Below are 277,217 nucleotides of genomic sequence, written 5' to 3'. Positions count from 1 at the left end.
CCGTCCTACCAACTCCCCACATTTCCCCTTCAAACCCCAACAGCTGGACCCCGCCGGGAACGCACCTCCCCACACTCACCCCTGCGCTCTAGTCACATCATCACCTGCACCTGCCAGAATGTTCCAGGCTCCCTGGTGCTTGTGAGCAGCTGGAGGTCCAGCCCCATCAGAAACGCACCCCACTCCAGCCCTCCTCCCTTCCCAGGCAGACCTAGTTGGACCCCTTCTTGGTGCTGGAAGCCCCTTACATGTGGGCCTCTAGTTTAACAGTGATTAGGATGGGTCTGCCTCCCCTGTAGCCCGGGGGCTCCCGGAAGGACAGCACTTTGGTTCTTGGCTTCTCTTTGTGTCCTCAGAATCTGGCACAGAGTGAGGGCTGAGAAAATGTGGAGGCCTGAAGAAAAAAAGAAACTATACTATACAGTATGGGTATGGGTTGAACTGTGTCCGTCCCCAACTCTTGAAGATATGCTGAAGTCTGTGATGAGCTGATTGTGCCCCAAAATGTACATGCTGAAGCCCTAATCCCCAGTACCTAGTACCTCCAGTGACTGTATTTGGAGAGGGGACCTTTGAAGAGGTGATTAGGTTAAAATGAAGCCTTGAGGGTGGGCCCTACTCCAATCTGACTGGTATCCTTATAAGAAGAGATTAGGACACACAGAATGTCACACCGGAGTAGACAAGCCACCTGGAAGCTCGGGAGAGAGGCCTCCAGAGAAACCAAACCTGGCAACACCTTGATCTGGGATTGCCAGTCCCCTGAACGATGAGAGGAGAAATGTGGTTTTGGCGCCTCCCAGCCTGTGGTATTTGGTTCTGAGCCCAGACAAACTGATACAAAGTCCTAACCCTCAGCACCTCACAGTGTGGCCTTATTTGGACCTAGGGTCCTGACAGATGTAATTCGTTAAAATGAGGTCATCAGGCTGGGCCCTCTTCCAGTCTGACTGGTGTCCTTAGAAGAACGGGGAATTTGGACAGAGAGGGGCGCCACAGGGAGAACATTTCGGGAAGGTGATGAGGGCTTGGACTTCCCCCCTCCAGAATTGTGAGACAATGCACTTCTGTCGTGTTAGGCCCCCCAGTCTGTGGTACTCTGGGAGTACTGATACAGGATGGGTGATAAAAAAGGATTACTCTGTGACAAGTTCATGGGAGCAAAGGGATTTCTGCCGACGGCAGCACAAAGCTCTGGTGTCCGCACCAAATTTTTGGAGTTGAGCTCCCGGGGCCCTCCTCTGTAGTATCACTGCTTGTCCTTATCAACTCCTGCCTCCTCTCAGACACACAACTAGGTGCTACATTCCTCAGCGCTGCCCTGAGCTGGCCTGCCCCGAGAACCACGCTCTGCCAGTTAGATGCGCTCAGGAAATCTTGTTGTTCGGTGAGCTGGCTGCCCAGGATTGTGCTGGCTCCCGGAAATTCCATCTCCAGGAAACCTCGACCCAGGCCCACCCAGCCCTCAGAGGGTCCCTCAAAGCCCCCAGTGCCAAATTTTTGAAGCTTCCTGGTAGTTCTCAACGTGGCCATCCACAACTGGCTTCCGTTCCTTACCTTCGCCGTTACCTGTCCAACGACACACCTGTCCACACCCAGCTCCCAGTAAAGGAGAGAAGGCGGAGGAGAGGACAGAGCCCAGGCCTCAGGGAAGCTGTGGGAGAAGAGCTGGGGCGGGGGCGGAGGGTGGTGAGTCTTGCTGCTCTGCACACCGGTGGTTGGGAAGCGCCATTCTCTGCTAGGCCTGCCCCCTGTACGCGGGGCCAGGAGCAGAAGCAGGCCCTGGTGGAAGGCAGGCTCCTCAGAGGTATCTGAGCCAAGGCTCCTTGACCTTCAGTGAGCAGCCAGATCCCCTGGGGCCTTGCTGATGTGCAGACTGGAATGCAGGAGGCCTGCGTGGGGCCCGGACACCGCAGGGCTACCAAGCCATGTCGACGCTACGCTGCGGGCCCGGGGACCCCACTCGGAGTCCTTTGGTCCCCACCCAGCGCTGGAGCTGCTCTGCCTCCCTGTCCGGTGGGCACCCAGGTGTGTGTTTGAGCGCCTTGGCTGGTGGGGAGCCAGGACCGGCAGGGCAGTCCGCTCTGCCCGCCCTTCCCCCCTGCGCCAGAGAAGGCCTCCCTACGGCTCTGTGGGCTGCCCTCAATGTCCCTTTAGGGCCACAGCAGTATGTGGGCGCTTCCCACACCAGCCCTTCTCGCCCCAGCCTCCCCGCACCCCCCCCAGGTTATCTGGATGTGGGGCTTGTCAGCGTGGGGCTCAGGCAGTCTCCACACTTTGAACCCTGTCTGCCCTTTCCCGGTGGTGCTCACAGCCATGACCCCATTGTCCCCCAGGCTCCCCCAAAGTGTGGGCCCCTCCAGGAATCCCTGTGCCGTGGGGGGCCCAGTCTGTATTCAGCTCTGTGGTTCCTCCACACTAGTGCCTGCCTGCTGGTCCTCCCTGACCCCTTGGTCACGGTCAAGGTCAAGCCCACCCTACCCGCCCCCCCTACCCCCGGCCTGGGCCACCCTCCCTAACGGCAGCAGGCTTCATAGGCCAAACAGCCAATGCTCCATCTGCATCATCCACCCTGTACTCACAGATGTCCTTGCTGTGGGGGGACATTTCAGCTGAGGAGACCCCAGCTCAAGGGGGTGATGTTGCTGCCCCCGCAGGGTCCCAGGAACCTCTGAGATGCCACAGGGGCTGTGACCCGTGAAAGGGCTTCTGCGGGAGCACAGACAAGGAGGAAGGAGGGAAGGAAAAGAAAGGAAGGGAGCAAGAGGGGCTGGGAGAAGATCAGAAAAAGAGGGGCCCCTGGAGGGATTCATGAATTCATTCCTTCAAGGGTGCCAGGGCCTCCTATGGGTGGGGCACAGCTGCAGGCAGAGGTCACAGCCCTCCCCGAGCCCATGTGCAGTAGGTACTGACCTCCTCCCTGAGGGTTCCCGTGGCAATGGGGACCCCAGCTTCTGCTCAGAGGCCCTGAACTCAGCCGGCCCGGCCCGAAAGTTCTGAGGAACCAGTCCTTGTCTCGGGCTCCGCTCTGGCTCCGTTGGCGAGTCTGGGCCCAGAAGGTTTCCCAGGGCAGGGACAGTGCGGGGGCGGGCGGGGGCTGTCGTGGGCATGAGCACAACCCTCTGTAAGGAAATTCGGGAGCTGCCACTGTTCCTAGACACAAAAAATCTCAGGCAGGAGTGGAAGCCAACGCTCTGTGTCTCGCCAGCCCTCCACAGGCTCACCCACCCCCTTCCCCGCCTGGTTCCCACTGTCCTCATGTCATTCCTGTAATGTGCCTCCTCCTCTATGTGCCTTTCTCAGCTACACACATTTGTCCAATCCTCCTCGTAACCTCACATATCTCTAGGTGCTGAAATCCTACACAGCCTTCAAGGACCATCCCACATGCCTCTTTCTCCAGGAAGCTCTCCTTGATAACCTCACCCAGAAGCATGTTTCACTCCTGTCTTTGCTACATGTGGCATCTGTACATGGTGTGTCAGGAGACATGTTTCGGTTCAGGCTCTGGGGGAAAATGTGGATTAAGGGTGTAAGTCTCGGGACGCCTGGGTGGCCCGGTGGGTTAAGCATCTGCCTTCGGCTCAGGTCATGATCCCAGGATCCTGGGATCGAGTCCCACATCGGGCTCCCTGCTCAGCAGAGAGCCTGCTTCTCCCTCTCCCTCTGCTTCTCCCCCTGCTTGTTCTCTCTCTCTCTCTGTCAAATAAATAAAATCTTTAAAAAAAAAAAAAAAGGGTGTAAGTCTCAGGTCAGGCTGACGGGAACAAATCCCAGCTCTGCTCTGCACTAGTTAGGTGACCTTGAGCAAGTTTCTTCTCTGTCTGGGCTTCAGTTTTCCCATCTGTGAAACAGATTTTAGTAAGGTCTCAGGTTTCATGAGATAACACATGTCAAGCAGCCAGGAAGCAGGGAAGAAAGGCAGCCCTTCCACAGGGCCATCCTGGGGACCGGCCATGGTCCTCTTCCCACTTTCCTCAGGCCATCACTCAGCCACCACGGCCTGCCCCCGCCACCCACATTTCCCAACCGACCTGTCCTATTTACACCCTCATCACTTCCCTCCCTCCAATGTCCCGTCTGGGGTCTATCGCTAATTTAGCGTGGCATGTCTCCTTGGAGTGGCCAGTCTGAGAGCCGGGGGTCCCGTCTGATGTTGGCACAATGGCATTAAGTGGGACGTGGTGCTGACGGAATGAGAAGGGAGATGGGGGACCCATGAGAGGCGTTCACAGAGGGGAGCTACCCTGGGCTGCTGGGGCGGCTGGGCCGGGCAGGGCGGTGGGTTCCCAGAGTTCTTCCTGTGAGCTTCTCCTGTTCCAAACGCCGCCTCTGCCTCATTCTCTCTCCTCCCCTGGGACATAATGAAAAGAACCATTCCTAAACCCAGTTCATTCGTTCTCTGTCAAGAGAAAATTAAGAAACCATAGCGACCAATTCTCAGCATCTCCTGAATCAGTCAGATGAGACTTGGATTAGGGGCAGCCACCCGGGAGGGCAGCTAAATCTCCAAGAATGTGATAATCATGAATCTTGTGCCGTGGGAGGAAGCGGTGTGATTAAACCGCCCACCTCAGCCTCAGGCTGCCTTCCGGTACCCCCGCCCCGCTCTCTCTGGGACAGAAAGATGGGGTGGTGTGCATGCTGCCACACCCATTCCTTCATTTCACTGGGAAGTGGCCCCAGGAAGCAGGCAATGTTATTTCTCTCCATATCACAGATGAAGAAACTGAGGCCCAGCCGTTTGCCCACAGCCAAGGAGCAGGTCCTTGCGGAGGGATGGAGCCAGGACTCACGCTCACATTGCCTGCTCCCCCCAACTATGCCTTTTCCACTGTGACCCCATTTAACGTTCTGCAGCCAGACACAGGCCAAGGCCTAATGCCCTTCACTCCATGGCTCTGTTTGGAAATCCTGTGTCCTTCCAACAGCCTCTGTGACCTCAGGTGGGCCATTTGGCTCATACCCCTTTTGACCTGTAGATGCTCCTTTGGTTAAATAATCTTCCATTTACCACCTATGAACTTTGTGTCCTTAGGACCCCCTCAGAATTCTTTGAGGTCAGGGATGGTGTGAGGCCCACTGGATTGCAGAGAAAGGGGCTATGGGGGCGGGGAGGGCAGGATTTATACAGGGGCCCGGACTGGTATAGGAGGGGCAGGGACTCGAAGCCAGGCCCACGCCTTCTGGCTGGCTTTCTCCTCACTGCTCCCGGCAGGCTAAAGCAGGGTGAGCGCCAGAAGCGCACTCACACCTACAGGCAACATAGGAAGGAACAGCCTATATTTGGGGCACCTGGGTGGCTCCATCGGTTAAGCATCTGACTCTTGATTTCAGCTCAGGTCACGATCGCAGGGTCCTCAGATCGAGCCCTGCAGCGGGCTCCATACTCAGTGGTGAGTCTGCTTGATTCTCTCTCTCCCTCTCCCTTTGCCCCTCCCCACTGTGCGCTCTCTCTAAAATAAATTTTAAAAAATTAAAAAAAAAGAAAACAGCCTAGGTTTAAAGTACCACAGGTTATCCATTGTCTCGTCAATGTGCAGAAACTGTACTCTGATCCTTGGTCCCCATCGAAGGTGGAGCTGCCTGATGCAGAAGGTCCGCGGTCCCCGGTAGGTCTGGGATTCAGGTGGGACCCGAGGGGTGAGCTGGCTGCTGATTCTCTGGTCAGTGTCGTCTCCTCCCTTCACCCTGTCTGGTCACTGAGATAGAGTGTCCACTGTTGAGCCCCCAGCTGCCTTTAGCTCCTTGCAAGACAGACCTCCCCCACCGTTCTTAGGAAAGACTCATTTTGCTGCCCGCATCTCAGACGTGGCCGTGAGCCGCGAAACCAGGGATGGGATGACTTACCCACCAGCTGTTTAAGGCACCTGGTGTTGCCGGTTGTAAGCAACTCCTCTGGTTAAACATGGGTATTTTGCAAAAGAAGTGTGCTCACTTCTTTGCTGTAGGACAGAATTCCATGAATGACATTAAGCATTTGTTTAGCACCCATGGTTTATAAAGTGCTTCTACACAGACAATCGTGACCTCCGTGTTAGGGCTGGGAGTCTCCATGTTAGGGCTGGGAGTCTAGAAGGATGGCCCAACTCTTGTTCTAGGGCTTTCTTTACATCAATAAGTCTCTGAAACCAGGGAGCAAGACTTCTAACATATTTGGCTTGGATGTGATTTTTAATAACCCTATTTATTTTTCATAAATACAACTTGTAGGCATATGAGACCGGTCACAAATATTAGATTATAAATCTTACCCCCTTCTGCGGTGTTAACGCCTCATATCCTGATGAAGAGCTTGTCAGGGTTCAACTCTATGTAGCATTCCTATTACAGGCAGGAGGCAGGAGGCTCATTCTCTCAGTCTCTAGAACTTTAGTAAAGTCTCAAAGATAAATAAGTTTTTTCCTTTTCCTAGAATTTACTCAGTGTTCCCGCTAACCAGAATCTGTTAGCTTGATTTTGCATTCATTCATTTACAGTTAAAAGACTTTGTCCTGTTCTGGGGCGCTCCTGGTCAGGGGCCAGGGCAAAGCAGACATCTACACTGTGACTGACAATGGAAGGCAGAAGGACATCTGGGAACACAGAATAGAGACACCTAATCCAGGCTGGGCCTATCAGGGAAGGCTTCCTGGAAGGGGTGACATCTGAGAGAGGTAGGTGAAGGAACGGAAAGAAGTCTAGGAAGCAGAGTGAGGCTGGAGACAGGACAGCACTGTGTACCCGAGGGACCTGTTTGGTGAGATGGCCCTTAAGGAGCACAGTGACAGTGGGGACATTCGAACTTTAACCCTGAGCCTGGAGTCCTGGGACTCCAGGAACCCCGGGACATTTTCAGCAGGAGAAACATTCTCATACTACCTTTTACTTCCTCCAGGTACGAGTCACAGCTGTTATTAAACAATTACTGGCATAGTTTGATAGTTAATATTTCCCTTGAGCAAATACGAATATAATCTCCACAAGAGCAGAGGCTAATTCTCTAGACCTACAATCCTCCAGACCTAGAACAGTGCCGGGTCATAGCAGATGCTTAGGAAATAGGGAGAGGAAGGGAGGGAGGGAAGGGAAGGCAGTGACGAGATCTGCGCGCGAGCCATTCGAGAAAAATTGTCCTGACCGCAAATGGAGGAAAGCCAGCAGAGGGTCTGTCTGGGGGGCCCAGTGAGAGTGGGGTGTCATCATCTAGGTGACAGGTGCCGTGGTCTGAAGGTAGTGGCAGGGGTGGGGAGGAGGGGACGGAGAGCTGAGAAAAGCCGAGCAGGTGAGATCTGCCTGACCTGGCTTCTGCGTGGGCGAGTGAGGAGAAGTAGACAATCCCTCTAAGGGGACCCGAGGCCCAGACCTGACTCTCGGTCCTACTGAGTAGGTCTGGGGTCGTGCAGGAGGCAGGGGTAATTCTCACAAGGCTCTGGGGGACCCTCAGGTGCAGCCAGGAAGAAGAACCACTGGAGAGGAGCGAGGAGTTCCTGACTCCAAGGCTTTGGGAGAGACAACACAGGAGGGAGAGAACTTTCCGAAGAGGCAGCACAGATAAGGAGGTCATAAGATAATATGGATCTCATCTGAAGCATGCTAATTAAGAAAGAACGATGTTGGGGCGCCTGGGTGGCTCAGTCGTTAAGCGTCCGCCTTCGGCTCGGGTCATGATCCCAGGGTCCTGGGATCGAGCCCCACATCAGGCTCCCTGCTCAGCGGGAAGTCTGCTTCTCCCTCTCCCACTCCCCCTGCTTGTGTTCCCTCTCTCTGTCAAATGAATAAATAAAATCTTAAAAAAAAAAAAAAAAAAAAAAAAACGAACGAACGATGTCAGCTGGTTCTTATTTGTTGTTTAAGGAGTCAAGGTGGGGAAAACAGAAACCACCCGGACGTTTATTTTGATCAGGAGTCAGAGAAAAGGCACCAAATCTCTTGCTTCTCAATGGGAATGATTCTGCGCCATGGGGGTCCGAGGGGGCCCTTTGGAAATTCTGTCTGCGAGGTTTCGTTTTCAGGCTGAGCACCAGGTGATGAGAAAAGGCGAGTGTGGGCTTGCAGGAAATCGCAGAGCAAGCCACTGAACAGGTGCCGGGGACCGAAAGGCGGCCTTCCCCGTGCGGCTCGGCTTGCAGCTTCTTCCCTGCACCACAGAACGACGCACCGACTGTTTCATAATACGGTTCTCAATGGGCCATGGCAGCACCGATGCAGCCTTCGGATTCCATTTGTTCCGTGGGTAATGAGCTGAGCCTCAGAGCCACCGGAGAAAGACCCAGTGCTTATTCTGTAGACCGCCGTGGGCTGTCTGCTCCCCCAAACCGCCAGTCAGATGCTGCGCTAAAATCGTCCGGCTCAGTAAGGCCATTTGCATCCAGGCAAGTGGCCCTTGGTGACTAAGAGAAATCCAACTTTATCTTGGCCACAAAGATCTTTGGTAAGCTGCGTTAATTTTGTTTGCACAGCGGAATGGAGCACATCTTTAGTTCCTTTTGGGGAGACTGGCCTGTGCTACCCCCGAGAGTGCTTCCCAGGGGCTCCCAGCCATTGCACTCGCCAGCTATGATTCAGCTCGGCGGCTCCCAGGTCCCGCGCCCGCATACGAGGCACAATCTGCCTATTGTTTCCCGGCTCGGAGGCTGTGGTGATAACAGGGCACCCCGAATTCTAATAAAGCTTCAAGTAGTCATTTGGGCTTGATGCATCTGGTCTGGCAGAGACAGAACCCCCCCAAGCTGGGACGATTCTGTCTGGCGTCCCCCACCCCAGTGGTCTGGAAATTAAAGCTGTTATTTTCCATCTGGAGTCCTGGGAATTGGGTTATTATGGCCAAAGACAGAAGAATGGGTTTCTACAATTATCAGTCAGGAGAACAAGGCACCAGAGAGAAACCCTAGATGTTTCCAGAAAGGTAGGCAGTGGGTATCTCGGCAGCGTGTAATCCGAACATGAAACATCTCTGCCAACTCCTTAGGAACATCTTGGGGTGGGTGGAGCACCCCTGGATGCATCTCTACCAGACATTCAGTGGATCTGGGAGGGCAGGAAGGACCACTTCCTTTAGGATTTTACTGCACCCTTTGGGGAAAAAAGCTCATAGCCGTCAGGGGTCTCCATGACACAGAATCAGTGAGGATGTCTGGTCACAAACTTCCAGAATAAATTCAGTCCAATTCCAAGAAAAGTGTTGAAGACCTACTGGTGCCAGGTGGAGTGAGGGTGGGGGTGGGGACAGGGAAAGAACACACTTGGTCATGCCGTCCCTGACTCCAGCAGTCCTAGACTGAGCACTGGCCATGTCCCACCTAATGCACAGGTACAAAGATGGGTGATGATGTGGCTCCTGCTCGCCAGGTGCTCTTATTCAGGCAGATAGACAGGGCGACCAGATGGAGCCACAGAGGGAGGGACACTGTCCCAGGAGTTGTGAGAGACACCAGAAAAAAAATTTAAAGAAACCCCAAAGACACAGGAATTGCTTTTGAGCATAGAAACCAGGGAAGGCTGAAGAGAGGAGAGAATCTGGATTCAAACAAGGCATTTGACCAAGTTTCTCTTCATAGTCTGGTCAACAGTAGCAAGAGCTAATGGGTCCATAGCATTTGCTGTGTTCTGGGAGCTATTTCAAGAGCTTTACACATATTAATTTGTTTAGTCCTTACAAGAACTCTTTGAAGTAGTTACTATTATTATCCAGATGAGGGATCGGAGGCACCAAGAGGTTGAATAACTTCCCTGCAAGATTACTGCTAATAAGTGAGAGAACTAGGATTTGGTCCTAGGTAGTCTGGCTCCACACAACATCAGTATAGGGTTAGGTAGGTTTCTTTCTGGTTGAACAACCCTACCCAAAAGAGGTGTTTCTTTATTCCTTTGTTTGATCTAGTCAATTCTAATTCACGTTATAAAAGCAGTACAGCATTATAGAAAGTGTGGAGAAAAGAGTAAAGTGTCCCCCACGGTCCCAGCTCCCCACAGTGGCTGGCACGATGTTGCCAAGGGAGGGCTAGAATCCAGCCTGCCTCCTGCTCACCGCACCATGCGCCGTGGGGCTGTCCAGAGGGGCGTCCTTCCCTAATTCACACAAAAGGATCCTATGGGCTCTCCGGGGCCATGACATACGGAAAATGAAACCCACGGAAAGGATCAGCAAAATGTGGGAGATAAGAAAAGGCTGCGGATAGAACAGAAGTTATCTGCTTCACCTCACTGGCCATGGTTGTCTTTAATTGTCTCACGGGGAAAAGCAGGAATTAATAACAAAATTAGCTATATTATATACTCTTGGTGTGTTGTATATATTCATGGCCAAGTTAGCTGGTGCGTAAACTCTACCTACATCTTCTCCTGGAGTTTGCATTCAGTCATTCCCTATGAATCCCCTGCAAGGGGTTGTTACAGAAAGATCTCTTCATGGGCTGGTTCTTCCTGATAGCTAGAGTCAAGGTCACGGTGAGCAGACCAGCTGAAAGCAATAGGCAGCCCTCTTCCAGAATCCTGCCTGCTGTGCCGCCCAAATAGAGGCAGTGCTACCCTTTTAACTCTCTCCTCTTCTTTTCTCCATATGCATAAACACAATGATTTCATTTGTATATCGCTTTTCTTGCTTGACGTATGCTAAGCATTTTCCATAATGCCACATAATTTCCACACCTGTCATTTACAAAGCATAACTGTATAATATCCCACTGAGCAGTGCTCTGTCGTATGATTAATAATTATCAAATAATTTACTTAGCAGAGAAATGCCAGCGATGAGGGCCATGTTGAGTGGGGGCGTACTGAACAGAGGTCACTGGACGTGTCCTTCTAGCCCCATGATTCTGCGGTTGGTGAGAGAGTGGGGATCTTCCCCACATTCTCTAGACCCAGAAGTGACCTGCTAACAGATGGTTAACAAATCCCTGGGGGGCACCTGGGGAGCTCAGTCGGTTAACCGACTGACTCTTGATTTCAGCTCAGGTCTTGATCTTGGGGTCGTGAGTTCAAGCCCCGCCTTGGGCTCCACGCTGGACATGGAGACTAAGAAAGAAAGAGGGAAAAAAAAAAAAAGAAATCGCTGGAATAAAATGTTTGTCTCGGGCTCTTCCTTTGCACACCATCCCTCATTTAGAAAGTCATTAGGGGAGGTCATTAGGGGGTGGAGGCGCTCACCCCAGCTGAAGCAGCAAAGGAGGCATTTTCTGAAGTGAGGGACTGTTCCCACTTGCACAGTGGCTTTCCTTTCCAACAGGTGGGAGCAGAGTGCACAGGCCTTTGTGACTGTCCCCACCTTGGTGGGGACCTGAGGGAGGCAGACATATGTCTACCAGGTCCTCTCAGGGTGGGTAAGTACCCCCCTCCATTTTCCATATAATGGGCTTGCTTCGTGAACTGGGTTCCCTTGGCTCAAAGTCCACACAGGCAGAGGCGGATAGAATTTTCTAGAAATGAAGTCTCCCCTGAACCCTCAAGAGCAGGGGCATCTTCCAGGAGCCTATTAGAAATGCAGACTCTCAGGCCCTGCCCAGACCTGCTGAACCAGAATCTGCATTTTCAGGATCCCAGGGGATCCGTAGGTACAGGGAGGTCTGAGGATCCATGTTCTGTGGCACTTTGTTACGTGTGTGTGTGTGTGTGTGTGTGTGTATACTCTCCTGCTCATCCTACTGTGGGATCTGGGAGGGCAGGGTCAAAGCTTTGTTTGCCTGTGAATGAAGCACACAGTCGTCACTTGGGAAATTTTTCAAGAATAAGCTCATTCATGAAATCCCCTTACGGACAGAATTGATGTTCCTAATTCTTGCCTTCCATTCTTCACCTGAGCAATGCAACGGCCTTTTCTCCTCTCCCAAACCACGGCACACAGGCGGGCACACTCACGCAGGCACCACCCCCGTGGGTTCCACGCACACACTCGCGGGCGCACAAGCCCTGTCCGGACGCCCCCCAGAGCGGGCAGAGCTGGAGCCCTCGCAGCTGAGCTGAGTGGGGGCCTGGGAACCTGAGGGCAGGTGAGGCCGAGGAGGGCAAGTGGTGGGCTGGGGGCACATCAGGACCGTCAAGCAGCAGCCCAGCAGGGTGGGAGCCCCCGGCCCGGTCCAGAAGCTTCCTCGCCTGGCCTGGCATACAGCCGCAAGGGCAGCCTCTGGCTGACTCCGGGCCTTCAGGGCCAAATCTAGTTAGATTGACTCAGAAATGGCCTTCCTGCCCCTCTCTCCTTCCATCCTGCGGCTGTTCCAGGCTCGCTCACCGCTTCCTCGCTCCCCCCCCCCCCCCCCCCCCCGTAACCGGCCTGACTCAGCTCCATCCTGGGCTTGCCCTCCACCTCCCACTCATTTCCCAACACTACCCAGAGAAAGTCTTTTAAACAAGACTTCGGTCAGGTCACTCCCCGCTTAAAACTCAATAGCAACCCATTATCCTCAGCAAAAAGCCCATGTTCAGCCCAGCATTTTAGAATAACCCACTCACCAAGCACCATCTACGTGCTTTCACATAAGCTGACATAGTTTCACTTTTTAACCCCCACAACCACCTCCTCTAAGTAGCTACTAGTATTATCCCCATTTTATAGGTAAGGAAACTAAGGCACAGTGGGTTGGGACTCACTTGCCCACTCTCAGCTGATTAGGGGCAGATCTAAGTTCAAACCCAGCCAGTGGGACGTCTCAGCCCTCACTCATGGAATTCAAAGCGCAGTCCCTGACTAGCAGCATCATGACCTGGGTGCTTGCTAGAAATGCAGAAGCTCGGGCCCCACCCCAGACCTGCCGGACCAGGACATGCATTCACACAGGAGTCCCAGGGACCAGTGTGTGCTGGGAAGTCTGAGCAGCGCCGCTCTACCACCCTGCTCAGAGCCCAGGCGCCTCATTCCCCTGCCCTGAGCAGCACCTGTCAGCCCCAGGCCCGCCCTCCCAACCCCTTCCCACCTCCTGATCCAGCCCTGAGGCATCTGCTTCCTGCACTGCCATGTCTGAGCCTTGCCTGTCCCCCCCCACCCCACCCCCCTGAAGTCCTTGATCTCGCAACTCCCTGCGTTGTTACTCACCAACCTGGGGGAGAGCAGGACTGCTCTGCCTTTTTTCTTTTCCTTCTGACATTTCCCTCTTTGATTTATGGCCCTGTCAGCGGCAGGGGTGAGCAGGGGCCTCCCAGCACAGCTGGCTGGTGCCCTTTGTCCCTCCCGCCTGAGCATCTTCGGAGGGGGAGGCTGGTCTGGGCCTGGAACCTGTGGGCAGAGCGCTGCAGGGAGCAGGTGGGAGAAAGAAGCCAAGGCTCCGGGTCAGGCTGACGGGGCTGACCCTGCCTCCGAGGCCTCCCAGGTGACTTCACTCCTTTGTGCTCCCATTTCCTCCTTATCAGCTCGAGAGAACAGATAAGCCAGAGGGCTGTCATGAAGAGGAGAGGAACTACTCTGTGTCAAGAGAACAGAGTATTTAGACAATTGTCATTTGATGGAATTCTGGGTAGTCAGGACTAGAAAGTCCATAAGAAATCATTAACAGGGGCACCTGGGTGGCTCAGTTGGTTAAGCGACTGCCTTCGGCTCAGGTCATGATCCTGGAGTCCCGGGATCGAGTCCCGCATCGGGCTCCCTGCTCGGCAGGGGGTCTGCTTCTCCCTCTGCCCTCTTCCCTCTCGTGCTCTCTCTCATTCTCTCTTTCTCAAATAAATAAATAAAATCTTTAAAAAATAAAAATAAAAAAATAAAAAGAAATCATTAACGGAAACTGAGGCGCAGAGACACTGTGTCCAGTGCAAGGTCCCACAGCCAGTTGTGAACAGAACCGAGGTTGCATGCTCCTTCTCTCCTGACCTGCACGACCGTGGCCCTTTCCATGGCTTCTATTCGTGGCCCAGGAGAATGGAATCGGGTGGTGGCTCAGGAGAAAATGATGTGGATCCTAAGGGCCAAAGACCAGCATCTTGTGTCTGCGGATTAACTCTCGGCCCTGGGGGAGGGCACAGCGAAGAGTGCCCGTGGGCGCCCCGGCCCTGGGCTTCCTAGAGAATGGGCCGGAGCCGGGCCCTTCTCCTGCCGGTGGAGAAGCGCAGGGAGAGGGGCTGTGGTCCCTGAGCCTCTGGCACAGACAGGCGAACGGACCGGCCCCTCCCCAGGCTCTGCCAGAGACGCAGACCCGCAGACGACACCCAGTCCCGGAGAGGTGCGGGCGCGCTGTCAGCTACAGAACCGCAGAGGACACACACGACACACGGCGAGGAACTGCCGGCGGCCCTGGGCTCCACAGCCCGGAGGTGGAGGCGGTGTGGGTGCTTTCAGCACCTGCCTACGGTGCACACACGCACACTCGTGCACAGCCCCCCACACACACACACACTAGCACTCTGGCCTGTGGCGGGGGGAGTAGGTGCACAAGTGAGCACTGAGTCTGGGCCCCAGCAGGTGTGTGGGTGTCCGCTCGACCCAAACGGGCAGCCAGAGGGGAGGGCACAGGCCTCAGGTTAGCTGAGCACAGTGGTCCTGCGCGGGGGTGGTGAGTGTTGCCATGGAGATGAGATGCAGCATTGGGAGGCAGGCTCTGCGCGGGGGCAGAACACCACAGATCCGCAGAATGTGGGGAGCGCGGGTGAGCATCGGAAGGGCTGGGTGGGGAGGTGGGTTCCTGGGGTCGGGTTGGGGGGGATCGAGGTGCTCCAGGGTGGCAGGACCAGCTGCCTGAGTTGCAGGCTGGGCAGAGCTTGTTAGCTGGTCTCTGGCTGGCCACGCAAAGCCAGACTAGGGGGCATCTGTCTGCCCATCACTGCCACGCCACCGCTGGCCCTATTCCCTCACGGCCGTTGTGCCGGGTCCAGTGCCAAGGCCAAGCCCACAGCGAGGGCAGAGCAGGGGCTTGGAAGGGCAAGGTAGTAACTGGCTTTGGGGAAACAGCAATGCCGTGAGGGTCTGGCTGGCTCCCCGGCCTCTCGGTCACCTTCCCTCCTGCAGGCCAGTGGAATGGAAATCACACAGGATCAGGAGTCAGATAATAAATCAGGAGACGGTTGCTGCCCACCAACTCTGAGAGTAAGCAACCTGCCCAACATTGCTGAACCTTAGTCTTCACAGCTGTGAGATGGGATGGAGAACATTGATCTCCCTAACTCCAGAGTTGCAGGGCCCATCAAGGGCTCTGAGCAGAGCCTGTGGTTGGTCCTCAATAAATTCAGCTTGACAGACATTGAGTACCTACTATGTGCCGGGACGGCATGGAGCTCCAGGGAGTCAGCAGAGAAGAGTGGGCTAGTGTTCTGCTCTCGTCAGGCTCACCAGGGATCAGGTGAGAGAACAGCTCGTAAGTAACAGAATACGAGACGGCTTAAATGGACTCTGATCTCAGCCTATTTAAGCAGCTCCCACAAGCACCTACTAAGTGCCACATGCAAGGGATACAAACAGGCAAGCGCAGCCACAGAGGCTCGGGTGCTCCGTGGGCTGCAAAACAGAGAAAAACACTGATAGTCTGCTGAGTGTCCGTCGAATGCATCCTGACCAGTTATAACAAGCCAGCAGTTTGTTAGTCCGCATTATCCCCGTTGTACAGGTGAGAAAAACTGGGGTTCAGGGAGAACCAGTAAATGACAATCCCAAACTCAAACCCACCCCTGGTGAGGGTGCAGCTGGGATTCAACTCCCTTCTGGCACGGCCCGGCAGTCCCTGCTCATCAGCTTCTCCTGTCCTCACCGTCCCAATGCCCCCCTTGCCTCCAGGAAGGAGCCTGCCTAGCCATCCGGGCCCTCTCCTGGCTGCTTGTCCCTGGCCTGGCCTGGGCTGGACCCTTGCCTCAACCACCCGCCACCTCCACCTGCCCCATTCCCTCCTCCTGGACCGCCTCCACCAAGGCAGGGAGCGCCTGGAGTCCAGGGATGCGGACAGATGGCGAGTGTTCAGAGTCTGACAGATCTGCTACCTATTTCCTGGGCCACCACTGGTGAGCTTGCGCGAAGTCACTTCACCTCTTTTTTTTTTTAAAGATTTTATTTATTTATTTGACAGAGAGAGACACAGCGAGAGCAGGAACACAAGCAGGGGGAGTGGGAGAGGGAGAAGCAGGCCTCCCGCAGAGCAGGGAGCCCGATGCGGGGCTCGATCCCAGGACCCTGGGATCATGACCTGAGCCAAAGGCAGACGCCTAATGACTGAGCCACCCAGGCGCCCCGTCACTTCACCTCTTTACAGGTCTGAGAGTCAAGAGCGTTGACAAGCTCTTCAGTCCACATATGCGGTGTGCAGGGCACCATGGGCTGTACCCTTCCCGATCAGCGCCCCACGTGCACAGCCAGGAGCTCTGTCTGTGCTTCCTGACAGGGCCATCTGTCCTCCTTTCTGTGCAGGGGAAGGTGGAGTCCAGCCTGGCAGGACAGTGGGTAGAGGCTGGGCCTCGTCCCCACAGAGATCAGGGTTCAGATCCTGTCTCTGCCCCTCCTTCGCTGTGTGTCCTTGGGAAAGCCACCAGACCTCTCTGAGCTTCTACCAGCAGATGCCTTTTCTCCCCCCTGTTCCTCCCTGGCCTGAGACCTTGCACTTCTGTCACGTGAGGCCTGTGGGTCCCGGGGGATGAGGGCAAAGGGCGTGAAAGCATGGGCACCTGGGCCTGGCAGCAGGTGGAGTGAAACCAGCCTGGGCTGGGGGTGGGAGCCCTGCCGCTTCCCCTTTCTGGGCCAGCATTTCCTGTCTGAGGATGGCGGGGCTTGACTCTGCAGTGCTGAGAGCCTGGGGCTGGGGTGCCCCTTGCTTAAGGAGGGCGGGGTGAGGTGAAGCAGGCTGGATGCAGCTTTGAATAGGGTGGCTTTGAGGAACCCAGCAAAAGGCCACAGAGGGAGCAGGGCTGGCTCTGGGCTCAGAGGCACTGGGGAAGGCGGGCGTGCAGTGGGAGGAGGGGGCATGGCGCTGGCGGACATCTGCTGGGGTTTCTGTGGAAGTCTTTGCTCTAGCAGAAAAAGATTCTGTTGCCATGACAACCCAATGTCTTCTTTACCAAGCTAAGTCCCTTGGAGGGAGAATAATCTCAGGGATGCCAGGAACGGGTAAATATAGGGGGATTCCTGACACAGGCCCTGGAGCAACCAATAACCCCCTCGCCCGCATCCTTCAAACACTCACTCACTTACTCATTCACTCAACAACCACTTATTGGCCTATACCAGGCACTGTGCTAGGTCCCGGGGATGAGGAAATTCATCAAGAAGATCACAGTCTGCTGAAAAGACAGGTGTGTAAATGATGAGGATTTGGAGAGTAAAGACTTTCACAGGGAAGCGGGAGAATGCTGACGGAAAGTAGGAAGGCTTCCTGGAGGAGGTGACCTTTTTGCTGGTCTGGGCCAGGGAGAGCACTCCAGGCAGAGGGAACAGCAAGTGTGCAGGCAGAGAGGAGGAGGGGCGCGACAGCTCCAGGAAGTCACATCAGGGGGCAGATGGGTCTGAGGCCCCTGTGGTGCAGAGGTCAGCTTGGGAGCCCGGCTGCCTGCATTTGAACTCCAGCTGTGTCACTCCCAACCTGGGTGACCTGGGGCAAGGCGCCTGGCTACTTGGCGCCCAATTTCCTCATCTATGAAATGGAAATCATAACATTGTCCACCATTCGAGATTGTCGGAGGAGAAGTTGGACTGCGCAGGGCCTGGCACATCGTGATATTATCATCAATAATCACTTGCCTCCTTCCTGCCCCTGGAGCTGCTCAGAGAAGGTGTGAGCAGGAAGGAGAGTCTGATCCTGCAAAGCATGCAGGATGAAGAGAGAGGGCGGAGAGAACAGAGACTGAGGGGCCCCAGGGGGTTCCTCCAGCGCCTGGAAGCTGTGGAGACCATCCAGCCCAGGCCCCTGCCTGGCCCCCACCCACTCTACAGACGGGAACACTGAGGCCTAGACTTCCCCGGGCGCACAGCAAATTAGTGGCAATGTGCTGGTGGGGTTGATGTTCAGGAAATAAAAGGAGGCTTTATATCTGACCCAAATAAATAATTTATTTCTGGATTTTAATAATTTAAAAGCCTCCCTGTCATTGGTGCTTCACCAAAAATAGAAACTTTCTTCTTTTTTGATTCCAGTTTTCTTTTTAAAGTAGCATGTGGGAGTGGGGACTGAGGCCAGGGCCTCTGGAAGGCTTTCTGGCAGCAGCACGTCCAGACAGTCCCTGAGCCCCAAGCCTCTGGCTGGAGATGTGGTCAGCGGCCCTCCCCTCGAGCATCCTCCCTCCTTGGCTTTGGTCAGGCCCACAGTCCCCACCTGTCCCAGGAATGGCTGTGTGAGAGGACCTAAGCCCCAGGAGAGCTGGGCAAGAGGCCGGGGGCCCTGGCGCAGTGGAGAGAGGTGATGGTCAGGCCCGCTGTCCCCCCACATTCCCCGGCCTCCCTTTCCCCCTGGGCCCAAGGGGGTCACAACACCGCCCTCTCAGAATTACCGGGAGAGTTCCTTGGGTTCCTGCCCGCAGTGGTCCTGTCTCTGCCCAGACCTGATGCATGGTATGCCCACAGCCAACAGGAATGTTTGTCCCTCAGGGACAGGCCTCCGAGAAAAGGCAGGGAAGCAAATGGCCCAGAGGCACAGGAGGGAAAGAACACTGCTTGAGGGAAAGCCTGCCATCCTCCGCTGGGGCCATCCTGGGGCTTCCGATCTGGATCACTCCCTAAAACTCCACCAGCCAGGGGCTCTCCCCCCACCACAGCCCCTACCCATTCCTTTGCCATCTTACAAAGCCACAGATTGGAAAGGACCAGGGTCTTTTCCAGGGGAAGCCAGCCAAGGAGAGGTCTCAGAACACAGCCCTGGGAGCAACCAGACAGACAACCTCTCCGAGGGGCTCAGCAACCGCCACGTGCACTTTCCTCTAGTACTCAATGGACCTTTCCTGTCCTGGTCTCCTCCCTGGAGCTTACCCAGAGGGTACTCACAGCTCAAGGTGTGGCTCCTGAGCCAGATCACATCCACACGCACCCCGCCCACTTCTCTCACCTTCCACCCCAGACTCTGTCTTGAGCACCTGCATCTCCCTCGAAGAAGGTCGTCAGGCCCTAAGCCTTTGGCCCTGAACCCGTCAGGCTGTTCAGGGCATTCATTCCTTTACTTGTTCCCACTGCTAGGGTCTGTTGGTAACAATAACCCCTAACACAGCACCCCCCGGGCCCCCAAGAGCTCTGCAGTCTTAAAGTGCTTTCTATCAAATTAACCCCCTACCTCCACTAATCCTGGGAGGTAAATAGTATTATTAAGTAACTTGTATGAGGACACCGAGCTGGTAAGTGGCAGAACCAGGGCAGAAATCAAGATCTGCGTCCCCACCTGAACTCCACACCCTTCCCGCTCTCTCCTGACCTCCTTTAACCAGCTGGATGTGGACAGCCCTGGGGAGAGGTTGTTACCCCACGTTACAGATAAAGAACCCCAGCAAAGTCGAGTATGTGCCCAAGGTTCTGAAGCAAACTAGGGATCATTAGCTGGGGGCAAGTTGTGCTCACCCCTATCTCCACCTGGAAAAGCCACTGTTGAGGCCGTCAGTCTGGCCCCAAGAACTTGCTTCCCCAACTAAGAATGCCTCCATGCTATGTTTAGCTTCTCTGGATTAAAAAAAAAAAAAAAAATCTCCCCTGAAAATGAGGTCAGGTTGTAAGTTAGCCTGAGTTTTCATCCCTGGGATAGATGGCAGTGTGGGAACCCACGGCTGGTCCCAATAACAGGGCAGTTCCATATAGAGACATTGTGTGTTGGCCCCAACGTAAACGTGGGGTTTAGAGAAGAGGAAGAGGGAAGTATTTTCCAATGTATTTAGGGGGTGCCCCTTTGCCTTTTCCCTGGGGGGCAGGGTGGCATGACAGGAGAGGTCAGAGATGGACACCCCGGCCAGCGACCCGAGCGAATTCAGTCACCATTCTGCCTGCAGTCCAAGCCCTCAGGCGTGCAGAGGAGAAACTCGGATTTAAAACTTAGTGACTTCGGGCAACGACGTTCTCTCTCCAACCTTGGTTCCCTCATCTGGGAAAGTGGAGGTAACTAATCCTGCCCAGCCTCTTCCCTGGGGTGACTGGGGAAATCAAAGGTGTCTGATATGAAAAGATGCCTCGATCCCAGGGCAATGCACACAAGTGTCAGCTCTGGGTGAGGCCACTGGCGTAGCAGGAGGACAAAGGGCTGCAGAAACCCTTTTGATTAGAAATGGGGACTCTGAGGTCCAGAGAGGGGAAGGTGTTCAGCCAGCAGATAGGGGCAGCACCAGCAGGGGCTCCCAGACCAGCCATCTGCCCAGGCCTGGCTAAGTGACCCTTCCTCCAGACTGGGGGGCAGCCTGCTTTGGGCCACAGAGATGCCCTTGATCTCACAACCTGGGAGAAAGGCACTCTCAGCATGTTTGGAGACTTCTCTTGCTGACAGTTGCTTTGACAAGGACAGGCCGGATGCAGCACCAAGTTCCTAATGAAACACACCAGCGGGGATTGAGGATGGCTTCTATCTCCCCAAGAAGTCAAGCAGCGTTTTGGGTGGATCTTGCAGGAGTCCTGCCTCCTTACCCCAGAGGACAGCCACACCATCTCCCCCAGGGCTTTGCCAAAGACATCTTCTCAGCTGGTTTTCCTTACCTACTCCCCTGCCTGGGGAAGTCCTATCCACCTTCTAGCCTGCCCACGGCCCCCTCCTCCAGGAAGCCTGCCTTGACTGCCCCGGTGGAAGTAGGTGTGCCTTCCTCTCCCTGCCATGAATCATGGAGCTGTGGGAAGAGTGGGACCCAGCTGTGGAAACCTGGCTTCACCTCTCATGTCACTTATTAACAGTGAAACTGTGGGCAAGTCACTTGGTCTCCCTGGGCCTGTTTTCTTATCTATAAATTAAGGATAATGATACTTATTCTTGTGGTTGCTGGGGGAAGAGGATTAAATTCATATGCTGAAATGCTTTTGAGCACCTATTAAGTGCCAGGCTCGATTTTAGACATTTAGGATGCAGTGGTGAATAAGACAAAGTCTTCATGGAATTAACATTCTAGTGGGGGGAAAAGTGAACAAATGGACAAAGGCATGAATAATAACAGAACAAGGTAGGAGCATAGAAAGTTGCTCATGGGGGTAGTGTGCACTCTTTTAGACATAGTGGGGACTTAATAAATGCTGACTGGATGGATGATAGATGGATGGATGGATGGATGGATGGAAGTATGAATAGATAAAAGGATGGATAGAAGCAAGGATGGATAGAAGGAAGGATGAATGGATAGATGAATGGATGATGGATGGATGGATGGATGGATGATGGTAGATGGATAAATGGATGGGTGAAAGGATGGAAGTATGGATGAATGGATGAAAGATGGATGGATGGATGAATGGATGATGGGTGGATGGATAAAGGGATGGATGGATAGATAAATGGATGGATGGAAGAATGGATGAATGGATGGATAGAAGATAGATGGATGGATGATGGGTGGATGGATAAATGGATGGATGGATGGATGGAAGTATGAATAGATGGACGCATGGATGGTTGGAAGGAAGGATGAATGGATAGATGAAGGATGATGGATGGATGGAAGTATGAGTAGATGGAAGAACGGAAGTATGAATAGATGGAAGAATGGATGGAAGCATGGATGGATGGAAGGAAGGATGAATGGATAGATGAATAGATGATGGATGGAAGTATGCATAGATGGAAGAATGGTTGGAAGCATGGATGGATGGAAGGAAGGATGAATGGATAGATGAATAGATGATGGATGGAAGTATGCATAGATGGAAGAATGGTTGGAAGCATGGATGGATGGAAGGAAGGATGGAAGGAAGGATGAATGGATAGAAGAATGGATGAAAGATGGGTGGAAAAATGGATGGATGCAAGGACGGAAGGATGAATGAATGGATGGAAGATGGATGGATGAATGAATGGATGATGGATGGATGATGAATGAATGGATGATGGGCAGATGGATGGGTAAATGAATGGATGGATAAATGGATGGCTGGAAGGATGGATGGATGGAAGATGGATGGCTGAATGGATGATGAATGGGTGGATGGTGAATGGATGGTTGATGGGTGGGTGGATAAATGGATGGATGGATAATGGATGGAAGGATGATGGGTAGATGGATAAATGGATGAATGGATGGATAAATGGATGCTAGATCATGTTTCCCCCACCTTTCATAACCAGTGGTGCCCACAGTTGGATCCCATTTCATTTCCTTCTCAGAGGTACTCTTGAACCCCTGAGACTGGCTCATGGGAGGTCAGGAGGGACCTCTGGAGTAGAGGTGGGCCTAGCTGTCCTTGCACACTGACTCCTTGTCTCATTACCATCTCAGAGCAGCCCCACTTGCACGGAGACTCTTGTACCCATGGAGAGCCAGGGCGGCTCGGCGGGGCAGAGAGGGCCACACCCAGCCCTGGAAAGAGCCCCTAGCAGCAGATAGCAAGAGTGCCAGGCACTGTGCCAAGGGCTTTTCCTGCTTCCCTGACTGGCCCTCACAACAACCTGTCAAGGGGGCCTCATCCCCAGAATGGGATGCTGAGAAGTGAGCTGAGGGGAGAGGAACAAAGACCAACTCATGGGGTTCTGGACCATTAGAGTCCTCAGGGCCTTTAAAATCCTCTGATCCAGGCTTCTTGTTCCTACACGGAGAAATGGAGGCTTAGCGAGGGAGAGGACTGGCCTAATGTGGCACCGGGAGTCAGGGATGGCCATGGGGTCACGGTGGGCAAGGCATCTTTTCATATCAGACACTGTTGATCACCACCTGTGTTCCAGCCTAGTTTACCAGTGGGAGACCCAGCTCTGTCCAACATTTCTTTAGCTGTACCCGGCCCTTGGCCCTGTCCCCTGGCATCCCCCCTCACCCATCTCCCTATGTCCCCTCTTACCTAAATCACAGGTCACCCTGCTCATGTCTTATGTCCTAAGGCCCTACTATCAACCATGGTGATCACGGCTTCAATGGGTGACACCTGCTTGCGACCTAAGATCAGCCCATGACCCCACCCACCCCAAGTGCTGTTCTTTAGAGGACTCCAATCGGGAACCCCAGTCCCAGGAGTACAGCGGTGGGCGTGGATGGAGTGGATCATGTGCCTAGGGTCAGGCAGCACTTCTCAGCGCCCCCTGAAGATGGGGCTCTGCTCTTGCCTCAGCTCGCGGGCACAGGCTCCGCAGTCTTCCATCCTGCTCCTGGACCTTCCCAACATGTGCTCTCCCCCTCTCTGCCACCTTGCAGGGAGGTGACACCTGTCTGACTGAATAGAAAATCCATAAACCAAGCCTTCCCTCTGTTCCTGGGAGGAGTCACAAGCCAGGAATTGGCAGGAAGCCAATGGCTGATTGAGCACAGATGAATCAGAGAATGCTGGACTCACTGACTGGGAGGTGGTCCAGATCCCAGAGCTCTAGAGACATGGGCATTTCACATCATAGGATCCCAGAATCGCGAATCCCTATAAGTGCTGAATCAGAGATTTCAGGGATCCCTTGGACAAAGAAGCTTGGGGGTAAGAGAATGTCAAGCACGTCACAGCTCAGCGAAGAGGTGCATCTGTCCCTGCCTCCTCCCCACAGATGTCTCCCCAGCCAGTGTTCTGATGCCTGGAAGTCAGCCTCACACACCTTCTGGTCCATTGCTGCCTGCCATCCTGTGACCCTCCCACTCACAGCCACAGGGACTGCCCCTCCTGCTCAGAAACTTTGACAAGCTCATTCTTGTCGAGAGGATAAGTCCACAGGCCTGAGCTTGGCTGCCGAGGCCCTCCTGACATCCAGCTCGCCCTGTCCTGTGGCCTCCCTACTTCCCCAGACACACTTTGCGGATCATAAACAGAAACTGAGCACACAGCCTGATGCATACTTATTGTTTGCTGTAGATTACATCTATGGCAGCCCCAGGATGGGTGGTCTTCTCAGGGGGTGGCTCAGGGCTCCCAGATAGAGTGACCAGGAGGGAGGAAATGGAAGCTGCTGGCCTCTCCAGGCCTGGCCAGACCCCAGACCAGCTTTCCTTCTGCTGTGTTCCATGGGCAAAGCAGTCCTGGAGCATGCCCAGGCTCCACGGAAGGAGACACAGACCTCACTCCTCAATGGAAAGAATGTCAAAGAATGTGTGGCCATCACTAATGCACCCCAGATGTGGGCTGCCCCAGGAGCGGGACTTGACCTCCCGGCAGCTGGGGCCGGAGTATGTCTGTGCTGGGAGGCAGGGCTGGAGGGTCTGGGCAGGTAGGCTATTGTGTTGAAGAGTCCTCCGGGGATTCCGGCGTGTTTCCACTTGCTCCTTCCGACCCGTGGACTTCACTCTAGATCTTAGACCCCGGAGGGTGGATGTAAGAACATCTGTCAAGTTCCCGGTTCTCAGCTCGAGGAGTCACGGCCATTGTTTCTGCTAGAAGCATCACAGCGCCTGGACCACATCAGAGAAGGCCTGAGCACAGACTCTCCAGAGCTCAGGAAGGATTCTCCATCCTTCAGGGCTCTTGGCTGCAAAACCAGAAACCAATTCCGGCTGTCTGCAGCCAACGGGGTGGGTGGGGGGAGGTTTTTTGGTTTTTGCTTTTGTTGTTGTTGCTACTGCCATTTAGGACCGTAGAGGGCTCACAGAAGAGACAGAAAGCTCACAGACAGAGGCAGAAATGGAGGGAGCCCCAGGGAGATCAGCCAGGGGCAGCCGCAGCCTGGCCAGGCCCTGCTGCCGTCGCATCCTGGTCTCCTCTCCTGGGTCCCCGCATGGTTACGGCCACCACAGATGGCAGTGTCATGGCCTGGGCCACACCGCGGGTCCCCCAGCAGCCAGAGGCAGGAGACGGGGACTTCTGCCTTCCTGAGCCCACAGTGGGAGGCAGGCAGGTGCTGGGGACTGCCACTGTGCACGGGGAGGGGTGACGGAAAGCCCAGAGAAGACATCTGTCCAGTGTTGGACCCTGACTCAATTTGGTAGAACATTTTGGAGAAATGGCTCCTCAGCAACCAGTTCTGGGAGAATGAATAGAATTTTTCCAGGAAAAGGAGGGGGAAAGGTGCTTGGATGGTCCTTGTAGAGTGGTAGGAGTGAGCCCCGCTGGGTGGCCCAAAGGAGGGGGCTGGATGGGATCTGAGATGTGGCTCTGGATGCCAACCCCTGCCTCTAGAAGCTCCTCTCCTCACTCAGAGCAAGGCACCCGCAGGGGACACCATGTCTCAGCTGCACGAGAGTCACCCAGCTGGTCACCGCAGGTTGGGAGTGGGGGTGGGAGGTGGGGAAGGCAGTGTTGTGTGAAAACAGGGGCCATGTTGGCAGATGGGGTGACCAGAGCAGCTCCCACCCCTGGCCCACAGCGGGGGCCCCAGCTCCCCTCTGGAGAGGACAGTTGGGAGATCTACTTCACCGCTGATTTCAACATGTCCCCCAGGAGTGGTACCCTCTGTGGCCTGCCCCCAAGCCACAGAGGTGTCCTTGCTGCTTGAAGATCAGAATGGGTTGGTGCGCAGGGGGCCCAGCACAGCTCTCTGTTCTAGGAGTACGAGACGGGGAGTCGAGGCCGAGAGAACCCTGTGCAGCAGACCCCGGGAGGACGGCTGCCTGCCTTTAGTGTCCTCATATACCTTCGCTCCTTTTCCATACTTGCCTCACTTTACTCAACAGGTAAGTACTTTTTTTGCCTCCTCTTTGGGCCTTCATTTTCCTATGGGGTTCCCATGTACCTACAAAGATCTGTATGCTTTTCTTCCATTAATCCTTCTAGGTGAATTTAATTTTCAGGCCCCGCTGAAGACCTAAGAGGGGAGAGGTAAAATCTTGCCCCCCCCAACAAGGGCACAGCCCAACCACAGGGGCTGCATGGGGCCCCTGCAGAAGTCCAGGCCCCTCAGGACCAGGACAGACCTCAGGCCCTGGCTGAGCTGGGAGAGAGCCAGGCTCTGACCTCATTCAGGCTGAGCAGGGATGGGCAGGGGTGGCGCTAGAGGACAGAGAAGCCTGCCAGCCAGCCCCACGCAGCCCAGTGCACTCAGTTCCGTCCTCTGACCGAACTCTGTGGACTCCAGGTTGCCGGCAGCTGGTGGATGGTTGTCAGACAAGGGAAGGAGAGGTTGGGAGCCAGGAGAATGGGGAGGATGTCTCAGGCAGCCCCAGACTGATCTCCACGGCTAATAAAGTCCACAAACAAGCCTGTGCCCATCCATCAGGAGGATGGTTCCCACGAAGCGCCGTCAGCAAGCCAGATCTGCAGTAATGCCAACCCCATAAAAGGCAGCCAGTTCAAGTCCTACACTGCCAATAAATGATGTGGACTTCAGGCACATCAGCTCTCCCGTGGGGCTTTAATTTCCTCCTCTGTGCAATGAGGGGAAGCAGGTTTTCCTCCAGATCTGTGAACATCCCATTTTTAGGCTCTCGGTCTCATACTGCTGTTAAAAATAAGCCATTTCCTCAAATGGCGAAATTCTCTCCATTAAGTCCTTACAGAATATAAAAAGAAAATTAGTCAACAAGCACGGAAATCCTGTTTCTCGGGCATATTTCCTTTGGGTTATAATAAGCAGACCTCAGCGAAAGGGAGCCTGCACGCTGGGGCTGGGAGGCCCACACCGCTTTGCCCCATACATGGGTGCAACCCTTCTGGTGGGAAGGACCCCAGGGCCCAGGGGAGACAATGTTTCTGTTGCCCAGCTGTCGCCAAGGTAACATCAGGCCAGGCTGCAAACAGGTAGAAAAAGCCGGCTCTTCTTACTCACCTTGGAAATCACCCAGAAGCTGATTAAATTTTCTTAGCATCACAGCTGGGAGCCGAGAAGCCCAGAAACTGTCTCCTCCTCAGGCAGCTCGCAGCTGGCTGGAAGCGAGCACGCCTGGTTTCTCATCTCTGTGCTGCCACGGACGTGGCTCAGTCTCCCCACCTGCAGCACAAGGGGTCAGATGCATCTGTGGAAAAGTCCTCAGGCTTTCGGGATGCCCCTCAAAAGGCACTGAAGTCATGAAGCTGACTTGCATCCATTTTCCCCCCAAGGGCGGGGGGAAAACCTTTTATTTTGACTGCATACAATGTAGAAGCCCTTAAGCAGCAAAGAAAACCTTAAATAGAATAAGGAAGGCTGAAAGAAAGTCAAACCCAAGAACCCGATGATGGTAAAATGTTAACTCCCCTCAGTCAGTCTGTGAATTTACAGCGAAACCGTTAAAATGATTGACAGGTTTAGCTGGGGGTGTCATTGTTTGGGGTTTGGGGGGAGTCCCATTGCTTTTAAAGCTCATCAGAATCTACTGAGGTGCCTACATACTTCTTCTAACAGCTCATAGTGAATCGAAACAGTGTTTATTGTTTTATGCGTCTCCATCTGGGCATGTCCAAGTTCCATTATGGTTTAAGTAATAGTGGATCTTTTGTTTCTTTGTTTCTTTCTTTTTTTTCTTTAAAGGAGACAGAAGTTATTGAGTACACGGCAAGGGGGCAGTGGGCAGAACAGCAAAGGGGAGGCTGTCTGCTGGACCTTTGGTTTTAATCAAAATATAATCCTTATCCCATCTAATTGCAGAGGGTCCAATGAAGTAGAAATAACACATTCATAATAATTATATTAGAATCATCTATATTTGAAGAACGCTATCTTAGGAAATATAATTCTATCGGCCTTCATAAGAGCAAGTGTGGCATCAGTTAAATCGCAGCAATTAAACTAAAAATACTGATCAAGATTACTTTTTCTAAAGATTCATTTACTTATTTTAGAGAGAGAAAGAGAGAGTGTGTCGGGGGGGGGAACCGGGGGGGAGGGACAAGGAGATTCTGGGCTGAGCATGGAGCCCGAATCACATCTTGATCATGACCTGAGCTGAAATCAGGAGTCAGATGCTCAACCGACTGAGCCACCCAGGTGCCCCAATCAAAATTGCTTTTAAGAGAGAACCGGGTCGGGGCGCCTGGGTGGCTCAGTTGGTTAAGCAACTGCCTTCGGCTCAGGTCATGATCCTGGAGTCCCGGGATCGAGTCCCGCATCGGGCTCCCTGCTCGGCAGGGAGTCTGCTTCTCCCTCTAACCCTCCTCCCTCTCATGCTGTCTCTCATTCTCTCTCGCAAATAAATAAAATCTTTAAAAAAAAAAAAAGAACCAGGTCAAACATTCTGCTGTGTGGATGTGCAGTGCCTGCTGCTGTGAATTGCACCCACACATGGCCTGGGACCCTGAGGAGCCCCCGGAACCTTTGGTCCCCCAGCCTCTGTCCTGGGCTGAGTGGGGGCGAGAGACCACAAGGGAAAAGCTGGACCTTAAATCTGCCTTTGCCAACTTGTATCTGTATGACCAGCTCCATTTCTTACCCGTTGAGCTGCGCAGGGCTGCTCACCACCTTTCTGGAGCTTTCTTCTCCTTTGTGAGAACAACGGGCTGTAATAGAAGGAGGTGGTTCTTTCCAGGTCTCCCTCAAGGTCTTCGGCCGTCTTCCCGTGGGAATCCCCCTTCTGAGTGGTGCTGACGTTGCCACGCAGGGTGGGAAGTATCTTCTCCCTTGCTGAGCAGTTAATTCCCTCCTCAATTGCGGTTCTGCTGAGTTCCCTGATGCGTTCTTGGTGAAGTTCAGGCAGGATTTGAAATTTTGGCTGTTTGAAATGCTCACTCGGTTTGGAGACTCTGCGGAGCTGTAAGCACTTTGTTCAGAGAACTTCCCCCACATTCGTCTTCCCAAGCCTTTGGGAGGAAGCTGTCAAGCTGACAGCATCCATGAGTTTCTGCAAACCGACTTCTGACGGAGAGTCTGGTCTCCTTTTCCCAATTCACTCTTTCTGTCTGGTTCCAGGTTAGCAGCATTGGTGTGACGTTCTCTAAAGTGAGCGGGAAAGCATGTCCTCAGCCTGCGTCCCCTCAGAGACCCTGTCTCCCTGCATGCCTTCTCTTCTAGAACCTTCTCCTGCCATCCCATGGCTTTCCCGAAGATGAGTGTTTTCATCCAAACCTCCAATATTTGTCTCTGAAGTTGTTCTACATTCTGAGAGGCTTTCAGGATGCTTTTGGCATCAGGCACTTGGGATGGGAGGGATTTCAACGCATCGTCTGTGTGTGAAGGCAGCAAGCATCAGTCCCTGGAACAAAGGCTCAGGGGCTCACTTTTCTGCTCTTTTTCCAGAAGGTTGACTGTCAGGTGAAGACATGGGTCTGTTAGCATCTTTGCGAAGTGCTCCCCGGCACAATGTATGTGGCTTCCGGGGCCCCCTTGACTCACCACAGCTTTCAACTCAGGCAGAAAGCCTCTTGGCTGGCTGTTTTCCCTCCTTAAAGTATGTTGGCTCTTTTACTATAAAATCAATCATAGCGCTGCATACCAGAAGCTCCCAGGGAAACCCAGAGTCTTGGGCCCTGTCTCAAGTTTTTGAACAAAACCAGCAGAGCACGGCACAGTGTCTCCAGGACCAGTGGGAAGGGGCTTTGGGGGCTGTCCTCAGGCCCCCCCTCGGCTCCAAAGGGCCCCACAACTCTGCCTGCGTTTGCTGTGTCCCTCTCTGCCACAACTGACCACAAGGAACCCTGAGGAATGTTCCAGAACTCTGACCCAGACAGGCACCCCCAACCAGGACAGATCCCTGGTGGGCTAGGGGAGGGGAGGCCAGGTTCTACAAGAGAGGGCCCTCTGCCTTTGCCCTGGCCACGGCCCAAACAGGCCAGCACTGTGTCCAGTGTGTGAGGGCAGTGGATGGGGATGCTGCAGCTCGGCCACCTCCAGCCCCACTGGCCCTCCAGGGAACCTAGGGACCAAAGCAGGGCTGCTGGAGAGCACGTCGGGGTGTGTGGTGTGTGCGCCGCAGAGAGGACAAATGTACCACATCCCCTCCTGAGGCTCCTTCTCCCGACCTAGAGCTTCCTTTGGCAGCTGGAAGCCCGACCTGCCTACCGAGGTGACGGGCCTCCTTCTCCTTCCCTGCAGGCCCTTCCCTTGTTCATGTCTGCCACCTGCTCTGGGCAGAGGACTAAAGGACCTGACCCATGGATTCACTCTCGACCTGCTTCCCACTCAGAGGAAGTCAGGAGAGATTCATCCAAATGGGCAAAGTCTTAACATTTCACGAATGTTCAATGGAGCCCGTTTGCCCTGTTTGGGCCAAACATTCCTGGATGGGGCTCCCAGGTGGGAGGGGGGTGACCCGTGGCCAGGTTCCTTCCCTCACTGGCCTGCATCTTGAGCTCACCGCCCAGCCCCCATGAGGCCCAGTTGTCACAGAGGCGCACCTCTGTGGGGCCCTGCCAGGCAGCAATCCTTCTCACTGAATGGGCTGCCCCTCGATGCTTCAGAAGCATCTCACGGTCTGGTTTCCTCTCTGGTAAGCTCAAGCCTAGTCCCTTCTTGTCCATCACCCAAATCCGCCATAAGTCACTATCCAAAGTGCATTTACCTGTGGCTGGAGATCCCCAAGTGGATACAGGGTTCGAGGGTGGGACCAGGCCTGGAGGGCAGGGGATGAGGGGGTCAAATGTCTGATGGGGGGCAGCCTTCACCCTCCTTTCCCTGCTCTTCTCCCTGTCCCTCCCTGCCCGAGGAGGGGCTGCTGGTCCTTGCAGCCTGGCTCTGGCACTCAGCCCTCCACTGGGCAGCCTTCTGCTTATGATTTCATTTGCATAAATGTTACCTTAGCTATAGAAACCAATCACCACTGAACAGTACACTTAAACATGGTTAAAAGGGTAAATCCCATTTATATTTTACCATAATAAAAGGTCTCATCAATTGCCGGTCCGATCATCTCTAAGGCCCCTCCTGGCACCAGGTTCTACACCCTGTCTGCTCTGCTCTGCTCCTTCTCCCGTCCTCCCAGAGGCCCCCCGCTTCTGCTGAGCACTTTGGAGCAATGTGGGTATTCTGTGGTTAGACAGGGGAGGAGGGCCTGCCAAAGTCCTGGGTACCTGGTAAGCATCGCAGCCTGAGTGGAAAATTGGTGGGGAGAGAGGGGAAGGGGGACGTGTTTGCTAAAAACTAGAGAGCAGCCCTTCCCCTAGGTTTTGTTGTCTCCAAACGTAGTCTCCCAAATAGGATAGAAGGCAAAGGAGTAAATACATACAAATTAAATTCAATTATTACATAACAAGGCAAAAAGGATTTTTTAACATCATTTTAGCAACTGGTATCATAATGCCTCTTGGTGGAGGGGGAAGGACTGTCTTTGTTGAGTGGGGGGAATACCTCAAGTGACCCCTAGGCCCCAGGGCGTCCAGGAGGGTGGAAGCTGTTGTGAGTAGGACAAAGGGGAGATTTGAGATTTTAGTTCCAAAAGGGGAGAAGGGAGTCCAGTGAGGTAGAGGAGAGGAGAGAGGGCAGCCCCCTGAGGTGGGGAAGGGGTGAACAGAGGAGACACAGAAGCCGGAAAGGTGGAAGGGGCCAGGTGGTGAGAGGAAGGGCTCTAGGCAGAAGCTGTCTGAGCTGCTCAGGAAGCCTTCTCACCAGGCAGAAGCACAGAGAAGGGCCGAGACTCACTTGGAGGGTCAGGAGCCCCAAGGCTCTTGGGAATCAGTCAGATGGGCAGCACCATGAGCTGGGAGAACCCAGAGGATGTGCCCCAGGCTTCTAGGGACTGGGAGGCCCAACTGGCATCTGAATCACACCTCAACAAAAGGTGGTGTCCCAGTGCCCTTGGCTTGGCAAGGCGAATGGACCCTCCGCTGCTTCATGGGCCCCGCTGGACACTTTAACATGATTTCAGATGTAAAAGCTCGGGGGGGCGGGGTGGAAGTGAGGGCCCTCCCCAAGAGGGGAAATCCTGCCCCACCCTGACACCCCCTGGATGGCTCTGTTGTTTCCAGAGAGGAAAAGAGGGGACCAGTGGGAAATAGGGGGTTTTCCCAGGCCCTTCCAGGCTTCCTCCTCAAAAACAAGCCAACAGACCTGCACAGCTGTGGCTGGACCCCAAATAACGTCACCACAAGGGCTGGCAGAGCCTCCCAGTTAAAAATAACCTGCAGCCACCGCATCAGGACAGAGCCAAGGTGTCCCCACCCAGAGAAGTCCTCCCAGCCCCCCGGTGCCTGTAGGAGCCTTTGGAAGTCAGTGAGCCTAACAGCTGATGCATATTGGGCTTACAGGGCTAGGAGCCACTCCCAGTTAAACCCTACAACAGCCCATTATTATCATCCCTTAACAAAAGAGGAGGCATCTGCACAGAGAGGTTGATGAAGCAGCCCAAGGTTACACAGCTGGGGAGTGGCAGAACCAGGACTCAGACATGGAAAGCCTGGCCAGATGTTGCCTTTTCCTCCTTCAGAGCCAGGAAAGCAGCGAGGTGTTGAACATTGTTCCCCCTTCTACTTGGGCAAGTTACCTCTCAATCTTATTCTCCTTACCAGAAAAGTCAGGTAAGAGGCTGAGGAGATGGAAGCCTAGGCCCAGAGCGGGCACAGCGTCCCTTCTCCTGTACCCTCCTGGTCAAAGCAGTCACAGGCCAATCCAAACTCAAGGAGAGGAGAGAGATCACACCTCTCAAGGTTGGTGTACTTGCCTCCATCGTACAGATTAGTAGATCAAGGCTCAGAGCGGTGAAGTGTCCAGGGTTATAGAACTTGTGAAACAGAACCAAGGTTCACACCCAGGATGGCAGCCTGGTCTGTGTGGGTCTAAAGTCTGGACTCCTCTGCCCGGCCACCTGCCTGTCTCACTGGGCATGCGCCTTAACAGAGCAATGGGTCAGGACTGACAGCTGACTTCAACATCTAACCCAGTGGTTCCCAGCCCGGGCTGCAGCCTTGCCTGTGCACTTAAAAATCACAGATACCGGGCCCCGCTTCCTGGAGTTCGGCTTGAAATGGTCTGACATTGGACATTGGGAATTTTCAAATCACTCAAGTGATTTTCATTGCAGCCAAGGGCGGAGGACACTTTAAACCAAAGAGGTTCCCTCCCTGCCTGTGGCCTGCATGGAGAACTATCCCCTGGATAATCCTTCCCTGACCCTGAGCATCTGGCTCCAGCCCTGTCCCTGTTCCTCCGTCCAGGTCAGTGGGGAAGAGGAGACTGTCACCTGGCCAGTCAGCTTCCCCCACAGAGGGACGCAGGAGAGATGTCCTGTCCCCGAGCAGGAAGGGGCTGGAACAAGCGGCCACCACCAGAGCAAGTCCAGGCCCAGCTCTGCTGGGGGACTGGGGGACGCAGGTTCAAATCTCAGATCTGCCACTGACTAGTCAAGGCTTCTTTCATCTACAAAATGGAGTTAATAATGACCACCAAGCCTACCTCACAGAGGTTGTTCAAGGCTCCAAAGAGGAAATGAATATGAAAACACTTTGTAAAGAAGAGCAAGGCTTTTACTTGGAAAACTACAAAACATCTTTTAATGAAATTAAAGACCTAAATAAATGAAAAGACAGCCCATGTTCATGGATTGGAAGACTTAATATTGTTAAGATTTAAAATTGTCATTATTGTTAATGCTATGCAATTGACCTACAGGTTCAATGCAACGTTCGGTTTAAACAAATTCTCATGGGCAGAGAATCGGAAGACAGCTGGGTGTTGAATAGAAGATGCGTGTTTTTTCCCACTTTAACATCCCTGAAATCAGTCTATCTGATAAGTGAGGGTGTGTCACAGCCTAATTGTCACAGGGCCTCTCCAGCTGGGGCCCTCCTCAGGGGGTTATGATGAGTCTTCCCAGACCACCCCCCATTTCCAGGGACTCCGTGGGCTCCCCACCCCACCCCACGGGTCTGTCATCCTGGGGCCTGCCCATCCTTTTGCATATACCAAGGGGAGCTGTGGGGGGGGGGGGAGGTGTGTGTAATGGGCAGGCTGGGCCTACCACGTGTGTGCCTGTCTGCACGTGTCCTCCAGGTGAGATGCAGTGGGGGTGGGGGCAGGAAGAGGGCGGGCAGGGGCTGGCTCACCCCATACCATCGTGTTTTGGCACATAACTCCAAGGAGGCCAAAAATTCTGAACGTGAACCTGGACTTCTAGGTCCCCGTGAAGCTTATTTGTCAAGGTAAGAGGCTGGAACATAGTCTAATAGTTTGTGAGCTTGATTTATAACTTTTGAATGTGTAGACATTGAGTACGTGGACCTCCAATGGCCCTGGGCCCTGTGCCCTGTCCTCTGAAAACACCAGCTCGGGAATTGGTACAGGCTAGAGAACTCTCCCCCATGGGTCTGCCTGGCCAATTCCAATTTTCCCCTCAAGAGTCAGCTCAGATTCCTGACTCCCCAGGGCAGATTGAGGCTCATAGGGAATCAGGGCCTTCTTCCATCTCAGCACTCACTCGCCAATGCTGTGGGAACTGTGGGGAGGCCCCAACCTTGGCCAACACCCCTAGAATTTCCAGATCCTGGCACAGTTGCTGCCCAGGGAAGGCACATGCATCATCACCCTGCAGGTCGTCGCCCACCTTAGTCCAGGTGCTCAAGACACTCCCACTCCTCCATCTGTAATGTGCACACCGATCAGCCAGACTCTCGGTCAAGTGCAGATTCTGACTCTGGGGGTCTGCTCTCGGGCTCCGGGGTGGGCACGCCATGGCTCGCACGGTGTCCTCAGGTGAGACTCCTCCTCCTCCCGGGCCTCTGCCCTCGTGGGTACCATCTGCTGTGACAATGACAGAGCAAACACTCACAAAAGAAAGAAGGGCCGCTGTAAACGGCACTCACCACGTGCCAAACACAGTTCCACACACCTCTCTTATGCCAGTGCCTTTAACCCTTATGGCAACCCTCAGAGTGGGCACGAGTCTTCTTAGCATCTTACTGATGGGGACAATGAAGTCCCAAGAGAACGGCTCGAGGTCACAGGACACTAAAAGGCCCCAAGCAGCCTGGCTCCAAAGCCCAAGCAAGCACTTAACCAACTTGTCTTGGCCTCTCCAGCGTGGGCCTGGGTTAAGACAGTGGGAAGGGGCGGGACCCAGCCCACTTACCCCGCGGCCCCTGAGGCTCCTTTGCAGACACAGCTGAAAACCTCTCTCAGATGTCCCCTCTGACTCTGCGGCTCTGGAACCCACTCCTGGGCCCTTCCCACCCATGATGGCAGCCTAGGGCCTCCAGAGTGGGGGCTGGCAAAACGCTCCTGGATCTGGTGGGGCCTTCTGCTGGGGAAAGGCTCCTACTCATAGATCTGGGGCTACGTTGTTTAAAAACGGTCCTATTACGGCTCCCCCCAGCCGAGTCCCTTCTTCGTTGTATTGTCAGGGTCTGTTTCTCCTCTAAATCATGTGCTCTCACACACAAGGCCACATTCCTCTTTCTCTGATCTCCAGCTCAGTGCTGGCACAAGGAAGGTGCTAAACTGACCTGCATCCAGTTTCCATCAGACACACAGGCCACTGTGCAGTGGTGACAGTTCCAGATCCTGCCACCAGAGGGCAGGGGCACACAACAGCTGGAGCGCGGTAGAGCCACGGGGACTAGGTGGGGCGAGATGGGTGCCTCAGACCCCAGGGTCCAGGCCTCAGGCCTCCAGAGGGAGGAGGGCCAGGTGGAGCCAGTCTGGGGCGGGGAGCATCTCTGCACTTCCCGTGCTGATTCCAGCCTGAGCTCCAGAGGCCTCCCCTTCCCTTCCTCCCCTCCTCACTCCCCTCCTTCCCTCCTCTCTTGCATCTCTGCCCTCCAGGTTCCTGGCTCAATCTTGACCTTGTGGGACTTTGGGCCAGACACCTTTCTCTCTTAGTTTTCTCATCTCTAGAATGGGAAAATAATGTGCATTTCTCCCCCTGGGGATCTGGGACCCTCAGCCCGGGCCTCCCACTCCACCCCTGGTGGATGATGTCTCAAGCCTGGCTGAACTGGGGGCTGCATCAGCCACTCAAGGGCATCAGCTGGGTCTGCTCTGTTCACGGACAGTTGAGCAAGAGGAATAAATGGATGGATAAAGGTATAAATGAGAGAAAAATTCATGAAATGTCCAGAGCATTGGTAGCAAAGGGATTTTCATACCCACTGCCTGCAGAACCCTGAAGGCTTCTTAAACTTCTCGGAGCTTGGCTTCAGTAGGAGTCAACTGAGGGCCTGTCCCCCTTTTGAAGCTCCTTGTCTCTTTGGGATTCTCCACGGGCAGGGGCCCTAGGGGACCTTTGGCCTTGGTCTAGACTGTCCCAGGGAGGCTGGGGATAAGGATTTTGAGACCCATGAGAGTTTACTTGTTCTGCTGTAGGATGAGCTGGCCAGATTCAGAGGAAGTCACTGGCCAAAGGGCCAGCCAGAGAGGACCCTAAGATGTTCCGATCCAAGCCCCAGGGGATGGAGGACTATGTGACAAAGTCAGACCTCCAAGCCGGGTCCGGAATCTGGGTGATTCCTAAACTCCTGTCCTCTCCTCGTGCTGCCTCCACAGAAAGAGTTTCTGGGCGGGCACGGAAATGAGATGTGTCATACCAGTGGGTCTGGGTCCCCAGCTGAGCTCACAGCTTTCCTAGAGCCAGGCCTCTCTCTCCTGGCACCGGGGGCCCACCTGTAGGGACTTGCCCGTTGCTGACCCAGATTTCCAGGCCACTCTGTCAACACCTCTGGGGCAGGGCAAAGCCTGGCTTCTCAGAGGCCCAGACAGAACCCATGACCAACATCACAGAGAACCAACCCGCCATGGGAGCACATCCACCTGTCCCGGAGGAGTCCAGCTTCACACGGGGCACAGAGGGCTGCCGTGGGCTTCCTGGTATCTGCCTGGCTCAGCCTCTCGCCCCAGAGCTGTCCTCGGGTCAGCGAATGAAGAACTCTGTGTTAGGTGCTTCTCAGTGAGTAGGGAGTGGGCAGCACCCAACAGAGACATTGGGGGGCATGGAAAATGTCAGAACCTGGGACGGAGGGTGTGAAGTTTGTGTCTGGGGCCAGTTCTTCTTTGTGACTCTTCCAGTCCCAGCACCACCCCCCAGCTCTCTTGCTGCCCTGGGATGACTCAGAGCCTTCCCACTTCTGTTGCACCCCCACCCCCAACTTTGGCATAGCCAGTTCTCTCAGGATGGCTGATCTTGTTGCCACACAGCTTAGAAAATTCTGCCTCTGGCTTGGGGCTCCTGTAGCTGAGCCAGGATGAGACGTGACTCATAGGGTTGTGTCAGAGAAGCCACATGCTCAGGAGCTGCCAGAGGCTGTTGGGAACCCACAGGCCTCGGAGCCCGCAGAGCCCCAGCGCCTGCCCCCCTCCGTCAGGGCTGTGCCCCGCCCTTGCCCTCCCTGCTGGCCTCCCTCGGGCCATGACATCATCCGGCTTCTCTCAGTTCTTGTCAGCCTGCAGCAGGTCCAACAGCCTCAAAGCAAGGTGGGGGCCCTGACAGGCCATGGCAGTCACCCCCCAAGCCCCCCATTATAAGAGCTTTGTCAGGATGGTCCAGAACATGCAAATGATATTCTTTTTAGATTTTTCTCGGATTACAAGTGCCTAATTAAAATTCTTTGTAAAGAGTTCCTCAACTCCTGGGGCACCTGGGTGGCTCAGTCGTTAAGTGTCTGCCTTCGGCTCAGGTCATGATCCCAGGGTCCTGGGATCGAGCCCCGCGTCGGGCTCCCTGCTCGGCAGGAAACCTGCTTCTCCCTCTCCCATCCCCCCCTGCTTGTGTTCCTGCTCTCGCTGTGTCTCTCTCGGTCAAATAAATAAATAAAATCTTAAAAAAAAAAAAAAAAAAAGAATTCCTGGACTCCTAAATGGACTCAGGAGGATCGCATTTGAAAAACATTCAGAGAGCAGAAGTCGGTGACTAGGGACAAGCCTAGCTTCTGCTTTGCTGCCCGTTGTCCAAGTGCCTACCCTTCTCTGAGCCTCGAAGTCTCCTCCAACTCAGACATCTTTGCCTCTGTGATTCCTCTGATGTGTCCCAAGCCCTGCGGCCCATCAGACACTGAGCTTCAGGCTTGTGGCTGTGCCCGGAGGGGCTGCATGGCGGGCTGGTCACAGGTAGAGTCCTCTTTGAGCAAAAGCTGGGCTGTGGGGGTGGGGGTGGGGACATGGTCGTGCCTGGGGTGGGGGGGCTCTGCCTTACCTCTCTGCTGTGAAGTCAGGGCAGCACAGAGTGCTGGCCTCCGCTGGAGGCCTGGCCTGGGCCAGCAGGTGGAGAGTCTGTGCACCCAGGAGGGATGCCCACTGGGTCCTCCTGAGTCCTGGCAGAGAAGTCCTGACAGCCTGCTGCATTTATGGTGCCAGACCACCCTGAAATATGGCCTCAGCTTCCTCCCTGACACCAGAATGGGTGTGCATTTGTTTTTTAGGAGATTAGAAAAGGGGGGCTCATCAGCTAGAGCAACGGCCCAGGAGGCCCAGCCCAGAGGTTTCTCCACACACCCTGCAAGTATCAATACTCAGACCAGAAGGTGTTGAGAGCTCACCTGGCCCAAATGTTCCCTGTAAGAGAGGCCTGGCCCCAGCCCAGGGCTTGACCCAAGGCCGTCCGGTCCACCTGGGCCTGCTGGCTCCCAGCCAGGCCTCTGGCTGCTCAAACCTCTGAGCCTCAGAGTCCACATCTGTGAAACCTCTCTGAGAACCAGGCTATGAAGTCAACACACACGGACCTCGGTGGAGGGGTGACAGCCTCTTGAGGGAGACAGGGCTGGATGTAGTTGCTATCTGCCTCCATTCCCTCTTCCTCACAGCTCCCAGTGTACAAAGACGGGAATGGCCTCTCCCCCACGGGACACATGCTGGTGGCCCCACCACCGAGACGGCCACTCCTCACCTCCCCACTGCCTCCTGCCTGGCTAAGGGACAGGCTCATGCCTCAAGCAGGCCAGCCACCTGTTCCCTCCTAGAATGTGAATTTTGAAAGAGGAACAGAACTGCTGGACACAGTGGGCCAGCCCTCCCAGGAAGCTAAGAGGCAGCTGCTGGCCCAGTCAGAGGGGAGGCCCGCTCCAAAGCCTCTAGAACCACCGTGGCTATCAGCTGTGCCCAAGCCTGGTCCTCTACTCTCCTCTGAATTTATCTCTGTGATGGGTTGAATTGTGTTCCCCCAAATTCATATACTGAAGTCCTAACCCCCAGGACATCAGAATGTGAGCTTATTTGGAAATGGGATAATGGCAGATAGAATAAGTTAAGATGAGGTCCTGCAGGCGGGTGGGACCCTCATCCAGTATGACTGGTATCTCTGCAAAAGGGGAAATGTGGACCCAGGCACACGTATCGGGAGAAGACCCTGAGAAAACATGAAGACAGTTTTCTCTATGAGCCAAGGAGAGACACCTGGGGCACACCCTCCCTCACAGCCCTCTGAAGAAACTAACCCTGCTGACACCTTCACCTTGGACTTCTGGCCTCCAGAACTTAAAATGTGAGAACGAGACAGACTGAAGGAGTTCTCCTCAACTGTCACTGAGAGGGGTGCCTGGGTGGCTCAGTCATTAAGCAGCTGCCTTTGGCTCAGGTCATGATCCGAGGTCCTGGGATCAAACCCCACATCAGGCTCCCTGCTCCCCGGGGAGTCTGCTTCTCCTTCTCCCTCTGTCCCTCCCCCTGTTCTCTATCTCAAATAAATAAATAAAATCTTAAAAAAAAAAAAAGAAAAAGACTGCCACAGAGAAATCCTGCCTGAGTTTCCAGGCTGCCAGCCTGCTGCAAAATCTGAACTTGCTAACCCCCACAACCTTGTGAGACAATTGCTTAAAATAAATCTCTCTCTCTCTCTCAGCCTCAGTCTGTTTCTCTGGAGAACCCAAATACAGTCTCTCACATATCCTTCCAATAAATTAACTTTTGCTTACATTAACCAAAGTTTCACCTCTTGCCATCAAAAAACCCTGATAGGACAGAATGAAAGACTTTTTCTCTTTTGATTGAATTTTTAAAAAATGCTATTTCTTAAAAAGTGTTCATTGGTAGGGCTAAGAGCTTGTTCAAGCATGGAAATAGGAAAAAGAGAAACAACAGGGGCCAAAGCTGGCCACACCCCTCAAACACCATCCAAGGAGCTTAGTTAAGCCAACTCGAGACTATCTGGCTGACCGGCTGGCAAAGTCAACCCCGTCAAGGAACTGACTCCATAGGCTGGAACAGTCTGATGCCATTAAATATCCAAGTGGTCCAACTCCCACATTCTGATTCCATTTTCATCAAGTGAACTTCTGCTTCCTAGAAATAAAAATGCACTAATCACGCCTAGGCAAAAAAGTTGGTCTTTAGGACATTCATTTCTCATTAGAAAAGGATGTGTTGACATTTTATACATCAGTCATGTGAACTGGGTCAGTATGACTCTCTGAGAGAAGGATCCGTCTTGGCAAGTTGACAAATCTGGTTCTGAGCCTGCAAGACTGGCATCCAGAGGCTCTGGTGGGTAAGTCCTTCAAGGTTGAGAGGGCCAGGCCCTGCAGCAGCCTTTCTAGGAGGGAGCATGCCTGTCTGTTCCGGCGGCGCACTGCCCCTCCCTGACCTGCCCGCATTGGCTGTTCACTCAATGTTCCTTCACACCAGAGGATGAGTTTAAGGATGGGCTTTGTAGAGGGTCCCGGCGTGGGCTCTGTGGCTACACCCACAGGCTGCCTCTCCCCACCGTGGTGGTCAAAGATGAATCTTAATGGAACTCTGAATAAATGGGCTCTCCTCTGAGAGTCTCCCACAAGGGGCAGAGCCCTCTGGTCTCTAGGCTTCCCCAAGGAAAGTCTGCCATGCTTTTTTACCCCCCTGCCACTGGGTGGCTTCCTCCACAGGGACACTCCCTTGAGCCCTTGGACGATCGGTCTCATTTTCTTCCTGTTATGTGACCTGTGCTCACTGGTCTCTTCTCCCCAACCCACGGCCTTTGCTTAGCCTCCCCTTGGGCTGCAGTGCCGACGGCCCACCTTGACCAGGAGCCATCATGGAGGGCTGTGGACCAACAGCTTCTGCTCCAAAGCAGAGCTCACCCTCAGTCCCGACCACAGGAGGTACTGCTTCTGCTGCCTCAGCTCCAGGACACCGCCTGCCATGCCTACCAAGCCCCTCACACACCCCCATCTCTCCTGAGGTGCTTGGAGCTCCACGGCTGACCCCCTCCCTCCAGCTTCCTCAGGCCTGCTCATCTAGGGTGTGTCCTGACCCTACAGCCTGAGGCCTGGCCTCCGAGGGCAGCCCTGCCCCACCACCCTGCCCCATCTTCTGTGTGCTCTGTGCTGGCCAGGCTGGCCTGCCCACTTCTCAGGCCGGCCTGGCAGTCACGTGGAGCCTCGGCCCTCCACCCTGACTTCTCACTCAAGCCCTGTCTCTGCTTGACTCAGAACCTTGGCTCCAAACCCCAACTCCGCTTCTGCCTCTGACCCTGGGATGGCATCGGTCCCAGGCGGGCTGATGGGAGAAGAGTTAGGGCACTGGCTCCCCGCGCGGCAGTGGATTGGGCCACGTGTGTATCACCCACGGTTCCCCCAGCCCCTGGAGGATGGCGGAGACACAAAGACAAAGAGACAACAGTGAGTGAGCGTTCACAGACTGTTTGGAAGCAAATGAAGGCAAAGGGACCGACGTGAAACCAAAGTTTGGCATAAGGGCCCGCAGAGCAGGACGGCAGCCCGGACAGAGACTATCCCCTCCCTTCCACGGGAGTCCACGGTAAGAGTCCCTGGAGAAAACAGCGCAAGAGGCCCAGGCTTGGAGATGGGCTGGCAGGGCATGGAAATAAAGTCAGAGTGGGCGCACACTGAGGTCCGAGGATCAACCTGGCCGGCCCTTGGCCCCTTCCTCAGCTTGCTCCCTGTAATAGACACCGTCCGGGTTCCACCCAGATGCCCCTGGGCCCCCTGGACTCCTCCTGGGTACCCTTCCTTGGCACCTGCTGCTTGTGCTTCTCCTGGCTTGCCCCTGCAGCTCAGCTGGGGGCACTGGCCTTGGGCTCCAGAAGCCACTTGGTGGGCACTCACTCGGTCCCCAGGGTGGCCGCTGGCTAGTGGTTGTGCTCTCCCAGGGCAGGACCAAGGAGCTGAAATCGCCAAGAGGCCACAGGGTGTAGCAGGCAGCCCTGCTCCGCCACTCCCTGGCTGGGGGACCCGGAGCAAGTTACCCAACCTCTCTGCAAAACCAAACAGCTAATTCCTGCCTTGCGCTTCCTGTTGAGTGGATTAGCAACAGTGTCCGTCGTGGGCGCTCCCGTGCCTCACACAGATACTCAGAAATAGTAGTAGATGTTACCTCACCCAGTGAGATAGTGTAACTGAGAAACAAAAGCCTCCCACACAGGCCAGATTCACCCTGATCCACCCAGAATGGGCGCCGCCTTAACCATCTCCTTCCTCTAGCAAATCCCGCCTAGGGACCCCTTGGGATCTGTGGGTGAAAACCAGGGGCTCACACAACCCCCAGACAAAGTCGCTGGCTTCGGGGAGCAAAAAGGGACACAGGCTGCTTGGGCCCAGCCTGGCAACGCGGAGGAAGGTGGGACTAGGCTGCGCACACCCCCAGGGCGGGGACAGGGTGTCCAGGTGTCCCAGCCCGGATTCCCCTGGGGGCTGGCTTGGGAAAGGCGCAGGGCAACCCGGCAGGTGCTCGCGTCGGCAGCAGGTGCCCTGGCGTCACCCTCCCTACGGAGGCAGATTATGGGCGGGGCCTGGCATGACGGGCAATTACGGGGCTGATGGGCGGGGGGAGGGGCACGCCCACTCAGATGCGCATGCGCACACCCGCACACTCGCACACTCAGCCGCGCCCACACGCTGACAGCGCGGGTTACCCTGCGCCTCCCCCCACCACGTGCTTGAGGGTTTGCTCCTCTTTAGGGTACGAGGACACTTGCTTCTCCGTGTGTGACTTCCTACCCGGCCAGGGGTGTATGTCATTCAGTGGCAAATCTCCTGGTGCAGCCAGGTGTCCAGGGGAGGCTTGCTGCTTGGATGGGGGGGCGGGGGGTTAAGGTAGTGGTGACGCCGCTCTAACAAGGAGCTTCACTTAGAGACGCCCTTGTAGTGACCGGAAACCACTCTAAAGAGAGCCCGCTTCATGATCTTTTAAGCAACCTCCAAATAACAAGCAGAACTAGTAACAGTGCTCCCCCTCCTTCTCACACAGACACTCTGAAGGGCGTTTCTAACCTGAATATTTGGGAATATAATATTTGAAAGTGGTGTGAGTGGGTTTTCTTTTCTATCTTAATGAAAATGCTATGGGTTTTGCCATGCAGAAAACTGTTCATGTTTCGGAGTTCATGGAATTGATTTTCTCCACAAGTATTAAAATCCCTCTCCTCAATGTGGGAATGTTGGGAGGGCACACATGCTCTGTCTCCTCTCATCTCCCCTTGGTCGGATGTGTATAGTAGAAAAGCTGATCGGGCAGCCAGAGAATTGAGTTCTGATCCTGGCCCCTGATCAGTTAGGATGTGACTTCAGCAGCTCATTAACCGCTATGAACCAGTTTCCTCTTCAGTTAAATATACCGACCTCGCTGGGTTCTTAGGGGAACTAAGTGAATTTATGTTGGCTTATACTTTTCCAATTGGGCTATAAATTCACTTGAAAAAGTTCGGAAATGCACTGAAGGCTCATGAAGCCATAGGATAAACATCTCCCTTCACCAAAGTGTCAAAGATCTGAAGAGATATTATTTCATACTAAAACAAACATGAACTTACAATAGAGAATGGTGTTAAAAATATAGGAATGTTTAAGATTAAAAACTGAGACTTCAAAGAAACATCAAATCTGGAACTCACAGCTCCGTCCTCTGTGCCTGATCTCCCCACAGCTTAGTTTCTTCCCTATTATGGGTCGGACTGTGCCCCTCGCTCCCGAAAGATATGTTCTTCTCCTGTGAATGTGACTTTATTTGGAATAGGGTCTTTGCAGATGTAGTCCAAGTTAAGATAAGGCCGTGAAAGTGGGCCCTTAATCTAGTGTGACTGGTGTCCTTATAAGAGGAAATGCCGTATGAGACAGAGACACACAGGGAGAGTGGTGGCAGAGACCGGAGTGAAAGCAGGAGGCCACGGAGGGCCAAGGATTGAGAACCAGAAGCTGGCTAGAGGCGAGGACGGATTCTGCTCAGAGTCTCAGAGGAAGCATGGCGGGCCGACACCTTGATTTTGGTCTTTCAGCCTCCAGGACATCGAGGGAATACATTTCTGTTGCTTTAAGCGTCCTGGTCTGTGGAACTTTATTACAGCAGCCCCAAGAAACTAACATACCCCTGACTTCAAAAAGGGTGGGCAGCCCTGAGCTTGGCCAGAGGGAGCAGGCAGACCTATTACCAAACCAGGCATCTGTTCCCATCGGCTGTGTGACCTTGGGCAAGTCACTTCACCACTCTGAGCTCAGTTTCGGTCTCATTTGTGTCTGGCCCTGGGGGGACGAGCACCTCTTTGCTTGGATCCTGTGGTGCAGTGCTCTGGTCTCGTGGTTGGCGTCTCAACTCTCAGGTTCTCCTGGGAGAAACTTCGGGAGTGCCGGCCACCCCACTTCTCTCACCGACCATCTCTTAGGAGACTTGTGGGCAAACTTCTCATCCATTATATGCTGGTCTCCCAGCTCCTGTGTCAGGACTTGCCTCTGACCTGAGATAGGTGCCAGGCCCTGTGGAAGATAATCTTGTACTTGTCACTGACCACCTCCCAGGCTGGGGGTAGGTGTGGGGGCTACAAGTGGGCCGCAACACAGCACAGCACAACCCAGGTGTGTGTATGATGAGAGCACCCAGGGGTCCTGGCAGGGACTGCGCTCCTGGAGATGTACGGCTGCCATTCAAGTTCATGATGTTAACAGCTGTCATTTTTAGCACCTATTAGGTGCCAAGAGTTTACATCCATGTCTCCAATTCTTAGGGAACCTCCAGGGCATAAGTAATTATCTTCTTTTAAAGATGGAAACCTGGGGCACCTGGGTGGCTTAGTCATTAAGCGTCTGCCTTCGGCTCAAGTCATGATCCCAGGGTCCTGGGATCGAGCCCCACATCGGGCTCCCTGCTCGGCGGGAAGCCTGCTTCTCCCTCTCCCGCTCCCCCTGCTTGTGTTCCCTCTCTCGCTGTGTCTCTCTCTGTCAAATAAATAAATAAAATCTTTAAAAAAAAAATAAAGATGGAAACCTGAGGCCCCAAGAGATGGCAGAGCTGATCACCCCAGGCCTCCCTGCCTCCCAAGCTCACCCTCATCTCCCACCCCACACTGCACTCCCACCCACATTGCACCCTACTTGGTGGCCTCAGAGTTGGTGCAACCCTGGGGTGGGGGGAGGAGGAGGAGGAGGAGAGGCATCATGACCTGTAGGACAAGGACCAACAAACGAGATCTTCCCCTTCCAAGGGCTAAAACCTTCTTTCCCTGGAAGGAGGCCCTGTGCACCCCCAGTGGCCTCTCCTGGCAGGGGTGGGGTGTCAGGACAGGCGGGCTGGCAGAACGGGTCCTCCCAGCCCCCAAGCTTTAGGATCCGCGGATTGGTGAGTCAAGGGTCTGCATTTGGTGCAATGATGGCGAGCGGCCACGAGATGGCACCCTCATCCCTCCGCCAGGGCCAACTGAGCCCACCTGCATTCTGCGAGGAGCCTGGGGGCTGGGTCCCAGGCTGAGACTGCAGGGGCATCCTGGAGCCTTTCAGAATGCTGGGGCTCAGCGAGCCCGGTGATGGGGAAAGGGTCCTCAAAGCCAAGGAAGCCCTGTGAGAACCTGGGGGTCAGAAAGTGTGTCTTGCAGACCGTTCCCAGCCCTGATGGGCCTGAGCCCGGATTTGTGAGAAAGGTCTTAGTTTAAAATCACAGTACCCCAGTCATCGTGATACCGTGTCCTTGTCATTTCACGCGCCTTGATGTTGTTCAGAGAATATTTCTAGGTCTGTAGGCAAAACGGGGGGGCGGGGGGGGACAAGATCCTCGAGAGACAGGCCTTAAAAGCCAGGGTATGGAGTTTGTTCAAGAAGACCCGGGGAGCCTCGGAAAGGCTACATGTGAAGGAATGATGGGAACAAAAGGCAGGCGACTAGGGAAGAAGCTGTGTCCTGAACTGGGGCACTGGACGAGGAAGGGGGGCAGAGAGGAAGTCAGCAGAGATTGTACCCATCACCCCCTTTCCCAAAGCCCTTTGGTCCCCTCCTCTGAAACTGCTGCCCCATGTCTTCACTAGCTCCACATCCTTCTCTGGGTGGCCACACAAGGACACATCCTCCCCATCAGTGCCCCGATCATTGCCTCTCCAGCCCTGAGCCCAGGTTCAGTCTTCCCATCCAAGTGTGTCCTCTGTACATCCCATTCCTTCAAATCTCTGCTAAGAGCGAGCCGACGAGCCCTCCCGTCAGTCTGTGCCACTGTGTTAACAGGCTATGCGCGCATACAGCACGATCTGGTGATGGTGGCCATTTTAACAGGAACCTCCCTCATGCAGTGTCCTAGTCCAAAGCTGTGACCCATAGTGAAATCTCAGAAAGAATCGCAGGCCCATATTTGGGGATGACCAACTGCGGAAGATAGAAGCCTTCTGAAGGGCCTCAAATCCTATCAGAGAAATAGGTCCCTGGAATAACCAGTAAAAACAGCTTCCTTTGACCCCAGGACTCTTCTCTGCTTCCCAAGGCCATCTCCTGCTTAATGCACAGGGACAGCATGTTGACCAGCTGGCCCCGTGTTAGCATTCAGGTCTGCCCTGCCCCAGATCCCTGTCCTGAAACTGGAAGGTGGTTACACTTTGAACCCAGAGCGAGGGACCATTTTGTGGCTCAGTGTGATGAAGTCACTTACTCAAGTTTCTGTGATAAATCTTCATCACGGCCAGCTCAGAATTGTGTCTCTGTAGCTCTAAGACTGATGATATTTGCCTCCTACAAAGGCAAATATAAATAGGATGAAGTCTTGTTGTTCATTATTTGCCATAATAGTTTCAGACAGAGGAGCATATTAACTCAGGCCAGAATTATTGGCATTTGACAAAATCTAGTGAAGCCAGTGTTATGTTTGCAAAGGATTTAACCAGGATGCTCTTAATGCTTAGCCAGCTAACACTTGAAATATAACCCAGATGAAGTCTTAAAAACCGATAAATCCAACTACATAAATGTTAAAAAAGAAAGAAAAGAAACTTTTACGTGGCAAGTATAAGGAAAGTCAAAATGACACACCAGGAGAAAGTATAATATATATCAAAGATAAAAGACTAATATGGTTAATATTTAAAGAATTCTTTAAAATTTGAAAGAGGAGCACCTGGGTGAGTCAGTTGGTTAAGCATCTGACTCTTGATCTCAGCTCAGGCCTTGATCTTATGGTTGTGAGTTCAAGCTCCACATTGGGCTCCACACCCAGCATGGAGTCTACTTAAAAAAAAAAAAAAAGTTTAAAATTTGAAAGAAAGACCAAAATTCCAATAGCAAACAGGGCAAAAAAAAAAAAAAAGAATGAACATATAATTCACAAAAAAATGAAATAAAATGGCCCTTGAAACGTATGAAAAAATGTTCAACTTTACTCATCATGAAAGAAATACAAATTGTAACTACGCTAAAATGGCATCTTTACCCATCAGATTGGCAAAATTCAAAAGCTTGACAATGCACCGTATTGGAGAGGACGTGGAGAAGTTGGAATTCTCATACATTGTTGGTGGAAATCAAAATGGTAAAGACTTCTGGGGATAATTTGACAATATCGAACAAAATTAGATATATATTTAACCCTTGCCCTAGCAATCCCATTTTTAGGGATTTATCCTGAAGATATGTTTCCAACAACATGAAAATACATATGCACATGGTTATTCATTGCAACATTATATGTAGCAGCAAATTCTTGGAAACTGCCTCAATGCCCATAATCTGAGACAGAATGAATTAAATGTGGTACATCCACAAAATGAAGTACTAGGCAGCTGTAAAAAAAAAAAAAAAATGAGAAAGAGCTCTAAAAACCATCATGGAATGATTTCCAAAATCTATTAAGTAGAAAAAAATAAAATGCATATGCGATATGCTATCTTTTGTGTAAGAAAGAGAAATAAGAAGATATCCATATAAATCTGCTTATTTTTGCCAAAAAGAAACAGAGGAAGGGTAAACTAGAAACTAAATAAAACAAATAACCTAATGGGGTGGGTCAAAATGTTTTCATTGTGGGAGAAGAGAGATAGAAGTAAGGAATGGAGAAAGGCCAGTGGATTGTTTCCCAGGTGGCCAGAATGAAGTACCACAGAGTGGTGGTTAAACAACAGGCATCTACTGTCTCACGGTTCTGGAGGCTGGAAGTCCAAGATCAAGGTTGGGTTGGTTCCTTCCAGGGCTGAGAGAGGGAATCTCTTCTGGCCTCTAGCCCAGCTTCTGGTGATTTGCTGGTCATCGTGGCATATCCTGCTTGTAGAAGCATTTCCCTCATTTCTGCCTTCATCCTCACAGGGTTTTCTCTTCTGGGTCTGTGTCTAAATTTCCTCTTTTTATAAGGATGCCAACCATATTGGACTGGAGTCCACCCTAACGACTTCATATGAACTTGATCATCTGCAAAGACCCTCTTCTGAAATCATGTCACATTCACTACTGGGGGATTAGGACCTCAACATCTTTTGGGGGGAAATAGTTAAAGCCATAATGGTAATGAAAAACCTTGTGATGTTGGATTGGGAGGAGAGGTATCGTAATGAACTCATGCTTTAAAAAAAAAAAAAAAATCAATTTCCAAGCTCAGCCTCTAAGTCTCCTCAGCAGTGGCAAGCACAACAACATCCAGATCTTGGTTCCTAAGTACCATTCTCCATTAAAAGGGACAAGGATTTCTTAGAGAAATAAATGATTTCAGGGCTGAGAAAAGAAAAGTACAAGATGAGACCAGACTTTTTGCTACACCTGAGAGTAGAGGAAGTGATATATAAATGGTGGGGGCATGTCAACAGCATGGTCCGCTTAGAGAGGATGATCCTGGCCAAAGCTGGGACAATCTGATCATCCAGAAGGATGACAGCAACGGGTGATAACACATGGAATCAACAAGAATGCACGAGTCCATGCTGATCCTAAAAATGAAACAAACATACAAGTAAGTTGGGGGAGACGGGAAAGCTTTTCTTTATAGCAGAAAGACAACAAATGTAGAAAGATGAGAGCTTGAAAAACAGTTCACAACCATCATCAAACAACGGATTCAAACAAGAATTCTGAAACCATTGAGTGAATGTTGGGTAACCAGATTTTTAGTCTCAAAGTATCTCCCCAGAGACTACTTAGTAATTATAAATAGAAAAAGGGGGTCTTGGCTGGCTCAGCCAGTTAAGTGTCTGACTCTCGATTTCCATTCCGGTGGTGATCTCAGGGTTGTGGGATCGAGCCCCACCTCAGGCTCCACGCTCAGTGTGGAGTCTGCTTCTCCCTCTCCCTCTCCTCCTCCCCCTGCTTGTGCTCTCTCTCTCTCTCAAATAAATAAATAAATAAGAGAAACAACCGATATCTTTGCCATGGAGAAATCTAGAGGGCACCACCTTTGCCAAGTGCTCAAAGTAAACATGAACGTAACAGTCTGACGTCACATGCCTCCTAGGTGTAATGCGTGGAGAAGAACAGGAGGTCAGTCAGGTAGCATTCCTGCCAAAATAACGCAATCTGAATCAAATCATGAGGAAATAATCCAACAAATGCAAATTGAGAGACGCTCTCAAAATAACAGGTTTGTATTCTTCAAATACGTCGGTGTCATGAAACACAAAGAAAGGCTGAGAAAATTCTCCAGATTAAAGAATGAGATATTTTTTACAGACGCTTATAAATTTACCCTAAAATTTACATAGAGGTATAAAAGATCCTTGATTAGGTAAATCAACTTTTTTTTTTTTAAGATTTTTATTTATTTATTTGACAGAGAGAGCTAGAGAGCACAAGCAGGGGGAGAGGCAGAGGCAGAGGGAGAAGCAGGCTCCCCACTGAGCAGGGAGCCCGATGTGGGACTCAATCCCAGGACCCTGGGATCATGACCTGAGCAGAAGGCAGACCTTAACAGACTAAGCCACCCAGGCACCCCGTAAGTCAATTTACAAAACCGAAAGGAAAGAAGATTGACTTTAAGATTGACCTAAATTAAGACAGACTACAAAGCCATTTTAATAAAAATAGCACTAAAACAGATAGACCAAGGCAAAAGAATGGAGCACTCAGACCCATTAATATTTGGCAACCTAGTACAAGAATTTGGCATCACTATCAATAGGGAAGAGATTATATATGTAAATATGTATTTAGGTAAATGGTATTGGGAAAACTGGTTCCTTATAGAAAAACCAAACAAACAAACTTGTTCCTTACCTAACACCATATAATCTATTCCAAAGATACACTGGCACTTTACAAGAAAGAAACCTGAAAGGCAAGCAAGCATACTGTGTTAAATTCATCAGTAATCAGAGAAAAGTAAACAAGAAAAACAAAATTTTGGTTTCCCACACCAAAGGGCCAAATAAACCAGGCGCTGGGGAGGGGCAGGAAGTGGGTAAAGGCTCCTTATGCTGTGTGGTCAGAGTGTGAATTTTGTGCAGCCATCCTCTGGAGTGATCTGGAAAATTTTTTAAAAAGATTTTATTTATTTATTTATTTATTTATTTATTTATTTATTTATTTATTTATTTATTTGAGGGAGAGAGAGCAAACACGAACAGCAGGGGGCAGGAGCAGAGGGAGAGGGAGACGCAGACTCCCCGCTGAGCAGAGAGCCGATAGGGGACTCGATCCCAGGACCCTGAGATCATGACCTGAGCCGAAGGCAGACGCTAAGCCTCCCAAGTGCCCCTCACCTGGAAACTTTTAATCGAATCGCTTAACCTAATTCTAAATGAGGTTAATCCAGTATACGACCCAGCGATTCCACCTCTCCACTTTTGGACAAGGATGTTCTTTGCGGCCTTGTCTGTGGTCCCGTCCTCAGGGAAGGTTGTGACTGATTCCAGGTCTAGGTAGGTCAGATCAGATTCACAAGCAATCGAAGACATCAGTCAGGTTAAAGGACAACACCCAACCTGAAGAAACCCCTACAGGCCAAAGATAAGACAATTTGCACATTAATAAGGTTGATCACTGCAACCGATGAAAACAATCAAATGTATTTATATTCATGAATTTATAATCATACCAAAAGAACAAACAAGCAAAAACAGTACTGATTACCCCTTAGACAATACTAGGAAACCGCTTCATTATTTTGAAAATGGATAAATAAGGGTAAAGAATTAAGTATTTTTCCTGCTTTCCTGATATGAATTGTACCTGAGTTAAACCAAACAGGTAATGAAAAAATGTTTCTCTTTATTTACATATTCCAACTAATAAACAAACAAGGAATGATAGAAATTAAAATATCACTGTTATGGCTTGAATTTTGCTCCCCCCCACCCCCAAATTCACATACTGGAGCCCTAGCCCTCAGTGTGGAGGTAGGGCCTTTATGGAGGTGATTAGGGTTAGATGAAGGCCTTAAGGTGAGGCTCTAATCTAATAGGACTAGTGTCCTTATAAGGAGAGGAAGAGACACCAGAGATCTCTTTTATCATGCTCACAGAGGGAAGGCCTCATGAGGATACCACAAGCAGGGGGAGTGGGAGAGGGAGAAGCAGGCTTCCCGCGGAGCAGGGAGCCCGATGCGGGGCTCGATCCCAGGACCCTGGGATCATGACCTGAGCCGAAGGCAGACGCTTAACGACTGAGCCACCCAGGCGCCCCAAGAGTCTGTTTCTTGATTTATCTCTCTCTCTTTTTCCCCTTTGCTCATTTGTTTTGTTTCTTAAATCCCACATGAGTAAAATCATATGGTATTTGTCTTCCGCTGACTGACTTATTTCACCTAGCATTCTACCCTCTAGATCCAACCTAAATGAAGCTCCAGAAGGGTTTTTTAAAGACCGATGATGACTGTCTACCACGGACCGAGGAGTGGATCAACATCATCCTCTGCACCTGAAGTCCAAGGAAAGAGAAAAGATGGGAGATGGAAAAGCCTGAGGATGCACAGAAATTCCTGTGGCCCCACCGCTCAGGAAAAAGCATTGTTGACACTTTGGTGTTTCCTTCTAGTGTTTTCTCTACACTTACAGAAATTGACCCTTTCCTTTTCACTCATTCCCAGACTTCAGAGATACATAGAAATTCCTTCAAATTCTGGATTACCCATTTTATTAATGGTGTTATTTGGGGCAAGATGCTTCCTCTTGTCCAGTGTTAGATTTCTCATTCTGAAAAATAGGAACGATCATAACCAGCCTCTTAAGATTGCATGATGATGAAGTAAAATGATCGCTGTGAAAAGCATCGGACATCACTGGGAACCCAGCAGGGACTCGGTAATTCCAGCTGCTTTTCTTCCTAGAGGTTCACTGGGGTAGCTCCACCAGGTACTTGGCACAGAGTCGTGCAGACAGAGGCTGATGATCAGTATTTGTCAAACTGAAGGGAACTGAGTTGTGACAGAGCCAGACCTCACATTTGGTTTTTCATCTCCAAGCATCTCCCTTTTCTGCCAGGATGTAGATACAAAAAAAAAAGGGGGGGATGGCATGCACTCTGCATTTTTTCCTGTGTTCCATTCTCCGGGTTCTATGTGCAGGGAAAAGGAGCTCATTTATTGGGCCCCCCAATTCTCATGGCGGTGGTAAGACACCCCAAAAATGTTTTTGTTTTTGTTTTTGTTTTGTCATCTGCAGTGTTTTCCAGGGAAGAGTTCAAAGATGTGGAAATCGACAGAAATGCTGTGAGAAATCTTGAAAAAGGCTTCCTGGCTGCAAGGAATATGCAGGTTCACTCTTGAGGACGCAAAGGCTCCCAGAGGTGTCCTGTCAGAGTCTCTGTTTCACATGAGCTCTCCTGGAAGTCACCACACGTTGGTAACGTGTCGTTTTCCTGACACACTATGGGGTGGCCGGGGTTAGAGCTGGGGACAGGCGCCCAAACAGTCATGACCCCAGCGTGGCTGGCTGTGGGGCTCCCAGGCCTCTGCATCAAAGCTGTGCTCACCAAGGGGCCAACGGGTCCTGTGAATGTTTTCAGTTCGTGTTTTGCCTTTGTTGTTAGGAGAAGTTGTAGGCTCTGTTGGCATTTGTGAATCGCAGACTTTTTAGAAATTTCTAGAACATGGGCCTTGTGGGTCTCAAGGGCCTGCTTGACATCTGGCTATGAGGTGACGGCACTAGGTCACATAGGCAGGACCCCCACAGCAGGGTACAGGTTAGAGCACCAGAAAGCTGAGGCGGGGGTCAAGGATTCTTTCCTTCCCTCCCAGAAATATCAGAATGGGCCATGAAAGGAGTTCATGGGCATCTATTTCTTCAGTCCTATTTACTTTTATTTTATTATTATTATTTTTTAGTCCTGTTTACTTTTTTTTTTAAGATTTTATTCATTTATTTGAGAGAGAGACAGCACGAGAGAGCACAAGCTGGGTGAGGGGCAGAGGGAGAAGCAGACTCCCCTATGAGCAGGGAACCCGACACGGGGCTCAATCCCAGGACCTGGAGATCACGACCTGAGCTGAAGACAGACGCTTCACCGACTGAGCCCCCGGGGGGTGCCCCTGGAGTCTCTTCTTGTCTCTGTTGAGCAGGTCTTCCTTCTTTGGTGTGTCTGCTCTGCTTGGTTCTCATCATCATGGTGCTCATGGTTGCTTCTACCTGTAATAGAGCCATGACAGCCAATGTTTGTAAATCATTCCAGAGCTTAGAGAGCTTTGGTCCCGGACAGGTGGCTTGGTCTTTCTTAATCTGGAAAGAATCTTTGCTGAGGGCTGTAGTTGGATCTCAAGGAAAGAGGAGTGCTGACTCGCGCACAGCTGTGTCCACAGACACTCACGGAGGACCAGCTAGGACCAGGCTCTGCCTGATGCGGAGGGGGACAGAGTCCAGTGGGAATTCCTGCTTCCTTAGAGCAACCCCAGCTGACCCAAATAACAAGCTCTAGTTCCAGTGCTAACTAGTTGTTACTAACTAGCATGTGCCCTTGGCAAGCCGCATCCCCTCTTGGGGCTTCAGGAACCCTCCGAGGAGCGAGAAGCTGGACTGGACAACACAGGTGGCTCCCCTCCGTCTCTCCCAAAGTCCATCCAGTTAATAAAGGCCATGGCCGGGCCAGCCTGGAGGCTGGCTCTATTCTAGGTCATCTCTTTTCAAGAAGTAGACAAGGAATAGACTTTGCCCAGGGCTGCAGAGTGTCTTCAGGGTAAGTGTTGCTCTAGTCTTGTTTCGGATTTTTAATAAACACTGAAGAGCAACCCTCCCCCCACCCCGGGGGCTGTGCCGGAGCCCGTTGATTGCTAACCCAGTGCTTGCTTGCTTATTAAGGCCACAAGTGCTGGGAACAGCAAAGGAAAATGAAATCTCGATAAAAATCATGGGCTCTCTGGAGCACAGACCTTTATCAAATCCTACTCTACTGGTAACATCTCAGGACACAGAGAGGCTTTTGCTCTATTTTTGGAACTGCAGGGAGATTTAAATCAATGGCCATTTGTTGAGTGTCACCTGTGGCAGATAGTTTGGGGTGACTGAGCCTCAGCCTCGTATGGGAATCAGACGTGGCCTACACTTGAATAGCACTTTCCAGTTTACAGAGCATATTCACAGGGTCTCAGTTAATCCTTACTACAACACTGGGAGGAGCTAGAAACTCAGAGAGGTGAGGTGATTTCAGTAAGGAGAGGCCAGTGTTAAACAGGAGGGCCTCTGCCTCTAGATTCAGGGTGTTTTGGACTGTATCATGCGACATTGATACAATTAGATTGTTTGGGGACACAGCCTGGAGAGTTCAAAAATGTATTCTTATTGTTCTTTATGAAAGGTTCTTGGAGGTGTTAACCTTTGATATAGGTCTTAAGATGAGTATGATTTTTTTTTCCTTTTTTACTATTTGGATAGGTCATCATAGATTTGGAAAGCGTAGTAAAATGCAAGAACCAAACTAACAAACAAAACAAAAGACTTATAATCCCAATACACAGGTGTTGCCACTATACATGATGTACATTGTTCCTTCCAGTTTTTTCTTTGCATTTTTTTCTTTAGTTGAAATCACACTCTTTTTTCTTTTTTTTTTTAAGATTTTATTTATTTATTTGACAAAGAGAGACACAGCGAGAGAGGGACAACAAGCAGGGGGAGTGGGAGAGGGAGAAGCAGGCTTCCAGCTGAGCAGCAAGCCCGATGTGGGGCTCGATCCCAGGACCCTGGGATCATGACCTGAGCCGAAGGCAGACGCTTAACGACTGAGCCACCTGGGCACCCCTGAAATCACACTCTTGACATAGTTTTAAACTGTTTTTCTCTTTACCTTACATTTTATCACATATAGTTTGAATGGGTTGAACTCCAGTAGGAAGTGATGGTGTGTGATTAGGGAATGCTGTGCTAAGAACTAAGCTGGAGAAAAGGTGTGGGGACAGGGAAAGGCAAGGCATATTCAGGAAACGGTGAGTAATTCTTTGAGGGGACAGGGAAAGGCAAGGCATATTCAGGAAACGGTGAGTAATTCTTTGAGGCTAACCTTGTGGGTCAGTGAGGAATTGCATCGTAGCAGGGAGTCTGGAAAGATTCAGTGTCAGATGGTGGAGAGACTTGAATGGCCCCTCAAGGAATTTGTATTCTCATTAAAGAACACTACACTATACATTGTACACATTTAGAAACATACAAACAAGAGCGTTTAGAAATAATTCACAATCTGCACAAATAGAATTGCTATTAATGTTTGATACATGTAAAAACTTCCAATGTCTTTCTGTACACAATTATCTTCTTTTTTCCCCAAAGACACAACACACTGATTCTTTTCTAATCTGATTATAATTCCACAGATGTCTTTCTTGGTCATTAAAAATTCTGTTGCAATAATGGTTTTTAAACATTTGATGCACTGGGAACTCTGTGTTTAAACAAAATCCTACCAGGAACCACAAAAGCCAAAAAGGATAAAAATAAGGCTACTGTGATCAGAGCATGAGTGAAGGTCCTGATGCCTGCTTGACCCTGGAAGACACCCTGACCCCATTCTGAAAACCACTGTTCCATCACATCATTTTTATGGCTGCATGGTAAGAATATAGCACCATCTAGTTAATCAGTCAGGTTGGTTGTTTCCAATTTTCTGCTTTGTAAATTGATACTACATTCTTTGAGCACATCCCGTAATTATTTCCCAATGAAGGTTTTTGAACATGGGCATGACATAATCAGAGCTATTAGTGTGAATGCCAAATACAGTAAAATCTGACTTAACTGGAATTCAGCTAACCACAATCCTTAACTAGCCAATTTTCTTTTACTCAACTTTGGGAAACAGAGGAAACTCCCTCTCTTCCTCCCTTCCTCTTTTTCTCTCTCTCAAACACACACACACACACACACACACACACAGAGGGAAAGAGAGAAAGAAAATTATGAAATAGGGATAAATTTAACAAATCTGTAAATGTACTCTGAAAACTATAAAACATTACTGAGAGAAATTAAAGATAAGTATAAATGGTGACATATACCATATTCATGGACTGGAAGATTCAATATTGTTAAAATACCAATTCTTACCTCCTTCCTCCCCCAAATGCCAGTTCTCCTACAAACTCATCTATAGATTAAACACGATGACATTCAAAATTTAGCAGGGTTATTTTAAAATTCAGTAAGCAGAATTTAAAATGTATGTGGAAATCCAAAATAATACTGAAGAAGAGCAGAGTTAGAGGACGTACACTATCTAGTTTCCAGATCTACTATAAAGCTAAGAGTAATCAAGATAGTATGGTACTGAACTAAAGGTGACATATAATATAGACCAATGGAATAGACTAGAAAGTCCAGAAAGAGACCCCCACAAAAATATGGTCAATTGATTTTCTAGCAAGATGCCAAGACAGTTAAATGGGGAAAGGATGATCTTTTCAATAAAAGGTGCTGGAATAATTGGTTGGTTACATGCACAAAAATGAACTAAAACTATAAAACTTATTTAAAAAAAAACAGCAGAGAATATTTTCTTTTTATATTGTAGCAATTAAAATTTTTTTTATTAACATATAATGTATTATTTGTTTCAGGGGTACAGTTCTGTGATTCGTCAGTCTTACACAATTCACAGCACTCACCATAGTACTTACCCTCCCCAATGTCCATCACCCAGCCACCCCATCCCTCCCACCGCCCTCCACTCCAGCAACCCTCAGTTTGTTTCATGAGATTAAGAGTCTCTTCTGGTTTGTCTCCCTCTCTGGTTTCATCTTGTTTCATTTTTCTCTCCCTTCCCCTATGATCCTCTGTCTTGTTTCTCCAATTCCTCATATCGGTGAGATCATATGATGCTTGTCTTTCTCTGATTGACTTATTTCGCTTAGCATAATACCCTCTAGTTCCATCCACATCATTGCAAATGGCAAGATTTCATTTTTTGATGGCTGCATAATATTCCAGTGTGTGTGTGTGTGTGTGTGTGTGTGTGTATCACATCTTCTTTATCCATTCATCTGTTGATGGACATCTAGGCTCTTTCCATAGTTTGGCTATTGTGGACATAAACAGCAGAAAGTCTTAATGACCTTGAATTAGGCAAAAAATTTTTAAGTAGGACACATAAAAAAATCAATACTTTGGACCATCAAAATAAAAAATATGTGTTGTGTTTTTTTTTTTTAAATATGTGTTTTTTGAAAGCACAATTAGGAAAATGAAAAAGCAAGCCACAGACTGGAAGACTATGTTAGCAAAACATACATAAAATAAAGGATTTGTTTTCACAAGGTATAAAGAACTCTCACAACTCAATAACAAGAGTTATTGAGTTAAAATTAGGCAAAAGATTTGAGTAGACATTTTATTTTAAAAATATAGATGCCAAATAAGCACATGAAAAGATGTTCAACATCATTAGTCATTAGGGAAGTGTAAATTTAAACCAAAAGGAGATACTACTACATACCCATTGAAGTAGATAAAGCTTAAAAGATTGATAATGCCAAGGTTTGGCTACAATGTGAAACAACAGTTTACATTTACTTACCAAGTTAAACATTCACTTACCATATGACTTAGAAATTCTACTCTCGGGTATTTTTCAAGTGAAATGAAAACATTATGTCCACACAAAGATTTATACATGAAGACTCATAACAGCTTTGTTTGGAGTAGCCCCAAACTGGAAGCAATCCAAAAGTCCATCAGTTGATAAGTAGATAAAGAAAAATCTATATCTTAATGTAATACTGCTTAGCAATTAATAGGTATGAACTACTCATACATACACCCAATACGATGGATGAATCACAAAAGCATTACTAAGTGAAAAAAGCCAGATGCAAAATGAATACACAGTATGTGTTTTTTTAAAGATTTTATTTATTTATTTGAGAGAGAGAGTGAGCGATTGGGGGTGGAGGAGAAGAGGGAGAGGGACAAGCAGACTCTGCACTAAGCACAGGGCTTAGTGATGCAGGGCTAATGCAGGGCTCAGTCCCACGACCCTGAGATCATGACCTGAGCCGAAACCAAGAGTCAGATGCTTAACCAACTGAGCCACCCAGGCGCCCCTACACACTGTATGTATTTATATGAAGTTCTAGAAAAGTTCTAGAAAAGGCAAGTCTAGAGGTGCTGGGTGGCTGAGTTGGTTAAGTGCCTTCAGCTCAGGTCATGATCCCAGGGGTCCTGGGATTGAACCCTGCATCCTCAGGCTCCTCCTCAGTGGGGAGTCTGCTTCTCCCTCTCCTTCTGCCTCCTCCTGCCCCCTGCTCATGCTCTCGCTCACTCTCTTTGTCTCTCTCTCAAATAAATAAATAAAATCTTAAAAAAATAAAAGAAAAGGCAAGTCTATGGTGATGATAGCAGATCAGTGTTTGCTAGGGGTTTGGGGCTTAGAGATAGGAACTGACTGCAATGTTCTAAATCATTTTTTGGTAGTGGATATATACATATATATGCCAAAACTCATCATGTACACTTAAAATTGTGAATTTTATTGTAAATAAATTATACTTCTACTGGCATTTGGGTTCATCTTTGTTCACTTTTTTTTTGTCATTTGTCATTCTTCTAGCCACTTAGCTTCACATGTAATGGTTCAGAATTGCAGTGTCTTCTAATGTCAAGGATAGAGTTTGTGTTTCTGTTTGTTATTTTCTTCGTTGTTTTGAGGTAATTTTTGAGAGAAAAAGAAGTAGGAATGTCTTCTCACCTTCTTAAACTTGGAAGTCTTATAGATGATATTTAAAACCATGGGACTGGAGCTATCCATATTTAATGCATTATTTTACATTTTGAGATACTATACTGAGTTTCTACAATGATAAATAAGGACTGAGTCTCCTATACCTCCCTATTTCCCATTCCCTACCCCCCGACATAGTTATAAAACAATTTTAGTTATATCAATAATCAGTATATATACTTGCTCATGACTGCACGAATGGCATTTACTGGAGAACCACATTAACACTATGTTCATACCAAATTTCTTATTCAGTCTTTCACTTTTACTGGAGTCACTCATTTCCTCCTTTTCTTCCCATGTGCCTGATTTTCTATGCATCATTAATTTTTCCTAATGTTCTAACAAAGTCTACCTCAATTCTATCAATGTTTTCCATAATCTCCAATATGTCATATGCATCTTACTCCTAGAGACCTTCCTTTCAGAGCCTTCCTTCCATGTTCTTCAATTTAGACTGGACATTATAGAGATGTCGTCTGGAAATTTCCATTCACCATCATCATGGGGACTCACATTGCCTCTTATGCTGTAGATCCCTTGATTCCTCGATTCTGTGGGTTCCCATCTTGGTTTACTCCCTTCTTTTTTGGATCATCACCTCTAGTAGTCCACTAAACGTACAAGGAAAGGGTACAAGGGAAGGAAATGATATTAGTTCTTGCAGGCCTGAAATATTTTACCCTTATCTGATGGATGGTTTGGCTGAATATAGAGGTGTAGGGTGCAGATTAGAACATTGAAGTCATTGGTCTCTTGTCCACTAGATTACAGTGTGGAGAGGTCAATAGATTCTGATTTTCTTTTCCTCCCTAGAAGTTTACAGCATCTTCTCTGTATCCCTCGTATTTGAAAAGTTCACAATGATGTACCTGACTCTGGGTCTTTTTCATTCCTTATGCTAGCCCTTTTGAGTTGGAAACATATGCTTTAGTTCTGAGAAATTTCCTTATGTTATTTCCTTGGTAATTTTTTCCCCTTGGCTCTCTATCTGGCATTTCTAGCAGATAGCTTTCAACCCTGTAGACTTCTTTTCTTGCTTTATCTTTTCTCTGCTATTTTCCATCTTTTTCATCTTTTTGTTCTGGAATGTTCTCTGAATTTATTTTTTATATTAAATTTTTATTTTGAAGCTGTCTGATTTCTCCCAATTCTTTTTTCCACTTGTTTTCTGCCTTTCAAGTTAGAAGCCTTTTCCCATGTCTGGAGGTGCTTGGCCATCAGCTCTCAGGAGCCTAGAAAGCTCTTTGCACATAAGCCAGATGTGGGCCCTAGGGCTTCCGCCTAATAGGACAGAGTTCAAACCCACTATGAAGAATCCCAAATGGTAGTTTCTGGAATTTATACCAGAGAAGACTCTCATCTCCTGCCTGGGGAGATGTAAAACTTGCTACCGACATTCTGGAAAGGAAGTTAAGAGCAGTATTCAGATTTTCACTCAGTTATCCAGTTCCCAGACTGTGCTTCCTCCTGCCCCACCCACCCACTCTCCAGCCTCTTCAATTGCCATCACCTCCTCCTTCCATTTCCTTGGTCCTTGTGGACTTGGCCCTTTTATGTGATTGTTATTTTGGTGGAAATAGGAAATAATGCATTATTCAGCCTGCCCTGTGTTGTTTCAGTGATAAGGAGACTGAGATTCAGAGAGGGGTTGCCTTCTTTGTGGGACCCCATGACACCCCAAGTCACTGCTTCTGTCTGCTTCTGTCTGGATCTCAACTTCCTCAGACATAAAATGGAAGAATAGTTCTAGGTGAATTTCAGAAACTTTATATCCTGGAATTGTATGTTTCAAGAGATCAGAACCTGATCTCCATGGCTATTTTTTAAAAAGACTTATTTATTCATTTTTAGAGAGAGGGTGTGTGCACAAGTGGGGGGAGGGGCAGAGGGAGAAAGAGAGAGGGGAAGCAGACTCCCTGCTGAGCAGGGAGCCCAACTTGGGGCTCGATCTCAGGACCCTGAGGTCATGACCTGAACTGAAACCAAGAGTCAGAAGCTTAACGGACTGAGCCACCCAGATGTCCCTCCGTAACTATTTAATTTGTCCTATTTTTGGTGCTTTCATGATGTCCCACCAATCCCTGTCTTTTTTGGGGGGTGGGGAGGGGTAGAGGGAGAGAGAGGATCTTAAGTAGGCTCCACAGCCAGTGTGGAGCCCAGACATGGTGTTCGATCTCACAACCCTGAGATCATGACCTGAGCCAAAAGCAAGAGTCTGACACTGAACCCACTGAGCCACCCAGGAGCCCCCTCCATCCAACACCCTTCTAAGACTTCTTCTCCCCTTCTCCCAAATCAAGGGCTACAGGTAAAGGCTGGCTTCATGGGTGTGTGGAGCCTATACAGTCACATTTGTTTAATGGTCTGCTGTTCTGGCCTGAAAATTTTTATTAATTTTTGAACCAGGGGTGCCACTTTCATTTTGTGCAGGGCCCCATGAATTATGTAGGTAGTCCTGGCCCCAGGATGGTCACCAGCCAGGACTCCTCTTTCAAGGATTTTATAGCCCATAACCAGAGCTACAAGTCCTGTGGCTCTGCTGAGCCTGCTTCCCAAAAGGGAGGGAGGAGCATGGAGAGGAGCGCCTCCCCACTAGAAATGGAGAAACCAGCCCCCAACAGGTTCTGCAACTTGCCTGAGATCTTATCACTCAAGGGTCTGGGAAACGCCTGAGTTATTTAAGGCAAACTCAGAGTACCTCACACAATCTTAGAAGGTTGTTTTGCTTCTGTTTAATTGGGGCCATGCCTTCTGGCGGTTGATGTCCTTTGACAAGGCAATTTTGGATTCAGAGGACTTTATTCATCCATCTACTCATTCACTAAAGAAACCTTTACGAAGCAGGGAGAGTAAGCAGGGAGAGCAGGCTCCTTGGAGTCCTCTTCCCCCTCGTCCTCCTGCTGGCCGCACCACCTAACTTGACCTGCCGAGGCTCAGTTTTTCTTCCTGTTTGATGAGAAGAGAATAATTACCTCCCAGTTCAATGATGAGATGACCTGTGTAATGGGCCTGGTGCCGCGCCTGACACACAATGTGCCCAGCAAGTACTCATTCCTCCAGCCTTCTTCCCAGCACTAGGCAAACCATAAAAGATTTCAGCTTCAGCTGTGGACAGGCCAGGCCACAAGCAGGCTTGGGAACACCCAGAAGGTCCATTCATTGGTGGGGGACATACTAGAGTCTCTCTTCCCTTCAGCAGAAATGTTGATGGGAGCCCAAGGAGGAAGGCTCATGCATCTGAGAAGTGTCCGGACGGCATTTGCTTTCAGGAACATCCCTGTGCTTTGTGATTAACATTTAATAGGTTCCAAGAAAGCTTTGAAGTTAATAATATGTCTCCCCTCCCTTTCAACCTATGATGATCTTTCAACCAATGATCTTCAAGTGATACACTTATGTCTGTAATGAAATTTGGAGGCTCTGGCAAGGAGCAAGCCAAAGACTTGCTCTTATCTTTATTGAAAAAAAAAAAAACCTTAAAAGTCTAGTTATGAAAATTAAGCCCACAGAGAGACATGGCCCAGGAATGTGTCCTGAGAAATGCCTCTTCCCCAGGCTGTTCCTGTTCAGTAAGATAGATGGGGGAATGATCTAGTAAATTTAGCCTCATGACAATTTATGGCATTCGTTCTCACTTCCCAGTTTACAGATGTTTGACAAAGTCTTTGCACATCCATCACCTCATTTGTACCTTACAATCTCAGAAGGTGTTTTGTGAAAGTTATTATCCCCACACTGCAGATGAGAAAACTGGGCCCTGGAGAAGTGACCTGTCCAGGTCATGTAGCTACCCCAAACGTATCAGGGCCAGGATTCAAATCTACTCTCTTTATTGCAGAGTCTCTGCTCTGTTGCCTCCTTGAAATAGTATTTAGTTATTCCCACACTTAGTAGAACCTCCTTTACTAAACTTTTAGCTGAGGTGTGCTGGGTTCCAAGCCTGGGGATGCTGGCACCATCAGGAAGTCGGGAGAAGGCAGTGGGACCAGCTCTAATGTGGCCACCAGGGCCCCCGACCAGGGCCCCTGCCTGGTGGAGTGGTGGTCACATTCCTGGAATTCCCATGGCCTGGTCAGGACAGAATAATGCAGCCCCTCAGGCTCATCAGGGGCCAGATCTGTCCCTCTCACCCACTCAAGGGCTTTGCTTGGACTTTGCCTGTAATCTCCCCTCTCTTTCCTACTAGCCAATATTTCTTTTCCATGAGCACACAAACATGCTACAACTTCCCTGTTTAACCCCACTGTGTCTCCCTATAGGGTTGACCAATTCTTTACTCTTCCTTTCAGCAAAATTCCCATGGGCCTTGTCTTTACTGTCTACTGTTTCCTCCCGTTCTGCCTTGAACCCATGCCAATCAAACTTCCACCCTTCCTACTTGACCAAAATCATCTTGTCCATGACAATTATCTTGCTGGATCCTGGGCTAAGCTCACCCGACTCTTAATAGCATTTGACATTTTTTCTTTCTTGAAACACTATTCACGTGGCTCTGGTCACTGCCCTTCACTGGTTCTCTCCTTCTACCATCTTTGCTGGATTGTTCTGTTCTGCCTGACTTCTACCTGTTACAGTGCCCTCATCTCAGCCCTGGTCCCTTTCCCGTCATCTACGATCTACACTCCCTAGGTATCTGCATTTAGTCCTGGGCTTTAAATCTCATGTTTACACCACAGCTCCCAAATTCACATCTCCAGCCAGAACACTTTTCCTGAATTCGAGACTCATTTGTGCAACTTCCTATTCAGTATCTCCTCTTGCATTTCTTACAGTCATATCAAACTTAACATGTCCCAAATCTAGATCTCACCCCCCAACCTGCCCATAACCATCCCAGTGAAGGACTCCACCATGACCTTACTATGCCATCTTCGATTCCTCTCTTTTTCTCACAACTACACCCAATCCATTGTTGGCTCCACCTTCAAAGTATATCTATTTTCTCCTTGGCCACAAAACCAAGTACTGGTCTGGTCCTCCCAGTGAGTCATTTTCATTCCTTCTTCTCCTCCTTGGTCCATTCCCCAAAGAGACCTGAACAATACTTCAAAGTCCAGAGTGCTGACCATTACACCATGGGGCCTGAACAATACTTCAAAGTGTAAATTAGACCATGCTGCTCTTGTGCTCAAAATCCTTCAATGACTTCTCAGCACACTTAGAATTAAATTGAGGGGCGCCTGGGTGGCTCAGTCGTTAAGCGTCTGCCTTGGGCTCAGGTCATGATCCCAGGGTCCTGGGATAGAGCCCCGCATCGGGCTCCCTGCTCCACAGGAAGCCTGTTTCTCCCTCTTCCTCTCCCCCTGCTTGTGATCCTGCTCTCACTGTGTCTCTCTCTGTCAAATAAATAAATAAAATCTTTAAAAAAAAAAAAAAGAATTAAATTGAAATGCCTAACCGTGGCCTCAGAAGGAATATTCAAAACACCCATATTCAGTAATATATTCATGTATAAGAGTCTATATAAGTGGAAATTTAAAATGTATTCCCTTTTATTTTCTAAATAACCCAAACTAAATCTGTTTATAGAATAAAACTGCGGGGCACCTGGGTAGCTCAGTGGGTTAAGTAATCAACTCTTGATTTCGGCTCAGGTCATGATCTCAGGGTTATGAGATCAAGCCCCGTGTGGGGCTCTGTGCTGGGTGTGGAGTCTAATTGAGATTCTGTCTCTCCCTCTCCCTCTGCCCCTTCCCCACCACCCCTGAAATAAATAAATAAATCTTATTTTATTTTATTTTATTTATTTGAGAGAGAGAGTGAGAGAGAGAGAGCACAAGAGGGGGTAGGGTCAGAGGGAGAAGCAGACTCCCCCCTGAGCAGGGAGCCCGATGCGGAACTCGATCCTGGGACTCCAGGATCATGACCTGAGCCGAAGGCAGTCGCTTAACCAACTGAGCCACCCAGGCACCCAAATAAGTAAATCTTTTAAAAAAGAATAAAACTGCCAACAAAATAAGTTATAACAGAGCATTCACCAAATCAGTCTAATAATTTCTAAGTCATTTGTTGGTTTTCAGAAATTACTGGTGTGATCTTTTGATATGTTCTTATAAATTAAATAATGCCCCTATTGACAGAGGGAAATGCATCCAACTTTTCCAATAACTTCCCCAATAAATCAGTAGCTACTAGGTAAGTTGTAGTCTCAAAATAAAGAATTTCTCTCAATAACAATATTATTTGTGGTAATGAATTGTTTCTCAACTGCTATTCAACCAAGAACAATTATATTAAAATATTTTCTGATCCTTACAGTATCATCTGAGATTCTTCCATATTCAACATCTTATTATTGGCTTAGTCACAAAAACCTTTTGTGGAGCACCATGTCTAATGATGTTGAGCCTGATCCTTCCTGAGAGGCTCAGAGAATGGCTGCCAAAACTGCGTGCCCCACTAGGCTACTCAGTTTTGACTCCTGGCTCAGACGCTTACACAAATTTTAGACAACCTTTGTTTTAGTTTTCTTGTATAGAAAATGGGTGAGTTAACAAATTTAGAATGGTGCCTGGCTCAGAAAATGCTAGATATGCATTAGCTCTCACTTTACTAAGAAAACCCTGTTGTTAATGCCCTTGACTAGAAGGCCTGTGGTGGGTTTTGACAAAGGGATGCCCTTCACTGGAAGTAAAATTGAGTATGAATGGTGAAAAGTGGGAGCTGCACTCTGGAATCCTCGGGCTCTTCCTTCCTCGCTGCCTCCCTCCTGTGGAGGGAGTACTGCTATTCCAACAAAGCCCCAAATGCCTGGCTAGTACTTGTGTGGGCCCCCCACTTGTCTGCTCCCCCAGGGTCCCCCAGCCCTCTCTGAGCCAAAATTCTATGAAGGCTATCATCTTTACAGGCTGGCATGGGTTAAGTGGGCAGTACAAGGCAGCCATGGCCTGCTGACTGGCCCCCCCACTGATCCATGGGGTGCCCCTTCTCCCTTCCCTCTTCCCCAGTGGGAGCCAATGATGGTAGCCAGGAGGTGGGATCTACCAGGGACATCTGGTACAATGCATGGGACAGACTATGGATGTACTGGCTGATATCAGTCCTGTGGGGCCAGGGGACCTCCAGGCAGTCAGGGCCCTGCCCAGTGCTTTCACCCTGAGGCCCACAGCTCTACCTCTTACCCATTATCCTGGCCACACTGGCTTCCTTTTGTTTCTCAAACACACCAAGCCTAGTGTAGCCTCAGGGCCTTTTCACTCTCCCTGGGATACATTTCCCCACATTCCTGCATGGCTCTCGCATTCCCATCTTGGCTCCACTGGCCCTTCTTCAGGGAAGTCTTCCTCATGACCCTATACAAATTCTGTTCACTCCACCCCACCCCAGTCACCCTATAAACCTACCTGGCTTGAAAGCATGAATCACTCCCTAAAGTTATATTTTATATTTATCTGTTTTCTATCATTCTGCCATGATATGGCTGAAACAGGAGATGACAAATACTGCTGCAAATACTGTTAAGAGATGCAGAAACTGCCAAAAATTTAGAAGAAAACGAGTGTTATAATGTCACAGGTTTGCAGTGTGAAGGTTTGCTATCCGGCAGGATAAAATATAGATATTTCTAACAAGTCCCTTCTTGTGGTAGTCACTGGATTCCATTTCAGTCATGGAACATGGGAAGGACTGCTTCTGAGGGGCCATTCCTGGGAAGATGCATCAGAGAACATATATTCTCCACAGTAAATCGTTATCTTTTATACAAGAGCTACTTGGAGGGGCACCTGGGTGGCTCAGTGGGTTAAGCTTCTGCCTTTGGCTCAGGTCATGATCTCGGGGTCCTGGGATCAAGCCCCGCCTTGGACTCTCTGCTCAGCGGGGAGCCTGCTTCTCCCTCTCCCTCCACTGGTTCGCCTGATTGTGCTCTCTCTCTCTGTCAAATAAATAAATAAATAAAATCTTAAAAAAAAAAAAAAGACAGAGATAAACCTGGAAACTGCTTAAAAAAAAACAAAAGAGCCACTTGGAGATACCATGTTCATGGAATCACTGACTAGACCCACTTTGACTAGAATGGCGGAAGAGCTCTGGGATGAGGCTACAGACGGCCGGGGAGATCCACCCGCCGCCTCCTTCCCCAGCAGCTAATGGCAGCGGAGACCGCAGGCAGAGGGGCACGCGTGACTGTGGAATGCCCTGGACACAGCTGATTTTATAAACACGGGACCTTCCAGATGTCATGGGATCCTTACCGTAACCTGTAATGAGCCGAATACCCATAAACATCTTTGGCTCCACATAGAAGGCTGTCGTCTATCTCGTGGCAAAATACTTAAAAGACCTGTCAGACTTACAGAAGAGTTCTCTTTTTTCTCGTGAAACAAAAAGGCAAGTATTCCTGCAATGACGAGTGGTTGTCAGTAATAGTGCCTGGCAGGTCTTCTTGAAACTGTGAATATACTTAATTTGTCCCTTCGGGGCAAAGGGACTGTTTCAACAAAGTGAGCAGCTGAATGGCTGGGTGTGTTGACTGGCCTTATCTTTGGATTTACGATCTCAGATGTCCAGGGGGGCCCTAAAGGTGCCTGACAATTTAGTAGATTTCTGACTTAACTCTCCCATTCCCCAGAGGTATTACACCTCTGACCTCTCCTTGGACCTCGAGCAACCCTCCCGACTCTCACACTCAGCTCATGACCTCCTTCCCATTTCACCAGAAGCAGTCAGAAGGGCCCTTTCCTCACATCCCCACCATGTCTGTACCACAGGCCCTCCCTTCCTGGTCCTGTCACAGCTGAATTGTCTATGCTCCGGCCAATCCCTCTGCCTGAGCTGCAGACCCATCCCCTCTTCCCAGCTCAGTGATAGCCCCTGAAATCATTCCCTTTCTTCCCACATCTGAAACAAGCAAGCAAAGAAACAAAACCAGACAAACAAAAATCTGCCTTGACTTTACGTTGTCTCCCAGCGATGGCACCCCTGCTTCTGTCTATGATGAAATCCCTCACAAGAGTGGTCTACACTCTTCTGCCCTTCATCCCCAACACTGAAAGCACTCTTGTCAAGGGCAGTGATGACCCCATGTCCAAATCTGACATTCACACCCTGGTCTTCATCTTGCAATTCTCAGGAGCTTTTGAGGAAGCTGATGGCCCCACCTTTTGGACACACTTTCTTTGCTTGGCTTCCAGGATACCACATTCTCCTGGTTCTCTTCTGCTTCTCGGGCATTCATTCTCATCTTCCTTCTTGCTCCCTACTTAAGTATGTTGGAGTGGCCGGGTCTCGGTCCTTGGACCTTTCTGTCCACACACCCTTGATGATTTTATCCAGCCTCTGATTCCCAGATTCCTAATTCCAGTCATTAGCTTTCCACCAAACATCAAGCTCACCTACTCAACAGCATCGTCAACGTCCCCACTTGGATACTGGGTAGGCATCATTAACTTTTGAACATCCCAGCAAACTCTTGATTCTTTCCTCCACTCTATCATAAGCCCACACATGTCTCCCTGGCCTCCACAAATGACAACTGCATTCTCATGAGCATTCAGACCCAGAACTTTGCAGTCATCTTCAATGCCTTCTCTCTCACCCCCCACATCCGATCCATCAGGAAGACTGTGACTTTGAAATCTGTCCAGAGGTTGACTGCTTCTCCTCAGTGTCTACACCCTCGCCCTGCCCTCAGCCCACATGTGGGCCACTTCAGTGGCCCCCTAAGTGATCTCCCTGCTCCCCCCTGCTCCCTACATCCCCCTACTCCTTCCTGATCCCCCCTACTCTACACATCCCCAGAGGGACCCTTCTAAAATATGAGTCAGCTGCTGTCACTCTTCTGCCTTCCATCTCACTGAGAATAAAACCTGATGTCCTTCCTATAATCCCCAAAACCTTATCCCTCATCTGGCCTGGCTGCCTCTCTGACCTCATGGCCTCTATCACACAGCTCCTTGCTTTCTCAGGGCCACCTCACTGTCTCAAGGTCTTTGCACCTGCAGTGCTGATCCCCCACCTATCTGCATGGCTCAGTCCCCTGCTTCCTTTAAATCTCCTCTCAAATGTCACTTTTATTTGAGAAGCCTTCCCAGACCAGTCTGTCTAAAACAGCAACTCCCAGCGTGCCTGTGTGGCTCAGTCAGATGGGTGTCTGACTCTTGATTTCGGCTCAGGTCGTGATCTCGGGGTCCTAGGATCGAGCCCCGTGTCAGCCTCCGCACTCAGCAGGGAGTCTGCTTGGGGATTTCTCTCCCTCTCCCTCTGCCCCTCCCCTCTCTAAAATAAATAAACAAATCTTAAAATAAAATAAAATAGCAACTCCCACCTCCAACCTTTCCTCCTGTCTATTCTATTTTTATATTCTGCTTTCTTTTTCCTCATGGAAGTTTTTTGCCACCTGACATATTTTATGACTTACTTATGTATTCATTATGTGACTCTGCCAGCTAGAATGTAAGCTTCACGAGGTAGAGATTGTTTTTGTTTGTTGCTTTATTCCCTGTGCCTAAAACAGTGTCTGGCACCTGCTCAGCACTCCTTTGTCTAAGGAATGAAAAAGTAATCACTTTTTTGGAAGACATATGTGCTATGGAGACTACATTTTGAGAATGAATGTTTACAAATGTTTCCATTGGTATGAAAATACTTGGTTTTCTTTATCTTTGTGGGGTATCTTTTTCTGTTATGGTCACCATAAAAAGGAGTATTAAAGTAAACTAAATTTAGGACAAGAACTACAAATCTCTGTATCACACAGTGTTAAGACAAGATTACTCTAATTACAATAGTACTAATATTTTCATTGAAAGGGAGGTTATTTAATTAATAATTTATATTTTTAGCTTGTTTTGATATTTATGAGTGTCCTATAATATACATCATTAGAACAGTCCTGCATGTGTATAATTTATACAAAAATACGTATCTGTATAATGGGATATATGTTCAAAATTCTTTTCTGAAAGTTTACTGTCTAAAGGAAGAGGCATTTGGATAGGATTAGCTCTGGGGACATATTTTAGGGTTTTGTTACATAACATTCTACTCCGATAACCAATTTCTGTGGCTTACCTATTACTTTGTAACAAACTACTATTATAATAACAAAGTATGTCAGAATTTAGTGTGGCTTAGAAACAATAACCATTTTGTTGACTTGGAATTCTGTCAGTCATGACAGACTTGGGCAGGACTTGGCTGGGTGGTTTTCTGTTCTACCTGGCATGGGGAGAGGGCTGCATGTAGCTAGTGACCGGGCTAGGCTGGGAGATCCAAGAAGGCTTCACTCACGTGTCTGACACCTCAGTCCTCTGCGTTGCCTCGTTAGTACACGTGGCATGCTTGGGCTTCCTCGCAGCATGGCTGTCTCAGGGAAGTTGGACTTCTTGCCGCTGGCTTTCAGGACAGCACATCTGAGGAAAAGCAAAAGCTGCAAAGACACGGCTTAGAAGTTATATAACACCATTGACTCGGAATTCTGCTGCTGAAAGCTGGCCACAAGACCACGGCGATGCAAGGGGCAGGGAGATGGATCACATCTTTCAACGGCAAGAGTGGCAAAGAACGTAAGTCTACTTTAAATCCACCACAGGCTTCTTTTGCACGTCATGATTTTGTGAGATTCATCTATGTTGTTGCCTATATCAGGTATTCATTCTTTCTCATTACTGTATAGGATTCCATGGTATGACTATCGCAACTTGCTATTGATTCTCCCATTGATGGACATTTGGTTGGTTGTAATTTGGGGCTGTTATAAAGAAAGTTTAATGAAAATACTTGTACATATCTTTTGGTGAACATATGTACTAATTTCTCTTGGGTATATATCTAAGGGTAGAATTGCTGAGTCATAATTAGCCTACAGTTAGCATTACTTCCAATTTTCCAAAATATTTCTGCCAATCTTCACTCCCATCAGCAACGTAGAAGACACTGAGTGTATCCATGTTTTTGCCAAACCTCAATATCGTCTTTTTAACTTTAGCCATCCCAGTGGATGTGTTGTAGCATCTCATTGTGGGTTTAATTTGTATTTTTCTGATGAGTCATGATGTTGAGCAGCTTTTCATGTATTCATTGATCTTTTAACTATCCTCTTTTGTGAAATAGTTGTTAAAGTCTTTTGCTTACTTTTTAATTTTTTTTATTGATTTGTAGTGGATATAAATATCTTATAAATACCTTTTCTCAGTCTTTGGGTTGCCTTAACAATTCTGATGAAGTAAAGTTCTTAATTTTAATGAAGTCCAATGTAACAATCTTTTCTTTCATGAATAGTGCTTTTAGGATTGTGCTTTTCGGGAAATCTGTCCCATCTCAAGTCAGAAAGATATTTTCTGATTTTTTTTTCCTAGAAGCTCTATGGCTTTACTTACTATATGTGGGATTGTGATCCATTTCAAATTAATTTTTGTATATGGTGTGATGTAGGGGTCAATATTTTTTCATATGAATGTCCAACTGATCCAGAATCATTTATTGAAACACTATACTTTCCCCACTGAATTTTAGTAGCACCTTTGTTGTAAATCAGTTTATCTTACATGTTTTTGGACTTTCTATTCTGTTCCATTGATCTTTTGGTCCATTCTTGCACTACTGTTTGACTTATATATTTTCTAACGTTAAACCAACTTTACATTTCTAGAATAAACCCAACTTGGTTTTGATTTATTAACCTATTTATATATATTGCTCAATATAACAAAGGACTTGCATTCAATTTGCTGATATTTTGTTTGGAATTTTTGCATCTCTTTCTGAGACAGAACGGACTTTAATTTTTACTTTTCTTCAAATATCCTTGCCATGATTTGACGTCAAGGTTATGCTAGCCTCGTAAGATGTGCTGGTAAATGCACTCACTTTTCCCATTATTTAGAAGTCTGTGTACAGGGGCCCCTGGGTGGCTCAGTCATTGGGTGTCTGCCTTCAGCTCAGGTCATGATCCCAGGGTCCTGGGATCAAGCCCCGCATTGGGCTCCCTGCTCAGCAGGAAGCCTGCTTCTCCCTCCCCCAGTCCCCCTGCTTGTGTTCCCTCTCTTGCTGTCTCTGTCAAAAAATAAATAAAATCTTAAAAAAAAAAAAAAAGAATGTGTACGATGTGTACTATTTCTTTCCCAAACATTTGGTAGAATTTACCATCTTTAACTCATGAAATTGGGGTTTTCTTAGTGAGGTTTTTTTATACATAGAATCTATTTCTTAAATATAGAATTGTTCAGATTTTCTATTTCTTCTATATACCTTTCAGTAACTTGTATTTTTCTAGGAATTTGTCCATCTCATCAAAATTTCAAATTTATTGGCCTAGAGTTACTGGCTCTATTACAGAATTGAGCAATGGTTAGTGTTGACTTCTGTGTCTGTCACTTACGTGGAAACTTGGGTATAGTACCTGCTTGTGCATAATAGCAGAGCTGGGGTCCTTGCTAGGATTTAAGTCCACCCTTATTAGGCTAGAAGGGCTAAACATATCTCTTTCTGATGTACACATTCTTTCTTTAGATATGTTAATATGTTCAATTAAGGTGTTCAATAAAATATTGGCCCAGACTCCTCAATCCCTTTAAAGGTTTATTATCTCTGTTCTAATTTTATTTCCCTGTTTCCTCTTCTTGGGGTTACCTCAATGTTGCTCCACCATACCACCTCTATGTAGCTCAACTGTTTTCCAGAAATTTACCCACAGGGCGCCTGGGTGGCTCAGATGGTTAAGCGTCTGCTTTTGACTCAGGTCTTGATCTCCGGGTCCTGGAGCCCCCTGCTCAGTGGGGGGGTCTGCTTCTCCCTCTCCCTCTGCCCTCCCCCGCTCATGCTCTCTCTCTCTCTCAAATGGATAAATAAAATTTAAAAGAAAGAAATATACCCACGTTCAAGCTCACCTGCAGCATAAGGCAGAATCCAGCTCACTGAGCACTTCCGCCACTGATCATTTCCATCAGACAAAAAAAAATCTGTGCCAATCTGATAACCAAAAATGGCACCTGAGCCAGAGTTTTAAGACCTGCATATTAAAGCTTCTCTGTTAAAACCCTCCTCTAAGGGTTTTAACAGAGAAGTCTTATAGTCTAAGAAAACATTTTCTTCCAAAGGGCTGACTTTGCTCAAAACACTCAATTTCCTGTGAAAGAATGGCTGGAAAAATCTGTGACTCATTTCTGCGTAACCACACGTCCAAAGTCTCAAATCAAGGTCCGTCAACTGTTTCAACTATTTTGCATATACATGAAAATCTTACAAAGTCATTCATCTATTCAGCAAATATTTATTGATCACATCCTGTGAGCTAAGAACTGATCCAGGCCCTGGACATATAGCAAGAAACAAAAAGACAAAGACAAACTTTCCTGATCTCGTATTTTAGTTCAGTACATTAACTCTTCAGTTGCGCACTCAGTACCGCCCCTTCCTGTTCTAATATTTCAACATCTGACATCAGGGCTGATCTAGAAAATAAAAGGCTTATGATCAAGCTTTTCTTAGGACAATCCTTAATGCTGTAACGATAGGGAAGGTTTTTCAGTAAGAGTCTGAAGTTGCACAGAGCCAAGCCTGGCAAATGACATGGGCGACACAAATGGACAGAACATTTGTCTAGTGCCATGATAAAATAATGAGACTGACTGCTCCACTGGACTGGAGGGGGGGGGGTCTCTTGAAGGCTGGGACTCTTTATCTCTCATTTCCCAACTGCTGGCACAGTGCTTGGCATACAGTGGGTGTTTAATAACTTTGCGAAATAAATGAATTGACAAGTAAATAAGGAGTAAGTGAATAGAGAGCCAGTCGTTCCCTATTCTCATCTAGTCCGTGACTTTAAATACCATCCAGACAGAGAGAACTCCCAAGTGTGTTATCTGCAGTCCAGAATTCACCTGAGAACGCTAGACTCCAGTATCAAATTGTCTTCTCATCCTACCTGGAGGGTTGTTTTTTTTTTTTTAAGATTTTATTTATTTGACAGAGAGAGAGACAGCGAGAGCAGGAACACAAGCAGGAGGAGTGGGAGAGGGAGAAGCAGGCTTCCTGCCGAGCAGGGAGCCCGATGTGGGACTCGATCCCAGGACCCTGGGACCATGACCTGAGCCGAAGGCAGACGCTTAACGACTGAGCCACCCAGGCGCCCCCTACCTGGAGGTCTTACCAGCATCTCTAACAGGTCCAAAATCGAACTCTTGGTTCCTCCTCTACCCGACTCCCAAACTGTTCCACCCACAGCCCGCCCCTGCTCAGTGATAACTTCACTCTTCCAGAGCTCGGGTCAAAAATCTTGGAAGTCACCCTGGACTCTTTTCTTTCTCCTACCGCCCACTTCCTGTCCATCAAGTTACCCTTATGGCCCTACGTTCACAACGTGTATTTCTAGAACCTCTGTATTTCTCACCGTCTCCAGTGCTTTTACCTGGTTCAAGCTACCACTGGATCTTGTCTGGATTATTTTACTAGTCTCCTGACTCGTCTCCTGCCCTCGCCCCGCTCAGTCCCTTCTCCCCACAAGGGTCAGACTGGTCTGCCAAACATAAGTCAGATCGTGTAACTCACCCAATAGCTTCCAAGTAAAATCCTCACCTAACACTAGTAGTATCCGACTCGTACAGAGGAGGAAACTGAGGCACAGGGCGCAGAATGCACCCGGCTCTACCTCAACAACCGTGTGCTTTCCTCCAGAACCCCATGCCTCGGCCGTGCCAGTAAAAGCCAGACTGGAGCGGACCCGGGGGGCGGTCGCGGCCGCGCTGGGGAGGGGGCCGCCCCCGCCTCCCTGGCAGCTCGCAGGAGGAAGACGGTCCTGCAGCGAGCCGAGCCGGACCGAATCAGCGCAGCAGCAGGCGCGCCCAGTTTCTTCCCGAATCGGCTCCGGTCACCTCGACTGGGGAAGCAATGGAGTCTGGGAGGGGGCTGCAGGGGGTGCGGAGCTTCCCTCCCGGAGCGAGCGGAGACGAACCCGCGGCCCCAGGCGCCCGGAAGCCAAAGCCGCGGTTTCCGTTTCCGCCCGGCCGGCTCCTCCGGCGCTCCCGGAAGCTGCCCTCGCCGCCCGGGTAACGGGCCCGGCGGCGGCGGCGGCGGCGGCGCCGTCGTCATGGACCTGGAGGAGGCGGTGAGGGACCCGGGCGCCCTCCGGGCCCGGCGGCGGGGCGGGAGGGGAGTGAGGCCGAGCGCGGGGGCCGGAGGACGCCGACTGGCTGTGGGGGCGCCACTGGCCCGAGGACGGCGGGCAGAAGGCTGCGGGGCGGGGAAAGGGAGGGGGCTGGCGGGCCGGTGCGCGAGCATTTTGGGGAGAGACACTGGAGTTTCTGGCTGGGCGAGGCTGTGGGTGAGGGAGGGCGGGGCGTTAGTCCCTGTGGGTGTGTTTCGGGAGGGGTATGGAGTTGTGGGTTTTATGGGGTGGCCACCCATATGGCCCATCCCCTCGCGGCCGGGCCTCCCACAAGTTCCCTTTGTTTTTTTTTTTTTTAATTTTATTTATTTATTTGAGAGAGCGAGAATGAGAGAGAGTACATGAGAGGGGATAGAGTCAGAGGGCAAAGCAGACTCCCTGCCGAGCAAGGAGCCCGACGCGGGACTCGATCCCGGGACTCCAGGATCATGACCTGAGCTGAAGGCAGTCGCTTAACCGACTGAGCCACCCAGGCGCCCCACAAGTTCCCTTTGATGCGGGGGTGGGCGTGGGAGGTCCGGGGTTGGAACCCGCTGGCTCCGGAGCACCCACCCCGCCTCCCCGCCCGTCTCCCTGGGATCCTCGCCGCGGTGGGGTTTGGGCCACTCCGGGGTGATGCTAGTATGCAGTACGGGGTCACTGCAAACGTTACCGACTTGTTGAAATAAACACGGCGTTCATTTTTGACATGCTACATAAAATGCCGCATTCTTTGGCCGTATTAAAGGAATATTGGGCAATTAGATCAACGATAAGGTCAAAGACCCGAGAGTTCGGGACGAGTAGTTTAGTGCCCATCAAGGTAGGGTGATAGAAGGCCTTGCTCATGATAGATGCTCAATAAATGTCTATCGAATGGTGGATGGCTAACGTCTGTACCTGCTAAGTTAATGAAATTAATAATTATATCTCACCATTAACCTGCATTTGCTGTGAGTAGGGATCATGTCTGTTTTGCCCACCACTGAATCCCCGGCACCTAGTTAAATGCCTAATGCATACATAGGTGATTCTCCTTATATTGCTGAATGAATAAATCGAAACTTGGAACAGCCCCCATAAAAATCTGATTCTTTTGTGGTATGTGTTTTTAGTGTCATTGAGAAAGTTCCAAATGGCATGCAATTTTTATTTTTATTTTTTAAAGATTTTATTTATTTATTTGACAGAGACACAGCGAGAGAGGGAACACAAGCAGGGGGAGTGGGAGAGGGAGAAGCAGCCTTCCCGCTGAGCAGGGAGCCCGATGCGGGGCTCGATCCCAGGACCCTGGGACCATGACCTGAGCCGAAGGCAAATGCTCAACGACTGAGCCACCCAGGCGTCCCCCAATTTTTATTTTTAAAGTCTTTACTTAAATCTTGTCCTCTTTTTTCCTCAGGGCACTTTCCAGGAGTTTTATTAACTCATCCATTTTTTTCCATTTTACCCCTACCACCTTTTCTTCTTTTTTTCCCCCTCACACACAGCGTATTTTAGAAACTTTTTTAATCATTTAATTCCACTTCCAACTATTCAGAAGACTGAACCGTTCTTCTCTTTGTTTATAGTTAATCTCTCTGAACCATTTTTTATTTTCTATGGTTTTTTTTACCTGTAAGGTAAATTGCAGGGAACCCTTTAGGTAGAACTTCAGGGTTTAGGTGCAATGTATTGAATATGGCTTGATGGTAACACCTTTTCTATCTTCTCCGATAGAGAGAGTTTAAAGAAAGATGCACTCAGTGTGCTGCCATCTCTTGGGGTCTTACTGATGAAGGCAAATATTACTGTACTTCTTGCCACAACGTCACAGAAGTAAGTAACATATATCACTTAGGAATCTGCTAGTGTTTTTAAAAATTACAGTTTTAGCCTGGTATGTGGCATAGTTCCCAAATAATGTACTTCTGTCGCCCCTGCAATGCCCAAATTCCAAGAATGTAAGCAGTCTTCAAGTGCTTACACATGAGCTAAGGAATGAGTAATTTAGATTTAGGATGGGTTTTTGAAATGATGTTGGGCCGCATTTGTAAATGATTTCATGATTCAGACTGTGTAGTATAAGGGAAACTAATTAAAATTGTACTTAGAAGGTGAGGCGTTTCTTTTTATTAGTTAATACTCATGTAAGAGTTTTTAATACATTGTGGTAGCTTAGAGTTTTGGAAGATGGAATGTTAGAAAGATTGAGGACTATTGGGAGTATTGGAAATATACTTCATTGTCATTTTATCTTGTACAGTACCTTAGAGATTACAAAGTGTTTTCTTTCTTTTTTTTTTTTTTTTAAAGATTTTATTTATTTATTTATTTGAGACAGAGAGAATGAGAGAGAACACATGAGACGGGGGAAGGTCAGAGGGAGAAGCAGACTCCCTGCCGAGCAGGGAGCCTGATGTGGGACTCGATCCAGGGACTCCAGGATCATGACCTGAGCCGAAGGCAGTCGCTTAACCAACTGAGCCACCCAGGCGCCCTACAAAGTGTTTTCTTATTCCTTATTTCATTTTCTCTTCATAACCACGTGTGAGATATACTATTATGTGTGTCCGTTGATGGGGCAAGTAGGGCTCACGAGTTTGAGTGAGCTTGCCAAAGTCACACAGGTATAAAGTGTTGAGCCATGCTGTGAACCTGAGTCTTCTGACTGCAGTGGTCATTTTACCCCATTACACCTGCCTCTTACACTAGAGCTTGTCATACTGTCTTATGTGTAACCTTGGTCAGTGAGGCCCCCTTTACACTGGGAGTGCGAGGTCCTGTTCCAGTTACCACACATTCAGGGCAGTCTGACCAAAATAATCAAGGCTGTGGACAGTCTGCTACTGGACAGGCTGAACATGCCAGGACTCCTCTCTGGAAAAAGATTTGCTCAAAGTCTACAGAGCCAGGAAGGAACAAGTATTACATTTACCATATAGACTTAAGAAAGGCAAATTTGGGACAGATGAAAGTAACTGTGTAGACTTCAGCTTTTGGCCAAGATGGAGTAACAGGAACCAGATTTACCTTCCTACCATAATCAACTAGAAACTTGAGCAAAATATATAAAACAACTAAAAAAAAAATTTCCTTTGAGGAAAGCGGCTAATACACCTTGTTGCTCACACAGAGGTTTTTTTTGAAATAATCATTGTTCTTCAGTATGCAGCTGAAGTTCTTATCCCTGGTTCCCACTTAAGTCACACAGAATATTAAAAAAATACTAGCTGAAATTTTGTGGGTGGTGGATATTTCATTATCTTGTTTATGGTGATGGTTTTGTAAAGATGTATATATATGTATATAGATAAATAGATACACATAGAAGTATATGCATATGTATACATATCAACTCATGCACTTTATTTTTTATTTTTTTTTAAGATTTTATTTATTTGAGAGAGAGTGCATGCACATGCAAGAGAGAGAGCATGGGGGGGAGGAGCCGAAGACAGATGCTTAACTGACTGAGCCACTCAGGTGCCCCTACACTTTTTTTTTTTTAAGATTTATTTATTTATTTTAGGGAGAGAGGGAGAGAGCGTGTGTGAGCATGAGTGGGGGGAGGGGCAGAGGGAGAGAATCTTAAGCAGACGTCTCGCTGAGCGTGGAGCCTGACTTGTGACTCGATCCCATGACCCTGAGATCATGACCTGAGCCGAAATCAAGAATCAGACCGCTCAACCGACCGAGCCCCCCAGGCGCCCCAACATGTGCACTTCAGACACGTGCAGTTTGGTCCTCTGTGCCTTGATGCATGTGAGGCGCTAACAGTTTTACCCAGGATTGTTTTTGCGCAGCAGTGCAAACGTAAACACAGCGAAGGGTGATTGTGTCTAACTGGACTGTTTGCCATTAGTAGATGAAGTCAGCATGCTATTTTTGTGGAAATTAAACTACATTAACTAATTGCCTCTTTTATTTCTCTCTTTTTTTTTTAAGATTTTATGTATTTATTTGAGAGAGAGAGACTGAGAGAGAGAGAACATGAGAGGGGGGAGGGTCAGGAGGGTCAGAGGGAGAAGGAGACTCCCTGCCGAGCAGGGAGCCCGATGCGGGACTCGATCCAGGGACTCCAGGATCATGACCTGAGCCGAAGGCAGTCGCTTAACCAACTGAGCCACCCAGGCGCCCTTTATTTCTGTCTTTGATAATGTTCCTATTTAATTCTGTCTGATAAAATCTACTGCAGTCATTTTAACTTGAAAGATCCTAATGCCACTACACTACCTAGTTCCACATTTGAAAGACAACCTATATAGAGTAACTTGTCAAGAATGTAGCATTCTTTCTTTTTTTTAAAGATTTGTTTATTTATTTTATTGAGAGAGAGAATTTGAGCAGGGGGAGGGCAGAGGGAGAGAATCTCTAGCAGATTCCGAGCTGAGCGCAGAGCCTGGTGCCGGGCTTGATCTCACGATCCCGAGATCATGACCTGAGCTGAAACCAAGACGGTGACGCTTAACCAGCTACCCCACCCAGGTGCCCCAAGAATGTAGCATTCCTGAAGATGGCAGCATCTATGTATAGGCCAAGAATCCAACTCAGTGCCTTCCCATACGATAGGCAGAGCTGTGTATTGTACAACTTACAGTGGTTATTCTTGGCTTTATGGTACCCCAGGCGTGTTCTTCATGTAGGGTATGATGTGATCCATGCTGCCTGGTTTGTGGTGCTGTAATGTGGCAATGTTGATATCCAGTGGGTGGAGGATGGCCAGTGGGACGTAGTTCTAGCTATGAAGAGTAGAGGTCATGATGCAACTTTCCCTATTTTTCTGCACCCTCATTGCCCTCCAGCTCTTAGCCTGTTTGTAATTCTCAAGCTATGAATACTCGCTATAATCTGGAAAAAGGCCTTTTGAATTAGTAAAAGAATGAGAGTGTTTCATTGGTGTATTTTAAACAGGAAAACCTTTTTCAGGTCTTAAATCTGGCCAATTTAGACAGTAGATGTTCTTGTAGGTATTTCATAAATGTGTAGGCTAGAATTATGTGAGTTCAATAGATTTTTATGATTATAACATCAGATTTATTGTAGAAAATTTAGAAATTAATGAAGATGAAAGCTAAAATCACGAGTCATCTTGGGGCACCTGGGTGGCTAAGTGGGTTAAGTGTCTGCCTTTGGCTTGGGTCATGAGTCCAGAGTCCTGGGGTTGAGCCCTGCATCGGGCTCCCTGCTCAGCGGGGAGTCTCCTTCTCCTTCTCTCTTTGCCACTCCCCCTGCTTGTGTTTTCTCTCTCTCAGTCAAATAAAATCTTTAAAAATAATAATAGAAATAAAATCACCAGTAATCTCAGTAAACAACATTTTAATCACTTCCTTTTAAACTCTTTTTTGCTATGTATGGAAGGGAAAGGGGATGTGGGTGAGCACTTTTGAATCTTCTGTCTTAATTAAATGTTTTCCTGTGTCATTCTAAACATTTGTGGACAGTTTTATTGCCTGTATATATATCCCACAATGTAACCATTTAGTAATTTAATTATAGATCCAGTTTTAGATATTTAGCTTTTTCTAGCTTTTAGTTATTTCACGTTTTATTTAGTCCAGATTTTAAGCCTTTTTATCCCTGCCTACTCTTTATACATTGTACCGTCTTTGTAGGGTAACTGCTTTGGTATGTATTCTGATGTGTCTTATGTTTTCAGTGTGGCCAACCCAGCCCACCAGACTGGCTTCAAATGTGGTTTCTGTGACTAGAGGAAATACATTCCCCAAATCCTATTGTTAAAGATGTTTCTTTTACTCTTAATGAGGGCTCAAGATAAACTTCATCCCAATCTCTTAAGTTTAGAGAAATATATAAATGTTGCCTGTTGGTTAAAAATCTTCACTTCTCTTCCCTCATTGAGACTTAATTCTTTTATTTTGGTTATGAGAGAAGCAGAATCTTAGGTACCAGCCCTTGAGAGCACTTGGAGTTGAAGACTATGGGATGAATTGTACTCATTATTGAGTCATTCTAAAATTGTGTAGGTTTGATTAAAAATAAAAAGTAGTACTTTTATAATTTCAGAAATGAAAACTGTATTATTCAAATACATAGAAAAGGAGGATGAAACGAATCTGTATGTAGCATAGTGATTGCTGGTTACAATAAATACAGTTCTCCTAATTCTGGAGTGTGTTTGGATGGAGGAAAAAGGGAACAAACTTGATTTTACCATTAGGTTTCATTTGAAAAAATTAGAAAGTGACTTAAAATAAAAGTTTATTCATTTGCCAGACTTTTATTTAGTGTTTACTGTGTTCCAGGTACTGTCTTGAGTAGTGAAAAATTTAAATGAAAAAACAACGTAAAAGTTAACCAAAATGTTACAGTTGATATAATTTTCCCAAAATGTTACTGTCCTTGGTCCTGGCACTCACAGTTTGGTTCACTGTACTTCCCAGAGCATGCTTGGAAAAACCTTTTGGGAGATGTAAAACTATCTTTTTAATGGTCTGTCTGTCTCCTGCAGAGATCTAAGGAAGTCATAAACACTGAGGCTATCCCTAATACTAAAATACAAGCCATCAGCCGGGGACTTAAAAGAAAAAGAAAACCTGGTAAGCCCTTTCTTCATATGTGCTTAGGGGTGTGCAATGGAATCTTAAGTAGATTCTCGAGAAGTTGTCAGAGTTGTAAACAGGTCATCCAAAGTCAACTTAAAGTGGGTAATCGTTGATGGTAAAATTGGAAGTAAATGTCTTTAAGCATATCCTGTTTTTATCCTGCTTATGGTTTTGAGTTGCTTTTCCAGTGGAGCAACTATTATACAAAAAATCTTAATGGAGTGTATTCCTTCTTATCTGTCGGCATATGTTTCTCTGTTCTATGTCCTCTATTCAGAATATGATTTTCTGTGCTTTTAAAGAAAAATGCTTACTTTCTGAAATGGTTCATGTATGGAATTGTCAGGTTAGGCAAGTTCAACGTGATGTTCAACTTTTAGAAATCTATTTCTCACATTGAATTTTGAACACACCCTTTTAAAATAGGAAAATTATGTTCCTTAAAATAATCTCAGCATGGGTGTGCTTTGAAAGGTAATCTACTTCATTAATCCAGTGAGTACATATAATTAACCATTATTGAGAAGATTCTGAGGTGAAGTCTAACTGATGCTTTTTATTTCTGTGACTACCTAGGGCCAGATTCTCCAGTTTGAAACCAGGCTAATGGTAGTGGTGGATTCTTATAGGTGAGGTAGCTTTAAGGACACACACACATGAAATACAGACATAAAAGTGTTCGTGAAATATCTCTATGAAATACATTGATATTCTTAGATGAGTAATAGAGAGAATGCCTAAATGGCAATTCGTGTTTCTGTTTAACCTTTAACAGTGACTGTTTTTATTAGGCTAGAAGCTGGTTACTTTTTAACTAAATTTTATTAGCGTAAAACTTGATTAATTTGGATTTGACTTAAGTAACTAAAATGTATAGTTTCAACTTAAATTGCTGCAGTAAATTTAGGTGCTTCAAATTAGCTGTCAAGAATCTTACATTCAACTTTCTGACCCTGCATAGTTTCTTCATCTGTAAAATGAGAATGTAATACCATTTGTCACGTAAAACAGAAACTCTGAATTCAAAATACGACTTTACCAGTTTATAAGAGCCGTGTTCTGGAAGAAGAGTGCACACAGGTACAGTTTGAAGAGTTTAAACTTGCGCAACTTCAGAATGCATCAGAATTAGAGGCTTTCTCTTTTACTTATATATAATCCAAGAAATTGAGGTAGTCAGCAGGGTGAGGAGTAGGAGTCCTGTGACATTCTGCAGGGGAGGGGGATCTTGGGGTCCTAGTAACAGACTTCATAAGCTAAGTATAAAAGGTGCTGATAACATGTTTTTCAAAGAGTTGTAATATTTATCCAGCAGGGAGGAGTAAAACATTAGGCTCTTAACAGATGTTAACATTTTCTTTACCTTCTAGTTCTCTTTAAACACGTAGCTCTGTCTGTGGTGGTGGCACATTTCTTCACAGTCTCTTAGGGTTATTTTGAGGATTAAAGAAAAGGACGTGTTTAAAATACCTAGTACATACCTGATGCCTAGGCAGGGCTCAGTAAGTATTAGTTTCCTTGCTTCCAATGTCTCCCTGTAGCCTAGAACTATTTCCAGAAAAGCAGAATGACATCGAACAGTTTATTTTCTCTGTATGTTCTTGTTGCTCTTTCCTGCACTCCTGGACCATCACATCTTGGCTTTTGTTCATTCATTCTCTAAATACTCATTGTTCCCTTTCTTTGTGAGTTGGAACAGAGGAGGGGAGAACCAGAGGCTGAGTATTGAGCACTCTTTCCTTTAGGATTCTGCTGGGTATTGTCCAGTACAATACATTTCATTGTTCAGTACATACTTTTAAAACTTTTCATTTTTTAAAATGGTGACTATTCATTTTTCTGCCCTTTACATTAATATTTCAGAAAAATTGTAGACAATTTAAAATATTTAAAATCTGAAAAATAAAAATGGGGTTTAGCTTTAGCATTTGTGTACATATTTGCCGGATTGGAAACAGGAGTATAAGGATGGAAACCCTATTCAGGAATACAAGACAATTCCAGCTGTAGTGTGTAAAACACAGTTATAACTCTGTAGTAGCATGTAGTAAATAGGAGTGCAAATGTCTGAAACCATGTTATTTGTCATTTAGAGAAAGGCTGGGATTGGTATGTGTGTGAAGGTTTTCAGCAGATACTTTATCAACAAGCAGAAGCCTTAAAGACCCTTGGAGTAGACCCAGAATTAAAGGTAAGTCCATTCGTGTCTAGATGTTAGCCTTACATTCTGTTTGAAGAACAATAAGATTTGGAGTGAAACTAAGGAGAAAAGTGGGGTTATCAGTAATGACACTAGCTCCTGGAAGAATCATTTTTTTCTGATGTTTTTGCTTTAATCCTTTTATTAGACCATTAATTCCCAAAGTGTGTTCTACAGGATATAAGTAAGCAGTACAACCAAAAGAAAACCAAAAAGGTTTTAATCTTCAGATATTTAGGAAAGATTGGGTTAAATGAAGTAAAATAAATAACTTTGCAGACTATTTGGTGTCTTTTCTGTGTTAATGTGCTTGTTTGATTTCCAAAGGGATATAGTATACAGTATTCACAATTTGAGAACAAAATCCTTTAGTGTGTGTATATGTATGTAGCATTGATCAGGACTTGAGTTCCAGAATGTGCTTTGGGGAATAATATATTAAACCAGTGGTTCTCAACCTTGAAAGTATACCGGAATCATCTGAAAGGCTGGTTAAAACAAGATTACTGAACCGCATTCTAGAGTTTCTGATTCAGTATGTCTGGAGTAGGGCATTCCTAACAAGTTCCCAGGTAACACTGAGACTGCTGGTCCAGGGACCACACTTGGACTTTGCTGCCCCTCCAGAGTACCACAATATCCCTGCTGTTGTGTGAATTTCATGTTTCTTCATCTGGTTGAAGCCATTTCAGGAATTCCTTAAAAAGCCAGTTATTTAGGGGCGCCTGGGTGGCTCAGTCATTAGGCGTCTGCCTTTGGCTCGGGTCGTAGTCCCGGGGTCCTGGGATCGAGCCCCGCATCGGGCTCTCCGCTCAGCGGGAAGCCGGCTTCCCCCTCTCACACTCCCCCTGCTTGTGTTCCCTCTCTCGCTGTCTCTCTCTCTCTGTCAAATAAATAAATAAAATCTTTTAAAAAAGCCAGTTATTTAGCAACAAGTGGTTATTGCACACTTACTTAGTGCCCATTATTGGAAACCAGGTGCTAAGAGATCCAGCCTAGTTGGAGAGAGGGTTTTATGCATATGTGGAATGAGTAAACATGAAATGATAGGACAATGTGATCATAAGTGACATTAAGGGCAAAAAGAGAAGGTAGAAAGATCAATGTGGACTGAAGTCACCAAGGAAAGATTTATAAGGGAGCCTTTGCTGTTCAAACCAGTGTTTGGGGCAAGCCAGCAAGAATGCCCTCTAGGTTGATGCATGGCCTAGGAGAACTCTGGGCTGACCCTGAAAAGTATTTTAGGATTTAAAAATACAAAAACATGAGAGACCAGATGGCACCCATGGTGGTAGTCTGGGGGTTTGTGAAACTGATTTCTTTCAAGTCATCCTATGTTATAAATGCTTTGTAATTTATAATTTCATATAGTTATACCAAATAACTACAGTAGGGTTTATTCCTATATAGTTTTCTACCCACTTCATCAGGGTTAATTCTGAAAACAGTTTGTCTGAAATTAGCCGATGAACATAACTGTTTAGACCTGACCATTTAAATGGCACAGGAATGGCATTATGCTAAGAACACAGACTCTGGAATCAAAACTAACTCCAAATCCTATTAATGGATTTTCTACTTATTGGCTGGGTCATTTTTGGCCAATTTACTCAGTTTCTTTAGTGGTAAAATGGAGATAGTGGTTATCTTGCAGTGTTGTATTAGAGCTAATGGATGCCTAATACCTAGTAGGTGATGAATAAATAGAAAAGTTGTTTTGTTTTGTTATCTTATTTTACTTCCACTTGGACCCAATAGCAGCTCTGCCTCTAACTAGAAGTGTGGTCATATATAAGTTGCTTTCTTTCTCTCATTCTTAATATACTAAACTTACAAAATTAAGCGATTCAACTAGGTGATCTTTATGGAATTAGTCTCTTCTTTAAAAATCTAAGATTATGAAGAATTTATTCAGTGTTTCCCATATACCTGATTTTGTGATGATAATTCTTTTTATAGGTAGAAAGGTAAGAATACATTTAGATGGAGGGCAATATATAAAGTATAAGTGGTATAGATGTACCAGTGTATTTGTCATAATCACTACTCATTTCCCTTCTACCTTAGGATGAAGTTTTACATAATTTTTGGAAGCGCTACCTTCAGAAGAGCAAGCAGGCATATTGTAAAAACCCAGTTTATACCAGTGGAAGAAAAGCTACGGTAAGTCACAAGTCTGAGAAGCAGGATGAAAAGCCATTTCTAGTGTGAGGTAGAGATGAAGACAGGTTCAGCCTCATCTGGATTTATGATGCTTGTCAGAATTGTCAGTGAAGAGGTTTCTCTTATAGTCCAGAAGGACAGGGTCACTGATCTAGAATTAATTTTGACTTCTTACTTGACTAGTTGAAACAAATTTGTAGTTAAGTTCTAAATAGAAGCTTAAGGACTTTCCATTAATTTATAGTATTAGAAAAAAATTTTTTTTGCGTGTTTTTCCTTTTGCTTGGAATACCCACCTCCTGGTATTTCATGATTCGGCTCAGTTATCTCTACTCAGCAGTCTTTATGTGAAGAAAATAAGTCTGGATGCCTCACTACCCCCTCCCACATCCCCCAGAGCATTTATATTTTTAGTTTGCATTTAACTGCTTTATGAATGTGCCATGGGACATTTTACTTGGGATAGGAGAAGATTCCACCACTGAGAAAGGCAAGTTTGATAAACTGATAGGTTTGATGTGTAGTGCTTAGTCTTCAGGGCTGAGAAGAGATTCTGAATCTATTTGACACACATTTCTTAAGAGCTTGGAGACTTGGCCCAGTGTTTCCTTGTTTGGTTGGGGTTGCCTAGGTTCCGCATGCAGAGTTGAGTGATCCAGGACTGAGAAACCCGGGTCTGGGAGAAAGGAATAAGTTCTGAGAATGAGAAGTTTAGAGGAGCTAAGCCGTGAGAGAGACAATGATGGAAGGGGGACTGACCTAAGCGATTAGTGTAGGAAACTTCCTTTTTTAATCTGGGACAGTGCATTTAAATAAACTCAAGAGGAATAACTTGAATTTACTAGAGCAGACAATTTTATAATGATAGAGTTATGAAACATTATCCCCTCTTGATTCAGGAGGCAGGTGCTTCTCAAGAAAAACAAAAGATATGGGGCTCCTGGGTGGCTCAGTCGTTAAGCGTCTGCCTTCGGCTCAGGTCATGATCCCAGGGTCCTGGGATCGAGCCCCACATCAGGCTCCCTGCTCCACGGGAAGCCTGCTTCTCCCTTTCCCACTCCCCCTGCTTGTGTTCCCTCTCTCACTGTGTCTCTCCCTGTCAAATAAATAAATAGAATCTTAAAAAAAAAAAAGAAAAAGAAAAACAAAAGATGCTATGTGGTTCTCAGGTGACACTTTGAAAGAGAATAGAAAAGAAAGAGCCATCCAGGCTATTAAGAATCTGATCTTGGGGCACCTGGGTGGCTCAGTTAGTTAAGCATCTGCCTTCGGCTCAGGTCATAACCCCAGGGTCCTGGGATGGAGCCCCATGTCACGCTCCCTGCTAAGCGGGGAGTCTGCTTGTCCCTCTCTCTCGGCCCCTCCCCCCCTTGCACACACACACACACACACTCTCTCTCTCTCTCTCTCTCTCTCTCAAATAAATAAAATCTTTTTCAAAAAATCTGATCTTTAGAATTACATAGCTAAGGTATTGGTTGGTTATATTTGTACATTGGGGGTTTGCCTAGCACATAGAAAATTTGAATCAGAACCTGGAATTCTCTCTGACATTTTAACATTTTTAGGTTAACTTAAAATATTTAAAAAGGTTTTGTTAACTTGAATAAACACCTGTCTAAAGTAATATTAGCATCACACTAAAATCTTCTTGATGAATAAATAAGCAGTAAGCACAATTTTAATCTGATGTACAAATTGGTAATATAGTGTTTATTGCAGAGTACAGCTATTTTGAATATACTCTATTTTGGTTTTTGTTTGTTTGTTTTTTGTTTTTTAAGATTTTATTTATTTGACAGAGAGAGCACAAGCAGAGGGAGAGAGAGGGAGAAGCAGGCTCCCTGCTGAGCAAGGAGCCGGATGTGGGACTCAATCCCAGAGCCCTGGGATCATGACCTGGGCCGAAGGCAGCCGCTTAACCGACTGAGCCACCCAGGTGTCCCATACTCTATTTTGAAAGGAACAAGTACTTTTAAGTTAGAAGCTTAGTCTTTGGGGTGCCTGGGTGGCTCAGTTGGTTAAGCTTCTGCTTTCAGCTCAGGTCATGATCTCAGGGTCCTGGGATTGAGCCCCACATCAGGCTCCCTGCTCAGCAGGGAGTCTGCTTCTCCCTCTCCCTCGTCTTGGCACTCTCCCTGCTTGTGTGTGTGCATGTGCATGCTCTCTCTCTCTCTCTTTCTCTCTGTCTGCCAAATAAATAAATAAATAAATAAATAAATCTTAAAAAAAAAAAAAGAAGAAGAAGCTTAGTCTTCTCCAGTATGGTACTGGCACCAAAACAGACACATAAATCAATGGAACAGAATAGAGGACCCAGAAATGGACCCTCAACTCTATCGTCAATTAATCTTCGACAAAGCAGGAAAGAATATCCAATGTATAAAAGACAGCCTCTTCAACAAATAGTGTTGGGAAAATTTGACAACCACATGCAGAAGAATGAAACTGGACCGTTTTCTTACACCATACACATAAATAGACTTAAAATGGTTGAAAGACCTAAATGTGAGATAGGAATCCATCAAAATCCTAGAGGATAACACAGGCAGCAACCTCTTCGATCTCAGCAGCAGCAGCTTCTGGCTAGACACGTCTCCAAGGCAAGGGAAAGAAAAGCAAAAATGAACTATTGGAACTTCAGCAAGAGAAAAAGCTTTTGCACAGCAAAGGAAGTAGTCAACAAAACCAAAAGACAACTGATAGAATGGGGGAGGATATTTGCAAATGTCTTAATCAGATAAAGGGCTAGTATCCAAAATCTATAAAGAACTTATCAAACTTAACACCCAAAGAAAAAATAATCCAGTCAAGAAATGGGCAGAAGACATGAACAGACATTTCTGCAAAGAAGACCTACAGATGGCCAACAGACACAGGAAAAAATGCTCAACATCACTCTGCATCGGGGAGTGATCAAAACCAAAATGAGATACCATCTCACACCAGTCAGAATTGCTAAAATTAACAATTCAGGAAATGACAGATGTTGGCGAGGATGTGGAGAAAGGGGAACCCTCTTACGCTGTTGGTGGGAATGCAAGCTGGTGCAGCCACTCTGGAAAACAGTATGGAGGTTCCTCAAAAAGTTGAAAATAGAGCTACCCTACCACCCAGCAATTGCACTACTAGGGATTTACCCCAAAGATACAAATGTAGCGATCCAAAGGGACACCTGCACCCATTGTTTATAGCAGCAATGTCCACAATAGCCAAACTATGGAAAGAGCCCAGATGTCCATCAACAGATGAATGGTTAAAGAAGATGTGGTGTATATATATAGAATGGAATATTACTCAGCCATCAAAAAAAAAAAGAAATCTTGCCATTTGCAATGACGTGGATAGAACTGGAGAGTATTATGCTAAGTGAAATAAGCCAATCAGAGAAAGACAATTATCATATGATCTCATATGTGGAATTTAAGAAACAAAACAGGATCATAGGGGAAGGGAGGGGAAAAATAAAACAAGATGAAATCAGAGAGGGAGACAAACCATAAGAGATTCTTTTTTTTTTTTTTTAAGATTTTATTTATTTATTTGACAGAGACACAGCGAGAGAGGGAACACAGGCAGGGGGAGTGGGAGAGGGAGAAGCAGGCTCCCCATTGAGCAGGGAGCCCGATGCGGGACTCCATCCTAGGACCCTGGGATCATGACCTGAGCCAAAGGCAGACGCTTAACCAACTGAGCCACCCAGGCGCCCCAAGAGATTCTTAATCATAGGAAGCAAACTGAGCATTCCTGGAAGGGAGGGGTAACTGGGTGATGGACATTAAGGAGGGCACGTGGTGTAATGAACCCTCGGTATTATATAAGATGATGAATCACTGAACTCTACCTCTGAAGCTAATAATATACTATATGTTAATTAATTGAATTTAAATTAAAAAAAGAAAAAAAAAGAAGCTAAGTCTTCTCAAATATTCAGTAATTTCTTCATGCTTTGAATGTGACTGCACCAAGAATAGTAAGAGGCCTGCATCTGAATCCTGGCTCCACTACTGTGACTTGTGTGATCTTGGGTGAGATAAATTACTTAAAACTTCCAGAAAAAATGAACAAGCAATTATTATAAATCAGGGTAGGGTAAGGGAGATAGAAAATGGTGTGGCAGGAAAGGGTGCTATTTATGATGTGATCAGGGAAGGCCTCCCCTCCCTGATCGGGAATCTTAGGTGAGAGTAAGCCATGAGGGATATCTGGGGGAAGAAATGCAGAATTTCAGGCCTCACCCAGACCTACTGAATCAGAATCTGCATTTTTAACACCGTTCCAGGCGCTTCCTGTGCACACTAAAGTTTGAGAAGCCCTCTTCCAGATAAGACATGGTATGGTGGTGGCTGGGACAAGGTGGTAGCAATGGAAATGATAAGTGCTAGGATTCTAGATAAACTTTGGATAGGGTCATCAGAATTTCCTGATGGGTTGGATGTAGGGTGTGAGAGAAAGAGGAGTCATCAAGGATAACTTAAGTTTGGGGCCTGATACAACAGGTGGAACCGGAAGATCTACAGTTCCATTTTGGACATGTTAAGTTTGAGACAGCTGGTAGACATCTACGAGGAAATTCCAAGTACTTAGATTTATAGGTCTTCAATTCAGGAAAGAGGACTGTGTTAGAGATAAAAATTTGGATGTTGTTAATGTACATTATAATCATCACATCTTAAATGCCATTGTTTGGAAGATACACCATTATTTTATTTATTTATTTTTTTATTCTTATGTTAATCCCCATACATTACATCATTAGTTTTAGATGAAGTGTTCCATGATTCATTGTTTGTGCATAACACCCAGTGCTCCATGCAGAATGTGCCCTCCTCAATACCCACCATCAGGCTAACCCATCCTCCCACCCCCGTCCCCTCTAGAACCCTCAGTTTGTTTTTCAGAGTCCATCGTCTCTCATGGTTCGTCTACCCCTCCGATTTCCCCCGCTTCATTCTTCCCCTCCCGCTACCTTCTTCTTCTTCTTTTTTTTTTCTTAACATAACATATATTGCATTATTTGTTTCAGAGGTACAGATCTGAGATTCAACAGTCTTGCACAATTCACAGCACTTACCAGAGCACATACCCTCCCCAGTGTCTATCACCCAGTCACCCCATCCCTCCCACCCCACCCCCCACTCCAACAACACTCAGTTTGTTTCCTGCGATTGAGAATTCCTCATATCAGTGAGATCATATGATACATGTCTTTCTCTGTTTGACTTATTTCACTCAACATAATACCCTCCAGTTCCATCCACATCGTTGCAAATGGCAAGATCTCATTCCTTTTGATGGCTGCATAATATTCCATTGTATATATATACCACATCTTCTTTATCCATTCATCTGTCAATGGACATCTTGGCTCTTTCCACAGTTTGGCTATTGTGGACATTGCTGCTATAAACATCAGGGTGCACGTACCCCTTCGGATCCCTACTTTTGTATCTTTGGGGTAAATACCCAGTAGTGCAATTGCTGGATCATATGGTAGCTCTATTTTCAACTTTTTGAGGAACCTCCATACAGTTTTCCAGAGTGGCTGCACCAGCTTGCATTCCCACCAACAGTGGAGGAGGGTTCCCCTTTCTCCGCATCCCCGCCGATACACCATTATTCTAAATATCCCCAAGAAAGAAAATAATGCTGCAAATCAAACTGTGACATGCCCTTGGTTGTAAGATACACCCTGATGTCAGGGATACTAAAATATGGGGAAAAGGCAGTGCATTTTAGAGTCGAAAACAACATTGTAGGTAGTGTTTAAAACCACAAGACCAGATGACATCACTGAGGAGTGAAGACAAGGGGACCAAGGACTGAGCTCTGGGATAAAAGCAGATGTCTGGGATAAAAGCAGAACCTACAAAGAACTCTGAGGAGCAACTGGTAAATTAGGAGGAAGCCTGGAGAGTGAGGGGGCATTCTGGAATCCAAGGAGCAAAATGTTTCAAGAAGAGGGGATTGATCAACTGGGAAATGCTGCTGCCTGGTCAGGAAGGAAAAGGGCTAAAATTGGATGAGTAGAACAGTGGAGTCACAAGTTTGATTAGAATGAGGTATGAGATAGACTGGGAAGAGAGAAATTGGAGACGGTGAGTCTGGATAACTCTTCCAAGGCATATTGCTGCAAAGAAGTACATAGAAATTATATTATAGCTGGAGTCAAGGAAAGTTTTTCTTTTTTTAAGTGGATAAATGATAGCATATTTGTGTACTGATAGAAATAATACAGGAGAGAAGAGATTCTCAATGCGGAGAGGGAAAATAGAAATGAGGGATAGATAATCTTTGAGTAGAAAGGGTGGGATTGGGTGCCCAGAGGGAAAAACTGGCTTTTTTTTTTTTTTTTTAAGATTTTATTTATTTATTAGAGAGAGCATGCACAGGTGGTGGGGAGGGGCAGAGGGAGAGGGAGAAGCAGGCTCTCCACTGAGCAAGGAGCCCGACGCAGGGCTTGATCCCAGGACCCTGAGATCATGTCCTGAGCCAAAGGCAGTTGCTTAACCGACTGAGCCACCCAGGCGCCCCAAAACTGGCTTTTTAGATGTCAGCTTGGATAGTCCACCAGAAGAATCAGACAGAGAGTAGAGTATGTGGTCAAATTCCTGGCAGATGGTTGTCTGCATAAGCTTGTGGACGTTTTCTTCTGTGATTGCTTCAAATTTCTCAATCAGTCCATGCTTGTCTGCCAGTTTTATGGTGTACCTTGTTTCATATGCTCACCTTTAGAGAGGGGAGGTACTTGACAGATGACACAAGCATCTCATCCCTGATTTTTTTATTTTTTATTTTTTTGCTTTATTCTCTTGTGAATTTCCTTAACATGAGTCTTACCTCCTCTTGATAAGATTGAGTTTCTTGGTCTGTGTGGCTGATAATGTGACTTTTTAACTGTGATCAGTTTCCCCAAGGTTATGTCAGCTAATGAGGCCTTTAGATAGCCAGCCAGCTGACCTTTCTTAGGAACACTGTGACCACCATTTCAACAATACATGTGTGAAAAATTAAACAATGGTATCAGTTAGTATATCCTTGTCAGTTAAGTGTTATAAATAGTAAAGTGCCACAGGAGTTCAGGAAATCGAGAACTCATTGAAGAAGAGTTGGTTGGAAAGACTGCATGATAGAGTAAATAATGAATTGGAGAGAAAGAGAAGAAAGGCTAGTCTGGGCAGGAGAAATGGAATTAACAAAGATACAAAGCAAAAATTCCCAGGTAGGCTCAGTGAAGAGAAGCCAGCATTGTGCAGGAGTCATTGTTGATGTTTTTATTGGTGTGGCTACTAGGGCTACAAGAGAGATGTTAGTTAGAGGGAGAAGGAAGCCTAATGTGTCTGCTGGCAGCCTGTTCCCTTGCTCACCCTTGTCTGTAGCCTTTCTCCAGAAGTGTTCCAGGAACAGCTGGGGAGCACATTGTAGAGGTAAAAGTATTTTAGTTTTAGGAATGGCAGATAGTTGCAGTTCTCTAGAGTAGTTTACTTTATGGTGTTTCAGATAGGCAGGACTTGGAAGCTCATGGAAATTAATTGCATTTTAAATTCCAATGTAATAACTTTATGTGTGATATTTTGCAAATAGGTATTAGAAGATAACCCAAGTCATTCAGACTGGGATAGTGAGCCTGACCTGCTGAGTGACTTTAGCTGCCGTTCTTTTGTTGAAAGTGGAACAGACTCTCAGCCTGATGGCCGCACTCAGAAGCCTTTCCCCATCAGCAAAGCATCACAATCAGGTAAAAATGAGAATCAGACTATCTGGAATTTTAAAGCTGATAATGCGCCTTAAAAATAGTTTAGTCTAATCTTTTCATATTGCAAGGAAAGGAACTTGGCCTAGCAAGAAAGAATGATTTGCTAAATCATTTGGCTAGGAGAAAGGTAAATTAAATGAAATCTCAGTGCAATTTTTAAAAAGGTACATTGTTTCCACATGAGTATTTTTGTGTGATTTTTAAAGAACTTAAATAATATGTGGATCCAGAGAGAAGGAAGCTAGCTAACAGAGATCATATATATGTGGGCTCAGAATTTTCAAAGAAAAGTTGCAATAGCGAGATGATAGATCTTAGCCATATGGTCAAATAGGTAAGAGTCAAAGACGGTATGTCCAATTTCTAAGCATAGACTGAAGCACAACTTACCATATCATGTGTATGTGTGTGAGTTTTACTCTCTGATTTAATTCCATAATCTAAAATAGATAAGGAGTATGTTTAAGGTAACAGATACAGACCTTCTCAAAGTATTTATTCATGGTTTTTGTTGTTTCCACGCTACATTTTTTTTTTTTTTTTTTTAAAAACAACATGATGGAAAACAGACCTCTAAGAACAGACCAGGCTCTTATTATAGATTACTAGAATCTTGATGTGTGCTGACAGAGTTCTTTGGGAAATAGCTTCCAAACTGTCTGGTGTTAGGGATTGTGGAAATCTGGATTGTGTGGTTATATAAAATTTTCAACAAAACATTTTTTGTATGGACTGCTGCTTTGCAAGCCTCTTGCCCTCCAAAGAGTAAAAATTCCTTTTATCAGTATATCCGCATTACTTGCTGGACTGCACAGTGACACAGATATCAGATAAGTTACTTTCTGTGTCCAAAGAAGTAAAGAAGTTAGGATGATAGAATAATTGGGCAGCAGTGAATCTCTGGAGTTTCTGGCTCCATGCTTTCAGGCAGGCCTGAACTCAAATTGTCCCAGACAACTAGGACTCTCAAATCGTCCAAGCCTTTTAGAGCACCATGATTGTTTACCTATGTTAAGAGTTTTTGTTTGTGTGTTTGTTTTTTAGTAAGTGATGATCCTTACAGTTTTATTTTAGTTTTTACATTTAAAGTAACTACGAATATAACCCAATCAAAACTCTAAAATACAAATAGTCACAAAGAAAAAATCACCAGTTACTGTGTCATCCAAAAATAACCACATTGCTGTGGTAGATCATTCCAGAAAGTTTTTTATTCATGTATATATAGAGAGAGAGGGAAAGAGTTTTATTATTTGTTTTTACAAAAATGTGTGCTATTCTTTACATTTTTAATCAAAATCCTACATGCATGTAATTTAAAAATATTTATAAAGCTTGTTATGAAAAGGTTATAGTCCCTTGTTCCCCTAAATGTGCTGTTCCCAAGAGGCATTCATTTTCAGCTCTTCGGCAACTTCCTTAGCTCCATATCATATGCTTCTAGTACTACATCTTGATTTCTGCTTTTGGACATTAGCTGTTAAATTCCCACTATAAAAGATGAAGTCTTGGCTATTTCACACATTCCTCACTGCTCCTCTCCCCATGTAGTCACCAGCACACAATTGTGCATTTCTTTTTCTCTTTCTTCCCAATATAATTATAATTTTTTACTAGCCCAATATTTAACGTGAGCCATATAGCTTACTATGATTACATTTCTATACATATTTTTGTTTTCCCAGAGTTGATAATTGCCTTGTTATTTAGTTTTCTATTTATTTTATTACCAATCTATAATTTATTAGTAGTGTATCTCCACATTTCCTCCCAGTTCTGAAAATCTCTCAATTTCTTAGATATTCTACCAATTTCATATTCTGGAAGAAATCTTTGTGGAACTTCTGACCTACTCTAATCTACAAGGATATATCTCTAAACCTATGACCCAGCTATCTTTGGGATCTCTTTACCAACATCCTGAAAATTTTCTTATCCCTCTTTTGTTAAATTCCTTATTTCCTTGACTGTGTTTCATCTTTTCCTGGTTTACTCCATCATTTTTGTAGTGCATCTTTTCTTATTTTACTGAGGATATTGATATATTGATAATATTCCCCCTTGACTTGATCCTTTTGTTCTCTGCTTTTTGTATTAGAGGGTTTCTTCAAATGTTTATGAGCCTATTATAGCTAGTCTTAAGAATGGAGACTAAAAAATTGAGTGAAAGCCTTCTACCCATGGAGAGTTTTGTTAGTTGTGCTGTGCATGATCTAGCTGGATTATTTTCTTAGCAAGCCTCCAGCATTATCGTCTTTAAATCTTTTCCCCCTGAGCTGATAGGATTTTCAAGAGAAATCTCTTTGAGTCATCTGTTTGGAGGGTGTAATCCTGGCTGTTTAGGAACTAGGTGGGTAGAAGGCCTGAGGGGTGTGTGGGGGTTGGGGGCTGTCTCAGTACTCAATATGTACACTTTCACTTAATCTTCCCGTTTTTAATAATACACCCTATTCTCAACTGTGTATATGATTGACATGCCCTATTCCAGAGACCCTTTGTTTTACTCTCTCCAGAGGAGAAACTTCTAATTTCCTGCCCAGATTAGGAAGTGGGGGGCAGGCATTTGCTGCACAGAGTTGGGGCAGGAGTCTGAGTATCTGACTGCGTCTCTCTCAATCAACTTTCGAGCAATCTCTCTTGTGTTAGACCTACTTTCACCCAATTTCCAGGATTTAACCAATTCTGGAGCTTTCTTTAGGGGTCCCCAGGGGAAGGTTACATTGGTTTATAGTTTTCCCTTCTGCTGGCTTTGAATCCAGCTTTCTCAACACTGCTAAGGCAGTAATCACCTGTACATATGCTTTCCAGCTTTTAAAATTTTATTGCTGTTGTCTCCTTCTCCATGTTGTTAGTTCTTGAGTTTATATCTATCTTAAAAATTCCTGTATAATTGTTGTAGTGGGACAGAGCAGAGGCTACTATGTGTTTTCAATCTGCCATCTTAACTGGAAACCTCTATATGTTGGAGAGCCTCTCTCTATTTTATATATATATATACATATATATATTAACATAATACTTTATTGAAATCTATATATATATGGATTGGTAGGCTCAGTAATTTGCATCTATAATAAGTTCTCAGGTGATGCTAATACACCTGTTATAGGGACTATACTTTGAGAACCACCAACTTAAGCATTGAGTGAATTGGTATGTAGTATTCCATTGTGTAGAGTTAATTAAATTTCTACTCCTGTCACTTTGGTTGTTTTAAATTTGTTTCATATTATAAACAGTACTGCCACAACATGTCTTGACCTTGAATCTTTGCATATTTTATTTACTTATTTAAAAGATTGTATTTTATTTATTTGTCGGAGAGAGAGAGCATAAGCAGGGGGAGCGGCAGGCAGAGGGAGAAGCAGGCTCCCTGCTGAGCAGAAAGCCCGATGTGGGACTCGATCCCAGGACTCTGGGATCATGATCTGAGCCGGAGGCAGATGCTTAACCGACTGAGCCACCCACACGGCCCTCTTTGCACATTTTAAAAATCTTTTCACTCTGGTGAAAATCTTGAACTGCTAGCCTCTTTGTCACCAAATATTTATTGGGTTCCTCCTTTGTGCTAGAGCCTGCTTGGGGCCCTGGGGACACAGTGATGAGCAAGGCTGTCTGCCTTCAAGGTGCTTAGATTGTTGTAGGAGGAGCTGGACAGTAAGTGCACACATTTATTAAAAAGTTCAGTTATTGATAAATGCTATGAAGAAAGGATTTATAGGATTTGGAAAGAGGGATTTTGAGAAATAATTTGGAGAGTTTTGTCCAAGAAAGCATGGAGTCTCTTGAGGTCATTCTTAGTCCTGCTTTCTACTTATCCTACTTCTGGCTTTAAATATCAGCTACATCCTGATGACTCAGAAATTTCTATCTCTAGGTTCTTTTCTGAACTACAGATTTTTTTTTTTTAACTACAGATTTTTATATTCAACTACCTACTTACCATTTCCATTTGTACAGTTAATAGGATCTTACATTTAACACATGCAATTCTAAAACCTTGATTTCTTTCATCAAACCTGCTCTTTTGCTATCTTCCGTGTCTCAGTAAATGGCATTTTCATTCTCCTGGTTGCTCAGGCCCAAACTCTCAGGATCACACTTGACTTCTCTTTTTCCCTCATATTTCACATTCAGTCCACCAGCAAATTCTTCTGACCCTGGCTTCAAAATATGTCCAGATTCCAGCCACTTCTCACCACCTGCACTGCCACCACTCCAGTCCAAGTGTTTGTCATTGCTGTCCTTAATGGTGGTGGTCTGTGTCCACTCTGGCCCTCCTATAGCTCCATTCTTCCTGTAGCAGCCAGAGAGAGCTTTTTAAAAATACAAATGAAATCAGGTTGTTCCTCTGTTTAAAACTCTCCAGAAACGTCTTATAATATCCAGAATAAAATCCAAAGTACAAAACGTGACCTACAAAGTCCTGTGTACTCTCCTAGCTAGTGTTTTGGAGAGCCTCTCAGACCTTTAAAGGGACATGTGGGTTGGGGCCTGCATCAAAGCAGTTACATACTTTTTGCTTTGCTTTGTAATTGTTTATTCTTGTATTTATTTGAAAAATTGTTCCTATTCACTATAAGAAATTCAAGCAGGTCACATCCCTCTTTAGAATCTCAGCCCATCCCACTCCCATAAAGAACCAACGAGTACCTTTTTGGTCAATTTCCTCTAAGCCGTCATTGCACTTTATTGCCATATTGTTCTTTTAAAGATTGTATCAATTATAACTTGATTTTAAGATATTGAAAATGCTTCTTTGGATTCTTCTTGTTGTTTTTCTTCTTTTGTTGTCCAAATAGTTACCTGCACTTAAAAAAAAAAAATCTTCATTATCCCCTAAGAAACAGCATCCATCCGTTCTGGATCTCTCGACGGAGTCGAATATTCACTACGAAAGGAGAAGGGAATCGTGAAGATGACGGTGCCAAGGACACTTGCTTTCTGCCATCTGTCATTACTGTGGCAGAGAGAAACAATTACTCTTTCAGATCTTTTGAGGTAAGCTCGACCTCTCGTATACTGATGTCTTTGCTGATTATCTGTGTGAACTAGGGGACAAACTTTGGATATCTTGAATTTTACAAGGAGACTTAAATTGAGGGAGAGACAGGAAAGATTGGGTAGCCTGAGTTCTAGTTCTGAAATGTAATCTTCTTCTGGCTGGTAACTCATCTCCTTGGTTTCCTTATTCATATAGTGCAAAAATGGTATTTACCTTACACGGGGTGTTGGAAAATTAATTGTCTAACGTGAGTAAAATGCTCTAAAGATGAAAAGTGACACTGAAGTACCTTAGTGGTAGTATTAAGTGTTTTGCATTTCTAAGAGAGAATATGAACAGATGACCTTCATATTGGCAAATGGTTATTAGTAGCTCCACAGTAACTTACATTGGTGTCGGTAAGAGCTAGAATATAGGTTCTCTGTGTTTATAAGATAAGCTGAAAACAGAACTATTAGAACCTCTTAGTAGATGGTCAGTATTTATGTTTTTTCAAGATAATTTACAGTGTTTTATAGTTAATGAGTTAATTAGGGCACTGTGTATAAGACTTTCTCATTAAATAGAAGATGTGCCAAAATCATTAGTGTGTTCATATTTCCCTTGCTTTATATGTATTCTAAATAATAACATTTGGGTTTAGTCAGTGTGTGGAGTGATTTTAAGAGCACAGATTTGGAACCGGACTTCTGGATTTGAATCCTAGCTGTGCCACTTATATGTGACCTTGAGTAAATTATTTAATTTCTCTTTGCCTCTGTTTCATCCTTGGTGAAATGGAGCTGATAATAACATCTACCTCACAGAGTTGTAACTACTTCCAGTAATTACTACTGCATGAAAAGCACTCAGGACAGTGCCTAGCACATAATAAGAACTCAATGCTAGTTATTATTGTTTTGTTTTCTTCATCATCATCATCATCAGTACTAGGCCCTTTGATTAAATAAAATGCCTCCAGTAAATGATGATAGTGCCTTTGAATTTGGCCACATCAACCAAATAACAAGGCTTTTCTCAGAGGTGATTAATTCTGCATGCAGATAGTCCATGATTCAGTGAATTTTACTGTTAAGTTAAAAACCTCACCTTGCTCTATATGCCTTCATTGGGTGATCTCATCTTCTCCCAAGGCTTTAATTACCATCTATATGATGATGACGACGCCCAAATTTATTTCTGCAGCCCAGACTTGTCTAGTGAGGGTCAGACTCATATAGTCATACATACAACTGCCTGTTTGTTGGACACTACTTGGGTGTCTTTATGATATCTCAAAATCAGCATGATGAAAAGAAGTCCATCTTTCATCATCTTTCTCCTTAATCCAGCTCCTTCAGTGTTTTCTTTCCTCTGTAAATATCACACACTCCATTTCTTCCTATCCAGAAACTTAAGATTCATCCTTGACTCTTTCCTCTCTCTAGAGCTACAGTCAGTCATTACATCCTGTCAATTATACTTCCAAAACAACCCTTGAAACCATTTTTCTCCCCATTCCCTCTATATCTTCACTTGGATTACTTAGCAACCTCCTAAGTGGGCCCTGTGCCTACAGTCTTGTGCCTCTCCTATCCATTTTCCTTTCCATAGCACAGGAATCTTACAGAAACAACAATCAAATCATGTCACTAGAGCTGGGTAGAGGGGCCGTCCAACTACCCAGGGCAATCTGTAAGGGAGTAACGAGACTCCTAGAAACCTAACAAGATGGAGAAAATAATGTTCACCTGTAATTCTTCCTAGGGAGAATATGAGATGTGGTTGGAAGGATGGGGGTAAAATCCTACACATTTGTCTTTCTCTCTCTCCCTTTCTGTTCCACCTTCTTCCTCTTTCCTCCCCTCCCTTAAAGGAGAATTCTGAAGTGCCTTCAAGGAGATTGGATCTAATTAGCTGGAGGGCTTTTATTTTGCTCTGTGGGATACACATTTGGGAACTGAGCCTAAGTGCTTGGAGCAACAGGAAAGGGGACTGTTACCACTGATCCACTTTATTTTTCTCAGAGACGGAGCTCTAAGTCACAGGTTCTCAAAGTGTGGTTCCCTGACCAGCAGCATCAGCATCACCTAGGAATTTATGAGTATGTAAATTCTAACCAGATTCTAACCCATTCTAACCTGAATCAAAAACTTGGGGGTAGGGCCTGGTAACTCTGTTTTAATAAGCCATCCAGGGGATTCTTATGGATGCTAATGTTTGAGAACTACCACCAAACTGGGAAAAAGTATTTTAAAAACATTGGTGTGAAGGAAATACATTATTAGTCTGGCCCCAGTACCCCTATATCTTATACTCATCCTGCATGTCATTCCCCGGGTTAAATCCTTTAGCAGTACCCATAGTCCTTAGGATAAATTCATAACTCAAAGTAGCCTTTAATTAACCCTGTCTGGGGAACTAAGTGGCTCAGTTGGTTGAGCATCCGGCTCTTGATTTCGGCTCATGTCATGATCTCAGGGTCATGGGATTGAGCCCTGTGTCAGGTCTGTGCTCAGTGGAGAGTCTGCTTGGGATTCTCTCTCTCCCTTTGCCCTTCCTCCTGCTTGATCACTCTCTTTCTCAAATAAATTTTTTTTTTAAGATTTTATTTACTTGAGAGAGAGAGAGAGCACAAGCAGGGGGAGAGGCAGAGGGAGAGGGAGAAGCAGGCTCCCCGCTGAGCAGGGAGACCGATGTGGGGCTTGATCCCAGGACCCTGGGATCGTGACTTGAGCTGAAGGCAGACACTTAACCGACTGAGCCACCCAGATGCCCCTCAAATAAATAAATCTTTAAAAGAATAAAAATAACCCTGTCTACCTAGTGATAACAACAATAATAAATAAGAATAGTCAATGTGTATTCATTCCACAAATATTTATTGAATACCGACTAGATGCAGGTATTTTTCTAGAGTCTAGACCCTTGAATCACAGTTGTGAACCATAGAGAACAAGTTCCTGCTCTCGTAAAGTTCAAGACTAAAGGAGGAAACAGACAAGCATTTCAATAAATAATGATTAAAGAGTGAAGTGCTATGCAGAAGATTGGCATCAAGTGATGGCTCTTTTAGACTGGTCATTAGGAAAGGCCTCACTGAGAAGCTCTCTGAATGGAAGTAGAGCTGGCAGGTGAGTGTCAGCAGTACTAGGGCTCCAGGTAGAAAGAGGCTGCTAGTGTCAAGCCCTCAAGCTAGAGCAAGTTCTGTGATCAAGGAGCAGAGGAGGCTCGTGCAATAGGAGTAAGAATTTGAAGGAGCAGTAGGAGGGTGAGGACAGAGAGATAATAAGCAGGGGCCAGGTACAGGTCTTTGTGAGCCAGGCTAGTTTGGGTTTTTTTTTTTTAATTGAGGTACAATTCATATATGGTAAAATTCACCCTTTTAAATGTGCAATTTAGTGGTTTTCAGGATATTTACAAGGTTGTGCAACCATCACCTCTATTTTCAGAGCATAATCATCACTCCAGAAGGAAACCCCTAATATGCCTTAAGAATTTGGCTTTTGAGTGTGATAGTAAGCCTATTTTCAGAGCATAATCATCACTCCAGAAGGAAACCCCTAATATTCATTAGGAATTTGGCTTTTGAGTGTGATAGTAAGCCCCTGGAAGATTTTAGCAGGGAAGACATTCTCTGACCATTCAATCAGCTATAAGGAAAATGGATTCTAGGGAGGCAAGGGTGAAAGCAGAGAGACCAGGTAGTCTTTTGCTATATTTCTGGCAAGAGATAGTGGCTTGGAGTAGGATGGTGGCAATTGAAATGGAACAAGGTGAATGGGCTCTGGGTGTGTTTGCAGGTAGACACGACCTAACTCCAGTGCAGTACTTCTTAAATTATCTGTGATAAGAACCAATTTGTTAAATTTCCAATCTATCACAGATTGAAACTTCTGAAAAATACAACAAAATTATAAATAGAGACTGTTTTCAAGGGACATGGCCAGGCAAGGCATATGGGATGCTTTTAGTCTATGGCAAATCCTCTGTCAACTTGCTGGACTGATTCAGAGACTCATCTGACAATACTTAACAAAATGAAATCGATTATTTAGAGCTTTGATTCAATAGCTATCTTTTGGAAGAGTATATATTTTTCTAAAAGGAAATTTTTTAAAAACCCACCAAACTTGAAAAGAGATTACGAGCAGCACTATTATAAATGGTAAAAATTGTTAAAACCCCAGATGGCCAAGACCTGCTCTGCTTTCCCTGGCCAGGTTTCTCATTCCTTCCTCTGCTCCTACAGCACTGTGCGTGTCTCTGTGGGGCACTGTCTTTACTGACGCATCCACTGCCCGTCTGCCGGTCCTGCCAGGGCCGTGGTGGGGCTTTTCATGTTTTATTATAAGACTCTGAACTAACCCTCACACAGGGCTGGCATATGTGTATTATCATATGGGGGCAATGACTATGTAAATTATGAATATATTAACATCATAGAACACTACATAGTTATGAAATGATAAGCATGCGATACATAGTGTATATGAAATAATATTAAACCAAGAATGTAGTTCTAAAATAATATGAATACTGATTACGATGCACACATACTTTTACGTAAATGAAAGAAATGAATAAAAATCTAAATGAGGATGGTTTTCCCTATAGCGCTGTTCTAAAGAAGCCTGCTTTATTGTTAAACTTCATACAACACCCTTTTTACATATAATTTACTTTAATTCTCAACTTTCAGTAAACTAAAAGAAATCATATTTTTAATTTGAAATTAAAGGTCGTTCACACACACAAAGCTAGAAGCTAGATGTCAGTTTAGCTGTAAGAACAACAAAGATTTTAATGCAAAACATTTGTATACTAAATTATTCCCGTCTTTATCTTATTTTCCTTAACTATTTTCATATTTTAAAAATCTAATAGATAGGGGTCCCTCAGTGGCTCAGCTGGTTGTGTCTGCCTTCTGCTCAGGTCATGATCCTGGAGTCCTGAGATTGAGTCCCACGCCGGGCTCTCTGCTCATTGAGGAGCCTGCTTCTTCCTCTCCCTCTGTTCCTCCCCCCTGCTCGTGCTCTCTTTCTCTCTCTCTGTCAAATAAATAAATAAAATCTTTTTTAAAAAATCTAATAGAGATATATATATATGGCCTAGGTTGCAATACCCCCATTCCTCACTCCATGTTCTTCCCTGCTTTATTGTTCTCCTTACCATCTTTACCCACTTAACATACGATAGATTTCATTCATTTGTTTTGTTTGTCATCTCTTTTCATGAGAACATAAAACTCCTTGGGAACAAGAATATTTTCCTATTTTGTTCATTGCTGTTTGCCCACAGCCTCAAATAGTGCTGCGTTTTAGTACTTGATAAATTTCTGTGACTTAATGAATGAATTATAAATAAATATATATGTGTATTTATTTATATATATATACTATTTTCTCCAAACTCAATTTACTCAAAATATTTGATCAGCTGCTATGTACTGGACGTTGGGATGGAGTGGTAAGCAGATGGGCAAGGTCCCTTCCCTGAATTATCTCTAGGGGCAGGCATCTCCTGTGCACTCTCGGAGGGACTGAGGACAGGCAGGTAGACAAGGGAGGTGTTCTAAAAAGGAAAATGGACCCAGGGAGGTCTCCTCGAGAGAGTGATTTAGAAGAAGAGTAGATGCTCATCATGTGAGGGGAGCTAGGGATAGAAGGATGCTGTGTCTGCAAGCCTGGTAGTGAATTGGCAAATAAGACACATACTTCATAGAAATATTTCATCTAGTTAGTCAGAAACTTAAGGTATCATTAGATAATTGGCTACACATGGGTGTAGAGAATAACTGATCTTTCCAGATTTACCCTCCTTAAAAACACGTGGGAGATGCAACGTGCTCAACTGCTTCTCACCTGGTCTTTGAAACACATCTTCAGCTCGTTTGTCCCACTTCGCTAAATCCGTACATATCTCTTATTTCTTTTTGAAAATACAGATTCGTTGAAGAGGGCCATATTCCTTACTTAAATGCTTTTCAGCATTTTCCAGAAGAGATGAAATTATATGGGCGTGACAAAGGAATCTTTGCTATAGAGGCAAGTTACTTTTCTTTTTTACTTTGTAGTCCCTAATAAGATGCAAACGTGGTATGGTGATTTGTATTCCTTTCCTGACTTATTATTTGGTGTTGGGGGTTTTTAAAAATGGCATCTAGTTTTTGTTCTGCCCGTATGTAGAACATTAGTCATAATTTAATGAGTAATGGGATTATTATTTTTTATTTTCCTCGTGTGGTCTCTTCTAATCCTTTAGGTTCTCCTGAACCTACAGCTATGGTGTGAGGTGTGTCCACTGTCAATAGATGTTTGGTTGGGACTAAACTTTAGAAGTTTTCTATAGAGGGCACCTGGGTGGCTCAGTTGGTTGGGCGACTGCCTTTGGCTCAGGTCATGATCCTGGAGTCCCGGGATCGAGTCCCGCATCGGGCTCCCTGCTCAGCGGGGAGTCTGCTTCTCCTTCTGACCCTCCCCCCTCTCATGTGCTCTCTCTTTCTCATTCTCTCTCTCTCAAATAAATAAATAAAATCTTAAAAAAAAAAAAAAAGAAGAAGTTTTCTATAGAGACCTTTAGGGAATTTCAAATTTTTAAAAAATGTTTTTTGTTATTTGCATACTATATTGCTTTTGAGAAAAGAGAAGAAAGTTATTCTCTTGTTTCCGAGGTGCTATTTTAAGTCCTTTGCTTCTTGGTCTTTTCTAGATCTGTTTTCAGATGTCTCCAGTGGGAGGGCTTCTGTCCTTTAATTATGAGTCCTTATCACTATGTGTAATACTCAAAGATTATCTTCTCTTTGTTCTTCATCAGGTTTTCAGTATGCTAAATAGTAACATTAAATATTATCCCGTTTGCCCACTTAAGGAATTATTTTTATAGGCCCTCCTAACCTTCACAGCCTTAAATTATTTGTGGTTTGATTCAAGAGACATTTGTGACCCCTACCAAACCCCTGCATAAGCGTGGTTCACTGTCATCCCAGTTGTACGTATGAGCAGACACCTCAGGGAGACAGAATGAATGCCAAGGCCATACGGTCGGTGACCACAGACTTGGAGCCTTTTATTCCTTGTATCATCTTTGGCTCTGTCTACCTGCCATTCTGCCCTCCTTTTTACGCTAGTTCTTCTAAACGCTTAAGTCGGTGCTGTGAAAATATATTTTTGAAGCATTGAGCCAGAAGTGATGGATGATTGGCAATGCAGATAAACAAGCTTGCAACATTCCATAACCTTTTACATCTGCACTGAATTTAGAGTATTGGCCTCTATGAATGATTTGTAGGGAATATTAGATTTTTAAACCAGAAATGGCTCTACTTTCAGAACATCTCGTGCAGGAGCCGTTCCTGTGGGTTTAGAGAGAGGAAGCAAGTTTGGAGGCGGGTCCCCAGGGCTGCTTCCACGTCGTCACCATTTACCACACAGCCAGGAGAGCTGACGGGACAGCTCCACGTGCGCTTGCACTCGGGCTGCACAGGGAAGGGGGGTGTCGCTGCAGCTACCACTTAACCTGGAAAAAACAAAGAAGAAATAATAATAATAATAATAATAATAGTGGTAGTGCTTATTCTGTACCAGGCCCTGTTTTACATATTTTATAAACTCTTTTTATTATTCATATCATCCCTATGAAGTATGTATTATTATTATTTTTTAAGATTTTATTTATTTATTTGAGAGAGAGACAGATGGTGACAGAGATAGCAAGAGAGCACAAGGGGGGGGGGAGAGGGAGAGGGAGAGGGAGAATCAGGCTCCCCACGGAGCAGAGAGCCCAACGCGGGGCTCGATCCCAGGACTCTGGGATCATGACTTGAACTGAAGGCAGACGCTTAACCGACTGAGCCACCCAGGCGCCCCCGTATTATTATTATGCTTATACTACAGATGATGAAACTGAGACACAGAGAGATTAGGTAACTTGCCCGGTATCCTCACTCTGAACGTAGTCCAGCATGGCCGAGGCAGCCTTAGTTTGGAGGGAGACAAAAAAAGTGGAACCATACCAAGCAGTAAGGGTGGGGTGAGGGGTGGGGCAGGGACAACAGGGGCAGGAAGTGGAAGTAAGTTATTGAGGCAATAAAGAAGCTCCGGACTTGGTCGGGGAGTCACGCCTGGGTGGCTCGGTCAGCTAAGCTTCCGACTCTTGATCTTAGCTCAGCTCTTGATCTCAGGGTCGTGAGTTCGATCCCCTCATTGGGCTCCGGACTGGTTACCAAAACCAAGAGGTGGCCCTGTGATAGACATGGCAACCAGAACTGGAAGGCAGGGGATAGGATCCAGCTGGAGGATGGTCCAGGCTAGAAGTGACAGTGTGGGTACATGTGTCCTGGCACGAAGCACAGGCTAGGTAGCCGGAAGAGTCTTCCTGAAAGATGGGTCTTTATGAAAATTTTCTTAGCTTAGGCAGGTTGTGATTATTTTTAATTTTAATTTTTAAAAATTTTAAATTTGAGTAGTTGACAGACAATGTTACATTAGTTTCAGGTGTACAACAGAGTGATTCAGCGTGTCTGTCCGTTTGCGCTGTGCTCGCCACCCGTGTAGCTGCCGTCTGTCACCATACAGTGCTATTACAGTATCACTGACTAGAGTCCCGAGGCTGTACATCTTACTCCGGTGACTTAGTCGTTCCGTAACTGGAGGGTTGCAATGATTTATTTAAAGGACTAGGGACACAGAGGACACATCCTGTTTTTCTAGTCAGCACTCCAGACCCCAGCTAATTTTTCAGAGATGTGGTTGGAATAGCTGAACTTGAGTAAAGTCGGAGATATTTACAAAGTACAAGGTGCCCCTACCACCTCCGGAGCCCTGTTTGCCTCTAGGAAAAGAAAAACACAAGTTTTTAGTTTCAGAACTAGGCTGCATTCAAGGTTGATTAGTTTTTCATCTTTTTATTTTTATTTATTTAATTTTTTTTTTTAAAGATTTTTATTTATTTGACAGAGACACAGCGAGAGAGGGAACACAAGCAGGGGGAGTGGGAGAGGGAGAGAAGCAGGCTTCCCGCCAAGCAGTGAGCCGGACGCGGGGCCCGATCCCAGGACCCTGGGATCATGACCTGAGCCGAAGGCAGACGCCTAACGACTGAGCCACCCAGGCGCCCCAGTTTTTCATCTTTTTAAATAGCATCCTGTGCTCAATGAGACACATATGGATTTCCTGGGTAGGCCTCGGACAATACAGATGCTACCCTGAAACTGTCGTGTAGAAGGGGTTTTTGCTTAATAATTGGTTTGAACATCCGTATAATTCACTAATTAGCAGTATCAAATTTAGCTGCTAAAAAATTGTTCATGGCTAGACATTTAGTTCAATAATTCTTGGTGTGTGTCTTTACAGTTAAGTATTTCTAGAGGGACCAGTGGAACTCAGTTATCATTTTTGCATTAATCTCTCCAGTGTCTTTTTTTTTTTTTTTTTTAAAGATTTTATTTATTTATTTGAGAGAGAGAACACATGAGAGGGGATAGGGTCGGAGGGCAAAGCAGACTCCCTGCCGAGCAGGGAGCCCGATGCGGGACTCGATCCCGGGACTCCAGGATCATGACCTGAGCCGAAGGCAGTCGCTTAACCAACTGAGCCACCCAGGCGCCCCTCTCCAGTGTCTTGGCTAACAAAAAATTCTCTGTCTTTCCTCTTCCCTCCCTTATCCTCCCCCGTCCTTCTTACCCTCTCCTCCCACCACCCCTTCCTTCTCTTCTCTCTTAGCTTCTAGTCTGGTCTGTATCTTACATTCTAACTGCCTGGGCTTTAGCCTGATTTCTCAGAACCATTCATGACTCAAGTTATATTGATCATTTTTGCTTGGTTTAGGTTATTTGTACTTTTTGCTGGTGACTAAACTTACTTATATTTAACTCCCAAGCAAATTATAAGCTTCTAGGGGTAAACACCAGAATCTTTTACATGGAATCATGAAATATTAAAGCTGAGGGAAATTTAGACATCCCTTAGTCCACATTTCTTAGTTTTTCAGTAAGGAAGCAGGCTTAAGAAAAAAATATGATTTGGGAATAGGTAAACCTCTACCTCATTAGGGTTTTCTTGAGGATTATTTGAGATAATATCTTCAAAATACAGGTATATCATAGACATTGAAATGGACATTCCTTCTAGGTCCCAGGATGGAAAAGCTTTTCCTCTAAGGAAAAGATTAACGGTTATCCTCAAGCTACTCAGAGGAAAAAAATGTATCATTTTTGGAAATTAAAATTTTCATTTTAAAGCTCTGTTATAAACAAAACAAAAAACTTTGCATAGGCTCATTTCTGAGTTTGCTACAAGGAGGTGCCAGGAAGTTCATGGATATGACTCTTGCTTTTCATTACAGTGTTTTATAATTTTGGTTACCATAAATTCAGCTTCTTGCAAAGGATATTGCTCCCTGGGCTGAGTTTATATGCTTGGGAGTGGTAGCTAAACAGTAATTTCCTTTTGAATTAAGAAATTTGGTTTCACTTTATACTCAAATAGACACTCAAATTTCACTCTATAAAAATAAAAATAATTATTTTAAAAAATATATACCTTGTCCATTCAGATAGTAATGGATCCCATTATTGCCAAATGTTGAAATGACTGTAGGAGTGACTTATAATGCACAGAACCAAGGGACTGCTACAGTCATGGCCAGTGTGGCTTATGTTTCCCAGAAGCCTGGCTCAAGCCTTTAGCCAAGATTGGCTTTGCCCTCTTACAGGCAGTGTGGGAAGGAGTGCCTGCAATTATAGTCACATTTATTTCTGGTGGTGATTCGGGGTTTCAGCCTGAAATATTATGTTCTCACTATGGTATCAGATCTAGACTATCCTCTGCCCCTCCTAAATTTTTGTAATTTGAGACTTAAATTTTGTAAATTAAGAAACAAAATTCATTATTTTATATTTACTTTCATGTTTTATTTATGCTCTGAAACCATTCAAATACTAATTTTTACTCATCCTATCAGTTACTGAGAGAGGTGTGTTGAAATCTCCAATGTCCTAGGATTACAACTCTTTCTTTCACGTTCTATCGGTTTTTGCTTCAAGTATTTTGGAGCTTAGGTGCATAATAATTAGGGTATTTTGTCTTCTTGATGAACTGACTCTTCTTACTATGTAATGTCCTTTTCTCCACTCCAGTAATATTTGTTCTCGTATCGACCTTGTTCAATGTTAATTTAAAAAAAAAAGTTTGCCTAATATACCTTTTGGAAATCTTTTATTTTTAACCTGTGTCTTTATATTTAAAGTGGCTTCCTGGTAGACAGTTTGTAGTTGTCTTGATTTTTTTTATTTATGCAGTAGAGAATATGCTGATATTCTTTGCCTTAGAATTATATGTCTGACCATTGGCATCTAATGTAATTATAAATCCTGCTGTTATTTGTTTCATCTAGTCTTTATTCTGTTTTTCTTTTCCCACCTTCTTTTGAATTGACTTTTTTTTAATGATTCTATTTTATCTCCATTACTGATATATTACCTATACCTCTGGATTTTTTCGTGAGATTGCTCTGGAGTTTATAACATTCATCTTTAACTTACCACAGTCTACCTCAAGCACTAGTATACCAGTACATGTATAATGTAGGACCCTTTCAACAATATACTTTCATTGCCCTGCTCCCATCTTCTAGTGTCAAACATTTTACTTTTTTTTTTTTTAAGATTTTTATTTATTTATTTGACACAGAGAGAGACACAGCGAGAGAGGGAACACAAGCAGGGGGAGTGGGAGAGGGAGAAGCAGGCCTCCCGTGGAGCAGGGAGCCCAATGCGGGGCTCGATCCCAGGACCCTGGGACCATGACCTGAGCCGAAGGCAAATGCTCAACGACTGAGCCACCCAGGCACCCCTTTGTTCTTCTTTCTTAAGATTGTTTTTGCCTATTTGGGGTCTTGTATGATTCCACACAAATTTTAGGGATTTTTTTCTATTTCCGTGAAGAATGCTATTGGAATTTTGATAGGAATTGCATTGAATCTGTAGATTGCTTTGGATAATATGGACATTTTAACAGTAGTAGTCCTTCTGATCCACATGCACAGAATATCTTTCCATTTACTTGTGTCTTCAATTTCTTTTATTGGTGTTTTATAGTTTTCAGTGTGCAGATTTTTACCTCCTTTGTTAAATTTATTCCTAGGTATTTTATTCTTTTTTTTTTTTTTTAAGATTTTATTTATTTATTTGAGAGAGTGAGAGTGAGAGAGGGCACAAGCGGGGTGGAGAGGAAGAAGTAGGCTCCCCTCGGAGCAGGACCCTGGGATCACAATCTGAGCTGAAGGCACTTAACCGACTGAGCCATCCAGGTGCCCCTTATTCTTTTTGATGCAATTGTAAATGGGATTGTTTTCTTAATTTCTCTTTCTGATAGTTTTTTGTTAGTGTATAGAAACACCACTGATTTTCATATATTGATTTTCTGTCCTGCAATTTCCTGAATTTCTTTCCTAGTTCTAATAGTTTTTTGGTGGAGTCTTTAGGGTTTTCTATATGTAATACCATGTCATCTGCAAATAGAGACAGTTTTACTTCTTCCTTTCTGATTTGATGCATTTTATTTCTTTTTCCTGCCTAATTGTTCTAGCTAGGACTTCTAATACTATCTGGAATATAAGTGGCGAGAGTAGGCATCCTTGTCTTGTTCCTGATCTTAGAGGAAAATTTTTAGCTTTTCATCATTGAGTATGCTGTTAGCTGTGGGCTTGTCTGATATAGGCCTGCCTGATTTCTGATTCTTATCTTTTCTATTCTGTCAGTCTTATCTTTTCTATTCTCTATGAAATGTGTCTTTTTTCCTCCAGCTGCTTTTAAAAATTTTCTTTTTATCACTGTTTTTCATCAGTTGGATTGCGATGTGCCTTGGCATGGTTTTCTTTATGTTTCTTCTGCTTGGGGTTCATTGACCTCAGATCTGTGGATGTACAGTTTTCATCAAATTTGAAAATTTTTCATTCATTATTTCTTCAAATATTTTTTTCTGTCCTCCCCTTGATTTTTTTTCTGGGATACCAGTTACATGTTATACCATTTGATAGTGCCCACAGCTCACTAAGGCTTCGGGGTTTTTTGTTTGTTTTTTATATCTTCTTTTTCAGTATGTTTTGTTTTGGACAGTCTCTGTAGTCATGTCTTCAGTTTCACTGATTTTTACTTTTTGAATGTCTAATCTGCTGTTAAACCCAATAAGTGTGTTTCTCATTTCACATCCTGTGCTTTTCATTTCTAGAAGTTTCATTTTAGTTTTATTTTTTCCATTTCCCTCATTATGTTTGTTTTCTTTTACATTCTTGAGCATATTGACCATATTTATAACAGATGTTTTAAGGTTCTTGTTTACTATATTCTATTGTCTCTGTTATTGCTGATATGTTTCTATTGATTGGTTTATCTCTTGATTATGTGTCAAATTTTCCTGCTTCTCTTCATGCCTGGTAATTTTTGATTGGATACAGACATTGTGAATTTTATGTTGTTGAATACTGGATTTTTGTTCTGGTGTATAATTAGGTAGTATGGAGATCAGTTTGATCCTGTAGAAGCTTGGTTTTAAGCTTTTTCATTGCTGGTCCAGGGCCTTTATTCTAACTTACCCTTGCTACTATGGCATGTTCCCTCAGAAGTCTCTATCTAGTGCCCCCAATGTTATGCAGTCTTTCCACTGCAGCTGGTGCTTTGTATGAGCTCTGGGAATTTTTTGGATTAATTGGGAAAGAATCCAGTGATTTTATTTTTCCCCTTGGCCTTAGGTTTTTCCTTACACAGCATGAATCAGTACTGAGCCAAAGACTTGAGAGGACCTCTTTGCAGATCTCCAGAGTTCTCTCTGTGTATGGTTTTATCCTTGCTGGTACTCTGCCTGCAAAGTGTAGCCCCCTCAGCTTTCAGGAGCTCCAATCTCTGTCTCCTCAACTTGGCAAGACCACAACGCTCCATTTCACTCCCTGGGTCCCTGCACTGCAGCCTGGAAACTGCCTCCAGGCAGTAAACTAGGCCATTTATTTCTCTTCTTTCAGGGATTATAGTCCTATGTTGTCCATTGCCTGAAACTGTTGTCTACTGCCTGAAACTGTTATTTCATGGATTTTTCCACTTCTGTGTTTATGGTGGGAAGTCAGTTTCCATCGTATTTAATCCTTGACGGGCAGAAATGGAAGCATGCCAGATACTAATTTTTAGACATTTAGAAGTAGACTCAATATTCAAATTTTTTTTTAGGGAAGTTTTACCTAAAAAAAATTATTTCTTGAATGCCTAAAGTATCTCACTGCTCATTCATTCTTGGATTTTTTTAAAAAAAAATTATATCTATTAATGAATGTTATCACTAGTCTGATCTTTGCTTAAAAATTTTCCCCTGGCTGGACCATATTATTGGAAGGTCATGGTTATGGGCTTTTGTTTACACAAAATACTTGCCCTAGTGATAATATCTTTTGTTGACTATTTTAAGTTAATCTTGAGTGAGGGGACAGGGGTAATATAGGGGAGTGATTTCTTCTAGAGATTTTGGTAGAAAGTATAAACATAAAAATAATATGAGATTATGTCTTGGTAAAAATAACCACTGCACTTTGCCTTTTCTGCTTATATCTTGGAGTATCTTTTTGAAATAAACTTTTCATTTTGGAATAATTTTAGATTTACAGAAAAGTTACAAAAGTAAAAATAGTACAAAGGACACCCATATATCCTTAACACAGATCAACTGCTGTTAACATTTTATCCCATTTGTTTTATCATTTGTGCTGTTCTCACTGTCTATTGGTCTATCCGTGCAATTCTATTTCTGAATCATTGAGGGTAACTTACATCTATCATGGCCCATTACCCCTAAATATTTTAGTGTATATTTTCTAAGAATAGAGATATTCTCTTATATAACTACAATTTAGTTAACTCTTCAGTTTTGTAAGAGCTGCACTATACAATATGCCACAGTTTACTTAACTAGTTCTTTATTGATGGAGTTTTGTACTTGGTGATAAAAGGCTAAAGAAGGCAGCTAGGTAATGAAAAAAGCAAAGCAAACAAAACTAGAAACCATCTAAATGTCTGTCAACAGGAAAATGGATAAAATGGGACAGTCAGACTCTGGTATATTAAACAGCTGTAGCCATAAGCAATGTGAATGAATCTAAAAGACATTCTATTGAGTGTAAAAGGCAAGATTCACAAAACTACACACATTATGATGTATTTGTATTCAGTTCAAAAAGAAGGTAAACTATTTATTTAGGTATGTTTGTGTGTATGATAGTATTTTTTAAAAAGTAAGTTTGTGATGAGCAAAATTCAGGATACTAGTTATACCTCGAAGGGGAGGAGAGGCAGAGGGAAGGGTAGGGAATGGGTGTACTGGTCGATACAGCAGTGTTGGTAATGTTCTAGTTCTTAAGTTCGGTAGTGGATTCATGGCTGTTCGTTTTATTATCATGCTTCAAGATTACAGGTATGTTACATGTGTTCTCTTGTATTTGTCAAGATTTTAAAGGCAACTAGAGGATGTTGTCCAAATAGAATTTCTAAAACAGGAGTAAAAGAAAATATGTGGTGCGTGGGTTTGTTTGCCTATGTCCTACATCCCCAACTACTCTTTGAACCACATTTAATGCTTCTATTTTTTTATCCATAAGACCTAATATAATTCTGTATACATGGTAAGGATTCAGTCTGTGTTTATTGATTAAATTATTTGAAATAGCTAAAAAACAATAAGTTTAAATAATTCATTTTCAGGAGATTTCAAATTGATCTACTGGGGGCTTTTTTCCACCCGAGTAGGAAACTTTCAGATGTATTTATTACATAAAATATGAGGAGGCCATTAAATAGTGGCATTTGATGGAAAAAAGAAAGCATTCTACTAATATTTTTGAGTGTATAAGGGACATAACTTCAATGTGTAAGCAAGGACATTGAAAATGTGAGTTATGGGTGTGTCAGTAACACTCAAGAAAACCAGTGTGTGAGATAAATAATCTCATCAGTTAATTTGTACTGTTCGCCAGTATACTAAAACCAATAATGAATTACTCTGGTCAGAAAACACTTGTGTTAGGCTATGTTGAGGATACTTCTTTTGGGAAAATCACACTTCATATTTGCTATGTGAAACTGGTGATTTCATGTGGATTATCTGTAATTTAGTTTGATCCTCGGCCAGTACCCCCAGGACCCAGCACACCCAGCCTGGGTCTCCCCTCTCCTCCACTTCCCAGGAGAAGAGAGATAGGACCTAGGTTTTACACTAGCCAAAAGAAAACTGGGTAATGACAAAAGTCAATCTGTGGCAAAAATAATCACATAACCCTTCCAAAATCAAATAGAAATTACTTGGGGGTCATCTGCTTTCCTGGATAATAGCTTTTAATCTCTGTTAGTACAGATATGTGAAGTTTGAACAGAGGTGTGCCACAATCAGAATATTTGGACAACAGACAAATCTTAAGAAGGAGGACTCCAATAGGTTTTCCCCAGCTCTCATCCTGGGCCCAAAACAAATTGCAATTCCCTATTTAGTTGGCAAGTCCTCATTCGTTATCATTTCATAAATTTGTGTTTGTTCATAAGGTTTGTCTTTGTGCAAGTTGACAACGTATTTCTAAAATAATCTCATCCCCAGGACCAAGACCATATTTCACATAATGTGTTCACCACAAACTTCCAGATTAGACTTTGAACATAAAGTATTTTATGTTACTACATGGTAGATTTGCAACCATTAAGATAACTCCAGCAAACAAAAAATGCAAAGTGAACTGTTTTGTGAATCATGATACATGTGGAAATCATTTTATCCTCCCTCCATAAACAATATATTACATGCTTTGTCATTACTTCTGACATTACTTTTATTTCTTACTAATTTTCCTTTGTAATAAGAAAGTCTTGGGTTTTTTTTGTTTTTTTTTAAAGATTTTATTTATTTATTTGACAGAGAGAGACACAGTGAGAGAGGGAACACAAGCAGGGGGAGTGGGAGAGGGAGAAGCAGGCTTCCCGCCGAGCAGGGAGCCCGATGCAGGGCTCAATCCCAGGACCCTGGGATCATGACCTGAGCGGAAGGCAGACGCTTAATGACTGAGCCACCCAGGCGCCCCAAGAAAGTCTTGTTTTAAGTTTGGACTAACAGGTGCATGTAGCATTAACTTTTTCTCAGCTGAATCTTTGCTTCAAAACAATTATAAGAATAAGGGTGAGGCACCGTACTCTTTTTTTTTTTTTTTTAATAGCTAAGCAGGAAGTTCACCTCTGACAGGGTATTGTAATCAGGTTTATCACCAGAGCCTGCTGTTGTGTAACAGAAACTCCAGCTTGTCCTTACCTGTCTCAAGGCATTGCTTCATGAAGGAAAATAAACTCATTGGAATATTTGTGAAATTCAATAAAATGCTTTCCCAAGCACTTCGTTTTTAATGCATGCTACAAGAATTTATTATAGCCTTGTGGTCTTTTAAAAAACATATTAACCTTGTGATTTCTTACTATTGTAATTAAATGAATTTGTCTCACTCCAGAAGCCCTATGTATCATATTTGCCATACCTTTTAGACACATCTTCGGCCATGTCTAGTGATAGTTCACATTCCCTCTCTCCTGTCCCCTCCTTTTTTCAAGAAAAGGGGGGAAGGTTTGGGATGTCTTCAAATGACTGTTTATTTAATTGACAGGCAGCTTTTCTTCATTGTATGCTTTGCCTTTGCTCACAAAAGTGCATTCACTGTTCCATAGTATGTTGAAACTTTTCAATGGAAATAGCTTTTTGTTAACAAAGGAAGCATTTTCTTCCCTCCTTCCATGTCTTTGCTTTCTCCAGTAAGTCTTGGCTTCTTCAGCAGCTGTACCTCCACCAGAAATGACAAAAGGTGCAATTGTTCTAGGAGATGGCGGTGGAGATAATGCTGGTGGAGTGTTTTGTGTGTGGGCTGCTGGGGACTGTTTTTCTTCTGTGTTTGGTTTTGTTTTGTTTTTGTTATTCTAGAAAGTTGAGCACACCTTAAAAACAAACCACCACTCCCAAAAAGAGCTTTAAAGACCCTTAAACCTTTATCCTGGGTGACCTCTTTTTTTTTCCATTAAGTTGTTCTGTTAGTATTTAAGTGGGCCCCTCTGTCCCGATGACAACAAACCTGACAGAACTCACTTAAAACCGAGGGGAATGGAATACAGAATACGGAGTATTGATGTGGTTTGTTTTCTTTTTCCAAGCAGGCCATGAAGACTTGAGTATTCCTGCCATTACCCTCCCTGAAGAGCAAAGCTCAGGAGAAGAGGTTAAGGTTTAGTGCGAGTTAAGTTTTAGTGTTTCACACCATCTCCTTTTTCTGAGTTATGATTCCCAACTCCAGGTGGATAGGCTCTTCATCTTATTTACTTATTTAATTTAAAGATAAATTTTTTCTGCCTCTGCCTCTTCTGCTTTATTTTTGACTTAAGTTTCTGGAGTATGGTGCTGATTCAAAGCATCGTTTAAACTTCTAGCAAAAAATCTTTCAGTTCATCTGGTGGAATAAGCTAAAAATATAGTCTCTTTCAGGAACCATCTCTATGCAGAGTCCCAAGTAATCAGATTGCAGCTCGACCAAAGCTGGGCCTAGACACACTTGTGTCTCTGTTATAGATACTGCTTAATCTGCTGAGGACTTACAGACAGTAGGGTACATATATCTTTTCAGTATTGATTTTCTTTATTTTTAGATATGTTAAACCCACAGACCAGTTTCTACACAGAGAACATGTCATATACATATTATTCACTGTGGTCCTTGACAGTGTTTCTAAATCCTCTCAAGAATTAGGCATTTTGTCATCCCTCACTAGACTCAGCAAGAAGGGATAAGAAGGAAACTGGAAATTCGTTTTGAAGTACATCTCCAGTATTTTGAATGTTGATCAGCAACATTCTGATCTTCTCTCTGAATGAGTAAAAAGAAAAGATGTAATGCTGGTTCGGCCAAACCCACTGAGTGGCACTTTGCCAAGATGATTCATCCTGCCTCGAAGCAATCTTACACCCTTTGTGAAACTAGGTCCCTGTCGGTTGAAGGAGGAAAAAGACTGCCCCAGAGCTGTCAGTCACTCCTTGAGCACCTCCAAGTGAAGGTCTTTGAGTCTTCCAACTTCACTCTAGCTTTGTTCGCGGTCTTGCTCTGTAGGCCATATGCAGCGTTTCAGATTGTTCGCGCAACCTTTGTTAGAATATTTAAATCTACCAGAGGGAATTGACGTGCTTGTAATAAGAACAGGTGTTCTCAGTTTCCCTCACTCCCACTCCTCCTTCCAGAGTCACCACTGCCAGACAGCATGAATAGAAACCAACTGATGTTTTCTTTTGTTCCTCTCCTCCCACAATATCCTAACCATCACTCGGATATGTGGGTGCACTTCTCTTTTCAAGCTTGTGGAATAAAGCCATCTGAGGCTCTCTTCTAGGCTACAGGAAAAATGAGGATGGGAAGCCATTGCATTTTATTTTATTATTTTTTGGGTGCGTGCATAAGAATATCCTGGAGAGCTTGTGTAAAGCACAGATTCTTCGACTGGATGCCAAAGATTGATTCATTAAGTCTGGAGTGGGATCTAGGAATATGCATTTTTAACAACTGTCTTGCAATGATTCTGATAAAGGTGGTGCTTTGTGCGGCACAGACTAGTCTTATCTCTCTGCCTCTTTCTTTCTTTTGTTATTATTCCATCTCGTTGCACAAAAGATTCCAGCTAGAATTAGACTAGTTAGATAACCAAAGGGCCAGTATCAAACAAAATGTCATTATACTGTGCTACACCTGCAAAGTTTTAAACAGGATTCTGGCAGTCCTCTTATTCCACTTGAATACACCAGAGATTCCACACACCAAATGAAAATACAGTACGACTACCAGCAGCTTCGGTGAGACCCTTTCCTTGGGTGTGTTCTATACATGAATGCATTTTCTGAGTCAAAATAAGACTATAGTAACACAGCCATTAAATGTTTACGGTAATTATTATATGATGGTTATCCATGTTTTAGAATCCTATCAAAATTCGTGGGCTGAGGACAATGGGACGGGAACAAAAAATGTTCCACTGTGGTCTTATTCTGTAGAAGAGTGCCATGGAACAGTGCTCCCAGTCTCCTGCCTGAGGTTAGGTACTCTGCTGCCCCGCAAACTAGCCTGTCTTAGTTGGAATGGGAGCAGATGTATAGGGAGGTTAGTCCATAGCCAAGCCCTGTAGGGACAATTGGGCCACCACTTCAAGTGTTGTTGGGAGCAAAGGGTAGCATTCTGGTCCTTTTGATGACATCCTCTGGGACAGGAATGGCACGCAGTGGTCACGTTCAGTTCTGACTCTTCCCTCATTTGCGGCGCTAAGAAGACAATCCCTTTCGGTATTGTACTAGAACCATTGAGTAATCATTTCTGTCTAAAGAGACCTGGAGCAAGAGATTCTGCAGATACTATATTTTCTTCTTTGCTCAGTATATTCTGTCTTCTGGGAAGGCAGACCCATACTTTAGTGTTATATATCTAATAATTACAGTTTCATAAACTCCATCTCCCCTATGTAGGGTTCTTTTGTTAAGGTATTTTATAGAAGATAAAAGTAGATATTAGCAAGTAGTTATAGATTTTGAATGTTTGTAGTAGATTTTCTATATGTTGATTTTTTTTGTCATCTTCATCATTTTTATTCTAATTATGACTTCTCTAATATGTTGTGGGTTTTTTTCCCTTTAGACAGATGTTATTTAGGTTCTTCTTTTATACTTTTTAAGAATTGTGGCAAAATATACGTAACATAAAACTTACCATTTAAGCCATTTTTAAGTGTGCAGTTCAGCGGAATTAAGTACATTCACATTGTTGTGCAACCACCACCACCGCCATCCATCTCCAGACCTTTTTCATCTTCACAAACTGAAACTGTCTCCATGAAATCCCAGCTCCCCACTGCACCCTGCCCCCTAGACCCCCAGCCCCTGAGGTCCGTCATTCTACTTCCTGTCTCTGTGAACCTGACTATTCTAGTACTTCGTGTAAGTAAAATAATACAGTATTTTTCTTTTTATGTCAGACTTATTTCACACAGGATAATGTCTTTAAGGTTTATCTGTGTTGTGTAGTGTGTGTCAGAAAGGAAAATTTCTTTTTAAGGCTAAATAATATCCCACTGTATTTATATACTACATTTTGTTTATTCATCCATGGGCATTTGGGTTGTTTTCACCTTCGGCTATAATGAATGATGCTGCTACGAACCTTAGTGTACAAATACCGGTTAGAGTCCCTTCTTTCAGTTCTTTTGGGCATCTACACAGAAGCACAATTGCTGTATCATATGGTGATTCTATGTGTAATTTTTTAGCCCACTGTAATACGTTTTTGAATACTTATTTTTTTTTTCTTATGAAAGAAATATATTCAGGGGCGCCTGGGTGGCTCAGTCATTAAGCGTCTGCCTTCGGCTCAGGTCATGATCCCAGGGTCCTGGGATTGAGCCCCGCATCGGGCTCCCTGCTCAGCGGGAAGCCTGCTTCTCCCTCTTCTACTCCCCCTGCTTGTGTTCCGTCTCCCGCTGTGTCTCTCTCTGTCAAATAAATAAATAAAATATTTAAAAAAAAAAAAGAAAGAAAAATATTCAGAGTGATTAAAAGAAATGTAGGAAACAATGAAATGTATAAAGAAGAAAATAAAAATCACCCACATTCCAATTTCTCATGGATGCCATTAACATTTAACATTTGGTATTTTTGATTGTCTTATTTAATGTACATAAACATATTTGCAAAATTAGGCCTGAAGACTATATACAAATTTCTCTCTTGCTTTTTTAAACTCAGAATTGTACTATGAAAATTTTCCTAAGTCATAGAACAGCCTATGAAAATGCTTTTTAATAACTGCTTAATATGTATGCATGTAGTGTGTATCTAACATGGATGTCCAATAATAAGGAAGTGATGAGTTCATAGAGGGGAATATTTTCCAGTCACTCAAAATGATGTTTTCAAAGGCTATCTCCTGACATTAGAAAATACTCACAAAATGTAATGTTAGGTGAAAATAGGAGACAAAGCCATGTACATCTAATTCAGTTTGTACAGCGGTTCTCAGACAGATGGGAGCTTAGCCTAAGAGCAGGGTAAACTATTAGATTTTAGTAGAGGAGTGACATACCAGATGTGCATTTTGAAATATCACTCTTGGTGGTAGCTAAAAGTGGCAAAAGCAGATATAGGGATACTGTTTGGTTGGGAGTCCAGTCTGGGGTGATGGAGGCTTAGAGTAGGACAGTAGTTGTAGATGTGATGAGAAATAGCAGCATTCCAGACCCAGCTTTGAGGTAAACAGTCCGTATTCATGTAGTGTGCAGGGAAATGGAGCTGCCAAGGATGATTCCTCAATGTTTGGTTTTTGTGACAGGGTGAGGAACCCTGATGGAGGGATAAAATTCAGGGGTATGGGAGATGAAAAACTCAGTTTGGAACATGTACTTTTGACATAGTGGAAAGATATTCCCAGTGGAGGTGTCAAAGAGGCTGTTGAATTGAAATCCCAATGTTATAAATGTGGATATGCCCCAAAGGGCTAAAAGTCCTCCAACATGCTAACAGTCGCCTTCTCTAAGTTATGAGCAATTTTTATTGTCTTTATTATAGTATTTTATATTTCATAAATTTTCTGTAATGATCATGTATTATTTTTATAATCAAATTTAAGTGTTGCTAGAACACAGTCATCATGGCATTATTTATAGTAGTATAAAAATTGGAAACAACTTATATGTATAACAATTATAGAAGATTGGTAAAAAATAAGTAGAATGATCTTGAAAACCCTGTAGCCACCTTTAAAAAAAAAGGTTTTCAGTGTTATTCAAAAAGGAAAAGTCTGTTTAAAAATAAATGAAAAATTTAAAAGTGAAGTCTACCAAACTGACTTGAAACTAAGAGAATCTAGAATCTATTATAAACTGTAATATAAATCTATAGACTTGCATTATTAATAATTAATAATTATTTTATCCTCAGATCATACGTGAAAGAATGGTAGCCTGTTTGTCACAAGATATTTAGTTTGACATACCAGCTTTTAGTGTGGACACTTGAAAATATATTAAATCTTTGTAGTTTGCCAGATTCCTTTTCCTTTAAGGAGCTTACAATTACTAGTCATGAATTTATCATACATTAAATTGGTTTTTTGAGATGATTATTTTTCTAAGGGGAGCATTCACTGCTCTAGTGTTTATTTTGTTTGCAGATAAAAGAGCTCAATTACATCTCCTGCCTGCATTATTTGAGAGGATTAGAGTTGCCATGAATCTTGTCAGTAATGTTGAAATTATTTTAACTTTGATGCTTCAAGTCTTGTGCAAAATGAAGCCCATTTGCTTAGCGCTCCATCCAGTCTTCTAAATGAACGAATTTTATGAAGAAAAAAGAAGACTGCTTCTTCCCAAAGGTCTCTGAGAATTTGTTTTCCTTTTTTCACTTTTAAATTAACAGATTAGAATACAATGTATAGTGCTTCAGTGTACAAGTAGAATCACTCTGTCTCCACATTAAAAAAAAAACTTAAAAGGCAACACTGCTGCTTTGGATTGACAGAAATTTACTTTGTAGTCTTCAGCTCAGGTTAATCATACATATGTTAATAATACAGCATAAACCAAAGGACTTTTTTTTTTTTTTTAAGATTTTATTTATTTATTTGACAGAGAAACAGCGAGAGAGGGAATACAAACAGGGGGAGTGGGAGAGGGAGAAACAGGCTCACCGCTGAGCAGGGAGCTGGACTCTGGGCTCGATCCCTGGACTCCGGGATCATGACCTGAGCCTAAGGCAGACGCCTAAGCCACCCAGGCGCCCCCCAAAGGCCTTTTTTTCTAATAAAACTCAAAATAAATATAATACAAATGAGATTGTAGCTTCAGGCAAAGTAAAATCAAGCATGGTTATAATTTCTAGAAATTAACAGTATGATTATCTTCCATAAGCATATCCCTGCACCATTAATAAAGCATTTCCTTGTGCTTTACAATTGCATATGAGCTGAATTTACCAAAGTAAAATTTAACAGAGAAATATTCATTCCTTTAGTTGGCTCCCAAACACACTCACACATTTAGAAGATGGGCAAGACATGATTTAACAGCAATACTTTCACAAGCACCTGGGGGGATTTTAATTAATTATTAGCTCAAATTGGGAAAATTTTTACTTAGAATACAGAAGACCTTTCTAATGACTAAACCCATTAAAAATAGAATTGACTACCTTCGGGGAAGGTATTGAGTTCCTATCCCTGGAGATTTTTAAGAAGGACCAGACATCTGCCTGCTAGGGATTTTGTAAAGTTGGACCATAAACTTCTAAGGGTGTTTCCAACTCTGAATATGCCAGTTAGATTATTTCTTCTACACAGTGATGTATGAAGTATTTCTATTACACGCAATGGTTTAACTGGTGTTATCTTTCTTGCCACTTTTTGAGGTAAACTAGACATACAGAAAAGTGAACATATCACAAATGTACATAGCTTGATGAATTTTCACAACCTGAACCAGTCCCTAGAGGGAGGAACATTACTAGCACCCCTGAAGCTCCACCCTGGTGCCCACTCCCGTCATTACTTCCCCCCATTACTTCCCTCACTCCCAAGTGGTCACTACTCTATAGAAGCTTGGTGCTGAGTTGCTGGGCTTTGTACTTTATATACCTGGGATCGTTCTCTTTTGCATCTGGCTTCTTCCAACGTGATGTTTTGAAGATTCATTCGTGTCGTTGCAGGCTGAGCATTCATTTCCTTGCCATGTAGTGTTCCATTATGAGACTATATCAAAATTTACTTATCGTTAATGGCGTTTGGGTAGTTTCCAGCTTGGGACTTTTACAAAGAGTGTTGTTAAGAACTTTCTAGTACATGTCTTTCCGTGGACATCATGCACATTTCTGTTGGGGATATGTAGCTAGGGGGTAGAATTGCTTTGCCACAGAATGTACACACGCTCAGCTTTAGTACGGCCAAACAGGTGGCCAAAATGTTTGTCTTCAGGCCCAATTTTAATAGGGTCCTACCATATGAGAAATGTTAGTTTTTCCAAAATTCCATAAGCTTTGTAAAAAAAAAAAAAAAATCTTACTTGAGGTACTTGATAACTTTCTATTTTGTACTATATTTTCACATACCTTATCTCCCTTTCTAGGTTATAAACTCCTTGAAGGCATTGTTTTATTTGTCTTTACATTTCCCAAAGTACTTTGCATAGAGTAGACTCTAAATTTATTAGTTTTATATGAATGGATGAGGAAATGAGGAAAATTATATGTAGTATTAATTTCAAGGATGTTTATAAATTGCAAAAATAAAAATAGCATACCAGATAAACTACAGGGGTGATCGTGAACAGAATACATTTATTAATGGTAGCTCATAGATTTTCCTGGATTCTATAAAATTTTACATGCGATTATATGGGAGAATATGAAGTTGAATTGTGTATTTTCAACTATTAGACTTAAATCTTGGTGTTAGCTCCCACATAGAAGCCTGTGAATATTGTGAAACAGGGAGGTAAATTTGTTAGCCATGAGCTTGAAGGTGAATGGGAGGGTGTGGTGAGGGAGTATGAGAGGGAAGTCGTGCGGTAGCAGTCGTGACGGCTCTGGAACTCCAGTTTGGGTCACAGCTTTGTCCCTTCCCCTCGGTGCTTCTGCGACTGGCAAAAAGTAATGATTTCCCTCTATCATGGGGAAGGCCAGTAAGAGTTTTATGAGCCAAATGGAATTTTAGTGGCTTCTTAATTTAGCATTACCACTGTTTTAACCTGCTAAGTTAGGATATTAGGGATTTATGGGTGGTTTTCCCCTTAATGCTTTTTTCCACATTCCAAATTTCATTCAGTAAATACATACTACTTTTAAAATCAGAAAATATTTTTAAAATAATTTATGTTGCAAAAATTGCTACCTTGCTTATTTTTTATTTCAGTCTTGGCCTGCCTATGAGGATATCTATAAAAAAATGATTGAAATTGCCAAATTCTTAGATTTGCCACGTTTTCCAGACATAACTGAAGACTGCTATCTTCATCCAAACATCTTGTGTATGAAATACTTGATGGAAGTCAATCTCCCTGGTAAGTGTGGTGTATGTGGTGAGGAAACTTTTATAGAATTGTAAAATCACAATGAGCAAAATATAGAATTCCTCTTAGATCACAGACAGTTAGAGCCACCTGACAGGGTCCATCGTAACGTGAAGCTTAATTTCAGAATCCTTTCTTAAAATATTTCAGGCTACTTAAAAAGGTTAAAAGGACATTGTTCAGAAATAAAGAATTCTGTTTTGATGTGAGGGATATGCTTGGTTTTTACAATAAGTTTGCTGAGTGCAATTAAAGTAAAAAATGTTTCAATATGTGTTATTAATGAGCTGGATGCCCCCCTTCTGGAAAAAAAGGCAGTGCTTGGTCATTTGTAGGATCACAGTGAACTCTTTAAGGCAATGAAACACAGAATGTGAAGAGAGCCTCACTAGACCTTGTTCACAATATACCAAAACACAGGTAACCCAGTGGAATCTGCCAATGGAACCCATTCCTGAATTTCTTGCAAAACTAGAAATGTGAGAAATTCAGGACTCATATTCTTAAGAGAAAATACAAACATGGTGTGGTTAGCCTATTGCTTTAGCAATATAAAAAATGTGATTGGATATATTTTTAATAGGGAAGGAAAATGTATATGTTAATGAAGAAAGCAATATACAAAACTGTATATATATGTATAGTGTAATTCCAATGATAAACATAAATATGTAATAACATATATATATATACACACACATATATACATATACACACACACAAATCTAGTAGTAGGAAATAGAAGGAACACAAGGGATTACCAAAATGTAACTGACACAGGCTGGCTCCTGGCAAGTATCTGGTTCCTGTGCTTGCTATTGGATGGAGAGTGGGAATAGAGTCCACAGGACATGGTGACTGAATGCATGTAGGAAATGCAACTTAATTCAGTACAATTTATTATGCTCTCATAAATACTAGCTGTTCACTTAAGATTAATTAAAATAGAATATTGTGCATCTTGGGTACTTAGATTAGTGAGTAAAGAAATTTGCTTAGTGGGCGCCTGGGTGGCTCAGATGGTTAAGCGTCTGCCTTCGGCTCAGGTCATGATCCCAGCGTCCTGGGATCGAGTCCCGCATCGGGCTCCCTGCTCCTTGGGAGCCTGCTTCTCCCTCTGCCTCTCTCTCTTTCTCTCTGTCTCTCATGAATAAATAAATAAAATCTTAAAAAAAAAAAATTATTAAAAAAAGAAATTTGCTTAGTAATTTAGAGTTTTCAAAGTATATTCACTATCTTATTTCATCCCACAACCCATTTTACAAATGAAGAAACTGAGGTTAAGTGACTAACGCAGAGTCACAAAGCTAATGATTGGAAAGCCTAAATATATAGGCCCTAGCTAGGCTTTCTGTTTCCAAGTGCCACATTATTCAGCCTTGACTAATAGATGGAGGCCAAGCTGACCATATAATTTCTTTAGGAAAGCAGTACATCAAGTTTAATATACACGGAGGCTTCTAGTGTGCTAGCCAGGGTGGCAGCCAGCGAGTTAGTGTACATTCCTAGAGAAGCTCTTGGTCTTACAGGAGATTTCGTTTCAAGCAAGTGCAAATTGCTGTAGAAACACAGACAAGAGAGTTGTATGAAATGATAGAAAACTAGCATGTAGCTGTGTGTCAGGTACCAGAATGTGTCCTACACATAGTAGATGTTTTAGGAAGTCCAAATAGGAAAAGAGAGACCTTGCCAGGATTCTACCATTAGTGTTTCTATGTGTTAGCCATTTTTTGGTTTATTTTATTCAGAAAATGTGTGTCCCTCAGTTCTAGCATAGTACCATGTTTTAAGATGATAAGCTTATCTTACAGCGGTACACATTAGTATGGTCTAGTTAGGCACAGAATTTAATTCACATTTTACTGTTTTTGTTCTTCAACAGATGAAATGAATGATTTAACCTGCCAAGTGGTAAAAATGACTGGAATAGGAGAAGTGGATTTTCTGACATTTGATCCCATAGCTAAAATGGCAAAAACAGTTAAATATGATGTGCAAGCTGTCGCTGTCATTGTAGTAGTATTGAAACTGCTCTTTTTATTGGATGACAATTTAGAATGGTAAGTGTATGTCAGTTTTATGAGGAAAAAATTACACTGTTTTGTTTTTACCTAATTATTCAGAGTAAAGGAATCCTTGTATTATCTCAAGAGAAAATAGAGCCTCTCAGTTGTAGAACACTGACTAGTAGCAACAATTACTTGTTATATGAATTTTGACTCAGCTAGTGTCAGAGAGTTAATTCTACCTTAGTAAGTTGTTTGTCTCATGTTTTATTCCTATTTTTTAAGTACATACTCATGTTCTCATTGCTTCACTGATTCCCAACTTTAAATCGTCATACACAAATCCTAAAGAATCTTGTAGCAGTTGCCTAAAGGCATCTTTCTGTATGCCTTTAGGCTCCTGGCACTATGTGACTTCAAAGATTATTGTGGAAAGTAAATGAAACTTAAAGTGTCACTCCTCCCAAATGCCAACAAACAATGGCAGTATGTATAGTGATTGCTTCTCCATTAAAAGTTAGCATCAGTTTCAAGTACTATTCTATACTTTTCTTTCAGAAGAATTCAAAATTTAACTGTCTTCAAATAAGTGACTTCCAAAAAATTGACTTGCTTTTTGGTTTTTCCAGGACTTTGTCTAATATTGCTGAGAAATACAATGAAAAGAACAAAGAAGGTACTTAATTTTTTATCATTCAAATTCAAAGTCATTGTAAGTGATGGATTAAAAGATGCAATAAACGTAAGGAAGACTTTGAAAAATATATAAGTACACATATACAAACACTTGTATACAAAATGTGCCTTATACCAGAATTATTTCTTCATGTGATTATCTAATTGTACATCTAGGCTGCTAAACTTCAATGATTTCCTATGATGTGTAAAGACCAGCCTGCTTTTTCATTCCCGGCTTCTCCTCACTAGCCATGCTAGACCGTGAGCACACTGGCAGTTCCGTGACTGTACCATCTGTTGTGATGCCTCAGCCTTTGCTCACGCTGTTCTTCTACCTGAAATGTTTTCTGTCTTACCCCCTGACTCCCTCAATCCCTGACAAATCCACCTTTATTCTTCAAGATCTACCTTCTCTTCACACCCACTCCCAACCTTACCACTTCCCAAATCAAAACCAATCACTCCTGCGACAGCTGCTCCTATCCAAACACCTGTTAGAGGTTTAGCACACTGAATTGGACCTGGTGGACTATGTATGTCTATCCCAATTAGATTGTCAGTGTCTGTAAAGTGCTAAGAATAGCTGACATAGAGTAAAGCACGACATAAATGATAGAAAGGTAGGTTGTGAGCTTCTAGAGGGAGGGACCATGTCTTTCTTATTTATTTATTTATTTTTTTCATGGATCTTTAGTGCCTAACATAGTGTCTGGCCTAAGAGCAGTTCAGTGAAGTGGGTAGGTATATGAATTCTTAAATTCAATTTTAGTTCCTTAGTTCCCTCATTAGTATTTATGTTCATTGTTGTTTTTTTTTTTAAATAATTCAGCTTTTTTGGGGTATAATTGACATATAGAATTGTAAGATATTTAAAGTGTGTATTTTGATGATTTGATATACATGTACACTGCAAAAGGATTCTCTCATCTGGTTATACATTTATCACCTCACATTTTAATCTTTTGTGTGTGTGTATGTGTGTGTGTGTGAGTGAGTGAACATTTTAGTCCTATTCCCTTAGCAAATTTCCTTGATATAATACAGTGGGATCAACTATAATCACCATGTTTTACATTAGATTCTCAGACCTTATTTATCTTAGAGCCAAAACTTTGTACCCTTTTACCAACCTCTCCCTATCTCCCACCCCCCAGCCCCTGGGAACTACTTTTCTACTCTGTTAGAGTAGAAACTACTGTTTCTAGGAGTTTGACTCTTTTCTTTCAAGATTTCACATATATGTGCACTGGTTTTAAGAGCTCGGATTTAATGGTAGAAATCAATTTGTGAGTTCTTTCCAGAATATATGTGAAATACTTCTTTCTACACATTGCTTTATGTCAGCTTCTACACAGAGTGAAAGGTTGAACAAGGTGTCTTCTAATGTCCCTTCTCATGCTCCTTCTGTCTCAAAAAAAAGATGGTTTTAGTATAATCTAGTTAGGGCCACAATATAGATAGGAACTCAGTGACAGATTGCTCAGGAGTCATGTTGAAGTATGGAGACAGTGACTCCATAATTCCCATAATGTTGACTCCATAATGTTTAGTTGTATCAATGAATGAAGACTCAAATGAATAATGTATATGGTTATAATGTGACTTATTTGGTTACTAATCATGGATTTCATTTCTTTCAGATAAACCCTGGTTTGATTTCAGAAAATGGTACCAAGTGATGAAGAAATCTGTTGATGAGAAAAAACAAAAGTGGGAGGAAGCCAGGGCAAAGTATGTTGTCTCTTCTGGTTTTAGGTTTACCTGCTTGATTTCTAAGTCTCTTACCTTATATTTGAAAGCTGACATTTCAGCAGTTAGACCCCTTAGCATTATGACATTTTTTTTTAGAAATATTAGCCCTGTGTTCTATTTGACAATTTTTTTTTTTTTGGTGTTACTATTAAATAACCTCCAGATTTTATTTGGATTTCATCAGTGTTTCCATTAATGTCCTCTTTTTAATTATTAATTTTTTATAATTTGTGTGAGTCACACCTACATTTCTAATATTCCTTCTCCTTCCCCTTTCTCAAAGTTGATCATTTCCCATCTGCTTTCCGTATTACGAAGATTACAAGTATCAGCCTATGACATACGTAATTGTCCCCCAATAAAGTGAATGTTCCCCCAAATAAAGATCCCTACAAAAATCAAAACAGAGGAAAGCACAAAGAGAGGATATTTAATTCAGTCTCACCATTTGACTCTGAACTCTCGTTCTGATGTAGGTTCATTGTAATAGAGTGGAAGGAGCATATCTATAGAGACAGACAGTGCTGGGTTTGAATCCTGATTGCACTACGGACTAGTTGTGTAACCATGGCCAAATTACTTGATTTCTTAGCCTCGGCACACTGAAATTTAGTTTGCTCATAAATTTTCATAGACACTATATCTTACATAACATAGAGTATATTTCTATTGATGTCTGATTTGAACAGTTTTGTATCTATTCTTAGAACTTTGAGTCTTTACAAGACTTTGAAGAAAAAGTTAACGTCTCTGTATTTTAGTAAATTTATAATAATGCTCAATTGATCAACTAATTTTATATATTTTGAGAAAAATCAAGGCTCCTCAAATTAGTTAAAATAATTCATTCAGCTCTAAGTTCCTCATCAATGAAATAGGGATAATAATGCCTGCTTTGTGCTCTAAGAACTAAATTTCAGTTTTCACAGGTAGAACTGGATTATTTTTCTTCTACATTTAAGAGAGCTTTTAAATAGAAAAGCAGACTTACGGGGATGAATAAAGCACTGTGGGGAAGAGGATCCTTGCCAAAAAGGGGAGAGGTGTAGTAGTTTCTCACTATTCAGGTTTGATACACAATGATGAAAGAAAAGAGGTGGGGTGTGAACTTATTCTGACAGCCTGTGGGTACCCAGGAAACTGGGTCCTTCCTCTTCCTTGTCAGAGAAGGAATGTCTCTTTGGTCATTGGATCTCAGTGGTTACAAGAATATCAGGAAGAACAGGAGTTCATTCTGTTGTCTTAGGTTATCTTGGAAGTACAAGCCATTGGGCCTTCCTTTTTATGGTGCCAGCAGGGGTTGTCCTGACTGATACTGAGAAGCTAGGTATTCAAGGACCATGCCACTCAGGCATCTCAGTAGTAACTAAGAATTCATTAGCTCAAGCCAGGCACCAGCCTACACTGCAGACATAGCTATTAGAGCCCAAATTGATATTTCAGCATTCAGTTACAGATCTTAGACTTACTGACTTTTAGGTACTTTAGGGGAGAATTTAATGACCAGAGAGAGTATGTCTATTTCCAAAATGGCATCTTCCAGGGAGAGACCAGGACTCAGGGAAGAGATTGTCCAGGGGATACATTACCAAGATACTTCTGTATGGAGTAGGTGCTTTGAGCTGAGTGAAATACCGTATATAAATCACTACTGACTAGTGCTTAGGCACAGAGCCCCTACCCAACCCCCACTGTTAACATAAATTTGTAATTTTTTCTCCCATTATTCTGAACATCATCTTCCATGTTGTTAGATGAAAATTATTAAAGCATTTTCCATAGCTAAGTGTGGGTCCCTATGTATGAGATTATGAAAAACATTAATAAACAGTAGTTGAAAACCTAATAACAGCTTACGAGGTGGCTTTGATGACTTCCAGTTGTCATGGAAGATGCTGGGAGGAACATGGAAGAAAATTTAACAGCATGTGTAGAAAATCTTTTTAGCCTTTTGGGTTAGGCAAAATTTTGTAGATATACCAAAAGTATGATCTAGAAAAGAAAAAAATTATAAATTGGACTTCATCAGAAGAAAGAATATCTGCTCTTCAAAAGACACTGTTAAGAGAATGAGAAGCCATACAGTGGGAGAACATACGTGCACATCACATATCTGATAAAAGATTTGTATCCAGAATAAAGAATTCTCATACAGTAAGAACACAGACAAAAACCCAATTTTTTAAATGGACAAAAGATTTGAGCAAGTATTTCAGTAAAGAAGATGTGTGGAATGATGCTCAACATCATTAGGGTTAATAGGGGAATGCAATTTAAAACTACAATGAGATATCATTACACACCAGTTAGAATGGCCAAAAACAAAGCGAAATGAACAAACAACTGACCATACCTAATGTGGGTATTTAAAATGGTGCAGCCATTTTGGAAGTTTGACAGTTTCTCATAAAGTTGAACATACATTTATTACACTACCTAGTAGTTTGCTCTCTTACATATTTACCCAAGTGAAATGACAACTTCACGTAAAAATCTCTATTTGAACGTTCATAGTGGCTTCGTTCACAATGGCCAAAAAGTGGCAACAACCCAAATACCCTTCAGCTGGTGAATGGATAAGTCAAGTGAGGTAAATCTATACAATGCAATACCGTTCAGCAATGAAAGGAACAAACTTCTGATACATCCAACACTATGAATGACTTAAATGCATTATGCTGAATGAAAGTCTCAAAAGGTTACACAGGGTATGATTCCCTTTATATGACATTCTGGGAAAGGCTAAATAATCGGGATGGAAACAGATATCAGTAGTTTTAAGACCAGGAATCTGGGAGTGTGGGAGAGGGCTTGACTGTGAAGAGGCATGAGAGACTTTCGAATTGATGGGCCTGCTCTGTGTATTCACCGTGGTGGTCATTACATGACTGTGTGTGTTTGCCAAAGCCAGCAGAACTGTACAATGAACAGGGTGAGTTTGTGTGTAAATTATACCTTAACTTTTATTAGTTGGGAAACAAAAGCATATGGGAAAACTGGAGAGAAGTCTGCAGGATTCCTGCAGAAAACATTAGGACTTTGTGACGTGCCTCCATTTTTTGTATCTTTTGTAGTTTGGGGAAGAGGTAAGCAAAGTAAGGTACATTTTTAAAGAAGGAGTATCTAGACAGAATGTTATTTTAGATCACTTTTCCCATTTTCTGGGCATACGACCCTGAGGAAGTAATGCCTCCTTGCCTGTAGCATAATTGCCACCTGTGTATGCCTTATAAATGCATAAGAGATTCTGTCTAGATTAGGTATTTGCAAGGGATTTTTAATAGTGGGTTTACCCACTGATTGGGATTAGACTATATAGGAAACTTCTTTATTATTTTTTACCTTGAGTATACTGTTACATTTATTATTTAAGAAAACAAATAACAAAGATATTTGAAAGAATCACAAACTCCTTTACCATAGGGTTCAATGACAAGTTCTCTGATATATTTTAAATGTGGTATGTTCACTAAAATTTAGTTCACACATAATTTTCAGGAAAACTGTAATTTATTAACATTGATTGCATCTCTACATCAGAAGACCGGTACTTACTGTTCGTTTTGTATGAGTTACCAGAAGTACCTCTGATTTAATCCTCAGCAAAAGGGCAGATGGGCAAGGGCAAGGAGGAACAGTTGTTTCTTAGGTGGTGGTTTCACTTCTTGAGAACAGACAGCAAGAGAATTTTATGGTGAAGGAAACCATTTCTACATTTTTGTGTAAATAATATCTTCTTCAGGACCTCATGGCATCTGGGAGGCTTTTGGGATGAGCATGTCATTCTGTTGGCTTGCTGTCTCCTTCAGTGCTGCCTGCTTACATCTGTGACGTAAGCTCTACAGACGCATGTCAGTGGTCATTCTAAGGCAGAGCAATTACACCGAGTATCAGGAATTTCAGATGTTGCTTCAGAGAAACTTCTCTGAAATGTGTTTAGGTCCATTTCTTCTCCATTCTGCTCCAAATGTTTTTCTGCATTGTATAGGTATATGTGGAAAAGCGAAAAGCCACTCTACCACTCATCCGTTGACAGAGCAGTGGTATATAAAAGAAGAGGTGAGTTGTGTTGTCTCTTAACGCCATGTAGCAGTACTATTGTAGAAAAGCTAAATATCTTGACTTCTTAAAGAGTGCCTAGGGGCACCTGACTGGCTCAGTCTATAGAACCTGCAACTCTTGATCTCGGGGTTGTGTTTCAAGCCCCATGTCAGGTGTAGAGATTACTTAAATAAATAAATAAGCTTAAAAACTGTCTAAGGAATTATTTTACTTCTTCAGCAAGTGTTCCAGTGCCCATCCAAAGAAATACCATCCTCTGTAAGAAATTTCCAGAGGAATCTGTTTCAGGAACACTGTATTCTTTAAAACAGAACTTAAGTTCCCACCAAAATCTAAAATCATCCTATTATTTCTATGACTTTCAGAACTCTTTCTGTGGAGAATTGCCTGTAAGTTGTCTTGCTCATTTTTTTTCCTAATTGTGGTAAAAATACATTTTACCTTTTTTAAGTAGTTCCCCAATGCCCCTCATCCAGTTTCAGCTCCCCCTGTGGTTATCCTCTTGCATTATTGTGGTGCATTTATCAACACTAAGAAACCAACATTAGTACATTGCTAACAAGTAAACTCATCTGTTAATTAACATTAGTTTTTATTTTATTCCTTTCCTTTTTCCCTCTGTTTCCAGAAATGGTGGTGAGTCTACAAAAACAATTTAGCACACTGGTTGATTCAGCACCAACTGTTGAAAAGAAAAGTCCTTCAAGTTTTCAGTTCAACTGGACTGAAGGAGACTCTGCTAGAACCTGTTTCCATGGACATGGCCTCCAGGGGATCCTGAAGAAGAAAGACCAGTCACTGACAACCAAGAATTCACTATATTGGCTTAGTACACAGAAATTCTGTAGAAGGTATGTGATGCTTTTAGAAATCAAAGGATAAAAAATAACATGAAATCTCTAGTTTGTCATGAAGTAGTGTTCTTTTCGAATTTAAAGAAGTCACATAAAATTACGGTTGACTATAATAAGAACTAGATAGGTTATTTGTTGGAATTAGAAGATGTTGGGCTTATAATCAAGAAAATTGGAATTATACATTGAGTCTTGTTTAAGAGTTTTAGATGGACACTAACCTTACTGTGACAATCATTTCACAACATATACGTTGCACACTTTAAACTTAACATGTTATGTCGATAGTATCTCAGCAAAGCTGAAAAAGGTTTTAGACTATAAAGACTTTTTTCATTGTGCCTTTATATTTTTATACTAACTTCATTTTATACTAATCTCACTCTTTGTACATAGAAACTGTTTATAAGGCAGTTTCCCAGTAGTGAAGAGGACGTGCTAACGAATTGGTCTGTTCATATCCCAGCTCTGCTACTTGCTCCTTGTGGGCAAGCGATTTACCATCTCTACAGCTCTGTTGTCCCAGTTGTAAAACCAGCGTACGAGTGAGTTGAGGGGGAGCTTATATCTTTATATTTTCCCCATGGCACAGACAGCGTGTAATACTGATCTTCTTCCTCTTCTGAAAACCTCCGGTGGCTCCCATCTCACGCAAAGTAAAGTTAAAAGACCCTAAGGAGCCTACAGGCCCCTGCAGTTCTCTGACCTTCCCTGCTTGCCTCCTTTGCTCCACGTTCACTGCCCCTGTTCACACCGGCCTCCTATCTGTTCCTTGACCTTGCCGAGCACACTCCCCACACAGGCCTTTGCACATGCTATGCCTCCAGCCTGGAATGCTCTTCCTCCACATGTCCACACAGACTTACTCCTGCCAGGTTGTTGCTCACATTTCACTTCCCCATCCTGTCTAAAATAGCACCAACTCTCCCCTCACCCTCACACGCACACCTCATCACTCTCTACCCCCCTTGCCTATGTTTTCTTTCTCATAGCTCTTGTCAGTATTGAGTAGATTGTTATATATTTATTTTGCTTATTTGTCTGCCTTCCCCCACTAGAATAGAATATAAGGTCCTTGAGTGCAGAGACTCTGTCTTAATTAATGAAAAATCCCAGAGGCTAGAACAGGGCCTAGCACATAGTAGGTGCTCACCAGTTATGTGTTGAATGAATGCATGAAAAATAGAGAATGAGAGGGCACCTGGGTGGCTCAGTCGTTAAGCGTCTGCCTTTGGCTCAGGTCATGTTCCCAGGGGATCGAGCCCCGCATCGAGCCCCGCATCGGGCTCCCTGCTCAGCGGGAAGCCTGCTTCTCCCTCTCCCACTCCCCCTGCTTGTGTTCCCTCTCTTGCTGTGTCTCTCTCTGTCAACTAAATAAATAAAATCTTAAAAAAAATTAGAGAATGAGAATTAAATGAGATTTTGGTATCTGTCATATAGTAAATCTCAATACATGATAACTCTGATCATTACGTTAAATAAAACTAATTTTCTATTGAAGAGTTTCTCTTCCTAAGTTGAGTATCAATGAAAGATAAGTAAAATGTAGGAACTACAATAGGAGATAACAAAATGAAGTTATCTGTATGAAAATTTACTACTCAACAAAAGTTTAGCTGAGTCTAGAATGACTGTAGAGCAGCGCTGACTTGGCAGCAGCAACAGGGAGAGTAACTAAGTATTTAAGTAATTCCAAAAGTCTGGAACCCAAACCCCAGGCTCGGCACCACGGCTGACGTGCTCCATTCCTGTGCAGTGGTCAGTGCAGTGGCTTTTTCCGATGTGAAGATTTCATCAAAAGGAAGAGAAAAGATTGTAGTCCTGGCCGGTGAGGAGCACCCGCATGAGACCAGTTAAGTTAGAAAGTGGTGCTCTCTGCCCTTCTGTCTCTCATGCCTGCGGAATCGGTCCCGAGTTAGTTAGGGGGGAGCTTACACCTTTATGCTTTTCCCATGGTGCAATCAGTGGATTTCCAAATCTTTCTAAATCTTCACAGATTTAATACAGTAATATAAGACAGTTAGTTACAAATAGACCTTGTATACTCAGAGATGAAACAGCTGAGAATTTTTTTTTCTCTGCATGAACTATAAGGCTAAAAATTATAACCTATAGACAAAGCATCAGTGATACCATGACTTTATGCACCAAAATTCTGTCAGCCTTGCCTATTTAGACCATAGCCTAGAACCACAGAGTAAGCAAAAAAGGCTTCCACCAACCAATAAAAATGTCACAAAGTCCATGACTAGAGCCAACACACTTTTCTCAGAAAGCCCCTTAGCCCCTCACTCAGAGCCAGCGCACTCTGCCTTCAGGTGTGTTTCTGTCAGGCTGAGTTGTCTGATTTCCAAACTTCTCATCATCAAAAGAAACAAAGCAGGAGGGAGACTGAGAGGTGCTCTGCTGATAGTCATCTTGACAGCAAACATAAATGACATCTATTTGACAAACGAGAGAGGAGCCAGCATCAGAATCAGAAGCAGACAAAAGAACTCAAATTACAGCAGTCTGAAGTTCATTCCTGACACACTTTTTAATTGCTCCACCTAACAAAACAAGCCTGATGGGGTCTCAGCTTTAACACAGAGCATGACCCAAAATGCTGTGTGCATTCTCTTTGGCTTTGTTTTTCTAAGCTGTATTTTCTAATATTTTTACAGTAAAAATGAACAACTTGTAATAATATACTTTATATTTTTATACTAATTTCATTTTACACTAATTTATACTATACTATAAATTTATATTTTATACTAATAATGTATAACTCAGTTTTAAAAGATGTCCATACAAAATGGTTAAAATGAAGTGTTTTGATGCTTAGGAGAGCAGATCTTCAGCTGTATAGAGAATTTTGTTACACAGAAGGACTCATGTCTGAGGGTTCAAGAGACAAATGTTGTACAGTAAAATACTTGTGAGAACACTCAGGCCTTGAGAACTAAGCAGAGAAAGGCCATAAGAGCACTTCAGATATGAGAGGTTGTTTATGCTTCTTATCTGAGGCAGAATGAACAGTCTTCATGAATTTGAATGCCCTTAATATTCCTCACATTTATAGAGTACCCATCTGTAAGTAGGCCAGTTACTGACAATTAGCTGGGTCTAAAGACCCGTTGTAGGCACTGGCTAATCAAGTATCTGTCCCTGGCCTCCCTGAGAGGGGCAGGTGGTTCCTCTCTCCTTCCACAGGAAGAGGAACAGCCGAGGTACTTCAAATTGCCATCCACAGGAAATGGGAGGCTTTGGATGTCCCCCTACCCCCCCATACACACACAGTTTTCTTGAGGGGTCCCATAAAAATTTGATTTGAATTTTAAAAATTTTATTTTAACTAATATTTTAAATTAGAGTAAAAAAAAAAAAACAGTACTCAAATATGTATGTCATATGCCAAATTTGAACATCTTTCAGACCACCAAAACTTTAACTTGTTTTAGCAGGTTTGTTTAATTTTGTATGTATACAGACTTGAGAGACTATTCTTTTTGCATACATTCCAACTTCTCACAAGGAAGTTCTCATAAGGAAGTTTAAATGTACCTTACAGCCCTCTTTTAAATGTAAACCTGTGTTTATCCCTTCACATAAAATTGTTTGTATAAACATATTCTTATAGCATCCATTTGCCACACTCATTTATTTTCTGTGTCAGAGCTCAAGGAACATCCGTTGGCACATATTCTACTCACAGCAAAATACTTGGCAATAACAAATTATTGTATGTTATATTTGATTTTATGGCTTATAACTCTAGGAGAGTTTTCTGAGTTTGTGATAAAGAATATAATCCTTATAAGGTATTGTTAATGATTCAACTTAAAAATAAAAGTACTTATGGGAGCAAATAATTTGTATACCTTTTCTTATCTTTCTGGTGTAGAGCTTCCCTAGGTAAGAGAAACAATACTTTTTGCCCTTTTTGTTGTAACCATTTGTCTGGAAGAATCTCTCTTACAATAGCTGAAATTGAAAAGAAAAGAAGAGCAAGAGACCACCAGTTTGTGTGAATTCCTGTAAATGGCTTATATTTGATTTCTGTTAAACCAATCAATGAGTATTTGAGGCTTTTAAATGTCCTATTAGTGAATACGTGGAGTTTTGGCTTTATTTTAGATTATTAAAGTAGTCTTAAGATTTTAAGTGAAAACAAAAATCAGTTTTAAAGGAGTAAAGTGGAGGTGAACATTTTTGAGCCCTTTAGAAAATATATATTTTCATTCGATACTTCTGTTCACTCTATGAGGTAGGCACTGTTATTTTTTCCTGTTTTACAGGTGAGAGAACCAAGGCTAGTTATCCATAGTCACAACTGATGGAGGCAGAGTTTTGTGGTGCACACACAAACTTTCTTTCAGGAACATAGGACCATATATAAATCCAATATCTAAAAGTTTGTATCTTCTATATGTTGTTTACCTGTTTTTTTAAGCTTTTTACTCTGGAACATTTCAAGTATATTCAAAAATAGAGAGAATGGTGTAATGAACCCCCCTATACCTGTCATTCAGCCTTAACAATTGTCAACATGACTAGGCTTGCTTCCACATGCCAACCCACTCCTCCACTCCCGCCCCCAGATTATTTGGAAGCATATCTCAAATGTCATAATGTTTTTAAAAACAAAATCATAATAAACATCAATCAGACATTAAGAAACAAATAGTAATTCCTTAATATTATCAAACATGCAGTCAGTGTTTAGATCTTCCCAGTTGCTATGAAATTTTTAATATAATTCAATCCAAATAAGGCCCATACATTGCAAGTAACTAAGATATCCCTTAAGTGTTTTGGTTGGTAAATTCCCCTTTTATGTCTTTTTTTTTTTTGTCCCCTTGCAGGGAAAAAATTACTTGTTGAATAATCCGGGTCTTGTGTCCTATACAATTTCCCATAGTCTGCATTTTGCTGATTACAACCTATGATACCATTTAACATGTTCCTCTGTCCCCTGGATTGCCTACACCTTGGTATAGTTAGAGATGGAGTGTTAGAGTTAAGAGATTCATAATTAGAGATTTGGTGGTAGTTGGAGACTTGATCTACTACTTTTAAGATAAGTAAAATTGCTTTGTAAACTCTTCTTTCTATAATAGGTACAAGATTGTAGGCTACATTATCAAGTCCGGTGTCTTATTTTGGGTGGGGATTAGGGATTATTTATTTTCTTTTATTTTAAAACTATGCCCAGGGGCGCCTGGGTGGCTCAGTTGTTGAACGTCTGCCTTCGGCTCAGGTCATGGTCCCAGGATCCTGGGATCGAGCCCCACATCGGGCTCCCTGCTCGGCAGGAAGTCTGCTTCTCCCTCTCCCGCTCCCCCTGCTTGTGTTCCCTCTCTCGCTGTGTCTCTCTCTGTCAAATAAATAAAATCTTTAAAAATAAATAAATAAATAAAAATAAAAAAATAAAACTATGCCCAGAATCTCTTTCTGTATGCTATTGTTTGCTTTGAGCATGGTAAAAAGAAGCAGCCCATCTGTAATGGAAGGACTTCTGGGCAAGGAATTGTGAGTCCTGGCTCCAGTACCATCTATTACCCTGGTGTGGTAGCTAACCCCTGGATGGTGCTAGCATTTTTTCTTCTGTAAAAATAAGTTGTTTTGCTAAATTGTTCCAAGTTTCCTTCCAACTCTGAGTACTGTTTTAAGCCTAACCATATATATTTGCTAGTTTGGGGGATGTTTCAGGGATAGATGCATACATTTTAAATTGTCATTTTAAGATAACTTCTTCCTTTTTCTTCCCTTTCTAGCTATTGTAAACATGTGACAACCTATGAAGAATCTAATTTTTCTCTGAGTTATCAGTTCATAATAAATCTCTTCTCCTTCCTGCTGAGAATAAAGACCTCTTCCCTCCATGAAGAAGTGAGCTTAATTGAAAAGAGACTTTTTAAATCAAAATATAGTAAAACGAAAAAGAAATCAAGATCCAGGAAAGGGAGAAAATACTGAGAAAAATGAAATAGAAACTTTCTTGGGAAAATATTTTAATAGTGATACTAATGTCAAATTATAATATTCCAGAGAATTATGGGAAATAGAATTTGATTATATATCCACACATACATAGATACATATATATGTATCAAATGTGCTTATAAAAATGTGTATTGGAAAATAAGTGAATTGTGTTTGAATTTATTTTTTAAATTATGAATATTCTTTGAGAAGATTAAACAGTAAGTTTTATAAATGGTATCCAGAAATTTGTATTCATTGTATTTTAAAGCTAAATTTGCTTTTTTTTTTTTTTTAGGCTAAATTTGCTTTTAAACTAGATCACTTCCTTATTCTTTATGCCCCAAAGGAAATCCCAGATGGATCAAAGATCTAAACAGCATAATCTTTTACATATACATATATTACAGTACTAGAAGAAAACAAGTATGGCTGCTTTGATGATCTTGGAACAGGGAAGGACTTTCCAAACATTCCCCAAAACCAGAAGCCAAAAGGGAAAAATTGGTAATGTGACTGCAAAGTCACAGGCAAATAGCAAGTAGGAAAATATATTTGTAGCATATGACAGACAAAGGAATAATTTCTTTAATGTATCAATAGCTCTTGCAAAGCAATAGGAAAAAGACAGGCTGAGCCAGGAATATGAGAAGATAGCTTTCTGGAAAAAAGAAATACAAAGGCCAACCCCCCAAAAATGATATAAATTAAAATAGGTTACCAAAGATATATAAAGGTTTATAATATCTGGTGAGGATACTGGAAAATCAGGCATTCTTGTTCAGTTTATTCATGCAACAAACACTGAACAACTGTGTTCCAGGCATATTCTAGGCACTGGAGATATAGCAGTAAACAAGGTCCCTGCCTTTAAGGATCTTCGGTTCTAATAGGGTGGGGGCAGATAGTCAACAAATATACAATAGTGGGGCTGATGAGGTGCAATGAAGAAAAAGCAAGGTAAGGGTGATAAGGTGGGCCTTTTTATAAAAAGTGATTGAGGAAGGCCCCTGGGAGGTGACCTTGAGCAGAGATCAACCGGTATGGAGCAAGCCATGTTGCTTTCCAGGGGAAGGTTATTCCAAGCAGAGGAAACAGGCAAAGGCTCTGAGGCAAGAGTATGCTTGATGGAGTCAAGGAATAGCAAGTTGTTCAGGGCACCTGGAGTGTTAGGGTTGTAGGGGAGAGTAGTAACACAGGAAATGGAAGAATTTGCATTCGGGGCCATGGTAAGAACGTTGGCTTTTGTCCCAAGGGTGTCATGGGAAGCCATTAGAAAATTTTGAGCAAAAGAATGGTGTGATCTGGGGCACCTGGGTGGCTCAGTCGGTTAAGCATCTGCCTTCAGCTCAGGTCATGATCCCAGGGTGCTGGGATCGAGCCCCACATCGGGCTCCCTGCTCAGCGGAGAGCCTGCTTCTCCCACTCCCTCTGCTGTGTTCTCTCTCTCTCTCTCTCTGACAAATAAATAAATAAAATCTTAAAAAAAAAATGGTGCGGGCGCCTGGGTGGCTCAGTTGGTTAAGTGACTGCCTTCGGCTCAGGTCATGATCCTGGAGTCCCGGGATCGAGTCCCGCGTTGGTCTCCCTGCTCAGCGGGGAATCTGCTTCTCCCTCTGACCCTCCCCCCCTCATGCTCTCTCTCTCTATCTCATTCTCTCTCTCAAATAAATAAATAAAATCTTTAAAAAAAAAATGGTGCAATCAGACCTATGTCATAAAAGGACTACGTTGCTCTGTGGTGAATAGATTGCCGGGGGAAATGGGCAGAGGTAGAGACCACAACAGAGACTACTCTTCTGGTTTGGTCAAGAGGTGGTGGTTTGGACTACAGAGATTATAGTGGAAGTGGTAGGAAGGGATTAGATCCCAGATATAGTTTACGTATGAAATAATAAGAATTTGGTGATGGGTTGGTTGTAGGTGTGAGAAATCAAAATGCCCCGATTTTTTTTCCCCTGTACCATTTATTAAGATGGGGCTGCTTTAATTTCCCCCTATTCACCCTGTTTGTGAGGGAAGTTAACTGGGTTGGTTATATATAGGGCTGTGGGAATAGCCAAACACAGGGTACCCAAGATTGAATAGATGAGATTGACAGCAGCTAATTAATCACATATACTTACCACCTGGGAGAGGATGCAGCACTCTATGCAGGGCCAATAGGGTCACATTCGGGAACTGAGAACAACCAGGGACAGGGAGGCAGGCTTTGTATCAGAGGGATGGAGCAGCCCCTGGTTCCTGCACGAGGGTGTGATTGGCTTATTTGAATAATCCCATGGGCAGACAGGAACTCCTCTGGTCCTCTTAATAAGGTTAGGGGACCCTATCCATCGGAGCAGAGTGGGGAGGGGAAGTCAAAGTTAGGCCACTTTGGGGCCCTCCCCGTTTCACCAGATGTCAAAGCAGCACAAGATAATCAGGCCTTAATTTTAGGCTGTACACCACAGGGGAACTCAAAAGAGTGGTATTGGGAAATCAGTGTTATTTGGGGCATATTGAGTTTGAGATGCCTGTTAGACATTGGAGAGACGTTGAAGTCTGAAGTTGGAGGGGCAGGGGTCTGGGGTAAGGTAAATGTAGGAAACATCAGAATATAAGTACTATTTAAAAACCGTGAGGCCAGATGGGACCTCCTAGAGAGTTTGTACAGATAGAAGAGAGGTCTCCATGGTTGCGGTTTGTGCTTCAGCAGCACATGCCCTTCTACTCCTGGATGGCAGAGGGTTTTTTTCAATCAGGAATTAATGTTGGTTTGTTTTTGTTTTTGTTCTTTTGTTTTTTCAGATGCTTTTCTTGCATCTATGAGATGATGGAATGTTTTTTCTTTTTTAGCCAGTTAATATGGCTTTCATACTATGGTTAATAGGAAATTCAATTGAGTTTCAAATGTTAAACTGGCCTTGCATTCCTAGGATAAACCCCACTTGGTCATGATCTATCATCCTTTTCACATATTGTTGAATGTGATTTGCTGAAATATTAAGAATTTTTGCATCCATGTTCATAAGAAATGTTGTTCTGTATCTTTCTTTTACTCCATTACCACAAGGAAGATTTGTGGACATTTCAGTAAAGATAATCCAATTAATACCATGTTGGCCTCTTGTTCTTCAGCTTGCTACCTCATGTCCCAGAATGGATGCTATGATTCCACACAAACAAATCCTGGTAGAAGGAAGGAACTGTGACTAAACACTTTCTCAAGAGTGTCTTTGGTGAGAAAACCCTTTCTAGAAACCCCCTGGTAGAGTTTCCTTTACATTCCATCAGCCAGAACCGCACCAGGGGAACCATAAAGGGGAATAGGATTACCATGACTGCTTTAGATTATCATGATGCATTCCTACCTTCCCTAGGATTAAGGATCTTTCTCTAATATTTGAGCAAAATTGGGGTACTATTAGCAGGGAAAGGCAGGGGGACTGTCTGTTGATAGGCAATAAGCAATGTCTGCACATGGGGTCTTTCCTCTCTAGTTCAAAGTCTCAACATCTCATATGTGCAAAATATGATGGTATGGTATTATGGGTAAAACAATTCCTAACATCTATTGATCATCTGCCGCCGGGGCATTCTGTTAGAAACTTTATAACTATTAGCATCCGGATTTGTTCTAGTCTTATGGAATGCCCTAATAAATGCTTGCATAATGTCTATTATGTGCCAGACATTTTTCTCAGTGCTTCATATATTTTATTCATATATATTAACAATGGAGTTAAATTAATAAATGAGTTATTAATTTATCCTCACAATAACCACATGATGTAGGTACTATTATTCCATTTTACAGATGGAACCTGAGACACAGGGGGAGTTGAATAACTTGCCCAAAGTCACACAGCTAGTCTGGAATAAACTGCTGCTCCACACTATCTCTCCCGAGACTTAATCAGCCTTTGCTCCCAAGGAGCTTACAATATTAGAAGAGTCAAAAAAAATTTTTTTAGGGCACCTGGGTGGCTCAGTTGGTTAAGCTACTGCTTTTGGCTCAGGTCATGATCCCAGAGTCCTGGGATCGAGTGCCACATCGGGCTCCTGGCTCAGCAGGGAGCCTGCTTCTCCCTCTGACCCTCTCCCCTCTCATGCTATTTCTCTCTCTCTCAAATAAATAAATAAATAAATAAAATCTTTAAAAAAAATTTTTTTTAAAGATTTTTATTTTTAAGTAATCTCTACACCCAACGTGGGACTCAAACTCACAACCCCAAGATCAAGAGTCACATGCTCCACCGACTTAGCCAGCCAAGAGCCCCAGCAGAGTCAAAATTTATTTCACCACATTCAATATACAAAATTAATGCCACTTGATTTTATTATCCGTAAATTTTCCCTAGCCTCCACCCTGTTGAGTAGGGGTGGAGGGCAGCCAAGAGGGCAGCCAAAATACTGCTTTGAACCTTTAATCTTACCAATTAAAGATATCTTCATCTCTTCAGGGTTAAAAAGCCACTTTGGAATAAATATTTAGCAAAGTGAAACTTGAAATCCCTATTAAGGCTGTTCCTCCCATCCATCTCCTTCCCTAGATGGCCTCTGGGTTCAAGGGTGAGGTGGAGGAAGAGCCCCGACCCTATCTCTGTCCTCTAGGTCCTTGCCAGGCTCTGACGCAGATGGTTGTGGGTGCTGATCGCCCCGCTCAGCTCCCACTGGCTCAGGTTGTCCACAAGGAATGCTGGTGCTCAGCTCCACCGGCGCCCCCCATGCTCTGTGAGAATGAAGGTGCTTCTGGATCACCTCCACTCTCAGGGATGCCTTAGTATAGGGGGCCGTTTCTCCTTTGCTGCAGGACCCTGTAGGTGGGCTCCTCAAGTCCTATCTCTGCCTGAATACTTGCCTCAGCTATTTCTAAACTAGAAAGGTGCGCAGTGATGAAATAAGGCAGAAGTAGGCTGAGTGCCATGACGGATGGAGCGCCCCAGGAGCACAGAGGAGGAAGAGAGCACAGCTGGTGGGGGCAGCATGGCGGAGCTGGGCTCCCAGGGAGGTGTGCCCCCGTTCCCAGGCTGCCCCCGCCCAGAGCAGGAAGCAAATTTTTAATCTACTTTCGGGGGAAGCAATAAATTATTTTGCCACTAGAGTGACTTGTGATATTTGTTGATTTGGGTGGAATCTTTTTTATGAGCAAAACTTTATGTTTTTTTTTTAATTAAAATTCCTTACCACTGCAGTGAAACATAATTTTACAAATTATGTGACCACCCCAAAGGGAAATAAAACCAAGTAATATTTCACATGGTCTCAGCTCCCGTAACTAGTGTAATCTTGTGAAAGCAGATACTTCCGGGGGGGAGGGGGTATGAGTGGAATGCAATAGGTACTTCTAGAAAAAGAGTCTTTACATTGTGTCTGTCAGTGATCAGTCTAAGCTCAAAGCCATGCCAATACAGCATATATGTGCTAAAGTGGAGAGAATGTCATGTTCTCAGTTATCTGAGTATCAAATTTGGATCATCAGAACCTCATGGAAAACACAGCTGTGAAGTACCCTTATTCCGCACCTACCTACCTACCTACTGAAACTTTTGCATGTTTTCTCATTTACTATATCTAGATAAATCTATCCATCTACATCTGTGGCAATTAAAAAAGTTTGATCATAGTAGATTAACAAAAAAACTCCTAAATTTTTAAAATTAAAAAATTAAGCCAGTAAGTTATGATGAGAATCTTTTCCCATAAGAATACAGAACACTGGCCTAAATATTTTGTTAATCTACAAGGATAGCTCATAAATTTTGAACATAGGTGTTGGGTTTTGGGGGGTTTTGGGGGGAGGCGATTTGGTTTTTTTAATCCTTCAAAAAATGTGGATTTCTTCAGGCAGTTTGAGATTCTGGGTTAGACTTGAAAAGGAGGGCCTTCCACCTGCCAAATTTGGCTCTTCTTGTACTGGGTAAATGGACATCGTTATGGGAATGCAATGCTGGTTAACAGGGTGAGGAGCTGCTGTGTGCCTTACCTCGCCGAAGGGTAGTATTTCTCTGGGGCCACAAAAGGCTTGTCTTTGCCACACAGAAGTGGAACCTTCTATAGCCCAAAGGAAGGAGGAGAGGAGAGCCCAGGGCTGGGGCAGGGCCTGCACCTTTACCCATTGGGTTTCTGTAGTTCTTTGTTCTCTCTTTGTTTTTGTTTTTGTTTTTTCCCTCCATTGGCACAAAGCAGAGGAAAAAAAAAAAAGCAGTATTAATCCAACCCTGTATTTATACAGAAAGTGTTATTGCTTAGGAGAGAAGGAGCATTATTTCCAAGTCTTAAGGAAAACTTTGAGTAGAATTTCCAAAGTTCTATGAATCATTATATATTGCAGATAGTTAAAAGTATATATTTTCATGTTGGGCATAGAGCCAGTGACTTTTTTTTTTCCGCTTTAAATACCTCTCTATACTCAAAAGCTAAGTAAATTCACATAGTATTAAGTCTCTCACAAAATGTTTTCAAGAAGCTCTTAGTGTGTGTTCCCTTGTTTTGTGCCCTCATGAAGTATTTAAGCATAAAGTGATTTTAGTGCCAGACTTACCTGATAATAGGCTACGACTTGAGAAGAACTTACAAAAGAGTGCTTTTATTGACTTTATAAATTAAGAACCTGGTATTTCAGCTCACTTGGCCTTTTGCCCTTCTGCAACAATTATTTCCTCTGGAACAATTAGTACATGTTTTATGGATATTTGCGTTGAACCAGGTGACTCACAGATATTTCCAAAAGAATTTTTAAGCTTGAATTCCACTTAAATGTAATTACCTTTTGTCACCATTGTTGTCTGCATTAATTCAGATTAAGTGATTAAGTTAAACATTACCTAAAATGAAAGAGGTGGTCTCTGATTTTAGCTCGAACGTTAAAATTAGGAAAGAAGTGTTCCTTACCACGTTGAGGGGTAAGAAAATATTATAAACATGTTTACTTATTTTTACCTTTCTCTCCTTAGATATTCACACCAGAGTAAGTCTCCCTGGGAAGGTCTCCTCTGCCTGGGTCCCTTGTCACCCTGCTTGGGCTCTCTCCTCCCACTCCCCGCTTGGCCATTCTGCCAAAACACAATTTGCACATGTCGACTCCTCTCCACTTCTCCCGGTCTATCCACTGAATTTCTCCAAGTACAACCCAGGGATCTGTGTTTCATCAAGGTGGTGCTTGTTAAGACCGTTCCTGACTCCCCTGCCAGCCTCCTCCTCAGCACGGCCGGGGCTCCAGGTGGGTGGGGTGGCCTGAGAGTCTGCATTTTGTCACCTGGCCACCCCCACCCCCACGCACCCTAATTCTGCTCTTTGTTCTGCCTCCCGGTCCCCAACTCACTATGTCCCTTGAATGATCTCATCCTCCCTCTGTCTGAAAGGGCACCAAGTCCTTCCGCAGCATCAGGGAGAGCTCTTTCTGTTCCTCAGCACATACAACGCATCCCCATCCTATGTTTGGCATTTAGGGAAGCCTACTTCTGTGCGCGTCCTGTTGTCCCAGCCAGGCGGGAAGCCTTTGAGACCAGGGGCCATTTCTCATGCTCTGCGTATAGAACCCCACATCCCACAGATGCTCAAGAAAGGGCTCCGATGGAAGGAATGAGGATAAAAAGGGAAAGATTATGAAAACCTTCCAACTTTCTTATCGGCTATGCACTGCAGGGATCACTGCTTGACGAATGAACCCGGTTGTCTGCCTTCCAAATGTTGGATTTGAATCAAATGGAAGTTTTTTTTTTTTTTAAGATTTTATTTATTTGCGAGAGAGAGAATGAGAGACAGAGAGCATGAGATGGAGGAGGGTCAGAGGGAGAAGCAGACTCCCCGCTGAGCAGGGAGCCCGATGCGGGACTCGATCCCGGGACCCCGGGATCATGACCTGAGCCGAAGGCAGTCGCTTAACCAACTGAGCCACCCAGGCGCCCCTCAGATGGAAGTATTTTTAAAACAGAAGGGGGAACACGGCCTCACTTTTGCTCGAGGTATACCTGAGGCGATACCACAGAGATCACATGTCCTCGCAGTGCTGGGAATATGGCAGGCACTGGTCTCAGCACTTACATATCCCTCTCCTCTCCTCCCCTGACTGATCCCATGATGCACTACGTTATTTGACAAAGACACTGAGAAGTCCTGATCCCAGGCAAACTAGCTCCAGAATCTGTGAGCTTCGGCTTACAGCCCTGCCTCTCCAAGCTCCCAGCCCTGGTGATGTCAGTTTGGAATCAAAGGAGCCCAGGGCACCTGGGTGGCTCAGATGGTTAAGCGTCTGCCTTCGGCTTGGGTCATGATCCCAGAGTCCTGGGATCGAGTCCCACATCGGGCTCCCTGCTCCTTGGGAGCCTGCTTCTCTCTTTCTGTCTCTCTCTCTCTCTCTGTCTCTCATGAATAAATAAATAAAATCTTTTTAAAAAAAGGAGCCCAAATGCTACCACGAAGAAAAAAACATTAGCGTTTATGACTGACGTGTTTCCTCACCACCCCCTCCTCCAAACCTCCGCCCTGAACCTGTTCGTCCTTCATGCTCCCTGGCCCTCAATTACGGCACCATTCACCTAATCACCTACGCTATAAATCGCCAACCCCTCCCAGTCTGTCATCCAACATCTGTGTCACTCAGCCCTGACGGTTCCACCACCAACGACCTCTCTGGCCAGTCTCCAATCCTCTGACAACATAGTCACTGCCCAGGCCTCATCATCTCCTTCCTGGTGTATGCAAAACCACTCTCATTTCCAAGTATCTGTCCCTGTCCTGCCCCTGCCAGTTATGTCCCCCAAATAGATCTAATGACACTCTGAGGCTCAGCACCCTTCAATGGCTTCTTGCTGAGTGTGGGTCCTACACAGCACCTCCCTCACCTGCCCCGCTTCCTCCATCGCAGACAAGGGGATCCTGAACAACCATGACATCTCCCACCTCAGGGCCTTTGCCCATGCTGTATTCCTTATCAGAAATGTCCTCCTTCATCTCAGGAGACCCCTTATTCTTCCTTAAAGACCCTGCTCAACTGTCATGTCCTCCATTTCCCCTCCTCAGCTCCCCCAGCCAGAATCCATCATTCCCTAAGCATTCGACACACATCCCCATTAGGGCATTTGCAACATTTGTGCGAATGTGCCCAGGTCTCCAGATCAAGCAACTTGTGTGTCAGACCATGAGTTAGTCATGGATACATGCTCCTGTGGGCTGAGTAGGAGATTTGGAGGGTAAGAAGCCTGAGATCTTATATGAAAAGTAGAGTTCACAAAGGTTAAAAAAATATAGGTAACATGTCAAAGAAGAAGCTCATTTAGGAGATTTCACACACCTAATTTATAATAATGAACTTCATACAATTAATTTCTTTTTTTAATGCAAGCATTTATTTATTTAGAGAGGAAGGAGAGGGCAGAGAATCTTTTTTTTTTAAGATTTTATTTATTTACTTATTTATTTATTTGTTTGTTATCAGAGAGAGAGAGAGCACAAGCAGGGGGAGCAGTGAGGGAGAGGGAGAAGCGGGCATGGGGCTCCATCCCAGGACCCTGGGATTATGACCTCAGCTGAAGGCAGACATTTTGCCATCTGAGTCACCCAGGCGCCCCATACAATTAGCTTCTACTTGCCACCCACCCGAAACTTCATAGGGTCTCTCTTCTATGCATTCTCAATGCGATGGCAGTACGTTGTTTTGCTTTGTTAAGGATCATGTGCGTTCCAAGAAGCACTCTTTTTGCTTTGCCTGCTCTGTCTCCATGTTAAAAGCCCTCTGATTTCCTGTCTCAGAGTTCGTGTCCCCATCTGCTGATCCCCACGATGGCCCCAGAGTAGAGTCACCTGGAGTTTTGTGATGCCCTGAGGAGCTTTGACTAAGAGGATGGCAGATTCCTGAGGAATATTGTCCCACTGCCTCTCAGTTCCAAAGTGATAGAAACGGCGTGGTGCTCGAGGTGGTTTCAGACCTCGCCCACAGCAGCCCTGTCCCTTCATGAGAAGCAATCCCGCAACTCCGACTCCTGCTTCCACGTCATTTCTCTCTCTTGATGCTTATGGTGAAATTCTCCTGATTTTTTTTTTTTTGTCCTGTTCCTTTTTTCAACCCCTAGTTCTTCCTTTTTCTAACTATCACCAACAGGAGTAACTCAAAATTCCAGATATTGGAATTGACAGTTTTGCAATGTTTAGGAAAGATAACCAAAGGTGAGTCACAAAATACTCGAATTTCAAGTAAAAAGAAACTCAGCTGGGGAAGAATTACTAGAAAAATTGAGTTAATAAAATGTCAACTTTGGGCAAGCAACTTAATCCCTTGTTTCCTTCCTATAAAGGCAGGATAATCTCTCGTATTAAAATGTGGTGAGATGCTACAATTTTAAATATCCATTTTATAATGAAGATGTTTCCCCACTAGTAACCTTTTCTTCGAAGAGTGAAATATGCCAGTGTGAACCAGCAAGCAGAGCCAAGGCCTCCCACTCCAGAGCCTGGAGCACTTTCTTGAGATGGCTACAAAGCATGATGGCTCCTCCCCATTCAGTATTAGTCACGGACAAGAGAGGTTTACTGAAGGGTAAGGCCAGCGTGTCTAAGCAAAGGGCTTTCTGGCAGCCGTGTTGCAACTGTTGAGCCTTCGCTGGAATGATCGATCTGTGTGAAGCCACAAGAAAAGAATGTGAGATATCTGGGTTCCAGTTGCCAGCAAGAGGGTGACACCCAACTTGACATAGCTTCTTCTGCCTCCATTCAGAAATGGGGAGAGAGTCTGGATCAAGTCCCAGGTATTTAACAAGACTCACCTGAGACTGCAGTCATCCTGGCGTGACAGGCAGACATGGTAGGGAAGGGATGAAGCCTCCGTGAACAAGGACATCGGAAGATAGACTGTCGATACCACAAAATGGAGAGAGAGTTCAGGGAGTCGCCATGTTCTCTAAGTTGGAGAATCAATTTAGAGAATACTCAAACGCCATCCCCTACACCAGGTGTTGTCACTAGAAGCCCCAGCCATGGCTCTGCCGCATTTAAACTGTCCAGGCTGCTTTATAATGGGGCGACAGGCTAAACCCAGAATGTCAGGCAGAAATACTCTCATATTGGTGGTACCACCACCTAGAAGGGCAGGTGTGGGATTTGGAAATAAGGGTCTGGATTCAAGTCCTGAATTCACTGACTATGAGACTCTGAATACATCATTTGATCTCTCTGGACCTCAGTTCTTTATCTGCAAGGTGGGACATAGTCCTGTCTACCTCAGAGGCTTGTTTTAAGAGTCAAAGTTGCTGAGGTATGTGATCTCTGATCAATGAATACTGCCCAAAGAAGGCTAATGTCATCACAGTCCTGAATAACAACTATCAATACTCTAGAATTAGCTTATTGCTATGCTAGATGATGAGGGTTTTTTTTTTTTTAATATGAGATATAGTTTCTGTCCCTTAAGCAGCTTATAATAAATACAGTAAGGAAAAATGGGAAGGTGGAACGCTTCATATTTATTGAATTCCAATAGGTCTGGCATAGTTCAAGACACTTTTCACAAAACAAAACAGATAATTCCTTTGGTGATAGGAATTAGTACCTCATAACCCCCAGTTGTGGAAACTGAGGCTCAGGGTTAAGTAATTTTCCTAAGTCACAGAGCTGGGAGGCGAGGGTGGGGATTCCACACTCTCCCTTCCACACCCCGTATCTCCAGAGCGGAAGGCTTTCATGTCACAACCGTGAGAGACAGGATGGCTCTGGTACGCTGGGCGGGACCGACTCTCGGATGGCAGGCATGGAGGCCCTACCATTGCAGCTACTTGAAATGTCTCTCCGAAACGGGCTGTTTCATCAGAGTGAGGTCCCTGCATGTGATGAGCCCTGCAAATGGCTGGTCAGCTGATGGTGAAGTGGCGTGGCCAACAAACAGGCACGGGGAGGAACCAGACTAGCTCCCCAATCACCTAATCTCTAAAGAAGATGGAGGCCAACCATCAGGTGTCTTTGTGCAGGGGATTGTGGGAGCTTCTTTAACCACATGATCTTATTTAACTCCACAAAACTTGATATTGTTTCCCTCATTTTACAGCAAGGAAAGCTGAGGACTGGCCGTGAGGTAGACTGCTTGGGTAAAAATATGAGGCAGATCTGAGATTTGAATCCAGATCTGATGGCCTTGAAGTCATTCTCTCGAACTCATGCAGAGCTGAATGAACTGAAAGGCAGAGCAGCTTGTGAAGAACAGTTTAATAACGGGATAGCTGAGGCACTGTGGGAGTCGTTCAGATGGGATGGGAGGGATGCCTGGAGGAGCTGGCATTGCAGGTGCCCCAGAAGGCAGAGGTGGGATGGGGGTGGTGAGGTGGAGAGAAGGAAAGGAATAGCAGAGGCAACCAGGGGCCGAAAATTGTAGGACATATTCAGGTAACACTGTGAGGGGGTCCAGAGCATTGGGGGCTTTTCACTGGGACATAAATTCGGAAATGTATGTAGTGGCCAGATAGAGAAGGAACTTAAATGCCAGACCAAGGAGGTTGAACTTCAGTTTTATAAATGGTGGATAGCTAAGATCAGAACTACTCCTAGCAACCAATCTTTTGAGTCATGAGACGCTGGAGCTGGAAGGGACCAGATGGCCAGTCCAACCTCTTCCTTTTTCTGAGGCCAAGAAAGCAGAAGAACCTGGGCTAGAACCCACTCGATCTATTCAGCCTGCCTCTTAACTTCCACATTCCCTACTTGGAAGCCCATGACTTGAGAAGGTACCTCAAAGATCCTCCTTCTCTTAAAACACACACACACACCCCCATCCATGAGCTAAAAAGAATTATTGCCAAACAAATACAAAGATGCTAAGCTTCACTCATAATTTTCAAAAAATGCGAATCAAAACAATGAGATAGTATTTTTCATCTAACTGACTGGCAAAACAAAGTTTGATAATGCCCGTGGTTGGTGAGGGTGTGGCACTTCAGGCTGTCCAATATCTGGTTGGTTGAAACCCAAATGGGGCAACCTTTTGGAAAACAATTTGGTAAGATCTATAAAAGTTGCAACTTTGCATGCCTTTTTCATGGAAGCTCCAATTCTAGGATTTACCCAATAGCCATACCCAGTCAAGTGTGCAAAGTATATATAGTTAGAGGGCTGTTTATTGCAGAACGTTTATAAATGTGAATTTATAAAACATCAATACAAAGAAATAATATGTAGCCATTTAAAAAAAAAAGGCAGTAGATATGTATACACTCACATGGAAAATGTTTAAGACATAAGAGATGGAAGCAAGCAAGCTGAGGAGGGTTGTGCACAGTGTGAATCCCATTTGTGTAAGAAAATAAGACATATGGATGCTTACAGATACATAGGCATTATCTAGGAAGAGACATTAAAACTGTTCACAGTGATATCTCCGGGGAGAGGGACAGGATGGAGGAGGGAGGGACTCTGTGCTCTAAACACTCTGGGTTACTTAAATTTCCTTTTTTTTTTTTCTTGTTCCTTTACCTCTCCCTTTCTTTCTTTTTTGCTTTTAAAAAAAAACTATGACAATGTATGATTTTTATAACTTAAAAAAATAGTAACAAAAATAAAGGTATTTCCAACAGATAGATGGATTGCTCATAGATCTGGATTTTAACTTCTGTTTTAGAGAACTCTTAGAGACAAGCTCAATAAGCCTGTATGAACATTTACAAAATAGACCCAGTGATTTTTATTAATACATCTAAGGTCTAACAACCTCGGGCCCTTACCGTTCTTGTTTTTGGTTTTGTGATTTGACATTTATTCATTCATCCCGTATTTATTTTGTGCCTACCATGTATCAGGCAGTGGGACTGAAGCATGAGGCCGTTAGTCTTTGTAACAGGAAGGCCGTTTAGATCAATCCACAGACATGGTCCAGAAGGGAAGAGAGGCAGGACCAATGCCTGCAGAGGATCGGACCCATTCAATGAACACTTACTGGATGTTTTCTACGTGTATCGCATGAGGCCGGGGACATTCAAATGGAAGCAGTACAATCCCCGCCCTCTCATGAAGAGCGCCCACCATGGTAGAGCTGGACACAAACAGAAAATCGCATATTACAAACAGAATCTGGTAAATGTAATGGGGCGATGCATGGGGGACAGTGAGTGTGCACAGGACACTTGATCCAGCCTAGGAGGTCAGGGAGGTCCCCCTGGGGCAATGGGGAGTCCTGGCTGAGTCTGGAAGGTTGAGCAAAGTGGGCCAAGTGGGAAGTGGAGGGGCAGGGAATTGGGGGCAAGGGTGGTTCTCAGTACTGATCAACAAGGGAAGGAGAATAGCGAAATGGTAGGTTGAGCTATTCATCTACACACCCGGCTAAGGAGTTTGAACTTTATCTTGAGTGTACTAGAGTGAAATGATCTCAAATGTGTGCTTTATAAAGCTCAGCCTGGCCACAGCTGGAGATGCAGTAGAGGAAGAAGAGAAAGAAAAGTCGAGGTAGAGACAGGGTCCCGCTGTGAGTCGCTTCAAGCAGTGCAACGCTGATGATTTCCACCTATACTCATATTAAAATTTTCCTTAAATTATCTCATTTAAAACAATACAATTTATTTAAACAGGAAACTAGTAAATAAGAAAAAGAGGACAGGCTCCATGCTCCAGTGTTGTACCCAGGATTAGGGGATGGAAATGGGAAATGGCAGAGGGGACAGTGAGAAGTGTCTGTTGATGCTGATTCAGGGCCCAAGGGGCCTGGAGAACAGGGAGCAGGAAACTGGCAAGGATGCTGAGGGACAGTGGGTGCTGAATGAAGGCCCCGGGGGCCTCCATCCTGCTAAATCCTCATCTTACTTGACCTCCAGGCAGCATGTGCCCCAGCTGACCATGCCTTCCTCCCGTCTCACTTTCTCTACTCAGCTCCCATGCGTCCGTTCTCCTCTGACCTCAGTGGTCTCCCCTCTTCTGCCTCCTCTGCTGGATCCCCTTCTTCCCAGCCTTCCTGTGTTGGGGGCTCCAGGATCCGGTGTTGGTCCCATTTTCTCCTCCCTCACCACGGTGGAGATTGAGCTTATCCTCAGGCCTTCAAGACCATCTTTGTGCTGATGACTCCCCGATGTCCATTCAGCCCCTTCATCCCTGGACTCTACACTCACATCCAACCTACTGATAATATCTATTTGGATCTCTAATAAAAATCGTGAATTTACTTGCAAAATGGGACTCCTGACCTCCCCCAGACTTATGCCTGCTGTCTTCCCCATCTCAGTGACGGCAAAACATTCCTTCTAGCTTTTACCTTTAATAGCTGTCTTTGAATCTCTTTTTCTCATACTTTATGTCCAATTTCCTGGAAATCCTGCTGGCTCTATCTTCAGAAGAGATCCAACCATGTCTCACTCTACCACCCTAGGCCACGCTACTGTTATCTTTGGTCTGGGCTCACTGCGCCCATCTTTGTGCCCCTACCACCCACATTATTTAAAGACAGGGGTGAGATCAGGTCACTGCTCTACTCCAAACTCTCCATCTTACTCAATAAAAACCAAAGTGGGCACAAAGTCCTACATCTCCCCATCCTCCCTCTTTGTCCCCCTGTGGTCATACGGGTCTCCTGACGTTCACAGTTCACAACTTATGCAAAGGTGTGCCTCTGCCTGTACCCCCCTCCCTCACTTCCTTGAAGGCCTTTCCTCCTCCAGCCTTCCAATCCCGTCTCCACCCCATGCTCTCCAGCTGCCTGCTCTCCTTTTTCTCCTGCAGAACTTGCCACTCTCCAACACACCATATCATTTACTCATTGTGTTTATTGTCTATTACCCCCTAGGACGCTGAAGGCTGGCAGGGAAACTTGTTCACTATCTCCAGCATCTAGAACAATGCCTGGCATATAGGAGTTCTCTCAATATATATTTGTTGAACCGGCGAGCAGACCCCAGAGACGAAGAGAGTTTCAGCTCAGAAGGACAATTTGGGCCAGAGGTAGGGGTGGAAATGAATGGCAGCCGGGTGGTAAGCACAGACAGACTGCAACAGGGCTGCTAGAAGGCTCAGCAGCGGGTTAGAGATGGAGCCCGAGGAAGCAGCTCTGGGGTGAGGGAAGCGAAGGGTGAAGGGGTTGAAGCCCCGACGGGGGTCCTGATAAAAGGGTGCGCGGGGATTAGAGGTGGGAGACAGGCGGGGGGCCAGCGGTGAGGGGGGGCGCAGAAGAGGGGGACGGGCAAGCACTTGGCACCGGGCGGCTGGGACTGGAGTCTGATGCCACCACTCGGCTGGTCTCCACCCCGGCCGCACGAGGGGAAACAACGGTTGCCCAGTGGCTGTCACTGAGCGGCCAATGTAAGAAGGATGCGCACGAGGTTCTAAAGCCGGACAGCTGCGGTGGGCTCGGCGAGGAAGGAGACATCTGAGCTTTCTCAGGGAAAAGCCAGAAGCCTCATAAATAAGTGGCCGCGGACTGAGAGGCGGCACGAGGGCGGGGAGCCTCACAGACCCGGGGAGGGAAGGTGCCCGAGGCAGCGGAGCGGCCGACCGCGGGCGGGGAGGCTCCGTCACCGGAGCGGGGAGGGCTTCGGTGGGCGAGCGGGGAAGGAAGGACCCTCAAGGCCCGAGAAGGCGGCGCCAAGGCACGGCCCGTCCCTCAGGTGGGCCGCCGAGGCCTGCGACCGCGGCCGGCGGCGGGGCGGGCGGTGCGCGCGGGGAGCCGCACGGCCACGCCGGTCCCGGCGGGGGGCCGGCCGAGAGCGCGGGGCGCGCCGCACGGACGCGGCCACGCGGAGCGGCGGCCCCCGCCCCGGCGCCCCGCGCGCCCGCCAATCAGGCGGCGCCGCCGGCCGTCCAGCCCCCGAGGCCCCGCCCCGGGCCGGCGCGCCGCCAGCCAATGGGCGGTCGAGCCCGGGCGCCCAGAGCGCGCAGCCCGCGCGGAGCCGGCTCAGAGCGAGAAAAGCGAACCCAACCCGTCGGGGCAGCCGCTCCGGACCCGCCGCCGCCGCCGCCGCCGCCGCCTCCTCCCCCCCGGATCGGGTGTACTGTCCCAACCCGAAAGTCCAGTTCTGCGGCCCGGCAGCGGCGAGCAAGCGCGATGACACAGGAGTACGACAAGTGAGTGAGGCGCCGGCGCGCGAGTCGGGCCGTGCGGCTTGAGGCCGCCGCTGGGCGCCGGGCCGGCCGCACCTGCCGCGAGGCCGGGAGAGGCGAGGCCGGGCGGGCGGGGGTGCGAGGCCGGGCGCGGGGCGCGGGGCGCGGGGCGCGGGGCGAGGCCGGGCGGGCGGGACGCGAAGCGGGCCGGGAGGGCGGGGGGCTCGTCTCGCCGTCCACTTTCTTCCCCGCCGCGGCCTCTGCCCTCGGCACCGCCTCCCCCGCGCCTTTGTTCCACCGAAGCCCCCGGGGAGACCCTTGCCTTGGGGACGCAGTTCGTGAGGGGAGACCCCCCTCAGCTCCCTCCCCGCTCCGCCCCAGCGGCCTCGTCAGGGGGACCAGCGCGCGGGCGCGCCCCGTCCCAGCTCTGCTGCTGGCAGGGGTGCGGGAAGGGAGATTGGGGCGCCGCGCCGCGCGAGACCCCCGCCAGGGTCGCTTTTGCTCAGGGGCGCCAGCGGAGCTCTTTGGGCCCCGCTGCCCCGCTGGGAAGGTAGACGTCTCTGCTAATCAGGCCCTTGTCGTCCAGCCATCTCCTTCAGTCCGTCCGCTAGAACTTCCGAAAGGAGAAATTTGGGGGAAAGTTGAAGGGCTCTGGTGTCCTGGCGTTTCCCCCCCACCCCGCCCGGCTGGCTGTGTGAGTGAGAAAATTGTGGTAGGAGTTATTTTGCCACTTGCATCATTGATGGTAATTACAGATTACTGCAATTAAAAAATCTTCAGAAAATATCAAGAAGATGAAATCTTCGAAATCCGGGTGATAAACAGAACGCACTGTCCTAATACTCCTTGTGGAGTTTGTGATTAAAGAAATATTTTCAACAAATGCAAGGTGGTAATGTAAGATGTTAACATTAAGGGACACGGGGTGAGGGATATTTCTGTATTTTCTTTGCAACTTTTCTGTAAGTGTAAAATTGTTGCGAAATAAAACATCTATTAGGGAAAAAAGTAAATCGCACCAAACCAATCTGTGTACTTCAGTAAATCCAGATCAGAGGTCTCCAGTTTTATGATTATTTGTTAAGGATCATTTTATTTAAGCGATCTTTGTCTGACTGGGAAGGATAGGTATTGTGTATGGGATATCTTAAATGGATGAATCTTGTGTTGTACAATGTGCAGGTAAAATATCACTTGAAATATGTTTCAGAAGCCTTTTGAGAGATCACTGATGAAGGGTTTAAGACTTACCAAAGGCAGTGACGGGCTTTTCGGGACTAGCAACTGCCTGACTGTCATATGAGGAAGTAGACTAAGACAGGCAACTGGTTACTGTTTATTTCTTGACTTATGGTTTAGATAAGGCAAATTTCCAAAGCTAAAATTTTGGCCTTAGGCACACTTTGGAAATGTAAGACACCTCCAGGGTGATCACAAACAGAACCATTTGCAAAAAATATTTTCTGTTGCCTGTACAAATTTGGGATGGGGGTGGGAGAAGAAGGGAAGCTGAAAAACTAGCATTACGGGAATTGAATGAGCCAAGTGCTGTCATAATCTTCTGGAAGTAGCTATTACACTATTAATAATAGCTTAGCAGTACACCAGTAAATCACCCCAAGATACCACTGATTCAGTGGTTGTTATACTCTGCTCCTAATGGTGTAGGGAATGCCCTTTTGTGCGTTTATTTATTTATTTATTGTGAATTTGAGATTTATACACAGCCTTCATTTTTAAATAAACTGCTTCATTGTGTTTGTTTTGTGTTAGAATAGTATACCCCCTCAAGACTGCTTTCCCTACTAGATGTCATTAGTATTTGGATTTTATGCCTTGATTTTATGCCTAGACATGAGTTTAAAACATTGACTTTGAAATAAGACCTAATTTTGAGGATAAATTAAGTTGTTGCTCTGTGTTCCCACCCCTTTTCAAAGATGTTCTCCTTTTTAAAAATCTGTATCTGTTTTTAAAGGGCCTGCGTGACTGCCAAAACCCTAACCTTTGTTGATTACTTGAAAAGATAATCAATCTTTCTGCATTCACTTTTAGAGTAGGTAGGTCACCTTTAGGCCATTTACATATTTCATTTGTGTGTTGCAATGAGAGCTGATCCTTAAATTTGCTTGTTAGAATACTGATAATTCAGAGTAGTTTTAAACATTAACAATTTCTTTTCCTTAAAAGAAAAAAAAAATGCTTCATTTTGCTGGAGTTCGTGTTCCACTTTTTCTCCTTATTGACTCATTAAATAGTACCAACCGAACAGTTGTTGAGACTGTTGACATTTCAAGTTTTTGGAATCGGTAATGTTTGTTTTAATCTTTAAAATTAAATCTTCTGTAAGACTTTACTAAGATCTCCGTTGATTTTCTGGATTTTTCCCACCAAACTACAATGTTAAAATGAAACCGTTCTTGCCCAGTGTGAAAATCTAGTAAAGATTTTTAAAAACAGATTTCCCACCTATTTTCTTAAAAAGCTCTTTTTGTTCAGTGGCTTTATTTATTGTTGTAGATTCTTAAGTGTTTATCTCTAAGATAAACAGTTAACTCCCATGCCAGAAAATTATGCCTCCTTATTGATTTACAGTCCCCTTTGGCCACATTCCATGCTCAATCTGCTGGTAATCAGTAGAATATTCTAACTTTCTCATATACCCCCAAGGATTAAACGAAGTCGCTCTTTTTCTTTCCTCCCCCTCCTCCTCTCTCCCTGGTTTGTGGGTAGGAAAGTTTTTAAGGCATGGTATCAACAGGAGAAAGAGGGAAGTTAACATGTAGCAGCATGATGATTGAACCATGTATACTCTCTTTAAGAGGGTACAGTCCTGACGGTAGATGTCTGAGGAGAATGGATGTTCTGTTTTGCCTTCCTTTGTCCTTGTGTTTGTTTACTTAAGTATTTGAATAGCCTGGCATTTTCTTGGAGTGTTGTTTTGTTTTGTTTTGTTTTGCCAAATAGCATATCCTGGGTCACATGTATAGTTTAACTGCAGGTTCCCTGGCTGCCTCAACAGCGAATGTCTTGGGGTGGGGGGTGGGGGGGAACCGTTGGTGTGCATTCAAGTGGGTTGTCTCCTGGTTTTGTCTTAATTTACTTTGCTGGGGTGGGTCGTTGGGCTCTTTTATTAGAATATCAAGGAATTGGTTGTTTGGGTCTTTTAAAAATTAGCTTATGGTGCCTTGCGGTAAAAAGTGAGATCTATCTATATATGTGTTTTTAATTTCTCTGAAGCAAACGGCCAGTATTGGTTCTTCAGAATGAAGCACTTTATCCACAGCGGCGCTCCTATACTAGTGAGGATGAAGCCTGGAAATCGTTCCTGGAAAACCCTCTCACTGCAGCAACCAAAGCGATGATGAGCATCAATGGAGATGAAGACAGTGCAGCTGCACTGGGCTTGCTGTATGACTATTACAAGGTAGACGTGACTTCTCTTTTAAAAACCTAACAACAGTCCAAGATGCACTTGATTCAACAGCATATAAAACAGTAATTTGCTGGTAGAATGTAATGCAAGTTGCTTCTCTAGTGACTATAAATAGTTTAATGAGTGCTTTGACTTACTGTGGTTCAAAACTGAAAATCTATGATCATAGAATCAAAGGGTTGTTTTTAAAATGGGTGAAGTAGCCCCTGTTCTAGCTCGATCTGAAAGGTGAAGCTACCATAAAAGAAGATGGTAGATGTATGTGTCTTACTGAGATTGGACGTTTTACCAAGGAGACTTCTTAGTGCCCTGAAGAGCAGACAGTGGTTCATTTACCTGTGCTGTAACCTTTATTCTGATGTAGTCAGAGTGATTTCCTTTTCCTTACATGGTATCACAGACCCTCTGATTTGATTGTAGGATTCATGAAGGAAAAAAAGCTATATTCTAGTCTTGGACTTTCTAGTTCTAAGATCAGGATATATTTTGTTGCCTATTTCTATAGATTAGTCTTAATTAAATACAGTCTGTTCTCTGCCTGGAGTTTTATGTGATGTTCCTCTCTGGAGATCTGTATCTTCATCACTGTCCTAATAATACTGGCCACCACTTACTGAGTACCTCTTTCACGCTACACATGTTACTGGCATGCATGTTATTTCTGATCCCTCCAGAAAGCCTCCAAAATATGTGGTATGATCCCTGTTTTGCAGATGGGAATAAATTAAGTTCACGGGTCACACAACTAGTATGTGTTGCAGCCAGGATTTCAGGCCTGGTCTGGATTGTGCCAGAGTCATCCTCTTCAGCATGCCATGCTGTCTCCTGTGGAACGTCCTTTGCTTGCTATTTTCTTTGGCATTCTTCTTTCTGCTCAGTAATAGTATGTGGTGATTTTTGCCATATTTTTGTTTTTAAAACTTCCAGACCTATAGAAAACTTCAATTTAATCAGACAATTAACTCCCAGATACTTTCACCTAGATTCATCAGTTGCTTACCTTTTGTTACATTCTGGCACTGTATTATTTCCTGAATGTAAGAAATGCAGAGAGTGGAGGCGTCTGGGTGGTTCAGTCGTTAAACGGCTGCCCCTTCAGCTCAGGTCATGATCCCAGGGTCTTGGGATCAAGCCTGCCGTCTGGATCCCTGCTCTGTGGGAAGTCTGCTTCTCCCTCTCCCTCTGCCTCCAGTTCCCCCTGCTTGTGCTCTCGCTCTGTGTGTGTGTGTGTGTCTTAAATAAATAAACTCTTTTAAAAAAGAGAGACATGCGGAGGGAAAAAAGCAAAGAAGATAGCTTGATTATGATTACCAAATTAGGGTGGGACCTAAACAAAAGATTTCATTATTTTCTCATATGAGACCATGTATCCAGCTTGTTGTGTTTGAGAGACTGAGGTAAGTTTTGTTTTGTTTTTTTCCTTTGAATATGAAGGGAAACTTCTGTAGTAACTAACGATGCTGGAAGAAATCTTAGCCCGGGTAGTAGAGCCGAAGAATTCCTTCGAAGTGGAATATCTGTTCTTCTTATGTCTTGTTTTCTTGACTCAATCAGTGTAAAAATCATAAGTTCCTAAGTATTAATTATGAAGTTTGAAGTGTTACGTATTTGTAACTGAAACTTTTGAGAATGGGAGAAAACCAACAAGTTTAGTGCCAGAGAGACTGATGTAATAATACTGATTGCAGGGGTTGTATGTGTATGTGTTTTAAATAAAGGGTCCTAAAAGTATTTTACAGCTTAGGAGGAGATAAATCATTATGTCTGTCCACAGACATGTGGGTGACAATTTTAGTACTATGTCAGGCTTCTTATGACAGCTGTAGCATTATTTTCTTTTTTAAATGAACTGATTTGTTTCAGTTCTTTGGGTATAACCATCTGTCGTTTTTACATAATAACTTTTTTTTTTTTTAAGATTTTATTTATTTATTTGACGGAGAGAGACACAGCGAGAGAGGGAACACAAGCAGGGGGAATGGGGGAGGGAGAAGCAGGCTTCCCGCGGAACAGGGAGCCCAATGCGGGGCTCGATCCCAGGACCCTGGGATCAGGACCTGAGCCGAAGGCAGACGCTTAACGACTGAGCCACCCAGGTGCCCCTTACATAATAACTTTTTAAATAGGCTCCACGCCCAGTGTGGAGCCCAACCCTGGGCTTGAAGTCATGACCCTGAGATCAAGACCTGAGCTGAGATCGAGAGTCAGACACTTAACCGACTGAGCCACCCAGGCACCCCTACATAATAACTTTGATAAAGCTTTAAAAGCACATTGTTAACACATGAAGCAATTTATTTTGTGTTTAAAGGTAATTCTATTTATACATTCACAATGAAAAGAGTCTCAAACATTTAGCCGTTTTGGAGTACATGTTTGGAATTAGTCTCGAGTGGGTTGATGTCTACCGTACACCTGTAATGTTAGCCTGCTTTCACCTCCTGTGTAAAGAAGAACAGAATCAAAAAAGGCATAGAACAAACTGAGTTCGGTTTGTCCTTTGGGTGTCAGATATATGAATCCCAGAGTATCTGAAGAAATGTATCATTTGAAGCCAGCACTTGGATTTTGGAAATGAACTGTTAGCATGCCTGATCCTTTTGATTGTGCATTTGATCTGAAAGGAAGGGTAGAGAAAAGGAGCAGCGAGGATGCTGAGAGTCCAGTTGTGTTTTCAGTAGCTTCTTTATTCCATAGCATGGATAAATGGGTAAAACCAAGCCAGAAGTACTTTTTTTTTTTAAGAGATGAAACCCAAACTCAATGACAAAGTAAATTTGTGATGCCCTGAGTTTATTTGGCAACTAAAGAATCGTCAGTTTTTACATATTAATCTCATGACAAGATTTGTAAGCTCTTGAGGGCAGACACTGTCTTATTCATTGTGTATCCCCACAGCCTGGCATTTAGTAGGCAATCAAGTAGACATATGAGTGGTTGAACTTAACTGAAAAATAAGAGGCTGAATCTAGACTCCACTAAGTGAGAACTAAATTGTATCATGTTTATTAATATCTAAGGTTCCAAGAGAGAGGAGGTCATCAACAGCAAAGCCAGATGTTGAGCACCCAGAGCCAGATCACAGCAAAAGGTAATGTCTAATAGAGAGCATAAAATAGTACTGTTGTATTTTCACAGGTTTCTGTGAAAATAAAACAGGAGTTTAAATGAAAAAGCTCTAGTGGAAGAAATAGGTGATAATTATGATTCTGTTGCTCTGAGAAGTTGCCAGTTTCTTTAGACATAGTTGCCTTTTCTGCAAAACAAAGCATTAACTTTCTTTTTCTGTGGAGGGATGTTTTTAGTAATAATGTAAGCAAACTGTTCCCTTATTTGTCTTTGAGTTTCTCTTGAGAAGGGTGTGGCATTTAATGCAAAGGTGGGAGTCCTTTAAAAAAAATTAAGTATCAATGATCTTGAATAATGGCCTAAGTAAAGCTTAATGAAGCAGCTGTATTTCCAAACTCCTCTTGAAGTTATTTTAGATTATTTCGGTTAAAACTTTCAGAACATTAAGGCTTTTATAGTCGTGAAAAATAATTTAAACATACCTTGTAAATTTCCCCGTGTTCTATTAGTAATAGAAATAAATAGATATTTATTCATATTATCTATCAATCTATTTATTTATTTAGAGAGTGTGAAAAGAGGGGGCAGAGGGAGAGAGAGAATCATAAGCAGACTCCACACCTAGCTTGGAGCCCGACATGGGCCTCAGTCTCACAATCCTGAGATCATGACCTGAGCTGAAATCAAGTCTGACGTGTCACCGACTAAGCTTCCTAGGCACCCAGGAGTAAAATATTTTTAAAGAAACAGTGAACACTCAGAATCCCACTATCTCAATTATTTACTGTTTGGGTGTGCATGCACCTTTTATGTGGTTGTGGTGTGTATTCACATTTGGTAGTTTGTGTTCTTCTACTTAATCCCTTCCATAAGTCTTTTCCGTGTTGCTATTTTAATCTTCATAATTACCCTTTGGAGAAGGACTTACGGCTTTTATTATGTTACTTTTTATTATGGGTATTTTCAAACAACAAAAGTAGAGAAATAATATACGCCTATGTGTATCATTACTAGCTTCAAAAGTTACTAACATAATTCCTCCTGTTTGATCTACTCTACCCTCTTCTCCAACTTTTAAATTAAATGTTTATTTATTTTTGCTATAGCTTTTAAGCAAAACTTAGTTATCCTAACATTAAGGCTCTAATTTTTTTTTTTTTTTTTACACTACTACAAAGCCTTGACAAACAACTTTCTAGATAGCTTTTTCCTTTTTTTCTTTCATTAGGATAAATTCTTGGGAGTGAATTTATGGTTCGTTAGAACATTTCATTGATCTGAAATGTACAAAACTGCCAAGTTGCTTTTTTTCCTTAAAGGTATCAGCCTATATTGTTTGAAAATTCATTAATTTTACCCTGGACTAGAAATCATCTTCTGTTGCCCTGAATATTTATTAAACCAAAAGTAATTTTATGCAAATATATCTACCGGTACAATGTAACCTTCAGTTTCCTTTTGGTGTAGAGAAAGCCAAATAAGTGTAAGTACTAGGAAAAGTGGTGGCCAAATGATAACCGTTCATATTTCTTGAGCCCTTGTGCGCCAGGCATCATCATAACACGTTTCAGCGCCTCGTCTCATTTCATCCTCGTCACAACCTTGTGAGGATAGATAGATAGCATAATTACCCCCATTTTATAGATGAGCATGTACTTACTAAGAGATGAAATAGCTTTCCACAGGTCACAGAATTTGAACCAAGGCAAAATGACTCTAGAGTCTGTGCTTAAAGCACCATACTGCTCCAGCCAGTTATGTTTGCAGCTTCAGGCTTCTAGTGAAATATGACCACTGTATTAGGATTATTGAAAAGAAAGTGTAGTAGAGGAGAGCTCTGAGTTCTCTAGATTTCAAATGAAATTTTACTTGATACTTTTGGATTTTATGACTGATTAACCATGAAGTCTTTTTTTCTTGCTCTAGTAATGGGTTGTCATTGCCATTTTCTATTTATTTCGTTTCTCCCAAGTGTATTATTATTATTATTACTATTGCATGGGACCCAATGGCCCATTGCCATTAGGAAAATAAAAATTGTCAAAGAACTGTATCAGCATTGAGTTTAAAAACACAGTTTTCTTTTTTTTTTTCTTAAAGAAACAGCATACCAAATGTGACTGAGCAGTCCCTCATTTCTGCTGGAGAAAACAGAGTGCAAGTACTGAAAAATGTGCCATTTAACATTGTCCTTCCCCATGGCAACCAACTGGGCATTGATAAGAGAGGCCATCTAACAGCTCCTGATACAACAGTCACTGTCTCCATAGCAACAATGCCTACCCACTCCATCAAGACAGAAACCCAGCCCCATGGCTTTGCTGTGGGAATCTCTCCAGCAGTATATCATCCTGAGCCCACTGAGCGGGTGGTGGTTTTCGACCGGAACCTTAATGCTGACCAGTTCAGCTCTGGTGCTCAACCCCCAAATGCTCAAAGGCGAACTCCAGACTCTACCTTCTCAGAGACCTTCAAGGAAGGCGTTCAGGAGGTACAGGAAATGCAAGCATCTTCCTAAGACGTTTGTGTGTTTGTATAAGTATTGGGTTCCACCTCTTCCTTGTTATGTAAGCTTGAAACTCACCCTGAAATGAATGGATTAGGAACAAAAGATTTTTTTTTTAACGAGAAAAGGCCCATGGGTATAATTTGTAAACTAAACCTACAAAACCAGAAATTATTATCAAGGGCACATGGCTAATCTTACCAGCATTTGAGTTAACAATTATGATTTCAGCTAAGTGATTTGTTGGAGAAAGAGAACCCCATACATAATCTCCCATCAACAACAGATATCTCCACATAAGTCTGTTTTCAGCTTTTGCCCTAGACCAAAACAAGATTCTGGCAATTGGTCTCAATATAAAATGACTTCTCATGGATTTGCTTGGTCTCTCTCAGTTGGTAGTTGAGTCAGGGAGGCAGTAGATGTTGATGATGAACGCATTGTGTGAAATTTACAGAGTAACTCCAAATGCTTTGGGGCTTTTGTGGTGATGAACACCTCTCAGGTACAAGTTAGGGAATGAAGATGTTTGAAGCCATATTTAAGTCTCATGGGTAAAGGAACAGCCCTCTGCTTATGGAGTTAGGAGTAGAATAGTAGCCTCTTCTGAGAAAATGCACCAGTCCATCCAGCGCTGGTGCAGACTTGATAATGTATCTTCACTTGGTGTGATGATCCCTAAAAGTCATGAGATTTTGGTGGCAGATTCTAGAGTTTGAACAGAATTGAGATGTGTGGGGAAGTTGGGAAAAAGGGATAAGGCAGCACTCTGGGGGAGCACCTGCAGAGATTGTCTTCATCTAATTGAGTGGCATATAAAATGGATATTTTTCTTTCAGAACTTTTTTGTAGAGTTACAATTTTTATTTTAAAATGAGTATCGAATGAGTAATGGGTTGCTGTAAGCCACATACTTCTGTGCTGTACCACATATTGGTCTTTAGTAAGCCTGATAACCAGTTAAATAGTTGTGGCTTATTACATTGATATTTCAGGTTTTCTTCCCCTCGGATCTCAGTCTACGGATGCCTGGCATGAATTCAGAGGACTATGTTTTTGACAGTGTTTCTGGGTAATAGTTGTCTTTTAATTTGATTTTTAACTTTCAGCTTTTAATGACTTGTTAATTTGATATTGGAAAATCAGAGGTGGCTTTGGTGGTATTATCTTTGCTAGAGGACATTTGCTTTAGTGAATTTAATTTTGAACTCTGTACTGTGTTTCATGTTTCTTTAATTCTTGGTGTTGGTGCTTTTTCTGTCTTTCAGTTTCTTTATGTGATGGTAGAATGGAATCTAAAAGAAGAGATGAGGGGATTAAATTAGGTCTCTGAGCTCCCTTCTGTTTCCAAAAACATATAATTCTGTGAGAATTTAGGAATAACATCAAGTGGATTTTTTATTACCCTTACTAGTGGTAAAATAAATGAAGTTAGCTTTTTTCTGACCCCGACAACCTCTTCTTTTAAAACCTCACAAAATTGTACCTCGTGCCGGGAATATGAGTATCTTCCAAGTTAATTATGAAAATGTACAAACACCTTCAGATATTTTTTAAAAGCATTTAGAATTTCATTTTATAATTTTGTCTTATGCATTTTTTGTATGTTGTATTTTGGAGTAAAAACAGTTTATTTTTTAAAGTCTAGGATTTTATGGGAATTGAGATTTCCCTTAAAGACCTGCCTCAAGGTACAGGAGTCACAAACTCAAATGCCTTTAGGATCTAAGATAGGCGTCAGCAAACTTTTTCTGTAAAGGATCAGATAGTACATATTTAATCTTTGTGGGCCTTACAGCCTCTGTTGCAACTGCCCAGCTCTGCCGCTGCGGCACAAAAGCAGCTATAGGTAATACATAAATAAAGGGTGTGGCTTATTTCAATAAAACTTTATTTATAAAAATAGGTGTAATTTTCGACCTCTGGTCTAGGAAGGTTATTAAACAACTCGAGGGAGATATATGCATGTTACTTTAAGGTGATAGTAAATGTAGAGAACTGTGTAGTGCCCATCCAAAGACATTTAAATTACAAGCAAAAATAACAAAAAGTGCTGTGCAGACCAAATCAAATTTAATCAGAGGCCTACCAGCCACCTGTTTGCAACCTTTGTTGAGTAAATACCAAACTGGCAGCATGTCTTGTGAAATTTCCTTCCAAAGTCCTTTTCAGCTTCTAGTATTTTTAATATCCATAGCTTCTAAACTAATTTTTAACCTTATTAACTTCATAGAATTTCTAGTAGGCATTTTGTGGCCCTGCATATGAGAGATTTGAGAATATTTGTGTTACTTAAGATTATATTTATCATGCAAGAAGTAGCAAATGCTATTTATAATATGACATAGTCAGTTGGATGTTTCCTGGTAGTTGGCTATTTGCATACATCCACACTGAAGCATTTCAAGATCGCGCTAACGCATAAAGAAAGCTTCCAAAAGAGTGGATTAGAGAGCTGTGGCTTTTTTTGTTCTTTAGGAACAACTTTGAATATACCCTAGAAGCCTCAAAATCGCTTCGACAGAAGCCAGGAGATAGCACCATGACCTACCTGAACAAAGGCCAGTTCTACCCTGTCACCTTGAAGGAGGTGACCAGCAGCGAGGGGATCCACCGGCCCATCAGCAAAGTCCGAGTAAGTTCTGCTCTTAGTTCTCTTCTCCAGGAAAGCTAGTCAGAGCTTAATATTCCTGGGTCTGAAGAAGATCTAAATGAAGATCTAAAATTGCAGTTTTCAGCTTTAACTGTAAAATAGAACACTAAGTAAGATTTCTAACAGATACTCACCCTTTAGTGTCTTTATATTATAATGCATTCTCTTTCATAGAGTGTGATCATGGTGGTTTTTGCAGAAGACAAAAGCAGAGAAGATCAGTTAAGGCATTGGAAATACTGGCACTCCCGGCAGCACACGGCTAAACAAAGATGCATTGACATAGGTAAGTAGCTCCAGAGCCTGCTTTTATTCCCAGAGGTGCAAGCATCCAGTTTTCCAATGCCAGTTATTTTTGGCAGTGATCAGCTTCCTGCCGAAAGCATTTGAATTTTTATGCCAGCTACTGATCTGTTCCAAACACTGTTCTTGGCCTCCTGGAATCAGTGCTCTTAACATTACTTCTTTCATAAGGACATGTGGCCCAAGCAGTGGCTCTCCAGATGACACTGGACCAGAAGCTCCAGAGCTTGCTCGCATAAGAGTGCCCTGCTCTTTGGTCTGCAAAGTTTTTGAGGTGAAATGTCTTCTTCAAGAGCTACTGATTATTTGTAGATGATGGTAAAGTCGGGAGAAAAAACCTAAATAAACAAGTAAAAGCAAATACTGCTGGTGGGCATTTACCTAACCATCTCCCCTGGTTACATGTTGAACTGTCCTGCTATACTCTTCTGTCTTTAAAGAGACCCTGTGATGTATCACTTGGGGTATAGCTGCAGACCTGGGCAAATCCGTATTTAATGAAGTGGCTTTATGAGAATGGCTGTTCTTGCCGTGTATATAATTTTTGCATAAAATCCTTGTCTGTATCACAAGATGGTCCTTTATCTTAGTGTTACCTCTTTTGTCTTTTGTAACGTTCTCTTTTCAGAAAAATTAAAAGAGCTGAGTTCTAATCTTGGTTCTCTGGGCTAGTTTTGTGACCTTGGGACAGTTACTTAAACTTTTTAGTCCCAAATATCTTAATTTTGACATAATGGGAAAAAATTAAATATGTCTAAGCTTACCTGTATTTTAAAAATCCTGTGATTCTTTTTCTTCATCTTTTGAACCTTTTTCAACCCAACAATATGTTCATTTACATTTTTCGGAGACAGTAATATAGAAAACGGAATCTTACTTTGAACTGCTGCAGTCTTACTTGGAACTGCTGCAGTCTCACTTTGGAACCAGAAATCACGATTTCCCTTTCTTTTTCATCACTCATGTAGCTGACTATAAAGAAAGCTTCAATACCATCAGTAACATTGAGGAGATTGCGTATAATGCCATTTCCTTCACTTGGGACATTAATGATGAAGCAAAGGTAGGTAACGGAGTCCAGGGACTCCTCCGCTTCCAGCTTTTTGAGGGAAAGTGGGAGGAGCTTAATGATTTGACAACTGATTTTTTTTTTATGGTTTTACATGTTTTTGTTCTTTTGCTGAGGAATAGGGAGAATAAGCTCAGTAAGAGGACAGGTTAGAGCCATTAAGTCATGAAGTGCATGAAAGTGAGACAAGACTGGGAGAAATAGCTGTTGTCTCATCAGCTGTGCTCTTCCTTCCGACTTAGCAGAGCCAGCTGGATTCTTGACTTTCTCTCTTTTCGTTATTTTACATTTTTTTGAAAGTACAGCTTCTTCCAGATGTTACGAAACTGTCCTTGTGCCCTCTCCTTCCTCCAAAAAGGACAATTTTTGTCAACCTGCTTCAGCACGTGTGGTGCAGTGTGTGAACCTGCAGGTGGTGGGGGAAGCCTGGCACTGCACGCTATTTGTCGGGGAGCCTGACGCCCCGTATCCTGTGCTCCTTTTCCTTATTTGCAGAGTGGCGTTAATACCGGCCTCTTCCCTCCTGCGGGCACGTTGTGTGGATTATTGAAACAATGCTTATGAAGCTGTTGGAGTTTCTTCAGAAAGGCTCTTAAATACAAGTTTTTGTTAGCAGTACTCCCCTACCGTTACTTTCAAATACAGCTAGAGTAAGGTTCTCCTCTCTAGGGCTTTTCCTCTTGAAGAGTTGCCTCGATTCACATGGTCATTTGGATCATCCTAACTGGAGTGTTTGATCCTTGCAAGAAAAATTAAGCATTCCCATAAGTCTATTTCTGCCCTTCCCACAGCATTCTTTTGGTATAATCCCCCTTTCACAGAATTATAGGGGTTTGGTATATAGTTTTTTCTTTAGGCTACTTGAAAAATTGGCAGCTCAGGCATCACAGTAGAAACGCACACTCGTTTGTGGGCAGTGGCGTGGAGCTGAGGTTGAGTGCGCGTTGCAGACTTGCAGTGTGCGGGGCACTGCTCTACGTCCAGGACCAGGTACGAAGCGAGGACCACCTTCCTGTCCTTCTCAACCTTTTTTATTTTTTCTTTTACTTATTCAATGGGAAGTTTAGCAGTGATGGAATAAGACAGCATTAGGTATTAGTTATTGCATAACTTCATTTTGTACTACCTAAGGTTGCTTTTAAAAAAAATCCTATGACTGGATTCTTGAGAACGGCGTGAACTTTGCATTATAATTGCTTTCCTTTCTTATTGGGGGCATCCTGTCTAAGGCAAAAGTGTGTCTTCAGTGGAGGATATGGTGAGCTGGGTCTGCCAGCCTGGAAATGTAGGTTATTGCTTTCGCTTGAAGAGCTTCTTGCCGACCACCTTGATCCTATACAAGTGTCCTCAGGTTGCTTAGTCCAGAGTCTGGCACTTGATTAAACTGTGAATTCACTACAGAAGAGCTGTTAGGAGGAAAAAAAAACTTTTCATTTTATGTAATTGTTGCTACAGTTACTTTGAAATTAAATATCATAGTAGGACTCAGCAGCCTATAAGAACAGCTGGCCCTGTGCCCTCCGGGTGCTTGTGTTCTTTTTTTTTTTTTTTTTTTTAAGATTTTATTTATTTATTTGAGACAGAGAGAATGAGAGAGAGAGCACATGAGAGGGGGGAGGGTCAGAGGGAGAAGCAGGCTCCCTGCCGAGCAGGGAGCCCGATGTGGGACTCGATCCCGGGACTCCAGGATCATGACCTGAGCTGAAGGCAGTCGCTTAACCAACTGAGCCACCCAGGCGCCCCCGGGTGCTTGTGTTCTTAAAGCAAAATAGAGATAGACTTCCTGTTTGCCATTAGGGACTAATTGAGAAATCGTGGAGGAGGTGATTGGCAACATACAAGTCCTGAGTCTACTTTTCTGACTTACTTGTGACCTTGGGTTTAGTCCCTTAGTTCACTAGCTCAGTTTTCTCCCCTCTATCCCCCTAGGAAAATAAAAAGGCTGTGGTGGCCAACTCTCTTTTTCATTGGCATGTCATCAAGATTAATAAGCACTTGTCAGAGTGCATGGCGATCTGGGCGGAAAGGCCCAGTATGTGGGCAGGGTGTTCTGTTTGTCTGATGTGTCACCCTTTGGGGTGGGAGTAATGAAAGCCCAGATGATGGGTTAGGATAATGGCTGCTTTCATTCCGAAGACCTTCAGCATATTTGTATTAAAGAGAAATGTTGTTGGAGGTGTGTCTTAAGTAGCCTTAATAGCTACTTGTTCATTGATGTAGGTAAATTCAGTTTTCATTTCCCCTTCCAGACCCCCAACGCTGACTTGGTTTTTAAGCCTCTGCCTGCTACCGGAAGGAGTTTGTGCCATTTCTTAATGAGGCTGTTACCTTTTGATGCTGATATCAGGCATCAGCTTCAAGCGTGTGTTGGAATTCAGTATCTAGATTCTTTGCTTTCCCTGGCCAAGTTGATGTTTTCTGTTTTTACACTTAAAGTAATTGATGCCCCAGGGAAGCTAGAGTGAACAAGTATACATGCAGAATCTTGTATAAATTTTTTAAATTTTTGATTCTTTTTCAAAAGTATCCACTTTGTTTGCCCACTTTCTTGTTCTCATTTAGGATACATTTGTTGATTCTTAATTCCTGCTCATTCTCCCCCACAAACATAAGAGTGTATATGTGGCATTCCCTTTCTCCCCAACACACTTTAAAAACAAATCTAGGGCGCCTGGGTGGCTCAGTTGGTTAAGCGACTGCCTTCGGCTCAGGTCATGATCCTGGAGTCCCGGGATCGAGTCCCACATCGGGCTCCCTGCTCAGCGGGGAGTCTGCTTCTCCCTCTGACCCTCCTCCCTCTCATGCTCTCTGTCTCTCATTCTCTCTGTCTCAAATAAATAAATAAAAAATAAAATCTTTAAAAACAAATCTAATATCCCCTTTTGGCCATGCCAGGATGAGTAAAACCAGAATTCTGGCCCCATGTTGACATCTGAATCTTCCTGTAGCTTCTGTGGCTCACTTTGGGGGTGACTATATTTTGAGGACATAGGAGGAATCTTGAACACCATGGCTTATGTTCCAGTTTGGGAAGAACACTGCCCAAACTAGACTTACCATATGCTGTCCCTATATCCACTCCCGTCCATCAGTGTTATCATATACCTGCTCTTCCCATAGGAACTTGAAGAAATTATGGAACTTGTAAAAAGTCATGTCATGAGTTTTCAAGTAGCAAGGAAGAGGAAGCTGCTTTGAAAAGCCGAGATAGCTTAGAAACAGTCCCCCAGGTGGCCCTAACCTCTCTGCTATGCAGACCTATTTCAGTTCATTTTCCTGTCTTCCACACGAAGTTAGATTTGTCTTCGTAGCCAGGCTTCTTTTAAAGAGGCAGACACCTCTGGACAAGTTAAAGTCCATCAGACACTCATATTCCCTTGTGGAATACCTTTATAATCAGATTTCTTCCCTTCAAATGTGCAGCTGAGATCAGCTGCTTGAGGTAATTTTGGCAGGGAGAGGCGTCCACCTTTGAAACATTAAAAGGTGCAGCTCTGGTGAGGTGCTGAAGTTTAGAATTAGTGAGTTCTGAGGGCATTGGTCTCATGGGAAAGAGAGGACTAGGAAGTGAGAAGGGCGCATGAGGAAGGTGGGAGAAGGTGTGCACTCACCTTCTTGGGCTATGTGTATGTGGACCGAGCCACCTCCCCCTCCCAGGGATTCATGATGCAGCAAATAGCTAGTGTCTGCTCTGACCCAGGCACTGTGCTAGATCCAGGCTAAGGACACTGGTATTGTAAATCAGGTATATTGCCGGTTAAAATAGGCTTTTGTGGGATAGCTTGAGATCCTAAATATAACATCATGAAATGAGTGTTTATACCATTTTGCAGATGAACTTTGGAGACACTAATAATTTATAAATTGGGATTGTCTGTCCTATTCCAGTTACAGTATTTCCAGAATCCAACGGTTAATTCTGGATAGGCTGCACATCTTGGCCTTGAGTTTTATTTCTTGCTTGGATTATAAATGTAAGGGTTTACAACAGCATTGAGATTTGGTTAATGATAGGAGGTAAGGGCCTCTCAAAGCCTGAAGATCTAAAATAAATAAACAGAAGTTAGGGAGAGAGAATTAACTTCCTTGAATGACTGTTTTATGCTAGGCACTGTGCTCAGGTGCCTTCCCTGTGTTTGCACTTAACGAGGCAGTGCTACCTGCTCAGTACCCCGAAAAAAGCATTTAGTCCTCTAGATGAGTACATGTTTGCTACTTGGTCATCACAGTGAGGCTGTCTGAGGAGGCAAGAATCTAGACCTTGAAGTGGACAGAAAGCGTTTTTGACAGGAGAATATTTTAAAGTATAGCAGCACCTAGCTGGCTCAGTCAATGGAGCCTGTGACTCTCATCTCAGGGTGGTGAGTTCAAGCCCCAATGTTGGGGGGTAGAGATTACATTAAAAAAATTAAATCTTGGGCGCCTGGGTGGTTCAGTCGGTTAAGCGACTGCCTTCGGCTCAGGTCATGATCCTGGAGTCCCGGGATCGAGTCCCGCATCGGGCTCCCTGCTCGGCAGGGAGTCTGCTTCTCCCTCTGACCCTCCTCCCTCTCATGCTCTCTGTATCTCATTCTCTCTGTCTCAAATAAATAAATAAAATCTTTAAAAAAATAAATAAATAAATAAAAAATAAAATCTTTAAAAGTGTAAAAATTCTCATTAATAGAGTAGCATTATGGCTTCACTGTTATAAATTCCCATAGTAGAAGAGCACTTTGCTAACAGGAAATAATTTATGTTGATTGTTGGATAAGTGATGTTTAACTACAGAGAAATATAAATTATAGCTGTATTGGAATCAAGTGAGAACTGGACCAGCCAGCTCTGAGGGAACCCTTCGATTCAGGGGAACGCTAATAGGAAGGGATCTCTGTTGATGGACTAGGGACACACCGAGTTTTGGTTACCTAGACAATATGGCAATAGGAGAATAGCTACAATCCAAAGCAAAGCTCAGGTTTTCTTCGGTCATCTGTATGTAGTTGTGATCTCCAGAATATTAAGCAAATCTTTTATTTTTATTTTTAAAGAGTTTCAGAGGGTGCACACGGGCGCCTGTGTAAGTGGGCATGCATGTGAAGGGGGTGAGGGGAGCGGCAGAAGGAGTGGGGAGAGAGAATCCTAAACAGGCTCCATCCTGAGCATAGAGCCCGATGTGGGGCTGGATCTCACCACCCCAAGATCATGACCTGAGGCAAAATCAAGAGCCGGACACTTAACTGACTGAGCCACCCAGGGACCCCAAATATGAAGCAAACCTTTTAAAGATGTAATGGACCCTGGGGATACAAAACATCTGACAGATTTTTTCCAATAGCGACTTGGAAATTTTTACACCAGAAGGTGTGTTGTGGTGCAGCTACCATTCACAAGTTTGATTTTTAAACTATCAACAGCAAAGAACTTCCTGTCAGACATGCATCAAGCTCCTGCTAGAGGAAGCAGTATCAAGAAGAAGTTAGATGTGGGGACGCCTGGGTGGCTCAGTCGGTTAAGCGTCTGCCTTCGGCTCAGGTCATGATCCCAGGGTCCTGGGATCGAGTCCCGCATCAGGCTCCCTGCTCCATGGGGAGCCTGCTTCTCCCTCTGCCTCTGTCTCTCTCTCTCTCTCTGTCTCTCATGAATAAATAAATAAAATCTTTAAAAAAAAAAAAAAGAAGAAGTTAGATGTGGAGTCTAATTTTGTTTCATTGTCTTGCGCATCCATGGCTTAAAACAACCTGGCCTTTTTCCTCCAGTGCTGCCGTAGAGCCTGGTTGCTTTTTCAGAAAGTCTTCCTTAGACCTTCAGAAGGCAGCGCTTCATTGCATTCTGTGACTGGATTTTTCCCAGATAGATGGAGTGACATCTTTTTCTTGGTGGCCTGATCTTATCTGTGGGGGGTGACAGAACCAATTTCTACACATTTTGTCTCTTCATGGTCAGTGAGGGGGTAAAGAGGGGGGCAGTCAGAGATAGGGCAAAACCAGAGCATCCCATTCTCTAGAGGAAAAAACCTGTCAATGAGAGCATTTTATGCTTTTACTTTTAAATATGATCCATCAACTCTAAGAAGGAATACCGAGGCATTCTGAAGGATTGTCATTCTGAGCCAAATGTTTTATGTATCTTGGGAGAAGCTCATGTTACAAAAGAAAGAGGATTAAAATAGAATACACAGCCTGACTGGGGTACTGAGCAGCTTTACCATGAGGGGCCTGTGTTTGGATGCAGCTTTGGTATCTTTCCCTTTTGTCTTCTTGTCTCAGCAGAAAGTGTGGAGTTCCTGGTGAGGGATTATTGAGGCTTGCAGGGTTCATTCTGTCAGAGGGGTGTAACCATTCTGGTAACTTGAACTTAAAACTTTTTGTAGGTGCTTGTGGGATGCAGGTTTATGAGTTTAATAACAGTTTGTTGTTTTGTCTAAGCATAATATTTGGAATTCATTGTGAGAGTAATTTTTAATTTGTTTGGACTGAGCATATTGCATGCATTTATAGGGATTCCATTCTAGTGAAGCATCAATTAAGTGCTCTATTAAAGTGAGGTGTTGCCATGTTTGGTTGCATTAAGCAGGGACAGGTTTGGTTTGTTTCACAACTTTAGATTTCCAGTGTGAATGGGAGGGAGGAGGGAGAGAAGTGAGTCAAATATTTTACCTGCAATTGCAATTAAATGCAGGCAGGTGTTTTAAAACAAACGTGTATACTCCCTGGCCTAAATAGAAGTCAGGAAGCATTGCTACTTTTAAAAAAACAAAGGATAAGAGACTTCTTATGTCTAGGCAGATGCAAGGCTGACGCCATTGAATGGGATTATCCCTGTGTTCTCTCCTTAGAGCCCCCAGGGTGGGGGGGGAGGGCGGGGAAGGGGAACGTAAGGTAGCCATGCAGGCTTCTGAATTGTCATGCATTTGACTCCAGGTGTTTTGAAAGTACATATTTATCAAAGTAAAAAATAAACTTTTTTGGTGCCAGAAACATAGTCATATTCCTTTATAGGTAATGAATAGTCTTTTGAGTTTTAGTTTGATCAGTTTGGAAATGACAAGAAGTTTTTCTTGATGGGAGACTGTGGAGAATGCCTTTAATTAGCTGATACGGAGTAAATTCTTAGCAGTTGGAAAGTTTGCTTTGAAGAAACTGTTCTGGGTCTGATCAGGAGGAAGGTTTTTTTTTTTTGAAACTTCTTACATTTCTTTTTGTTGGACTCTGGCTTGAAAGTATTTCATGTAGTATACTCTAGTGTCTAAGCAAGAGCTTCGGCCAGATGGAAAATAAAATGCACTGAATCCTGGTGGAAATTCAGAATGCACAGGTAACAATAGTGCACATTTATTGTAGCACACGCCTGAGGGTAGGAGCCCAGCGCATTATGTTTTTGATTGGACAAGGGAGACACTTGGCAGCTGGAAAGCTTTGGTTTGGTAGTGAAACCTGTATCTTGTGAAACAGGTTTGAAGCATCATGTCTTAAATGCCATCTGTGCCGTCACTTGAATTTGTTTTTCGTTCTTTTTTTGGGGTCAGATTTTACGCCTTCCACCACCCTGCCACTGTCAAGAAACACTGAGCTCCTCTCCAGAACTTTCTTCTTTGACAGCTTGTCACCTCAACCCTCCTTCTCCAGGTCCTTCCTGGAAACTCCATCTAAAGTGGTTTTATTTTTTTTTATTTTTATTTTTTTTAAAGATTTTATTTATTTATTCATGAGAGAGAGAGAGAGAGAGGCAGAGGGAGAAGCAGACTTCCCACAGAGCGGGGAGCCCGATGCGGGACTCGATCCCAGGACTCCGGGACCATGACCTGAGCCGAAGGCAGACGCTTAACCATCTGAGCCACCCAGGTGCCCTAAAGTGGTTTTATAAATCTGTCGTTTCAACCAGTTTTGCTCCTTGTAAGCTAAATTGGAGAACCCTCACTCCGGCCTGACATTAGTAGTAGTGACTGGATTTACCTGAGCAGTAGGGGGCCTTGGAGTTCAGGTTTCTTTCATACAGCAGATCTTCGCACAAGACTCCAGATCCTTCAGTAAATATAAGTGAACTCTCTACATTGATTACTCATTTGGGGACTTTTTTCGTTAGCTTTTTGAAAAATGATTGGAAGTCAGCTTGCCTGCCAAGTCTGCCTTTATGACCCATGTGCTTACCTGTCCCATTCTGAACCTAGAGATGCTGGAATGTGGTCTGTGTTTGCCTTGTGTCACACCTGCATCCAGTTCTGCATATTTCACAACAAACATCCTACTTATTTGGGACAACAGGTGCCAAATCACTGTATCTGCCAAGTGTCCTTAAGCTCACCAGGTCCTCCTTAAAGGCTCTGACAGAGGGAAGTCAGTATGTGGGTACCTCCAGAATGTCTCTGTGTGTCTCTCTTCCCATCTCCTTCTTTGTTTCTCTGTCTCTCCTTCTCTCTCTTCTTTTCTCTTTCTTTGTCTCTGTGACTTTTCCCCTGGCTCTCTGCAGTCTGTGCAGCAACTGGAGCTGCCCTGTGGGCAGTGTGGGAAGGCAGAACTGAGAGCACAGAAAGGGTGAGGACTTGTGAGAGCCTTGTTTTTTCTTCAGGGAAACACCCCATGTAGAGGTGAGAAGATTTTAGGTTAGTGCCCTGCTCTTCCCAGATCCCTCTCCTCCCTACTCTCAGCCCGCTGACTCTTTTTCTTATCTCTTGATGGTCATTTGATAGTCTGAGAAACAGCACAAATCCTAGTGGCACATTTGGAAGCTTCTAGTTCAGGCTGTGATCATTCTGTAGGAGGGTGTTTTTAATGACCTCACATCATCAGAGTAGTGGGGAAGTAGGACTGCCAGGATTATCCAGTGAATCAGTGGAAGACCGGGATTCTACTTCTGAGTTTATGACTCAGTCTCTGAGACCTTCTTGGGCTTCATTAGTTAGGCCTGCACGTGTGGGGTAAGTAGAGGAGCTACAGGGATCATACAGAACCAGGATAATCAGGGTTTGTTTGGGTTTGACTGGGGAGGAGGACTATTGATTAGGATTAAGTGTCTGCTATATAATGCTCAATAAATGTTCCTGTCGATTTAGACTTTAGCCAAGAATTGGATCTTGATTTCTTGGTTTAGACTGGTTCCCGTTCATTGGCTTCAGTTGACATTTATATCTTCGTATCAACATATTGGAAAAAGGGTGATTTTATTCTCATTGATTAGTGCTGTTGGATTTAGGATGAGAATAAATTTTGTTTTTTGGCTTTGTGTTGTAATTTCATATGTCAGGAGGTTTCTAACCAAAAAGAGCTACTTTTAGATATGTTTTAGAGCGATCTTTCTGACTGATATGGAAGAGAGTTAAATTAGAATTTGTTCCAGGGCGTCTACTTTCAATTTAGTAGATCAGTTACATTCTAGGAATAAAACTACAAACTTTGTATCTGACTAAGCTGAATTTTAATACTAGATGGGGTTAAAATGAAAAAGATTCCCAGAGGCAACTGGGACTGTATCCAAGGTCGCAGCAGCTGTCTCGAAGGGGACCACGCCATCAGCTAAATCTTGTGACTTATATGAAGTCAAATAGGAACTGGGCACAGACTGCCCTTTGATAGGAAGGATAGGGACCTTTCATTTCATGCCTCGTGATCAAAAAACAACCTCTGCTCACAGCCACTTGGGGGTCACTTTTTCCCTGTTTTTCTACTTCTCGGGACAGTTTTTCCATGAGGTGCTTCTTCAGCTCCCCGTGCTTCGTCGTGGCGGTGGGTTTTCAAGAGTGCTGAGTCTGGAGCAGGAGGTATGGGTCCTGGCTTTGTCTTTGCCTTCTGTTTCCTGTGTGTCTTTTACTGTTTGTGTCTTCAGAGCCTGAGCCTCAGGCACAACTGAACACTGTCTCTCTTGAGTTAAAAGGTGTGGAGTAGCCAGAGTCTGAACCATATGATGCTCATGCTGAAGGTAAATGTTTGTAGGGAACACAACAAATACTGAAGTACATTTTTGGAACATAACAACATTTTTCAGTTGTGAGTTTTTTGAAGCATCTTTCATAGATAAGTCAACAACTTTTCTTTTTTCTTTCCTTCTTTCTAACAGATCTTTTCTCTCTTCCTACTTATGTTTACCAGACAGTTGAAACTCACGTGAACTCTGTGCATTATAGTGCACAAATGATAGTACATAATATTCACATAGGTAATCAGGAGTGCTCTCGGCTCCATGTGCTGACGCTTTTCCAAAAGTCTGCTGTGTATAATCTGGTTTGCAAGAGCGAAGCACCATTCTTTCTTGAAGGATTGTTTTATTTCAGTCATTATTGACCAATTTAAATTATTTCTAACATCCTTCCAGGAAATTCTATGCAAGGTAGTTAATCTGTTGTTACTATGTGGAAGAACTGGCTTAAGATGTCATGTTGCAAAGGGTTGACTTTCTTTTTTTTTTTTTTTTTTTTTTAATTTTATTTGTTTAAGACAGAGAGAATGAGAGACAGCATGAGAGGGAGGAGGGTCAGAGGCAGAAGCAGGCTCCCTGCTGAGCAGGGAGCCCGATGCGGGACTCGATCCCGGGACTCCAGGATCATGACCTGAGCCGAAGGCAGTCGCTTAACCAACTGAGCCACCCAGGCGCCCCAGGGTTGACTTTCTTAACTATACATTCATTCATTCAGCAGATTATTTATTGTACTTCTCTATGCAAGAACTATGAGGACATCAAGAAATGATTCAGGCATAAAGCCTGTCCTCAAAAGAGATTATACTCTCTCTGTAATGATACAGGTCATAAGTGAGGTTAAAAAACTCTGAAGATGTCCAGGGGAAAGGAGTACTTTCAGCTAAGGGAATCAGAGAAGGCTTTATGGAAGAGAATGCGCTTGCTGTGATTCTTTGAAAGGGTGGACCTGCAGAATATTTTTGCAAAGTCTATTTGATTGGATCATTTTTCTTTTTCCTTATTCCCGCCCCCCCATAGATTATCTGTTGTGAATTTAAGTGGAAAAGAGGCAACTGGAATGACTTAGTCTAGAGGTACTTTGACATACTGAGGCCCAGACCTTGTGTAGTGTAGAAAACAACAGAGTGGACAGTACCACCCCCATTAGTATGGCATGAAGCTACAAGTGAAGGGATAAAATGTTTATTTATAAAATGCAAAATTGTTAGATACCTGCAATTTCCTTAATAGATGGTCACTGTAAAGAACATCTTCAAATGTAAAAGTGGGTAAATGCAATAGAAAATCACCTCATCGCTCATTATGTGGCTTTATCTCTGCTCTAGAACTTACTGTCTCTCTCTCTCTCTCTCTATATATATATATTTACAGATATATACATATATATATTTACAGATATATATATATATATGCAGATATGTGTGTCAGTGAACCTCGAAATGCCATAATCTTTTCCAAATTAATTGAGGGTGGGTATGGGTGTGTGTGTGTGTGTGTTTGATTTAATTATCCATTCAACAGATACTTATTTCATGTCCAGTATTTGTAAAAAATTGCTTGGCATTCTGCTCTCTACCAAGATGACCTAGGTGTCCAGGTCCACTTGGAGGAAAGTTGTGAACATAAATAACCTGTGAACTTGGGCAACAAGTTAACGTAACCTCTAAGCCTCAGTTTCCTCATCAGTGAAATGGGGTCAGAATAGTACTGATTTCATAGGTTGTTTCGAGGGCCAGAGTCAGGTGCACTGTAAGAATACAGTAAATATAGCTCAAATATCATGGCAGTATGCAGTTTTATTTAACTGGAGTTTAGGAATTTGGGGTCATTCATTTAGCGAACACATGGTTCTTATTGACCAGGCACTGCCAGGGTGCTTTGGGAATGTTTGCCCTCTTTGCTCTCTTGCTTGCTGTCTCACTCATTCTCTCTCTCAAATAAATAAAATCCTTAAAAAATAAATAAAAAGGATACATATATTATTCACATTTGAGAAATACTGTGGTTGGTAGTAGGAAACATGGCTGGAATGGTAGATTGGTGTCACATATGGCATCTTGAACGCAGAGGAATTGCTATTATGAAAGTGGTGAGCTGTAGAAAATATTTTAGTAAGAATAAAGGATTAAGATTTGTAGTGATACTGTATTTGGCAGTTGCCTAATGTTAATGAAGCAGTCTCTTTCATTTTATTCATTACCTGATTTGTAGCCATTTTATTGTTCAGAGGGCTCTTTACTAGAGATTGGGAGAAAGAAGAGTTAATTTGTGTAAATTGATATTAGCTCTTTTTTTTACCAAGTGTTTTTGTTTTGTGGGGCACTATTGTGTGTATTAAAGTTTTGTGAGGATTTGAAAGTTAAGATTTGGAGATAATGTGTAGCTTTTTGCATCCCCATGATTTTTCTGTCATTACTGGCATTTAATTCAGGACCATTTTGTAATAGGCATTGGAAGAAATACAAAAAATGTACTAAACACCGGAAAATGCTTTAAAGATGAGTAACAATCTCTACCATCAAGGGACTTAGGGCACTTATAATTAGAGTGTGACAGAGTGACAGAGGTGGTGAATAGAGGTGGCATGTTCAGGGCATTTGTTTATTCCTTTCCCTGGCCTAGGCGATGAGGGTAGAGAGAGATGTGGTTCTTTACCCCAAACTGAAGCTCAGAGTCTGGTCACAGGGGAGGGGAAGCAAGCTACTTGGTACAACTTGCTAAGTAGTAAGATGGGGCTGTAATTCTATTTGGGTCATTAGGGAACACTTCTCACTGCAGTTCTGTCAATTGATAACTAGGTGTTTATTGATGAGCCATGTCAGTAGAGAATGGAATAAAAGTTATTTTAAAATTGAGGGGCAAAGAAAATGAAGGTCTCCAATTCCTGTAAAGATATGTGAGACTGGAATGGGAATTTGGAGCTAGATTTTGGATGGCCCAGATAATTTGGATTCCTTCCTTCAGAGGGAGGAGAACCACGGAAGGTGGTCGTGATTTTTCTGGCCTCTTTCATTTTCCCAGCCTTCTGGGTGATGTCATATGGGTGAGTTCCTGTGACCTCTCATGTACTCTGATGAGCCTAACACTTTGTTACTTTGTTTTAGTTTAAAAATCAAATCTCTTAAGAAGAAAACTTTATCTGAGCTGTTATAAGGGTGGTTCATATTCTTAGCAAATCTAGAGGTTCACATTTTGAAATTTTTTATTCCACTCATTGAATAAACCAAATTATGAAAGTAAAAGAAAATTATTTTCACCATTATAGCAGCAGTGTTTTAAAAACATGCAGAATTCTACCCAAATCTCTCTGTGGGAAAAACGAATTAAGACTATATCATTTGGATGTCAGGTTCTTGTACATGGATAATAATATAGAGTGAGTATTAACTGTTGTGGTAAATTTTTTAAAGGAAAAGCCTTTTTTTAAGATTTTATTTATTTATTTATTTGAGAGCGAGAGCACAAGCAGGGGAAGCCGCAGGCAGAGGGAGAAGCAGGCTCCCCGTCGAGCAGGGAGCCCAATATAGGACTCGATCCCAGGACCCTGGGATCATGACCTAAGCCGAAAGCAGATGCTTCACTGACTGAGCCACCCAGGCGCCCAGAACAATCTTTTTGTTCATGAAAAATATCCTAATACAGTGTACTTAAGTCAGCCAGTTTCATTATTTGGCTTCTGACTCAACTTTTTTAGTTTTTGTAACTTTTGACTGATAAATTTCAAGTGCTTTTTTAACACTTTCTGTGAATTAGGTGGGTGAAAAATATTTCTCTAATTTCTCCCCACAAATGAAATTCACTTGTTAAAGCTCACATATCTGACTACTCTCTTTAGACTGGACAGTCAGCAGGTTTTATCAGAATTGTGCCTTGGTTTGTTGTGTTGCTAAAGCCCAAAAAGAGTGAGTAAGGAGGTCTGTAAAATTTGTTCTCAGTTGCTTTCACTTCACTGGCTGGGAAAATGAGCTTCTGATGGCAGCCTGTGTTTTGAGCTTAGTGCTGCCTGGTGTCTTTCTCCGCCTCGCTTTTTCTCCTTTGAGGAGAAACGGTAGAGACAACAGCCAGCTGTGCGAACTGTAGTGTGTGGCTGCCGTAAGGCTTCCTGGAAAAATCATCATAAATCGTTTCACGATCCGATTTCTTGTTGGTTCTGCGCTTATAAGCAATTGGAAGAAAAAATCTAGACAAGTTAATCTTTTGATAACATAAATCTTTATTTTGTTGTTTTCCTCACATTTTCAACTGAGGTCTGAAAACAAAATTAAATCTTTTGAAAAGTTTTAAGTGTGTGAATTCTCAGCCAAGAATGAGGAACTACATTAGAAAACTGGGCTGGACATTTGAAAAGGAATCTTGCAGAGCATCTTCAACCTGTTCAGCAGTTTATTTTTGTGGTTAGTTTTTTTCTCTTCTGGTGATTTTGGTTGGGAACATTAGATGCTCATCTTGTGTAAGATTTATGTTTCATTTGTTTGAATAAAAGCAAGCTTTTCCTCAAAATCAGTGGCAAGGAAGCGGTTATCACCGCTTGTATTTCATAGAGGGGTTGAATGTCTAACAGTCATCTTACTTTTTACCTCTTTCCCACCCTCTGAGGAGATATTTCAGTTTTTCTGTAACTGTGTTATAGAAAGTATTTTTCTCTGCACAGTGACCGTGGCCCGAACTTTTGTTTTATCTGGATTTGGGTGACTTGGCCTGTTGTTCTGCTTTTTTAGGCAGGTGCCCATGAGGTAGAACCAATCCCAAGTGTTAACGCTGTGATGAACAGATCACGCCTGTCTTGTTGCTGCCCTGGGACCCAGAGGAGCGCTCTGCCTTGTGTTTCTACACTTGTCCTCTCACCCGTCTTGGGTGCTGCTGATGAAAGATTTGTCACCTTCCTAAATAAGATTCCTGGAAACAGCTTCTCCCTTAAAACGTACTCTAGTCCCCTCTGTGAGTGTGAGTTGTATTGATAAAAAATTATGGTTCCATGCGCGAATGACACGTTAGCGAGAGGTCCTTCTTAGGAAGTCACTTATGTGGAAATAATTCCTTGCTCTTAACTACATTGTGATGATGTAAGGGTAAATTGTTGTTCGAGCTCCTTAGAGAAGGGTTTGTTTAGATCAAGGCTCAGCAAACCGTAGCTCTCTGCAAACCCTGGCCAGCCAGCTGTTCATGGAGGTCAGGTCAAGCTTTATTGAAATGCCACACACCCACTTGTTCACGTATTGTCTGTGGCTGCTTTTGCACTCTTACTGTGGGGTTTATTTGTTGTATGTCATCCTCGAAGGCTGAAACACAGTTGGGTCCTTTTACAGAGAAAGTCAGCCGTCTCCTGGTTTAGATAAATACGTGACACCTGTTATGCGTGTCTGCAGCGTCCTTCCTCTTAGCCATATTTATTCACTACTCCCTCTGCATTTTCCTTCTTTGGTGAAAAACATACGTGTTAAGCATGTGCTGCACACCAGGAACCAGAAGCAGAAAGGGCGGACTGAGTGTTCTGTCTCCAGGGGTCTTCCCCTCGGTGACACTGCAGGTCACCCGAACATGCGGTTCACCCACACAGGTCAACCAACCCCTGTGAAAATCAGATGTTCTGTGAGGGATAAACAGAAGCATAGTTGGTAGATTTTTAATAGGCTTTTTTTTCTGGTCACTATCTTATGAACTATGAGCTCTTAAGGATTTGCATGATCTTACTGAATAGTAAGGTTGAGTAGATGCGTTAATCTTTATCTTTCCATTGGTTAAATGAATATTATTATTTGATAGGGCTATAACCCTTAAAGTTTTTTTAATTAAAAAACTTGATAGGATACCTTTAAATACATGTAAGAATATCTGAACTCTTTAAAGAAAGGAAACCGTATGTTGGGGCTTGTTTTAATCACCTGAAAGTTTTGGAGCCAAAGGAGACCTTTGGTGGATCAAAGTATAAGTATATAGAAGATTAATCACCTGACAGCAGTGGCTTTTATCCTGACTGATCACTGGAATTACTTGGGGAGCACCTAAAAAAGGCCTTGCGTCTGGAACCCACCCCAGGCCAGTGAGAGCAGAACCTCTAGATGTGGCTTTACTGTCTCCAGGAAGGGCTGATGTTCTCTGGGTGATTCTGATTGAGTCAGGGGTATGAAGCAACCAAGTTCCCAGGCAGCGCTGATGCTCCTGGCGCCATGCTTTATGAACCTCTGCTTTATAAGTTTCTTAATTCTATACGAGTAGTTCATATAATTACTTGAAATGGCAACTTTACATGGTTCTTTTAAAATAATATGATTTGTAAAAAAAAAATTGATAAATGTATTACACAAAATTATTGTCACTAATAAATACAGAGTTAGGGAGAAATGATTCATAATCTTTCAGTATAAATATAATCATAGGACTCAAGAGTTAGATGTGATATAGACATCATCTAATTCAACCTGCCTTTGACAGGTAAGGACCCTGTCCATGGTCACAGCACTAATTAGCGATGGAGCTAAAACTCTGATGTTTCCATTTTCAGACCAAAGCCTTTCCTGTTGACCACATATGCAAGATACCTGAGGCATCTTGCACTCTTGCTAGTTTTTGGTTGAGGCTTAATTGTAGCAAGTGTGACCCCTTCATGGCAGCAGCATGTACGCATGACTGTCCTGCTTGTTCTTGCTGTGGAGCCTGCTACGAGAGGCTTCGTGAGCACTGCCCTCACTTCTTTCTTGTAGGTCTTCGGCCCACTGTCCTCCTTGTACCATATGTCCCGGGCCTGGTATGCTTACATCACACATCTTGCTCAGTGTTTACTGGTGTGTTTATGTATTTATCTAGACAAGGTGGTGTTTTTTAATGTTGAGTGAGGGATGCTGTAAACTTTCTTTGTTGCACTTAGAAACACTTCCAAGTTTGCAAAGAATTGATTTTATAAAAATAGGACAAGAATGTGTATAAGAAAGTGATTGCAAGTCATCCTGAGTAATAGGGTAATGTCTCTCTGAAGACTCCATGTTTATACTGATCCTGGGATTTGCTTCCTGCTTATTTCTGCTTTGAATAGAAACTTGACACTGGGAAGCAAGGGGAGGTTAGGTTTTAGGTTGGATTACCATGAAATCCTCTTGTAAATGGAATATCACTTTGGGTCAAAGACTTCCTGGAATTGTTGAGGGTTAAGTGTAACTTTCCCAGGCTGCTGTTTTTGAGTCCTAAATTGAGCCATGTAGCCTAGAATGAGAGAGAATAATTTAGATTTCCCACTTGGTTGTAAAATGGAAAATATAGAGATTTGGTTACTTGATGTGCTCAGTTGTTTGCCTGGATTACTGTCTTTCTGTTTGCCTTTTTGTCTTTCGTCTGTTCCATAACCGATCTCCTTAACTCAGATTTGTAAATTGTATGTGAAGTGTTTTTAACAGCATACTGTTGACCAGTGATCAATACGGGCTTGAACTGCAGAGGTCCACTTATATGTCAGTTTTTTCCAATAAATGTATTGGAAAAATTTTTTGAGATTTGCAACAATTTAAAAAAACTTGCAGATGAACTACACACCCTAGAGATAACCGAAAAAGTTAAGAAAAAGGTATTGTAAGAATATAGTATATAATATGTATAACATACAAAATATGTGTTAATTGTGTTATTGGGAAGGCTTCTGGTCAACAGTAGGCTATTAGTAGTTAAGTTATGGGGGAGTCGAAAGTTACACATGGATTTTTGACTCTTGGTAGGGGGGCTGGCAGTTGGTGCCCCTAACCCCCACGTTGTTCCAGGGTCAACAGTAGAGGAAAAGATATAAAGTCAAAGCACAAAGTTTCTGTAATGGATTTGAAATTCATACATACCACTTTTTCCTATATATCTAGATTTGGGTATTTTTAAAAATAAAATCATTTTGTTTATTTACTGAAAATGCGTTAACTGGAAAGAAAAACCATAGTGGGTTAGAAAAGGCAACCCAAGACCCGGTACGGGGCTAAAAGTAAGTGTTGAGAAAGCTGCCACGTGGAGAATATGGGCCTGGCCTCGAAGTGTTTGCAGTCTAGCCAGGGAAAGAAAGCATACACATGTCAAAATGGCATACCATTCCCAGTAGTGGAGAAAAGTGATTAGGGTAAAAAGTTGATTTGGGAAAGACAGGTTGCAGTATAGGTATAAAGCGGTGGCGGGAAGATCTGGATATGAATTCTAGCCCTTTGCTTTCTACCTTGGGGACAGTTAAAAAAAAAAAAAGGATTAACACTATCTCTCAGGGTTGTGAAATGACGTCATGTGTGTAAAGCAGGTGCCCAGTGCAGGTCTGGAAATCTTAGGTGCTCACTGCTGTGGCCTCCACATCAGTCGGGGTGAATGGGGACCCTCTGTGGAGATGGCGCTAGAGCAGGACCTCTGTAGATGTGGAGAGGCACAGAGGAACTGTGGAAGTGACTTGGACTGGGGGACAGGAGGGACACAGGAGGAGGAAGAAGGACAAGGACAAAGACGTGAGGCAGGGGTGAGCATTAAGGTGTGTTCTAGGGGCCATGAGTAGACCGGCCAGAGTGGAGAGCTAATGGAGGGACAGGATGTTAATGTGGACAAGTTCTCAGTCATTGTAGGGTGTTTTGGTATTTTCCTTCTTGGAAATAGTGTATAGACAGAGCAAGAAGAAAACCCCTGTGTTTCAGCATTTGCAGACCTTCTAGAGAACATTCTTTGTCATTATGGTTACAGTTTTCTTTCTCCTTACCCTGTCCACTCCCTTCTCTTTACATTCTTAGGGGCTCCCCCATCCCAGCTTTTCTGGCTTAAACTTCTCCTTGTCTGGGTCTTGGTTCAGCCAGTGGCACCCCATACTGCTGTGGTAGATCTGTTCTCGGTTGTTAGAGCTAACGAGTTGTTGGCCCCTGGACTGGAAGGAATCGAGTGTAAGAGTCTCGGGTCTCTGAAAGGCACAGATTTTTAAAACTGTAATTTCAGTAGTATCCACTGTGTGGTGCTCATGCATCAGAAATAAATTCTCAAACTAAATGGTTGACAGGGAGCTCCATGCCTTGTGACCTTGTATGGAGAGGTTAAAATCAATAATCACAAAAAAAGAGGGAAATGGAACATGTTTTTTGCTGTACAAAGATTCACTTGGGTTTCTCGTAACAACCTCCAGTGCCACTTTAATAATGTGACTCACTGATTTCATAAATTCCATAATATTGGGACGTTCATCGGGTACCACAATTGTCCTAAGAGTTGGTGTAGACATAAATGCAGGCAGAGTCCCAGAGTTTGTACTAAGCTATAAAACATCTCTATATCTCTATGCTCTTGGTAACATTGGTAAAAATGACATCAAGGAAGACAACCGTACTCTTCCACAGTCTGATGCTATAAGTAAATATTTGGGAAGAGAAAGTTGACAGAGGTTCAAAGCTGCTGTCTATTTTTTTCTCCTTTAAATAAAGTCTGCCATTCCTATGACTAGAAGTAGTTTTAAAATAAGCCCTTATTTTATTTATTTATTTATTTATTTTAAAGATTTTACTTATTTATTTGACAGAGAGAGAGACAGCGAGAGAGGGAAGGAACAGAAGCAGGGGGAGTGGGAGAGGGAGAAGCAGGCTTCCCCTGCTCGATGCGGGGCTAGATCCCAGGGTCCTGGGATCATGACCTGAGCCTAAGGTAGGCGCTTAACGACGGAGCCACCCAGGCGCCCCTAAGCCCTTTATTTTAAAAAAAAGTTTATTTTAACTGAGAAGCTGAGCTCTCATTTAGAACATATTTGAGTAATTTCAGTAATGTTGGTATTTTTACAAGCTGTGCTAAGGTTGACTGTTGGTGCCTATTACTTCTAATACCTTATTTTCTCTTTGCAGGTTTTCATCTCTGTGAACTGCTTAAGCACAGATTTCTCTTCTCAGAAAGGTGTGAAGGGGTTGCCTCTTAATATTCAAATTGACACCTACAGTTATAACAACCGTAGCAACAAGCCTGTGCATCGGGCATACTGCCAGATAAAAGTCTTCTGTGACAAGGTAAGATGGTCAGATTGGGGAGGGACAATTAGAGTAAAGCATGTGAGAGACATACTCTTCCTCACAGAGAATAACCAGGGTCTTTTTAATATTTCAGTTTGATATAAATGTATTGCTAATAATATGAAATAGCTTACTTGAAATTAGAAATTATTGTTTTAGCCACACTTAGACACGTTATATGGGGGAGAAAAAAAAAATCTCATTTTAACTGAAAAATCAGAGGAGCCAATGAGTACATTTTGTTGGGCATGTCTGATGGAGTCTAGATGGCATACACACAGGGCTGTGCTCAGTCCTCGGTGTCCCCTCGGCTCAGTGGTACTTGGAGGCAGTGGCTGCAGTGTTGGAGCTCCGGAGCTTTGTGTCTGAGGGCTCCATGTGGATGACCACAGAGGGCTGTCCTTTCACTAGCTTACCCCCCTCCGGGCCCGTTGGCAAGTTGTCAGCCAGCTCACTAAAGCAGAAGATGAGATTCAGAGTCTTCTCTTGAGCAGCAGGTAGGCAAGAGGAGAAAGCATAAGCCTAAATGAGTTCAACATCATTTCTTTTATCTGGAGAAGAAATGGTCACTTTGGCCAGCTGCAGAGCCAGGGGCCCAACTGGATGAACTCCAGAGAGAGGTCGTGGGCCCACTGCTTCTTGAAGACTGGAGACTGTGTTCTCCTTGAGAACTCGGCAGCAGCCGTAGAGAAACGAGTGTGCCACTGAACTACGATTGAAGGCGACCTTGACTTTTCCCATTCAGAAAATGTTGGACTGTATTTTTTGCCAGTCCCCTCTTTTTGTCCTGTTTAACAACAACAAAAACAACAACAACAACTCTCTCTGTTATTAAGATTTTTAGAAGGTGCTAGAAAACTGGAAGTGTATTTGCTATCAGAAGTCTGCTGTCCTGATTTTTACATGGGGGACCAGAACACAGCATGTGGCCTCGTAGGAGCAACCTGAGACCTTCCAAGTTCAGAGAACTTTCTCAAACACCCAGATTCAGTAACATTTATTGAGTACCACGTGCCTGATAATGTGCTAGGCTGTATTAGTTTTCTGTTGTTGCTATTAACAAATTACCACAAACTTAGCGGTTCAAACAACACACTTCTATCATTTCATGGTTCTATAGGTCAGACGTCTGAGGTCTTGCTGGGCTAAAATCCAGCTGTTAGAAGGTCACATCTCCTTCTGGAGTCTCTGGGGGAGAATCTGTTTGTCTGCTTTTCTACCTTCAAGAGGCACTCACATTCTTTGGCTTGTGGCCCCTTCTACATTTAAAGTCAGGAGCCTCACATCACATCCCTCTGACAGTGCTGCCATTGCCATGTGTCCTCATCTGGCTCTTTTGCTTTTAAAGACCTCTTCCGTTACCCTGGGCTGACGAGGATGATCTCGGACACTTGCCCTATCGGAATGCCAGCTGATCCGCTACCTTATGTCTCCTTTGCTGTGTAAGCTCACATGTTCACAGGTCCTGAGGATTTGGGTGTGGACATCTTCCAGAGTCTGTTAGTCTGCCCACCACAGTACTTCCCATATATGCTGCATTGTACAAATCACGAGTCACATCAGGTGTGAAGCAGGGATTTCTGATCCTGAGTCAAATTTCTTTCCTTCATACCACATTCCTTTTTTTAACCAGAAGAAAACCTAAAGAGATGTCCAAAGTCATACAAACTCTCAGCCCCAATTTTTTATTATTTGATTCAACAGACATAAAATTATTCTAATTGTTACCCAAGTGTTTACTGTGTTTCTGATGTATCGTTCCTGGGACCGTAACAGTTTGTGGACTGATCCTGGTCCATGGATCACACTTAGAATTTCGGCTGATTAAATGATGTCAGCATGAGTTAGATGAACTGGAGTTTTCCGTATCAGATCAAAGCCGTATCAAAGCTGTTTAAGCAGTTTTGCAGAGAAGGAACAGTATTGATTCACAATCTTAAATGAAACTTGGTTTTAATATTAAGACTTTTTGAGGGAAGCTCCTGTATTGGTAGCTGATTTAGAAAATGAAACACAGGAGAAGTTTCATGAATTGTCCAAAGTTATTTTATTAGTCAGTTGTTGTGCAAAATTTAGAAATCGGTTCTTTTTGTTGTGTGAGTGTGTGCTAATGTATACTGTGAAGCAGAAAGCCTTTTCTTCAGAGTTGCAAACTGAGTGTGGTTTGGGACAACACATGATTTCAGGAGTTGCTGCTTGCCTACTCACCTGTTCGTTTAGATCGCATGTGCAGGCCAGTCACTGTTTTTTTAATTACTTGTGTGTAAGCTCTGTACCACGGTAAAAGGAGATCACACAAAGCCGTGGTTAGAAACTAGGCGTCTGCCCCTAGCAGTGCTTTGTGTGGACTGTCTAGATGCCCACACACCCTCAGCCTTCACAGATACGGCTTTCTTTGTAAGGCCCCTAAAAATATTGCTGGCCTATTCTTCCCTTTTGCTGGAGCAGAGATCTCCTCAGGGATGAAAATTGTTGGTCTCCTTTCCCCTTAGCAGCCCTTATGGCACACAGCAGTGGTGTGAGCACAATACAATCGCAAGGTGCCTTGGGGACGTGGGAGGTGAACTTAGACACTGTTTTCATCCTGAGGTTTTAATCTCAGAGCTCTTAGGGTTGCTATAAAGCCCTGCATGGGAAGAAAATATTATGTATTGCTGTGTATAATTAATATTCAGTATTGAATATCACTGAATCTTTCAACCCCATGGAACTCCTCTGTAACCTCACACCCACTCTTGATTCTCGTGCATCTTGTTTTAACTTCTGCCGTCCCTTATGGTTGGGATTGCTTCGCTCTTCTGGGTTGTCTGGTTGTGTGGTGCTGCCTCTTCTCTGTGGAATATTCCACGTGCCTGCTTGTTTCTCTCCTTTCTGAGATTTGATTCACCTGTTGTTTGGTGCCTGTCAATTCATTTTTCTCTGCTGGTTCTTAAACTCTCACATCTTATGAATCTAGCCCACATCCACAGTAAGAAACTAGAAATAAGACATCTCTTGGTATCCTTCAGAGGTATTTACATTGTTTTTCTCACCTAAGAAGAAGGTTTTACTAGTACTTTATTATGAATTGCTCAACTGGTTTGATAAATGGAACTTTCTCCTACGGCAGAAGCAGCAGCAATTTAACACTTTTTCAGAGAAAACAAGAACAGGAATTGGATCTCTAACCAGTGGAAATTTGGCAGCTTCTTTTTCTATGAGCTTGTATATATGTATATATCTGGGGTTCATCCTTAGGTGTCATTGACCTTTATTTCCCACAGATCATTGTCTTCATCAGAGTAATATTTACTGTGGCTGTAATCGGGAACAGATAGATTAACTTTTTAGGTCGCTGCCTGAGGTGATTGCCCAAGATCAGCCTCTTTAGTTGTTGAGCGAGAGAGTGAAATAGCGTGAATTTAAATGGCTCGCTGTAATGTTACAGGACTTCCTTTAACCTTTCTTGCAGAGTCTACTACTGATTAATTCTTTTAGCTTTTGTATGTCTGAAAAGTATTTTCGCCTCTGATTTTGAAAAATCTTTTTGCTGGGTATAAAATTCTGGTTGACTGCTTTTTCCTTCAATGCTAGAAAGACATGACTCTGCTGTTGTCAGGCTTATGGGTTTTTTTTGGTAAGATTTTATTTGTTTGTTTATAGAAAGAGTGCACGAGTGGGGGAAGGGGCAGAGAGAGGGGGAGAGAGAGAATCTCAAACAGACTGCCCACTGAGCACAGAGCCTGATGTGGAGCTCCAGCTTATGACCCTGAGATCATGACCTGAGCCGAAATCAAGAGTCGGACTCTCAACTGACTGAGCTAGCCAGGCACCCCAGGCTTATATTTCTAATGAAATATCTGCCATCATCATTATCTTTGTTCTTCTGTACCTAGTGTATCTATTTCTCTATGACTCTTTTTAGATTTTCTCTTTTTACTGGTTTTGAACAATTTGATGTGTCTCTTTACATTTCTTGTACTTAGAGTTTGTTGAGCTGCTTGGATCTGTGGGTTTATAGTTTTCATCCTACTGGAACATTTTTCAGGCATTGTTTCTTGAAACACGTTCTTTCCTCCTCCTTTGGGAATGCCGGTTGCACACGTACACACATGGTGCTTGCAGTCCCACAGCTCCCTGGTGCTGTTCATTTTCTAGGATTGCCTTTTCTCTCTGTGTGTCATTTTGGATACTTTCTGTTGTTAATGTCCTAAAGTTTTACATCAGTATTTCCGTCACCCTATCCATACTGCCATTAATCCCATCGAGTGTATTTTCCATCTCAGATGTTGTAGTTTTTGTCTCTGGGAGATCAATTTGGGTCTGTTTTATAGCTTTCTTGTTTCAATATGTGTTTTTTTTACTAACTTTCTAAACATATGGAATGCAGTTATAATAACCGTGCTAAAGTCCTTGCCTGATCAATTCTGTGTTGTTTCTGGGCTGGTTTCAGTGGTTTGATATCCTCCTCATACAGTCGTGTTTTCCTGCTTCTTTACATGCCTGGCAATCTTATGGGATACTAGACATTGTGAGTTTTACATTGTCTGGTGCTGGATGGTTTTGTCATCTTTTGAATCTTCTTGAGCTTTGTCCTGAGAGCTAGTGAAGTTACTTGGAAACATTTTGATCCTTTCTGGTCTTACTTTTACAGTTTGATAGGTGAGTCTGGATTAGTGCTCAGTGTCAGCTAATTATTCTCCACAACTGAGCTGAGGTTTTCCTGACTGTTCTACCAACTACCCTGTGGATTTTAAGTTTCTCCAGTCTGGTGGGAAGAGGCACTGTTTTCCCTGTGTGAGTTTCAGACACTATTCTCTAGTTTTTCTGAGCGCTTTTCCCCCAACCTCAGGTAACTTCCTTACACCTGTTTCTCTCTCAGTACTGGACTGACTACTCAGTATTGGACCCTCCAAAGATCTCTGGGGTTCTTTCTATGTAACTCTTTCCCCGTTGCTACTTTGTCCTGCTTCCTTGATCTCTCCCTGGATTTTCAACACTGTCTCTCGACCCAGGGAACCTGGATGGAGCAGACCTCTGGACGTCTGTCCCTGTGCCACAGCCTGGGAACTGTGAAGCTCATCTTGCTTGTTTCTTGTCTCTGAGGGATCCCTGTTCTTTGTTGCCTGGGGGCCCTGACCTTAAAAATCCTTGTTTCATGCATCTGTCTTTTTTTTAAGTTGTTTCAGGGTAGAGGGTAAGTCTGGTCTGTGACAGTCCCATCTTGAGTGGAAGCACAAGTCCCTTATTCTTTATGGATGGTGCTGATAAATGTGGAGGGAAATGTCTTATTTTTTAAAACTACCTTTTGGGGAGTATAATTTATCATCAGAGGGAAGCTACTGTTAGACTGTTGGAAAGAACTGAGAGAGATACAGACCAACTCTATGGCAATGGGTGGGAGATTGGGGATATTGACCTGTTTTTCTGTGTCGAGGAGATGATGTTTATGTCAGCATTACATAGCAATTTTTATAAAAGCAGATTGTATGTTTACCAATATGTTAGTGTATTAACACCTTCTAGAAGAGGCAGAAGGTGGTTTGTATTCTGTTTTTTAAAATGTGGTTTCATTATATAATAGTGCCAGGATCTGTGGGATGATTTTCATTGCCTCTCTTTGCTATCAGGGAATTTATTTGCAGAAAGATAAGCTCTTGTTCAGACTTAACTGGGTAACTTTGTGAAGAAACCTGTATCACCCAGAAATGAATGCTAACAGGTGAAGCAAAATGATTAATAGTTATGTTTTTGTTATACATGCTTAATTTTAGGTCATGTTTGTTATTAATAGGGTTGTTTTTTATTTTTGTGGGTTCAGTTGCACGGCACTGCTATTCTCTGTGTAGTTGATATATATTGTGTATATAGGTCCTCTTTATAGGATTTGGGAGTACACTTTTTCTCTTTTAAGTGATTATGCAGATTTCTACTTAAATCTTTGCTTTTAGGAGTTATAGTTGGTCATATCTGTCACTTGGTTGATGCCACGTCCTTGGGCAGAATCACACTTCCAATGATAACATTGCCCATATCGGCAAGGACACTCAAAGCAGGGTCAACTTGGTTACTAGACAATGGGAATGGTCACTTAGGTTTCTGAAGGCAATGTAGTACATTAGCAGATTTTTTTCAGCTTTTCATTTAACCTGGCCACATCTATTGTTGAGAGGGATTTTCCTTTATTTGTTTTTTAAGTAGATGTTATTTCCCCATGATTTCACATAGTTAAACAGTTTTAAGAACGGGCTTTTTAGAGGCACCTGGGTGGCTTAATTGGTTAAGCATTGGACTCCTGATTTGGGCTCAGGTCATGATCTCAGGTTGTGAGATGGAGCCCTGCGTCCAGCTCCACACTGGGCATGGAGCCTGCTTAAGATCCTCTCTTTCCCCCTCCCTCTCAAAAAAAAGGGGAAAAAATAGGCTTTTTAGAGGAAACTACTATGATAAGCTCCATGAGTATATTAATGGAGTTCATCTCCAGAGAGGAGATATTTTTTCCCATTCATCAGATAAGAATTAAATATTTTAAAGAGGATCAGTTAAACAGAATCATGCCTTGTCTTCTCTTGACCTATAGGGAGCTGAAAGGAAAATCAGGGATGAAGAACGAAAACAAAGCAAAAGAAAAGGCAAGTGTACTGACCCCAGCTCCCAGTTGAATGCCTGTAAGTAGAAATGTTTCCGCCACATGTTTCAGATCTTTTCCATTTAGAATGGTGACTAGAGTTTTCAAGCAAAAGATACAATAGTGGATACTTAATGCTGTGAAGTGGTAGCATTGCTTCCTTTATTGTTACACAAGCAGATGAATGGCTGATCGAAGTCATTTTCTTGGGGGAACAACAGAAAAGGATTCTTGAGTTTTTCCAGAGTTCAGATATTTTGGCGGTTAGCTTTAGTTTGGGTTACTGATTCCAGTCCTGAAAAATAACATGTCTTCTATCTGAATAGCTGATGATAAAACCAGGACTTGTCTAGATCTTTAAGAATAATACTAACGCTCTCGAGAATTCAGGATGTCTCACTTCTAAATGCGTGTAGTTTTCTTATGTATAGTATTCTGACGTTTCAGAATCTGTAGGGCCCCTGTTTGGACATTTCACCAGGAAAGCTTTATTTCTTTCCTTTTTTTTTTTTTTTAATGTGACCAGTACTCATATTCACAAAATCCTGTATCTCTCCGCTACAAGGGGGAATGCTGCTCTGTGGTGGTAGTGTTTCATCTGTAGTGTGGGGGCCACGAGCATCGAGCCTCTGAACAGTCTGTCTAGCTCAGCAGACGTTTGCCCTGCAGCACAGCGTGTTAGGTTCTCCAGGCAGCATCAAAGTGCAGAATCCCGATGTCACTTCAGAGAGACTAACCAGGAGAGTTCATCACCAAGGGCTTCAGGGCAGATGACAGGGGAAGAGGAAGTCTATAATTTAATAAATAAAAAACCTAGTCAGTGACACTTACTCTGAGCCTCTCTGAGGTTAAGTGCTGAGGTGAAGTTGGAGGTATAAAGGTGAATGTTCTCAAGGTGAAGAGTACATTGCTGTAAGAATGTAAATTATTTAATCAGGACAACTAAGGTGAAATGACTTCTGAATTATGTTTATACAGTTGTAAGTCTTAGCCTTTCAGACAAAAATTAAATATGCTTTGCCTCTGTTCCAAATTTTGTGTATGTTTAAAAGTAGCCTTTTCTGATTTTCTAAGATGTTCAATTGATTTTAGTATAAAAATAAGCAGCATATTTCTTCACGTGAACTGTGATTTTCCTCTTAATTCAGGCAACATGACCTGTACCTTATGTAGTGCTGCCCTGTAAGTTTCTTAAATTTGAGGAGGATGCTCTGTGGCCTGCATCCAGTATGTGTATATAAGTGGTTGACTGGGGTGGCATTTTTTTTTTTTCAGTTTCTGATGTTAAGGTGCCACTGCTTCCCTCTCACAAACGAATGGACATCACAGTTTTTAAGCCCTTTATTGATCTTGATACCCAGCCTGTCCTCTTCATTCCCGACGTGCACTTTGCCAGCCTTCAGCGGGGTGCTCACGTAGGTAACCAGGATGCCGGGGTGACTGCAAGAGAAAGTCTTTGGCATTCACGGTAAACAGAGGCCAAGACTTAGTGAGGCTTGACCAGTGTTACGGGTCAGCCTTCTGGAATATTCAGTGGGGGTGACATGATGTCCTTGCAGTAAAGTGGATGTAAGCGTTGTTGATGGAAACGGAGTACCAAACCTGTCCACTTCACTCTGTATGTATGTATGTATTTATGTCTTAGTTCATTTTAAAAAATGCTAGAACAGTGACATATTTTGGAGTCTGAGTCTATGATCTTGTGGATTTAACTTACATGGTTCTGGGCAGGAGGGAAAAGCCACAGGGATACTTAGGGTAGGTAGCCATGATGGCAGAAAGAACATCCGAAGGCTCTTTTCATTGTTTCAGTTACTGAATCATAGTTGACACACAGAGAGCCATATCTTGGCAATTAACATAAAAGGTCACAACTAGCCACACCTGCTCTGAGCAGAAGCTTAGTGGAGCAGCGTGGATAGAGTGGAGCCTGCTTTCTATGCAGAGCCCAAAAAAATATGAAGAAGATAGTCTGCCATGCATTTTGTGCACAGATTTATATGGGTTAATGATTTTTTAGTTTGGGGGGTTGAGAGGGCATTGCCAATGTATCCAGTTTCTTTTTCTTTTTTTTTTTCCTTTAAGGTTTATTTGAGAGCGAGAGAGAAAGCACGTGGTGTGGGGAGGGGCAGAGGGAGCAGGAATCTCAAGGAGACTCGTCGCTGAGCGTGGAGCCCTACATACGGCTCCATCTCCTGATCCTCAGTGAGCAGGATCTGAGCTGAAGTCGAGAGTTGCACACTTAACCAACTAAGCCACCCAGATGCCCCAACCATGTATCCAATTTCTAATGAGAAGCTTTGGGGTGAGCAGGGGTCGGCAAACTTTTCCTGTAAAGGCGCAAATAGTAAATATTTTAGGCTTTTGGAGTCACGCAGTGTCTGTTGTGACTCTTCCACTCTGCCATTGTTAGTGCCAAAACAGCTGTAAACGACATGCCCATGAATGAGCGTGTCTGTGTGCCGTAAATGTTCGTATAAACAGGCATTGGGCCACACTTGGCTCATGGGCCCTAATTTGCTAACCCCTGCCTTAGAGGAGTTCAAGATGCCTTTAAGAATCTGGTTTTTGAAAAATAAGGCTTGGGGTGCCTGGGTGGCTCAGTCATTAAGCATCTGCCTTCGGCTCAGGTCATGACCCTGGGGTCCTGGGATCGAGCCCCGCATCGGACTCCCTGCTCTGTGGAAAGCCTGCTTCTTCTCCCTCTCCCACTCCCCCTGCTTGTGTTCCCTTTCTCACTGTGTCGCTGTCAAATAAATAAATAAAACCTTTAAAAAAAAAAAAAGAAAAAAGAAGGCTAAAGGATTTTGTATTAGACCAGATAAATTCAAAATTATTTTCATTTCAGGAATATGTCACTTATGGTTTGAAATATTTTGAGCATATACTAGAAAAGCAATCTGATTTTTTTGTTGTTGTTGTTTTGGTCTTAGGTCCTTCCTATTGCCCCAGAAGAATTGGAGGGTGAAGGGTAAGGTTTATGTTTTGTTTTGTTTTAATAAATTCTTTTTATTTTTAAACAACCTCAAACTTACAGAAAAATTGCAAGTACAATACAAAGAACTCATTTTTTCCTGAGCCATTTGAGAGTAAGCTGCAGACTCAGTGACCTGTCATTCCTAAACACTTTAGTGTATATTTCCTACAAGAGAGGACAGTCTCCCACATAACAGAGCCATATTAACAAGACGTTCCATTCAGGTTTTGTCAGTTGTTCCAATAATGTCCTTTATTGCCTAAAAGGATCCAGTTCAGACTCACACCGTGTGTGTAATTGTCTCTTTAATCTCCTTCAGCCTCGAACAGTCTCAGTGTCTCCTTGACTTTCCTGACCTAATACTTTTAAAGATTATAAGCCATTTGCTTCATAGAATGTCCTTCAGTTTGGGTCTGTTTGTTGTTTTCTCATGATTAGATTCAGGTAATTATGCATCTTGGCAGGAATGTTGTAGACATAACGCTGTGTTCCCAGTTTGTCCTGTCAAGTAGCATAATTTTGTTTTACCCCCTGCTAATGCTGTTCACTTTGATCACTTGATCAAGGTGGTGTCTGCCAGGCTTCTCCGCCGTGAGGGCACCTGTCCCCCTTTTATAGTAAGTGTTTTGTGGGGAGGTGCTTTGTTGCTTTGTGAAAATTTCATTCCTCATCAGACTTTAAATTTATTAACTTTTTCTTTATTACCGGTATGGACTTATAGTTTCCGGCTCTATTTAATAAGTTGCAAATCATTGCTATCATTTACTTTGCTCAAGTTGTCCTAGAAGGTCAGTTGGAGTCCTTCCAGCTGCTTCTGAGTCCCTTCAGCGTGCCCCGCCCCCCCCAGCTTTCTGAGTGCTCCCTCACATCTGGGCACTCGTGCTTTCCCTTCCCCAGCTTGAGGATGAGCTGCTTCTCCAAGAAACCCTCCTCCCTTTTGGAGAAGGAACCTGGCCCTGGGTGTGCTCCTTGCTGTGGAGGTGTCACTGCCCCCTGACACATGGGTACTCTCCGTTGGCCCACTTGGGCCCTGACTGTCCACACCGGCAGACCCCCTACTAAGCGCTCAACCATGTTGAGGGTCCAGTCCCCTCTTCGGGGCTCCCCTTTCAGATCCGTGTTGAGTAGGGAGCCTTTTCTCTGAAGGCCATCCTCTACTGCCTCTCGAACTCTTGACGTGCTCAGACACACCTCAGGTGCTTTCATGGGAGGCCTGGTATGTGGTGGAAACTGAAACAGATGGAGTATGTTAAGGCCCAGCCAGTATTCTTGAAGTGATCCTTCTGCTCAAAACCAAGCACTCTTTCTTCATTTTCAGTTATTGTACTGTTTTCTTGCTCACCCACAGTGAACCCCCTCATGAAGTAGAATTTGAACCCCATAACTTATTTCTTCAAACACACTGGTGTCTATTTTCTCTTTTTATTTGCACTGACACTACTGTATTCGAACCCTTTCGAATTTTATGCTGTGATCATCCACAGAGTCCTGTAACAGGTTCTTCTGCATGTGGGTCCTAGAGTCCCCTCCAGTCTTTACCACACACTTTGATTACAGCATTCCTATTTCACCAAACTTTGAAAGATTTCAAAGCCTGCAACTGAGTCTAAAATTCCATATAGCCAGATGATAAAGGTATTCCCTCTAGCGTCCAGGCTGCCCTTCTGGATTTGTCTTTCTACAGAGCATTCTATTTTAGCCAGCTTGGCTCTGCTGATTGCACTTCCCCCCTTTGTTAACATGTTCTCTCCTTTGTTACCACCTTTGTGTGTGTGTGTGTGTGTGTGTGTGTGTTTATAGCTCAAATCCTACCTTCTCCATAAAATGCTTCCTGAAAAGAAGCTCTCTGTTTCTAAGAATCCAGCTTGATTTAGTGTCAGAGCAATGGGGAGTGTCTGGCAGGCGACCTCAGTGTAGTTCCAGCTCTGCCGTTAAATAGTATGAGCTGGTTCAGTCCGTGCCTTTCCTTGGGCCTCAGATTTTCATCCATAAACTAAGGAAGCCAGACCAGATAAAGAATGAAGGTCATTTTAAATCTAAACTTCAGTGATATACCCTAAAACTCTTTTCTGTTTCCGCAAGGGATTGAAGTTGAAGTCACTAATCACCTCATTTGGATTGTCTACAGATCTAACTTGAAAAGGGGTCCATATGGATCGGAGGATGATTTTGCGATTGCACCTCCTGCTAAGCTGACTCGGATAGAAGAACCAAAGAGAGGTGCGTTGGTTTACAGTTCTTGTGGCAGTTGTCAAATAGAAGTGAATTCTGAATCTGTCAAAAGCATGAATTGCTTAAGCAAATCTTGTGTAGCTTGACTTTCTTGAATATTTTTCCATCAGACCAGCTCTTGGCTTGAAGCTTGGACTTACAGCAGAGTTAAGAGAAACTGAAAGCTGTATTCCTCAAGATGATTTGATATTGGTTCATGTTTACTGTTCTTGATGTGGATGTCTCTTTGTAGTTTAACCAGCATCTAGGATCTGTTCTCTCATTTTTCTCATATGAATAACTGTGTCCTTTTTCTTTCCCCTGCCTTCTTATTCCTGGCTGGGGATTAGTGCTGCTCTACGTACGAAAGGAGTCAGAGGAAGTCTTTGATGCCCTGATGCTCAAGACTCCGTCTTTGAAAGGCTTGATGGAAGCTGTAAGTAGTATAAGCTTAGAAATGCTCTTTTTAAACAGACTTAAGTAGAATGCCATTGAAACACATTTTATCAGGCCACCCAGATTCCTTGTTATACTGAAATCTCTGAAGCCTGCCTGTGGCATAGCCCACGTTTCATCCAGTCTTATGGGGCCCTCAGTTGTCTGCAGGGCCTTCCCCACTGGGCCTCACAGCACCACACCCAGCACACTAGTTGGTAGATAGAAACTTCTGAGGAATGTCTAGTCAACTGAATTGACTGCTTTTGTGGTGATCTATGAAACAGGGTTTTGGGTGGGTTTTTTTTTTTTATGATTTTATTTATTTATTTTAGAGAGAGAGCCAGCACAAGGTGGAGTGGCAGAGTGAGAGGGAGAGAGAAAATCTCAAGCAGACTCCACGCTGAATATGGAGCCTGAAGCGGGGCTCAATTCCAGGACCTTGAGATTATGACCTGAGCCAAAACCAAGAGTTGGAAGCTTAACCAGCCATGCCACCCAGGCACCCCTGAAATAGTTTTAATATACTTGGTTAAAGGAAGATTGCCATTTAACAAACTGTTTAGAAGCTCACAAAAATTATTTTCAATCAAATAGAAATCCTTAAAAACTTCATGCATAAAAACAATGGCTCCTTGGTCTGCCTTTGAAACTCCCCATCCTGGGGAATGACCAAGCTTGTATCGAGTCCTTACCCAAAGCCTGTTTGAGAAAATTTGGATGTGTAGCCAGTGATAACCATAATCCTTCCCACTAAGACCTCAGCACTGAGCAAACTGACCCCAGCCAGCCCTTCTGGGACATCAGCAAGAGATAGCATGAGAAGGAGGCCATTTTGGCTTTGACCTGGGATGCAATTCAAGAAATCAGCACTGTATTCTGATATTTATCAACCCCCTATAAATCATAGGCATCTTTGAATTCAAAGCATGTGCGTCACTGGAAATGGGTTTCCCCCGGCTCCCCTGACAAGTGCAGTGTGCTAAATTAAGTTAACAAATGTTTGTTAAGCACCTGCTTTTGTGCCAGGTTCTGTTCTAGCTACTAGAGTCACGAGAGTAAGTGATACATTGCAGAATGGAGCTGAGGGTCCAGTTAGGAAGATAGGGACAAAAAAGTAGGCAAAGAAATTTAAGAAGTAATTTTCCAAGCACTTCACAGATAAATGCAGTGAAGAAAACTAAAGCAGGGCGAGGGGACAGTGGACTGGGGAGCTGTGGTCTGTCGGGGTCCCTGAGCTCACAGGTGTCTCTGAGCACATTCCCTCCCCGCGCAAAGCCAGCACCAACATTAGCCTCTGCTTTCTGTTTTTCAGCTTTGTGCTATTTCTCCTAGATTACTCTTTCTTACCTTGTCTTCTGATAACCTTTCCTCATTTCTTCAGAACTGTGCAAAGTCTTAATTATGGAGAAAAAAGAAGTGATGAGACTTACTGTGTAAATACAACGTGCTCACACCCATAAAGAATTCGTCAGTATCATGTGTCTCTCAGGCCTGGGGTTTCCTAATTGATGCTTCATAAATACACAAGGAATTATTACCCAGTGATACAGAAGAGAAATGGATTTGTTTGGATGATGGGAGCTTAGATTTGGTTTGAACTGGGTGCTTTTTGTTAGCTTGAAAGCAGTCTGCAGGTTGGCCTTCTGAGGCCCCCTTTCTCAGTGCTCCTTTGAGTTTTGCTGTTCAGGTGGAGGGTTGGCGGTAACCCCAGTTTGGGGATGGTCTGCACAATTCCAGATAAAGCATTTGGTGTAGACTGAATCAGCTTATCCTTGGATTAATTCATCCTCTCTCCTTTGTGCCCCGAAAGGAAACCCGCACACTCGATACCACACTGATTTCACCGCTCTGTGTGGACCCTCACGGATCATGAAAAGGGGGTGGAAGAGCTGAGGTTCAGGAGGGCCTGAGGGCCACACCCCAGCGGCTGCAGCCACGTTAGCCAGAGCCTTGGGGTTTTATGGGAGTCTGTGCTGCTCTCCGAGAGGCTCTAGCTAGAACTGGCAGAGGTGCAGTCTTGGTTTGTGATCAGGGACTTTGATGTTTCTTCTGGGCTATGGGACAGCAAGTGTTGTTTTCCTTCCAATATTCTGTATCTGAAGTTAACTCCTGCTCTGTGTTGAACACGGAGTAATCCTCACAGCAGTCCTGTGCTATAGGAAGTGAGAGTCTCCCTTTCCTGAGGAGGGGAGGCTGAGGATCCGAACTGTGACTTGTGTTGAGAGCAAATCAGAGCTGATTCAACTCAGATGTGTCAACTCCAGAGCGGGGCCTTTGTGCGCTTGAGCAGAGCACTCGTGATGGTGTGGGTCCATGTCACTGTTCACTGCTCACAGCCCGTAGGGTATGACCCCGACTGTAAACTATGGGTGTTAGTTCATAGTGTTGTAGCGATGTGGTCTCGTCACGATAACAAAAGCGCCGCCCCGACGTGAGATGTGAGTACTGGGGCTGCCGTGGGGCACTGAGCAACTGTACTTCCTGTGCCGGCTTCTTATAAACCTAAAACTGCTCTATAGAGTAGTCATTTTTAAAAAGATGACCATATAACACACGGAGAGACATCAGTAAGCTAGGGGGAAATAACAGACACCTGACTGCAGCTCCCTCCAAAGGCAGGTAATACCCCCTCCCCCAATACGCGTGGGTTTCGTGCATTTTTGAAAGACGGAAAACTGAGTGACTGTACCACAGTATTTATAGTTTGTGTTTTAAAGCCTTGAGTTCAGCATCTTATAATTATTTTCTTTTGTTCTTTTAGATCTCAGACAAATACGATGTGCCCCATGATAAGATTGGGAAAATATTCAAGAAATGTAAAAAAGGGTAAGCGTTAACTGGCATTCCTAGTACTTCTAAATAACGTTAAAATTCTGTAACATTAATGCGACTCATATGCATTTGTGCCCAGTCTAGAAAAAGTTAGAGAAATTCCTTAAGTTATCCATATAAAATCGACCTGCCTTTCTAAGACATCTTTGTGGACTTTTTTCAAGCGAAATTTCTATTTGCTCTTCCCATGCTTGGCAGCGGTGAAGTGGCTCCAGCTTCCAGAGCACGTCATGAAATCCAGTCAGGGTAACAGCAAGTGCTGCCCCATTTGTTAAGCCCCCGTCGTGAGTCAGGCGCTGGATCGGCACTTCGTGTGCTACTTGATTTCCACATTGCCCTCTGAGCTGGGTGTGATAGCCTTAGTTTAGAGACATGGCAGCTGAGGCAGAGCCTGTGATGTCCAAGACCAGGCAGCAGGTTAGTGCCAAGGCCTTGGTTCAGGTTCAGTCCTTGCTCCCCCTACTGTAATCTGCCTTGTGTTTTCAATCATAGAACATTGCTTCCTTGTCCAGAAATTGGTATTTTTAGTTCCATTTCACTTAAGTGACTATGCTCTTTGACATGGGTAAGCAGAGTATGGCATAAGAATCGTTTGGCCTCATTCTGAAGCAAATCCTAATTGGAATTTTCTGGATGAGCCCAGTGGGAAGGGTTAGACTTACTAGTAGTTCAGTTAAACTTTGAGGATAACTTGCCAGGGAAGATAATTGGTCAGGGAGCTGTGGCTTCAGATCCCATAGGTTAATTTGACTAATATGCTTCTAAAGCCAGATCAACGAGGTGCTTCTTCTGTAGACTTACTTTGTGCATTGTAATGCTCCTGTTTATGGAGCGATTCCTACATGCTGAAGTAATAACAGCAAATAAGCTAGTATGCTTTGTTTCATCCCGGGCCCGACACTGTTAGAAGAGCTTTCCCGGAGTCTATCACATAGTCCTCGAACAGTCTTACGAGCTAGGCACTGACACTACCTAGGCATCGTAGGTGAGGGAATCGGGGCTGCGGGAGGTCTGGTAAATCCTGTGCCTCCCGTGTCGGGCAGCAGTGAGGAGACCTGTCTTGCTTTTCCTCTTCCAGGATTCTGGTGAACATGGACGACAATATCGTGAAGCATTACTCCAATGAAGACACCTTCCAGCTGCAGATTGAGGAAGCGGGGGGGTCGTACAGACTCACCCTCACTGAGATCTAAGGGCGCGCTGGCCCACCACTCCCAGCGAGTCCAAGGAAGGTTACGTGGGTCTTACTGTTTGGCCGGCCACAGGCACATCACAGGTATGGGTGGATGTCAACGGAAGGGACTCCTTTCGAGTTGTAGATGGCGCTGCATTTGGCTTGTAGATACCGTTCGACATACTGCATTGGCGTTTTCAGACGACAGAAATCCTTACACCATTATGTTTGAATTTTCTGATACCAGTACTTAGGATTAAAAGTAAAAACTTTGTTCTAAGATTTAATAGACTCTGGGAACCTTTGGAATATCTGCTACATTATTTATAAAAATATGGGGCTATCTACCTTGTCTCTTCAATGTTAGTGGGCCTGCTTGCTCACTAGTGCAAGTCAGAAAAGGCAGTGGGCTTGGGTTTAAGGATTTCGTGCCCTTGCCTGAACTCAGAGTTAACTCTGACTGCCTCAGGGTAGTGGGAGTGGCATCCAAAGAGGAGAGGATGCGCCCTTTCTCCCTCAGCCTCTCAGCCTCCAGAAAATGTTTACTCAAATAGGGCACGTTACTGAATCTTCCTTTGCAACTTTCTTGAACATATCAACTGCCTTTCTTACGAAGAACTGAAATGGTAACAGTATGAATCAGTTAAGCTAACGCTGCGTTGTATATAAGTGCAATACATTTTTGAAGGCCTGTGTCTGTAAATGTGTATATACGTGTCTTATACAAATAGATAATATATAAATGTGGTGTCTGTACATAGAGTGAAGAGATGCAATAAGGTCTACCTTGAAGACTTTCCCTAAATGAAAGGTTAAGTTATTTTTGGTAATGTATACCAAGCAGATCGAGTACTGTGCTTAGTGGAACTCACTGAAATGTTTTGTCTGTGTTTTCCCAAACAGCAGTCATCCCAGAGCATAGCAAAACCTTCTCAAATGGCAGAGATTCTGTTTGCTCTTGAGAGAGTTGTTATTCGGATTTCTGTACTGTTTTAACAAATGAAGTATAGGAAAAACACTACTGCAATTCCTGTCTGTTGTGTAGGCTAATATCAGTTTGTACGGACCTGAGAGAGTGAACACACAGTCCTTACAACACATGTGTGATTGCTGTGTACTAGGTGATATGACCCAAAATGGAGTCCTTCCTCATCTTCCTCTTACAAGAAGTGATTTCTGTTTTATCGTGTTTCAGAGCCTTCAAGCTTTGATTGTCTTGTATGCTAATAATTCTAGAAAGCATTCATGAGTTTATGAGACTGTATTACTATGGCAGGGGAACATTTTGTACACATGTTTAAATATATAAAAGTACTAAAAAGTGTAATTTTATAACAGAAATAAAATCACGGGTATCTAGGTTCAGGGAGCTAGAATAGGTCATTTGTATAAGTAGGATTGATGGTTACATTTTTACATTAAAATATTCTAATGAAGTATGTGAACTAAATTGCTGGTTTTCTAAGATACAATATCATGGGACACGGGTCATAACTATTTTATATTTTGTTTTATGAAATAAATTTTTGTCTTGCTTGTTTTTAATTGTATCATTGAAGATGTATTTTAAACCAAAGGGATTAAATTTTATATGTCTATTTCATAATATGTCATTTCCTGTTACTCCATTTGACTTTATCCTTTCATTAGTCAGTAATGCAGAATGTGAGATCTTAAACTAGGAGAGCTGAAAAGACTCTCCTTAGCATTTTCTCCTCATTTCTCAAATGGATACTCTTGTCTTTTCCTTCATCTTAATTTTTTCTTACAGGTTTCTGAAATGACCCAAGTAACTCTTAAATAAGGGAGCCCTGAATAATTTTTCAGCTTGTTACCAAACTTTAATGACTAAACCTGAAGGCATACACTTTCAGACCCTAAAATCTCAAGGGTTCTTAGTTTTTAAAAGCTAAACAGAAAAATGTTTGGTTTAAAAATCTACCAATAATGTTTCAGTTCATCAGACTTTCTAAATCAAACAGCTGTTATAGCTTGTTCAGGTAATCTGAGGCCTAAATATGACAGACACTAATAGAAATTTCTAATGAATACATGATCAAATTAATGAAATGAACTCCCTGATAGATTTCCTGTGGCATCTGTTCATTTTCCACTCTAACGCTCAGGCCACAAGTCAAGAATCTAGGGGCAGACTCCACTCCTGGTCACTCAGCAGTGCCAGAGCCCAGCTCAGAGCCTTTGCTGGACTCCACGTTCACCAAGGCTCCAAGGAGCTCCTCGGATTCCCTTCTCCCCGAGCTTCCCACATTCAGCTGTGTTTCTTTCTCCCTTGACAGTTAGCAGAGAGACTGTTTACAAGTCAGAAGCTCACAAATTAGTCCAGGCTAGACCTGGACCGGTAGGCTCCAGAGTAGGCTTTGCCTACTTAAAGTCAGTAAAGCAGAAGTCCCTAAGAGAATGTGCTCAAGAAAAGGCAGTTTCATGAGGCCAACGAGACTGGGTAGGGAAGGAGCCCCAGGAGGAGGCGAAGGCGGGCCTGCGACGTGCACTCACATGCACGGTGTCTAGCCCTCCGCTTCTGAAGGAAGCAGCCTAGCAGTGTCGTCCAGGGTTAGCAACGTCTGCATCTCACCCGTGATGTTGGTCCCCAACACGTAGGCCACCCCATCAGTGCGTGGTGTCGTCAGAGCCTGAACCCACGCCTCCTGTCTCCCGAGCCCAAGGGCCAGCACGGCAGGTGCGGACTAACAGCAAGCACACGGAAGGTCTCTCTCCATTCACGTCTCCTTTGCCTCACACACACTCGGCCCTGAGCAGCTTTAGCCATCACCCTCTTGAAATCTTGTAGCCAAACTGTGTCTTAATCGTCTTATTATAAATGTAACACGTGCTAAGAAAAAAAACACAAACATAAGCCATTAGAATGAATATTGAGCTCCATGAGAAGATTTCTTGGAGAAATTTCCTACCTCCCTAAGCCTGCTCCCCAGAGATAACCAGGCATAATTTCTCCGCGGCTGCGCAGGAATCCTCACTGCAAACGCAAGCGTACTATTCATGCTGTTTCACAAATCGTGTACTGTTTTTTGCAAGCGTCTTCATTTATCACTACTCTTCAGATGTGTTCTTTTTAATGACGGCACTGTACCCTTGCCTCAGTTTCCTCCTCTAACCTGAGCCCACCGCCGGGCCTCCAGGCTGGGCTTTGCATTACGAGCACGGCTGCAGGAAACAGGCTGACTGACGTGTCTGTCATACATACGTGTACGGGGCAACTGTCGGATGAGTTCTTGGCGGAAGAGTGCCGAATCACAGACGATGCTCAGTTGCTCAGTAAGTGGTTTGTAGATACTGCCAAGTTGCCCTCAGCCAAACCAGTTCACATTCCTACCCACTGAGCATGAGCGTTTGTGTCCCAACATCTTCCTGATTTGACTTGTGCTGCTCTGTTTGAAGTTGAGCATAACCTCACGTTCAGGGACCATTTGTACTTATGTCCTTGAAGCAAATAATCCGTGTGTTGTCCCACTTCCTCATTTCTTGTACGCTTCGGGGTTCAGTGCAGCCTGACATCTGTCCCTCCCATACCATTCGCCTAACCCTGTCCCAGACACTTGACAATGTCCTCCAATCCTCATAGGCTCTAATGAAAGGGGGAAATAGCCCCACCTCACAGACGACACTCAGGTTCAGGAGATGACACTGCTAGGAAGAGACAGACGCCCGTCCGATTCCAAAGCTCCACTTCTTCCCGTGGTCACGTTGCTGTTTCCCCTGGAAACTTTCCCCGCTTACTGGGGACCTAATTGCTTGTTTTACTCTCTGGGGCACCGGCCATTAAAGAACCTTTGGCTTTCATGACGGGTGTATGAGCTGGAAGGTGGGGGTTGCTGCAGTGGTGGAAACACTTGAAGCTTGGTTGAACCATCTAAGGAAGTACAAATACTTTCATAACATACCAGCTGAAAAGTGGCAAAGCTTGATCCTGGAGCTTGATGTCACCAGCAAGCTAATTTCTTTCCTTCTTTGGGGGCCTCATCCTAAGTTTGGCTCTCCTTGTGTAGTCTCCAGATGGTTGCCAATAATTCCTCAAACTACATCTCCCGGTCCAAGTCCAGAAGAGGGAAAATTCCTAGGCACAGGATTCCGGGCAAAAGTCCCGGGTTTCCCTCCAACTGGATCGTCCCTGCTTGTATGTGCCCTGGTGAACCATCACGGCCTTGGGATGGAAGTCTTCTCCTCTCAAACACAGCTTCATAAATAGAAATCGGGCTTTTGGGGAAACTGACCGGGGGGAGTGAGGTAGAGAAGGAACAGAGAGGAATGTTTACCAGGCAGCACACCTCTGGTGCTCCTACTTCTAGCTATCCCTTTTCTGACCCCACTCCTGCTCCCGGAGTGTCACTGTCCCCAGAGGCCAGGCTGTGGTATCTCCTCTGTCCTCTGATCCTAGGCCCTTGAACAGCAACAATGCCCAGATTCCCTCCTCCAATCCAGAGCTCTCCCTTCAGCTCTAGATCCAACCGCCTCCTGGACATTCACCACCAGGCACTTCAACTTGGACTAAACTCTTCCTTCTCAATCGTGAGCCTCCTCCCAGGGCTTCTACTGTGCTGGCCGCCAAGCCAGAAACTGGTGGTCACCCTTGACTCTGCCCAGTCTCCTGTCAGACCTTCAGGCCTGGCGTATCTTCCTCCAGCCCTCTTGTTCTCTCCGTCTCCATGTTGCAGTGGCTCCCATTCCAGCCTGTAGCTCACCCACCTCGAGGCCCTTTCGGCTCTCACACTCTCTCAGGCGAGGGTCAGAGCCTGTCAGGATAAACCACAAATGGCTCCTGCCTGCGGCGTCCACGGTGCCCCCGGTCCTGAGAGCACGTCCCCGAGCTCCGAAGTCCTGCCCTTCACGACTCCTGCCTTGTGCCCTTGTTTCTGTTTCCTCAAGGTCTCCTCCCTGTTTTGGCTGGAGAATTTACCTCCTTTTTTTTTTTTTTTTAAGATTTTATTTATTTATTTGAGAGAGAGAGACTCTGAAGCAGACGCCACACTGAGCACAGAGCCTGATGCGGGGCTCGATCCCACGACCGCGAGATCACAACCTGAATCGAGATCAAGAGTCAGACGCTCAACAGACTGAGCCCCCCAGGCGCCCCTCCCTCCATTCTTTGTGACTCTGCTCACCCATCACCAACTTGAGGGCTCTGCTGGGCACTTTCCTTTCTGCACCCTCAAGCAAAGTCTAGACGTCCCCCTTGGTGCCTCCACAGTGTCGTGGACCTACCTGCTAAGATGTCTGACCGTGCTCCTCCCCACCCCTGCCCCAGACTGCTAGCGCCTCGAGGACGTGCCCCAGGCCTTTCCTGCTCAGCCCATACCCAGCATGGTCTCCGCATGGGGAAGGTCACCAGCAAATGGCGACGTTAATCCTGTGCTTCCCCAAACACAAACCTTGGGGCCATCACCAACCTCCCTTTCTCTGCCTCCTGCCTCCAGTCTCCAAGAAAATCCTGCCGCTCCTCCCTTGGAAACACGTCCCGAACACAACCACCGCTCACTGCCTTCTCTCCCCTGGACTTGGGCAGTCACCCAGCTGGACTCAGTCTTTCCACCCACGGCCCCTTCATTTTAGTCTCAGTCTAGCAGTCCCAACGATCCTTCTGAAATGTCCATCAGATGAAGGCTCTCCCGCTCAGAACCCTGCTCAACTCCGAGGAAAAGCCCAAGTCCTTTCAGTGGAGACAGGATCTGGGCCGCGGACTCTTCTGACCCCACCCCTGACCACTCTCCCCTCTCTCCTCCTTCAGCCGTTCCAGCCTTCCTGCTGTCTCGGAACTTCTCTTATCCCATCAGCTGAAGATACCACACAGCTTCGTCTGCTGAGGTTACGTGATGTCGACCGCAGTGCTGGTCTAATAAAAACCATCATTGTCTGCCCAGTCTCGGTCATGTTACCAAGGAGAAAGATTCACGCTTTATGAGCCTGATGGGATGTTTGTGGCATTAAGAAGAAGACGAGTAAAAGGCTGAGTCTTAGGCTTACCCTTCCTGGCAAGTACGTTTCTCCACATGCCTGTTTGGGAAGACTACCAGAACTGCTGGCTTTCAACTGTCAGGGCCAATGTTAAGCTCTTGCTGCCAACCTCAGGACCCTCCTGACTTGCCAGCCCTGAGTCAGTCTAGTCTGTAGGACCTTGGCCTCCTTTACATCCAGAACACCAAAGGCACGACCCATGAGAGAAATCACTGATAAGGTGGATTTGACTAAGATGAAAAACACCTCCTTTGTGAAAGACAATGTCAAGAGAATGAGAAAACAAGCACAGACTGGGAGGAAATATTTGCAGAAGACATCTAATAAAGGACTGTTACTCAAAATATACAAAGAACTCTTAAAACTCAACAATAAGAGAGCAAAACTACCTGATTAAAAAATAGGCCAGAGAACTTAACAGATGCCTCACCAAAGGAGATCCACGGACGGCAAGTGAGAATATGGAAAGATGCTCCACGTCATTCATCCTCAAGGAAATGCACATTAAAACAACAACGAGATACCCCTGCACACCTACTAGAATGACCCAAATCTAGAGCACTGCCAACATCCCATGCTGGCGAGGCTGGGGAGCGGGGGGAACGCTCGCTCACCATGAGCAGGAATGCAGAATGTGCAGCCACTTTGGAAGACAGTTTGGTGATTTCTTACAAAACTAAACCTGCTGTTACCATAAGAGCCAGCAGTCATGCTCCTCGGCATTTTCCCAAAGGAGCTGAAAACGTAGGTCCACACAAAAACCTGCACACCGATGTTTATAATAGCTTTATTCATAACTGCCAAAACTTGGGAGCAACCCAGGTGTCCTTTCGTAGGTAAGTGGATTAAAAAAACCGTGGCCCATCCAGACGATGGGACATTTTCAGTGCTAAAAAGAGATGAGCTACAAGCCATGAATAGACATGGAGGAATTTCAAATGCATTATTTCTAGGTGAAAGAAGCCAATCTGAAAAGACCACATGCTGCGTGGTTCCAACTCTATGGCGTTCTGGAAAAAGTGCAGCAACGTACACAGTAAAAGGCTCAGTGTTTGCCAGGGTTTATGGGAACCGATGAGTAGGTGGAACACGATTTTCAGAGTAGTGACAATATTCTGTAGGATATCATAATGATGGATCCATGTCCACACATCCTTCTACAATTGTCCAGACCCGTGGAATGTGCAACACCCAAGAGTGAACCCTAATGTCAGCTGTGGGCTCTGGGTGATGATAGTGTGTCATGTGGGTTCAACAGTTGTGGCAAATACACCCTCTGGTGGGGGCTGTTGATGGGGTGCCGTGCGTGTGTTGGGGGAAAGGGTATAGGGGAAATCTCTGTCCCTTCCCAATTTGGCGGTGACCCTAACACTGCTCTAAAAAAGTAAAGTGTTAATAAGAAACTTTCCCCACGCAAGTGCACAGACTTGCTCCCCTTCAAGGCCTGAGGTGCCCGGGAATAAGCCGAGGGCCCCTGAAAACCCAGCCAGCCCTCCATTTCTGACTTGTGTGTCTAAACCCAAGGTCAAAGAGCACTCATTCGAGAGTCCCAGCTCCCCATCCCCGGGCAGTGTCTAGGGGTGACCCTGTTCCCCAGGGGGCACTGTGGGTGGCCTGTGTGACCAGATCTTAGGCTCAGCCATGTGGGGGGCGTTGCAGAGGGACACAGCCCTCCTGGCCTCCTGCTGAGGCCCCCCAACCTCCAGCAAGTTGGATGCTCCCATGTCCACGTCCTGCTGGGCCAGACCGGGCAGTGGACATCTTGTGCCGTGGCTGCGGAGGGAGCCCGCGGTGAGCCTGGCGGCCCACACGGGTGGCCCAGTTACCAGGTGCCAACACGGAACCCTTCGTCTCTGTTTGCAGGCTGGCGGTGATAAGCATAAGCAAACATCCTGCGGACCACGCAGGCTGGAGGGCTGTGGCTCCAGGGGGCAAAGGTGCCCCAGGGACCCTTCCCGTGCGGAAGCCAAGCCCGAGCCTGGAGAAGCGTGGGCCAGAGGTGGGAGGGGATGTGGCCGCCGCAAGGCCTCCCTCTGCAGTCTCCTCAGACTCTGCCCGCCTGCCTGGGAGGCCCGAGGCTGCCAGGCCTGTGGACGTTTGTGCAGCCTGCCCAGGGGGCCGACAGCCAGGCAAGGGCTGGCCTGTGGGTGTCTGGCCCAGCTGGACGTCGGCTGCCTTCCTCCTGCCGGCCCTGGCGCTCAGCCCACAGCTGGCGCGACGCTGAGACCTTTCCCCCACTTCCAGCTCGGGCTCCAGATGATTCCAGGCCCCTAAAGTTTACAGAAGTCACATGTGCCTGGCAAGGGCTTCCCAGGCCATTCCCTGCCTCCTCTCTGCTTGCTTGGGCCTGAAGGCCACACAAGCAAGCAGGGAAGAGAACTCTGGCCCCTGAGGAGGTGAGGCTGCAGGCCTGCAGGGCTGAGGCGGGCTGGAGCAGGGCGAGGGGCCACCCTCTGGGCTCTAAGGCCCCCAGCACAGCTCCAGATCAGCACAGCACCTGCCCTGTCCACGGTCGGGCATCTTCCCAAGCCCTGAGTGCTGCTGGAGGGCATTAGTCCTGCGGGCGGGCCTCACTGACCCACTTCCTCTCAGCTTGCCTACACAGTGGGCCAGTCATCATGGGACCCTGCTTGTGTCCCCAGCCTCTGTTGTCTGCTTCTGATTCCCTGGACCTTGAGAACCACAGGCCCAGCTGTTGGTGCTCCCTGCTGCGTCACTGTCCCACGGGGTTCCCCGATCTCTCACAGCCCAGACACCATCCTCAAGACACAGAGTGACAACAGTGGGGGACAGCAGGGCCCAGAGAGGAATGCAGGTCTTCCCGCTCCAGAGCCCAAGGCCCAGATGGAGAAACTGAGGCACAGAGGTAAGCGGGGGCCCAACTGAGCCCTGGTGACCCCCAGCCCCAACCGCAGGCCCTGCCTGGACCCTAGAGCAAAGAGCTGGGGGGATGCAGGGATGCATGGGGTAGGGGCTCCCAGCTTCCTCACTCCTACCTGAGGGGCAGGAACAGCCTCTTCCCCAGAGGGCACGGGGCCAGGTCCCGATCCTGCCTCTATCATCTAGCAGCTCCCTGGTTGGAGAGGGAATGTAAAGGAGGCTGTCGTGGCTACCCCTCCCCGCCCAGCCTCTCAGGGAACCCCATCTCGATGGAAGCCTGCAGATGCTCCCCCCAGCCCCGACTCCCTCTAGCCTGCTGTCTTGTCAGGCCTGGCAACAGAACTGTCCCAGCTGCTTGGGGATTGCAGGACAGGGGCACCCGGAGTCAAGCCAGTGCTCTGGGTGAGTAGTGGGACTCAGCAAACCAGGAGGTGGGACCCCCAGGCCGGCCACAGAGCCCTGGGGCCTCCTTCCAGGTCTCCTGGGTCTGCGCCCCTCCCCGGCCAGGCTCCTTCAGCTCCCTGTGCTGGCAAGCGCTGGTCCACCTGCACCTGCCCAGCTCCCGGGTAGGCTGCTCCCTGCCTTCCTGTCCCCGCGGGGAAAGCTCCTGGGGGCTCACAGGCTGTGAGGGGGGCAGTGACGGCAGCCCTTATCTAGAACTTGAAAGGACGTCATACCTGGTGGGGAGGGCCCAGAGCTTGGGGGCCTGGGACAGGTGAAAAGGGGAATCTAATTTTATTTCTAGAAACATCCTGGGAGCCGGATGCTGCCCTGTGACGGGTGGTCACCATGCCTTTCCTGAGCTGCCGTTTTTGCAGTTTGAGAACGGAGTAGTGATAAAACCCAGTTCCTGGGTTCGTGTGAGGACGAAGATGGTGCATATAAGGTGCTGAGCCCGGTGTGAGCGCTCAGTGTGCCCAATTATATTAGAACTTCCCGGCACAGAGTGTCTGCCCTCCACCTTCTATTAAGAAATAGCAGTTCCGAAAATACAAACAGACAAAACAAAAAAACAAGATTTCCTGGGTGGCTCAGTCGATTAAGCGTCCAACTCTTGATCTCAGCTCAGGGTCCTGAGTTCAAGCCCCGCACTGGGCTCTGGACTAGATGTGGAGCCTACTTCAAACAAAAAACAAAAAACGAAATAGCAGCCCTCCCCCTTCCCTCCCATCCATCCCCTTCACTTCCTTCCTTAACAATCTGGTTCAAAACCCATAGGTGAGTGCAAGGTAGGGGTGTGTGTCTGGTTGGGGGACACAGTGGTGAGAGCGGGTGTGGGCACACAGCGGAGTAAGGAGGGCATCGCCCAGCCTGACAGGGACAAGCAGGTGCTCCGTGGGAGGGCAGGGAGGCGGCCTGGCACAGGGTCAGAGACTGAGCAGTGGGGCAGGACAGCGTGGTACGGTGCCAGGTCCCAGCAGAGGAGGAGGACGTGGGGGTGCTGCCCAGTGTGGGTGCAGCTCCCGAGCAGGGTGAGGGCAGCATCCGGGGGGAGGGTGCAGATGGGGATCCCCGTGGCGGGGGCTGGCGTGAGCTGTCAGAGCCCAGACGGGGCGAGGGGCGTTGGCCCCGGGGCAGCTGAGAGGAGGCCCACATGGAAGGCCGGTTCCCGGTTCCCTGGGAGGGGCTGGCCTGATGAGTGACCACATTACGGAAGCCACTCTCCCCCACCCCCCATCGGAGGAGAGTTACAAACGTGGAAAAGGAGCAAACTGGAGCGGACCTACACTGTTCGTTGGCACTGGAGAAGCTCCCTGTGGGAACTCAAAGTTTTCAATATTTCTTTATTTCAATATTTACAGATAGAGAAACAAATGTCCATGTGCATTCATGTGTGTGTGCCTGTTCATATGTGTGTGTGTACGTGAGTACAGGCATACGTGCGTGCATATGCGTGTGCATGCATGTGTGTGTGAGTGCAGGCAGATGTGCGTGTGTGTGTACGTGAGTGTAGGCAGACATGCATTGTGCGTGCATGCGCATGTGTGTACGTGAGTGCAGGCAGATGTGCATGTGTGTGTGAGCGTGCGTGTGTGTGTACGTGAGTGCAGGCAGACATGCATTGTGCGTGCATGCGTGCGTGTGAGTGTGAGTGCAGGCAGACATGCATTGTGCATGCATGTGTGCGTGTGTGTGTGTACGTGAGCGCAGGCAGACATGCATTGTGCGTGCACGTGTGCGTGTGTGTGTGTACGTGAGCGCAGGCAGACATGCATTGTGCGTGCATGCGTGCATGTGTGTGCATGAGTGCAAGCAGACATGCATTGTGCATGCATGCGTGCGTGCGTGCGTGTGCATGTGTGTGCGTGAGTGCAGGCAGACATGCATGCATGTATGTGTTGGTGCTCTCCCAGGGCCGCTGAGAAGGCCTGGGAGCTGTGACGCCCTAATCACAGTGGGCACACCAGGGACCCAAACCTGGGCTTCTCGGTGTCATTCCCACCAAAAGGAGCCAGGGCTCTGGGAGAGGTGGCCGATCCCAGCGACGGGGTGGGGGCGAGCGCACAAGCAGAGCCCAGAGCACCTCGTCGAGCAGAAAGCAAGAACAAGCTCCAAGGATGGGGACGCGGCGAAAGGACCCGACTCGAGCTTCAGAATAAGTAACCGTCACAGAACCAGACAGAACCCCACAATCCCACACGGGTGTACACTAACCCATGAATACATCCACATTCTGATAAAAAATCAGGTATTTACACACTTTCAAAGGACCATCCCTCAGAATATTTCTTAATTACAGAATAAAAGAGAGCACCTTTACGGCGGGGAAGCTGGCAGACCCCACCCGAGGCATCAGTAGTAACGGGAGAAATCCATCCTGGCTCTGAGCTAATCGCGCTCAGAACACAGCAGCCCTGAGGAGATGTTCCCACAGACGTCTCCCCGAGTTCTAGCTACTAAGTAGTCAGGGGAACCCACGTGGAGGCCCAGAGCGGGCTTCTTCCCTCTCGGGAATCCCTCAGAGAATCCTCTGGCCTGATAATTTCCTAAAATATGGTCTGATGTCTGCTCAGGGCTTCTCCTCCCAGAGTCCTTGTTTCAGCTCACCCGTGTGGTAAAGACCTGCGAGTGTAGACAAAGCCCAGGGTTCCGGAGAGGGCTTCCCGGGGAGCACCTGTCATGGACACTGGTGGACGCCGGCCTGAGAGCTGCGGAGGGCCCTGGGGGGTGGGGGGGGTCTGGAGGGGCAGGGAGGGCAGAGCTGCAGGGAATCGGCAGGGCCTTGGGAGAGCAGGGAGCTGTTTGACCCCGAGGAGCAGAGGCGGTCAAACAGCTTTGGCACGTGTCGGTAGAGAACCCAGCCGAAGGCGATCCTGAACCTGGGGGAGCACCCCCACCTCCGCGATCTCCGTGCCGGGAGGAGGCCGCCCAGGCCTTACGAGGAGGAGGAGCGGTGTGACAGGGGCGTGCGCGTTGTGTGCACCAGCGCACGTGTGTGCGTGTCCGTGCGGCGGCTGGCTCGGCCTGGCCACCGACTTCGGGGAGGGAGGGCCCTAGGGAAGCGGTTGCTGCCTGAGGCTGCCCCAGAATCCCCGGGAAGGTTTACACAGCCTGCTTCCTGGGACACTGTCCCTGTTCTGTTTCTGCCCCAGGGAAACCTGCTCTCAGGTGGGGCCATCCGCCTGGAGACAGAGGGCAGCCTTCCGAGGGACAAGAGGAAGGGAAGAAGCCACCCTTTCCTGGGCTCGAGGCTGCACACTGCCCGGTATGGGGGATTCTGCTGGCTTGCAGGGCTCCTGGTTTCAGGCAACAGAAAACTCACTAAGGCAGAAAGCTGAGAAACCAGCGGGAGAAAATGGCCAGGAACCATGGGCAAGGCCAAGCCCCAGAAACAGGCCCATGGCTGCCCAGGACATGTCCTCCCCCCACCCTGTCACTCGTGGACGCAGGGCTCCGCACCAGGCCTCCTGGGCCCCCTGCTAGGTATGGCTCAGGGTGGAGGCTCGAGGGAGGTCACTGGTAGGATGGGGAGGATTGGCCCCAGGCTTCTGCAGAAGGAGACAAGCCCGCCCCCCTCCAAGACTTCCTAACCAGGGTTTCCCAGAGATAAGAGGGGCGGGGCGGGGGGTGGCGGGGAGCTGGCCGCAAGTGCCCACGTCCCCAGTGTCTCAGAGCTCTCAGCAAGGCCTTCATGGAGGAGGTGACAACTCAGGAGGGCTTGCAGGAGCCCCGAGGGAAGAGTGGGCCCAGCTTTGATGCAGGGACCAAGAGCAGGCACTTGGGCTGGAGAAAGCCATCTGCCTCCTTCAAGGGACTTCAAGGATCTCCTTCCCCAGGAAGACGTGGGCACAAGCCCAGCCCCTCAGCGCTGGGCTCCCCTGCCATCGCCTCTCCCAGCTGACATGGGGCACCCTCCCCAGTCCCTCCCTGGACACCTGCATTACTCAGCCAGGAAGCAGCTGGGGGTGCAGACCCGGGCCTGGGACTCTGAATTCCTCACTCCCAGAGGGAGGGTGGAGCTGCTGAGGGGCCTTGACGGGGGAAGTTCTAGACCCAAGGATTCTGGCGACAGCTGGACAAGGGACAAGAGGCATGAAGGCAGAAGGCAGGGGACCACCGAGAAGACGCGGGGGGGGGGGGGGGGGGGAGGCTGGGGGGAGGGTGCAGGGAGAGGGAGCTCTGCATGCGAGCAGTGGTGAGGGGGGAGTGCTGACCCAACCTGGAGGCTGTGTAGACGTGGAGGGAAAGGGGAACTCAGCTTTACTTGAACAAACCCTCTCGTCCAGGGAAGGCAGAGTGGTTTTCGGCCCACCTCACCTGCTGGCCCTGCGGCCTCACCCGGCACCGCCTGCCCCAGGACACCTGCTTCCCCGGAGCGGAGGGTGGGGGTGGCTAGGCAGCAGGCTCAGGGCCAGGCGGCCTTCTGGGAAGGGGGCTCTGATTTCCTGGAAGCACCAAAACAGCAAACACACAGCATGGCTCTGTGCTTCTGACCCCGCCCGGGGCCTGCCCTGGGAGATAAGGCTGCGTACACAGCGGCTGGCAGACGGGGCTCCTCTCCAGCTGCGAGAGCAGAGGGAAGGGGGATTAAGGGGCTGTGAGGGCGCAGAGCCCCAGGAGCAAGGGGGCCACTGCTCTTCCCCGTGGCAGGGATCCCCAGCCAGAGGCCACAAAGCACCCCGTGTCCCTGAGACCCATGAGCAGGCCATGCACCGTCTGAAGACTGCACAAATCACGTGTGTGTGTGTACACGCGTGAGCTACTCCTTTGTTCCAAACACATTCACACCAGTGTCCCAGGCCCTGGGATGTAGCAGGGACCAAGGTGGTGGGACCTGTCCTCCTGGACCTCTCGGAGGTGCAACGCTCAGAGGGGAGACAAACCTGTCATTGCAGGGTGAGCCGAGAGTGTGTGCGTGGTGGGGGGCTGGTCAGCGTCCTGGCCAGAGGGGCAAGCGTGGGACATTCCGGGGACCGGCCACGGAGCAGAGGATGCTCGTGGATGCCCCAGTGCCCCCCCAGCACACCCAGAAGCCACCGTCGAGTTTAAAGAGGACCACGGGGACTCGGGTTCCAGCCATAGGAGTGCATCGGATACCAGACTGAACTTGCCGCCTACACGACGGGGGGCACAGCAGGGCTGTGGTTCCTGGGGGGGTGCACTTGGGGGCGGCTCCGGCTTGTGCCCGGAGGCAGCCCAGGGACTTTACAGCGCAGCGCCGGGAGCTCACTGGCAGCGTTTGCTGATCACTGCGGTGTAAATCTTGCCATCGTGGCTGATTTCAGGCGGGGAGCCCTGAGCCGGGGGTCGAGGATCCGTGTGCGGTCGGCCGGCGCGAGCGGGCTCCGGCGTGCACAGCCCGCAGAGACGGAGATGGGCAGCTCGGACAGGTAGGGGAGCTCTGGGCAGGCCCCGTCTACGCGGTAGAAGCATTCCTCCTGGCGCGCAGAGTTGCGGGCCCAGCCTTACCCACCGGGCGGCTGTTAGGGTGGGAAGCACGCTGGGGTCTCCTCTTCTCTTCCCCTCGGCGGAGAGGGGCTCTGATGTCCGACGGCCGGCTCAGCCCCCCGGGGCTTGGCCAGAAGTCCTGCCGCGAGTCCCGAGCCCTGGGGACCGGGCGGCCTGCTCCGTAACCCCGGCCTCCCCTACACACACCCCCACGCGCGCGCGCCCCCCGGCAGCCCCGGGAAGCCGAGGGGCGAAGGGCCAGGGCGGGAGGGCAGACCCACGGGCCATAGCAAGGGTGAGGCTGGTGGCCCCGGAAGCCACGGTCCCCGCGGCGGAGACTCCGGTGCCCGGCCGTCCGACCCGTCTTTCCGCAGCTCCTGCGCCCGGTGTGAGGGCCCCCCTCCCGTGTCAGCGCGGCCAGGCTCTAGCCCCCCGTGATTCAAGCCTCGGGAAGCTAGAGCTCGCTGGGACGTGCCGTCCGCGTGGTCACCGCCAGTGACGCGGGCGGGCCTCATCCCCCCGCGAAGGCCTTGATGGCACAACGGAGGGTTCCCTGAAGGGGAAATTCCGCCTGTGGATGGTGGCAACGGGCCGGCCGGCCGCCCCCCCACATTTCCCAGCTGTCTCCTCCGAGCCCCCGCCGTACCCGCGAGCTCCTGGCGCGCTCTCTTGCTCTCGCTCCATATTTACCCTGCACCGCGTGGTTTATGTAAATCTCATAATGACACTTACATAAAAAGATGTAAGGAACTGGCTTCCGCATTACACACCCACATACGGATATAGCTCTGTGGCTCTCCGTACACACGTACACCCTGGCTCTGTTTCTCCTGCGGAACCCTGCCGGAACCCTGCTGGATACCCTGGGCATGCCCGGAACCCTGGTGTCAGGAGTGCGGAACTCAGTAGCAGAAGGCCCTAGTTCCAGACCCTCGGCCAAGGCAGGGGCACCTTTCCTGGCCCCGGGGCTGACGTAGGCGGCCACATCCAGGACTGTGTCACAGAGGGTGCTGCGGAGAAGCCTTATTTCCATGAACACGTTGTGCCCTGCATCCTTTTCTTCGACCTCAAGGGAGAGCTTAGGCTTCTGGAACCCAGAGCTGGGGAAAGGCTCGTGAGCACATTCTGTGTGTTGCCCTACCTGGTTCTCCCCCACGCAAGGGCCCAGAGCTACCACCTTGAATGGGGAGCAAGGAGGTGGGAGGAATGGGGGGAGAAAGAGAGGTGCTGGGAGGGAAATGCAAGGACAGGCTGCCCCACACTAGCTTGGGTTGTATGCTGCCTAGAGAGAGGATCTGCGGCCAGGAACTGCGGCCGGCCTTGCAGACCTAAGCGGATGGCCGGTGAGAAGCATGCCCTTGGCAATGCGGCAGCAAGGGGAAGAATTGTGCCGTGACCCGAGAGAGCACAGAAGCAGAGTCTCCCCCAGTCGAGCCTCCAGAAAAGAGCGCAGCCCAAAAATGCCACCTTGAGTGTAGATTACTGAGACCTTAGGCCGAAGACCCAGCTAAGCCACGTCCAGATTGCTCTTTTAGTGAGCTGATAAATGTGTCTCGTTTTCATCCTCTAAGTTTGTGGTAATTTGTCACCCGGTGTATAAATCTAATACACCGTGTTGCCTGCAGAGCAGTCCCAGCCTCCAGCCACATGTGGTGCCAGCCCCGTCTGCTCTCCATGTGGTCAGAAGCATGGGTCTAGATGCAAATGTGATTGTCTGTGCCCCTGGGGGCATCCCATCAGTGCCTGCTCTTGGTTGTCAGAGTAAGATGCAAACCCTCAAGCCCAGTCTGTAAGGTCCTCAATAATCTGGTCTTATAAATGGGTCTTTTCACCAACTCCCACCTATCTGCAGGGTGGGGGCATGGAGACCAACTCCCCCAAACTCTCATGCTTCAGTTGTTCGTGATCTTCTCACTTTCCTCTGGCTCTCTGTGCCCCACGCCCCAACACACACACACACACACACACATACACACACACACACCTTTTCTCTTCTTTTTTCCCCTTCCTCTTTGAAGCTCAGACATGGCCAGGAGGCAGTGTTCCCACCCAGAATTTCCCCACCTGTATGCCTCTGGTTCCCCCCTCCTCACCCAGTTCCTCTGGCCCCGCCCCCAACGCCTGGTCACCTGTGTCTCCCCCGCCCCACACACAGTGTGTGTGTACTCTGGAGTGCAGCAAAATCTTGCTGTCTCAGGCCACCAGCAGGGGTCTGTATGGATAGCATGCCCACTTCCTGGGGGGGGGGGGGGTGCATTTAACCCGTTCATGCCCTCTGAATGAGGAGTGCGAGACATATGTGAATGGGGCCATCTTGGGAACAAAGCCAATCTGGATGCCAGGCATCTGGAGCCCAGGCATTTGCTGGAATGCAGAGAATGAAGCCCACATGGGCTGTTTTATCTGTGCCTATGCTGGCCCTTTGCCCCCATCCTAACAACGTCCTCTGGTAGCCAGAAGGGGAAACTGAGTCTGGGGCAGAGAGGAGCCTGCCTCCCTGCCCATGACCACTCCCTAGTGGCAGCTGAGCAATCAACCTGGGAGTATCCCTCTGCAGGGGAAGTGGTGGCCAGGCCCACCCATGTGTGGAGAGGAATTTCCCCAGGGTGGGGAGTTTCCTGCTCCTGGCATCCCAGACAAAGCCCTCAGGGGGACCCTGTGGGACCAGGAGCTCCCAGCACCCCTTCCAACCTGCCTCCACCCAGAAGAAAGCCCTGGGCCTGTGACACCCTCATCCCCTCCCTTCCTTCCCCACCCAAAGCTTTGTGAACAGGAGCTAGGGAGCTGCCGGGGGCGGGGGGGGGGGGGGGTGGCGCGGGGGCTGGTTGGGAACTTGAATGGTCTCCACACCCTGCACTGAAGCTTCTGAGCACAAAGTGTGAGACTGGGTCCAAAAACACTCCAAGGCCTGGCTGTTGGGCGAGTGTGCTCCCCGAGAGCCCCCTGGGACCACCCGGCCGGGCCAGCTCGCCAGCCAGGGGGGTGCAAACTCAGGGACCTCGTTTTCTGCACCCAATCTCCAGAGGTGCCTCCCCTGCCCACAGGACTCCAGGCCCTGCCCCCCGCCCCAGGGTTTCCCATATCCGGGGCAGTCGATGCAGTCCCACAGCTGTCCCCTTCTCCCCGGGGAGAAAATCAAGAGCCCCGCCCACCCAACATCAAAACCGGTCCTGATGTGAGGGGAAAGTTGGGCCCAGGGACACCAAAAAAATAACCTGCTCTGCGGGGTGGGGGGAGGGGGTGGTAATTGGATGGCTCTAAGTGCCATGCTTTGTGGAACAAAACCTCTAATTCTTAAAACAACTCAGGTAGGGAAGTATTTTTTTTTTACATTTTTAAAAAATGTAAAACCAATTAACATATAGTGTATTATTAGTTTCAGAGGTAGAGATCAGCGATTCATTCGTTTTCTATAACACCCAGTGCTCATCACATCCTGTGCCCTCCTCAATGTCCATCCTGGTAGAGGAGCCCAGGGGAAAACATGCGCCCTGTGCCCTCCGGAAGTGGGAGAGCGAGGAAGGCCCAGGGGGAGGCTGGTGACAAGTTGGTATTTCCTGCTGAGGCCTTATTTCTCTGGGGGTTTAACCCTGTGTGAGCCAGTTGAGGTGGCTTCCCAGTGCCGGAGAGGACTGGGGACCCATGCGTGCTGATGAATATGGCGAGAAAAGACAAAGTGCATTTACAGACGAAGGGAACTCTGGGGCCCTCTTCCCTGGACCCTTGGCCAGCCTTCAGCGCTGAATTCTTGGTAGACGGTTGATGTGGGGCCATGAGCTTCAGAATGACTCCCCGGCAAACCCTCTCTACTCGCAGGGTTGGTGTAAATGCTGAAAGGGAGGTACCAAGCCAGGACTCGTGGTATGTGGCTCATGGCAGGTGGCTCAGGCAAGTGAGGCCAGAGGAAAGGAGGCCCTGTCTGGGCGTGGGGACTGCAGCTCCGGCTAGAATAGGCTGCCCAGTGCAGGCTGGTGGCACTCTCCTGTTCTGGCAAGACCTGCCCAAGGCTCCGGGGAGCAAGGGCCGCCATGAGCCTCCAGAACCCCAGGACGGCCCTGGGGCCTCAGCAGCCAGCCCACCTGAGGCAGGCATCCTCACGGCCCTGATGGACTCCTGCCCAGCGTGGCTCAGGTACACCTCACGCTGGGGGGCGCACCCCTCGTGGGGCGGTCCGTGCACTTACTACATCCTATTACATAGCCCTCTTCACTGCTGGTAGAGAGGGAGAAAACGCCATCCATCCGAGAGCCAGCAGCAGGACCATTCTTGGAGGAGAGAGCTGCCTAGGTTTGTGGGTCACTAGTTGTAGAAAGACGGCCCCCAGGGCCTGCCCACTATGGGGTTGCAGAGGGGCAGAGTTAACTGGGTGGGGGTCAGGCAGCCGGGGAGGAGAGACATGGGGGGCATTGCACATGGAGGACAGAGGACCTGGCTTTTTTTTTTTTTTAATAGCTATGTATTTATTTGAGAGAGAAAGTGTGTGTGCACAAGCTGAGGGAGCAGCAGAGGGAGAGAGAATCTTAAGTAGACTCCTCACTGAGCAAGGAGCCCGACGCAGGGCTCGATCCCAGGACCCTGAGATCATGACCTAAGCTGAAATCAAGAGTCGACGCTTAACGAACTGAGCCACCCAGGCGCCCCGAGGACTCGGGCTTTTACGACAGGGACATTCTGCTTTGCGTTAAGTCTTCACTTGTACCTCTTCCTCCAGCGTGACCTTGAGTCAAGGTGTCCATGCACTTGGCTGTGAAGGATCAGGCTCATCCAAGGGCACTCCAGGCCCAGGAGATGAAGAGAGGAGGAGGAATCTGCACGAGCAGGTTCTCAGAGCTGGTCACAAAGGGAGAGATGTGGCCCTGGGGGTCCCTGAGGATACTGGGAAGGATGCGGGGTTCCAACTGGACAAGGGCTGTGCTGGAGCAGTTGAAGCTAGTTCCTTACGTCTTAGGAGCAGGAGGGCTCAGTGGGCTGAGGGACTTGAGGGCTGCTGATGGAGCCAATCAGGCATCTGTCCAGTGCCCCTGAGAGCTGAGGTGTCAGCTCTGGCCGGCACAACATATCCCCTTTCCTAGAAACCCAAACTCCTCACTGTGGCTTACCAGAGGCTATGCCCCTAGCGGCCCTGCCTATCTCCCAGGGCCCCCTCACGCTCGGACCCAGCCACGCTCCTGGCCCCCCGCCCCGAGCCTCCACGGCCTCCCCTCCAGGCACCTGGCACACATGTACCACTCCCTAATCCACATCTGCACACACATGCACACACGCGCGCGCTGTCTGGAAAGCCTGCTCCGAGTCATCTCTCACAGCGCATTATTTAAAAAAATTTTCGGTAATAATTTTAGATTTATCGAAGAGTTGCCAAGATAGTACAGAGAGTTCTGGCATACCCTCCACCCAGCTTCCCTAGTGCTAGCATCTTACGTGACCAGGGTCAGCTCATCAAAACTCAGAAATCACCATCGGGAGGATACTACAGACCAAACCGACTTTATTCGGAGTCCACTAGTTTTCCCACCAAGGCCCTTTCACAACTCCTGGGTCCCATCCAGGGGCCACAGTGCAGTTAGCCCTCGTGTCTCCTTAGGCTCCTCCATTCTGGGATGGTTCCTCAGTCTCTCCTTGAATGTCATGACTTTGACCCCTCTGAAGAGTCCTGGCATTTTGCAGTGTCCTTTGATTTGTCCAACAGTGCTCATGATTCGACCAGGGTTATGGAATTTAGGAAAAATAACACAGAGCTACCGCGCCCTGCTCGCCTCTCCTTGGAGGTCCATAATGTCAACACAACTCAGCACCCATGAGGATAGCCCCCGCCTGCCCCCTGTGCTTGGTCATGTCTACAAGCTTGGGCTTCTTCTGTACCAGACAACGGTCCCTTCCTTCATGTTTGCTTAATTACAATGCATTTTGCTTATCTCCTCTCTGAGAGCCTCAGAGCTGAGCAGCTAAAATAGCTCTGCCCACCAGACTTTCCTCTCCTGTTGCACCCATCAGACCTCACCATTACCATTACTTTCCTTGTGAGCCTCCCGATCACAGGACAGGTTTCTAGCTCTCATTTACTGAGTAGTCGGTATGTAGCAGACACCTTAGCCAACAATTTATATGAGCATCAACTCACTTAATCCCCATGACATGCCTGTAAGTAGATATTTTTACTATGCCCATTTGACAGATGAGGAAACAGGCTCAGAGAGGTTAAGCAACCCGCCCGAGGTCACACAGCTAGTGAGTGAAGTCCATGAGGGCAAGAACTGTGTCACACCCATGTCTCCCCAGTGGCTTCATCAGGAACATGCTGGCTTTGCAAGAACAGCAAAACCCCAGGCTGGTCTCGTGATAACTGCCTCGGTCAAGTACCTCCTGCCTTCCTGCCCAGAGCCTCCTAGGGGCCAGGTGTCACCTGAGTCCCCACCTGGCAGGAGGCAGAGGGAAAGGCGGCAAAGCCTCTCCCCAACCCGGAGCACCGAGCACCTGCTCCTCCCAGCTCTGCTGATGCCGGGGTGGACGGGCCCCGAGAGCGACCCAAGGAAGGTGTTCAGGAAGGGGCTCAGGACAAATCAGGGCATGCGGCATTTCCTAAGCTCCTCCTGGCTAGGTGGTTTGCTCACTTCTTGGGGAAGAGTGAGCCCAGTCAACACCGGCCTGCTCTGTGGTCAGAGCGGCAGGAGCTCCCAGTTCAGGGTGGAGACAAGACGGAGATGGTAACTCTGATCAGTGTGACTGCAGAGAGGCCATGTGGGGACACCGGAGAGTGACACCGACTGCAGGCTGTGCAGAGGGGCGAGATCACAGCTAGCAGGGGCCTCCACCCAGCGGTCCCGTGGTGCCCGGGGAAGCAGCTGGCGGCAGGCCAGGCACCTGGGTGAAGCTGGGCGGCTCAGCCCTGAGCTGTGGCTGGCCTGTGTAGACAAGGCATTTCCTGCAAGGAGCTGAAATCTGTTCCTACGCTGGGTCAGGGGGCCGGCCAGCGTGGGGGGGTGGGGGGGCCACAGGAACAGGACAGCCTGATGGAGGCTCAGCCTGGTGCGCCCCAGGGCGCAGGAGCGAAGAGCAGGACAGATCCGGGCTCAGGCCCCTGCAGGTCGCTTACAAGTGCCCCTGGGAGATGCTCCTCCCCTGGCCACTCTGCCAACGCCCTGAGCTGCTGGCCCAGCTGGCCCTGCTGCCCATCCAGGCCACTGCCGGCGTGGTGCTGGGTCGCTGCCGAGGCCAGGCTGGGAGCAGAGCCGGCTCCAGGCAGTGGGCCAGGCAGACGGGCTGGGTGGCCACGGGGATCCGGGGAGATTGCCCTCCCAGGCCAGCAGGCCGTTTCTGCTGTTGTCCAGGACCACACTGGCCTCCGAAGGCTTTCTCCTGGGCTCTTCCCAAGAGAGCAGCCCGGGGGCCTCCGTCCAGGGGGCTGTGTCATATGGGACAAGGCACTAGTTGGGAATCAGTCTGGAGGTGGGTTCTAGTAGCTTCTTTGTGCACCCTCGGACGGTGATTTGGACAAGCTGCTTCTGTGCTCTGGGTCTGTTTCTCTTTCCACGAAACCAGGGGGTTGCACTTTATCCGTGGTTCTACAGCTTGGTCCCTGGGCCAGCGGTGTCGACGACATCTGGGAACTTGTTAGAAACCCAAATTCTCAGACCCTCATCTGAGACCTACTGGACCCAGCAGTGTGTGTTCTAACATGCCCCCCCTCCCCGCCCCTGGGAATCAGATGCTGCTCAATGTGAGAACTGCTGGCCTGGATCCCCTCGTAGGTCTTTTTCCGGAGCTATTTCACTCTATTGGGCACCCGCCGTGTATGCAATGGGGATACGCTGTGTGTCTGCTCGCAGACGTCGCTTCCGCTCCCTGGATGGCTACCGCCCACTTGTCCCTTAGTGCCAGCTCCCGCGGGAAACCCTCCACCAGCTCTGCAGGCGGAGGTAGTCGGGGGTCCTCTGCCCCCTCTGCACCTGTGTGTCCTTCAGTCCCCTGTCCGTGGGTCACTTTCTCCTGCCAAGTGGGACCTGAAGGCCGGGGGTTGGTCTTCGTCCCCCAGGGGCACGCAGCACCCAGCACACCACAGGGGGTCTCCTTCCCAGCACAACAGGCTGTCCTGCCTGGGCGCTCAAGGTCCCCCACCAAGCCCCTACCCCCTCAGAAAGCCTCCGGGGGGGCCCATGCTGAGGCTTTCCTTTGGCAAAAGTTGCAGCCTGAGGCCCACATGACCTTTCTTCCGGAGCCTGGGGGCCTGACCCGTAGATGCGAACTGGTTCTCCCCCCTGGAAGGTTTGAAGACATAACACACAGGCTGGCCATCCTCGTGGGTCCGGTGGGGGCCACAGCAGCGCCCCCCGGCCGCCCCGGGCCCACTTACAGGGACTCGCAGGTGCTCCTAGCACCTGTTGTCCAACAGGACAAAGAAGCGCGGGCCTGGAGCCCAGGAGGTGGGCTGTGGCGTCCGCAGCGTCCGCAGCGCCAGGTACGCAGGCGGCTCCAGTTCTCTAGCTCTCGGTCTCTTCATCGTAAAACGGGGCTGAAGCAGAGGACGGAAAAGGTGGAAGAGTTGGTACCCTGCCGAATTCCTGACCCACGTTTGGTACCTGATTAGGGTCTGTGGAGCCGAGCCTCCTTTATAACTCAAGCACCTCACACAGGACATCGTTATCATTTCTCTCCTGAGCAAGGCGGCTCCGTGTGGACTCACTAGGCCTCAGTTTCCCCATCTGTAAAAATCTGGATGATGTGTGCCTCGGCTACCCCTACAAACCACTCTGCTCCCCCCAGTGCCAGTGCCCCGGCAGGGTTGGGGAGGACAGGGGCCCTAAGGTGTTAGGAGTGGCAGGTGCCCACTGCCAGGCTGGCGGATCCATCACCCAACAGGTGGGAGAGTGGTGGGTTGGTGATTCATTAATCCATCCTCTAGTCCGTCAGTGATTAGGGAAGTCGTTTAGTCCACCAGACCACAGTCAACCAGCTAGTCGGTTTGCAGCAGGTTCTGGTCCTCGTGTGGCTTCCAGTCATCAGTGAGCTCAACTCAGGGGGAAAGAGAGCAGCACGGGACCCAGGCCCCACGGGGAGCCAGCTTTCCCCCGCCCCATGTCAGCTCTGCTGCCCTTCCCCCGGCGGGCTCTGCTTTGCAGCTCGTGGTTCCACAGCTGGGCCCTGGCCAAGGCTGAAACCCTCGAGAGCTGGTAAGGCCTGGGACTGCCAGTCAGTGACCCAGGGGAGGGGTGCTGAGGGTCAGGAGGAGGACTGAGTCTGCTTGCCGTGGGTCCTTGCCTCCCGGGCTGTTGCCAGGCCCAGGCCAGAGTGCAGAGGAGTCGGCTCCAGCCTCTGTTTCTGACTTTGAAATCAGCTCCTCCCAGCTCAACATGGAAGGGAGTCCAGCCAGCCCTTATTGGCTCTCAGAGATGGAATGGGCCTCTGGAAACATCTAGTCCAGAGAGTCCCAGATTTGGGCATTTCACTGACCACAAAATTTCAGAACAAATTTGGGGGGCTGCCAATGTTTTGTTTTCACAGGTTAGGGCACTCTGTACCGTCTGCTATCACTACCTCTTTCAAAAACACAGGACATTCTGGGGCGCCTGGGTGGCTCAGATGGTTAAGCATCTGTCTTCGGCTCAGGTCATGATCCCAGTTTCCTGGGATCGAGCCCCACATCGGGCTCCCTGCTCAGCGGGGGGCCTGCTTCTCCCCCTTCCTCTGCTTCTCCCCCTGCTCATATTCTCTCTCTATCTCTGTGTCTTGAATGAATAAATTTAAAAATCTTAAAAAAAAACACAAAACACAGGACATTCTAATGAAAAAAATTAAGAGGATCTAATCTTTGTAATAAATGATAGTCCTTAAATTGTACTTAAATACATGAGGGAAAAAATGCAACAAAACCATGACAACGAACTTGATCATAGTTCAGGACTGATTAGAATCACAGAGCAAAGTCAGAAAACTGAGCTCAAAGATGAGAAAGAGGCCCACCCCAGGTGACCTAGTACCTTAATCCCCGGAGTTGGGACAAGAGCCTAATTATTGGTCTAGGGTCACTCCAACATTATGACTGGGCCCTCAGTGTGGCAGGCAATCGCCGTCACTGTCCCTGGCTGAGTCTGTTCCGGATCCTTCTCATCCCACCAGGGCCCGCTCCCTGGTAGATGGCTCCCACATCACCAAGAAGGCAAAGCATACGTAAACACTTTGGCCTTCTCTCCTCTCCAACCCAGAATCTTCCTGGATCTCCAGCCATTTTCTCTCCTTTCCCATGTTCTCCCACAAGACAAGCCCTTCCTCCTGCGCAGGGCCAACTTCCCTGTTGTGTGTCCCCCATCCTCCCAACACACACTTCCCCTGCCTCCTTCCCCCTTCCTGTCAGACCCCCACCTCTGTCTTGCATCATTCACTTTTCTCCACTGGCCCCTTGTCTTCAGCATATAAACATGCTCAACTTTCTGTACTGTCGTTTAAAGTTCCTTTCAGGGTGCCTGGGTGGCTCAGTCGGTTAAACGGCTGCCTTCGGCTCAGGTCATGATCTCAGTCAGGGTCCTGGGATCAAGCCCCACGTCGGGCTCCCTGCTCAGTGGGGAGTCTGCTTCTCCCTCTACCCCTCCCCCTGCTTGTGATCTTGCTCTCTGACAAATAAATAAAATCTTAAAAAAAAAATTCCTTCCAAAGTTCACAGAAAAAGAAATCAAGATGGCTTTTAAACACACGAAAAACTCTGAAGGAAACTCCATCAGAGAAATGCAATGTACTATCATGAGTTCTCATTTTTTCCACTTAGCTTGGTAAAGGTCAGAAAATTCAAGGCGGCCCAGCATTAGTGAAGAAATAGGGGACTGGCTTTGCAGTCCCTTGTTGGTGGGATAAATCGGCACGAATTCATGTTTGGAGGAAAACGTGACAATCTTTCTGAATTGAAGATGCACGTACTCACGTATGAGAGGTGTCCTGCTGGTTGCACTCGTGGTGGCCCCGGGCTGGAAACAGTCCTGATGCCCATCCGCAGAAGATGGGCCAATGCATCATGGCATGTTCTGCCTCGAGGACAAATGAATTCCGATTACGTGTGACTACATGCTAGACCCCAAAGAGAACTGTAGGATTCTCTCGGGACAAGTTTCAATACATGCAGAAATCTCCTCTGGTGTTGGAAGCCATGATCAGGGTTATCCTGGGGGGGGTCTCGGTGGGGGGCCTCCTAGGATGCTGCTACTATTCTGTTTCTTGATCCAGGTGCCAGTGACATCAAATGTGTGCCTTGTGCAAATTCAGTGAGTGGTACCCTTACGTTTCCACGTTCTCCTGGATCCGTACTGTGCTTCACTGACGTTTACTGAAAGGAAAAAGGACAGAAAAGAAATGCAAGGGCAGTTAACCCAGCAACTCCAGTTGCAGGAGGCGATTCTGTAGGTGTCCTCGAACGTGGGCAAACAATGCTTGGCCATCACGTCCTGGCAAGCTGGACATAACCTGAACAGCCCGCTGATTTAACCAGGAGGAAAGTAAGCTCTGACACATTTGTATAATGGACCATTAGTTAACCCTTACAAAGCACGAGACTGATCTCTGTGAACGGAGAGGTAACACCCTCGAAGACACGTGGCGAAATCAGCAAGTGAGGTGCAGAAGGTGCACAGAACACGGTCCGCTGGGTAAGAGCACGTTTGCACAGAGACTCTGTCTGCAAAGTCACATGGGAAGGTAGCGGTGGTCTGCTCAGTGGCGGTTGTCCGTGTCCACAACCAGTCTGTCCACACTCCGTCTGAGGGTCTCAGTGATGTCTCTGAGTGAATGACTTGTAACGGTCTGTAGTTTACAAACATGTCACTATTCCTCTGACTCCACGCAGGACCAGCATCCAGGGTGTGGCAGCAACCACAGCTTCGCGGGCATGTGTGAGAAGAAAGGCTTCATGGAGAAGCAGGATCTGGGTAGAGGTGAGGGAGAAATAAGGACGGACCAGCAGGAGCAAAGGCCTGTCGGTCTGTCCGTCCGTAACACGGGCTAGGCAAGGGAAGGACGGGGCCTTATACTTGAAGAGCCCTGAGCCAGCCTGCTGTCCAAGTTTCCAGGGGTTCCTGCTGCCCAGGGAGCAGGCACAGAGCCTGATGTGGGAGAAGCTCACACACCACACTCACGGCCAGCAGCTGTCATCTCGTATGCGACAGAGACATGGCCAGCCACGTGACTTAGCCACACTGCCACGGCTGGGATTTGGCTCCAAGTCCGACTCCCAAACCCTGCACTTAGCATTCTGCTGAGCTGTCCTGCTGTATGGCAGTCAGGGAGGGCTTCGCTGAGGAGTCACGCAGTCCTACGGAGCCAAAGTGGAGAAGGGTTGCCATGTTCCATGTAGAAGGTACACCGTGTGCAAAGCAGAAGAGAATGACATGACCTGACGTTGTTGGGGGGTGGGGTGTGGTTGCACGCACAGAGTTCTGTATTAGTGCAGTGGAGGGGGGACAGCAAGAGAATAAGGGATTGGGGGAACTGGTTGGCATGATGCAGGAAGCTCTGGCCCAGGCTGGTTATGCAGAGTCATGGACTCTTGCCTAAGGAGCGAGGTTCAGTCCTGTAGCTACTTGGCTTCCAGCTGAGAGTTTGCATACTGGCTTGGTACTGTCTCTCCTTCCAGAAGACCATTCTAGCAGTGAGATGAAGGGCGGATGGTAAGCAATGAGGCTGGAGGCAGGGAGACCTGCTGGGAGGCAGTGGAAACAACTCAGGTGACAGAGGACGGTGGCCTGGGCTGGGCACGAGTGGGTGATGAGAAGAAGCTAGCAATCTGAGAGAGAGTCGGGAAGAAGAAGGGCATGAAGTAATTGGCAAGAGGAACCAAGTGCAGGAAAGGGAAGGGTCCAAGTTGACTCTGCTCTCTGGGTGAAGTATCAGGGTATCTGGCGATGCCCTTCCCATAGATGAGAAATCCAGATTTGGGTAGACTGTAAGTTCAGTCTCAAGGACAGAGAATTAGAGGTGTCTGCAGGATGTCCAAGTTGGGGGGAGCGAGGGGTAGAAGGTGCTTGCCTTTATTCACTCCTTCAACCAATGGTTACAGTGTGCCTGCGGTGAGTCCGGCACCAGGGGTTCGCAGGGACGCACACAAGCTCCCCAACCTAGGGAGGGGAGGCAATGAACAAAGAACTGAAGGAACAGAAAAGTGACAGGCCCTGAAATGTGCCAGAGTGGGCCTGAAGAAGAAATGGAGAGTAGCTGGTCAGCTTACCTCCCCCTACCCAAGCGGAGCAGAACTGTGAGGAGGATCAGCCGCCAGACCCCTGGGCCTCCCCTGCTGCCTTACCAGGAGGCCCTGCATGCTCTTGTGGCCTGTCCCTTGGGCCCAGGGCTTCTCTAGCTCAGAGCACAGCCCCCACAGTGCAAGCACGGATCCTCTACTTTCTCCTGCAGTTCGCTTTTAGGCCAAGGACTCCTCCCGGCGGCCTCTGCACCTCGGCTGCACCCACCCGTATCACAGCTCGGCAGCTGTGGGCCGTGTGGGCGCAGGAAGGGCTGCCCCACGCTGAGCTGCAGGCTGTAGGGGCACACGTAAACACAGCCTGGCCCCTGATCGGCAAGAACTTAGAGCTGCAGAAGGGGGTAAACCACACCCAAGTAGAAGGGGGAAGAAAGATGCCAGTGGGTATCTCTCTCATTCAAGCCAGAGGAGTCCCAGAGGGGGTGACGCTTACACAGGGTTGGGAAGAATGGAGGGTGTCAGCAGGCACCTTTCAGATCTTGGTTCACCCTACCCCCACTTAAAAGAGTGGAAACTGGGGCCCAGAGGTGCCTGGGAAGGGGCGTCAAAGGCGGACCCACGTCTAGAAGTTTGGGTTCTGGGTGCCTGCAGAAAGGAGCCACAGATGCAGAAATGTCACCTGGAGCCAGCCAGCTTTCAAAACTTCTCCCCATGGGGGAAGCACTCCTAGGAGCCAACCGGAGATAAATTAAAAACAAAAACAAGCAAGCAAAACCTGGTGGGTTCCCTCTACGGGACGAATTCTCTCCATGGGGGCCTGCACTTGGGCAGGGCGCGGGCGGGACCCCTTTAAGCACGACCCCCCTCCCCAGCCAGTCCTGCCCAGGGACTTCCCCGGCCCCATCTGCACCGCCCTTCCCTCTGGCCGCAGCCGCCGCTGCCGCCGGGACCTTTCCCCTACTTTCCAGGGCCCCCCAGGCCCCGCCCCTCACTCAGACCAAAACACGTGCCGCATCCCGCCCTGCCAGATCACGCCGCGGCCAGGCTCCGATCACGCGGCTCCCCGCGGCGCCCATTGGCCGGCGGCGCAAAGACCGGGCGCGGATTGGCTGGCGGGCGTCCGGCCCCGCCCCGGCGGGGCGCGGTGTATTTTGGTTTGCCTTCGCGCCACGCCCCCCCGGCCGCTCCCTCCGCGGCCGCCCCGCCCCTCCCGCACCGCGAGGGCCGCGCCGGGGCAGAGCGGCGCGGGCGGGCGGAGGCTCCCGCCGGCTGCAGGGACTCCGGGTCGCCGCCTGCCGCGGCGCAGGTGCGGGTGCAGCCGTGCCCGAGCTCCCGCCCCGCAGCTGCTTTGTTGCCTCCGGGCCGCCGGCACCATGCACACTCCGGGCTCCGTGGGCCCGGGCGACGCGCGTGCGGTGAGTGGACGCCCATCTGAGCGAGGGGCGAGGCGGGGACGTGCCGCCTGTGCGGGTCCTGGGCGCGGAGGAGGGCGGAAATGCACGGGGCTTTGCCGCGGCCGCACGGTTAGGGGCGCAGGGGGACCCCGGAACTGGCAGGGCCAGGGGACGCGCCCGGCCTCCCGGGGGCGTGTGCCCCGCGCCGCCCTGCGCGTAGCTTTGTCTGGCGTTTCCGCAGCGGCCGCCGGCTCCCGGCGCGGGGCTATTTCCAGCCATGACGTCACCAGGCCGTGTGAGGAGGAGGCCGTTGGGCGGGGCGCGGCTGGCGGGAACGCGACATGCGGGCGGCAGGGGTGCGGCAAGCGGGCGGTGGAAAGGGAGGGGGCGGGGCAAGAGCTGGCGGGAAGGTGGCACGCGGGGGGGCGGGGTGGGGGGTGGGGCAAAAGCTGGCGGGAAGGCCCTGCGGGGAGGGGGCGGGACAAAGCTGGCGGGAAGGCCACGCGCGGTGGGTGGAGGCAGGGGGTGGGGCAGAGCTGGGAGGAAGGCCTTATGTAGGGGGCGGGGCAAAGCTGGAAAGGGGGCGGGGCAAAGGGGGCGGGGCGGGGCACGGTTGGCGGGAAGGCGCACGCGGGGGTGGGTGCGGGGGGGACGAGGTAGGGCGCTGTTCTTAGCCGTGGCCCCTTGGTGTCGGGGCCTGAGGGCCACGGGGAGTTAGTTGGCTGGCTAGACCTAGGACTTTGGTCGTCGAGACTGGAGGACCCCGAGGGCCTGAGAGAGAGGTGTGGGAGCCCTGCGCGCCTCCGGACCTCCCGCCCATGGCGGCAGAGCGAGCAGGAGGCAGCCCCACGTCTGTGACCTCAGGGTTCCGGGGCCCGGGCTGCGGACGAAGCTGGGCCAGAGTGGCGCTTGCAAAGGCAGCCGCCTTACCAGCGTGCCCTGCCGGGGGGGGACCTGACGCGACAGAGGGGTTTGACGCTCGCTGGGGCAAACCAAGTGGAAACATGTATCTTTATAGACGTAAAGGGTCTTTGGGAAGGGATGAGTTGACTCCAGTCACTTCTCTTCCCACCCTCCCCCCCCCACCCCGAAAAAGACCGGTGTGACACACAGGACGGACATCTGTCTCTTGGGCCGGCTAGATCTTTTAAAATTATTCTTCTTATCTCCTGACTGCGCAGTAAGGAGTGACTTGAGTGTTCCAGAGTCTGAGGAACAAGGCTCAGCCAGCGTGGGCCCCCCCTTCCTGGCACCCATGGAGTTGAGCCACTGGAAAGTTCTGCCCATGGTGATGCCCTGACTTGAGAAGGCTGTGCTGAGTGCTTCAGAGAGTTGCCAGAAATGCATCTGCAGGGACACTCTTCTGCTGGCTTTGCCAACTCTGAAGAGCCATGTGTCCTCTCAGCCAACTGAAGGCTTAGAGTCGGTGTCCGTTTCTCCTGGCTGGACAGTGTCACGCTGGCCACTTTGGCTCACACCTCCGGGATTAAAGTCTTGCGAATCATTACCGAAGGAAAACACGAACTTAACTTTTCTTAAGAATCAGTGTTTTCCCGTGGAAACTGCTGGCCAGCCAAGTCCAGTCGTCTTCATTCTTCAGAACATTGGCTTAAAAGTGAAATTGTCGTCAGTGTTCTGTTGACATATTTTCCTAGAATACAGAGCGCGTTGTGTGTCGAGTATGGTGTGTTACGTGCATGGTGCAGGCGCCTGGTGTACGTACCCATGTGCCCATCAGAGTTGCCCTCTCTTTGTCCCCTGGACTGAGACGCCATTGTCTTGTGTCGCCTTTAGGTTGACATCATGGACATCTGTGAGTCGATCCTGGAGAGGAAGAGGCATGATAGCGAAAGGTCTACCTGCAGCATCTTAGAACAGAATGACATCGAAGCCGTTGAGGCTCTTGTTTGCATGAGCTCCTGGGGTCAAAGGTCCCAGAAAGGTGACCTATTAAAGATAAGACCCCTCACCCCTGTCTCTGACCCTGGGGATGTCACCAGCACGGTGCATGTGGACGCAGCCGCATCTGAGCTACCAAAGGACTTCGACTCTTTATCGACTCTGGTAAGAAGTGGGGAGAAGAGCGTTTTTTGTAATGACTAGAGTATGTTAAATAAATGTGCTGAAGGACTTGTGGGTAGATTCATTGGGATGCTGGTAGGCCAAGTGCATAACCTCCTCTTGGGTGGGTCCTAAGGGTGAAAACTTCTCTTACTTCTCGAAAATCTGCTCTTTCCATTAATAGATTATAGCTTGCAGCCACAGGGTTAAAATGTTCATAGGAGGAAACCTGCAGATTGATGCGAGAAAGTCAAATGTACTGGCTTCCGTGGGGAGTTGCAGGGTGGGGGCTTAGCTTCCCCCAGGGGACCCAGTGTGGAATCAGGGTGCCCGGGTGGCAGCTAGAAGCAGTCTGCGCTTTGGCACCAGCCTTCATTAGCGAGGTGGAAATGCCGGCCCCTCCCTCCCCTGAGCAGCCCGTTTCTTACTTGCGTGAGCTGAGGGCAGCCAAGCACGGTTTTTGGTTTTGTTTTCTTAACTTGCTAGGGCTACAGAAGTGCTGGGAGAGATTACTTCTCAGCTTGGAGAAACTGAGAATGGGCTAACAGATGTGCAAAGTAGAATCTGATTATCTTGGGTTGGAAGCTGGCACTGGGGAGAGTGTGGAAAGCAGACTTGGGAAGAGGGAAGAGAAGGAACTCGTGGGCAGTGGAGAGAATTGTACAAATAATGGGCCAGAAGCACCTCACAGAGCTACTTGGCATTGAGCTCCCCCACAGGGGGGCTGACAGTAAGTGGGAGCTGTTGGGTACTGCGGAGAGGCTTGGTTCAGTCAGAGCCACTGGTTAGAGCGTAGCCTCTGGGAGAGCATTCCGACAGGTTTTCACCTGGCATCCACTAGGCACTGGGTAAGTGTGTGTTAAATGATTAGCACTGGGATTAAAAAAAAAAAAAAAAAGATTTGAGAATCAAAAACTATTGTGAAAAGCTCTTATTTTGAATGTAAATTTGCTTTCTCATTTGTGGTCCTAATACTTAAAGTGCTCGTTTCGGTGGCTTTGCAAGCCCACAGGTGGCACTGACGTTCTTAAAACTAAGCAAATGGGTTGGTTTGGGAGAGCTCAGGAAATGGGGAGAAGCCTACAAAGTAAAATACTTCATCTAGTATTGAAATTCACTGGATGCTGTTGTGAGCAGGCTTAGACGAGTCTTTCCTAGATACTTTTTCTTTTTTTTTAAGATTTATTTATTTATTTATTTGAGAGAGAGAGTGAGAGAGAGAAAGAGCACAAGAGGGGGGAGCGGGAGAGGGAGAAGCAGACTCCCTGCTGAGCAGGGAGCCCGATGCGGGACTCGATCCCGGGACTCCAGGATCATGACCTGAGCCGAAGGCAGTCGCTTAACCAACTGAGCCACCCAGGTGCCCTTTCATAGATACTTTTTAAAAGGCATTTGGGGCATGGTGATCAAAGTAAGTCCCTTTTAAAATTTAACCACAACAACCTTTTCACACAGGAATTTTTTTTTTTTTTTTTAAGTGCATGACTCCTCCTCAGAGCCCTGATCTTGTGGAGCCATCGACAGGGACACTTGTTCCTTCTCAAGTAACTGATTCCAAAGCATGCATGGTCACGGCCATCCACCCAGCCTCCGCTGGGGCCGCCAAAGTGCTGAGCAGGAAGGCGGAGAGGGGCCTTCCTGGTTCGAAGCCAGAGCCACCGGAGCCAGCCCCCAGCCCCCCCTGCAGGCCCATGGTGACAAGTGTCATCCGCCACACTGGGGGGAATCCTGCTCCTGGCCACATTCCTACTGCCCAGATTCAAGAATGCCAACTTCCCGTTAACAGAGGAGAAGCACAGATTTTGGGACATACTGAAGCTTTGCTGGACACACAACTCACAGATAATCTACTGACCACTAACTCAGTGTCGTGTCAGCCTTGCTTGCACAAGTCTGGTGGCCTGATCCCCATTGACAAAGGCCAGCAGGCAGCGTGGCCTGTTGCACTTCAAACCTGCTTACCAAAGAATTATGAAAGTGACTTGCCAAGGAAAGCCACCCCTCTGATTTCTGTCCCTGTCCCCAGTTCTCCTGTCTTTTGCCAAATGGTCCCTGTGACTGGACAGAGTGGCATGTTACCAGCTTTTTTGAGGCCTCCTCCCCAAGGGTCTGCAGGGACTGTCAAACCCATCCTGCCCCATGCTGCTCCCGTGCCCCAGCCTGTGTTCGTGGGACCGCCTGTGCCTCAGGGAGCTGTGATGCTGGTCCTGCCCCAGGCGACCCTCCCCCAGCCTGCCACCTCTTCATCCAGTGTCGTGGCTGTGGGCAATACCAAGTTCTTGCCCCTTGCGCCTGCCCCCGTCTTCATTGCCTCCGGTCAAAACTGTGCCCCTCAGGTAGACTTTTCCCGAAGGAGAAATTATGTTTGCAACTTCCCAGGCTGCCGGAAAACCTACTTCAAAAGTTCCCACCTCAAGGCTCACCTTCGCACCCACACAGGTGAGTACTAAGGCAGGTAGGCCATTAGAACTGCAGAGCCTGTGTTGAAGAGACACACGCTAAGCCTTCCTGGAGTGGGAGGGAAACATGAGAAGCACTGGAAAAGGTGGAAAGTGGGCAGTTTTTCTTTGGTTCTGAAAAGCCTTCATAGTCTTGTAGGGATTGGGATTAACATTAGTACAACCATCATTGGTTTTTCTAGAACATGCCATCTGCTCATCCCAGTAGATAAAATGTAGTATAGTTCTAGGATTGTGGTCCCTTTGATAGATTTTTAGGGTGATGCTCATGTTGCCCCTTTTTCTTTACATTGCAGTAGACTCCTCAGTCTGCGTTTTAGAAAATGTGCATTTCACATTCAATAAACATCAATGTAACTTATTTTGGTTCACTGTGGGGAGAGGTCTATAAAGTGTGGAAAAGTTTGAATTCGAAAATACGTGAACTTTAAGGGGATGTAGTTTTCTTATGTTGGGAATATACAGTTTTGAATTCAGAAGGAGAAGTCGTACAAGAAACTATAATGACTTGGTGATACCTTTTTTATCTCATCAGCCTGGCCCAAGAGAATTTTTGGCAATGTTAGAAATATTCTCTGTCCAGTTAAGGTAGCTGCTAGCTGTATGCTTAAAATGTGGACAGTGTGACTAAGGGAGTAAATTGTTCATTCTCATTGAGTTTACCTTCACGTAGCTACATGGGGCTGGTGGCTTCCATGTTTAACGGAGGTCTGGTAGAGCTGCTGCTTTAGTAGAATAGTTCAGATGTTCTGTGGCACTCTTGGTCTTTGAGTTAGTGTTCTGCTGTTTTGTTTTGAAGGCTCCTATGGTTAAATAGTGTGTTAAACTCACCTTTGAGAGGTTCACACACATACGTGAGTGTAAGCACAGTGACAGGTTGCACGGAGTCTGCAGTGAGGATGTGTTGCATAAACTCTGTGATCATGGAACCCCCTTCCGCCAAGATGTCTGCCAACGGCCTGTAGGACAGCAGTGAGTTGTGGAATACAGTGCAGGAAGGGCTGAACTGGAAGGAGTTACTATTGTATTGTCTTCCAAAATGCATTTCAGATTGGTGGTTATAGTTCATGATAGGTCTAATCATGGTGGCTCCCACTCAACGAATGGAATCGAGTCTAACAGATAGTCACAGATGTATCGAAGCAAGTGGGTGCCTCCAAGGGGTTGTACTTTTTTTTTTTTTTAAGATTTTATGTATTTATTTTGTGGCGGGGGGGAATGCCTGCATGGGCTCAAGAGCGCGCACACAAGTTGGGGGGAGAGGCAGAAGGAGAAGTAGACTCCCCACTGAGCAGGGAGCCTGAGCCAAAGGCAGATGCTTAACCAACTGAGCCACCCAGGTGCCCCTAAGGGGCTCTACTTTTGAGGGAAGGAATGATTCCTTTCAAGAATCTTCCCCCTACCCAAAGCTATAACAATGAGAGATTATTTTTATTTAAAAATATCTTTGGAGGGGCACCCGGGTGGTGCAGTCTGTTGGGTATCGAGCTCTTGGTTTCGGCTTGGGTCATAATCTTGGGGTTGTGGGATCGAGCCCTGTGCGAGGCTCCACACTCAGAGTCTGCTTGAGACTATGTCTGTCCCTCCCCCCTTCACGCTTGCGCATGCTCGCTCTCTTTCTCAAATGGGTAAATCTTAAAAAAAAATCTTTTGAAATGTGAGATGAGTCTGATATCTTTGGGCCCTGACATATATCTTAGGTGTGGCAACAAAAAAATGGAGGATTTCCTGACTTTTGAATAACTCAACACCAGAATAACAGGATACTACTTTCTTAGATTTTGATGAACAAAATTTCAAAACGACATGAATTAACCAGCTTGGGTAAGATGCTGAGTGTTTACATTTTCTTTGATGTGTGTTTTCTCCCCTCTTAGGAGAGAAGCCTTTTAACTGTAACTGGGATGGCTGTGATAAAAAATTTGCTCGTTCTGATGAACTCTCTCGCCACCGCAGAACTCACACTGGGGAGAAGAAGTTTGTGTGCCCCGTGTGTGATCGGCGTTTCATGCGCAGTGACCACCTGACAAAGCATGCCCGGCGCCACATGACTACCAAGAAGATCCCTGGCTGGCAGGCAGAGGTTGGCAAACTGAACAGAATCGCCTCAGCAGAGAGACCCGGGAGCCCACTTGTGAGCATGCCGGCCTCTGCATGAAAGGTCAGCCAGGGACTTGCCCATGCAAAGCATTTTTCAGGAATGGAACTGATGGTTTTCTCTCCCCAAAAAAAAAAAGAAAAATTGTTTTAGGGAGTAGGAGAAAGTGGGGAGCTGGTTCTGATGAAAGTATGTTAACTTTTCCTTTTTGGTTGGGACCCTGTTCAAAATCTTGTAGTTTCAGAAGTTTTTTTGAGGAAATGGAAGAAAATTTGATCATCTGAATCACCAGCATTCAAACCGACATTTTGGCAATAAAGTTTACAAAATCTGGATTTTTACAACCTTTCTATTCATGTTTTGTAGAACTGAGACAGGGTACTAATTTTTATACTGTTTTTTATTAAAGTATTTATATTGTTGGTGTTCAAATCACCAATTTCTAGATAGGTGATTTTACAGTCTTCTTTTCAGTGTTCAACAATGGTTTTCATAATAACTCTACATTTAGTAAATTTGGCACATTATTCAGCCACAAAAAAAAAAACAAAACAAAAAAACAAAACTGCAAGTCTGTCATCAGGGCTTTTAGATCTAAGAATTTTTTAGAACCAGAACTAGTTGAATAGAGGCTTCTTAAATGGGGCGGTGGGGGGTGGGGAGAGAAGAACTTGCATTTAGCTTTTTCATAGCATTTTCAAGAGAAATTCCAGGCAACAATTCCTTTAAGGCTGTAGCCCAAGGAATTAAAATTTTGGTTAAGTAGAACTAGTCATTTACCTGTGTCCATGGTGTGACTTGTAAAGAATGTACCGCAGAGGATGTTTAAAATACCTGATAGATACCCAGTGAACAGTGAGCTGTAGGATCTGAGTGTCTGTGTCTTTGGGGGCCATTGCTCTGCTGAGAGCAACCTAGCTCAGTTTCCTGTTTGTACCTCAAACACCAAAAAAAGATAACGTAAGCACTCAAACCCAGCCACTTTGTTAATTGTCTGTTGACTTCTTTTGCTGTGGCCTTATAGTATTTTGTGAGTAGAAGAACTTCTTAGAGAAGAAGAAAAAGTCCTTATTAGTTGGAGGAACTTTCCACCAAAGTACAGTTTATCTGAGGTGAAGTGTACATGCAAACAGTCCAGCTCCAATATTCTGATTCCCCTAATTATTAAATATTAAGAACTGCAGGAAATGCAAGTTGGACTTAAGGCAGTAATACCACTGTGCTTTCTTTTCATTCATTTTACTTGAAGGGAGTTGATCTAACTGAATTACTTGGAATGGGGTGTTTTGCAGTGTGCTTAGAAAATAGACCCATGGCACCACTTTGAATCCGTGTGATCTCAGGTCCTAATTCTCCAGAGACGGCGGCGCTGGGGTCCGGGAAGCCACTGAGCTTGCTTGTGCTGGGTGGCGTCGGGAATCCAGGCGACACGATGCATGCAAGGAACATAGGAATGTTACGCTGCTTTGTGAGCCTGGGGATGGGTATTTTTTGTGTGTATGTATGCCATGTGTATTTAGATTTTTGTCTTTGTCTCTTTGTTACTGGCATTTACTTTTATTAAAATGATGGTATGGTGAAATACTGATTAAATATGATTAGGTTTTATGTTTGGGTCCTCTAGTCTGATAATCGCCACCTGGTCAGTCACTGGATGTTACTTGATACCCAGTAAGTTGCCCTTTGGTATCAACTGCTCAGTGACCTACACGTCCGAGTGCTGGCTGTATGTTTAGGTGGCGTTCATATTTTTGGACCCTTCATAGTTGAGTATTCCTGCAGCTCATGAGACAATACTGTTGCAAGAGAACCGTAATTAAATGTATATAGCTCATGCTTCCCCACCACCCAGTCTCTTCTCCCGCTTCCATCTTAAATCAACATAAACATTTCTGACTATGTATATGCCGTTAAGTGGCATTAAATTTGGATATTTTTCTTAATTATGCAAAATACTGGAAGTCCGACTCATGTTCTGGTGGATAATACAGGTCTTTGAGTATTGGATTACTTGTCACATTAAAGTTTATTCTCTGAGCAGTGTCGTTTCTAAAGAATAGATGGGTTAAAATGGTCTTGATTTATACTTCCATTTCCTGATTAGATTTAGAAATACCTTCTGTAAACGACATTTTTTCTGCCCCCCTCTGTTTGTTGACTGAAAGACTGTAAGTTGGGAGAGTGTCCATCTGAAAAACACTCTCCTGAGAACCAGAAACCCTGGGGTTCTCAGCGTGGAGGCCCCCGGCCGGCGGCTCTGGGCGTCGGGAGCGGAGCGCGCCGCGGCCTCCCCCGGTGCACTTTATTGCTGAGCAATTTTGCTTGATCTTTTTTTGACTTTGAGCCTTTTTAAGTAGTTTCAGTAATAAAATTTAAAATGTTTTGGAATTATGTTTTATGTAACAGACTTGGACTTACTATTTAAATGAATATGTGTGATGTGACTTTTTTCTTTGAATCCTATAAAACTTTTTTGATTTGCAAACCGGACTCGCGTCCTGCGTTATGAGGCTGCTTCAGAATGTACCCGTATCTTTTCAGCAGAGTCTACAAAACTTATTGTATGTTGGCCCTGCCTAACCCTCCTCTCTGTTTTCTGGGCTTCTGTTCAGCTCCCAGGTGCCCTTTAGATTCCTTGGAGGATTCTTTAGGAAAGAAGTGTGTGCGGAGGCCGCGTCCGTGTGGGCTCTCTGACGCCGCTCTGGTTCCGACAGGGTGGGACCGCGGGCTGGGGGACCTGTGACAGGAGGCCGGGTGAGAGGGAGTCTCTTCCCTCCCTCCTTCCCCCTCCAGCCCAGGCGGTACAGGTGTGTCGCTGAGCCATGGTCTTCACTCCTGCTCTTGGGGTATGTTCTCTCCCGAACCTCCTGCGGCGGGGGCTCTGCATCCACACCTCCCTGAAGGAGCTGAGATCTGCGTGAGTTCACGCCTCCGTCGTCATGCTTGTGTGTCAGCAGCCTTGGACAGAGCTGATCGCCCCCCACAGGCCACACTCTCCCGCTTTCCTGGTCCTGCACTGTCTGCTCTTGGCTGGGGCCCCTCCTCTCCCTGACCCTTTTTCTACTCCCCTCACAACCACGGTGATCGTTTCCAGTCTCGGGCCTTAGATAGAAATAACCTCTGTACCGTGGAGACTCCGTGTGTGTATCTGTCCTTTGCACCTCTAACCTGAGCCTCCGAGTCCCCCTTCCAGCTGTCTACTTGACGTGTGTCCAGTCGGCATCTCAGACTTAACCAAGCTCGTCATCTTCTCTCCCATGCTCACTTTTCTCACGGTTAAGCCCACTGTCTTGAAAAAGAACAGGGAGTCCATCCTTCCAGCCTTCAGGTGTAAAACCTTGGAGTCACCTGCACTCCTTTCTCACTTCACATGCAATCTGTCGCAGTCCCGCTGACTCCCCGCCTTCCGAAGCTGGGCCCCCTGGGATGTGATTCAATAGGCCACACTGCTCCTGGTCATATGGGCGCGCAGGCGGCGGGCTGGGGGTGAGGGGTTGGTAAATAAACGATCATAATGCGCTCTGCATTCAGCAGTCCACCCAGGAAAGTCTCTCCGACTCCGAACACCTTTGTTTCTCGGGGACAGCCACAAGCGCGGTGCCTTGAGCTGTGTGAATTTGTACTTGCTGCCCTTCCTCTGTTCCCAGGGTTCTAGCTGCTGCCTGACTGTAACATCCACCGTCCCTGTGCTTTCCACCTGCCTCTTGGTTGAGGGACTTTCACAGTGAGGAACTTGAGACATTTTCCTGATGGCTGGGCCCCCTCCTGGGAGAAAGCCCAGGCACCAGGACTCCCTACCCTAGAGGAGTGAGACACAGTCCCCTGTAAGTTAGGAGGGTTGGCTCCCAAAGGCTCCTCGCCGCTCCCTAAGAAGCTTAGTGCCTTCCAGAATTGTCCTGAGCTGGCTCTGCAGACAGGCTGCTTCTCCCCAGGATGTCTTGCTGATCTCAGAGGAAAAGTGGCCAACAAACAAGATGATAAAGAAGAAACAGGATGCCACAAGTCAAGTGCTGGGAGATGCACATGTAGTGAGGTGACAATCATCCTGTGATGGTGCTCGTGCTTGCTCAGCTCTCAGCAGGCCGTTCTGATGGCAGCCTCCGGGGAGCCTTCCCAGGGCACCCCTTTCCTGGGCTCCTTCAAGACTAGAGGTTTGGTCTTTAAGACTAAAACTTGTCATATTTCATTGGATTTTATTGCAAATCTAATTTACCTGCTAAAATGTAAGGTCCCGCATGCCAGAGATCATATCGCATCCACCTGCCCCCCATCCACCCTCCCATCCACCCCCCCACCCATCCATCTCCTCCCCATCCATCCATTCAAACCCCGTCCGTCCATTTATCCACCATCCAACAGCATGTAACAAACTCCTGTCATGTTGGAGCAGAAACCCAGAGATGAGTCATTCTAGTTTCTGCCCCCAAGGAGCTCGTAGTCCTGCAGGTAAGATGTGAAAACACATGAACATATTGAGCCGAAAACAGGTAAAAGAAGATAGAGGGCCAGGGAGCACCAGGCAGTGAGTGGCTGATCGCTGTGCCACTGGAAGAGTCTTCTGGAGGAACATCTGAACTAAAGGTGAAGGGAAGGTTTTCCAGGCCCTGGACCGGAACAGCAAGCAGCAGGCGCAGGACAACGATGCTGACGTTCCCCCCCCCGCCCGCCCCTCCCAGGCTGTAGGTGCCAGAGGTGGGGTGTGAGGGCGCCGGTGGGAGAGGAGGGGGCGATGCTGGGGAGGTGGCCTCGCGTCTTCCCTCAGGGCCAGGCAAGCATCGCAGAGGGAGCCCCAGGGCGGGAGTAGGGAAGCGGCCCACACCCGCTGCGGACTCACCTGGATTCTGGGGAGGGATGTGGGGAAGATGTGGGTCTGTGCCCCTTCTCCCCCTTTCCTGAACCTCCCTTTCATGCCAACAGCCTACCACCTCTCCTGGCTGAATTCACTGCCCAGCCTTATTTCACGTACCTTGTCACGGTAATCACACCTTGTCCCCCTCCATGGACTGTGGGTTCCCTGAGGACAGGGATGGCAGCCCTTCCTTGTGGCTGGTCTGTGTCCCTGAAGCCCAGCATCCTGGAAGCCACAGGCGACTCCCTTGGTGTTTGTTAAACGGGGCAAATTCATGCTCCGTGCTCGGGTCAGCCTGCTCTGGCCGAGGAACTGGAGGGGTGAGGCCGGGGCTGGAGTTCAGTCAGGACACTGCCGACTCGCAGACACAGGAAGAATGCTGGGAAACAGACTGGCTTTGAGCGGCAAAGGCTGTGAGGTCTCACCGGGGAAAGGGGGGAGGTGGGCAGTCCCGTCTCCCCGTGTCCTGTCTGAGGGCGTGCGTGCAGAGGGGTGGATGGCCCTGGGCGGGGGCCGCACAGAAGAGAGCGGCCTTCTTTTCTTTTCTTGTTTCTAAAGATTTATTTCTTTATGGGGGGGGATGGGGCAGAGGGAGAGAACAAATCCTGAAGCAGACTCTGCTGAGCACAGAGCCTGACACGAGGCTTGATCCCAGGACCCCGAGATCATGACCTGAGCCGAAATCAAGAGTCAGATGCTGATTGGACTGAGCCATCCAGGCGCCCCGAGCAGCCTTCTTTTCCACGAAGGGGTCTGATAGGCCCTGGAGTCCCTGCAGGCTGCACTGGTGGGTAGTGTTGATTTGGCCTGAGGCAGGCGGACTCCATCTAGCCATGTGCTGCTGAAAGATACTCTGCCCTTCTAAGCTTTAATTTCCTTACTTATGAAATAAGGCCTAAGTAAAGACAAGAGGCAATGCACCTTGCTCAGTGTCTGGCACTTTTATTTTGCATATAGAAGAAAACCTTAGCACGGACACCTGGATGGTGCAGTCGGTTAAGTGTCCGACTCTTGATCTCAGCTCAGGTCTTGATCTCAGGGTCGTGAGTTCAAGCCCTGCATTGGGCTCCATGGTGGGAGTGGAGCCTACTTAAAACAAACAAAAAACCTTAGTTGTTTCCTACCCAAAGGAGCCAGGGCTCCTTGCAGCGTAGCTGTTTTGGGGGACACAGAAACATCCAGACAGTATCCTCGTGTCACCAGCTGCCTTCAAGAACGTCAGGGACTGTGCGAAACAGCAAAGAAGTCATTCCAAGGGACTGCCACGGGCCGACTTGTGACAGTGTGAACATCAAAATCATAGAAATATGAATTCACTTCCACCCAAGATGGAGTAACAAGAACGGAATACACCTCACATCTGAAATAGCAAGGGAGGGGCGCCTGGGTGGCTCAGTCGGCTGAGCGTCCAACTCTTGGTTTCTGCATGGGTTGTGATCTGGGGGTGGTGAGAGTGAACCCCGAGTCGGGCTCTGCGCTCAGTGTGGAGTCTGCTTGCGATTCTCTCCCTCAGCCCCTCCCACTTGTGCTCTCTCTCTCTCTCTCAAATAAATAAATCTTAAAATAGCAAGGGAAAACCCACCCAGATAAAATCGCGACCCCAGTGTTTTCAAAGGACCTGGACCATAGAGAGACCCCTGAGAGACAGGAAATGAGTGGGTGAGCCCCGCGATTGCCCCCGTTGGCTGCCTCGAGGAAGTTTCCAGGCTGCCGTGGAGGGAGGGGAAACCAGGCCGGCCCCAGGGGAGTCCCTGAGTTGAGGAGATGGCACTGAGGGTCCAGGGACACTAAGGAGGTGAGGGGTCAAAGGACAGAGTGCCGAGGAAGAGAGGACAGCGAGAGAATGCTGGCGATCCGCCAAGGGCGCCCCTGAGCGATCGGCGCACCCACCGGCCTGGAGTGTGGCCGCACCCGAAACCGAAGGCAACTGTGCGCACATGGGCGTGTGTCCATTTTCCAGGCTGCGGAGCTGCCACTTTTATCAGTTCCTCAAAGGGTGACTCCGCATGGCTAGATCCGTGCTCTTGAGGATAAGGCTTCTCGGAGAGAGCACGAAGGGTGCACGGAGGGGGCAGGACATGGGCTGGGCCTGGGGCTCAGGGTGCGGGAGTCCCCAGCCCCATGCCCAGCTGGCTCGATGTCCCAACCCAGGGAGACGGCTGTGTGTGTGAGCCCGGGGGGCCGTGACACGGCTGCCCAGGCCAGTGACGACACGGCTGGGGGAAGCTCTGAAACATTAATACAGGGAACACCAGGAAAATGCGGAGTTCCTGCTGGTAAGCGGAGTGGGGCTCGAAGCCGTGGGTCCTCACTTGTAACCTCAGGGGCGTCCCTGAGGAAGAGTTGTGCCTCTTGGTACACCAAACCCCCCAAGCCCAGGCCCAGCCGGCCGCCTGTGGAGCACAGACCAGCCCCTCCACCTACACTGAGCGGCCCAACCTCACGACCAAGTGCCCACCTGTTACCTGCATGGGCTTTGCAGTGACAGAGCTCCCCGCGCCAGCCATTCACCGGTCAGGCCTCCCAGGCACCGTGGGCAGCAGGAAGGACAAGCGCCATCTGCCGCCTGGATAGATGAGGACACTAAGATCCCCAGATCACTTGCTGGAAAGTGAGGCCAAGACTGGAGTCCGGGCCTCCTCCCTGCCCGCGGGGCTCTCCCAGTCCCCGCGCTCCCAGCTCTTGCAGCCGAGACAAGCTGATGGGCCTCCTCAGGCAGCCTGGCTACTTCCTACCCCACGTTTTCCAAGGGCGGGGGAGGGAGCAGTGTGGACTGCAGGACCCAGGCCCCAGCGGCTCCCCGCCCCTCATCTGAGCTTGCAGGGGCCTTGGCTCATTCCTGTCACATCTGTCTTTTATACCCCCAGGGCCTAGCACATAAGGTCGTGTTATTTCTATTTTCCGCTCAGATTCTCTCCTGTCAGACTCATAAGAAACCCAGCCCTTCCCTCTGCGGTTCCTCCTCTTTCGCTACAAATTGTGCTAAACCTCTTGGGGCTTAGCGAGCCCGAATGGGGATCTTTCCAACTGCAGCTCCCCGGGGGCTGAGCCGGGAAGTCCTGACCGAAGCTGCTTCTGTGATGCTTGCTGCCAAGTGGTGTCACTGTTGACCCCTGGCCACAGGCCCCTGACGTGGGCAGAAGCCTGGGTCTTGGAAGGACAGCCCTGTGCCCGAGGCGCCGCAAGAAACCACACACGCTTCTGTGTGGCCACACCCAGACACCGCTCCATGGGGCGTCCGTCAGAGGGTCACCTCCTGAAGACTTAAAATAAGTGTCACCTTTCCTTCCCAGGGTCCATACCCCACGGAAAAGGCAGCTTTTCCTTTCCAACTCTGGAAACTGACGATTTCATCACAGAAGATAGAACCCTGCACACCTTTTAAGGTCGGCTTGGTCCCCAGGGGTCCAGATGCCCGCACACCGAAGGGCTGATTTCATGTTGCCTCCTGCCTAGAGGAGGGCGCTGGCCTTCAGAGCCTCAGATGTGGTTTATCCTCCCCAGTGCACCCCGGAAGGCTTTTCTCCTGCCTGATTATTGCCAGAACAGAAGGCCCTCCACCCCCATGGGTTGGACCTCCAGGCGGGCGACGGCTACTCTTCTCTGACAACCTTTCCCCTCTCCGGAGTGAAGACGTGCCTACAGCTGTGCGGGCAAGCATGGACTGGGCATCTAGCTGAGGGCCAGGCTCACAGCAGCAGGGGCTCGGCGGATGGGGACGCATGTGGCACTGAGCAGAGCCTCGGGGGGACCTCACGGCGGGGGGCGCAGCACAGCCCAGTGGGACGTGGCTCTAAGACTTTGGACCATCAAGAGGCGGCCGGGTGGCTCAGTTGGTCAAGCGTCTGACTCTTGATTTCGGCTCAGGTCATGATCTCAGGGTCGTGAGGTCGAGCCCCGCATCAGCCTCCGCGCTCAGCCAGGAATCTGCTTGAGCTTCTCTCCCTCTGCCCCTCCTCTCTCTCTCTCTCTCTCTCAAATAAATAAATAAATAAATAAATAAGACTTTGGCCCATCAAAGGGCACTGTCTGGCGTGGCTCTGCTCCTTCCCCAGGGAAATGGCCACGACGTTTCTCAGAGCCGGGATGGAGTGTGTTTCCTGGCTTCCTGGCATTCTGCCGCCTCTCAGAGGAGCGTGCCCCCCGCAGAAACCAGGAGACGCACTTCCAGTGCTCAGACCGTCCCAGACCTCCGCACGGGTTGGGTCGTTGTCACTTTCGACTCTGAGGCCTTTTCCTTCCTGCCTCTCGTTGAGCTGCCTCCTGCCCCATCTGGGAGCAGGTGCCGCACTCAGCTCCGGAGCAGAGGGCTGGGGTTCAGGGGAGGCGCACGGAGCTGCCCCGGGAGGGCGGTGAGTGGCCGCCGTGGGCCACCAGCCCCCGTCTAGTGGTCCCGGGCCTTCCCCGCCGCCGCCACCCCTGGGCCAGCCCCCCACCCGGGCCCACCTCACGGCTGGGACACACGGCTTTAGGCTTTATATGGCTGGTCACCATTCAGAAGACACTTTCCTGAATTCAGGGAATTAAAAAAAAAAAAAAGGACCCGAGAGCAACTGCTTTGCTTTGATGATGTGCACTCACTTTGACCTCGACAGAGACTGGAGTAACCACAGGACGAATTCTTCTTTTTCTGAACACTTTTATCTCATGAATCGTTGTATGAGGTTTCCACTGGAAAATGCGGGAAACTGGTTGAATGTGTTCCATTTTAACAAAATAATGATGTAAAACTGTAAACATTTTACGTCATTAAATTCAAGGCCTGATCTGTCTGGTGGTGAGAAAGAAAATATTAACTGCTTTTAAGAGAAATATTTGTATTATTAAAATAGTAATGGCTTTCCTCTTTGATCGAAAGAAATGATTTGGGCTTGGATGGGCAGTAGCTCTCGCTTTGGGGGGTTTCGGAGCCACTCCGTCGGCGACCGTTGTCGGAAGGCTCCACGCGCCATCCTCCGGCTCGGCAGTAAGAATCTCCGGGTGATGGAACACCTGATCAAAGGCCGCCTTGCCAAGCAATAAAAGTTCATGGAAACACCCGTTTGCCTGCGACGACGACAGGCCTGTGGGTCTGGGGACAGCGCCAACGGGCCCTGCGTCTGTGTCCCAGAAGCTCTTGCATGTTGCAGGCGACGCCAGGGAGGCTCTGTGTTGGTGGTAACTGTGACAAGCTGAGACCTATTCTGGCTTTGGCAAAAGCTGACGTCACACCCACATGCCCCTTTGTTCTGAAGCCCTCCCAGCTGCCCCTGAGGGGCCTGCCGCCTGGCCCCCGAACCGCACGCCAGCCAGAACCTTCTTCCAAGGCCGGCCACGCCTGTGCCCCCCAGGAGTCCCACCTTCCAGTCAGCCTGTGGCTCCCCTGGCCCTGCCTTGGATTCACAGACATCCCTGGCAAAGCGGCTTTCTCATCTGTCCGCTGGGAACGTTCTCGGGCTCTTCTGGCCTCAATGCGGGGACGCTGTACCTTCTCCCAGGTGGGACGAGAGTAAACCAGTCCCATCAGGCTGGTGAGAGCAGGTGTTCCTCAGGACCTCCTCCAGGTGGGGCCGGGGTGCCCCCCCACCCGCCGCAGCTGCAGAGGGAGCTCTGTGCCCCAGGGGGAGGGCAGAACAGCAGAGATCAAGGAAGCCTGGATTGTTGGGGCTGCAATGCCTGGAAGAGCCTCCAGGACTCAATTTCTAGAGAGGGAAACTGAGGCCCACAGGGTGAAAGTGGCTGCATGTTAGTTAACTGAGGGCTCCAGCTCCCGGTCCTGTGCTCTCCGTCCCTCACACCTGCCAAGGAGGGGCGCAGGCCTCTCTCCAGGGAGGCAGGCGGGCTGTGGCTCTCAGCAGCCCCAGCGCCAGGAAGGAAGAGTTGGGTAAGGTCTAAAGCTTAGACTCAATCCTTCCTACCCCGAGCGAGGCTGGGTTCCAGGAGCTCGGGTCTCACCCAGGGGCTGGTTAGACATGCAGACTCTGCGGCCCCGCCCCAGAGCCACAGAACAGTAATGCACGCGTCAACATCTCCGGGCAGTTGCTGTGCAGAACCAGGGACATGTTAGAGGCCCCAAGGGAGCCAGTCTGATGAGCTGTCCCCAGTCCCGGTGCAGAGAGGGCCATCCGACAGGGGAAGCATCTCAGGCTCCAGGAGAAGCCCGCCGACAGGCCCTCCGCAGAGACTGCAGGAGGAGTAGCTGGGAGAGCACCTGCGCACCCACCGGCGGGACGGCCCCTGGGTCTGCCTTCACGCCTGGGTCTGCACGCTGAGCACCACTTGCCAGCAAGCTTGAAGCTGGATCTTTCGAAAGAACCAGGAGTAACTGCATGTTGGAGGGGGCTCAGCTCCAGCCAGAGCCTGGGCAGGGGGCAGGGGCGGGGGTGCAAGCCCAGTCTGGTCGGGGGGTCGGGGGGCCTGCAGGGCAGCTCCACAGCCTCAGCGACAGTACTCCCGCTCGATGCTGGCCATCAGCTCCTCTTCCGAGCAGTCGTACGAGATGGCCGAGCTGCCCGACTGCCTCTCGGGCCTCCCGTGGCTGCCGCCCGGGGCTCTGTGAGCCAGAAACATGGACAGGGGTGTCAGGAGACAAGGTGTCACCTTCAAACTCGTCATCTCCACGATGGCCCCTTCAGGGACTTGTGATCCGTCCTTAAACCAAAACCGAAAACCTTTGCCCTGGGAAAAAATTCTTAATCTTTTATAAGAGCGGGCCTCTGCCTATTTCTCTGGCTTCATTGCCTATGACCTTGTCCGCCCAGACCTTACATACCCTGCGAGGAAGCCAGCCCCCGGGGCGTTTCAGGGTCAGGGCCCTCAGGGTGGAAAGGCCCGAGTTCGAATCCCAGCTCTGCCACTTACTAGCGCTGCAACCTTGAACAAGGCATTTGCATCTCTGAGCATCAATTTTTTTACCTCTAAAGTGGAGCTGTATTCATAAGTTCATTCTGGGGCATAAATAAGATAATGCACAGAGAGCACGTGACACTGAGTCCTGCACACTGCACAGCCCCAAGCAAATGTGAGCTGCATTGCGAGCTACCCATTTGCCTGATTTACTCCCGGGGCCTGCACCCTTGGGGGCGCTGAACGGAGCTGCTGCTGCAGGACAGGACTGGGCATGGCAGAAGTGACCAGAGTCAGACCTGTTCCTGCTCCCTGGGCTCCACAAGGTGGTTCCCATCAGCCTGCACCTGGTGGCCCACCCCCTCTCCGACTTTCTGGACATCATAGGGACTTTGGGGTGGTGTTCACTGTACCCCGAACTTCCCTTGCTTTCAGGCTGCTCCCTGGCAGTGTTGCCTGGCACTGGCCTTGGCCTGCCCAGAACCTTTGACAGCTGGGGCGGTGTGGGCATGGGTCAGGCTGCGTGCTACCCGCTGGAGCGGATGCGAGGTCCGCAGCCCAGAGCTGACCGCCGCCGGTGGTGGGACAGTGACCTTCCGCGGCCTGTTCTGCGGTGCTGGAGAAGAAGCCCACGCTGCTCTGCCGCTCAGGCCGCTGGAGCGACTTCCCCTCGCACCTGTGAACTCAGGGAGCCGGGCTGGGGGATCCTCAGCGGCAGGTGCAGACAGGAGCCACCAGAGTCACCAGGCGTCCCCTCCATGCACCCTCAGCTTCTGTTACCCAATCCTAGGACCTCAGGTCGGGCCAGCCCTGCCCTCAAAGCCAGCCCGACAAGCTCAGCCCTGCCGTTTCCATGTCTCCCCGCCCTTGCCCCTCAGGAGAAAGATGTAGATGTCATCAAGGATGATCAGGACTCGGGGGCGCCTGGGTGGCTCATGCGGTGAAGCGTCTGCCTTCAGCTCAGGTCATGATCTCGGGGTCCAAGGATCAAGCCCCGCATCGGGCTCCCTGCTGGGCGGGGAGTCTGCTTCTCCCTCTGCCCCTCCCCCTCTTGTGCTCTGTCTCTCTCTCTCTCTCTCTTTCAAATAAATAAATAAAATCTTAAAAAAAAAAAAAAAAGGACGATCAGGACTGGGGGGTCAAGGCCCACATGGCCCTGGTTCACATCAAACGTTCCTTTCAACAAGCGTCTATGAGACACCTACTGTGTGCCCGGCGCTGTGAGGGACCAGACCCGAGGCAGGGGCCCACGCGGCCTCCGTGAGGCTGAGCGAGCCTGGGAGCCGACCTCCGTGGGTACCTTACGGGTCACGGGTGTGGAGGCTGGGTCCCGACAAAGTGGGGCGAGACCCCAGCTTGACGAGGACGGAGGGGAGGGCGAGAGTTTGCGGGAAGAGATTTTAACTGGGCTTGGAAGGATTTTTCTCTTCAGCACTTTATCACAAAGACTCCCAAGCATATAGAAAGGTTGAAATTGTAGATTCAATAATTAAGTAAATACACACTTTTTTTTTTTTGCTGTATTTACTTTATCACACATCTACTTCATCTGATTTCTGGAGGTATTTCAAAGTAAACTGCAGATGTTAGGACATTTCTCCCAGAAATGCTGCTCTGCTGGGTTCTGACAGCAGAGCCGGGGGGTAGGGGAGGAGGCCGGGAAGGAAGGGGGGCTGCTGCCTCTGAGATCTGCGTCGGGGGTGGAGGGAGAAGGCCCCCCGAGGGCCTGGAGGCGTGGGGGAGCCACGGCAGATGTGGGCCAGGAGGCCTGCTGCTCCCTCCCCGCAGGGGCTCTCCTTAGAGGCCGAAGAGCCCAAGTTTGGGGACCAGAGGAAGGCTGCTCCAGGCCTGACCCCGGGGAGGGCCAGTGCGCCCTCAGAGCTTGCCTCCATGGCCCGCTCCTCCTTCCCGAGGCAGCAGGGCGGGCTGCCGGAGCCTGACAGAGCCTCGCATGAAAGCAGGTGAGCCAGGGAGGGAGTAGACTCCCGGGAGGGTGGTGAGGAGTCTGAGCAGCCACCGCGAGGGTGCAGGGAGCGGAAGGGGCCCCTTCAGTTAAAAAGCAGAAGAAAGAGCTAATTGATTCCACATAGAATTTAACCCTTCTAAATTCCTCAGGTTGATGAAAACTGGAGAACGTCGTGCTAATTCTCTTTAAAATCAGTGGAAACAGTCAGCCAGAGCTGAGCTCTGCGCCGTTCCTTCCGCGGGGCCCACGGGCAGGTGTGTCCCCAGGTCCCCAGCACAGAGCTGCAGGCTCGGGCGCCTGGGTCGGCCCAGCAGAGCTGGCCGGGGCCCCTGGGGCGGTGGCTGCCCTCGCACCCGAGACCACCCCCAACCCCTGGCGCCGAGTGCCAAGCCCACCCCCAGTCCATACAACGAGAGGAGGAGGGTCTGAGGGAGGACCAGGGCTCTCCACGGTGCTGAAGAAGGCTCTGGGCCTGGACCACTGGTGTCAGGGTTTTAAGCGTTCCCACTGCTTCGCCCTCTACGCCAGCGAGGGGTCCCAGCCCGCTCCCACTCGAGAGCGGTGGCCAATGGCTACTGCGTGGCACGTAGCGCCCTCTCCACCTCGGGGAGCTTCCGGCTCTCGGTGACCCCCAGGGCCCTGGGCTAACTGCAACCTGCTGGCACAAAGTGTCCTCAGCTGGAAATGCGGCCGGGATGCTCCTGCCTCCTGTCTCCTTGGTGACCTCCCACGCGGCCTTCAAACCAGTTTAACCCTTACCAGCTCCTCTGTGAGCCCTCAGGCCGCTCCTGTCCCCTCTCTGACCTCCCCTGAGCCCACTGCCTGCCCTTGTGAAGAGACCAAGCTGCTCAAGGAAGGACCCCTGCAAATGTGTGTTCAGTAAGGGAAACCAGCAAGATTCTTGCCCTGAAACCATTTGGAATTGGTCATAAAAACAGCTATTACGTTAGAAGTTTTACACCTGTTCACATCGGTGGTCTTGAATCCCAGAGTCACCCACATCCCAGGGACGGGGCAGATCACTGTCATCCCTTTAGAGGTAAGGAAGCCAGGAGGGTATGGTGGGGGAGAATAGGCCAGGGGCCCAAGGTCATCCCAGCCAAACCTCGTGCTGGGCTGCTTTTGATGCCCTGAAATCCTCACACGGCCCAGAGCCATGTGGGATGGCCCAGAGCAGAGAGAGAAGGCCTGGTCTCTGGGCCTGGGGTCCTTAGCTGACTCTTCCCAGGGGTTTTAAAAGCATTTTCCTGATAAAATTGTAACAGATTACAGGGGGTCCATCTGCCATCCCTCTAGGCTGTAAACTCTGGAAGGCTCATCTGCAGATGTCCCACGGCACACAGTTTCTGAGTGAATGAGTGAGATCGGGAATGCCCTGGATGATCTGGATCAGGGCCTCTCTCAGGGGGACGATGACAGTGGCTGTGAGGCCGAGGGCTTCTGCACACGCCCGTGGCCGGGACCTTCCCTGGAAGGAGGGAGCTGCATCGGGCAGGTGAGCTGGGACCTGGGAGCCATGGGGTTCTGTGGGCATCTGGGGCGGAGGCAAGAAGCTGCGGCTTCTGGCAGAGGAAACGTGCTCACCCCAGCCTCGCACTCACCTGGAGACTCTGCCGCTCTCTGGGTGCTCGTCAGTGCTCTGTTTGGAGGACACCTCGAGAAGGACAAAAGGAAGAAGCATCAGAAGATCGTCAGTGATGCTTTCTGCCAACAGACACAGGCCACCATGTTTAACCCAGGACTAGATAAACCACAGCGGAAAAGCCTCCCTCTGGCTCTCCAGTTGCATCTGCTTACTTCACAGGTGGGAAGACTGAGGCTGGGGCAGAGGGTGACTTTATGAAGCTCACACATGTGGCCAGTGACCTGGCTGCATCCCCATCTCTCATCTCCAGGGGTCACATCTGCCTTCCACTTGGCTCTGCCAAGCTCTCTCTGTCCCCAGACAAGGGTGTTTAGACGGTGTTTGTCTGCGGCTTTTTTCCGGAAGTCCGTGCCAAGCCCTGTGCCTGCACCAGCCCATGCCAATGACCACAGCTTTAGAATGAACCTTGACATCTGCTAAAGCACGTCCTCCCACCTTTTTTTTAAAAAAGAGTCTTGACTACTCTCGGTTCTTTGCATTTCCCCATATATGTATTGGAATCAGGTTGGCCTATTCCGTGGGAAAAAAAAATCTTGGGGATTTTGTTGGGGTGGTATTAAACCACAGATCATTTGGGGGGAATTGATACCTTTATAATAATCAGCCTTTTGATTTATAAACAAGGACTGTTTCTCCATTCATTCAGGCCTCCTTTAATGTCTTTTTTTTTTAAGTCTTTATTTGAGAGAGAGAGTGTGAAGGGGGCGGTGGGGAGGAAGGGCGGAGGGAGAGGGAGAAGCAGGCTTCCCGCTGAGCAGGGAGCCCGATGCGGGGCTCGATCCCAGAACCCTGGGATCATGACCTGAGCCGAGAGCAGACGCTTAACGACCGAGCCACCCAGGTGCCCCACACAGCATCACCTTTTTTAAATAAAATTTTATTTTATACCTCTTGTTGCAGAAATATGACTGAAAAATATATATTTGGGGGAGTCGGTGAATTTACCAACTCTTGTATTAGCCCTCATAATTTATGTGTAGATTCTTTCGGTATTATTTTTGTTCTCATTCACCTATTCTGGGAATAACAGCCATTCAATTTCCCCCTAACTTTTCCAGACTTCTGGTACTACATGAAAAGAAGTGATAATAACAGGCATCTTTGTCTTGCTCCCTTATTGAAGGGGAAAGTTTCTATTGTTTCACAACTTAATGCTTGCTGTGATTTTTTTCTTGAGCATCTGGATCAGAGCCTCGTCTGGGTGCTATGCGCTGGGTCATTTCTCCAGCTCTGTCTTCCAATGTGCTGATCTCTTCATCTCTGTCTAATTTCCTGCTAACCCACACCATCGGGATCTTTAACTTTGTTTATTCTAGTTTCCATTTCTACAAGTTCTGTTTGGTTCTTTTTCAAATACACCAGGTCACTTTCTCTAGGCCCTTGTCCTTTGCAGGTATTTTCTTTAAACATAATAAACATAAATTGAATATAATCTGTTCCTGGTAATCCAAACACCTGAAGTCTTCACCGATCTATTTTGGAGGGGGGAGGGGCAGAAGGAGAGGGAGAGAGAGAATCTCAAGCAGATTCCCCACTGATCGTGGAACCCGACACAGAACTCGATCCTAGGACCCTGAGATCATGACCTAAGCTGAAATCAAGAGTTGGATGCTTAACTGGCTGGGCCAGGCAGACGCCCTCCACTGATCTAGTTTTGTTGACTATTTTTTCTTCTGGTTTTTACTGGGTTCCTTGCATAGTTGGTTATTTTTTGTTTGCTGCTCCTTGTCCTTGGAAACTTCTTTGTGAGTATTCTCTGAGTCCTAAGAGGAAGATGACTTTTTGCTGGGCACCTCAGGAGCGTTTCCAGTCTGGGACCACTTGAAATTAAATCTATGCATTCAGGCCTGGGATTGGGACCTTACTTATTCTGCAGACATTGGGGAGTTTTAAAGGTTTTGGTTTTTCCCTTTTAATAGTGGAGCAATTGTGTTCTCTCATTCCATGATCCTACACTGCCAATAGACAGAACTGGGCTTTTGCCCCCACAGGAAGCTGGTTGTGTTCTCTCCAAATTCTCTTGTAAAGCCCTCCTGCATCCTCGGACTCGGAGATGTGATCACATGGATCAATCACTCACCAGCCATTCACCCAGCACCCCAGCATGCCCCATGCTCTATCAGCTGCTGGGCAGACCTGCGCTCTATGTTCTTGAGGTCCTGGCAATGTCGCTGGAGAAGTAAGTCTTAAACACATTGAACAGTTAGCCAGATGTGTAAGAGCACAGAGCTGGGGGGCGGGGTGTTGCTATAAAATGTGCAATTGGAGAGGGTGGGCAGTACGGTAGTCAGGGGCGTAAGTTTTGAAAGAGAGACAGACCAAACCCTGCCCTAGCAGCTCTGCGGTTCGTGTGGTTGTCCTGACCTTTCTCAGCAGTGGTTTTCCTCGTGTGCAAAGCAAGTTTACTGGGAGATATTCTAAAGTCATTCCAGAGTGCCTGGCACTTAGTAAGTTCTCAGTAAACATTAGCTGCTATCGTTTCTATTATCATCAGACCGATGTTGTATACCATGCCGTCCTCTAGTTATTAACCTGTTAGTGTTAGTTAGTCCTCCCCAGCAAGAGTACCACTTCTCCAAGCTGGGCACAGGATAAACATGAAGTATTTTCCGAATTAAGTTGAATGTCAAGGTGCTGGGTTGTTATAATCTTGAGTTTAAAGTCTATATAGCAGTTGGCATAGTAGAGTAAAAATAGCATAATAGAGAAAAGGGTTCAAATCCCAGTTGTGCCATTTAATAATGATATGCCTTTGAGTGGATTGTGAGGCTCTCTGAGCCTCAGTTTACCCATGTGCCTAATGGGGACTGAGCCCTCAGGGCTGCTGCGAGACGGGAGATTATCCATCCGGCTCATCCGTAGTGTAACCGCCATCCTACAGATGACCAGTAAACACCATCTGAAGTATCTGAACCAACGTCCAATCTAGGCCAACCTCTGACGAAGGCCCCCTGGAAGATAACCAGATTGCATGATGTGGTTGGTCTAGGGAGCGTCCTGGTCTTCGAGGCCTAAGCAGAGGTTCCTGTCCAACATTTTCTTCCCTGTGAAATCAGCTCTGACGTGTCTCTTGGGAAACATTAGCGTTGGGAAGTGAAGCAAGCACACACTGGGCATGTCCTGCCAACGCGGGCCCCGTGGGGCTGCGCAGGGGAAGGCCAGCCAGCCTCGACGCGCTGTCCAGTAGAGGTTGGTCTTGCCTCCACTGCAAGTGGAGGCTGGCCACACGGCGAGGGTGAGCAGCCCCGTTCCAGCCGTGTCCCCAAGAGCCGACCACGGCTGTTGGTGGCTGGGGACCTTGCGATGGGGGACTCCATATCATGGCGCGTTTCTTGGGACACTCATTTTTGCCTTTGGGGAGTATAAAGATGCAGAGCAGGTGACTCTCAAGTCAGCAAGGGATTCACAGTAGGAAGAGGGACAGAGGGGGGATAGAGGGAAGAAAGAGGACGGGAAGTAACACACACACACTTAACCCCACTGCCTCTTGTAACCACCCATCCCATCTCAGAGCAGCTCAGACCATCTGAATGGTCTTTTTTTTTAAGTTGGCTCCACGTTGGGCGTGGAGCCCAATGCAGGGCTTGAACTCACGACTCAGACTGACACTTGAGCTGAGATTGAGAGTTGGGTGCTTAACCGGCTGAGCCACCCTGGTGCCCCTGCATGTTCTTTTTAATTAAAAACAAAATTCTGGGGACGCCTGGGTGGCTCAGTCGGTTAAGCATCTGCCTTCGGCTCAGGTCATGATCCCGGGGTCCTGGGATCGAGTCCCGCATCGGGCTCCCTGCTCCTTGGGAGCCTGCTTCTCCCTCTGCCTCTCTCTCTGTCTCTCATGAATAAATAAATAAAATCTTTAAAAAAAAAAAACAAAACACAAAAAACCCCCCCAAAAAACACAAAAAACAAAATTCTGTGATAAAATACACATAGCCTAAAATTCACCATCTTAACCATTTTTAAGCGTACATTTCAGTGTTAAGTATATTCAAGTACAACCAATCTCAAGAGCTCTTTCCATCTTGCAAAGCAGAAACTCTGTCCCCATTCAACAACTCCCCACCCCAAGCCCCGGCAACCACCCTCCTACTGTCTCTGTGAATCGGACCAGCTTGTCTAAGTGGAATCCTACAGTATTTGTCCTTTTGTGTCTGGCTGACTTCAGCTGGCACGTCTTTGGGGTTCATCCATGTTGGAGGAGGTGCCAGAATGGCCTTCCCTTTTAAGGCTGACTAATATCCTATTGTGTGTGTGAACCGCATTCGTCTGTCAGGTTGCTTGCACCTTTTGGCTGCTGTGAGTACCACTCTTGTGAACATGGGTAGACAGAGATCTCTCTGGGACGCTGCTTTCAATTCTCTCGGGTACACAAGAAAGTCCTCTTATCACTGCCACCAAACTGCCACCCTACAGCTTTTGGTCATGGGGCCTGCCTACATGCCCAGGGCCTCTGGAGAAGAAAAGTAGTACTTTACCCAGCCATCCCCGAGCTGCTTTTTAGACATCATCCTATTTGCACCCTTGTGCCCTCTTGTCAGTTTCTGCGGAACCAGCCTTTGTCATCACCTACTTTGGCTTTGCCCCTCATCACCAGACTGTGTGAAGGTTGTTACACATACAGTTTCTCCCAGCGGGAGGGCAACTGAGAGTCAGACCTTTGCAGGATCAGCCCGTCTCCTCCTGCCCGCTGCTTTCCCTGCCGCTAAGGGGGACACCCTGCTGGCCCCGGGGAGCAACCAGGACGGGGCACACCATCACCCGCACACACCCTACAGCAGGGTTCGGAAGGGATGCGGTGCTCTTGCTTTTGTAATTTCCCCCATGGCTCAGCCTTGGTATATCTGCTCCATGTTTACTGAGGTTTCTTTCTGTGCCCGAGGTCTGAATGCACGGTCCTTTCTTTGTCAGTGCGTTTCAGCCTTTCACTTGACTTTGTCACATGTGGAGCGTGTTAGACGCCCTCCCCGAAACACAGCTCGCTGAAGCTGCAGAGGGAGCTTGGACGAAAAGCAAAGACACAGCAGCCCCTGCCGCTGCTCCCGGCCTAGTGCAGACACACGTTCCCGCGCGGGCGGCCTGCCCCCTCTGGGCCAGACAGACCCCGGGGACCCCGGGGGCCCCGGGGGGCCGTGGCGCCTGGGCTGGGCCGGCGGCCGTGGGAACCGGGCTGAGCTCAGGGAGCGCGTGAGTGTGTATGGGCGGGCGATGTGTCATCACTCGCGATCCCAGGCAGGTTTTGAAGAACACACCAGAGCTGAAGGAGCAGCAGAAAAGAGGAGGAGGAAGCGAATCAGATGATCTCTTAGTCTCCCCAGACCCCTACAACTAGGGTTTTTTGAAAAAAGCAAAGAATCAATGGCTAATTTTTAGGAAATCCGCTGCATCTTTTCTTTACCAAAATGTCTATGTTCTGCTTCTTCTGTTTAGAGAGTCCTCCCCTTTAACTCTTCATGTTCAGCTTCATATGTATGTATGTACACATATCACTGATACGGAGAATTGCCATATAACAAGCCACAGATGTTTAAGGAATTCAGTTTGGTGGGCTTCCACATGTGCATGGACCTGTTAAACCATCCCTGCGGTCAGCACCCTCGGTGGTCCTCCCTGCTTCCCCAGGCCGCCCTCCCGTCTCCAGGCAACCACTGATCTGCTTCCGGTCACTGCAGATTCGTGCACCCTCTCTGGAAGCCGAGACCCGCAGAATCATACAGCGTGCACCCTTTCCCTGGCTTCTTTCCCTCAGTGTAATGATCCTGAGATCCATCCACGTTGTGTGTAGCAACGGTTCACTGCGCCCAATGTGGGGCTCGAACTCACGACCCCAGGATCGAGAGTCGCATCTTCCACCCACGGAGCCTACCAGGCATCCCAGTAAGTTTACTCCCTTTTATTTCTGGGTGATATTCCACAGCCTGGGAAGCCTTCCCCCTTCTTCACTATCGAAGAATTATCCTTCTTCGAAGCGCAGGTTTGTTCGGTTGGTTGGGGTTTTTATGTTTCATTATGGACATCTGAGCACATAAAGTGGCGAGAACAGCGTGAGGGCACCTCCTGGCACCTGGCCTCCCGGCCTCAGCGAGGTCCCGTGTTGGGCCCTCGGGCTCAGCCTTCCCGCCACCAGGGGGCGCTCCTGTCCCCACACAGCCCCACTCCGCGGCCTCCCAGGCAGCAATCACTGCGGGCCAGGTGGGCTCTGCAGGGAGAGCTGTTCTGCGTTAATAAAATGACAACCAGACTTTTTCAAAAGGAGGCTCTGACTCTGAGACCACCGGTCGAGGAGCCCTCACCGCCCTTCACGAGGCCATGCCTTCGGGAAAGTGTTTCCAAAGAGAATGAAAGCCAGGCCGACCTGGAGAAGCTAAAAGGGGTGGGATTGGAGGAAAAGGACAATCAGTTGCATTTATATAGTGTTTTCTCACCTTATAAAGCATGCTCACATACATTTTCACATCATTATAAACACTGGGGACTCAGCTGGACTCACGGATGGGCCGCAGGCAGCCTGTTGCCCACCCTGGGAGCAGCCCCCATCCAGCGGCTACTTGCCCTTGCACGGGGAGGGAGATGACCTGGCGTGGCTCCCGGGCCTGCCCAGCCCTGGGGCAGCTCCCCCTGCTGAGCCCCAAAGGCCTCTGACGTAAATGAGATGTGGGCCTCATGGTCTCGTGTCCCTTTGGGGCTAGCAAGCTGATTCTCCAACTGGAAAGAGACCACTGGGTTCCTGGACATTGGCTGTCGGGAGGCAGAGTTCAGCGGCCACCCGAACTGGTGGCCTTGGGCTGGGAGCTACCTTCCGTGCTGGTATCGGGCTCCTGGCCCCAAGGGAGGTAAGAACCTCTGCTCTGCGCAGATCCCCGCTGGCCCCTCACCTGTGGGAACTAAATCTCCTGGGCCCAAAAAGTCTTCACCAGCACCTCTGGACGTCATGCTCCTGACAGCGACCCCCCCCCCAACCCCCGCCTTCCTTCCCCTCTCCAGCCAGCAGCCAGCAGCCACTGCTGAGGCCTGGGTCAGGCCAGGCGCTGTGGGGCTGTGCTCTCAGCCACCGTCCTGCAACCACGGAGGGAGGGAGCCCTCGGAGGTCCCACATCCTGCCCGCTTCTCCAGGCACTGTGCATCTTGCAGTTGAAATCTCGCTGTTTTTATAGGTGCCCTGAGGGGAGGATTCTTCCTGCAGCGTTGGATGTTCTCCAGGCTTAGCATTCTTCTCCCCCAGTCCATGTGCTTTCCCCCACAGCAGCCCGTCTGCATGCTGCGTTCACAAACCATGAACATCAGTGGACATGAATTTCGGACAGCCCCAGGAACTCGTCTGCCTCCCACCTCAAACCCGGGTCAACTACACAAGCAAGAAGCCTTGGCGCCGTTCTGGAAACTCGCCTTCCTTTGCATGTCATACCCAGATGTCATCTGGGCTTCTCCCACCTCCTCGGCCCTGGATTAGTGCAGTACCCTCCTACCTGAGCATCTCACTCCTGCACAGTCTCCTCTCAATCCCTACCCCCTGCCGCTTCTGACCTTCCGAAAGTGAGGCTGGCCAGGAGAGGAGGCACGAGAAATAAGCTGGTGTCTCTGGGGAAGGGACCCGGGGAAAAGGTGGGGACAGTGGAAGGGACACTTTCTTTTCAGGGCATCTTTCACATCTTCTCTCCTGTGCATTTCTATTACCTCTTCTGATTTCAAAATCAACATTTAAGTATAATAAACACAGAAAACCTCCACTTGCTCTGCACTGTCTACAGGATGAAGTTCCACCCCTTAGCCTAGAGGGTTGTGAAATCATGACTCAAAGCGATATGGTTGCCTTTTGCGCTCCATCTGTCATCACCTCGCTATCCAGCCATAACGGGCTGCACGCTGTTCTCCTAAAGCACTTTCATGCCTCTGTGTGCTTCCACATGCTGTTCCCTCTGTATGGAAGGCTCCATCCTTTTCCCACTGCTGGAAAACTCAACTGATCCTTTAGAACCAACTCAGACATCAGGCCCACCGGGAAGACGCCTGCCTCAGATGGAAGTATTCCTTGCGTGTATAATCCTTCCTATATATCTCTACTGCAAGAATTCCATGATGAATGACACATGTGCATTTACACAACCCTCCACAACACAGTTAGGAGCTTTTTGGGGATCAGTACTAGTTTTACTCTTCTATTTTTCCTAGATTGCTCAAATACCACTTACTGCCACTTAAATTTGTGTGCTTTGCTATAGATCGCATCTGAATGCAGATAGACGGTAACTATTGTCAAAATAATGGCTTTTTTTTTTTGCCAAAAGTCCATCATATTACCCATCATGTTTAACTCTCTCTGGTGATCTGCTTTCCAGCCACGTAATCATTTTGACTGCTGTATTCACCCTCACATCCCATAGCAGCTGTGAACCAGGATTACGCCAAAGTCCTGGCTGATGGTAATAGACAAGGATTATCCTGGTCCTTCTTTGCTAGAGCAAAATGGAACCTTTGCAAAAATGGTGGAAGATGGAGTCATTCTGCCTAACTAGAAGACATGATTGGCCTAGACCTTCTTTTTAAAAAAATGTGCTACCTTTGCAACAACAATAAAGTTCCCAGAAAATGAGGGGCGCCTGGCTGGCTAAGTCAGTAGAGCATGTGATTCTTGATCTCGGGGTTGTGAGTTCAAGTGCCGAGTTGGGTGTAGAGCTTACTTAAAAATAAGATCTTTAGGGGTGCCTGGGTGGTTCAGTCAGTTAAGCATTGGACTCTTGATTTCGGCTCAGGTCATGATCTCAGGGTCCTGGGATCCAGCCACCTCAAGCTCCGCACTCAGCAGGGAGTCTGCTTGAGATCCTCTCCCTCTGCCCCTCCCCCCCTCGCACTCTCTCTTTCTCTCTCTCTCTCTCAAACATAAATAAAATAAATCTTTAAAAAAATAAAAATAAATAAAATCTTAAAAAAAAAAACTTTCCAGAAAACAAACTTCCCTAGATCTTGATCAGCCCAGATTTATTAGGCAGGAGGGGAGACAAAGTCTCAACTACATAACGTGGTAGTAAAGGTGCTGAATTTGGATTCTATCAAAATTTCCTCTTTAAGAGTGCCCTTGAATTTCACTAGTGCATTTAATCTCAAAAACTTCGTTTATCCAGCCCATTCTGGGACTGAGATTTTTTTTTAAAGATTTTATTTATTTATTTGAGAGAGAGAGACAGAGATAGCAAGAGAGAGCACAAGCAGGGAGGAGAGGGAGAAGCAGGCTCCCCACTGAGCAGGGAGCCCAACGCCGGGCTCGATCCCAGGACCCCAGGATCATGACCTGAGCGGAAGGCAGACGCTTAACGACTGAGCCACCCAGGCGCCCCTGGGACTGAGATTTTTATGGTTAATTCCGTATCCTACCAGAGCCATCCTTGACTATCCACTACCACTTCACTGTAAAAACAACCTTCCTGAAAGCATTGACTACACTCTGGTTCCTTGCCTCTCATTCTCCATGAACCTCAGCCTGTCAAGCTTTCCCCACTGCTCTTCCCGAGGGCATTAGGGACCAACAAGTTGCTAAGGTCAGTGGTCAGTTCCCTGGCTTCATCCTATTCATCCCATCAAACAACATTTACAAGAGCTGGTCTCCTCTCCCTTCTTGAAACACTTTCCTCCCTTGGCTTCCAGACATGGCATCCTCTTGGTTCCCCCCCTCACCCCGCATTACTGGTTGTCCCCTTTGGCGTGTCCCCTCATCTTTTCCACATCTGAATACGAGGTCACACACATCCACGGCCACAGCAGTGCCTGGCACCCGGGCAGGTGTTAGCCGGCATCGTTGTTATTGGCGTTCTGGTCGACCCTCCATGCTCCTCTGTTCTGCTGGATCCCACACTCACAGCTCCAACCCCAACGTCTCCCCTGAGCACCGAGCTCTTACAAAGACAAGCTCTTCACTTGCCTCACTGTTTGGGTGTTGAACAGGCATCTCAAACTTACACATTCAAAACCAAATTCCTGATTAACACCCCAAACCTGCCCCTTCCCCATTTCCACGTCAGCTAACAGCAACTACGTCCTTCTAGCTGCTCAAGCCCAAAACTCTGGGGTCATCTTTGACCCTTTTCTTTCTCACACACCCCACAGCCAATGCACTGGTTAACTGGTTGCCTCTCTTCAGTCTGTGTCCATAGGCCAACCACTCCTCTCGTCCCTCACTACCGCCCTCTGTTCTCAGGGATCCCTGTGAAAGCCTCCTAACTCCAGTCCCAGCTGTGGCTCTGCCCCACCCCCACTCTGTCTCCAACACGGCAGCCAGTGAGGGTGAGCCTTAAAACAAATCAGGTCATCTCTGTTCAAAACCCTCCAGGGCTTCCCACCTCCTTCAAAGTAAAAGCCAAGGGCCTAACAGTGGCCAAAGGACCATCATGCCTTGCCCAGACACCGGGCCACCATCCTGGCCACCATCCTGTCTCCCACTACCCTGACCTTGCCCTCTCCATTCCAGCCACACTGCCCAACCCGCTGCTCTTTGAGCAGACCCTCCAGGCTCCACCCCAGGACCTCTGACTGGCTGATCCCTTGGCTTTGGGACACTGGTTCCCACAGAAGCACGGCAGCCCTCACCTCCTTCAAGGCTTTGCCCAAGTCCCGCCTCCTCAGTGACACCTTCCCTGCCCACCTATTAAAAATGACAACCTAGACCCACTCCTGTTCTCCCCAGGCCCTGCTGCTTTGCTGTTCTTTTTTTAATATATATATATTTTTTTATTTGAGAGAGAGAGACTGGGGGGAGGGGCAGAGGGAGTGGAGCAGAGAGAATCCCAAGCCCACTCCACACTGAGTGTGGAGTCCGATGCCGGGCTCGATCTCATGACCCTGAGATCATGACCTGAGCCAAAATCAAGAGTCAGACAACCGACTAAGCCACCCAGGCGCCCCTGCTTTATTGTTCTTTATGCTTTATTTTGTTCACTGTTGAACTTAAGACGATCAGAATGGTAGCAGGGGTTTTGTCCGTCTGGCTCACTGATGTATACCGAGCACCTAGAACAGTACCTGGCACGTGTAGGTGCTCTAAAATATACACTAAATGCATGGATCAAGAATAGACGGTAATTTTCCCAGGTAATAGAGCACTGAGTGGTGGAGATACTGCTGCATGGTTAAAAAACTATGACTTGATCAAATAACTTAATAAAACCCAAGCCCAAACGATTAGCTTTTCTCACATAATTTTTCCATCCTAAATAGTTTTCAATTTCAATATCCCACTAAGATACTGTTGATTTTAAAGTTCCACTGGCTTTGGGAAAAAAATTCTGCTCTGCACACCTAATACTGCAAGGCACAAAGTTAGAAATTAATCCAGGACGGTAACAGGAGATGGTTTAATTCATGGTACATGAATTTGATGGATATTTTGCATTTATTAAAATAATTAAGAATACTATGCAGCAATATAAAAAGCTGTTTATGAGGGGCACCTGGGTGGCTCCGTCGTTAAGCGTCTACCTTCGGCTCAGGTCATGATTCCAGGGTCCTGGGATCGAGCCCCGCGTCGGGCTCCCTGCTCGGTGGGAAGCCTGCTTCTCCCTCTCCCACTCCCCCTGCTTGTGTTCCCTCTCTCGCTGTGTCTCTCTCTGTCAAGTAAATAAAGAAAATCTTAAAAAAAAAAAAAAGCTGTTTATGAAATAGTTGAAGTATAAAAATCCAAAGCAGAATATTATAATTCCAATGATATCAACATAATGCCACTGGGACCACTGAAGTAGCTGCTATATGTAGATAACATTTCTCATATGTACCGATATATATAGGTAGATAGATAGATATAATTGATTTAAATACCTCTTAAAAGGGGCACCTGGGTGGCTCAGTTGGTTAAGTGTCCAACTCTTGATTGCAGGTCATGATCTCAGGGTTGTGAGACTGAGCCCTGCATCAGGCTCTGGAGCCTGCTTAGGCTTCTCTCTCTCTGCCCCTTCTCACTCCCAATCTCTCTCCCTCTCTAAAATAAATAAGTAAATAAAGAAATAAAAGTAAATACTTCTTAAAACTTAATTTTAAAAATCCCAGTTTTAGAATATGGCAATACTTCATTCTTACCCAGCAACCTTAACTGTATCAGGAAAACAACCAAGAATTAAGTAACAAGACAAAAACGCACATTTGATTAACTAAAATATTTGCCACAAAGCCCATTGGCTGAAGAGATGATTCTTCAGGCCAGGGAAGAACCTCCCCCAGGCCTGACCTCGGAGGGTCCTGCTCTTCCTGGAAACACAGAATCAGCAGGCATGGTTATGTGATTCCAACCCCCAAGTGCAGCTCAGAGAGGCATCCACTAGGGCCGGGGATACAGAGAAGCTTGTTTGGTTGCATACAGACCGACAATGGCTAAAATGTGACAGTGGAAAGACGGACCAAGGCACAGAGGAAAGACGGACCAAGGCAGAGGTAACAAGCATCACAGCTGTTAGGGCCATTTTGATAATAAGGGTACTGCCGAGAGTCTGATCTCTGCTCTGCCATAACTGTGTGGCTTTAGTTAAGTTGCTTAACCTCTCTGTGCCCCTTTTCTCTTTCCCACCTGTAAAAATGGACGATAATAAGATGAAAAGAGTTAATGCTTGTTTGAGACCCAAGTGCACATTAAAATATTAGCTATAACTATTCTTGAATATAGTCAAGTATAATCCATAATATTCAGGATGATGGTTCAGAGATATGCATAATCAGTCTCTAAGAAATTCTAATCAACAGTGGTGAAAATTTTTAAACGTGGGTGCTTAAAGGGATAATTTCACTTGAGTTTGATATTGTCTTATGAAGAATACCTCTCTCCTCCAAAATGCTAGACAGTTTAGAACCTAAGGAAGGTTTTCGTCCTTCCCTCCTAAAGAAATTTAAATTGTGTTATTTACTTGCTCAATCAAACATTTGCTCTGTCCTTGGGAACATCATTTCTAACATTTTGAAGAAGGGCCGACTTCAACCCATACTTAGAAGTCGGCCCTTTGGTATTTAGCTGGGTCAATACTGATCCATCTAAATGCCAATTTTTTCCTAGCTCAATGATGTCTTGTCAACTCAGAATCTTATAAGATGTACAATTGCCAAGAGAATCAGTCAAAGGACATAATCTATACAGCAAAAAAGCATAAACCCCACACTTGAGTGTACAGGCAGTTAACCTTCTGTGACCTTTACAGTCAAGAAATTAGGAGCCCTGACCTTTTCACTTCATCTCCCCACACCTGAAAATAATTGGACTCGAGGAGCTTTCTTACAGATCTAATAATCCTAAGATTCTAGGATTCACTCAAGAAATATTTATGGCACAGAGGATACATACAATCCACAGCCAGAAGAACCACCACGGCTGGCCAATTCTCCCTCCTAGGCACCTCCGTCTCCCCTTCGGCTCTCCGACTCTCCTGCTCCACTCAGGACCTGCTCACCCACACCACCGAAGCGGCCCCCAGCTGGCCATCCTGGCCCCACGCTTACTTGGCCCAGGCCATCCTCCCACAGCTGTTGGTGTCATCGTCCTAACACACAAAACGCCGCTCCCCCTGGCCCTTCAGAGATAGCCACAGCTTTTATGGTAAAGTCCAAACTCCTCAACGTGGGAAACTCCCAGCATGACCTGCAACAGCATGGCACGTACCCCTCAGCCTCTTCAACCAGGCCCTCCACCCCCACCGCCTGTGCACCGTAGACCCCGCCCCTTCGCCTCTGCCCACAGGCACGTGGGGTTCTCTCTGCACAAATGCTCTTCCCTGCTTGTTTGCCTGGCTAAAGCCATAGATCCTTCCAGATTCAGGTCAAGTGCTGTCCTTCTGGAGTGCCACCCTGACTTTTCCAAGGGATCGGTCGCTCCTCTTGTGGACTCTGTGCGGGTCTGTCTCTCACCATGCCCTATTCTGTTTTTTGTCTGCGGGTCTCTCTCTCCCCACTAAACAGTGGATTTCTTTTGGGCAAGGACCGTGTGCCATCTGTGTTCGCTTTAGCACCTAGAGGGGTGCTGGGCTCCTACAAATGACTGGGAGAGTGAGTAAGGCAGCCCTGCACCCTGACAGTCACTGATATTCAGGACATCGGGGGGAAATCCATTCTTTTTCTTTTCCTCTCGTTTTCACTTCTAGAATTTCCAAGGCACTTGAAACTTGGACACTAGATGATTGCTTCCATGCTCTGAGAATTTCCCCCAAATTTCTCAACCGTTTATCCATTTTTAGTGTTATATAACTGAATGGTGATGTAGTCTTGAAGGAATCTTGTGAACAAATTCAATCCTACTCACTGCGGCTCACTTTGGAAGGGTAGCAAGGGGACAGGGGACGGGCAGGAGGACGGGGGGCGGGGGGGGGAGGAGATGAGGCACTCTGCACTGTCTGATTTGAGCCAGTTCTCCGCCCTACCCCTCACAGTGGCATTTTCAGGATTCTGCTGCTTGGTGGTTGCCCCCAGAAGACACTTCCCTGGGTCCTGGCAGTTAAGCAAAGCCTGTCGGGCTCCAGGGAAGGGGGTGCTGCCTTTGGCATCCTCCTCAAGCCCAGGAGCTGACAGTAAAGATCTTGTTCATTCTGCTCTGCTGGAGTGAAGACTTGCCAAACCGAAGTGCTCGTTTTTATTGTTTTTCTAGAACAACGGGACTGTTATTACAAGTGTTCTGGAAGAGAGGATTGGGAAGCCAAAAACAGATTCCACAGCATCTTAAAAATAGCCAGTAGCATGTGAATTGCTTGACTAGCAAGGCAAGGCTCTTGATGTGTCTGACACATTTGTGAGCCACTGTTTGGCTACCGGTCCCACCACTGCGCAGCCTCCTCTGGAGAGAACAGCCAGCACGCCTGGCCAAGTCCCACCTAGGCTGGAAGGAGCCTGGGAGGCTTGCTGTGAGGGTGGACACACAGCTCTGGCCAGAAGCCAGCCGGGGAGATAGATGCACTTCTGCCAAGGGATGTGTGCCCCCTGCTCTTCCAGGCTGCACCCCGCACTGTCACCCCAAACTCGAGGCAGCGAGACCAGCACCCAGAAGGGGCAGACAGGGAGAAAATCAGAGCGGGTGTTAGGGAAGGAGAGGCCGCGTGAGCAGCAGGAGACCTCGGAGGCATTCGGAGACACCCAGACGGTGGGCGACACTCGGGGCAGGGGGACAGGCGGCGCGCAGGCCCAGGGAGCCCGGGGGGGGGCGCGGAGGCGGGTGGGAGGAAACACGCGGCTGGGGGGCTGGGGGGGGCTGGGGGGGCTGGGGGACGGGGCGCCGCCCCAACGGCTCCGCGGGCCGCCACACTCACCGGGCTCCCGGCCGCGGCTGCGGGTCGGGGCCGCGCCGGGCCCCGCGGGACCAGCTCCCCCGGGCCCCAGGCCGCCGACTCGGCCAGCAGCTGGTCCAGCAGGCGCAGGGTCTCGTCCCCGCCGTCGGGGGGCGCCGCGGGGCCGGGGTCGGGGTCCGGGTCGGCCGCGCCCTCAGCAGCCTCCGCCTCGCGGGCCTCCTCCCGGGTGGCTGCCGCCGCCGTCGCCGAGACCAGAGGCCGCGTCCCGCCCTCCGAGGCTGCCCCGCCGGGCCCCGCCGGCCGGCTGTCGGGGCTGCGCAGCCGCCTCAGGGCCCGGCCGCTCCGGCTGCTGCCGCTGCCCATGGCGCCCCCGCCGCCCGCCCAGCAGGCGGGTCTCGCCGGCCGAGCGCGGCCCGGGGCGGGAGCGCGGCCGGGGCGGGGCGCGGGAGGGGGCGCGGCCGGGGGCGGGGGCGCGGACCCGGGCAGGGGTGTGGGGGTTGCGAGGTGGGGGAGACGCGATCCGGGGGTGGGGATGCGGGACCCGGGGCGGCCAGGGGTTGCGTTGCGGATCCGGGCCTGGGCGGGGGGGGGACACTAGAGGGAGGGGCGGCCGGAGGGACGGGGATGCAGATCGGGTTTGGCCGGCGGTGGGGGGGGGGGGCGCTAACGAGATGCAGGGGTGCGGATCCGGGCCCGAAGGGTGAGGGGTAGAGATGGGTTGGGGGGACGCGATCCGGGGACGGGGACGCGGGAGGGGGCGCGGCCCGGGTTTGGGGTGCGGTCCAGGGCGGGAGGGTGAGGGGTCCACACCCGGGGGCGAGGGCCGGGGCCAGGGGCGGCCGGGAGGCGGGGGCACGGCCCCAGCCTGCGGAAGGTGGTGCGGGGAGCGAGAGCCGGGTGCGGGGCACTGGGGTGAGGGGTCGGGGACACTGGGGCGGAGCGTCCCCTCCTCAGTCTTCTTCCCCGTCTCCTCCTCCCCGCCTGGGGTGGGGACCCCTTGCGGGTCCGCCTGCCGGGCTCTGGCTCCGCCACCTTCGGGTCAGCCAGGTACCCGCCGCCTGGAACTGAACCCTCCCCCGGGCGCCGACCGACCTTGGGGCGAACTCGGCGGGGCTTTTTGCTCATTTATGGAAAACACTGCGTGAGGACGTGATGAGAGGGGAGGTGATATCACAGCCTTGCCCCATCGGGCTGGGCGGGCGGTGGGCGACGTCGCCTCTCCGAGCCTCCCATTCCTCGGATGGGGTACAAACACCCGAGGACTGAGTAAGATAATGTGCGGGGTCTCACACCGCAGTGGCCCCCCAGCCTCAAATTGCCGCCCCTCTCTCTCCCGCGCCCGGGGGGACCTAAACGTGACAGAAGGATGGAAGGGGCGACCCTCCGCGAGGACAGCCCCTCCAGCCTTCGGGCGGGCGCCGCAGCAGAAAGGGGCAGGCCCTCCTTTCGTCCCCCCCGCCCCCTGCCCGCCCCATCTGAGACCCCGAGCCCCAACGCGGCGCCTCACCCAAAACCTTCATCATAAAAAGTAATCACTGTTAGGAAAGAAAAATTATTTAAAAAAGGGAACAGAGAAAGCATTCCCCCGCCCCGAAAAAAAGCAAAGGAAATACCAATAGGTACTAATCATAATTCTAGCTTTTGGTCATTGGATAGTAAAGAAATACGTTTATTATTTTAAGTGAACTAACCCCCAAGTAAAGAAAGGAGGCTCCTCAAAGCTGTTTCCTTCAACCCCAGGGATGTTATTGTTGGTCTTGCCTGTGTTGTGCTTAGACTTGATTTCTTCCTCTCTTTTTCCCCACTTACTTAGAAACCCAACTTTTCCAAAGTAAGACAGTGCCAACGCCCTGAGTCTCACTCACCCATGTGGACTTGGCATTAACCAGAATCCTGATTGAGCTGCAGAACAGTTGGTCAGATGAAATGTTGGCTAATCTTTTCCAACCGTGGACTTGAAATGTTACTATTTTATCACTCCAGGAGTAGGGATTAAAAACTTTATGCGGGAGAAAATGGAATAAACATGGGATGCAAGTCCATTTCCATTCAGTTTTATTATCAACAGACCAAGGAAGTCTTTCTAACTTCCTTTTTTTTTTCTTCTTTTTTTGACATGCAGTCTTAACCATCCAGATGTAGGAGATGGGCCAAATATATTATTTGAAGTCATCTGGGTGTCCCAAGTCTACAGATGTGTCTAATCTGGAAGCTGTTGATATGTTTTCTCGTTAAGAAAAAAAATTTCATCTTGAAATTCTTTAAGCCTGGGGTGGGGGGGGCGGTGGGAAATGTTCAGAGGGAAAAGACATTTTTCTTGAACTAAGCTCAACTAAGTTTAATCATTTAAAGGAAAACATGTTTTACTTCTGCCCAAATAGAGTCTAGTCATGTAACTCATGGTTTAAATATATCCAGAGCTCTGTGTGTTCCACCTCTCAGGGCAATTGATGTTTCTGACCGCTCTAGATTCCAACCTTGTTTCCCCAGACTTGTCTAGCTCCCTTGGCTTCAGCAACAGTAATGCCAAAGCCTGTGCTCTTTCCATTCTTGAGAATCCACTTAAAATCAACTACATTTGGAGACCTGGCTTCCATCAAACATGCTAAAAACCCATATTGATTTTTTTTCTTCTTTTTTTTTTATTTTATTCTTATGTTAATCCCCATACATTACATCACTAGTTTTAGATGAAGTGTTCCATGATTCATTGTTTGTGCACAACACCCAGTGCTCCATGCAGAATGTGCCCTCCTCAATACCCACCACCAGGCTAACCCATCCTCCCACCCCCCTCCCCTCTAGAACCCTCAGTTTGTTTTTCAGAGTCTATCGTTTCTCATGGTTCGTCTACCCCTCCGATTTCCCCCGCTTCATTCTTCCCCATATTGATTTTATTAGAAGTTTCCCATAATAAGCAAAAAACCTAAGTTTTCCCACATGACGAATGCCTCCTAAGATCATCTCTAGAAATAAACAAGAATCTCTGTCCCACGGGGTTAGCAAAATCCCAGGAATATTGGGGCATTGAAAATGGGGTCTAATCCCTCTTATGGAGGCATCTTGGCAGCCACACGTCTCCAACTAAAGGACTTCTTTATGCAGTGACTGTGGTGGTGGCTGGTGAGGGAGATGGAAGACGAGACCCAGCTCAAGAGCCGGCTGCTTCATTCCTGGAAAATAATAACTTCCTTGCGGTGAGCAAATTAAACTTCAGCAGAGAACTGTAGTTGTTGATACTTTAGCAGGAGATGTGTCCTGAGTGATGCTTTCCTTGGCAACAGGACTAGCCTGGCATCTGGAGGTGAGGCAGGTGCTCTGCTTACCACAGCCCAAGGACCACCCCCCTCTTAAAGCCCCACTCAAGTGCCCTGCTTCTGGGGCTCCCCAGATCTATTCTCCCTGCTCAGGACCTCTCTATAATCGTCCACCATTCCCGACACATCAGTAGCCGTTATGTAGGAGAGATATACTGTGTAGGTTCTGGTTATTATGAATATACAGAAAGATAGTGTTTATATTCAGAGGAAAAATGAGACAGCATTTGAAACACAGGCAAGCCATGTCTCTATTTTTAATGCTTAATCAGTAACTTGAGAGAGCCACAGGGCTATCAATTATTGCTGATACATTTGGACAGCAGTAATCTCATAGAATTGCTATTGTCTCCTTGCAAAGTGTCCACGCTTTTGCATTTAGTTTCATGACTTCACCACTGAGAGGGGTGGGAAGAAATGTAAGCAAGAGTTGATACTATTCATTAAGGATAATTAATGAATTACAGAACTCTTCTGCAGTATTTACTCAGAAATAAGAAATCTTAAGTCCTCAGTGTTGGCATGATGGATTTGGCCCATTCTATAACGTTGTGAAAAGTTCTGACCACAGGCAGTAAAACATGGATGACTTATACCCCGTTTATTTATTTATTTTTTAAAGATTTTATTTATTTATTCATGAGAGACAGAGAGAGAGAGGCAGAGGGAGAAGCAGGCTCCCAAGGAGCAGGGAGCCCGATGTGGGACTCGATCCCAGGACCCTGAGATCATGACCTGAGCCGAAGGCAGACGCTTAACCATCTGAGCCACCCAGGCGCCCTTATACCCCGTTTAAACAAAAGGTGGGAAGCAGGGTAAATGATGCAGGCTGTCCATTAGGTGACCAGTTCACATTGCTGAAGAGAGATCTATGGGCTTCTGGTCCAAAAGGGCAGGTCAGGCACTGTTTGCTTCTTTTTTTATTTGAGACCCCGCCCCACTGAAATCAAAGTATTGAAGTTTAAAAAGAAAAGAAAAGAAAAAGAGACAGGGAAAGTGTTGTAAAGGGGGGAGAAAATCACAGATGAGAGATTTCAGCACATTTCTGGAAGATGGAAAGCTGATCATAGAAGGTTTCCAGATGAAACAGGAAGAGGATTTACAGCCTGTGATATGATGTCAGGGGCTGAGGGGGAAACAGGAGTCAGTCTTCCGACAGCGAGGCTCGGGGCCTCGGGCAGCAGGTATGAACGAAGGTGGGAGT

The 277,217-nt window shown here is 46.6% G+C and overlaps 4 protein-coding genes and 3 long non-coding RNA genes across 21 annotated transcripts; 5 read left to right on the top strand and 2 right to left on the bottom strand.

Annotated features, from left to right (window-relative positions):
• The first annotated feature begins 41,073 nt into the window (after nucleotides 1–41,073).
• Nucleotides 41,074–53,837, top strand: LOC135361708 (uncharacterized). Its single transcript, XR_010405403.1, has 3 exons — nucleotides 41,074–41,369; nucleotides 51,550–52,026; nucleotides 52,387–53,837. It is a non-coding gene; the product is annotated as an uncharacterized LOC135361708 (long non-coding RNA).
• Nucleotides 53,838–56,864: 3,027 nt separating this feature from the next.
• LOC123850813 (uncharacterized) lies at nucleotides 56,865–74,881 on the bottom strand. 4 transcript variants are annotated; one of them, XR_010405402.1, is made up of 4 exons: nucleotides 74,438–74,881; nucleotides 70,154–70,292; nucleotides 57,739–59,535; nucleotides 56,865–57,221 (listed from the first exon to the last, which is right to left on the bottom strand). It is a non-coding gene; the product is annotated as an uncharacterized LOC123850813 (long non-coding RNA). The 4 variants fall into 4 exon arrangements; XR_010405400.1 differs by lacking the exon at nucleotides 56,865–57,221 and having other exon boundaries at nucleotides 57,336–59,535; nucleotides 74,411–74,881; XR_010405401.1 differs by lacking the exon at nucleotides 56,865–57,221 and having other exon boundaries at nucleotides 57,336–61,870.
• Nucleotides 74,842–143,205, top strand: TAF1B (TATA-box binding protein associated factor, RNA polymerase I subunit B). 5 transcript variants are annotated; one of them, XM_045884066.2, is made up of 15 exons: nucleotides 74,842–74,966; nucleotides 76,725–76,823; nucleotides 81,457–81,544; nucleotides 83,644–83,741; nucleotides 85,818–85,913; nucleotides 93,498–93,651; nucleotides 98,514–98,670; nucleotides 104,601–104,700; nucleotides 124,634–124,781; nucleotides 126,673–126,850; nucleotides 127,426–127,472; nucleotides 129,115–129,205; nucleotides 133,215–133,285; nucleotides 133,917–134,139; nucleotides 139,902–143,205. In XM_045884066.2, the coding sequence occupies exons 1-15, from the start codon at nucleotides 74,949–74,951 to the stop codon at nucleotides 140,101–140,103; spliced, it is 1,770 nt and encodes a 589-aa protein (XP_045740022.1). In that variant the 5' UTR covers nucleotides 74,842–74,948; the 3' UTR covers nucleotides 140,104–143,205. The 5 variants fall into 5 exon arrangements, with proteins under 5 accessions (XP_045740022.1, XP_064427893.1, XP_064427894.1 ...); XM_064571823.1 differs by lacking the exon at nucleotides 76,725–76,823 and having other exon boundaries at nucleotides 74,881–74,966; XM_064571824.1 differs by lacking the exons at nucleotides 74,842–74,966; nucleotides 76,725–76,823; nucleotides 81,457–81,544; nucleotides 83,644–83,741; nucleotides 85,818–85,913 and having other exon boundaries at nucleotides 93,512–93,651; nucleotides 98,472–98,670.
• A 13,742-nt stretch (nucleotides 143,206–156,947) lies between these two features.
• GRHL1 (grainyhead like transcription factor 1) lies at nucleotides 156,948–207,812 on the top strand. 3 transcript variants are annotated; one of them, XM_064571820.1, is made up of 16 exons: nucleotides 156,948–157,113; nucleotides 160,330–160,516; nucleotides 163,546–163,616; nucleotides 165,695–166,085; nucleotides 167,096–167,172; nucleotides 168,579–168,735; nucleotides 168,928–169,039; nucleotides 170,025–170,119; nucleotides 189,838–189,996; nucleotides 196,559–196,646; nucleotides 197,882–198,021; nucleotides 199,540–199,577; nucleotides 201,712–201,803; nucleotides 202,145–202,230; nucleotides 204,994–205,058; nucleotides 206,143–207,812. In XM_064571820.1, exons 1-16 carry the CDS (start codon nucleotides 157,094–157,096, stop codon nucleotides 206,255–206,257), a joined length of 1,893 nt encoding a protein of 630 aa, XP_064427890.1. In that variant the 5' UTR covers nucleotides 156,948–157,093; the 3' UTR covers nucleotides 206,258–207,812. The 3 variants fall into 3 exon arrangements, with proteins under 3 accessions (XP_064427890.1, XP_064427891.1, XP_064427892.1); XM_064571821.1 differs by lacking the exons at nucleotides 165,695–166,085; nucleotides 167,096–167,172; XM_064571822.1 differs by lacking the exons at nucleotides 156,948–157,113; nucleotides 160,330–160,516; nucleotides 163,546–163,616; nucleotides 167,096–167,172 and having other exon boundaries at nucleotides 165,759–166,085.
• Nucleotides 207,813–214,319: 6,507 nt separating this feature from the next.
• LOC123850409 (uncharacterized) lies at nucleotides 214,320–216,922 on the top strand. 5 transcript variants are annotated; one of them, XR_006792334.3, is made up of 4 exons: nucleotides 214,320–214,622; nucleotides 214,819–215,092; nucleotides 215,293–215,508; nucleotides 215,852–216,922. It is a non-coding gene; the product is annotated as an uncharacterized LOC123850409 (long non-coding RNA). The 5 variants fall into 5 exon arrangements; XR_006792335.3 differs by having other exon boundaries at nucleotides 215,296–215,508; nucleotides 215,852–216,921; XR_006792336.3 differs by having other exon boundaries at nucleotides 214,323–214,622; nucleotides 215,354–215,508; nucleotides 215,852–216,921.
• Nucleotides 216,923–235,356: 18,434 nt separating this feature from the next.
• KLF11 (KLF transcription factor 11) lies at nucleotides 235,357–244,668 on the top strand. The gene is made up of 4 exons (XM_045884068.2): nucleotides 235,357–235,581; nucleotides 237,355–237,624; nucleotides 239,100–240,060; nucleotides 241,958–244,668. Exons 1-4 carry the CDS (start codon nucleotides 235,540–235,542, stop codon nucleotides 242,236–242,238), a joined length of 1,554 nt encoding a protein of 517 aa, XP_045740024.1. The 5' UTR covers nucleotides 235,357–235,539; the 3' UTR covers nucleotides 242,239–244,668.
• A 6,961-nt stretch (nucleotides 244,669–251,629) lies between these two features.
• CYS1 (cystin 1) lies at nucleotides 251,630–273,100 on the bottom strand. 2 transcript variants are annotated; one of them, XM_054509593.2, is made up of 3 exons: nucleotides 272,718–273,100; nucleotides 257,420–257,472; nucleotides 251,630–253,559 (listed from the first exon to the last, which is right to left on the bottom strand). In XM_054509593.2, exons 1-3 carry the CDS (start codon nucleotides 273,057–273,059, stop codon nucleotides 253,445–253,447), a joined length of 510 nt encoding a protein of 169 aa, XP_054365568.1. In that variant the 5' UTR covers nucleotides 273,060–273,100; the 3' UTR covers nucleotides 251,630–253,444. The 2 variants fall into 2 exon arrangements, with proteins under 2 accessions (XP_054365568.1, XP_064427888.1); XM_064571818.1 differs by having other exon boundaries at nucleotides 253,520–253,657.
• Between the last annotated feature and the right edge of the window lie 4,117 nt (nucleotides 273,101–277,217).

Source organism: Mirounga angustirostris, unplaced genomic scaffold (assembly GCF_029215605.1).
Source record: "Mirounga angustirostris isolate CCGP_5_RB_7025 unplaced genomic scaffold, mMirAng1.0.hap1 SCAF_10, whole genome shotgun sequence".
NCBI classification, from domain to species: Eukaryota; Metazoa; Chordata; class Mammalia; order Carnivora; family Phocidae; genus Mirounga; species Mirounga angustirostris.
The sequence above is the reverse complement of the archived record's forward strand: the minus strand, read 5'-3'. Positions and strand labels throughout refer to the sequence as shown.

What these genes read in the sequence shown, in the direction of transcription:
- GRHL1 (XM_064571820.1), top strand. Translation starts at nt 157,094, where the DNA reads ATGACACAGGAGTACGACAA. An exon ending in GAGCCAGATCACAGCAAAAG is followed by an intron (nt 163,617 to 165,694) that starts GTAATGTCTAAT and finishes TTTTTCTTAAAG; the next exon opens with AAACAGCATACCAAATGTGA. An exon ending in TGAAAGGCTTGATGGAAGCT is followed by an intron (nt 202,231 to 204,993) that starts GTAAGTAGTATA and finishes TTGTTCTTTTAG; the next exon opens with ATCTCAGACAAATACGATGT.
- KLF11 (XM_045884068.2), top strand. Translation starts at nt 235,540, where the DNA reads ATGCACACTCCGGGCTCCGTGGGCCCGGGCGACGCGCGTGCG. An exon ending in GCCCGGGCGACGCGCGTGCG is followed by an intron (nt 235,582 to 237,354) that starts GTGAGTGGACGC and finishes TGTCGCCTTTAG; the next exon opens with GTTGACATCATGGACATCTG. An exon ending in TCGACTCTTTATCGACTCTG is followed by an intron (nt 237,625 to 239,099) that starts GTAAGAAGTGGG and finishes TTTTTTTTTAAG; the next exon opens with TGCATGACTCCTCCTCAGAG.
- CYS1 (XM_054509593.2), bottom strand. Translation starts at nt 273,059, where the DNA reads ATGGGCAGCGGCAGCAGCCGGAGCGGCCGGGCCCTGAGGCGGCTGCGC. An exon ending in CAGCCGCGGCCGGGAGCCCG is followed by an intron (nt 257,473 to 272,717) that starts GTGAGTGTGGCG and finishes GTCCTTCTCGAG; the next exon opens with GTGTCCTCCAAACAGAGCAC. An exon ending in GAGAGCGGCAGAGTCTCCAG is followed by an intron (nt 253,560 to 257,419) that starts GTGAGTGCGAGG and finishes TCTGGCTCACAG; the next exon opens with AGCCCCGGGCGGCAGCCACG.
- TAF1B (XM_045884066.2), top strand. An exon ending in TGGGAGGAAGCCAGGGCAAA is followed by an intron (nt 129,206 to 133,214) that starts GTATGTTGTCTC and finishes TGCATTGTATAG; the next exon opens with GTATATGTGGAAAAGCGAAA. An exon ending in AGTGGTATATAAAAGAAGAG is followed by an intron (nt 133,286 to 133,916) that starts GTGAGTTGTGTT and finishes CTCTGTTTCCAG; the next exon opens with AAATGGTGGTGAGTCTACAA.